At 43.0% G+C, this 288,358-nt stretch overlaps 1 protein-coding gene across 1 annotated transcript; it reads right to left on the bottom strand.

The window, feature by feature from the left end:
• Positions 1-113,515: 113,515 nt before the first annotated feature.
• Positions 113,516-245,483, bottom strand: LOC126203553 (loricrin-like). The gene is made up of 9 exons (XM_049937875.1): positions 245,394-245,483; positions 233,962-234,136; positions 211,481-211,789; positions 199,977-200,239; positions 167,874-168,118; positions 161,519-161,812; positions 152,125-152,303; positions 128,157-128,444; positions 113,516-113,838 (listed from the first exon to the last, which is right to left on the bottom strand). Exons 1-9 carry the CDS (start codon positions 245,454-245,456, stop codon positions 113,516-113,518), a joined length of 2,139 nt encoding a protein of 712 aa, XP_049793832.1. The 5' UTR covers positions 245,457-245,483.
• Between the last annotated feature and the right edge of the window lie 42,875 nt (positions 245,484-288,358).

Genomic DNA, 288,358 nt, shown 5'->3' with positions numbered 1-288,358 from the left:
AGCTGTTCCAGGCGCTACAGTCTGGAACCGCGCGACCGCTACGGTCGCAGGTTCGAATCCTGCCTCGGGCATGGATGTGTGTGATGTCCTTAGGTTAGTTAGGTTTAAGTAGTTCTAAATTCTAAGGGACTGATGACCTCAGAAGTTAAGTCCCATAGTGCTCACAGCCATTTGTACCATTGTGGTTTCAGCATACGTGTGGCATTTATACTGAGTTGGTTCTGATAACGTACATTGACGCAATACTGTCGGACCTAACATCATATCCTAGAAGACGGTTCACATTACGTATATCCAATGACGACTCGTTTATACCCCGAGTGGTTGAATGAGACCATTGGCTGCGACTTGGAAAGATGGAATTATTTCCTTGGAGTAGGAAAAATGTTGGAAATTATCGCGAGGCCCATAAAAAACACCATGACGCTTTTGTATCGTTCGGTCTCACTCTCACCAGAATACCAAACTGCTCCAGGTTGTCAGGAGCGCAAGCCGCACCGCCTACGGACCGCGCGCACTGATTTACGGTACCGCTGTTTACTCGCCGCCAGTGGCCCTCGTTTCTTCTGCCGGCCTTGGCGATTTTATCATCTCTGGCTCCCGGCCCGCCAATCCCGCTGGGATGAAGACCACCTCTGGCAGCCGCCTTCCTTTATTTTCGCCGTCACGGCGCTAATGCCCGTGGCGCTAGATGGGAGCGGCACGCCGCGCCGTGCTCTCTTTATCGCGGTCTCCGGAACGGCCTTGAGGCGTGTCTTCTAGTGCGAGGTCGCCCGCCACCGGAGCGGATCATCCTCGGCTGGACTGGTTGCCGACGGTCGAGGTCGCCACGGCGCACCTACGGCTCTGCATAGCCGGGAGCTGCCCGCAATTAACTCTCAGCCGCTTCTTCCTGCGCAAAACGTAGCACCGCTATCGATGCGCTCGTCTCAGGGGTGGACCGCCGTAATTTGGCAATTTTGTCGATAACCATCTCCACCTAAGGTCAATCTATCGCCATTATTTGTGGAACTGATTTCGTACTACACCTAAGCTATAATGAACGAGGTCTGTGTCATTATCAAGCCATAAAGTATAGCAGGTGAGCACTTTTCTTAGACGTGGTTAACAATTCGTCTCGTCTGCTCTTTCGGGCGTCCACGATATACGTACTCGTGATTCGAACGATATCAGTGACGTGGCAGAATGTAATATCATCGTCGAGGTTATAAAATTACATTACTGCTGAAAGGTACTTCTAGATAAGCTCAAGTACTGTGGTATGAATGGGACAGTGCTCAAATGGTTTAAATCATACCTAACTGGAAGAGTCCAGAAAGTTGAAATAAACAGTTCACATAATATGCAAAAATTTGGTGATTTCTCAAACTGGTGAACAATCAAGAATGGGGTGCCGCAAGGTTCGGTCTTGGGTCCTCTGCTGTTCTTAATATATATTAATGACTTGCCATTCTATATTCACGAAGATGCAGAGCTGGTACTTTTTGCCGATGATACAAGTATAGCTATCACACCCGACAGACAAGAATTAACTGGTGAAATTGTAAACGATGTTTTTCAGAAAATCATTAAGTGGTTCTCTGCAAATGGGCTCTCATTAAACTTTGACAAAACACAGTATATACAGTTCCACACAGTAAATGGAACGACCCCATTAATAAATATAGACTTCCATCAGAAAGCTAAGGTAGAATATTCAAAATTTCTAGGTTTATGCGCTGATGAGGGGTTGAACTGAAAAAACACACTGAAGATCTGCTGAAACGTTCGTGTTCAGCTACTTAGCTATTAGGGTCATTGCAACTTCTGGCGTTATACATCTCAGTAAATTAGCTTACCATGCCTATTTTCATTCTCTGATTTAGTATGGCATCATATTCTGGGGTAACTCATCATTGAGTAAAAGAGTGTTCATTGCACAGAAGAGTATAATCAGAATAATTGCCAGAGCTCATCCAAGATCATCCTGCACACACTTATTTAAAGAGCTAGAGATCTTCACTGTTGCCTCACAATATATATATATATATATATATATATATATATATATATATATATATATATATATTCACTTATGAAATTCGTTATTAACAATCCGAACGAATTCAACAGTAATAGCAGTGTACATGGCTACAAACACTAGGAGAAAGGATGATCTTCACTACTCAAGGTTAAATCTAACTTTGGATCAGAAGGGGCTAAATTATGCTGCCACAAAAGTATTTGGTCACTTACCTAATAGCATCAAAAGTCTGACAGATAGCCATATAGTATTTAAAAGGAAATTAGAAGAATTTCTTAATGGCAACTCTTTCTACTAATTAGATGAATTTTTGGATATAGTAAGTGGGTAATTTCCCAACTTCTATAAATATTGAGTGTCATGTAATATTTTGTCTAATGTAATGTAAGTATGCTGTTTAGGTTTTGGTATTGGTAACGCCACGTAGCGCTCTATATGAAAATCACTGAATGTGCTGTGTGCAGTCTGTGGCTGCTTTGCATTGTTGTAATACTCGCCATTGTAGTGGTGGGCAGCTGGCTGTGAACAGCGCGTAGCGTTGCACAGTTGGAGGTGAGCCGCCAGCAATGGTGGATGTGGGGTGAGAGATGGCAGAATTTTTAGAGCGGACGATCTGGAAGTGTCTCCATCAGAAAGAGTAAATTTGTAATACTGGATATCATGAACTGATATATATATATATATATATATATATATATATATGACTTTGGAACATTATTAAGGTAATTACATTGTTTGTTCTCTATCAAAATCTTTCATTTGCTAACTATGCCTATCAGTAGTTAGCGCCTTCAGTAGTTAGAACCTTTCATATAGCTGGCTGTAGTGGCGCTCGCTGAATTGCAGTAGTTCGAGTAACGAAGATTTTTGTGAGGTAAGTGATTCATGAAAGGTATAGGTTACTGTTAGTCGCGCTAAAAATATTGTGTGTCAGTTTAGTGTTGATCAGAATAAGTAAAGAGAGAAATGTCTGAGTACCTTCAGTTTTGCTCAGCTGTTTGAAAATCATATAACGTAAGATGTTTATCAGCACAATCATTCATTAATTTTTCTAAGGGGACGTTTCAGTAATCTCTTGTATAGACACCTTTTTTTTAACTTGACACGTTCCACATCATTACGAAGTGTCGTCTCCATGATCTATGGAACAAGTACTAATCTAATCTCTACACAAGTTATGGAGCCATACGCATCTGTTGAATAACTACTGTGAAAGTACACTGGTGTCCAAAATTAAACCAACAAACCGGAATTTTGGAACGCTGCGTTTATTTTGCCACAACACAGGCATAAACAGGTGATAGTAACATAGAAAAAATTTAAGGAATACAGAAGGTAAGCAATTCCATCATACGTAACGGTAGACAGAAATGTACCTCGTTTTTTTTCCAACTTAATGTATTTGCACACACAGTCTTTCCGACAAGTGATAATATGCCAACTACAGCGAAAGGCTATTTACAATTTGTACATAAACCAGATGGTATTTGTAAGAGTCGAGGGGCATGAAAGGGAATCAGTGGTTGGGAACGGAGTGAGACAGGGTTGTAGCCTCTCCCCGATGTTATTCAATCTGTATATTGAGCAAGCAGTAAGGGAAACAAAAGACAAATTTGGAGTAGGTATTAAAATCCATGGAGAAGAAATAAAAACTTTGAGGTTCGCCGATTACATTGGAATTCAGTCAGGGACAGCAAAGGACTTGGAAGAGCAGTTGAACAGAATGGACAGTGTCTTGAAAGGAGGATATAAGACGAACAAGAGCAAAAGCAACACGAGGATAATGGAATGTAGTCGAATTAAGTCGGGTGATGCTGAGGGAATTAGATTATGAAATGAGACACTTAAAGTAGTAAAGGAGTTTTGCTATTTGGGGAGCAAAATAACTGATTACGGTCGAAGTAGAGAGGATATAAAATGTAGACTGGCAATGGCAAGGAAAGCGTTTCTGAAGAAGAGACATTTGTTAACATCGAGTACAGATTTAAGTGTCAGGAAGTCGTTTCTGAAAGTATTTGTATGCAGTGTAGCCATGTATGGAAGTGAAACATGGACGATAAATAGTTTGGACAAGAAGCGAATTGAAGCTTTCGAAATGTGTGCTACAGAAGAATGCTGAAGATTAGATGGGTAGATCACATAACTAATGAGCAGGTATTGAATAGAATTGGGGAGAAGAGAAGTTTGTGGCACAACTTGACAAGAAGAAGGGACCGGTTGGTAGGACATGTTCTGGGGCGTTAGGGGATCACCAATTTAGTATTGGAGGGCAGCGTGGAGGGTATAACTCGTAGAGGGAGACCGAGAGATGAATACACTAAGCAGATTCAGAAGGATGTAGGCTGCAGTACGTACTGAGAGATGAAGCAGCTTGCTCAGGATAGAGTAGCATGGAGAACTGCATCAAGCCAGTCTCAGTACTGAAGACCACAACAACAACAACATGGACAATGACCACCTCTTGCAGCAATACAGGCCTGAAAACGACGGGGCGTGCTATGTCTGATGTCATCAATCTCATGTTGAGAAATTAACGCCAATTCTTCCTGCAGAGCTGTTCGCAAGACTCGGGGAGTGGTTGGTGGATACTGACGTTATGCAGCTCGTCTTTTTGGTTTATCCCTGACATATTATATGGGATTCAAATAGGAAGAGGGAGCAGGCCTCGCCATGCGTGCAATTTATTGTTTACAAGAGAACATCGACCACCCATGTTCTGTGAGGTCAAGCATTGTTGTCCATCAGTATGAAGTCTGTACCCACAGCACCTCGCAACAACCACACATGAGACACAAGAACCCTCACGATACGTGACAACGGTTAAACTTTGTCTATTCACCCACACAATTTCATGAAGAGCTTTTCGAGTGGTCAACATAATCCCTGCGCACGCCATTAGGGACCCTCCTCGATATCGGTCTCCTTCTACAAAGTTTGGGTACTGAAATAGTGTTCCACGTTCCCTTCAGATGCGAATCCCTCGAGACTTACTCTCCGGACCGATTTGGGATTCATCTGAGAAAAGATTATTGGCCCACTGTTCGACCGTCCAGGCGGCATGTTCACGACTCCACTCTAGATGTTCCCTTCTGTGACGATGCGTCGGATTAACACACACACAGCAAATCTCCGATAATAAAGGCCACTCTGTCATAGGCCACTCTCGTGCACACAGTTTACCTCGACACAACACGTCCAGTGGATGCTGCGAGGTCAGATGCCAGCTGCTGTGCAGTACAAAGGCGGTACCGTTGTGCCCTTACAGCCCAATAACAGTCTTCTCTTCCTGATGTCATACGTGGTTGGCCCTACCCTGGTCTTTGGTATACAGTTTCGGTCTCTATAAACTGTCGCCGCAACCAAGGAACATCAGAACTATTCACTTTAAGCCATCGGGCCACATCAGTTTGTGACTGTCCTGCTCCCACTCTTCATATGGCTCTCCACGGCAGTGTGTGGCAGGCGTCTTTCTGTGCCATACTGAACCGTCTTGTGTTGGTGTACACAGTGATTGTGGATATGAGACTCTCCGACAAATACTGACGTCATCGCTGGCGTGGTTGTCCGTTGACCGGAATGCCATCTTCTGTGTACAACCCGATCGTACGGACATCTGTTGACTGTTGGTATGATTATACCGTGACTTAAGGCACAGGATGGGAAAACAGCGGTTAGTTGCTTCAATTTTGGACAACAGTCTATATTATATTCCTTTTTCATTCTCTCAGCGCAAGGAACAGAAACGTAAGCGATCGGAGAGTGTGTCATTAAACACATGTTCGACATATGCCATTCCAGATGGGCTGTAGAAAAAGATGGAGGCCAACCTCCAAGATATTTTCTCACATGTAGATAAAGGTAAGGCGAAAATAACGACAAAGGAACTGTCCTGGTTGAACGGAAACGGTAGGTATCAGGGTGTGATGAGCATGTAGAGACAAAAAATGATTACAGTTTCAGAAAAATAGGATGATTCATTTAAGAGAAGTAGCTTCTCAAATTGAGCTACTCAGTAACGGGTTGGTCAACCTATGGCCCTTACGGAAGCAATTATTCTATTTGCATTGATTCATAGAGTTGCTTGGTGTCCTCCTGAGAGATACCGTGCCAAATTCTATCCAATAAATGTGTTAGATCCTCAAAATCCTGAAGTGTTTGGAATGCCCTGTCTATAATGCTCCAAATATTCTCCTTCTGGAGAGATCCGACAACCTTGTTGGCCAAGGTATGGTTTGGCAACAACGAAACAGGCAGTAAAAACTCTCAGCGCGTACGAGCGGACATTATCTTGCTGAAATGTAAGCTCAGGATGGTTTGCCATAAAGTGCAACAAAGTTATCGTAGAATATCGTCGACGTACCGCCACGCTATAAGTATGCCGAGGATGACAACCGACGGGATCCTGCCATGAAAACAAATGGCCCCCCAGACCATCACCCCTGGTGGTCGGGCCATTCAACGAGCGACAATCTGATTGGTATCTCACCGCTGTCCAGGGCGTCTCCAGACGTGTTTACGGCCTGGAGTCTCATTTCAACGCAGGAATTTCGCTCGCCATACGGCCCAGGAACCAGGAGTCATGATCTGGGGTGCCATTGGGCACGATATGCCTCAGAAGGACATTCAACAGTTCTATCAATCAATGCCAAGCCGAACAACTGCTAGCGTAAGACCCAGAGCTGGACCTAAGTGTTATTGGCTGGCTCATTTAGTGACGCTGTTTGTCTTGAACAAATGATCCAATTTCTCTAAAATTGTAATCATTTGTTTGACCGCACATGCACGTCACATCTGTCGGTTTCCGTCCCATTCGGATAATTCCTTCGTGGCACGTCGTTGCTTTTTGCGTGTATATTACATGTGGACGATCCCAATACACTTTATTTCCATGATAGGCACTTCATTATCTACAGCTCATTGGAAACATGTATAAATTGAACCTACCAAAAACCAAAATGAACACCTACAGGCATAAATAAATTACAGATACCTGTAAGAACTCGTTAGACATTAGGGGCACCTTTGTAAATATACACTACCTGCCAAATGAAACGTTAAGCTTGTTGGAGAAGAGGACGAGGAAACGAAATGAAACTAAACGGGCTGAGAGGGTACCTGATATCGTTACAGTTATTATCGAATCAAGAAGTTACAGAGAACTTGGCAGTATATGCACACTCTCCGATCTAATCGTCGGAAGAGCCGGACCTGTTCCTAGGTCGCCAACATACTCGCCGACGATGATCGTCTGGAGTAGTGCGGAAACGCTATTCATCGATGAACATGAGACATCATTCATCCATAGACCATGTTTCCCAGTCACTGCGCCAGTGCTTACTCAACCGATTATGTTGTCTAGTTAACGGTAGCCTACACATGGGACGATAATTTCCCAGTCCGGTTGCTGTTAGTCAATGACCTGCGCTGGGAGATACTACAAATTGTACAGGTAGTCTGTTACTTGTTCTCAAATCGGACGTCCAATTCTTTTTTTTTTCTTCGGGGTGGGGGGTGGGGGTCATTAGTCTTCTGACTGGTTTGATGCGGCCCGCCATAAATTCCTTTCACGTGGCAACTTCTTCATCTCATTTCCAATTTACGTCGTCAACCATATGCCGGATGTATAGCAATCTCTATCATCCTCTACAGTTTTTGCCCTCTACAGCTCCCTCTAATACCACGAAAGTCATTCCCTGATGTCGTAACAGATGTCCTATCGTTCTCTCCCTTCTCTTTGTCAGTGTATTTCACTTATTCCTTTCCTCTCTGACTCTACATAGAACCTCCTCATTCCTTACCTTATCAGTCCACCTAATTTTCAATATTTGTCTATAGCACCACAAATCAAATACTTCCATTCTCTCCTGTTCCGGTTTTCCCACTGTCCATGCTTCACTAGCATACAATGCTGTACGCCAAACGTTCATTCTCAGAAATTTCTTCCTCAAATTAAGGCCTATGTTCGATACTATTACACTTGTCTTGGCCAGGAATGCCCTTTTTGCTAGCGCTAGTCTTCTTTTGATGTTCTCCTCGCTCCGCTGGCTGCATAGGTAGTAGAATTCCTTAACTTCATCTAGTTCGTGACTATCAATCCTGAAGTTAAGTTTCTCACTGTTCTCATTTCTCATTACTTTCGTCATTCTTCGATTTACTCTCAGTCCATATTCTGTGCTCATTAGACTGTTTATTCCGTACAGCAGATCAAGTAATACGTCTTCCCTTTCACTCAGTATAGCACTGTCATCAGCGAATCGTATCATTGATATCCTTCCGCCTTGAATTTTAATTCCACTCCTGATCTTTACTTTTATTTCCATCACTGTTTCGTCGATGAACAAATTGAACAGTAGGGCCCAAAGTCTACATTCTTGTCTTACAATTTTTTAATCAGAGCACTTCATTCTTGATCGTCCATCCTTATTATTCCTTCTCGGTTCTTGTAAATATTGTATATTACCCGTCTTTCTATATAGCGAATCCTTATTTTTTTTCAGAATTACGAACATCTTGCACCGTTTTACATTGTCAAACGCTTTTCTCCGGTCAACATGTAAGTAGGCTGTTTAGGTTCTTATATTGGTAACGCCACCGTCACGTAGCGCTCTGTATGAAAATCACTGGCTGTGCTGTGTGCAGTTTGTGGCTGGGTGGCATTATTGGAATTTGCTATTGTAGCGTTGAGCAGTTGGCTGTTAACAGTGCATAGCGTTGCGCAGTTGGAGGTGAGCCGCCAGCAGTGGTGGATGTGGGGAGAGAAATGGCGGAGTTTTGAAATTTGTAAGACTGGATGTCATGAGCTGCTATGTATATTATGACTAATAAGGCAAATACATTTTTTGTTCTCTATTAAAATCTTTCATTTGCTAACTATGCCTATCAGTAGTTAGTGCCTTCAATAGTTAGAATTTTTTATTTAGCTGGCAGTAGTGGCGCTCACTGTATTGCAGTAGTTCATGTAACGAGGATTTTTGTGAGGTAAGTGATTCACGAAAGGTATAGGTTAATGCTAGTCAGGGCCATTCTTTTGTAGGGATTTTTGAAAGTCAGATTGCGTTGCGCTAAAAATATTGTGTGGCAGTTTAAGGACAGTCATGTATAATTGTTAAAAGGGGACGTTTCATATGGCGACCCTGCCAGAATACCTCACTGGAATCTTCTGATTTTTTCTTGTAGTTTGTGCAATTAGTGCAGCCTTTGTTTATTGCTAGCGCGTAATTCTAGAGAGAATTTCCTTTGTAGTTGTAGTTTTCAGTCTTGTACAGTAAAACAGTTGTGGGTTGCATGTAGATTTGCACCAAGTATTTCGCAGCTGCGCTTGCAGTTAACGAGATATTATTTTCAATACTATGTTAATGTGTTTTCTTATGTTGCTCTTCAAATTGTGCTTTTCTGTGTTGTCGTGTGAAACATTGTGACAATAATGGCGTGTGAAAAACGTAATACTCCGCTCCAAAGTAAACTGAGAAATGACAGTGAAGACGAAAGCAGTGTGTTAGCACCAACGTGTAATGAATTAACATTCAAAGTAGTAATTTGGTAACTGTGGATAGGGAAATCGAGTGGGCGGCAAATAATGGTGTAGACAGTGAAACAGGTAGTGAACAGGGAAGCATTATCGATCGATCGGTCGGCAACAGCTCGCCTCAGGAATCAGGAATGACAGAACACAATATTGCAAATACTGTAGACTCAGGTTTTGGGTTCTCACCGTTTTCTCAAATGAGTCAAGACACATTTTCCTCATGTCAAAATGTGAATGTTGCCGGTGCAAATTCACTGCCGAAAAGCACTGAGGAACATGTTTCAGACACCAGTGCATTGTTAGTACAATTAATGCAACAAATGGAACAAAATCAGAGACAAACACAGCAAAAGCTTCAAAAGTTAGACACAATGGAACAAAATCGGAGACAAACACAGCAAAAGCTTCAAAAGTTAGACACAATGGAACAAAATCAGAGACAAGCACAGCAACAGTTAGACACAATGGAACAAAATCAGAGACAAACAGAGCAACAGTTGGACACAATGGAACAAAATCAGAGACAAACACAGCAAAAGCTTCAAAAGTTAGACATCACAACTGAACAAACACGTGAAGATTTAACTACTGAGTTACATAACATTGAATCGAAATGTCAAAAAGCCTGTAATGACGTAGAAACACAAATTTGTGAGCATTTTCAAACTATTTTTTCGCGGCATGAAAATGCATTACAGAATCACGAAGCAGCCATAAAAGAACTGCAAATTATTGTTCATGAAAATCATCAGACCTTGCAAGCTAAGACTGACTCAGTTGCATCTACCGATTCAGTTACGCAACTTGCAAAAACTCAGGAAAACTTAATGGACACAGTAGATACGATTTCAACACAAATGGACACTCCGAAACTTGGTTCAGAAAAACACACAGAGGAAATAATTTCACTATTGGATAAAGTAGCCAAACTTTCAGATCAGTTCACTAACTTATCTACAAAGGTAGATGATGATCTGAATGACACAAGACCTGTAGCTTTCACGGACACTGAAGAGTATGAACTAATTAGAAAATTCAAACGAAATCAAAATCAAATCAATACACAGTACAAAAGAGAAATCCGGGAAGTACAAGATCAGTTGGCACAAGTAATACAAGAATTACATATTTCAGAGGACACTCGCACTCCAGTATGGGAAGAGGAACATAGAAATACGGAGCAATCACAAAATAATAACACAGGACACTTCGGAAATTAGTAAAGAAATTGGCAAGGCGCATTGAATTTTGAGATGGAACCGCCTAAACGAAGTAACAATGAGCGATGTGCACTCGCCGGCACGATGATTTTGACTATAAGCTGTTTATTACTACAAGTAAATTCAAAACATTCAAGAATTCTGGCAACGACATTCATCCACGAGCATGGCTTCATCAATTCTCTCATTGTTTTCCTCCCAACTGGTAATTGCAGCACAGATTATAATTTATGTGTGGCTACTTAGAGAATGAACCAGTTGAAAGAATGCGATCGGTCATTCACGATTGTCACAGTGAAGGAGAATTTTATCATGCCTTCCTCTCAGCATATTGGTCTCAAGCTACACAAGACCGAGTAAAACATAGCATCATAATGATGAAACGTTTCGAACAATCTGAATATTCCAGTCTTGTCAACTATTTTGAAGACATGTTGCACAAGAATCAGTACCTGTCTAACCCATACAGCCCCTCAGAGCTCATCCGCATTTGCTTAATGAAATTACCTGAACATTTACGACATATTATTTTGGCAGGGCGTTGCAAAGACGACATTGAAGCTTTTCACGGACTCTCACAAGAATTAGAAATTGACACTGATAATCGCGGAATGCGAAAACAGGAACACAACAATTACAGGTCACATCCGTCGCAATTCCGTGATGAAAGAAATAATAACTGGACACGACAAGGCTATTCTCACAACACAAATCGTGACCAAAACAGACACCACCCATATGACAACTGTTGGCAGAGTAATAATAGTTACAGAGAAAGATCGCATTTCCGTAGTAATGAGTATGACAGAGATTACCATAGAAACAGACAATATCGGAACAAAAACTATTATTATCAAGGGAGACAGAATAATTTCAGACGCAACAGTTCAGCGTGCAGTTACGATTCAGGGAGAAATTCTCCACCACGTGACCGACAAGAAACAAACTACAGGAACTACCGACATGACGACAGACGATATAATCATAACGACAGATCTGAATTTCATCAGAACTGGCGGGATTCAAATAGAGCAGGGCACTCTCGACAAGGTGAATTTGTAGAAGTTAGGTCTCCTAATCCTAATAACGACGCACGCCAACAAAGAGATGGCAGACAATGACTCGCACCACAGGCAGCCGCGTGCGCCGCCTGGCACAGAGAAAAATGACATAGACGCTAACCTTGAGAAAAATTCCAGTATTCTTTACCGACGTATACCGCATGACAATTGCATTCAAGTTCAAACTTTTAGTACTATGAAGAGTAAAGGATTTCACCACACTTCACATATAAACCGCTTATTGAGAGATAATCTGCTTCTTAACTTAGTCTTTGCAATAAAATTTTTCACTTTACATTACTAGTATGCTTTGTTAGACTCGGAAACTGTTAACATACAGTGTTTGAAGTTAACTATCCAATCTAGAACCTGGGATACATATTTAGACAGTAGTTACGAGTGCATTGTTATAGTGAACAGACGACACAGTGTTACTGTGTGTGTACATTCTTGCTTGTTAGTTGCACGATCACGTAACGACTATAAGGCTCACATACTTAGAACATATACCGGCACTGCTAATGAGATTTTCATGCAACATTTTGGTTTACTTGAAATGACATTATTTATTTGAAGTATTTTCTGTGGGATTACATATGACTTAGCATTTGGTTTCTTTGCCAGCTACACGATTTTATCACGACGCTACTAATGAGTGACCATTTACAATGTTGCTTTTGAAGTGTTTCTGTTTTATATCTGCACAGTTTTTCTGAATTCTTCTGGAAAGTAAAACATGCTTTTGTACTAACTTTTGTGGTATAGCTACAATGAGACAGCCTTTTCCATAGCACAATAATACGTTACATTATAGTACTTTCTTGATCACGGTAAGGTACGTAATAACTACGATATCTTTACGCAAAGCATTCACTTTTGTTTATCATGAGGTCAGTACATTCACTTCTGCAGAACTTAGCTTTCGGAGGACGATAACTACGACACTTCCACAGAGATTATCTTACAGCAAGACGCAAATTTAGCGCTACAGGACACGTAGTTGAGTGATTAATTTTGCACTTAAATCATTTATTTTTAAAGATATTTGAAGTACAATGATACAAAGGTTTCCCGTGATACATTTCATTCCATTGCAATAATCTGTAACACCTGAAGGTATTATTACATTAATCCTCAGGGGGGTACACGCTTACTTTGTGTACCATGTGTTTGGCAAGCACAAGGAGCCCTAGCTAATATGGTATTTGCTTATACAACTTTACACATCGGTACCATATTTCTCTAACACACAAATTACACAGCTATCTGATTATTTAACAGAGAAACAAACATTTTTTTACTACGTCAGTGACAGATGTTTACGCAATTACACAGTTGGATAACTTCACACTTATGAAATTGTATTTTGTCTGTACTTTGTGAACTGTTCATATTTTTTCAGAACCATTGTGATACTATGCGAGCTCTGAATGGTGTATTTGGCATGGGATCATGATTTTTAAAGTACGTTTGAGGTAGATGACACTTCTGAAATGAACAGAGAATTTTTTTTTAGGTTTTAAAATATCCAGAAAACTACGACGATTTTGAGATGTGATTGATATGTTATGATGTTATTATTGCGATGACGATGTGTATTATGCTGTTGAGGTACGTTTATGATCAATAAGCTGAGATTCGTACTTTAAAGAGTTATGAAATGTGTGTACATGCGTGAAAGTATCACAATTCCACCGAAAATTTTTTTGACACTGTTATATTTACAGGATTTTGTTTCTACACATTTGCAACGCAAATTCTAAACCTGTGAAATTTTTTCATATGTGACTGCCAATGTAGCGGACACTGCTGTCGTAAATATTTCGGTGAGAAAGGTAAGTGACCTTGACGTAATGCGTTTTGGGCGCCCAGCTGAGCGATAGTCGTCTGACAAAATAAAGCCATTAGGTGGAGAAAAAAGGAGGCCATTATCCTCGCTATTGACATTCCTTTGTAGAAAGCATCGCAAATACGACACCCTCATTACTTGGAAAGATAGTTACATCTGCCCACCTGATTATGACAAGCGTCGTTCTACGAGAGTTGAAAGAATTTCTACTAACTTATGAAATGTCACATGACTATTGAATGATAATTTTATGCTTTGCTTTAGATAGTTGCTTATTTCATTTGATATCTGGTTTCCAGCTGTGTTGCAGCATTGGTTTTATAAAATAAAATTAAATGAATTTGCTAATGTGAACACTTCCTGTCAACAGATCTATTAAATAATAAGTCGATTATCCACGTTCTTCGAAAAAGGAGCACTTGGAAAGGAAAGAACAATAAGAAGGGATTAATAACAGTTACAGCATACATAATTTTCTTTTCAACTACTTGGTAATTTTTTTAGTAGAATAACTTCTTGTGGTGCACCACTTTAATGACATAGATATTAAGATGTGAATAGACATTTCCCTTATCTGCATTTTTGTCTTTAGTGTAATATTTTTTCTGCTTGAGCCTTGTCATGTTTAGATATAAGTTATTACATTTGCTGCTGCTGTTTCCCAGGCATAGTGCTACTAAATTTCACTTGGTATTACTCTGTTAAGCTAGTTTTACTACTGATTTATTTTTCTTATTGCTGTACATTGGCTCATATTAGTTGTAATGTTGCATTGCTTGGTAATTTAGAATTACTGTAGCTGGCTTCGACAATTTCCATTTTTTTCATTGCTGTTTGTATTAATTGTTTTGTGCTGCTGCATTGCTTCGTCCCTTACTTTAGCATCTGAGCTCAGTAGATTTAAGTTAGCTTAAGAGGGGTATGCTATATAAGAGAACGAGTTGTGATGAATTGGAAGAAATGCATTGAGAAGTTATACGAAAAAAGTACAGAAAGCAGGTATAGATAGGACTTTTTGGGAATAATGATGAACGAAGGGAGATCTCCAAGAAAAAAAAAAGGTTTTGTTTGCAAAATACTGCAGTACCAAATGTTACACTGAAAACAAACCCTGTCCTTTCCCCCTGTGTTATTCTGCTATGTGTTTGTGTACTCTTGTATATTTGTGTTTTTCCTGTCTTTATGTGTTTAGCTAATAAGATTTATGTTGTATAATTTTTCAAATACTATGTTATTTTCTTCATAAAGATGTTTAGACATTATTTATTCTGTTTTGTTTTAATTCTCATGTTGTTGTTTCGAAAGTTATTCTGATCTTTTATGTATATACTTATGTCATAACTCCTGTAACACTGATGTATATGTATATTTCTATTCTTTTGTAAAGCCTGTATTACCACAAATGTCATCTGTATTGTTATGTTCTTTAATGATGTATTTTGTACCTTTGTTATTGTATTCTTATGTTATAAAATTGTAATTGACACCAGTTCATCAAATTAAGTAACTAGTAAGTTACATTTCACTGCACACGTTTCTGTTGGTCATAGTATATGGACAATATGTGAGAAATAGGGACTGTCAGTGTTTGCACGTGTGTTAATAATTCAGCAAGGGACTGGATAACAGCATTGCTGGTTCTAAGGACAATTCCAAAAACTTTGTGAGTGCACAAGTGGTGGTTATGGACTTGCTATATTGTCTGCAAGACTCTTTAATAGTGATTGTGCACCCGCACAGTCACAACAGATGGCCGTTGGCCATCTATACAAGGACTGCAATGGGTCTGCACCTCTGGTGGCCCGCCAATACAATACTCTCTACCAGGACTACATTGGGTCTGCTCTGTGACGACCTACCTACCAATATTCTTCAAAACGTCGACTGACTCTACTATGGGTTTGCTCTGTTGTGGCCCATTACCTGTCTGCATGTCAAGAGTCAGCCCTGTCTTTCCGTTGGAAGGACAACACTACTTCTTCAAGACTGCATGGAAATCCACTACTTCAATGTACATTTTCTTTTACTGCTCAGACTTTGAGAAAAAAAAAATACACTGCAATTTTACTGTGATGAATGATCAGGACTGACTTTATGGACTGTGAGAAGATTTTAGCTTTTGACCAACATTGTATCAATAAGTGTGTGCATTTGATTTCTTTGTTATTGGAATTGTGAAAAAATTTTAACAAATATGTATTGGTTAGTGCCCAAAACCATTTGTAAAATTTTTTGTGGGCAGCATGGGGGCTATGTAAGTAGGCTGTTTAGGTTCTTATATTGGTAACGCCACCGTCACGTAGCGCTCTATGAAAATCACTGGCTGTGATGTGTGCAGTCCGTGGCTGGGTGGCATTGTTGGAATTTGCTATTGTAGCGTTGGGCAGTTGGCTGTTAACAGTGCATAGCGTTGCGCAGTTGGAGGTGAGCCGCCAGCAGTGGTGGATGTGGGGAGAGAAATGGCGGAGTTTTGAAATTTGTAAGACTGGATGTCATGAACTGCTATATATATTATGACTAATAAGGTAAATACATTTTTTGTTCTCTATTAAAATCTTTCATTTGCTAACTACGCCTAATAGTAGTTAGTGCCCTCAGTAGTTAGAATTTTTTATTTAGCTGGCAGTAGTGGCGCTCACTGTATTGCAGTAGTTCGTGTAACGAAGATTTTTGTGAGGAAAGTGATTCATGAAAGGTATAGGTTAATGTTAGTCCGGGCCGTTATTTTGTAGGGATTTTTGAAAGTCAGATTGCGTTGCGCTAAAAATATTGTGTGTCAGTTTAAGGACAGTCATGTATAATTGTTGAAAGGGGACGTTTCAGACAAATCCTATGAACGTACCTTGATTTTTCTATAGTCTAACTTCTGTTCTCAATCGCAACGTCAGAATTGCTTCTCTGGTGACTTTACCTTTAATAAAGCCAAGCTGATCATCATTTAATAGATAACAATTTTATTTTCCATTATTCTGTATATTATTCTTATAAGCAAGTCGAATGCATGAGCTCTTAAGCTGATCAAGTGATAATTCTCGCACTTGTCGGCTCTTGCAGTCTTCCGAATTTTGCGGATGATATTTTTCAGAACGTCAGATGGTATGTCGCCAAAGTCATACATTCTACATACAAACACGATTAGTCATTTTGTTGCCATGTCCCCCAATGATTTTAGAAATTCTGATGGAATATTATCTATCCCTTCTGCCTTAATTGTTCTTAAGTCCTCCAAAGCTTTCTTAAATTCTGATTCTAATACCGGATCCCCTATCTCCTGTAAATCGAATCCTGTTTCTTCTTCTAGCACATCAGACAAATATTCCCCCTCATAGAGGTCTTCCATTTTCTCTTTCAACCCTCTTAATGTTACAACCCTTGCATTTAACTTCACCTAAAGATGTTTTAACTTTCCTAAACGCTGAGTCAGCTTTCTAACAGTCATTTCTTTTACGATTTCCTCACATTTTTCATGCAACCATTTTCACTTAGCTTCCCTGCACTTCCTATTTATTTCATTCCTCCGAGACTTGTATTTCCCTATTTCTGAATTTCCCAGAACATGTTTGTACTTTGTTCTTCCATCGATCAACTGAAGTGTATCTTCTATTACCCATGGTTTCTTTGCAGTTACCTTCTTTGTATCCACGTTTTCTGTCCAGCATCTGTGATTGCCCTTTTCAGTGGTGTCCATTCCTCTTCAACTGTACTGCTTACTGAGCTATTCCTTATTGCTGTATCTATAGCGTTAGAGAACTTCAACCGCATCTCGTCGTTCCTTAGTACTTCTGAATCCCACTTCTTTGCGTTTTGATTCTTTCTGATTAAACTTCAGCCAACTCTTCGTCACTACTCTATTGTGATCTGAATCTATATCTGCTCCTGGGTACGCCTTACAATCCAGTATCTGATTTCGCAATCTCTGTCTGGCGATGATGTAATCTAACTGGAATCTTCACGTATCACCCGGCCTTTTCCAAGTACACCTCCTCCACTTCTTATTGTGGGACTATTCGTTATTACTAGCTGAAATTTATTACCGAACTCAATTAGATTTTCTCTTCTCTCATTCTATGTCTCAAGCCCACCTCCTGTAACCTTTTATTCTGCTCCTTCCTCCACAAGTACACTCCATTTCCCCATAACTATTAGATTTTCATTTCCATTTACGTGCTGTGTAACCCTTCCAATATCGTCATATACTTTCTCTATCTCTTCATCTTAAGCTTGCGACGTCAGCATGTGTACCTGAACTATCGTTCTCGATGTGGGCTTGCTGTCGTTTCTGATAAGAACAACTTTGTCACTGAACTGTTCACAGTAACACACTCTCTGCCCTACCTTCCTATTCCTGACGTATCCTACTACTGTAATACCATTTTCTGCTGCTGTTTCATATTACGCTATCATCATATGACCAGAAATCCTTGTCTTCTTTCCATTTCACCTCAATGACGCCTACTATATGAGATTCAGATTTTATAGCTTCCTTACCACTTTCAGGCTTCTGACTTTCCACGCCCCGACTCATAGAACTTTATCATTTTGTTGTTTATTCTTTTTTTCTCATGATCACCTCCTCCTTGGTAACTGCTCCCGGAGATCCAAATGGGGGACTGTTTCGGAATCTTTTGCTAATGAAGAGGTCATCATGACTCTTTTTCAGTTATAGGCCACATGTAATGTGAGTAAACGTTATGTGTGTTTAATACAATGGTCCCATTGTCTTCTGCATCCTCATGCCATTGATAATTGCTGATTCTTCAGTCTTTAGCTGCAGTTTCCCACCCAAAGGACAAGAGAGTGCCCACAACCTCTGTCAGCTCCTCCACCGTCTTTGACAAGGGCGTTGGCTGAATGCAGCTGATTTCTTATGCCGGAAGTCTTCGGCCACCAATGCCGATTATTAATCAAAGTTTAAACGGTGGTGCCGGCCGGAGAGGCCGAGTGGTTCTAGGCGCTTCAGTCTGGAACCGCGCGACCGCTACGGTCGCAGGTTCGAATCCTGCCTCGAGCATGGATGTGTGTGATGTCCTTAGGTTAGTTAGGTTTAAGTAGTTCTAAGTTCTAGGGGACTGATGACCTCCGTAGTTTAGTCCCATAGCGCTCAGGGCCATTTGAACCATTTAAACGGTGGTGGGTTTTGAATCCGGGACTGAGGACGTTTAGCTCAGTAATCAAAGACGCTACTCCTAGATATGGAGGTATAACGATTTGCTTGATGCACAAATCATATATAATTCTTTGTTGTGGCCAGACATCGTCGACCTGAACGTTGACAACGAGCGTACTTGCCCTCACCTTCCCATGCAGTCCCAAATGTGGCCTCTGTCACAACCGAATGCTCCACAAATCTGGATATTACAGGATTCGATCAACCAGCCAAATGGAGGCCCAGAATGTGGCTCTTTTCATATAGTGTCAGGTGCTGCCAACGCATGTCCTTCTCCTTTGCAGTGATCATTTTTTTTTCTTTATTGTGATTTCATTCGCCTGCCCCACACTGGCAGTGGATGTCTGGCAGCGGCACAGTCCACCACTCTTCAGCCAAAACGGCTATATAAAATACAGGAAGGTGGATTCTTACATATAAAGAGTGATAAAAAGGGGGACATAAAAAACACTGGAAATTGACATGATGGGAGTTAAAATACACACTGATAAGGGGACATGCACTGGGGGACCGTTAAAAAATCGACATAAAGTTAAAAGAGCACAGCTGGCAATTTGGAGCGCACTTAAACAGCACTGGAGGCAAAAACAGGTGAACAGTCGGCCACAGTACAAAAAGAATACGAACAGTCATGGACTATATTCAGGTCGACCACACAATTAAAACCACATCACTAGAAGACACTGTATAACGGCACCGAACACAACACTAACGTAGCACTTGATAATGAATAAAAACCTGGGTGGATCTGCTAGAGGGGAAGGGGGGGGGGGGCAGTGATCACTCCTCTCACCCTGTAAGTAGGCTGTTAGGTTTTTATATTGGTAACGCCACGTAGCGCTCTGTATGAAAATCACTGGCTGTGCTGTGTGCAGTCTGTGGCTAGTTTGCATTGTTGTCTGCCATTGTAGTGTTGGGCAGCTGGATGTTAATAGCGTGTAGCGTTGTGCAGTTGGAGGTGAGCCGCCAGTAGTGGCGGATGTGGGGAGAGAAATGGCGGAGTTTTGAAATTTGTAAAACTGGATGTCATGAACTGCTATATATATTATGACTTTTGAACACTATTAAGGTAAATACATTGTTTGTTCTCTATCAAAATCTTTCATTTGCTAACTATGCCTATCAGTAGTTAGTGCCATCAGTAATTTGAATCTTTTATTTAGCTGGCAGTAGTGGCGCTCGCTGTATTTAGTAGTTCGAGTAACGAAGATTTTTGGTGAGGTAAGTGATTTGTGAAAGGTATAGGTTAATATTAGTCAGGGCCATTCTTTTGTAGGGATTTTTGAAAGTCAGATTGCGTTGCGCTAAAAATATTGTGTGTCAGTTTAAGCACAGTCGTGTATAACATTCATAAGGGGACGTTTCGTATGTCGACCCTTAGCCGAGGATACCTCAATGGAATCTTCTGATTTTATCTTGTAGTTTGTGTAATTAGTGTAGCTTTTGTTTATTGCTTGCGCGTAAATGTAGAGAGAATCTCCTTTGTAGTTGCAGTCTTTCACTGTTGTACAGTAAAATAGTTGTGGCATGCATGTAGATTTGCACCAAGTATTTCGCAGCTGCGCTTGCAATCAACTACATATTATTTTCAGTGCTATCTTAATCTGTTTTCTTAGTTTGCTCTTCAAATTGTGCTTTTCTGTGTTGTCGTGTGAAATTTTATGACAATAATGGCGTGTGAAAAACGTAATTCTAGGCTCCAAAGTAAACTGAGAAATGACAGTGAAGACGAAAGCAGTGTGTTAGCGCCACCGTGTAATGAATTAACTAATGTTCAAAGTAGTAATTTGGTAACTGTGCATAGGGAAATGGAGCGGGCTGCAAATAATGGTGTAGGCAGTGAAACAATTAGTGAACAGAGAAGAATTATCGATAGACCGGTCGGCAACAGCTTGCCTCAGGAATCCGAAATGACGGGATACAATCTTGCAAATACTGTAGATTCAGGTTTTGCGTCCTCGAAGTTTTTTCAAATAAGTCAAGACACATTTTCTGCTTTCAAAATGCGAATATTGCCGGTTGAAATGGATTGCCGAATAGCACTGAGGAACATTTTCAGACACCAGTGCATTGTTGTTACAATTATTGCAACAAATGGGACAAACGCTTCAAAATTTAGACACAATGGAACAAAATCTTCAAAAGTTAGACACAATGGAACAAAATCTTCAAAAGTTAGACAAAATGGAACAACACCAGAGACAAACACAGCAACAGTTAGACACAATGGAACAAAATCTTCAAAAGTTAGACACAATGGAACAACACCAGAGACAAACACAGCAACAGTTAGACACAATGGAACAAAATCAGAGACAAACACAGCAAAAGCTTCAAAAGTTAGACACGACACTAGAACAAACACGTGAAGATTTAACTACTGAGTTACATAACATTGAATCGAAATGTCAAAAAGTCTGTAATGACGTAAAAACACAAATTTGTGAGCATTTTCAACCTATTTTTTCGCGGCATGAAAATGCATTACAGATTCACGAAGCAGCCATAAAAGAACTGCAAACCATTGTTCATGAAAATCATGAGACCTTGTGGGCTAAAATTGACTCAGTTGCATCTACCGATTCGGTTACGCTACTTGCAAAAACTCAGGAAAACTTAAAGGACACAGTAGATACGATTTCAACACAAATGGACACTCTGAAACTTGGTTCAGAAAACCACACTGAGGAAATAAGTATACTATCGGAGAAAGTAGCCGAACTTTCGAATCAGTTCACTAACTTATCTGCAAAGGTAGATGATGATCTGAATGATACAAGACCTGTAGCCATCACTGACACAGAAAAGTATGAACAAATTAATAAATTCAAACAAAATCAGAATAAAATTAATACGCAACACAAAAGAGAAATTCGGGATGTACAGTCGTGGACAAAACGAGCGAGACCCCTCGCCTTTTCGTTATGCTGATCCGCACGGCTTTAAAGTCTGCTACACAGCATAACAGGCAAGGTGACGAAGTGCTACCAACATACTATGCACAGGCATGAAATTGAAAAACTATCTGAACTTTTTTAGGCTGTTTTCAATCATTTGTAAGACTATATTAATGCTGATTAGTGTGTTAAATACAACACGTAAATAGAAGACAGAACTGAAAGAAGAAACGCTAATTGGTATGAACTGTACCAAAAAATATGCATTTCAACTTATCGAGATAACATAACTGTTTTAGTAAGACAAAGAACCCCAGATCGTTACGAATTAGCAAAATATTATCCGCATTCGGCCGCGAAACGGTCTGTGTCAACGTTCAGACCAGTCATACTGGATTACCGTTGCTGACCTACCATGAAACTGTGCAAATTTAGCAATGTTATGAGAGAGTAAATTTAGTAGGATAATTCTGCACCACCCCAGGAAATAAACGGCTACATAGCTGCAAACGGTATTATACACTGTTTCGAATTCTCCACTAGACTCGCCACAGCCAGAAAACGTTCATTAGCCGAACTGTTTCATAAGTTAGCTAGCAATGGGAATGTTCGCACTTCTAAAACGCGGTGGCATTAATACTGGGATGTGAATTACCACGTATAAAGGCAAATGGATTCTATTTGCATTCCTGTAAACGTGATTTGGATCGAAAGCGTAGCTACGATTAATATGCTGATGTATCGACTGCAACTAGCACATTTCGGATACAGAGTAGGGGGTGTTATTTATGCGGCCTTCATCTTCAGTAGCTGTCGTAGCTGTTTTCGTTGTTAGGGTTTCGTCACCTAAACCGATAAAAACGGAACCCTACTAGTCTCACTTTCTTGACCGTCTATCGGTCTACCCAACCCTTAAAACCCGTTTACCTCCAGAACGGGTAGAGATAATAAGCGGAAATGTATCGCACTTCTTGCGGTACCCGGTCCCTTGGTGGTGTAAAAAAGTGAGCTTCTATGTCAACACAATCTAAAGATACGGCCGTTTATGTAAAGAAAATTTACGTGAAAGGTCAAAAAATGGCTCCAAGAACTATGCGACCAAACTGCTTATGTCATCAGCCCCTAGACCTCAAACTACTTAAACCAACCTAACCTAACACACATAGATGCCCGGGGAAGGATTCGAATGGACGGCGCAAGCAGCCCTGCGATCCGCGGTATGACGCCGTTGAAAGCACGGCCAACCCCCGCCGGCAAGCTGTTAATATCATCTGATGTTGCTAACAAGTTATTTAATTATGGTGAATGATTATTTGCGCGGTTCATTTAAGATACAATAACTAAAATATATTTGATCTTACTGAAGACGAAGGAAGCATAATTCACTTCCCACTCTTTATTGATGATGTTAGATTCGCAATCTGAGCATACGTATTATCCATAACCACACTTTAGCGCCACACTGGCGTACAGTTTTAGACATAAAAACTGACCGCCGGCCGGCCGCCACAGAGACTAAGTCCGAGTCGTTCACTTAACGTGGCCAATAAAACTGACCGCCTCGGCAACCTGGCAACATTGTTAGATGCGGAAGTGTTAGGAGGAAGTGTTGTCCACTTCCGAGATGTTCTAGGATTGTGTGAGCCTGTGGTCTAGTAGCCGGCACAGTAACTCAGCGTGTTCGGTCAGAGGGTTAGATACCCTCTGTAATAAAAAAATTGAGTTAATGGATCAACGACGAACTGAAACGGGTGTCTTGCCACGTCCGCACCGAGCAGATTCAACGAACAAAAACGAAACAAAAAAAAGAAGTGGTAATCTACGTGCATTCTAAACTTATGGTCGCCTGTTCGCGTCCAACTGTTTTCTTTTCTTTTTTTTAACCACATTTCGGTCTAAAGTTATGAGTCTGATTGAGCATCGAAGATAATTCGCTTAACATTCTACCCAGCAGCAATAACAAGTATTCCAGAAACAACTCCGCAGGACAGCTCGTGGCTGCGTCGCGATCATAACAGCTTACGTTCGAGCGTTTCCTCGCGCTGCAGCGGCTACCGGCCACCGGCCAGACGCCACCCGCCGCCTGAAATCCGGCGCCGCCCATGTGAACGGGGAGCCACGCTGTCAGTGTATCAACTGTCATTCTCGAATTTGAAGTTCTAGTTATCATCTTGCAGTTAAGCATTGGATTTTGCATACTTGAAAATCATGAACTACAATTAAGCATTGTAAAATTGAGTCGCAAGTGGAAAAAGGTGTAACATCTGCGACACAACGTTTACTTTTGGTATAACAGAGGGGTGAATGCAGAGGAGGCAGCTAGAAAGATTTGAATTGTGTTTGGAGCGCGTGCTTTTGGGAAAAATACGCCAGAAAAAGATATTCGTGTGTCAACAAAGATCGTTCTGCCATGAATGATTTTCCACATTAAGGAAGTTTCGCCTACTGATATATGTGATAGATAACCATTTTACCATCATGCGACATTTGCATCCAACAGGCAAAGTTCAGAAGTCTGGTGTAGGAGTACTGCATGCTCTAATTAGAAACAACAAAAATCAACGGAGTGACTATGATTGAACGTCATCAGGTAACTCATCGAGCATTCCTATGCAGTACTATTACTGGTGACGCGTTATGATGCTTTTGTCGTTAACTTCCTAAGATGAAATGAAAGGCTGAGCCCCACCAAAAGTCGTAAACTCGAGGAAATAGTAGTGTGAACATAATATTTTACATCTGATAAATCCAAAAGTGTGTTTTGGGCTACGAATTCTGCCCCCAGGGTGTGTGCAACACAGCTGGAATTTGTTGCCATCAACTAAGACACCTTTTGGTCGCAGTGTAAGGAAATCGAACAACAAAACTACATCACATGTGCTACTGCATGACAACGCACTATGTTGCTTTGAGAAACAAAACTATCCAGGAGATTGATAGGAAAGTCGTCTCTCAGGAAATTGTATTGATAGAAAAGACGTCTCTCACTCAAGCACTAGTCCCTCTTACTGAATGAAGTCTGAAGTGCACGCACAGTTGTGTTGCCTGCCGCAAGGATTCTGTGGCAGCTGGCAGTCATTGCTGAATACAGACATGTGCAAATATCCTCACTGCTCTAGGGGAACTCGTCTTTGTTGCATTTTTTCCATGCCGTAATTAGCACAATAACATAAGGCGTGTTCTGCTGAAGAACTTGATGCCCACAAGTCCTTAAATAAGAATCTCCTAGCGTGAGTAATGCATGAAAGAAACAGACTTTTGGACAAAAGAATGGATAGCTCCCTGCTTTTTTGCGTTTCCGATAGCGCCTGCGATAAGAATATGGTGTCATATTATGTTTCAGAACCCTAAACTGTTTATTTTTTTACCTCATACTAAAACAAAAGTTATGATGTGAGAAGAGGAAATAACTTATATGCTTCTCAGGAACTTAAGTTTTTCGTGATTATTTTCCCACTTCATACTAAAACAAGGTCGTTAATTGTAAGAGGAAATGAAATATGCGCTTCCAAGACATAATATTTCCTTGTGTGCTACTACTGCATACATGAAAGCCCTGCAGTTAATTTTTGTATGTTGGATAAATTTTGATATCACCTCACATTCCTTTGTGAGAAGGTTCCTATTTTCTTGGGATTCAAATAGAGTGGACATTTCATCACTGGTTAATATTCTGATGACTAATGACATGATACCCGTTGCAATTGCTCCATGGCACCTGTGAGTAGAGTCTCACGTTGGTTACTATAAGAACATGCAGGCAGTGATATCCGCTCACTGCAGTCAGAGCCAAGGTGATTTCTTTCTGTTTATGGCGAAGCGTCTGCTGCAGTGTCCACAATCAGCCAACATAAACAAATCGCGGCGGCATTGGGCACTGCTGATCGCTGCGCTTGTCGCGAGCCTCGACAACAAGAGCGCACTGTCTCTGCTAACGATACTATGGAGTTAATACATCTTACTTAACGTAATATGCAGGACGTGGGTTGGGTGAAAATTCAGTCTGTAACTTCCCATAGCATTAAAATACTTTACAGTCATATTTGATGCAATATTTATTGTTGGTTGTCTCTCTAATGTTAATAGTATTGATTCAGATTGTGCATGCACACGAATACACACACACACACACACACACACACACACACACACACACAGTCATTGATTCCAGTGAGGGTGACAACTACGGTTTGTTGAACAACACATGCTCCCATCAGTTGCCCAGTTGGCGTCGAGTGGATGAGTTTTTTCAATTACCTTGCATTGCAATAATTGTGAGGAGGAGACTGAGAGTAAATGGACTTGTATGCTAAAAGCTGAGACAAACAAAGCTTGACCGATTATCAGATAATTGTCCACATGCGTTTTGTGGACGAGTATACTTCTAGTAGCCGCGTGGGATTAGCCGAGCGGTCTGGCGCGCTACAGTCATGGGCTGCGTGGCTGATCCCGGCGGAGGTTCGAGTCCTTCTTCGGGCATGAGTGTGTGTGTTTGTCCTTAGGATAATTTAGGTTAAGTAGTGTGTAAGCTTAGGTACTGATGACCTTAGCCGTTAAGTCCCATAAGATTTTACACATATTTGAACATCTTTTTATGCTTTTAGTAACCAACCCACCCACGATCATTACTTAAGATTTCTCGAATGCGTAGGGGAATTGATTTCATTAAGTCGTAGACAGTGTAGCGTGATGGTTTACTTCCCAACATACGTTTTCTATATATGTCCAAAGGTCGCTTGCTTTTGTAGATACTGGTCCCTTTAATCCCACAAACCAACCAACCTTTAGTAGATCCACGTGGCAATGGCCTTGTTACCTCTGCCCATATATTCTCTATCTGGTTGATGTTTGGTGATCGTGGAACAAACGGCAACAGCTTTATCCTCTCTTGCCCTGAAACCAATCTCGCACTGCTCTGCTATGATGGATGGTGCTCCGCTCCTGTAAATAAACTGTTATCTCGTTAGTTCATGTATTTATATTTAAATAACGTATTTGTAATAAGCACATTGGATTATTATTTTCCACAGTGTTTAAGAATTCAGGCCCTGTCATGTATAAGTGATCTATATTCAACAGTCCGATTAAGAATGTGGTTTACCCAGTCTATCATATGATGAGAGTCGCAGTCAGATATCCACATTAAGACTGCCTGGCTGAATCCGATTAGACCGATCTGGTATCGAAGTGGAATTACAGAAATCGGATAATTTGAACGTCTGTATTGCAACAATGCTGCGCACATAAATTCCTATGATGGAGTAACAGGTAGCAACTGTCTAAGAAAAAGTGAGAAATATGTCTACTAGCAGCAATGTAACGTAATTATAAACCACATTTATGTGATGGAAATGCTGAATCGAACAATACACATCTACTGTATTTCAGTGGTGGGAAGATACACCATATCGGATTTGCTGATGACATAATGACAATAATAATAATAATAGTAATAATAATAATCGCGTGTGGTGGATAGGGGAAACCCTCCCCCATATGGATGGTACCGAGGAAATCAAATACTAGGGGTGAACCAAATACTAACACTATGCTGAACGGCTACTCAATCCATTGAACCAAAATCCAGACACGTCTGAGTGAAAATCACCGCTACTCTGATCACCGTCTGTTAGCTCAATGAGCTTGGCTGAAAATATTTGCTTTCAAAGGCTTCAACACACTCTGGTCCCGTCCGGTCCTGGTATCACCCAAGCAAAACCAATGAAACACAAGCAAACATGAGCTATGCAAGCAAAGTCAACTTTACTCCAGGTGGTACACAACCCGGCTGTCGACAGGCGGCAGTTGGATTTTCGGATTCTGGGGAGTCCAGGTTAGCACGGCAGAGAATATCGAAGATCTTTGGTAAATTTCACTACAAGCAATTAACATGCATTTAAAAGTAAACATCAATACATTGATCCAAACACGAAAACTAAATAATCCCACAAAAGAAATCGACCGGCAAAAAATTCTCATCCTTGCTCTTCAAGAACCACGACTAACTGACAATGAAATCTTGCATTAGGGAAACCATTGCATCTTCAAGGGTAAAATACAACAAAAGGTAGCGAAAGGCGAACCAATCTTCGGCATTGCATTTCTCGAACACAGATGTATCATCAACTCTGTCAAAGAAATCACACCCATCAACAATCAAAAGATTCAAATGGCTCTGAGCACTATGGGACTTAACAGCGGAGTCATCAGTCCCCTAGTACTTAGAACTACTTAAACCTAACTAACGTAAGGACATCGCACACATCCATGCCCGAGTCTGGATTCGAACCTGCGACCGTAGCAGTCGCGAGGTTTCGGCTGAAGCGCCTAGAACCGCTCGGCCACCGCGGCCGGCCCATCAACAAGCGACTTATGACTATGCTCATTCAGAGCCCCAGTAAAAAATATACACTCATCAATGCACGTGTCCCCACCAACATCGAAAATAAGAAAAACACCGAAAACGTCGAAAAATTCTGGAACATACTCGAAAATACTATGAGCAAAATTCACCAAGATGACGTGAAAATACTAATCGGAGACTTCAACTCTCTATTTGGGACAGAAAATGCCTGTAGAAAAATCATTCGTACAAATTCAACACACCGAAACGCTTAGACCAAAGGCACGCGTCTGACTGACATTTGCCAACAATTCAACCACAAAAGGATGTCTTCCCACTTTAGGAAAAAACCAGTTCCCAGGTAACATGCTTAGCTACCAGGTGCAAGCTGCTTTCGTTCGCCTTTCGAGACTCGCTGAAAGCCAGATTTTTAATTCTTTTGTAGCACAGCTACAAGCAGGCAGATAAAAACTCAATAAGGGAATCGTAAGACAACGCTCGAGCAAAATTCGTCTTGCTACTTTCAGTAACCCTTAGTGTCAGAGAGAAAACCTTACGGTACTGCCAAATTCATAATGCCACTTTTGTTTTCTGCCGACATATTTTTTGTTGTTATGAATACATGATTTTATCTATGAAATGTCACATTTTCATAATACTTACGAATGGAACAGGAAATGAAATAAATACAGATCTTTTCGAAGTCAAAAGTCGGTAATATACTACTAATTCGTGTTAAAATAGGCTCAATCGTCTCACAGACACTTAATGCTTTATTAAGATAGACTGCCGTCGTGATGTTTCTGTAGTAAGCTGAATTTAATTTATATTAGTACAGTGAATATTTTAATTGCATTTTCCATTAGTTTACTAAACGCAACAGTAATTATCGAAGAGAAATTAATCATCAGCAGAATTTTCTTTCACGATATCTAAAACGATCTGACAATGCTAAAGTTGTTTTCAAATTCTACGCCTGTTGAAACCTACTGGTTCTAACGATGTCATTAAACCAGAGTAGTTTTAAGAGTATTTTCGTCTGGAAATGAATTGCCTTGACGGTTGATCGATCAAGAGCGGGAAAGGTAAAATTTTACAAATATATGACGAGAGGGACAAGTGCTTGAGTGAAAGAGGTCTTCCCTATCAATACAATTTCCTGAGAGACAACTTTCCTATCAATCTCCTGGATAGTTTTGTTTCTCAAAGCAACATAGTGCGTTGTCATGCAGTAGCACAGGTGATGTAGTTTTGTTGTTCGATTTCCTTACACTGCGACCAAAAGGTGTCTTAGTTGTTGGCAACAAATTCCAGCTGTGTTGCACACACCCTGGGGGCAGAATTCGTAGCCCAAACCACACTTTTGGATTTATCAGATGTAACATATTATGTTCACACTACTCTTTCCTCGAGTTTACGACTTTTAGTGGGGCTCAGCCTTTCATTTCTTCTTAGGAAGTTAACGATAAAGGCATCATAACGCGTCACCAGTAATAGTACTGCATAGGAATGCTCGATGAGTTACCTGATGACGTTCAATCATAGTCACTCCGTTGATTTTTGTTGTTTCTAATTAGAGCATGCAGTACTCCTACACCAGACTTCTGAACTTTGCCTGTTGGATGCAAATGTCGCATGATGGTAAAATGGTTATCTATCACATATATCAGTAGGCGAAACTTCCTTAATGTGGAAAATCATTCATGGCAGAACGATCTTTGTTGACACACGAATATCTTTTTCTGGCGTATTTTTCCCAAAAGCACTCGCTCCAAATACAATTCAAATCGTTCTAGCTGCCTCCTCTGCATTCACCCCTCTGTTATACCAAAAGTAAACGTTGTGTTGCAGATGTTACACCTTTTTCCACTTGCGACTCAATTTTACAATGCTTAATTGTAGTTCATGATTTTCAAGTATGCAAAATCCAATGCTTACCTGCAAGATGATAACTAGAACTTCAAATTCGAAAATGACAGTTGATACATACACTGACAGCGTGGCGCCGCGTTCAGATGGGCGGCGCCGGATTTCAGGCGGCGGGTGGCGTCTGACCGGTGGCCGGTAGCCGCTGCAGCGCGAGGAAACGCTCGAACGTAGGCTGTTATGATCGCGACGCAGCCACGAGCTGTCCTGCGGAGTTGTTTCTGGAATACTTGTTATTGCTGCTGGGTAGAATGTTAAGCGAATTATCTTCGATGCTCAATCAGACTCATAACTTTAGACCGAAATGTGGTTAAAAAAAAGAAAAGAAAACAGTTGGACGCGAACAGGCGACCATTTAGAATGCACGAAGATTACCACTTCTTTTTTTGTCTCGTTTTTGTTCGTTGAATCTGCTCGGTGCGGACGTGGCAAGACACCCGTTTCAGTTCGTCGTTGATCCATTATTTCAATTTTTTTATTACAGAGGGTATCTAACCCTCTGACCGAACACGCTGAGTTACCGTGCCGGCTACTAGACCACAGGCTCACACAATCCGAGAACATCTCGGAAGTGGACAACACTTCCTCCTAACACTTCCGCATATAACAGTGTTGCCAGATTGTGCAGATGGCCGGAGCGGTCAGTTTTATTGGCCACGTTAAGTGAATGACTAGGACTTCGTCTCTGTGGCGGCCGGCCGGCGGGCAGTTTTTATGTCTAAGACCGTACACTTGAGATATTTCGTTTCCCATGAAATGGTGGCAGACGATGCTGTGACGGCTTCGAATGACGAGCTTTGTCAGTGCAAGATATCTCAGCACAGCTGAGCGAACGTTTTCTTCTTGCTGCCCGTCTAATGGACAATGGCAATACTGTAGAATACTTTTGACAACAATGTGACCATCGATTTATCTTCGTGAGTGGTTCCTAATTATGTTAGTAAATTCACTCGATATTTTTATGTCCTTTAAATTACATTTGCTGCATGATTCGCATTGAAGACGTAGGGAATGTATGTTATTTGGTCCAGGAAACACGTTCCAACAGAAATTGATGCTTATATTGACATTTATGTTTCGAATTAGTCGTCTTATCCATCACATGGATAACGAGGATGCTCCGGTTTGCTATAGTTGTTTCATAGCTAAGAAGGGAACCTCCCCATCGCACCCTCCTCAGATTTATTTATAAGTTGTCACAGTGGATAGGCCTTAATAAACTGAACACATCAATCGAGAAAACAGGAAGAAGTTGTGTTGAACTATGAAAAAAATAAGCAAAATATACAAACTGAGTAGTCCATGCACAAGATAAGCAACATCAAGGAGGGTGTGAGCTCGGGGGCGCCGTGGTCGCCTGGTTAGCGTGAGCAGCTGCCGAACTAGAGGTCATTGTTTCAAATCTTCCCTCGAGTGAGTCGATAAATTTTTTATTTTCAGACAATCAACACCACACGTACTGTTTATCAACAAATGTAGGAAGTAATCATACAAATGTTCGACAATCGTTCGATCCCTTAAGGAACTTTCCGATGCCTTACAGTTCGGAAAATATTCATTGACATTGTTATTGAAGTCGCGAGCTATAGTTGCTGGATTCATATTGCCCACGGAATGCATCTCACGTATTTAATGCACTCTCGTCCAAAGTATCGAACAGTCAACTGCCAGCCAGGGAGCCTCGTTATCAGGAATACTCTCTCTTCCGTGCGCTGTAGTTGACTGACGTCATGTGTTTCGATGTTTGTTTAGGTGTAGCGTCATCATACTATAGCACAGTTACCTCGCATCGAACGGACGGACGGACAGATAATAACTGCCTGAAAAAAAAAATTAAACTTTTCACTCGAGGGAAGACTTGAACTAAGGACCTCTCGTTCCGCAGCTGCTCACGCTAACCACGGGATCACGGCGCTCCTGAGCTCACTTTATCCTTGTGTTGCCTGTCTTGCGCATGGACTAATCAGTTTGTATATTTTGCTTATTTTTTTCATAGTTCCACACAACTTCTTCCTGTTTTCTCGATTGATCTGTGTTCGGATTTTCAAGGCCTATCCACTGTGCCAACTTATATCTAAATCTGAGGGGGGTGCGATGGGAATGTTCCCTTGTTAGTGGTATTGTGTGTTGGTGGCGTTGTAGTTTAGATACTGTGCGTGTAACACACAATAAATGCGTTGGATGCCTCCTGTGATCAGTTTACTTGAAAAACGTTTGTTGTCGTCGTAATTTATTTAACTGGCTCTCCGACTTCCAATTTGACAATTTGTGGAAAAATTGTTTACCTAGTTTCAAACATTGTCTGACAGAAAACGTAGGCATGAAGGAGTCAGTAAAAGCAATTTCTCGCTATTATAGCAAACTTTTGAATCCACTGGATACTTGAATTCTCTATATTGATTCTGAGAATTTTGTTATTTCTCTTGTTATTTACTGTCTCAACGTCATCCGTGAGAATAAAATTAAAGGCAGTTGGATTAGGTTCCTGATCTATAAACTATGATTTAATATTCTGCGCTGCTAAATAAATTTTGAAGGTTATATTTGTGGTGTCACCGCCAGACACCACACTTGCTAGGTGGTAGCTTTAAATCGGCCGCGGTCCATTAGTACATGTCGGACCCGCGTGTCGCCACGACTTCAATAACAATGTCAATGAATATTTTCCGAACTGTAAGGCATCGGAAAGTTCCTTTCGTAGATCGAGCGCCACCACACGGCAGGTCTCGAGATACGTACTAGCACTCGCCCCAGTTGTACGACGACGTTGCTAGCGACTACACTGATCGAAGCCTTTCTCTCATTTGCCGAGAGACAGTTAGAATAGCCTTCAGCTAAGTTAATGGCTACGACCTAGCAAGGCGCCATTAACCATTTGTACCATTGCATGTATCTCAAGATAGTCTCACTTGTATCATCAAGAATGCTGTATACCAAAGGACGATATAAAAGTTAAGTGTTCTAGTAGCTACGTTCTTTTCTTTATCACATTCATCACGTATCCTGTTCCAGACTTAACGCCAGACGGCGTGAGTTGACGCGTGCCCTTCCGGCTACTTCACTGAGGACAGGCTGCCTTAACAGTCCACTACAATATTCTTTACGTAAAATAGAGTATCGGTTTCAGTCCTAGGATTGACGATAAACTTCAGAAATACAATTACAGAATAGTGGCATATCGATTATGGCTCCTCACCATCAACAATAGTTGTTACCCATAGTTTCGTATTTGCTATTTTACCGTCGTTACCCTTTAGAGACCAACCTGATCTTTCCACAATGCCATTTTTGACTTGCTTCTTAATGTGTCCTATAACTACAGATTTGTTGAAAATATTAACTGTTAAATACGCTATTCCACAAATTAAAAACTTCCAGTTATTCTTCATATCTTGAAACTTACTACCGTTGACTTTCACCGAAGGAAAGATACATAATAATAAAATGAAATCAAAGATTACAATGTCAAAGCATAGTGTGAATGGTTAAAATGAAATGAACTAAAAATCATCTTCTTGTCTAAAACACGTTACTCTTCCAGAGAACTTCGGCACCTCTCAAAATTTTTTACACCTCTGACGTTTAGCCACATGTGGACAAATAGTGGGGCTCATGATGCAGCACTGTTTAGCCGTCACGAAATAAAGCCTCAAAAATCAGTGAATAAAAGTATTCTTCTACTGTTGCTCCGAATCGCATATACGAAGCGCCCTCTGCTGCGACAACGACTCAAAGTCTATTGGGTATTTCATTTTTCTCTGCTTTTTCGGGCCTCCTTACCTCTCCTTCTAGCCCAACCTTTGTTCTCCAATTACACCTTCATCGGCGAGCTTCTCCTCAATATTTTTCATTTGTGCTGAATTGTTTTGTACCCTTCTTGCATATACACGTGTATCATGTATTTTTTAGAGACTGCATGAATATATAAGGTGAGTATTTCTTCTCTTATCAAATTAAATATTACATATCTTGCTGTGAATTAATTTGTTTGTCCACATTCCACTTCGTTTCCTTGAAATTATATAAAATACACGTCTGAAATAACAATTTCAAACAGCTGTTGCAGCTGATTGGTGAAGAGCTGAAAAAAAAACACCTCTGCTGATGCTGCTTAGTATCGCGTATAGCCTCCTTTCGGCTTCCACAACAGCTCGAAGTCTGTTGGGCATTGAGCCCACAACTTCAGCCACATAACTAGGATATTCAGGTAACTCATTCCAAGCGTCATGAATCACATCAGAAAGCTGTCGGCGAGTCGACGGTGACTGCCCCTTTTCTCGTATTACTCTGACCATTTCTGCCCAAATATTCTCAATGGGATTCATGTCAGCTCCTTTAGGTGGCCATTCCATTACAGCAATATTACTATGGTCGTCGAACGACCTCTTAACCGCAAGTGCCATATGAATAGGCGAGCGATCTTGTTGGAACATGATATGATCATCGCCAAATCTTGCTGTCACAGAAGGCAACATCACGTTCTCCAGAATTGATATGTAATTGCGCGCATCGAATCTTCCTTCCACTTCCCACAGGAGCCCACACCCTTCGGCCGATATCCATGCCCATACCGTTACCGACTCCCTGCCACTCCTTCGGCAACTGTAAATATATTTTCGATTATACCTAGCACCTTTAGGCCGGTAAACAAGTACTTTTCCGGTTGACGCCATAGAGAAAACTTATTCGTCCGTGAAAATCACTCGCCTCCAAAATTGGAGAGGTTTGTAGACATTTTCAGCAGCAAAAGAAAGGCGAGCTCCTCTGTGGGAAACAGTCAATGTCTCTTTCACAGCAGCGCTTCTTGCCCTCAGTCCACCTTCCCTTAGACGACCAGTGACGGTCTTACTGCTAACATTGAGACCCAAAGTTTGCTGAATTTGTCGTGCGTTGACAAATGGGTGGTTCTCACTCAAACGGCGTATCTGCACATCCTGAGCTGCTGTTGTTTTGCGGCGACGGCCATGAGGCCTCCCATTCAGGTTACCACTCTCTTCCTTTCGTCTGATCCACCTGGCTACCGTCGACTTGTGAAGACCCATAGTTCTTGCTATACAGCCATTTGAAGATCCCTCTGCATGGAGTGCTATTATAGCGCCCTTGTCTGCCTCAGCCTGATGGGCCATTTAGCGTTGACTGAATGATTCGTCGCGGTTAATATCTGCTGCGGAAATGGCGCTAGCAGGAAACAGACTGCCTCCTCCACGATGGCAGCCACAACGCAGTGGCCAAGTATGTGTAACACGGAAATCGATGGCATAAAAGAGAGATCGCAAGCCCCTACCCGTGTCATTACATAGTGGAGCAACTTAGAATCTGTAATTTTTCTCAGAAGGGACTGGTCCACTCTTGTCATGTCTTATCCTGATAAATATTACATGAAATGAAATGTTTACGTTTTGCATATCCGGCAGGCCTAACGCAAGAAACATTTCTGAAATATCTTAGGCAACCTGAAGGACACTTCGTGAATTTTAGCTGTAGAAGATTGCCTTATAAGAAGGCAAAACGTGTTTATCCCCGCTCGCCGTGTTTCCAAGTGGCGCAGTTTACTCTGAGGCATACATAATTCTCGCCGGGCGTAAGAAGCGACTCGACTAACGAGGGGAACTCGCCAGGTGTCATAGGCTGATTGTCCGGAAACTTTGATCAGTGAAGGAGAGGACAAAATAAGAGAACATGTGTTTCGACTTATCTGCAGACACTCGACCGTTTCCGAGAAAACGACGGTCAAAGTTATCAACGCGCTGTTGCTGTAGTGTAGATACCTTCTGCAGCCGAGAACGCAATTGAAGCGGTGGCTCAGTGGCTACCGTCGTTCCTGCTTAACTTTGATTCCCGTGTTCGAGACCATATTGGGTATTTTTATTATTATTTTTTCCTGCCTCTCTATCAGAATTATCTACGAATGTTTTTTTCTAATTTATGTTGAAATAATGTTGTCATTATTCGCCAATTAACTTTATGTGTAATTAATGAATTAAAAAAATAATAAACGAATGAGACAAGCTGATCTAAAATCATCTGGTCTGCCTCATGTATTGTTATATCCAAATGGTTTATAAATGTTAATCTCCATTCAGATCCGATGATGGCATACGTTGAAACCGGTTATCCAGTAAACAGTATTTAAGCGATCTTGGCTTCTGAATTATTTCTACAACAGAGTGATCGCCCCACTACGCACTAAGTGTTCCCTTTTTAACTTATTTCTGTACACAGTAAATTAACTGACGAATAACGACAACATTGTTTCATCATAAATTGGAATAAACATTCGTAGATAATTCAGAGAGTGAGGGGGGAAAAAAGGAAAAACCGGGTTTCGAACTCGCAGCGCAAAGTTCCGAAGTCGCTATGGTAGCCGCAGAGCCACCGCTTCAGTTGAATCCTTAACCGCTAAGCGGTATCTACACTATAGCAACAACGCATTGAACACTTTGACCGTCGTTTTCTCAGAAGCGGTAGAGTTTAAGCTTATTTTGTCCCCTCTTTCAATGAGCGTAGTTAAAAGCAAGATCGGGGTCTGACACTTGGCGTGCCCCCTCGTAAATTGCGTGCGTTGGGATTCAGTAGACAGAATGCGTCCACTTTCCTCGACTACTCATTGACATGTTTGGAAACTTTCTTTGTTGTAGTTGCACTTTGCATTATGAGGGCTGGTTTTCCTGATGAGGATCTACTTATGGACTTTGCTCCTAATTTACGTTACTGTGTAGTAGACCTACTGCAACTACTTAAACCGGAAACGTTTGTTTGTTTGGATACTCCGCTTCTTAGTTGCTACATTTCGCTAAAATATTTTCCTTTTTTTCAAAACGGCAAGTTAAGATGACCACTGCAACATGGTAAGATCAGTAACAATTTAATACTTTGAAACAGTTATGTGTGGTGTACGAGGAGTCTACTGTTGTTGACTGAGGAATACATTAAACACGAAAGCTGCGTCCAATAACAATAATTAACTTTCGGTTACATGACAAAACACAAGTCGAAGTACTGTCAGTTCATCTCAGTACCCAGTAAAACTTAAACTGGAACGATAGAAAACATACTTTTGTGGGGAAGGCAAACGAATGACTGCGTTTTATTGGCCGCACACTAAGAATACGCAACATGCCAACTGAAAACACTGCCTACACTACGTTTGTCCGTCCACTGCTATAATATCCTTGACAGACGTGATTGACTGTGCACGCAAAAACGTCCAAGGAACGGCAGCACGATTTGTAATTTCATGAAATAAGGGAGAGAGGGTCCCAGATTTAATAATGGAGTTGGGGTAACATTCATGAAAACAAAAGCGTTTTTCGTTGCCACGAGATCTTTATACGAAATTTCAATCACCAACATCTGTTCTGAATGCCAAAACATTATTTCCTCGGGACCTTACGCAGGAAGAAACCATAGTAATAATGTAATTCAAGGCTCACAAGAAAAGATTTAAGTGGTCCTTTTTCCCGCACACTGTTAATGAGTGGGACGGTAGAGATATAGTCCGAACCTTCTGCCAAGCACGGCCGTGCGCTTGTAGACGCTACAGTCTGGACCCAAGCGACCGCTACGGTCACAGGTTCGAATCCTGCCTCGGGCATGGATGTGTGTGATGTTCTTAGGTTAGTTAGGTTTAATTAGTTCTAAGTTCTAGGCGACTGATGACCGCAGAAGTTAAGTCGCATAGTGCTCAGAGCTATTTTTGAACCAACCACGTAAGTCTGGATTGCAAAGAAGTCCTGTTGATGTAGTCATGTAGATGTAACAACGAAATTATGTTATCTCATTCTGGAAACGAAATTATGTTGTAATTGCGACATGTGACTTTCATTTGATTTGAACATCGAAGTTGTTTGCTGTTTATTTACATTTTGTTCATTAGTTTCAGCCATATACGAACACCTAGGCGCGTTAAATTGATATTGAAATAAAGTGTCATGCATGGACCAATAACAATAAATTCTTGCCTACTTGTTATGGTACTGCAGTATCTGCCAGCGTCTTCAGAAGTGCATATCGCATACGACGTTCCTAGGGTGTTTATAAATGGAGGTTGCAGACGACTTAGAACAAAGTTTGAATGTAGCTTCGTAAATGTTCCGTGATCAAACGATCTGAGTTGCTGGCGAATACAGTTTATCCTCACTAGACAGTATATATTATCATTACACATGAGATGAATAGGGTTTCGCCGGGTGCGGTGGCCGAGCGGTTCCAGGCGCTTCGGTCACGAACCGCACGGCTGCTTCAGTCGCAGGTTGGAATCCTACCTCGGGCATAGATGTCTGTGATGTCCTTAGACTAGCTAGGTTTAAATAGTTCTAGGTCTAGGGGCTGATGACATAAGCAGTTTGGTTGCATAGTTCTTGAAGCCATTTTTTAACCTTTCGCGTAAATTTTCTTTACATAAACGGTCGTATCTTTAGATTGCGTTGACATAGAAGCTCACCTTTTTACACCACCAAGGGACCGGGTACCGCAAGAAGTGCGATACATTTCCGCTTATTATCTCTACCCGTTCTGGAGGTAAACGGGTTTTAAGGGTTGGGTAGACCGATAGACGGTCAAGAAAGTGAGACTAGTAGGGTTCCGTTTTTATCGGTTTAGGTGACGAAACCCTAACAACGAAAACAGCTACGACAGCTACTGAAGATGAAGGCCGCATAAATAACACCCCCTACTCTTTATCCGAAATGTGCTAGTTGCAGTCGATACATCAGCATATTAATCGTAGATACGCTTTAGATCCAAATCACGTTTACAGGAATGCAAATAGAATCCATTTGCCTATACATGTGGTAATTCAATCCCAGTATTAATGCCACCGCGTTTTAGAAGTGCGAACATTCCCATTGCTAGCTAGCTTAAGAAACACTTCGGCTAATGAACGTTTTCTGGCTGTGGCGAGTCTAGTGGAGAATTCGAAACAGTGTATAATACCGTTGGCAGCTATGTAGCCGTTTATTTCCTGGGGTGGTGCAGAATTATCCTACTAAATTTACTCTCTCATAACATTGCTAAATTTGCACAGTTTCATGGTAGGTCAGCAACGGTAATCCAGTATGACTGGTCTGAACGTTGACACAGACCGTTTCGCGGCCGAATGCGGATAATATTTTGCTAATTCGTAACGATCTGGGGTTCTTTGTCTTACTAAAACAGTTATGTTATCTCGATAAGTTGAAATGCATTTTTTTTTGGTACAGTTCATACCAATTAGCGTTTCTTCTTTCAGTTCTGTCTTATATTTACGTGTTGTATTTAACACACTAATCAGCATTAATATACTTACAAATGATTGAAAACAGCCTAAAAAAGTTCAGATAGTTTTTCAGTTTCACGCCTGTGCATAGTATGTTGGTAGCACTTCGTCGCCTTGCCTGTTATGCTGTGTAGAAGACTTTAAAGCCATGCGGATCAGCATAACGAAAAGGCGAGGGGTCTCGCTCGTTTTGTCCACGACTGTACAAGATCAGTTGGCACATGTAATACAAAAATTACATATTTCAGAGGACACTCGCGCTCCAACACGGGAGAGGGACTTAGAAATACGGAAAAGCCACAAAATAATAACACACAGCATTTCGGAAATTATGAAAGAAATTGGCAAGATGGAACGAATTTTGACATGGAACCGCCGACACGACGTAACAATGACCGATATGCTACTCGCCGACACGATAATTTTGACTATAAGCTGTTTATTAGTACACGTAAATTCAAAACATTTAAGAAGTCGGGCAACGACATTCATCCACAAGCGTGGCTCCATCAATTCTCTCATTGTTTTCCTCCCAACTGGTCATTAGAGCACAGATTAGAATTTATGTGTGGCAACTTAGAGAATGAACCAGCTGAAAGAATGCGATCGGTCATTCACGATTGTCACAGTGAAGGAGAATTTAATCATGCCTTCCTCTCAGCATATTGGTCTCAAGCTACACAAGACCATGTAAAACATAGCATCATAATGATGGAACATTTCGAACAATCGGAATTTTCTAGTCTTGTCAAATATTTCGAAGACATGTTACATAAGAATCAGTATCTTTCAAACCGATACTGTCCCTCAGAACTCATCCGCATTTGCTTAATGAAATTGCCTGAACATTTACGACATATTATTTTGGCAGGACGTTGCAAAGACGACAGTGAAGCTTTTCAGGGACTCTTACAAGAACTGGAAATTGACACTGACAATCGCTGGACGCGAAAACAGGAACACAATAATTACAGGTCACATTCGTCACAATTCCGCGATAACAGAAATAATAAATGGACACGACAAGGCTATTCTTACAACACAAATCGTGACCAAAACAGACGCCACCCATATGACAACCGTTGACAGAGTAGTAATAATTACAGGGAAAGATCACATATTGAGCATTCTTTACCGATGTACCATATACCACATCCCCCCCCCCCCCTCATGAACCATGGACCTTGCCGTTGGTGGGGAGGCTTGCGTGCCTCAGCGATACAGATAGTCGTACCGTAGGTACAACCACAACGGAGGGGTATCTGTTGAGAGGCCAGGCAAACGTGTGGTTCCTGATGAGGGGCAGCAGCCTTTTCAGTAGTTGCAAAGGCAACAGTCTGGATGATTGACTGATCTGGCCTTGTAACAATAACCAAAACGGCCTTGCTGTGCTGGTACTGCGAACGGCTGAAAGCAAGGGGAAACTACGGCCGTAATTTTTCCCGAGGGCATGCAGCTTTACTGTATGATTAAATGATGATGGCGTCCTCTGGGGTAAAATATTTCGGAGGTAAAATAGTCCCCCATTCGGATCTCCGGGCGGGGACTACTCAAGAGGATGTCGTTATCAGGAGAAAGAAAACTGGCATTCTACGAATCGGAGCGTGGAATGTCAGATCCCTTAATCGGGCAGGTAGGTTAGGAAATTTAAAAACTAAAATGGATAGGTTAAAGTTAGATATAGTGGGAATTAGTGAAGTTCGGTGGCAGGAGGAACAAGACTTCTGGTCAGGTGACTACAGGGTTATCAACACAAAGTCAAATCGGGGTAATGCAGGAGTAGGTTTAATAATGAATAGGAAAATAGGAATGCGGGTAAGATACTACAAACACCATAGTGAACGCATTATTGTGGCCAAGATAGATACAAAGCCCACACCTACTACAGTAGTACAAGTTTATATGCCAACTAGCTCTGCAGATGACGAAGAAATTGAAGAAATGTATGATGAAATAAAAGAAATTATTCAGATAGTGAAGGGAGACGAAAATTTAATAGTCATGGGTGACTGGAATTCGAGTGTAGGAAAAGGGAGAGAAGGAAACGTAGTAGGTGAATATGAATTGGGGCTAAGAAATGAAAGAGGAAGCCGTCTGGTAGAATTTTGCACAGAGCACAACTTAATCATAGCTAACACTTGGTTTAAGAATCATGATAGAATGTTGTATACATGGAAGAACCCTGGAGATACTAAAAGGTATCAGATATATTATATAATGGTAAGACAGAGATTTAGGAACCAGGTTTTAACTTGTAAGACATTTCCAGGGGCAGATGTGGACTCTGACCACAATCTATTGGTTATGACCTGTAGATTATAACTGAAGAAACTGCAAAAAGGTGGGAATTTAAGGAGATGGGACCTGGATAAAGTGAAAGAACCAGAGGTTGTACAGAGTTTCAGGGAGAGCATAAGGGAACAATTGACAGGAATGGGGGAAAGACATACAGTAGAAGAGGAATGGGTAGCTTTGAGGGATGAAGTAGTGAAGGCAGCAGAGGATCAAATGGGTAAAAAGACGAGGGCTAGTAGAAATCCTTGGGTAACAGAAGAAATACTGAATTTAATTGATGAAAGGAGAAAATATAAAAAGCAGTAAATGAAGCAGGCAAAAAGGAATACAAAAGTCTCAAAAATGAGATCGACAGGAAGTGCAAAATGGCTAAGCAGGGATGGCTAGAGGACAAATGTAAGGATGTAGAGGCTTTTCTCACTAGGGGTAAGATAGATACTGCCTACAGGAAAATTAAAGAGACCTTTGGAGATAAGAGAACCACTTGTATGAACATCAAGAGCTCAGACGGAAACCCTGTTCTAAGCAAAGAAGGGAAAGCAGAAAGGTGGAAGGAGTATATAGAGGGTCTATACAAGGGCGATGTACTTGAGGACAATATTATGGAAATGGAAGAGGATGTAGATGAAGATGAAATGGGAGATACGATACTGCGTGAAGAGTTTGACAGAGCACTGAAAGGCCGCCGGAGTAGATAACATTCCATTGGAACTACTGACGGCCTTGGGAGAGCCAGTCCTGACCAAACTCTACCATCTGGTGAGCAAGATGTATGGAACAGGTGAAATACCCTCAGACTTCAAAAAGAATATAATAATTCCAATCCCAAAGAAAGCAGGTGTTGACAGATGTGAAAATTACCGGACAATCAGTTTAATAAGCAACAGCTGCAAAATACCAGCACGAATTCTTTACAGACGAATGGAAAAACTAGTAGAAGCCGGCCTCGGGGAAGATCAGTTTGGATTCCGTAGAAATACTGGAACACGTGAGGCAATACTGACCTTACGACTTACCTTAGAAGAAAGATTAAGGAAAGGCAAACCTACGTTTCTAGCATTTGTAGACTTAGAGAAAGCTTTTGACAATGTTGACTGGAATACTCTCTTTCAAATTCTAAAGGTGGCAGGGGTAAAATACAAGGAGCGAAAGGCCATTTACAATTTGTACAGAAACCAGATGGCAGTTAGAAGAGTCGAGGGACATGAAAGGGAAGCAGCGGTTGGGAAGGGAGTGAGACAGGGTTGTAGCCTCTCCCCTATGTTATTCAATCTGTATATTGAGCAAGCAGTAAAGGAAACAAAAGAAAAATTCGGAGTAGGTATTAAAATCCATGGAGAAGAAATAAAAACTTTGAGGTTCGCCGATGACATTGTAATTCTGTCAGAGACAGCAAAGGACTTGGAAGAGCAGTTGAACGGTATGGATGGTGCCTTGAAGGAAGGATATAAGATGAACATCAACAAAAGCAAAACGAGGATAATGGAATGTAGTCGAATTAAGTCGGGTGATGTTGAGGGTATTAGATTAGGAAATGAGACACTTAAAGTAGTAAAGGAGTTTTGCTATTTGGGGAGCAAAATAACCGATGATGGTCGAAGTAGAGAGGATATAAAATGTAGACTGGCAACGGCAAGGAAAGCGTTTCTGAAGGAGAGGAATTTGTTAACATCGAGTATAGATTTAAGTGTCAGGAAGTCATTTCTGAAAGTATTTGTATGGAGTGTAGCCATGTATGGAAGTGAAACATGGACGGTAAATAGTTTGGACAAGAAGAGAATAGAACCTTTCGAAATGTGGTGCTACAGAAGAATGATGAAGATTAGATGGGTAGATCACATAACTAATGAGGAGGTAATGAATAGGATAGGGGAGAAGAGGAGTTTGGGGCACAACTTGACCAGAAGAAGGGATCGGTTGGTAGGACATGTTCTGAGGCATCAAGGGATCACCAATTTAGTATTGGAGGGCATCGTGGAGGGTAAAAATCGTAGGGGGAGACCAAGAGATGAATACACTAAGCAGATTCAGAAGGATGTAGGTTGCAGTAGGTACTGGGAAATGAAGAAGCTTGCACAGGATAGAGTAGCATGGAGAGCTGCATCAAACCAGTCTCAGGACTGAAGACCACAACAACAACAACATATACCACATTATAATTCCATTGAAGTTGAAACTCTGCGTACTAGGAAGAGTAAAGATGTACACCGTTTATTGAAAGTTAATCTGCTTTTTAACTTACTCTTTGCAATAAAATCTTCCACGCAACTAATACACTTTGTCAAACTTAGAAACAGTTAACATGCAACAATGATTTGACGTTAACTATCCAGTCTAGAATCTAGGGAACATATTTAGATAGTAATTACGAATGCATTGTTATAGTGAACAGAAGACACAGTGTTGTTATTTGTACATTCTTGCTTGTTAGTTGCAGGATTACGTAATGACTATCAGGCTTACATACTTAGAACATATAACAGCACTGCTAATGAGATTTCACTGCAACATTTGGTTTACTTGAAAATACATTATGGATTTAAAGTACTTTCTGTGAGATACCAGATGACACAGTGGTTAGTTTATTTGACAGCTACACGACTATATCACGACGCTACTAATGTGTGACACAATTTACATGGTTGCTTTTGCGGTGTATCTGTTTTATATCTGCACAGTTTTTCTGAATTCTTCTGGAAAGTAAAACATGTATTAGTAGTAACTTTTGTGGTATAGCTACAATGAGACAGCCTTTTTCGTAGCACAACAATACGTTACATTATAGTACTTTCTAGATCACGGTAAGGTACGTAATAACTACGATATCTATACGCAAAGCATTTCACTTTCGTTTATGTTGAGGTTAAGTACATTGATTTCAGCAGAACTTTGCTTACAGAGGACGATAACTATGACACTTCCACAGAGATTATCTTACAGCAAGACGCACAGTTTAGCGCTACAGTACACGTATTTGAGTGATTAATTTTGTACTTAAAACATTTGTTTTTATAGATTTTTGAATTACGAAGGTACAGAGGTTTTCCGTGATACATTTCATTCTATTGCTGTAATCTGTAACACCTGAGGGTATAATTATATTAATCCTCAGGGGGTACACTCCTACATTGTGTACTAGGTGTCTGGCAAACACAAGGAGCCCTAGCTAATATGGTATTTGCTTATACAACTTTACAAATCGGTACCATATTTCTCTAACACAGAATTACACCGCTATCTGATCATTTAACTGAGAGACAAACATTTTTTTACTACATCAATGACAAATGTTTACACAATTACACAGTTGGATAACTTCACACTTATGAAACTGTATTTTGTCTGTACTGAATGAACTGTTCATATTTTTTCGGAACCATTGTGATACTATGAGAGCTTTGAATGTCTTATTTGGTATGGGATCATGATTTTTAAAGTACGTTTGAGGTAGATGACACTATTGAAATGAGCAGAGAATTTATTGGAGGAAGCTACGACGAATTTGAGAATTGCCTGAGATGTTATGATATTATTACGACGACAATATGTATTATGCTGTTGAGGTATGTTTCTGATCAATGAGATGATGTTATATGAGGAATCTGATTATGCTATGTAATTATTATGATGAAATATTGAAGACATGTTGATGAATTAGAATATCTACATGTGTAATAAGGCAAGGAATAAGGAGTAGTGGTTACGGACTCTGAATTATGAAAAGGATGTTGGAAACTAAGAATCGTACTTTAAGAGTTATGAAATGTGTGTATATGTGTGAATGTATCACAATGCCGACGAAAATTTTTTGGACACTGTTATATTTACAGGATTTTGTTTCTACACATTTGTAAATCAAATTTTCGACCAGTGAAATTTTTATATGAGACTGTCACTGTAGCAGAAACTGCTGTCGTAAATATTTCAGTAAGAAAGGTAAGTGACCGTGACGTAATGCATTGTGAGCGGCCAGGTATGCCAGCCGCATTGAGAAAAAGCCATTAGGTGGAGAAGAAAGAGGCCATTATCCTCGCTATTGACATTTCTTTGTAAAAAGCATCGGAAATACGACACGCTCAAACTTGAAAACATATAATTACACTGTGGAGCTCTTAATTTATGATATTTACTAAAATGCCTAATTAAATGATGAGAAACACTTTACATCTATTGTCTTTCTAGTTGAGAGATTTGCTCATTTTGTTTAACACCTAGTTTCTAGCTGCACTGCAGCATTGGTTAAAATAAAATTTTATAGATGTACTAATATAAATATTTTCTGTCTACAGATCCAGTAAATAATAATTTTGTGATATACTTCCAAAAAAATGAGGGAGCACAAAAAAGACACTTCCCTTCACAGGAAATGCATACATAATTTTCTTTTTAACTACTTGGAAATTTTTTTTGGTAGAGTAAATTTTTGTGATGCATCACTCTAGTGTTAAGATGTGACATTGGTATTAGACATGACCATCTTTATTGTACTATTTTTTCTGCTTGTGGGTTTGTCATGTTTAGATATAAGTTATTACATTTACTGCTGCTTGCTTTGCCAATTTGAATTTTTTTGTCATTGCTGTTTGTATTGTCTTGTGCTGCTGCATTGCCTCGTCCCTTAGTTTATGCATCTGAGCTCAGTAGATTTAAGTTCGCTGAAGAGGGGTAGACTATATATGTGAATGAGTTGTGATGAATTGGAAGAAATGCATTGAGAAGCTGTAAGAAAATGGTTTGGCCAAAAAAGTATTTTGAAAGAGGATATGAACAAAAAAGTTGGGTTTAGGGACAACAGGTTTAGGTAGGATTTTCTTGGAAATAAATGATGAGGTAAGATAATGGAAAATGAATAATGAGGTAAGAAATATGTGAACATATAAATACAGAAAGCATGCTTGGATAGGATTTTTTTGGTGGAAACAAATGTTGAAGTAGGACGAAAGATCTATGGAATGAAGTTTTGGGTTTGACTGCAGTAACAAATGTTACACTGAAAACAATCCCTGTCCTGTATTTTTGTGTTATTACACTATGCGAATTTGTGTTTTTCCTGTCTGTATGTGTTTAGCTAAAAAGATTTATGTTGTAGAATTTTATGATAATATCTTATTTACCTTGTAAATATGCTTAGACATTATTTATTCTGTTTTGTTTTAATGCTCATGTGTGAAGTTGATGTTTCACAAGTAATTCTGATCTTTTATGTATTTACTTATGTCATAATTCCTGTAACACTGATGTATATTTTAGTTCGATTCTTTTGTAAAGCCCGTATTACTACAAAAGTTATCTGTACTATTATGTTCTTTAATGATGTATTTTGTACCTTTGTTATTGTATTCTTATGTTATAAAATTGTAATTGACACCAGTTCATCAAATTAAGTAACGTGTAAATTACATTTCACTGCACACTTTTCTGTTGGTCATAGTATATATATGAAAAAAAATGACTGTTAGTGCTCCCACGTGTACTGATAATTCAGCAAGGGACTGGTTAACAGCATTGCTGGTTCTAAGGACAATTCCAAAAACTTTGTGAGTGCACAAGTGGTGGTTTATGGACTTGCTATATTCTTTGCAAGACTCTTCAATGGTGATTGTGCACCTACACAGTCGCAACAGATGGCTGCTGGCCGTCTCTACAAGGACTACAGTAGGTCTGCGCCTTTGATGACCCACCAATACCATTATTTCTACAAGGACTGCAGTGGGTCTGCACCTCTGATGGCCCACCAATACCATACTCTCTACCAGGACTACAGTGGGTCTGCTCTGTGATGACCTACCTACCAATGTTCTTCAAAACTTCGACTGACTCTGCTGCGGATTTGCTCTGTTGTGGCCCATTACCTGTCTGCATGTCAAGAGTCAGCACTGTCTTTCCGTTGGAAGGACCACACTACTTGTTCAAGACTGCATGGAAATCCACTACTTCTGTATGCATTTTCTTTTACAGCTCATACTTTGAAAAAAATAAACACTGCAATTTTACTGTGATGGAGATCGGGACTGTCTTTATGGGCTGTGAGGAAATTTTAGCTTTTGACCAACATTGTATCAATAAGTGTGTGCATTTGATTTCTTTGCTATTGTAATTATGAAAAAAAATTTAAAATCTGTATTGGCCACTGCCCAAAACAATTTGTAAAATTTTTTGTGGGGAGCATGGGGGCTATGTAAGTAGGCTGGTTAGGTTTTTATATTGGTAACGCCACGTAGTGCTCTGTATGAAAATCACTGGCTGTGCTGTGTGCAGTCTGTGGCTAGTTTGCATTGTTGTCTGCCATTGTAGTGTTGGGCAGTTGACTGTTAACAGCACATAGCGTTGCGCAGTTGGAGGTGAGCCGCCAGCAGTGGTGGATGTGGGGAGAGAAATGGCGGAGTTTTGAAATTTGTAAGACTGGATGTCATGAACTGCTGTATATATTATGACTTTTGAACTCTATTAAGGTAAATACATTGTTTGTTCCCTATCAAAATCTTTCATTCGCTAACTATGCCTATCAGTAGTTAGTGCCTTCAGTAGTTTGAATCTTTTATTTCGCTGGCAGTAGTGGCGCTCGCTGTATTTCAGTAGTTCGAGTAACGAAGATTTTTGGTGAGGTAAGTGATTTGTGAAAGGTATAGGTTAATATTACTCAGGGCCATTCTTTTGTAGGGATAGTGTAGCCATGAATGGATATGAAACATGGACGATAAATAGTTTGGACAAGAACAGAATAGTAGCTTTCGAAATGTGGTGCTCTAGAAGAATGCTGAAGATTAGATGGGTAGATCACATAACTAATGAGGATGTATTGAATAGAACTGGGGAGAAGAGGAGTTTGTGGCTCAACTTGACTAGAAGAAGGGACAGGTTGGTAGGACTTGTTCTGAGGCATCAAGGGATCACCAATTTAGTATTGGAGGACAGCGTCGAGGGTAAAATACGTAGAGAGAGACCAAGAGATGAATGCACTAAGCAGATTCAGAAAGATGTAGGCGGCAGTAGGTACTGGGAGATGAAGAAGCTTGCACAGGATAGAGTAGCGTGGAGAGCTGCATCAAACTAGTTCAGGACTGAAGACCACAACAACAAGAACCCGCTCGTGTAGAAGTGCAAAGTTACATTGACACGCGACCTGGTCGTCTGGATATTTCGGTTCTGCTGTCACTCAGTGTATGTTTCATTTACTTATTTTGGAATACTTAGGAGGAGACGCATTCCTGTGATGGCAGGCAATTCACTTACGACGAAAGTTTCCGTCTTCAGGCAAAGAAACTACATGGACCTTAGGACTACCTGGATAATTTCTTTTACATCGTGGAACACAAAATCTGCACACCGTTGTGAAATATTTCACTAAAACTGAGGCAGACGCAAAGCCACAGCAAGTAACATACAAGACGGAGCGTAATACTTCCACTGCTCATAGCATCCCATGTGGAAATGTCTACCCATTTTGATGTTACGGAAGACCTATTGGACGGACGGATTTCATGAAATAATGTGGAGAGTTTTGGAATTTAATCTCCTACCCTGCAGCCAACTCTGGTGATTTGCAACTGAACGTCGCCACCTCTCGTTTCCTAGCAAGCTACGTACTGAAAATGATAGTTTCTTTCATCGCTAGGGTCCAAACTGGCTAACTCCGATTCGGGCGGTAGTCACAGAAGTGCTTTGGCGATCGCGCTTACTGAAGCGGATCTGTCACGAAATCTGATCTTGTAACGTAATCAGACGTAACAGAGAAGGCTTTTCCCATCTGTTCCCGATATGTCAGAGTGAGGACACTGAGACAAGATGTTGTACTTCTCCACACCTTTAGGTAATTAACCTGTATCGCTTTGTAGATCGACAACGACGACTCTTAACTATCATTTGTTAAGCAAAAATTTTTTATTAACGCTGAATTACGTCCCTACAGACTTCAAAAGAATCCAGGAATAGTGACACTGTAATTCAATTTTGTGATCATATGAGATACTTATCAAATGCAAGTAAAAGTTACCATAACTTCTATTGTTTATTATAAACAATATAAAGCCTTACACAGAAGGAGTGCAGTTGTTGCAGTGAAGTATAACACGAACATGTTTACTAACATCCTATTCACTGGCAAACCATCACAATAACATGCAACATTACAAGTAACTAAGGCGGAGATCGAAGACAATGAGCCGATAGGTAGGTAACTGCATTATTAGCACACTGAACCGTTTCTGCGATCTGACGAAAGTGTTCGCCAAAATTTGGGTTCGTAACCTACGCATGCCAGAAGGGTGTCTTCCTCCTACGTGTTAACACTCCAACATAGCGACCCACACGCGCCGAATCCGACTGCGTATCTTACCATGTTTAACAGCGCCGTGGTGTTACTCGCTTGCTCTGCTGTCGTCTGCCACTTTGTCGGACGATGATTGCGATTCCCAAAAGCTACCTAACGCTGACTCTTACACCATACTCCAGTGGGTGCTGCAAAGTGAAATGACTACTTCTCACGCCGAATTCTGCCAGAAGAATTCTCTCACAGGCAGTGGGCGAAGTGACGCCTTAGTTCGTACCGTCTTCCTTTGTAACCTTCGCCCCTTCTTCAAGAACCAATGCTAGTCTTTCACAAGCAGTCGTCCAGTGACAAGTGTCAGTTCTCCTAGAGCGTCCAGGCAACCCTAAATAATTATCCATAACTGTTACGTCAGGCCAGCTGACAAATGAAATTCCCGCATTTTGGCATCCAGAGGCCTACAGCTAAAGAAAAGAAAGTAGTTCGGGTCTGTCCTGTTCGGTAGCTCAAGGAGTATGATAGCCGGTTGTTTCATATGACTCTCCTAAAATTCCATTCTGCTTTACGTATACACTACTGGCCGTTCAAACTGTTACACCACGAAGATGACTTGCTACAGACGCGAAATTTAACCGACAGGAAGAAGATGCTGTGATATGCAAATGATTAGCTTTTCAGAGCATTCACACAAGGTTGGCGCCGGTGGCGACACCTACAACGTGCTGACATGACAAAAGTTTCCAACCGATTTCTCATACTCAAACAGCAGTTGACCGGCGTTTCCTGGTGAAACGTTGTTGTGATGCCTCGTGTAAGGAGGAGAAATGCGTACCATCACGTTTACGACTTTGATAAAGATAGGATTGTAGCCTAACGAGATTACGGTTTATCGTATCGCGACATTGCTGCTGACGTTGGTCGATGTCCGATGACTGTTAGCAGAATATGGAATCGGTGGGTTCAGGAGCGTAATACGGAACGCCGTGCTGGATCCTAACAGCTTCGTATCACTAGCAGTCGAGATGAGAGGCATCTTGTCCTCATGGCTGTAACGGATCGTGCAGCCACGTCTCGATACCTGAGACAACTGCTGGGGACGTTTGCAAGACAACTATATGGACGAACAGTTCGACAAGGTTTGCAGCAGCATGGACTATCAGCCCGGAGACCATGGCTGCGGTTACCCTTGACGCTGCGTCACAGACAGGAGCGCCTGCTATGGTGTACTCAACGACGAACCCGGGTGTACCAATGGCAAAATGTAATTTTTTCGGATGAATCCAGGTTCTGTTTACAGTATCACGATGGTCGCATCCGTGTTTGGCGACATCGAGGTGAACGCACATTGGAAGCGTGTATTCGTCATCGCCATACTAGAGTATCACCCGGCCATTGGTTACATGTCTCGATCACCTCTAGTTCGCATTGATGGCAATTTGAACAGTGGACGTTACATTTCAGATGTGTTACGATCCGTGGCTCTACCCTCCATTCGATCCCTGTGAAACCCTACATTTCAGCAGGATAATGCACGACCGCATGTTGCAGCTCCTGTACGGGCCTTTCTGGACACAGAAAACGTTCGACTGCTGCCCTGGCCAGCGCATTCTCCAAATCACTCACCAATTGAAAACGTCTGATCAATGGTGGCCGAGTGACTGGCTCGTCAGAATACGCCAGTCACTACTCCTGATGAACTGTGGTATCGTGTTGAAGCTGCATGGGAAGCTGTAACTGTACACGCCATCCGAGCTCTGTTTCACTCAATGCCCAGGCGTATCAAGGCCGCTATTATAGCCAGAGGTGGTTGTTCTGGGTACTGATTTCTCTGGATCTATGCACCCAAACTGCGTGAAAATGTAATCACATGTCAGTTCTAGTATAATATATTGGTCCAATGAATACCCGTTTATCATCTGCATTTCTTCTTGGTGTATCAATTTTAATGCCCAGTAAACCGCGCGACCGCTACGGTCACAGGTTCGAATCCTGCCTCGGGAATGGATGTGTGTGATGTCCTTAGGTTAGTTAGGTTTACGTAGTTCTAAGTTCTAGGGGACTGATGACCTCAGAAGTTACGTCCCATAGTGCTCAGAGCCATTTGAACCATTTGAACACCTGCTTAATACCGTGTAGGGACTCCGCGAGCACGGAGAAGCGCCGCAACACGACCTCACATGGACTCGACTGATGTCTGAACTAATGCAGGAGGGAAGTGACACCATGAATCTTGCAGGGGTGTCCATAAATCCGTAAGAATACTAGGGAGTGGAGATCTCTTCTGAACAGCACGTTGCAAGACATCCCAGATATGCTCAACAATGTTCGTGCCTGAGAAGTTCGGTGACCAGCGGAAGAGTGTTCCGGCGTGGAGCCACTATGTAGCAATTCTGGACTTGTGGGGCGTCGCATTGTCATGCTGGAATTGCCAAGTTCGTCTGAATGCACAATGGACGTGAATGGATGCAGGTGACAAGACAGGATACTTACGTTTCACCTGTCAGAGTGGTATCTAGCTGTATCGGGGGTCCCTCAGCCTGCACATGTCCCACACCATTATAGAGCGTCCACCAGCTTGAACAGTCCCCTGCTGACACGCAGGGTCGATGGATTCATGAGTTTGCCTCCATACCCGCACAAGTGCATCCGCTCGATACAATTTCAAATGAGACTCGTCCGACCAGGCGACATGTTCCCAGTCATCAACAGTCCAATGTCGGTGCTGACGGGCCCAGGTGAGGCGTAATCTTTGTGTCATGCAGTCATCAAGGCTACACGAGTAGGCCTTCGGCTCCGAAAGCCCATATCGATGACGTTTCATTGAATGGTTCGCACGCTGACACTTGTTGACGGCCCAGCATTGAAATATGCAGCAATTTGTGGAAGGGCTGCTCTTCGGTCACGTTGAACGATTCTCTTCAGTCGTCGTTGATCCCGTCCTTGCAGGATGTTTTTTTCCGGCAGCAGCGATGTTGGAGATTTGATGTCTTACCGGATTCCCGATACCAAATAAACACTCGTGAAATCGTCGTACGGGAAAATCCCCAATTCATGGCTACCTCGGAAATGCTGTGTCCCATCGCTCGTGCGCCGACTATAGCACCACGACCAAACTCACATAAATCTTGATAACCTGCCATTGTAGCAGCAGGATCCGATCAAACAACTGTCCCAGACACTTGTTGTCGAACATAGGCGTTGCAGACCGCAGCGCCGTATTCTGCCTGTTTACATATCTCAGTATTTCAACACGCATACCTATACCAGTTTCTTTGGCGCTTCAGTGTATATCAACAATGAGAAAGTCACTGTCTTTCAAAGTACAAGGCAGAACCACAGTACTTTGTCTGCTACAATTTCCGATTTCACGTTGAAACTGTTCGACGAAAGGAGAAATTTCTTGACATTTAACGAATTTCTTGACTACTTGGAAAGGGAGAAATATGATCCAAGTTGGTCTGTATAGAGGAAAAAGCAATATTTATTATTACTTTTCATTGACACTTCAGCTTTTTGCCCTTTTTACCAGAGTATGCTAGTGTAAGTTGAGATTTAAACATAAATGATTTTAAAGAACCAATAATTCCAAAAACTGTAGGTAGTACCAAATTCCCAAAAAACATTGCGGGTATTGGTGAACTGAGAGATATTTTAGAACTGCTTCTATCCAGAAGTGCTAATATTCGATTCACACATGACAACAAAAATATAATTTGTGATGCACTGCAAAATATTGTGGAAGTTTCATAACGGAGATAAGACCAGTAGTAGGCTCGGACTGTAGTTCATTAAGGGTTAAGCTATTGTGCACAATTTGTAGTATTTTGGGCCAAATTATTTTCAGTATCTGCACATGTTCATAGGTATATGAGAAAGTCTCATTTCATGTTTTTGCCACATCCCTGTACACTTTAGATGTTGTGCTCAAAGTCTGGTGCAAGCCCTCAGAAGAAACAGATGGTTGAAAGCTTTGTTGTTTATGTTAATCAGAAGTTCAGTTTCTTAAAGATAAAGGATCATGTCGTGTCATTAATGATTTGTGACATACACCTCGAACCGTATGTAGCTTATAAGGGAGATAATATTCTAGGAACAAATTTCAGTGGTGCCACTGCCACCCGCTCTGTATATGTTTTTATGATCCGCAGCCTTTTGTCTTCATATAAAAAAGTTGAACACATCCCACCTGTACAGACTCTGTAGACAAGTGATTTTAAGAATGTTATAATAAGGCTTGCGTAGCATTGATTTTATACTGGTTTTGTGCAACGGAAACGTGCAATACGGCCCATCGTCTCAGACTCGGGACATAAATTAGTTTTGTTGTGTGATATCGTGGTTGTGTCGCTTATTAGACGTAGATATTGTTTGAAGATGGCGTTTACTGGTATTTGATGCCACAGTGTAGCGTTGAATGTTGAAGATTCAGAGTCATTTTACAGTGATGTTAATGAGAAATTGGACTGGTGGAGCGTTATGTGCAGCGCGGGTCCGGCCACAGCGTGCCAAACTTCACGCGTGGTGCGTGTGCGTACCAAGGGCGGACCTCTCACATGGCTTTGTTGGACCCTTCTCGGATGTGTGCGAAATTGTGCGATATTTCATTTAGCATTTCGGGAAGGAATTTTTCGTATGGCAGAAATCTCTTCAGTTCGGCATAATCATGCTATCAGCGCTGTTTAACCTTCGCTATTTGTTCGTTGTATGAAGGATGTTCACTGCTCCAATGACTGTTTGCACAGAAAACGAATTCTATTGTTCTATCGCTGCAGTCTTTTAAAATGAATGGGAATGACAAAAGAGAGGGATGAGAATCTCAAATCGCATATACAGGGTGGTCCATTGACCGTGACCGGCCGAAATATCTCACGTAATAAGAGTCAAACGAAAAAACTACAAAGAACGAAACTTGTCTAGCGTGTACGGGCAAGCCAGATGGCGCTATGGTTGGCTCGCTAGATGGCGCTGCTATACGTCAAACGGATATCAACTTCGTTTTTTAAATATGAACCCCTAATCTTTATTACATATTCGTGTAGTGCGTAAGGAAATATGAATGTTTTAGTTGGACCACTTTTTTCGCTTAGTGACAGATGGCGCTGTAATAGTCACAATCGTATAAGTACGTGGTATCACGTAACATTCCGCCCGCATCTCGTGGTCATGCGGTAGCGTTCTCGCTTCCCACGCTCGGGTTCCCGGGTTCGATTCCCGGCGGGGTCAGGGATTTTCTCTGCCTCGTGATGGCTGGGTGTTGTGTGATGTCCTTAGGTTAGTTAGGTTTAAGTAGTTCTAAGTTCTAGGGGACTGATGACCATAGATGTTTAGTCCCATAGTGCTCAGAGCCATTTGAACGTAACATTCCGTCAGTCCGGACGGTATTTGCTTCGTGATACATCACCCGTGTTAAAATGGACCGTTTACCAACTGCGGAAAAGGTCGATATCGTGTCGATGTATGGCTATTGTGATAAAAATGCCCAACTGGTGTGTGCTATGTAAACAGCTCGGTATCCTGGACAACATCATCCAAGTGTCCGGACCGTTCGCCGAATAATTACGTTGTTTCAGCCACATGTGAAACGCCAACCACGACCAGCAACAAATGATTATGCCCAAGTAAGTGTTTTAGCTGCTGTCGCGGCAAATTCGACTATCAGTAGCAGACAAATTGCGCGACGATCGGGAATGTCAAAAACGTCGGTGTTGAGAATGCTACATCAACTTCGATTGCACCCGCACCATACTTCTATGCACCAGGAATTGCATGGCGACGACTTTGAACGTCGTGTACAGTTCTGCCATTCGGCACAAGAGAAATAACGGGACGATGACAGATTTTTTGCACGGGTTCTATTTAGCGACGACGGCTCATTCACCAACAGCGGTAACGTAAACCGGCATAATAGACACTATTGGGCAAAGGATAATCCACGATGGCTGCGACAAGTGGAACATCAGCGACCTTGGTGGGTTAATGTATGGTGCGGCATTATGGGAGGAGGGATAATTCGCCCCCATTTCATCGATGGCTATCTAAATGGTGCAATGTATGCTGATTTCCTACGTAATGTTCTAACGGTGTTACTGTAAGATGTTTCACTGCATGACAGAATGGCCATGTACTTCCAACATGATGGGTGTCCGGCACATAGCTCGCGTGCGGTTGAAGCGGTACTGAATGGCATATTTCATGAAAGGTGGATTTATCTTCGAAGCACCATACCATGGTCCGCACGTTCACCGGATCTGACGTCCCCGGATTTCTTTCTGTAGGGAAAGTTGAAGGATATTTGCTATAGTGATCCACCGACAACGCCTGACAACATGCGTCAGCGCATTGTCAATGCATGTGCGAACATTACGGAAGGCGAACTACTCGCTGTTGAGAGGAATGTCGTTACACGTATTGCCAAATGCATTGAGGTTGACGGACATCATTTGGAGCATTTATTGCATTAATGTGGTATTTACAGGTAATCACGCTGTAACAGTGTACCTACGTTCTGTATTTTAATTTAAAAAACCTAACTGTTAGCAATTGTTCGTCTAAAATTGTGAGCCATATGTTTGCCTATTACAGCGCCATCTATCACAAAGTGGTCCAACTAAATCATTCATATTTCTTTACGTACTACACGAATATGTAATACAAAATGAGGGTTCCTATTTCAAAAAATGCAGTTGATTTCCGTTTGACGTACAGCAGCGCCATTAAGCAGGCCAACCATAGCACCATCTGGTTTCCCCCTTCAAGCTAGACAAGTTTAGTTCCTTGAGTTTTTTCGTTTGACGCTTATTACGTGAGATATTTGATCAAAAAGCAACTTGTGCTAAATTTGCAGGCCTGGAGCACTTGCAGAAATTGTTGTACGAATAGTCAAATTTCTGGAGTCAAGCGCATTATTCCACTGTTTGTTGGTTGGTTGCTTGATTTTCGGAAGGGGACCAAACAGCGAGGTCATCCGTCCCATCGGATTAGGGAAGGATGGGGAAGAAAGACGACCGTGCCTTTTCAAAGGAACCATCCAGGCATTTGCCTGAAGCGATTTGGGGAAATCACGGAAAACCTAAATCAGGATGGCCAGACGCGTGGTTGAACCGTCGTCCTCCCGAATGAGAGTCCATTGTCAACTGCAATACCTTTCAGTTGATTTGTTGAAGGAAAAATTAGTGCAGGAACGAAAGTGCAAACTCCATGAGCCTTGGCTGGCTCATGCTATGCGCTGAATTAATTCTTCATAGCGATTCTGTGTTTAGTCTCCCGCGGTTATCGCGATTATACTGTTATCCTCTCCTTCCGCGCGTGGCAGCAGCGGTGTGTATCGATATTCGCACCTTGGAGGATCTTTCACCTGGCGCTTATAGTTTCCGGCTGGGTGGTGTGCGACCAGTCGGTCGGTTGCCATGGAGCAGCGAGGAATTATTCCCGGGACGTAGTTTGGCCTGGCCCTCTGGCGGTCTCTACGTGGTGTCGGAGTGTGTGGAGCTGTTCCCATTGGTTCGAGGTCCGTGGCTCACCGATCCTGGACACGAAAGTTGAGTTTTTATTTAACCTACCAGCAAGTCAAAAATGTTCACGTTGTGTCGTTTGGAGTTCATTGTCGGCTGTTGGGATATTCCCGCGAGCAACAACGTGGTTTTCAAGTTGGAAAATTGTAGCCACACTCTCATGGAGTTTCACTGTTTTGGGTTATTTGAACTGAAGTGCAGCAGCTAAATCTTCTTCCTTGTGGCCGTTAACGTTCCGGTTACCTGCCTTGGCCGTTGACGTAAATTTCAGGCAGTGTAGTTTCCTCATCGTGTTGTTGCTGTCCAGCACGGTGTGTAGTTTGACAGCTCCGTGTATGATTGGTTGTGGGCGGCATTATCTTCTACGTTGTTCCGTTAAACTCCCTGTTGTGCCCTGGTCGGGTGAAGTGGAAGTTATCTTGTCGGGGAGGTCCGTTGACTGTCGGTCGTATCGTGAATGGTTGGCCCGACTGCCTGTCTCACCTAAGTGAGCGTTAGTGTTTGAATTATAGGCCGACCCTCGAACATCTGAACGCCCTTGGGTGTACTGCCCTATTTCTTTAAATTTGTTCTTGTAGTTTGTACTTGTATGACTTCTAGCCTATTTTTTAAAATTGGAATTGTTTTGCTCTTGAGGCCTTCAGCCTAGTTTAAAGTACTGTTTCACGTAAGCCCTTTGGCATTTTTAAAAATTTTAATGTTGTTGAATTTTTTTAAGTTTTGAGCCTTCAGCCGAATTTGAGTTTGAGTTGTTGTTGTTTTAAGGCCTTCAGCCTAAATTAAAGAACTGTTTCATGTAAGGCCTTTGATATTTAAAAAAAATTAATGTTATGGAGTTTTAAGTGTTAGACCTTCAGCCGAATGAATTTAAATTGTTTACTTCAGCCTAACTAAAGAACTGTTTTAAGATAAGGCTTGCCTTTGCAATTTCTGATCGTGCTTGCGTTTTAAGTAATCGGCCTTCAGCCGTTTTTGAATTAAAGTGGCTTTCAGGCGGTAATTAAGATCCACCGATTAAAGCTGTGTGGTTAAAAAAATTTTTTGGGCTTTTGTAATGTTTGATCAAATAATAAAGTTGTATGTTCGAGTGTAACTGACAGCACCTTATTTTGGCCCATTTCCACAATTGTAACAAAGTGTCCTGTCCTGCGGATTAAGCAGGGCGTCTCACTCCACATTTTAGGTGGACTTGAATGCTCACTGCCCACCGTAAGACACTGCAAGGTAACTTCTCTCTGATTAGATGGGGATGCCTTTAAAAAGAAAATTGCGCTGCAGATGGGGTACATTCTGACAAAGGCAGTCCAGTTCTATATGTTTAACGGCGTAAAGAAAAACCGAGGTCTGAAGTATTTATGGTGGCCTAAAAAGAATTACAAGAATAGTTTTGCAAAGATTTTTAGGATACTGTTGATCTTACATCTGTTTCCGAGATATTTTCGAGACCGTTTGCCGTTTCAGTGCATGTGCAGATGTAACTGCTTAGCCTGCAAGGCAATTCCGGTTGTGGCAAGTCTTTTTACATTAGAACTGTCCAGGGCGTCTAAGTTGCTTTCGTCACGCAGAGTTCCCGCGTCATCATAATGAGGTTACAAAAGTGCTACAATATTTCGATCGACATATTTGGGTGAAAGACTTTTTTCTTGGGTTATGAAACTAAATACGTCGCGATTACGTGGCAACTTTAGTGCGAAACTGTGAAGTTGTCTGCGTCTCTCCGTATGACTGCAGTTTGTACCAGATAAAAATTGTATTATGTCTTCAACGCGCCTAAAATAATTAAATAGTACTGAAGATTTGTTTTGTCCATGACCTATGTTGTTGAGATACGTGAAATATAAAACAAAATCGTACGTAGTGCGACTCCATTGACATTTAAACGCGGCGCGTTCTCAGTTTTCCCCTCTTCCCTCCATGATCTGAGACAGGGTGGCACGGCGCTGGGAGAAATGCGAAGCGAGGCTGAACGCCTTGCCACTTGTTCTCTGGTGCGGCCCGCGAGCCAAAATCTTTGCCACCCCTGGTGTAAGGCTTCGTACAGTAATTTTTTGTTTGGTAAATTTTAGTGAGTTATTTTAATGCCGTTAGTTACTGGCTACAGATTGCTTTAGGCTTTGAGATAGTTGGAGATTCCTTAACTTCTTTGAACCTTGACATAGGTATTAGCTCAAGGAGACACTTCTTTAGCATTTACAAAAGAACCATAGCTGCAAGCTACCAGCATCCAGAGAGCAACAAACGTGCAGCTTTGTCCATAATGGTACATCGCCTCATATCTATTCCGTTAACAATATCAGTCTTCCAAACAGAACTAAACACCATCAAATACATCGCTCCCAGCAGTGACTAAAGCTCTGCCCCGATTTGTAAAATGCTACGGGAAAGGAAAATGCTCATAATTACATCACTTCTGTAAGCTGGCCAACATAAATTACTCAGTTATTTCAAAGCTTCGTGCTAAATCCCCTATATTGGCAACATTTCAGAAAAGCTTGCAAAAAAGTAAAAACTCACAACTACAAACCTGTATTTCACAATGTCAACAGCACATCAAAATTCTTATTCAACAGATGTTCTATGGACTTTCTGAAGACAGCACACTAAGTCAGCTCTTACTTGTTTCTACAAATATACGTCCTAATGATTATGTGAAGAAAATTACTGATGATTGTGCTTGTGTCAAAAACAAGATTAAACTGAAGATTTTATCATATTAACAGAATCTTCCGTCGGTTCTTGGTAGAACAACATTATAATAATAAATGAAAAGCACCAGTTTGCTTTACACCCGTGTGAGTTCGATGTTTTCGATCGAGAAGTTCGTCAAAGTGTAAGTGATCTTATTCACGACGTATTTTTGCGCCAGAACAAGAAATTATCTATGTTTAGGAAGGTGAGTGAACCTCTAACCTCAAACTGTAAACAAAATTTTTCGCAACGTGTAATTAACTTATCGAACTTGGTTCTGTCCCCAAAGGAACTAAAAGTGCTTGAAAAAGGTTTTAAATATGCTCCTCCCCACCCTCCATCAGAAAAACAACTGGATGTTATGAAAGTTGATATTGAATATGCCTTAACGAAAGACACCACTGCAAAATATATAGTTGCCAATGCACTAAAGAACGAAACCAAATTCGTGTGTAACATCCCACGGTCTATTGACTTTCGCACCCTCAAGTCCTTAAAACAGAAATTACAACACCAAGGTATCGTTGCCACAAAATCTGATAAAGGCAACAGTATTGTGCTTTTGAACAAATGTGATTATGTGGATAAAGTTAATGATTTTCTGAATACCACAGGCTTCCAAGTCCTTCCGAAAGACCCTACTAAATTGTTCAAAGATGATGTTAAATATGCAATCATTTCATGCAAAAGCATATTCTCTGAATTTGTAGTAAAACTGTTAACTGATATGAACCCATTGCCTCCTAGAATGTACGGGCTTCCTAAACTGCATAAACAAGATGTGCCTATTCGTCCAGTTGTATCATCATTCACTGCTCCATCTTACAAACTATCCAGTAAACTTGATGTCCTAATTAAGAGCAAGACTAAATTCAAACCAAAGCATGGTATTTCAAACTCTGTGGACCTGGTAAACAAGTTAAAAGGTATATCTGTCTCACACAGTGATAAATTAGTATCCTTTGATGTCAGCAGTTTGTTTTCTAACATACCAGTAGTAGAATGTATTGACATTCTGACAGAGCTGATGCACAAGTCTAATGTCAATCCTGTGGAATTGAATGACTTGAGACTGGCCACACAGACCTGCCTTCTACAGAACTATTTCCAGTTCCAAGGCACTCTTTATAAACAATTAGATGGCTTAGCTATGGGTTCCCCTCTTAGTCCACTGTTGGCTGAAATATTTATGGACCATTTTGAACAAATTTTTCTGAAAACAGAACCTTTGAGTGCAAACATCAAATACTGGTTTAGATATGTAGATGATGTCCTGTGTATGTGGACTGGTACTACAAGACAACTCAACACATTCTTGAAAAACCTCAACAGTCAACATAAAAATATCCAGTTCACTATGGAAATTGGCAACAAATCCATAAACTTCTTAGATCTCACCATTGACATCAGTACACATACACATTGTTTCAAAATTTACAGAAAAACAACAACTACAGACACAGTAATACCTTCTTGCTCACAACACCCCATAGCTCACAAACATGCAGCTTTCCACTCAATGGTGCACCATCTCATATCTATCCCCATGTCCAGAGATGATTTTAAAGCAGAGTTAGATACAATAAAATTTATTGCCTCAGCCAATGGCTACAATCCGGTTCTTATTGACCACATCTTGCACAGGAAACAAAAACAGAAAATTATACCCCTCCTCTATGCCCCACCTGCTTCCCCATCCACTGTCTGAAAAAAATGGTGTACTCTACCATTTCTAGGTCAGGTATCACAGACTGTAGCCAAAGCACTGAAATCCTGCAAGTATAGGGTTTCCTACTATGTCAGGAACACAACAGCCCAGTGTGTTTTTAATAGCAAAGACAAGATCTAGTTATTAGCCAACAGTGGGGTATACAAAATCACCTGTTCTGATTGTGACAAATTTTACATTGGTCAGTCAGGCAGAGACATACCAACAAGGCTGGCTGAACATGAATGCAGCTGGAGGTTGCAGAATTCAGACTCTGCATTTGCTGAGCATGTACTGAGTGAGGGACACAACTACCAGCCAGTGTCCCATGTACTTCACTTAGCAAACAAAGGCCATAAACTCAACCTTATGGAAGCCCTGGAAATTAACAAACATCTTGCTCACAGTCCAGATCTCATCCTAAATGACCAGACACAACTCAACACTTCCCCTCTCCTAAACTTCATATAATCATCTTTGTTGTTCATTACTTCCCACACTCTCTCTTCCTACATATTCCCATTTTCCTGTAGTCATTAAGTTGTTTTATTTGTTGCAGTTGTCTTTGTATTCCACATATGCTGTAGCTTCAATATTTAAGGGTTTGCTTTTAACTTGTACTTGTATTACTGTCCATGTTTAACTCCCCTTGTAGTTGTCTCATCAAATACTGTTCATATTTTACTTTGCTCATTTATTTAATGTATACTGGTATACAGCCACTGCTTTGATTATAGTGTTAATGTTAAAATGCAGTACCACCACACTCTCAAACTGTAGGTTCCCTCAAACACCTCAATTTTCCTGCATTTACTAATTTCTGTTTATCTTATTGATATTGTTTAAGTTCCTCGTGTATTCTGTATTTATATTGACAACTGTCTCTTCTTTTTTAATTGGTTGTGTATCACTCTCCATGTTTCATACCTCTTGATGCAGCCTTGTCTAGTACTAATTTTATCTTATTTCATTAGTTTTGTTTATTAATAGAAACTGTTATGTAGGCATGCTATTCCTATTTTGTGCTAAACGTTTTCCTGTCAACTCCATTGTTATTTATGTACTGTTCAGTTTTTACTATTTCATTGCAAAGATGTTACTCACTGTATGTTTCTACTTCACTCTAGATGTGTTACTTCTCTTCCAATGTTGTCTGCTAACATTTAACTTCTTTGGTGGTAATACTCAGTAAATGTCTGAAGATGGCCTTGTAAGCCGAAAACCGGTTAGCAATAAAAATAATATTGTAGAACAAAAGCAAACTGGTGCTGTGAATGTAGTTGCAACAGCCCTATTGCCAACGCAAATGGAAACTTAAGGCTTTAAATTAAAAATGTTACAATATAGGTCATTTGTCTAAAGGATAATATAGGACCTACTTTTCCCCCTTCTTAAAGACATGCTGAGAGGCATGTTTGAAACGTACTGAGTTCATTATGAAATTATGTTGGGCAACAAGTTATTTGAAACAGATGTAGGTTTTAGTTCATAAATGTGTGCATCTGTGTGTGTGTGTGTGTGTGTGTGTGTGTGTGTGTGTGTGTGTGTGATAAATGCTGAAACACCTTTAAATGTCGAAAATGACTATGCTTTTTATTTTTGTAGTGGAATAATCCCTCACACAGTAACAGCAGAATAATTTTTTCTTAGATGATCAGCTAGGTTCGCAGGAGAGCTTCTGCGAAGTTTGGAAGGTAGGAGACGAGGTACTGGCGGAATTAAAGCTGTGAGGACGGGGCGTGAGTCGTGTTTGGGTAGCTCAGTCGGTAGAGTACTTGCCCGCGAAAGGCAAAGGTCCCGAGTTCGAGTCTCAGTCCGGCACACAGTTTTAATCTGCCAGGAAGTTCCATATCAGCGCACACTCCGCTGTAGAGTGAAAATTTCATTCTAGAAACAACCCCAGGCTGTGGCTAAGCCATGTCTCCACAATATCCTTTCTTCTAGGAGTGCTAGTTCTGCAAGGTTCGCAGGAGAGCTTCTGCGAAGTTTGGAAGGTAGGAGACGAGTTACTGGCGGAATTAAAGCAGTGAGGACTGGGCGTGAGACATGCTTGGGTAGCTCAGTCGGTAGAGCACTTGCCCGCGAAAGGCAAAGGTCCCGAGTTCGAGTCTCGGTCCGGCACACAGTTTTAATCTGCCAGGAAGTTTCAGCTAGGTTGCAGTTTGTTGTACAGTATCCATATGTTCTACATTCCTACCACCGAGGTTGCTATGAATGTCTGACATGGATAGTGTTTCGTAGTTTGTGGTTCGTATCTGCGAAATAATAGTACGTCAAAAGTTTCAATTCATCTGCACTACAAGCATACTACAAAAAATTTTTATTTCGCAACAAGCTTGTGGCGATAAGTGCTCAATACACGGTGTTCTATTCAGCATACAGTTCATTATCTCTGGAGACAAAGCATATACTGCCATACTTAAGTATTCTAGACAAACACCAACACACTTGATGCTGTTTACATTATCAGTAAACTATGTGTGGAGGCTCGTCTGTACTGGGTTTTCACTGCAACACATTGGGGTTTTCTGTGATCTTTCTTAGATATCTTAATTGATGTATGAAATGAGCAGCTTTGAGTGTACGTAATTTGAGATTTCTTGTGACGCCTTGCTTTGGGAGAGGGGGGATTGAAAAGAATGAAAGAGAGAGAGAGAGAGAGAGAGAGAGAGAGAGAGAGAGGGAGGGGGGAGAGATGGAGAGATAAAAGAGATGGAGAGCTGGGTAGATGGAAGATGGGGGGATGGAGGGGGAGAGGAAGCGGGAGATGACGATGTGGGCGAGAGGGATAAGAAAAGGAAGACGGAGATCCAGTGGGAGAGAGGCGGAGAAAGATTGAGGAAAAGATGGAGAGATGGAAAAGTGGGTAGATGGGGAGAGGGGGATGACAATGTGGGGAAGAGAGAGGAGAAGAAGGAGATGGAGGGGGAGGGAGGGGAGATGGAGAGGGAAGGATCTAGAGAGCGAAAGCGATGGAGGAGGATGAGTGGGAGGGAAGGAGAGAAGAGAGAAAGTAAGAGGGATGGGCCTAGAGGTCAGGCCGAGAGAAGGCGAGGTGGCGAGGAGAGGGAGGCGAGAGGGTAGCACGAGATTGAGAGAATGAGAATATGATTCACACAGAGAGACAAAAAGAAAGAGAAATATTTATTTCATTTCACAAAATTGTGGTGGTTGATAAAATTTCTCTTAAAGGCTGTCGGATACGAATATTTACCTTTTATAGCGAGCATTTCCTTTACAAGCGACTATGATGCTTCCTTTCTAAGGTCTTGCCAAGTAGTGCGGTCAGCTTTGGTTAGGTTTCTAAGTTCGAACCCCTGTCCTTTTTTTTCAGTAGATCGTTAGCGAATCGGAAACTGTTTCATAAGTGATACTCTTGAAGAAAATTCTGCACTGAAAATAGTAAATCTCAAAACTACTTTCGCCCTATGCAGCTGTTTTCCTGTCTGTTTTCCGACGAAGAGATGTGTAATGAGTTGAAATATTCGGGCTATCACAGCAATAAATTAGACATTATACTCCTCAGTAAGGATATCAAACGAAAATAAGACTGCATTTTAAGTGGCAGGCCGCGCGGGATAAGCCGAACGGTCTTAGGCGCTGCAGTCATGGACTGTGTGGCTGGTCCCGGCGGAGATTCGAGTCCTCCCTCGGGCATGGGTGTGTGTGTTCGTCCTTAGGATAATTTAGGTTAAGTCGGGTGTAAGCTTAGGGACTGATGACCTTAGTAGTTAAGTCCCATAAGATTTCACACACATTTGAAAATTTTTTAAGTGGCAGTAACGTTCCGTAACGTACTCGTATAGTATCAATTGATAGTAAAATTTCCACAAATCACAGTGGTGTAACAAATCGTCTCATAACATTCTTTATTTACTTTTACGGAGTGTAGAAATACGATTCTATAGCCTCAGTTGTTGGTTTATGATGGTACTAAGATCAGTTCACAAAAGCCGGAGCGTGCCGGGCCTGACCTCACAAGCGAAACGAGTGGCTTCATACAGTCAGTGTCTGTCAGAGTCGTGGCCGTCCGCATAAATTTATGAGTGGTCGCAGACTCTAAAATTGCAATTTTTTATACAAATAAATTTATCTGTTTCGAGACGTGTCATGCCACGTGAACTAAAACTTATTATATCCCATGGAACTAAAATGTGTGTGAGTAGTATTCCCCCGATTCCAGGAGAGGAGGCAGGAGCAGAGTCCCCTCTTGCCGCCTCCACTTCTTGCGCACGCCTATGGTGAGAGTCATTGTTGCTGCCAGAGGGGGAAGATGTGTGTACTGAATTTCGCTCCGTCTATACTTCCAAGTCACCTACACGTTTAATCATCTCATCTTCCTACTTTACTGTATAGGTGCAATAAGTAAATTTTGATTATTTACTGTACTTTCCACTGCCGTAGTTCTAACGGTCAGCAGTGAACGTAATTCTGCAGTACTTGAATGAGTGTTTTTAATGCAAGCACTGAGACAGCACTTTTAACAGGTTGTATGAGTCAATGCTATTGCTGGTATGTGTAAGTTATTTATGTTAGCACTCTATAATTATAAAAATGGATGTTTGCGTGCGCCTATGTGTTTCAGCACTTCTCCTGAATGTCTGTTGCAATTTCAGCGAAAATGGCTACGTAAGTGACCTATCGGGAAATATTTACTTTTGAGATAGGAATTGTACCATTATAGGTAGTTTGGGTAATGAAAGGGATAATGCGTATGTATAATTGAAAACTCACTGTATTAGTACAGTATATATAGTTTTCGGGACTATGTGAATTGCAACAGTCTTGATGCTGTTTATCATCTAGCATTAGGGATGCGAGTAGGAAAGAGTGACGTAGCAAGCATAAATACACTCCTGGAAATGGAAAAAAGAACACATTGACACCGGTGTGTCAGACCCACCATACTTGCTCCGGACACTGCGAGAGGGCTGTACAAGCAATGATCACACGCACGGCACAGCGGACACACCAGGAACCGCGGTGTTGGCCGTCGAATGGCGCTAGCTGCGCAGCATTTGTGCACCGCCGCCGTCAGTGTCAGCCAGTTTGCCGTGGCATACGGAGCTCCATCGCAGTCTTTAACACTGGTAGCATGCCGCGACAGCGTGGACGTGAACCGTATGTGCAGTTGACGGACTTTGAGCGAGGGCGTATAGTGGGCATGCGGGAGGCCGGGTGGACGTACCGCCGAATTGCTCAACACGTGGGGCGTGAGGTCTCCACAGTACATCGATGTTGTCGCCAGTGGTCGGCGGAAGGTGCACGTGCCCGTCGACCTGGGACCGGACCGCAGCGACGCACGGATGCACGCCAAGACCATAGGATCCTACGCAGTGCCGTAGGGGACCGCACCGCCACTTCCCAGCAAATTAGGGACACTGTTGCTCCTGGGGTATCGGCGAGGACCATTCGCAACCGTCTCCATGAAGCTGGGCTACGGTCCCGCACACCGTTAGGCCGTCTTCCGCTCACGCCCCAACATCGTGCAGCCCGCCTCCAGTGGTGTCGCGACAGGCGTGAATGGAGGGACGAATGGAGACGTGTCGTCTTCAGCGATGAGAGTCGCTTCTGCCTTGGTGCCAATGATGGTCGTATGCGTGTTTGGCGCCGTGCAGGTGAGCGCCACAATCAGGACTGCATACGACCGAGGCACACAGGGCCAACACCCGGCATCATGGTGTGGGGAGCGATCTCCTACACTGGCCGTACACCACTGGTGATCGTCGAGGGGACACTGAATAGTGCACGGTACATCCAAACCGTCATCGAACCCATCGTTCTACCATTCCTAGACCGGCAAGGGAACTTGATGTTCCAACAGGACAATGCACGTCCGCATGTACCCCGTGCCACCCAACGTGCTCTAGAAGGTGTAAGTCAACTACCCTGGCCAGCAAGATCTCCGTATCTGTCCCCCATTGAGCATGTTTGGGACTGGATGAAGCGTCGTCTCACGCGGTCTGCACGTCCAGCACGAACGCTGGTCCAACTGAGGCGCCAGGTGGAAATGGCATGGCAAGCCGTTCCACAGGACTATATCCAGCATCTCTACGATCGTCTCCATGGGAGAATAGCAGCCTGCATTGCTGCGAAAGGTGGATATACACTGTACTAGTGCCGACAGTGTGCATGCTCTGTTGTCTGTGTCTATGTGCCTGTGGTTCTGTCAGTGTGATCATGTGATGTACCTGACCCCAGGAATGTGTCAATAAAGTTTCCCCTTCCTGGGACAATGAATTCACGGTGTTCTTATTTCAATTTCCAGGAGTGTAGTTATGATTTGTTCAGAATGTTCAAATGTGTGTGAAATCGTATGGGACTTTACCGCTAAGGTCATCAATCCCTAAGCTTACACACTACTTAACCTAAATTATCCTAAGGACAAACACACACACCCATGCCCGAGGGAGGACTCGAACCTCCACCAGGACCAGCCGCATAGTTCAGGACTGCAGCGCCCTAGATCGCTCGGCTAATCCCGCGCGGCATTTATGATTTGAATCATTTTCAAACATGCATGATATACATACGACTCTCTACTTGAAAAAAAAAAGGTAATAATACCACGTGGCTAGGGCAACCCCAGCACTCCTAGCGATCGATACGGCGATACGAGAGGAAACTGAGTTGTAAAACATTTCACATGATATCTTGCGAACCATGGATGAAGGGCATCAGACAGATGCCATACTCCTCGACTTCCGGAAAGCGTTTGACTCGGTGCCCCACTGCAGGCTCCTAACTAAGGTACGAGCATATGGGATTAGTTCGCAAATATGTGAGTGGCTCGAAGACTTCTTAAGTAATAGAACCCAGTACGTTGTCCTCGATGGTGAGTGTTCATCGGAGGTGAGGATATCATCTGGAGAGTCCCATGGAAGTGTGGTAGGTCCTCTGTTTTCTCTATCTACATAAATGATCTTTTGGATAGGATGGATAGAAATGTGCGGCTGTTTGTTGATGATGCTGTGGTGTACGAGAAGGTGTCGTCGTTGAGTGACTGTAGGAGGATACAAGATGACTTGGGCAAGATTTGTGACTGGTGTAAAGAATATCAGCTAACTCTAATTATAGATAAATGTAAATTAATGCAGATGAATAGGAAAAAGAATCCCGTAATGTTTGAATACTCCATTAGTAGTGTAGTGCTTGACACAGTCACGTCGATTAAGTATTTGGGCGTAACATTGCAGAGCGATATGAAGTGGTACAAGCGTGTAATGGCAGTTGTGGGGAAGGCGGAGAGTCGTCTTCGGTTCATTGGTAGAATTTGGGGAAGAGGTAGTCCATCTGTAAAGGAGACCACTTATAAAACACTAATACGACCTATTACTGAGTACTTCTCGAGCGTTTGGGATCCCTATCAGGTGGGATTGAGCGAGGACATAGAAGCAATTCAGAGGCGGGCTGCTAGATATGTTACTGGTAGGTTTGATCATCACGCGAGTGTTGCGGAAATGCTTCAGGAACTCGGGTGGGAGTCTCTAGAGGAAAGGAGGCGTTGTTTCGTGAATCGCTACTGAGGAAATTTAGAGAACCAGCATTTGAGGCTAACTGCAGTACAATTTTACTGCCGCCAACTTATATTCCGCGGAAAGACCACAAAGATAAGATAAGAGAGATTAGGGCTAGTACAGAGGCATATAGGCAGTCATTTTTCCCTCGTGCTATTTGGGAGTGGGACAGGGAGAGAAGATGCTAGTGGTGATACGAGGTACCCTCCGCCACGCACCGTATGGTGGATTGCGGAGTTTTTATGTAGATGTAGAATATATAATAGAAAACTACGACCAGTATTAAGACGGAAATCTATAGTTGTCGATATTGCTAGGCTAATTTCTGACAATCGCGATGACGGCTCACCAGAAGAAACATGGCTGCGTTGGTGCTGCTGACAGGTAACGTTGCAGTAATTGGCAACGACGAATATTCGTGCCGAATCTGTAGCGTTCGGAGTTGTGGGACTGATTGATGACACTTCTACTGAGAATCAGTACGATAATTAACGATCAGTTTCTTATCTCATTCAATTTGAGATATTCTAAAGCAGCGGTGGCCAAGAATTCGGTTTGTGAGCGATCCTCTAGCGCGAGTGCCATAGCGCTCAGCCTAGCTACACACTTCCCCACCGCTTCAGCGAGCTTTCTGATTGAGCGGAGGGGGAAACAGCGAAGCAGCCTCATTTGAATGGCAACGCAGTCGCGCTGCGTACGACTTTTGTTCTGTATTTCACATATCTCAAAAACATTGATCACAAATTGTTTTTGGCCCACTGAAGATATTATTTAATTTTTATCTGTTGCGGACTGTAGGCATACGGACAAATTCAGGCGTTTTCACAGATGTTTGCACTCAGATTGCCAAGTAATTGTTACTTATTTAGTTTCATAAGAGTGTTGCCTGAAATATTGTAACACTTTCGCAGTCTCATTATGGAGATGTGAAAACTCTACCTGAGGAAAATCATTTAGACGTTCTGGACAATTTTAACGTAAATAGTTGCCGATGAATCAGTTACATCTGCACAAGTACAGGTGCGCTTTCAACTGAAATGGCAAACAGTCTTGAAAATTGTTCCAAAACAAATGTAAGACTGGCAGAGCGCCCAAAACTTTCAGAAAACTATCCATCTTGTTGTTGCAAGGCCACAATCAGTTCTTCAGACCTCGCGTTTTCTTTAACGCCAGTCCACTTACAGAAATGAACGGTTTTTGTCAGAATTTGTGCCTTCCACAAGGCGGCTCTCTTTTTAAGTACATCCCTATCAAACCAGAAAGAAGTTGTTTTCCACCCTGCAGTGTCGTACAGTGGGCAGTGGACATACTATGAGAGGTCCCCTTCGGAAAATTATAAATGACAATGTTGGTAAACCTCTTACGTTATTTGATTTTCAAACCGCTGAGTAAAACTGAACGTACTCAGACATTTTTCTCTTTACTTATTCTGATCATCACTAAACTGACACACAATATTTTCAGAGCAACGCAGTCTGACTTTCAATAATCCCTACAAAAGAATGGCCGTGACTAACAATAACCTACACCTTTCATGAATCACTTACCTCACAAAAATCTTCGTTACTCCAACTACTGCAATACGGCGAGCGCCAATACTGCCAGCTAAATAAAAGATTCTGACTACTGAAGCCACTAACTACTGATAGGCATAGTTAGCAAATGACAGATTTTGATAGAGAACAAACAATGTATTTACCTTAATAGTGTTCAAAAGTCATTATATATCAGTTCATAACATCCAGCCTTACAAAATTCATTTTTCTGACGGACACACATCCAGAACATCCGCTCTCAAAACTCTGTCATCTCTCTTCCCACATCCACCCACCACTGCTGGCGGCTCACCTCCAATTGCGCAACGCTACGCGCTGTTCACATCCAATTGCCCAACACTACAATAGGTAATATTGCAACAATGCCAACGAGCCTCAGACTGCACACAGCACAGTCAGTGACATACAGAGCGCTACGTGGCGTTACCAACATAAAAACCTAAACAGCCTACTTACAATACATGCCCATTTAAAATGCAAGGTTTGCAAACCATTCCGGACGCCCTAATTTTCGTTCCTGTACTCCTTTTTCATTCATAAAATCACTAGTAGCGAGTTTTAAAGCAAAAAATCGTTCGTGGCACGCCCCTTGGCTTAAAGAACGTACTTTGCAATCTATACAAAGTCTCCAAACTTGTCGCTCAGTTCCACCAAAAACTGTTACAACTGACAGGGGAATAATGCGTGCGACTTAAGAAGTTTTACTATTTGCACTATCAATTTCCTCACGTGGTCCATGTTTGCAGATGTAAGAGAGACTGCTTCTTGATGTACAGAACAGTGCACTGCGTCTAACGATCGCTGTAATTTTTTACTCTATCGTTGTCAACTAAATCTTTAAATTCCTTTTGCATGGTATTGTAATGTCGTTTCCTAGAAAGTCTGCACTATCCGTCGATTATGCGACAGCATAACAGATATTGAGAATTCTCATCCATCTCTTCCGACACTCACAATCAGTTTGAATGACTTGTGACGATAGATCGCTAGATTGACACTTCTTTTGCAGACAGCTACAAGACTTGTGAACGTCCTTCAAACAACGAACAAGTAGCGAAGGATAAACAGAACTGACACCACGATTCTGCCGAACTGCAGAGTTTTGGGCCGACAGGAAAACGCCACATTGCAGTACTAGATGAAATGTCACGCTTTGCCGAATCCTGCCGAGAAGGACCGAGCAAACACGAGACAGTCTGAACCTCGTCCCTCACGCCCAGCAGGTGCCAGGTAACCTCACTCTAAATGTTTGGAAAGAAGGCGTTTAGCCTCTTGACAGTAGCAGCACCATAGTGCAACACAAACTCAGGCTAAAGAAATCAACGCCTGTGTTCTTTTAGCTTCTGCCGTCTCTTCCATTTGCTATATGATAGGAAACTCGGATGCGGCTTGGCGTGTTGTGGCCAGCCCTGTTCTGAAGCTTTCACAGTGTTTACCCTATAGTTTTGGAATACCCTGTTACTACTGACGTTAGAAACGACAGTTGTGCTTAAATGGTTTGTTGGCTGTCAGACAAAAAAGGCGAAGGTGTCTGAAGCCACAGTCGAATGTCTATGTCACGTCGTACATATGTACATCTGCGAGTGTGTAAATGATTACGAGTTTGCCGTTCTCTTTGACTGGTATGACGACCACCAGACTGTATAACTGTTGTTCGGGTTTCCTGTTGTTAGTAGGCCTAGTTGGTTAGACAAGTGTCGTGAACAGCGTCATGATGCTGTGTGACCACTTCGAAGGACATGGGGATGCGGTTTACTCGTGTGACACGGAATTGTCAGCACCTGACAGAGTTCGAAAGAGGCCTCATTGTTTGTTTGTTTGTTTTATTTTGTTTTAGAGCTCAGAAATGACTTGAGGTCATACGCGCCGACGTCGTAACCTATACAGTAATGAGAAAAAATTAAAATCTACTACACGTCAAGCCCAATCGACGGAAGGAAAAAAAAGCACTCCGTCTTCAGGCCACGAGTGGCCTACTGGGACCATCCGACCGCCGTGTCATCCTCAGTAGAGGATGCGGATAGGAGGGGCGTGGGGTCAGCACACCGCTCTCCCGGTCGTCATGATGGTATTCTTGACTGAAGCCGCTACTATTCGGTCGAGTAGCTCCTCAATTGGCATCACGAGGCTGAGTGCACCCAGAAAAATGGCAACAGCGCATGGCGGCCTGGATGGTCACCCATCCAAGAGCCGACCACGCCCGACAGGGCTTATCTTCGGTGATCTGACGGGAACCGATGTAGCCACTGCGGCAAGGCCGTTGCCGACGGAAGGAAAGGCAGCTATAAAAAAGGATTCCTGGAGAACAAGTGCAAATCTTAGTCATGAAATCAAAGTAAATGAATGCTTTACAGAGACTGCATAAAGGACAAAGTTGCCCTCCAACACGTAGTGAAACAATTACGGCGACATCTTTTATCATTTGTGTGTAATGCCGACCATCGTTTTAGTTAACACACTATTCGTGGCGAACTGGGGAGATGTTCGATTCTTCCAGTGTTTCGGAGAGACACTGAGGTTTTACTCGTGGTGTCCTGGTGTGGGGAGGCATCGGGCACAACTTCAGGTCACGACTGGTAAAGAATGAGGAAACTCTGATGGGAAAAGGAGACGGCTGTCCGACGTCGTGCCGTCCTCAAGTTTTACCTGTCATGCGACAGTATTGTGGTGCCAATTTTCAACAGGATGATGCTCGTCCACATATGCTACGTGTCTCTGTGGACTGTGATGCTGAGGTACTGCAACGGTCAGCAATATCCCCAGACCTGTCACCAATAGAACATGTGTTGGACCATTTCGAACGCCAAATCGTCTGAGTGCCCGTATCTAGCTTGTCAAGGACCAGTTTCAAGAGTTGTGATCCAGTTTGCTTCATGAGTGGGTACAACGGTTTTGCGACATGCATTCCAACCTAACTAGTGCCTGTACCCGGGTCTGAGGGAACGTAGCGTCATACAGATAAGTGAGCTCATATTGCAAAGTTATTTGGGAATTAAACTTCTATTTTGTAAACACAGAAATAACGTTATATATCCTCTCAACCGGTGATGTTCCATTTCGTTTCTCCCTTCTCTTCTGCGTGTTTCACGGTTTTTGTCAATCAGTGTATTTTACCAGTTGTACCGGTATGAAATGAGCGTTATTTTGTGAAAATGAAACACTAATTTTGAATTGAAAAGTAAAAAAAAATTATTCAAAGTACTGACCATTGCTTTCTATACATTTTGACCACCTTTCTGGCAGTTTGTGGACACCACGCCAATAGAAATGTTCGTATTTTGAAGCAAACCTATCAGACACCCAATTTTCGACTTCTTCGTAGGCATCGAAGTGTTCCTCAGCCAATGCGTGTCCCATTGATGAAAACAAATGGTAGTCGAAAGGGGCCAAGTCTGGTGAATACGGCGGGTGGGGTAGCAGCTCCCAGCCAAGTGTTTTGATTTTATCCTGAGCCAGTTTTCCTTTGTGTGCAAGTGCATTGTCGTGTAAAAAAATTACTTTGCGATGTCTTCTGGCCCATTCTGGTCGATTTTCGATCCAGGCATAGTTCAAATTGATCATTTGTTATCTGTAGCGATTAGTATTCACAGTTTCAACGGGTTTTAGAAGCTCATGATACACCACACCTTTCTGACCCCACCAAACACAGAGCATTGTCTTCTTGCCGAATCGATCTGGTTTTGCAGTCGATGTTGATGGTTGTCAAAGATTAACCAATGATTTTTCCCGTTTAAGATTCTTATAATAAATCCATTTTTCATCGCCAGTAACAATTCGATGCAAAATTGATTTTCTTTCATGTCTTTGATGCAAAATTTGACAAATGGTTTTTCAGTTTTCATCTGTCTTTCATTCAATTCATGTGGCACCCATTTTCCACACTTTTGGATCTTTCCCATAGCTTTCAAACGGTCAGAAATTGTTTGTAGTGCAACATTTACCATTGCTGCCATTTGCTTCTGACCCAAAGTGTCATCTTCATCCGATATTGCTTGCTATTCGGCGTCTTCGAACTTTTTTGGTGGTCTTCCACGTTTTTCATTTCTTACATCAAAATCATTATATGTGAACCGTTGAAACCATCTTTTGCATGTTGCTTCTGATAGTGCATGATCACCATATGCCTCGACAAGCATTCGATGCGACTCTGCAGCACTTCTTTTTCAAATGAAAACAACAAATTAATGCTTTCTGCAAATCATCTCTTTCTGGTACAAAATTCGACATTGTTAACACTTTTAAAACATATCATGTTGTTTGTTCCATGAATTGATGTATACTAAATATCTTTCACAGATGTCATACCAACGAACCAAAAAAAATTAAGGCTCGTTCGCAACTAATGTTCCATACCGACAGATTTGTATCACAACGCTCGTTTCATACCTGTTGTTGTTGTTGTGGTCTTCCGTCCTGAGAGTGGTTTGATGCAGCTCTCCATGCTACCCTATCCTGTGCAAGCTTCTTCATCTCCCAGTACTTACTGCAACCTACATCCTTCTGAACCGGCTTAGTGTATTCATCTCTTAGTCTCCCTCTACGATTTTTACCCTCCACGTTGCCCTCCAATGCTAAATTTGTGATCCCTTGATGCCTCAGAACGTGTCCTACCAACCGATCCCTTCTTTTTGTCAAGCTGTGGCACAAACTCCTCTTCTCCCCAATTCTATACAATACTTCATCATTAGTTATGTGATCTACCCATCTAATCTTCAGCATTCTTCTGTAGCACCACATTTCTAAAGCTTCTATTCTCTTTCTGTCCAAACTATTTATCGTCCATGTTTCACTTGGCTCTAAGCACTATGGGACTTAACATCTTAGGTCATCAGTCCCCTAGAACTACTTAAACCTAACTAACCTAAGGACATCACACACATTCATGCCCGAGGCAGGATTCGAACCTGCTACCGTAGCAGTCCCGCGGTTCGGGACTGAAGCGCCTAGAACCGCACGGCCACCGCGGCGGCCATGTTTCACTTCCATACATGGCTACACTCCATACAAATACTTTCAGAAATGACTTCCTGACACTTAAATCTATACTTCATGTTAACAAATTCCACTTCTTCAGAAACGCTTTCCTTGCCATTGCCAGTCGACATTTTATATCCTCTCTAATTTAACTATCATCAGTTATTTTGCTCCCCAAATAGCAAAACTGCTTTACTACTTTAAGCGTCTCATTTCCTAATCTAATTCCCTCAGCATCACCCGACTTAATTAGACTACATTCCAAGATCCTCCTTTTGCTTTTGTTGATTTTCATCTTATATCCTCCTTCCAAGGTACTGTCCATTCCGCTCAATTGCTCTTCCCAGTCCTTTGCTGTCTCCGACAGAATTACAATGTCATCGGCGTACCTCAACGTTTTTTTTCTTCTCCATGGATTTTAATACCTAATCCGAATTTTTCTTTTGTTTCCCTCACTGCTTGCTCAGTATACAAATTGAATAACATCGGGGAGAGGCTACAACCCTGTCTCACTCCATTCCCAACCACTGCTTCCCTTGACTGTTATAACTGCCATCTGGTTTCTGGGCCGGCCGCAGTGGTCTAGCGGTTCAGGCGCTCAGTCCGGGACCGCACGACTGCTGCGGTCGCAGATTCGAATCCTGCCTCGGGCATGGATGTGTGTGATGTCCTTAGGTTAGTTAGGATTAAGTAGTTCTAAGTTCTAGGGGACTGATGACCACAGATGTTAAGTCCCATAGTGCTCAGAGCCATCTGGTTTCTGTACAAATTGTAAATAGCCTTTCACTCCCTGTAGTTTACCCCTGCCACCTTCAGAATTTGAAAGAGAGTATTCCAATCAACATTGTCAAAAGCTTTCTGTAAGTCTACAAATGCTAGAAACGTAGGTTTGCCTTTCCTTAACCTTTCTTAAGGCGTGAGGTCAGTATTGCCTCACGTGTTCCAACATTTCTCCGGAATCCAAACTGATCTTCGCCGAGGTAGACTTCTACCAGTTTTTCCATTCGTCTATAAAGAATTCGCGTCAGTATTTTGCAGCTGTGACTTATTCCGGTACACCTGGTAAATTAAATTTGGTACAGCCCATCGGCACACACGAGGAGAGTTTATCTGGTCGAAATGCTTGAGGAAATAGGAGCAGTTTGACAAGTGGTAACCTTGCCATTCAGAAGCATAGATACTGTCGAATCGAAGACCTCACTAAGCGAGGTGACACGGCAGAATACGGCAGATCAGAGAATCCTCGGGCGAGAGCAGTGGCTCCCAGAGGCTATGCTCGGGAGATTACAGCAGCTCCGCAGCTTCCGTCACGACGGCCGTGACAGTGCTCCGTTCAGAGTCCCGCTGGGCGGCTGGTGGGGTACGTTATATAAAGCGCTAGCACGCTGGCAGGCGGCGACCCCAGCGATGGGCCGCTGCGGACTGCGGTCGCGCGTCCCTCGGCGCTCGTCTCCCTTTCCCACTCTCGGCCTTGGCTTGTCTATTTCTGCAGTAGTCGCAGTTCGCTGCCGTTAGTGGCGACAGAAGATCCTCAGTCACGTGGACTCGCGTTCGTGTGGAAGGCGACACACAAGCAGCAGGTGTTTCTGGCATAATTTCTCTCTTAGCTTTCTCGGCGTCACAAAAGCATATATACACTACTGCCCATTAAAATTGCTACACCGCGAAGATGACGTGCTACGGACGCGAAATTTAACCGACAGGAAGAACATGCTGTAGTGTGCAAATGATTAGCTTTTCAGAGCATTCACGCAAGCTTGGCGCCGGTGGCGACACCTTCAACGTGCTGACATGAGGAAAGTTTCCAACCGATTTCTCATACACACACAGCAGTTGATCGGCGTTGCCTGGTGAAACGTTTTTGGGATGCCTCGTGTAAGGAGGAGAAATGCGTACCATCACGTTTCCGACCTTGATAAAGCTCGGTTTGTAGCCTATCGCGATTACGTTTGATTGTATCGCGACATTGCTGCTCGCGTTGGTTGAGATCCAGTTATAACACTACAACAGCGTATTTACGTAGCTTATACTACGAAGTACCAAGTTTGGTTTATTACGTAGTATGCCCCAACAGAACAAATAGTCCTGTCACGGAAAAGCCACGTATAACACTCCCTGTCTGCTACTGCTATACCATAACCTCGAAGCTGGAGGCAGTTTGCAAAACAGAATTATTTTGTTATAGTAATTATCGTATAAAGCAACAGAGCAGTGTTATCCTCTGAGAGGAATTTTGTTGTGTTGACCGTGTTATTCCTAATGGGGGTGGCTTATCGGAAGTGAAAGTCAGAATTACGTAAATAATTAAACGGTGATAAACAAAATATTGCCTATCTGCACTGTGTAATGGATAAAAAAAAACGGTCGCCAGCCTAACTAGGCAAAAGAATGATTAACATTCTCGTTGAAGAAAATAGTTATTAGTAATTTTAACGGATAAACACAACCTATACTTGGCCGCACGCGAGTGCAATGAACTCTGACACACTCATATGTTTACGGTAAGATTGAAACTAACGGTTGGAGCAGCACAAACTATTTGCAAAATTATAACAGCTACCGAAACACACTATTACCTTCAGGGCTTACACAAAGTGAATGGTCTTTATAACATTACTATTAATATGCACTTCTAATACACAAGAGAGACAAACACTTAGCAAACAAGAGTGTATAACGTTTCACAACAGCAGCTTTCTCACTTTTACTACATCGAAACACAATGTTAACAAAATTGCAAGAATCTGGCTCGCCTTTTAGAATTTACGACAGATATCAAGGTGATCATTAGCTAAGGAAAACTTTAGAAGCCTCAGTCTTAAGAACTTTTAATTTTGCAATTGGCAACAGCACTTTAATAAGCAGTTTTAATAGGAAAATTATTTTCAGCAAACAACATTTACTTTAACGCACTCTCTTGCCACATTAACTTTAACTTTCTTTTTACTAAGTTCAAGAGGCATTAATTAGCATAACATTGGTCATAAAAGTTCTTTCAGTAGGGACACTCGGTGATTACTTTAGTTCAAACGGAAAGGAACCTGAGAGGTATTATGATGAGGAGAAAAATCAAGGTTGGTACATAAATTCAGATATAAATTACCTTATATTTGAGTACAATAACACCTCCATTAAGCTGATCCTTCACTGTACATCATTATAGTATTACGTTACAGTGATTGCGCAACGTGGTGGCAACTGCATGATGGTAGGTGGATTCGCAGACTGAATTGCTGGACTCTGTCATTTCTTGGTGGCGACTACAGATACAATTTCCAGAATAGTTCCAGCTATTTATCCATCCATCCGAGGCATTGGAAAGTAGCAGGAAAAGCCTCTCTCGGAACCAGCACAATATGCATCTTTTACATGGCAGTGCACGGACTCGTAGCTCGTCCCCGACTGCTGGCTCATCCCCGACTGACTATCAGTTCCATCTTTTCCACCTAGGCCAACCACAATTTGCGCGCGCTACACAGTTCCGTTCCCGAGGGGAACCACTACACCTTTTATACACAAAATTACTAAGATTCCTAAGTGAGGATCAGCAGTTTACATAACAGTAAACAATCATTTTAAACAAAACAGAACATTTGCACATATTGACATTTCTACCAAAAATTATTCACACAAAATTACAATAATATACAGTAAGTTTTGTTCCCTCCAAATGGGACAAAGAATATAAATTGCAGATATGCTACACAGCATACAATCAAATCATGATATCAAAGTTCGTACGAAGAAAGGAGTATACAATTTTATGTTATAGATTCAAGCAAACACATTTACAGAAGCTCAATGATGTAACATTAAATGAAACAAAGGCAAAATAAATCAGTAGAGCAGTAGAGCCATGGTGTTACACATGCCCCATGTTTCGTTGAAGTTTCCTGTAGGGGATACTTCAAGGAAACATCTATAACACCTAAGTGGTGTTGGCTTCAGAAACAAATTATACCATCCAACTTCAGTTGGGACAAAAAAAATACCTATTACAAACATACAGTAATATACACTAAGAATTTTTATACTTTTTTCCAATAACACTTCCAAAATTGAGACATTTACAGTAATTTTCATGCCCACACTTGTTTAAAGAAACTCATTTTCACCATTACACAAGACACTTTTAAGCATGTTCATTTCATACACACACAGTTCAAATAAAAGACAAAACGGTACACAAAATAAGCTTCATATTAGCAGAATAGGTATGGCGTTTAAACAAAAGAAATAATACACATATACAACAGCACAGAACATTTTAACATAACAAAGCAGAAATTTGTCTTTCAATAATTTTAAAGGAATGTAAATGTTCAGGCACACAAGCATGTTAATGATCATAGTACTTTTCACAAGGTTCAGTAGTTAATGTAATGTTCAAAATTTTAGTTTGCATCCACATATGTACTAATATTTACACAAACAGCTATGAGAACTTTTTCCAACTGACTCTTTAAATACAAAAGTAACTTTTCAAGGTTTTCTCAAAACAATTAACTTTAAAGCTGCTCATCATTAATAGCAGTCCAAAATGTTTGTGACACACAAACACATTAACCTATTCAGACCCTATCTTTAATCATCACTGCTGTATTTTTAAAACAAGGCAGTCCAAAACAAACATCTTCATTCATTTGAATAAGAATGCATATATATTGTATAACAACTTTTCACTGACTTCAATAAGAATAGTCAGTTCATAACACATTGACCAATAAACCTAACTAAGTTCACTGCTTGCCTCAGCACTAGCAGTCCATGTTACACATTCTGCCCATTATTGTTTTGGCAGTCTTTATCTATAAATATTTAGGCACAAAAACACAATTTAGATTAAGAACACTAAAACAAACATTTTTCAATTAGTACACTGCCTCATCCTCTAGGTTTGGCAGTTCGTGACCACTTATCAACTTCTTGCCACACAATGGCAAGTCCTTTGGCTACTGCTCACACAGCATTTTTGGTAGCCCTCAACTTCAGGACCACTTCTAACTCCGTCTTTAGGCCACAAGTGGCCCTTCCGGGACCGTCCGGCCGCCGTGTCATCTTCCGAGGAGGATGCGGATAAGGAGGGGCGTGTGGTCAGCACACCGCACTCCCGACCGTTAGGACGGTAGTCTTTGACCGAAGCCGCTACTAATCGGTCGAGTAGCTCCTCAATTGGCATCACGAGGCTGAGTGCACCCCGAAAAATGGCAACAGCACGTGGCGGCGGGATGGTGACCCATCCAAGCGCCGGCCACGCCCGACAGCGCTTAACTTCGGTGATCTCACGGGAACCGGTGTAGCCACTGCGGCAAGGCCGTTGCCTAACTTCAGGACCACAGCATTTTTATTCTTGTTTTGTTTTGTTTTGCTGCCCATCAACATATTTTTGAACAGTTTTTTTTTGTTGTTATCATCTCCAGGTTTTTTCATCTTTATATCACATCTTTGGTAAAATTTGCTTTAATGGTATAAAACATAAAACCTGCAACTTTGAAACAGCAATTAAGCACTGGTAACAAAACCATTTCTTTTTAAATGACAACATCAGGTAACATATACATTAATCAAGTAAATTTTAAATGACATGTTTGGTATAAGGACAATAATCAGGGGTTATTTGAGAGTCCCTGATTTGTGGTTTTTCTCCCCACTTTCTTACTCAGTAATATTTCTTATGAAGTCAGTATTCAGTTTAATTACACATTTAGGTTATCAAAAATGTCAAGATCAGAACAATAACTTTAAATCCTATGGCAAGTGATTTCTGCCCACTTTTAGTGGCACTAGACACATGCCTCTCATACCTATTTTCACATACATTAGTCAGGTTTATCTCCTCAGATTTAAACACACACATTTTTTCAACATCATATTTATCCCTATTTTTCAAAAACATTTACATTTAGTCATAATATAGTATTCATTTACCCTATTTTCAGTATTCTTACCTTTTCTCATCTATACTTCTCTTTCCAATTACTTTTCCATTACATTTTCTCTTTACAGTATCCACAATACTTACATTCATATTGGTCATTTTCTAGTGTACCCAATGTAATTATTCATTTACTTGTCCACAAACAATACACAGTATCTCACCTTATTTCCACACTTTTCAGTTTACTCTGACAGAGAAGAAGGAAAGAAGATAGTAAAAGTTCTGAATGATGAAGAGGAAGGTTGGCAACACGAAAAGAAATGGAAGTAGTGCTGTCAACGACTCGGGTCCCTGGTGCTCGTCAGGCACCTGACAATGCAAAGAGTGCATGTCCCATGAGGGTTAACAACCCTCATCCGAGGACATGTACCTTTAAATAAACCACATACTACAAACATAAGCCCTTTCTGATTATTAAGTATATTAGAAATAAATTATTATCTTGTAGAGTTCTTTGCACTTTCATAAAGTAACCATAAGCATCATTATTCATAGAGTTTTAAGGTTTGCCACACTACATGCCCCTAGCCTCATAATTTGGCTGGCAACAATAAGTATTCAATTGAAAATAAACAGTTCCTAAGTAAAGACAAACAGTGCACTACAGTAAATAAGCAACAAACTGCCACAGGCCTCAAGGTCAACAAAACAATATTTCACTTTCAGGTAACACTCAGATACAATATAATTTAAGTCATGCATTTTTTAACAATATATATATATGTCGGGTACAGCTAAACTGGTGGCTGTCCGACTTTTGCTTGACGTGATTCGGAAGAATGAAGACCTTCAGTTGAGTAATAATAACTTTATTGCGGCGCGTATCTGACGACGCCCGGCATGTGTGGACAGTTCGGGGCTATAAAATTTTGCTTCCGATCGATACAGAGGATCCTCAATCCTCGGGAACTTCTGTAGTTAGGAGAGAAAATAGTATCCGTCCACACAAGTCAGGAGACAAGGAACTACTATCTAACTCTAAAAAACAAGGAAAAATAATCATAAGAAACAGAACGTATATAAAAGTTATAAAACACAGCGCCTCTAGAGGCTGGGCGCGGAATTACACAGCGTCGCTACATCACTGTACTGACACACGCGCACAGCACACACACACACACTGGCGAGCTTGAATTAGCGCGCGGCAGCGTCGCTACATCAGCCCCCCGGGCGGAAGCGGAGCGTCGGCGTCGAGATACCGCGCCGGAAAGTGCACCCGACGTCCAGAACGGGTCGTCCTCGTCGGAGGAGGAGGAACAACGTCAGGAGGCGGATGTTGTGCTGCGTTGGGCGGCGAATGTTGAAGAGCCGGCGCCGGAGATGTGGTGTCAGTGTCTGGAACAGCGGTAGGTGGACGCCTACGACGAGGTGCCGCTAGTGGGGTGTCAGGAAAAACATATGCAGGTTTAACCCGATTCAACGCGACAGTCGTCGTTTTGCCGTTCACTAGGATATCCATGGTGTGGGCACTGCGCCGTAGCACTTCATATGGACCAGAATAAGGAGCTTGTAGAGGCGGTTTAACGCCCTCAGTGCGGAGCATGACGTGACGACATTGTTCCAGGTCCTGGTGCACGAAAGTGGGCGGCTTGCCATGACGTGTGGCTTTCGGAGGGCGAATCTTTGATACATGGTCCCTCAATCGTCGCAAGAAATCCGGCTGGCCAGTAGCAACTGTCTCCGCGTCATCCGCGTCTACAAAGTCACCAGGAAGGCGCAGTGTTTCTCCGTAAACCAGTTCTGCCGCTGACGACCCCAGGTCTGGTTTGAAAGTCGCCCGTAAGCCTAACAAGACCACTGGTAGTGCGGTTGTCCAGGTTTCTTCGTGGCACATCAGCGCGGCCTTCAAACAACGGTGCCAGCGTTCGATCATGCCGTTGCTTGCTGGGTGATAACTTGTGGTCTTATGGTGGGTGTAACCACAAAACTTGGCCAGCTGTGAGAACAGGTCTGATTCAAATTGCCGTCCGCGGTCAGTGGTAATATGTAGTGGGCATCCAAATCTTGCCAACCAAGTCATTGCAAAAGCGGAAGCTAATGTGTCTGCTGTGATATTATCCACCGGCACTGCCTCCGGCCAACGCGTAAAACGGTCGATCATTGTAAACAGATATCTTTGCCCGTTCGAAGGTGGAAGTGGTCCGACTACATCTAAATGAACGTGGGCAAAGCGGGCGGTGGTATCCGGAAAATCGCCGATCGGTGCGTGTACATGGCGGTTAATCTTGCAGCGTTGGCACTGAAGACAAGATTGGACCCACTCGCGGCAGTCTTTTTGCATGCCTGGCCACACGAAACGTTGCGATACTAGGCGGAATGTCGGGCGTACCCCTGGATGGGACAATCCATGTACCGTATCAAAGGCTTGCCTTCTAAAAGCCGGCGTCAGAAAGGGACGAGGTCGGCCGCGAGAAACGTCGCAGTATAGCCGTGTGTCCTCCCCCGGAACATCAACAAGTTTCAGTTGCAATGCTGAAGCCGTGTCTTTAACATAGGCAAGGAGTTCTTCGTCGTCTCTCTGTGCCTGTGCCAGTGCAGGAAGGTCTATGTTACTGGAAACACTGCTGATCCGTGAAAGGCAATCCGCAACAATGTTGTCGATCCCAGAAATATGTCTAATGTCGGTAGTAAACTGGGCCACGAACTCAAGGTGATGAAATTGACGGGGAGAGCAGTTGACACTATTCCGACGGAAGGCGAAAGTGAGTGGTTTGTGGTCTGTATATACCGTGAAAGTTCGCGCTTCCACTTGAGGGCGAAAATATTTCACTGCTTGGTATACTGCCAGGAGTTCACGGTCGTATGTGCTCCATTTTCTCTGTGCAGGCGAAAGCTTGTGGGAATAATACGCCAGTGGCTGCCATGCGTTGTCGGACCATTGTTGTAACGCGGCACCGATCGCCGTCTGGCTCGCATCTACGACAATTGCTAATGGCGCGTCGAGTCGTGGGTGTGCGAGAAGCGCCGCGTCGGCCATACTCCTCTTTGTTGCCTCGAACGCAGAACACATGTCCTCTGTCCACTGTATCAGAGACTTGCTATTTACTTTAGGGCCTGATAATGCCGCCGTCAAAGGTTCCTGCAGCTCCGCAGCGTGAGGAAGGTGTCGTCGATAAAAATTGAGCATCCCCAAAAAACGACGTAATTCTTTGATCGTAGTTGGTCGGGGTAGCTGCAAGATAGCGTCCACCTTCTCGGACAGAGGAAGAGAGCCTTCAGCAGAAATCTTATGGCCAAGAAATGTCACCTCTGACTGCCCGAAAACACACTTGTCCACGTTCAAGACGACACCGTAACGCTCCAATCGCTCGAAAATCTCTCGCAGGTGTTGTCGGTGTTGATCGTGGTCAGCAGAGAACACTAGCACATCGTCCAGGTAGGCGAAACAGAACGGCAGCCCCTGGAGAACCGAGTCTATAAACCTTTGCCAGGTCTGAGCGGCATTGCGTAAACCGAAAGTCATAAATTTACTTTCAAATAAACCGAAAGGCGTTATTATTGCAGTCTTTGGAATGTCGTCATTGGCCACCGGAATCTGTGTATACGCTTTAGCGCAGTCCAGGACTGTGAACACCGTGGCACCATGTAAAGCGTGATTATAATCCCTCAGTAACGGAACGGGATATCTGTCCGGCACCGTTCGCGCGTTAAGCGCACGGTAGTCACCGCATGGGCGCCAAGCTCCACCCTTCTTCGGAACAAGATGTAATGCGGAGGACCACGGGCTCTTAGATGGCCGCATTATGCCCTCGCGAATCATGGCGTCGAATTCTGCCTTCGCTATCTTCAATCGGTCCGGAGCGAGACGCCTAGGTCGGCATGCTACTGGGGGACCATCAGTCGTTTGAATGTGATGCACCGTGTCATGTGGTATGAACCTGGGAGCGCCGGGCGGCCTGGTCAAGTTCGGATAGTTAAGCAGTAATTCAGTGTACTCACCCTCCGTAGCATGGACCAACTTGGCACTGTGCGTTGCGGTGTTGCGACGGAAACCCGTGACAGCTAAGCCAGTGACGCTGTCTACCAAGCGTGCGTTCGCGACGTCCGGCAGCAGGTGATAGTGCGCGAGGAGATCAGCCCCGACGATCGCCTCCGTGACGTCAGCAACTGTAAAATTCCACTCGTACGCGCGACGTAGGCCGAGATTAAGCTCCATCCTCTGTGTGCCATATGTTGCGATGGAAGAATTGTTGGCAGCCGTCAGACGGAAGGCAGTTGGCGGCCGGCAACGATGTATGGCTGTTCGTGGTATGATACTCAGGTTCGACCCAGTGTCAATTAAAAACTTAACGCCGGAACTCCTATCGGTAACGAACAGGCGCTTAGAGGATAACTGGCAGTCGGTTGCGCCTATTGTCGACCGCCGGTGGCGTTTGGGTGCGAGCATGGCGATGTGCACTTCCTTGCCTGATCGCCGAATCGTCGGTGGTACCAGCACAACGGTACCTCGCCTTGCGGAGTGGTAGTACTGCCGGAAGATCTGCTTCTCGAACGCCGCCGTCTGTATCGACTTCTTCTATTATTGTCGTCGTCACGTGCCAGCAGCGCACTGACCTGGGCGCACAAAAGCTCAACCTTGGCAGCGAGAGAATCATGGTCGGCTCGTGCCACAGACGCGGTACTGTTTGCACTGTTGTCCAACGCCGCGACTGCGCTGACCGGAGCCGGTGTGATCGCGTCCTGAATCCGGTCTGCTAGCTGCGCCACGTCATCCAGCGGCATGTCCGTTTGTGAGGCGATTATGGCTTTTATTTGCGGCGGCAACCTACTGCTCCACAGCGTTCTGAGCAGACTGTCTGGCACAGTAACGGTGTCAACTTTGCTGCGTAGATGTCGCAGATATTGGGAAGGCTTCCTGTCGCCAATTTCTTCCTGTGTCAGAACCTGACGTATCCGGTCCTCTTGTGACGCGGCAACCCGTCGAATCAACTCTGATTTTAGCCTGGCATAAGCTCCAGCCTCGGGCGGTGCTGTGATTATGTCCTGCACCTCGGCTGCATAACGTTGGTCGAGTTGGCTCACAATCAGCGCAAATTTAGTTGCTTCGACCGTTATTCCAGCGCAGCTAAAACTTGCCTCTGCCTGCGCGAACCAGAGTACTGGGTTGTCGGGCCACAACGGCGGCAAACGGACTGCAATCCTGGAGACGGCCTGCTGTTCGGTCATTATGTGCTCGTTACTTGCGTAGCTCACGACTGCTTCTTCTTAATCACGTCGGTCTCTGCTTGAATCACGTCGGGGTCACCACTTGTCGGGTACAGCTAAACTGGTGGCTGTCCGACTTTTGCTTGACGTGATTCGGAAGAATGAAGACCTTCAGTTGAGTAATAATAACTTTATTGCGGCGCGTATCTGACGACGCCCGGCATGTGTGGACAGTTCGGGGCTATAAAATTTTGCTTCCGATCGATACAGAGGATCCTCAATCCTCGGGAACTTCTGTAGTTAGGAGAGAAAATAGTATCCGTCCACACAAGTCAGGAGACAAGGAACTACTATCTAACTCTAAAAAACAAGGAAAAATAATCATAAGAAACAGAACGTATATAAAAGTTATAAAACACAGCGCCTCTAGAGGCTGGGCGCGGAACTACACAGCGTCGCTACATCACTGTACTGACACACGCGCACAGCACACACACACACACACACTGGCGAGCTTGAATTAGCGCGCGGCAGCGTCGCTACATATACATACATCCTGCCCCCAGTCTCTTTATTAACAAGGCAGTCTTTTAGGGTTCGTAAAACAGTCACTTAAGTCTGGTGGTTTTTTAGGCCTCCCACCTTCTACATTTTTCACTAACCTATTCAGATCTTGCCAACGTTTTGTTTCATCAGGTGGCTTTTTAGGTTTTGGAATTTCAAAGTCTTTAGCAAGGTACAACATCTCCTGTTGTGCTATTATTTTATCAGGTGGTTCTTTTAGTTCCTGTAATTCACACTCCTTCAAAACATTTGTTAAGGCTTGCCCCAGTATAGTATCATCTGGAGGTTCCTGTAAATTATGCCCCTGTGTTACATTACTGAATAATTCATTCGGTTTTGGCCCAGTTCTACTTTCTGTATTTTGATATGGTAAAATGTCACTATTTTTTTCGTACCCTCTGTCAGTAAAAGTATATTCACTTTCGTTTACACCTGAAAATTCATCTGCCCTGGAGTCATCACTACTCTCTTCCTCACCATCAGATTCACTTAAGTACGCGACTTTTGAACAATAGGGAAAGTTAGTACATACATTCTTATCTGTATTCATATACCTTTCATCATCTGAACTATCACTGATTTCATTTTCGTCATCAGATTCTAGCAGGAAAGCAACCTTTAAACAGTGGAGCAGATTATCACTAGATGCCTCAGACACTTCGTTTTTCGACTCATTTTCTACACAATGCACACCGTTCGGGCACTCAGGTACTTCTGTTGAATTACTTTGAACGATCTCAGCCTTAGTTTCGTACATAGTATACTCATCATTTACACTGATAACCTTTGTTTCACTTATTCCTTTACTATCAGTTTCAGATAATCGTGTGAAATCCCTACCAGACCCTTCTGCATTCGAGCCACAAAACACCTTTCCAGCAACAATAATTTCACCTGCACTGTTTATAATGTCATGTTTACTAACGTCCTCCTTTACATCCCTTTCACCTATCATTAGCTATGCACACGTCTTTTGCGTGGCATATTTCATCATAACCCTCCCCACATCTACATCTTTAACCTCATACACATCATTAACAGTACTAATATCCTCCTTTTCACTCGCATTTTCTGGCTCACTTTCATTATTTAATAATACCTTTTCACACGATTCTGACCTTGAAAGATCATTATTGAATGACATATCAATTTTTTCGATAATTCTATTGCATTGCATTTCGATTTGTTTACTTTGTGCTGCCAATAGTGTAGATATATCATCATAGTGCGCTGCAAACTGTTGCCCCACTGATGCAATTAGCTGTCTTTGTTCTACATATTGTTGCCCCAGTGCTGTAATTTGAACAGACAACATTTTTAACAAATCAGTCACATCTGGTGTCTTTTCACTTTTTGTTTCAACTGCATTTTCGTGTTCAGATCCAACACCCCTCTCAGTTTCTGGTGATTCGAACATATCCCTCGATTCGTTAGCACAGTCGTTGTCTTTAGCAACATCGTCTGTTTTATTCTGTTTAGTGTGTGCAATGTTCGTAGCTTGGATAGGTTTGTTTACGTCCGCCTGTACTCGCACGTCGCGCGTCGTGCCATCTGTTGGTGTGCTGCCTGAACTGCTCTCGGTTGCATTCTGCTCTCGCGTATTTACATTCATTTCTAGTTCCCTGTCCATTTTAGTTGCTATTAAGTATTGATACGTTTTATTTTCAATTTAAGCTGAACTTTCGTTACCCGTTTTGTCAAATAAATTACAGATTCGTGCCGCTGGACGTTTTGTGTTCACTCTATGTTTGTAAAATGCTAACTACTTATAATTTTTTCCGTCTGTAGGTGCAAACCGAACAATGTCCTGTCACCGTCGCCACTTATAACACTACAACAGCGTATTTACGTAGCTTATACTACGAGGTACCAAGTTTGGTTTATTACGTAGTATGCCCCAACAGAACAAATAGTCCTGTCACGGAAAAGCCACGTATAACACTCCCTGTCTGCTACTGCTATACCATAACCTCGAAGCTGGAGGCAGTTTGCAAAACAGAATTATTTTGTTATAGTAATTATGGTATAAAGCAACAGAGCAGTGTTACCCTCTGAGAGGAATTTTGTTGTGTTGACCATGTTATTCCTAATGGGGGTGGCTTATCGGAAGTGAAAGTCAGAATTACATAAATAATTAAACGGTGATAAACAAAATATTGCCTATCTGCACTGTTTATTGGATAAAAAAAACGGTCGCCAGCCTAACTAGGCAAAAGAATGATTAACATTCTCGTTGAAGAAAATAGTTATTAGTAATTTTAGCGGATAAACACAACCTATACTTGGCCACACGTGAGTGCTATGAACTCTGCCACACTCATATGTTTACAGTAAGATTGAAACTAACGGTTGGAGCAGCACAAACTATTTGCAAAATTATAACAGCTACCGAAACACACTATTACCTTCAGGGCTTACACAAAGTGAATGGTCTTTATAACATTACTATTAATATGCACTTCTAATACACAAGAGAGACAAACACTTAGCAAACAAGAGTGTATAACGTTTCACAACAGCAGCTTTCTCACTTTTACTACATCGAAACACAATGTTAACAAAATTGCAAGAATCTGGCTCGCCCTTTAGAATTTACGACAGATATCAAGGTGATCATTAGCTAAGGAAAACTTTAGAAGCCTCAGTCTTAAGAACTTTTAATTTTGCAATTGGCAACAGCACTTTAATAAGCAGTTTTAATAGGAAAACTATTTTCAGCAAACAACATTTACTTTAACGCACTCTCTTGCCACATTAACTTTAACTTTCTTTTTACTAAGTTCAAGAGGCATTAATTAGCATAACATTGGTCATAAAAGTTCTTTCAGTAGGGACACTCGGTGATTACTTTAGTTCAAACGGAAAGGAACCTGAGAGGTATTATGATGAGGAGAAAAATCAAGGTTGGTACATAAATTCAGATATAAATTACCTTATATTTGAGTACAATAACACCTCCATTAAGCTGATCCTTCACTGTACATCATTATAGTATTACGTTACAGTGATTGCGCAACGTGGTGGCAACTGCATGATGGTAGGTGGATTCGCAGACTGAATTGCTGGACTCTGTCATTTCTTGGTGGCGACTACAGATACAATTTCCAGAATAGTTCCAGCTATTTATCCATCCATCCGAGGCATTGGAAAGTAGCAGGAAAAGCCTCTCTCGGAACCAGCACAATATGCATCTTTTACATGGCAGTGCACGGACTCGTAGCTCGTCCCCGACTGCTGGCTCATCCCCGACTGACTATCAGTTCCATCTTTTCCACCTAGGCCAACCACAATTTGCGCGCGCTACACAGTTCCGTTCCCGAGGGGAACCACTACACCTTTTATACACAAAATTACTAAGATTCCTAAGTGAGGATCAGCAGTTTACATAACAGTAAACAATCATTTTAAACAAAACAGAACATTTGCACATATTGACATTTCTACCAAAAATTATTCACACAAAATTACAATAATATACAGTAAGTTTTGTTCCCTCCAAATGGGACAAAGAATATAAATTGCAGATATGCTACACAGCATACAATCAAATCATGATATCAAAGTTCGTACAAAGAAAGGAGTATACAATTTTATGTTATCGATTCAAGCAAACACATTTACAGAAGCTCAATGATGTAACATTAAATGAAACAAAGGCAAAATAAATCAGTAGAGCAGTAGAGCCATGGTGTTACACAGTGACTGTTAGCAGAATATGGAATCGATGGGTTCAGGAGGGTAATACGGAACGCCGTGCTGGATCCCAACGGCCTCGTACCACTAGCAGTCGAGATGACAGGCATCTTATCCGCGTGACTGTAACGGATCGTGCAGCCACGTCTCGATCCCTGAGTCAACAGATGGGGACGTTTGCAAGACAACAACCATCTGCACGAAAAGTTCGACGACGCTTTGCAGCAGCATGGACTATCAGTTCCGAGACCATGGATGCGGTTACCATTGACGCTGCATCACAGACAGGAGCGCCTGCGATGGTGTACTCAACGACCAACCTTGGTGCACGAATGGCAAAACGTCATTTTTTCGGATGAATACAGGTTCTGTTTACAGCATCATGATGGTCGCATCCGTGTTTGGCGAAATCGCGGTGAACTCACATTGGAAGCGTGTATTCGTCATTTTCATCCTGGCGTATCACCCGGCGTGATGGTATGGGGTGCTATTGGTTACACGTCTCGGTCACCTCTTGTTCGCATTGACGGCACTTTGAACAGTGGACGTTACATTTCCGATATGCTACGACCCGTGGCTCTACACTTCATTCGATCCCTGCGAAACCCTACATTTCAGCAGGATAATGCACGACCGCATGTTGTATATCCTAAACGGGCCTTTCTGGATACAGAAAATGTTCGACTGCTGCCCTGGCCAGCACATTCCCCAGATCTCTCGCCAATTGAAAACATCTGGTCAATGGTGGCCGAGCAACTGGCTCGTCCCAATAAGCTAGTCACTACTCTTGATGGACTGTGGTATCGTGTTGAAGCTGCATGGGCAGGTGTACCTGTACACGTCATCCAAGCTCTGTCTGACTCAATGCCCAGGCGTATCAAGGCCGTTATTACGGTCAGAGGTGGTTGTTCTGGGTACTGATTTCTCAGGATCTATGCACCCAAATTGCGTGAAAATTTTATCACGTGTCAGTTCTAGTATAATATATTTGTCCAATTAATACCCGTTGATCATCTGCATTTCTTCTTGGTGTAGCAATTTTAATGGCCAGTAGTGTACATCTACATACATTCTCCGACTACTAGCACATGCTGCGTGGGTTTCGGTATTTTGTACCGCTACTAGTCATTGCATTTCCTGTGTACACTACCGGAACGAAATAGTTCACCTGGAAAGACAACGTCGACTTTGATCCGATGTCGACGTATGCCACCTGGGGTATCGTAGACATACTGGTAATGACATCTTCAACTTTTTGTTGTCCTGTCTTCCTCAGTTGCATGTAATAGTACGGTCCATAAGTAAAAATTATCAATATACCGCAATACTTATAATTCTTTCAACGTCGTATCCCAATAGACAGCGCAGTGCCACAGCTCTGTCTGCAGAGCGCCATCTGTACCTGACACACACAGTGGTTACGGTTACTACAAGCCACACCACAAGTTTGGAAACGGGGCCAGATTTCTAGCAGTTTACTGTCCAGTTGAGATTTTCACAAATGTTTTATTCGTATCTTACAGAAACGACCAGTACGGCAATAAACAGCCTCTTAAGGGGCTCCCGAAAGGCTCAAAATCATGAAAAGTTCAATTTTTACTTTTTTTGCGTTTTGTGAATCTGCAGACTATTACCTTTTAATAGATATATAATTTATTCAATTCCGAAGACTACAACTATTTTTAAATTTTTTTTAATGTGTTCTACATGGGCGTGACCTACTGTGGCGCTGTTGAACTGCTGTCAAATGGTGTTATTATTAACGTCCGTGTTCATCAGGTACATTTTAGTGATGTGAGATAAAGTATGTGTTGTGGCTAACCTGTGATGGTTCAATATATATCGCTGGTGTGATTGTCGATTGTTTCATGTTTATTTACTCTGTCGTTATCTCGAAAATATTCGTAATTAAACCTGTTTCTTGAGTCTCTGTTTAGTTGAAGTATGATAATGAGTAAAAGTAAAGTTATTAGAAATCCTCTGACGGCTTTTAAGAAAAGGAGAAATGTTGGAAAGCCAAATGTATGTGTTATTACTGTAAACAATAAAGACGATGAAAATCGCCAACATAGCTTGTGTCCCAAAGAAGAAGACAGTTGGTGTAAATATAACAAAGGATTGCTAACTGGTGAAGTGTACACTCATAAGCATAGTCTGCCTCATGCAATAATGGAGGTGCTAAAACCTATTTTCAGAGACTTAGCAGCACCTGAACTGTTGAAAAAGTGTATTCACGGAAAAACTCAAAACCCCAATGAAAGTATAAATAGTGTTATATGGTCGAGAATCCCCAAGACTGTATTTGTTGGAATAGAAACACTTCACTTTGGTGTGTATGATGCTGTTGCGACTTTCACTGATGGCAACATTGTAAGGTGCAAGGTATTTAGAAATATGGGAATGAAGATAGGTTCTAACATGGTACGAGCGATGCTTGCTTTAGACAAGGAACGCCTTCGGGCTGCAGACAGGGCTGTAAAGAGTCTAGAAATACAAGCAAGAGTAAACAGGAGGAGGAACAAGAGGAATCTGGAGGAGGAGTTTGCAGAGGATGAAGATAATCCATCCTATGGACCTGGAATGCACTAAAAAGTTAATCCAATCTTTGTCGCTCGATTCCCAAAACTTTTATTTTCTCATACTAATTACATGTTTTCTACGGATCTTCCAAACATATTTGTTTCAAACTTTCAGTAAATGTTACACAGTACCTCGTGCATAATTTAACAAAGCCTTTTTCCAAAAAACTGTATATTTTTGAATATATAAATAAGAAATTGCAAAAAAAAAATGTTGTGAATTTTCATTACAATTGAAAAAAATCATCTTTAATAACTGAACTAAAATTTTGTAAAATCCCTGTGTTAAGTTGTAGCCCATATTCCAATAAATAATCTGTAAAAAGTTCAACTTCCTACCTCAAATACTTTGTGAGGAAAGATGTAATTTATAAGCGTTATTTTAACATTGCAAGTATAAGGCGTTCCGGAGCCCCTTAAACACGCCGCTAACGGCAATCAAGTAATTTATAGCAATACAACAATTAAAATTTAAAAAAAAAAACACACTGAAGCTAGCAGTACGGCAATAAACAACCTTTTAAAACACGCCGCAAACGGCAATCAAAGAAATTTATAGCAATAGAACAATTAAAAGAAATTTAAAGAACATTAGTAAACAGGCTACTAAGGTAAATACAGAACTTTGTTAATAAAGTACGGTGAGGTAGTGAAGCTACCGACGCCGCCATTAAAAAAATTAAACACGTCTCAGCAAACACACGATTAATGGTAATAAAAGGAATTCAGAAACTTGGAGGAATTTAAAAATTTGTTAAGCAAAAGTGTCCTGGAATATCATTAGAACATAACAGATATGACGGACCCGTGTAAGGCGGCCACAAATCACCCACTCAGGGATGCTCAGGCTAGACAGAATACTGACCAATTTAAATACGCCCGTAAACATAATTGCCACTCTCAGGCTGGTCACTGCGCCGACTTTTAGCCAGCAAAAAGATGTTATAAGATGGCTTAACTTGCTGACATAATTAGAGCTAACCTCGTGCAAGGAAACATTACACCACACAGTCCTGAATGAGCGAGCACATGATCAACCAACAAGAAGCATGAATATACTCATAACGCACGACAGAATAGCGAAATAATTAAACTGCCAAAACTACACCTCCCATCGGACAGTAACGAGAGGAGGAGGAAAGATCACTGTCTTCAATTACAACGGTGCCGGGGACAGGAAACCCGGTCGCCAGAGGCCACAAGGCAGAAGAGACGCTGGTTATACAAATTATTAGTTAATGATTAAACCTTCCACGAACTTAACTTGCAATTATGCTCGAACAGGCAGTACACGACCTCCGATGGCATGGATCCACACATCCGACCGCGCACGCGTCGCCAGCGTACCCAACACGCCACGGTCACGCGACAACACGCTCTGTCACCGGAGTTCACGTCTTCTCTGCAACGTTGACGGGTAGTGACCGCTCCTTTTAAACTCCAGTGTTGAAACGGAGGATTTAAAGAAGCTTGTTAACGTCCCACCAAGGCGAAATGAATAGCAACTACTCGTGGGGCGATTCTGTATACAGCCAACACGCGGGGAGCTCTTCCGTCAACTCGACCCGCTCGTTACACACAACCGACATACATCACGTGGCGACTCGGTACAACCGACCACGCCTGCTTCGCGCTGGAGAGCGACACTGCCCTCCGGTGTCCACCACACTCTGTGCGCGCCACGCCCCTACTTCCACGCCACCACCCGAGGCTACAACCGGTCAAAGATCTCACTTCCTCCATAGCACTTTCCCGGAAGCAAAACGCAGATATTGATAGCAGAGGGAAAAGACAACCAAGCAGCCACTTAATGACAGACAACATATCAAACAAACATGTCAGGGGAAGAAAAGGAAAACCAATGCAATCTAAACACAGGGTGTAGCACGAGTCGATACACGGCTCAGTACCTACCCTTTAATGAGGAATGCCCCAGTCAGAAGGTCAGCGTGGTGCAAACTTGTGAAGCAGGCTGGCACCTATGTCACGAAGATGTGCTTCCTGCAGCTAACTGAGCGAGTTTGAAGGGGGTCAAATTGCGGCCACCCGAGTGGCGGGATGGTTCTTTTGGAGAGCTGCCGCACAGGTTGGACGTACTGCCTCAGTTGTGCAGTGATTCTGTGCATATTCTCACACTTGTAGATGGGGATCTGAACGTCCACACAGTACAGACGTCCGCCTGGATCATTCTACTGTAAGGACAGTCGTGGCGCAGGTCGTACAGCTACCACGGCACAGATAAGACGGCTTGTGAGCAGATACGTGTTGACACGAACTGTGGCGAACCAGTTATTAGCAGCGAAACTACTGGCACGCACGCCTCTAGTCCGCCTTCCACTCACACCACAGCATCGACGTGCAAGGATCGACTGGTGCCATGAGAGGATCACGTGGAAGATGGAATGGCGCCCTGGTCTTCAGCAATGAAAGCAGGCTCTACCAGAACCAAAGTGATGGTCGTTTACACTTATGGTAGAGTCTTGGTGAGCCATTTCTCATAGAATACGTTCGTCTGGGACACACTGGCAATAAGGCCTGTGGTGCCATAAGCTACAATTCAGCTCTAGTGTATCGGGAGGGACTCTAACCAGGGCTCGGTACATGCAAAATGTTGTTAGACGGGTTTATTCGCCGTTCTTCCAACAGAAATGTGTAGTGTTGTTCCACCAGGATAGCGCTCACCCAGACACTGCCCGAAAACTCAACGTGCTCTGCAAGACACGCAGCAATTTCCCTGGCCATCACTATGTCTGGACTTCTCTCCAAATGAGCACTTGTGATGACCTCAACCCACAGGAATAGTAATTATCAATAGCTGAACTGTGAAGTCATCCAAAATTCTAGTTGGAAAACCACGCCCTTTGTTGTACTCCTCAACTGGTCACTATCCCACTTCGTTTATGAACTGAAAACTCTAATATTCACGAGAAGCTGCTCTGAAATTAGCCTGAACCGACAAAATTGCGTATATATTCTCTGAAACTTAAAAGATATGTAAGACAATATCTGAAAGGAATTAGAAAAAGTGACAAAAATTTGTGAATCACACACAATACTGTTAATAATTGCATGAACACTGGGGGGGTTCACCATACATCTACCAGTGTCTCTTAATAGTACGACTCATAGCAATAGAATATCAAAAACTTTTATTACTGGGTAAACAGTCCCTACGTGATTTGACAGCTGACATTTGTAATTCACGCTCACGTCAGGAAATGCACCAATACGGGAATAGCAGCTTTTAAGTTATTGGTCAGAACGCAAGCAATTATGGCGGTCGCCGTAATTTTCGCGCGACGCCATATTTCGCGACAAAATACTCTTATTAGTCACTGTCATATATCTAGTCTCATAACAATACATAAAACTACATAAAATAACTACAATAATTTTGACATGCTAGGAGAATTAGTTCTAATGAGAGGAAGATATTTATATTTACTGGTGTTTCAGCAATGACTACCAGGCAACTTTTAATTCATTGATTGTAATTTTATTTTCGTTAGCAGAAAGCAAACATAAATTAAACAAAGAATTTATTTGAATAGAGTCTGTAATTCTTATACTTTTAATAGAGAAAGAAAGTTTCTAGATCAGGGGATAGCGTTCGGCGAAATCTCTTAACTTTTTGTTGCATACGAAGCGTTGCGTTGGGCAGCACGATGTCGGCGGGTTACTATGATGAGAGCAGGATGCAGGCAGTTCCGCTGGTTAATCTTCTCCGGCGAAACGCAAATAAAGTTCCGGCACAGCTGTATCATCAACCCCGTGGTGATTAACAAACCACAAGACACCAGTTTACGACCGTTATTGACATGTCCTCTCTTTCAAAGTACATTACGTAGACATCGCTCGTTTGTACACTCAATGCACTGCCCGTGACGCTATCGCCCATAATGACACAGTTCGTCACATTCATATAGTCTTAGCCACAAATACACAGCTCATATAATTGTTCTTGTGTGTGAAGCACAACGTAAACAATGTCTACTCTGTTCTCGCATTTCAAACTTCGACAACGTCACTGAAAGTCATTTATATTGCACAATTAATTAAAGTCTTCACTTTCACGGCTTGATAGAATGTGATAGACAACAGTTCCACCACCCAAAACCAATACCAACAAAGTTCATTCGCATAAAAGCACAGTTCGTATCGGCCACAACAAAGTATTGTTAGCGGCACTTTCACAGTCCGGTTTATTTCCTCTTAAAGTTCGCTGGCGATGGCATTACATACCGCAGAGGTAAAGAGAATTAACAATCTGATAGTTCGGTATCACTGTCCATGCAATTACGTATGCTTTTCATAAAACACAATACTATCTTCCGCGCACGCTGCACAGACACACCATCCACCATCCCCTCTACTACACAACAACCTTTCGACTATCGATATCACTATCGCTGTCCCCTGTCTATAGATGTTATATCGTTATCGTAAATTACATAAATCTTTATAAATGTTTGCATTTTTCACAATTAATAATATTCCAAAAGAGAACTTTACAAACTTTACCACAGGTACAAAGCAAGAAACATATTTATCCATTGGCAAACGAAATAACCACAATTACATCTTTCAATTTAAAAACCACAGTAGAATGTTACATAATCACAATTAGAAATGCCCATATGAACCAAAAAAAAAGAATAGATGTATAAAGAAAGTAACGAAAAAAATTTATATGCGTAATTAGCAATGCCTTCACACACTCACGGGATATGATAGGACAAGAAGTGACTCGAGCGACCCGCCAACCAATAACGCCCACAGAACTAAGTGACAGGTCGAGCAGGCGTGGAAATATCGTATCCCAAGACAGTATTCGCCATCTGTGAGATAGAGTGGATACCAGATCAGAGCCTGTATTGCCACCCTTGGAGGCTACACCACGTACTAGTATGGGTGTTTCAGCTTGGGTCGATACTGCTACCTCAGAACCGCTTGTACTGTTGATATGTAAAGGTAATCATTTGATGTAGTCCAAATTAAATGTTGCAACAATCAGTCTTGAGTGAATTGGAAACTAATATTTTTCCAGCAATGAACAGGGTGATCAAAAAGTCAGTATAAATTTGAAAACTTAATAAACCACGGAATAATGTAGATAGAGAGGTAACAATTTGCACACATGCTTGGAATGACATGGGGTTTTATTATAACAAAAAAAAGTTCACAAAATGTCCGACAGATGGCGCTGGATAGCAAAACTGCTACTGTGACGGGTGACAGGTACGCCGATATGTTACAGAATCGCATCATCTCCAGCCTGGCTGATAAACACCTGCTGGAACGTACGATGTTTATGCAGGATGGCGCTGCAGCCCATATTGCTAGACGCGTGCTTCCCTTGCGCGCGTCGTTTGGTGATGAACGTGTGCTCAGCCGCCACTTTCATCATGCTTGGCCTCCCAGGTCCCCAGACCTCAGTCCGTGCGATTATGGGCTTTGGGGTTACCTGAAGTCGCAAGTGTATCGTGATCGACCGACGTCTCAGGGATGCTGAAAGGCAACATCCGACGCCAATGCCTCACCATAACTACGGACATGCTTTACAGTGCTGTTCACAACATTATTCCTCGACTACAGCTATTGTTGACGAATGATGGTGGACATATTGAGCAGTTCCTGTAAAGAACATCATCTTTGTTTTGTCATACTTTGTTATGCTAATTTTTGCTATTCTGATCAGATGAAGCGCCATGTGTCAGACATTTTTTGAATGTTTGTATTTTTTCGGTTCTAATAATATCCCATGTCATTCCAAGCATGTGTGTCGATTTTTACCTCTCTATCTACATTATCCCGTGATTTATTCAGTTTTCAAATTTATATTGACTTTTTGATCACCCGATATATACCTTCATACAAGCCCCAGTTTCTCTTATCTTGTCTTCGCGGTCGTTACACAAAATGTTCGTTGGTGGCAGTAGGATCTTTCTATAGTCAGCCTCAAATCCAGGTTCTCTAAATTTCCTCGACTTTCTGTCACTTGAAGACCGTCGTTTTCCCTGCAGCGATTTCCATCTGAGTTCGCTAAACGTTTCCGTGACATACGCGTGTTGACCGAATATACCAGTAAAAACTCTAACAGCAAGTCTTGCAACTGCTCCAATGTCTTCCTTTAATCCAACGTATGGCGATACCAAACACTCCAGCAGTACTCAGAAATAGGTTGTACCGTTCTTCTAACTAGGTCTTCTTTATCGACTAGCTACACTTTCCTAGAATTGTCAGAAAAAACCGCTGTCGACAACTCGCTTTCCCTACTACCGATCATGCACTATCATTCCATTACACGTCGCATTGTAACGTTACACCTAGACATTTAAAGGAAGCGACTGTGTCAAAGAGCACCCTATTAATACCCTACTAGAGCATTAGACCGATGTGTTTCCTATTCATCTGCATTTATTTACATTTTTCTTCGTTAAGCGCCAGCGGCCATTGATCACAGCGGATAGAAATTATGTCTAAGTCATCCTGTATGTACCTACATTCACTCAGCGACGTCTACTTCCCTTACAAATCCATATTATCAACAAAGAGCTGCAGATTGTTGCTCACTCCGTCTTACAATTTATGTACACAGGGAATAATAGCGGACCTGTCACACTTCCCCGGAACACTGCTGACGATACCTTTGTCCCTGGTGAACATTCGCCGCCCGGAACCACGTCGTGCGTTCTGATGCTTAAGAAGCTTTAGAGTTACCGACATATTTGAGAACCTAATCATCTAGCTATGAATATAGCTATGAATTGTAGATTAAAACTGAAGAAACTGCAAAAAGGTGGGAATTTAAGGATATGGGATATGGATAAACTGAATAAACCAGAGGTTGTTCAGAGTTTCAGGGAGAGCATAAGGGAAGGGAACAATTGACAGGAATGGGCGAAAGAAATACGGTAGAAGAAGAATGGGTAGCTCTGAGGGGAGAAATACTGAAGGCAGCAGAGGATCAAGTAGGTAAAAAGACGAGGGCTACAAGAAATCCTTGGGTAATAGAAGAAATATTGAATTTAGTCGATGAAAGGAGGAAATATGAAAATGCAATAAATGAAGCAGGCAAAAAGGAATACAATCGTATCAAAAATGAGATCGACAGGAAGTGCATAATGGCTAAGCAGGGATGGCGAGAGGACAAATGTAAGGATGTAGAGGCTTATCTCACTAGGGGTAAGATAGATACGGTCTACAGCAAAATTAAAGAGACCTTTGGAGAAAAGAGAGCCACTTGTATGAATATCAAGAGCTCAGATGGAAACCCAGTTCTAAGCAAAGAAGGGAAAGCAGAAAGGTGAAAGGAGTATATAGAGGGTCTATACAATGGCGATGAACTTGAGGACAATATTATGGAAATGGAAGAGGATGTAGATGAAGATGAAATGGGAGATACGATACTGCGTGAAGAGTTTGACAGAGCACTGAAAGACCTGAGTCAAAACAAGGTCCCGGGAGTAGACAACATTCCATTAGAACTACTGACGGCCTTGGGAGAGCCAGTCCTGAGATGTATGAGACAGGCGAAATACCCTCAGACTTCAAGAAGAATATAATAATTCCAATCCCAAAGAAAGCAGGTGTTGACAGATGTGAAAATTTCCGACCTATCAGTTAATTAGTCACAGCTGCAAAATACTAGCGCGAATTCTTTACCGACGAATGGAAAAACTGGTAGAAGCCGACCTAGGGGAAAATCAATTTGAATTCCACAGAAATGTTGGAACACGTGAGGCAATACTGACCTTACGACTTATCTTAGAAGAAAGATTAAGGAAAGGCAAACCTACGTAGACTTAGAGAAAGCTTTTCACAATGTTGACTGGAATACTCTCTTTCAAATTCAAAATATGGCAGGGGTAAAATAGAGGGAGCGAAAGGCCATTTACAATTTGTATAGAAACCAGATGGCAGTTATAAGAGTCGAGGGGCGTGAGAGGGAAGCAGTGGTTGGGAAGGGAGTGAGACAGGGTTGTAGCCTCTCCCCGATGTTATTCAATCTGTATATTGAGCAAGCAGTAAAGGAAACAAAAGAAAAATTCGGAGTAGGTATTAAAATCCATGGAGAAGAAATAAAAACTTTGAGGTTCACCGATGACATTGTGATTCTGTCAGAGACAGCAAAGAACTTGGAAGAGCTGTTGAACGGAATGGACAGTGTCTTGAAAGGAGGATATAAGATGAACATTAACAAAAGCAAAACGAGGATAATGGAATGCAGTCGAATTAAGTCATTTGATGCTGAGGGAATTAGATTAGGAAATGAGACTTAAAGTAGTTTTGCTATTTGTGGAGCAAAATAACTGATGATGGTCGAAGTAGAAAGGATATAAAATGTAGACTGGCAATGCCAAGGAAAGCGTTTGTGAAGAAGAGAAATTTGTTAACATCGAGTATAGATGTAAATGTCAGGAAGTCGTTTCTGAAAGTATTAGTATGGAGTGTAGCCATGTATGGAAGTGAAACATGGACGATAAATAGTTTGGACAACAAGAGAATAGAAGCTTTCGAAATGTGGTGCTACAGACAAATCCTGAAGATTAGATGGGTAGCTCACATAACTAGTGAGGAGGTATTGAATAGAATTGGCGAGAAGAGGAGTTTGTGGCACAACTTGACAAGAAGAAGGGACCGGTTGGTAGGACATGTTCTGAGGCATCAAGTGATCACAAATTTAGCATTGGAGGGCAGCGTGGAGGGTAAAAATCGTAGAGGGAACCCAAGAGATGAATACAATAAGCAGATTCAGATGTATGTAGGTTGCAGTAAGTACTGGGAGATGAAGAAGCTTGCACAGGACAGTGTAGTATGGAGAGCTGTATCAAACCAGTCGCAGGATTGAAGACCAGAACAACAACAACAATCATCTGTTGATCATCGATTAAAAATTAACTATGAAAGCAACATACTCTGGTTATATATTACTTAATTTTTCCAGATGGATCACCTACACCGCTTTCTTGTCAGGCCATGGGATGAGCCTGTCCACTAACCACGTACATCGCTATCGTAGAGATACTGTCTACTCGAATTCGGATTACTGTGATGAAAGAGAAGCAATAACACTACAAAAGTTTTCCCATGCATAGGAATTAAGGAAGATTTGATGTTCATCCAGGTCCAGGAACCGTAGCATTATCAATCGTAGCATTTCTTGTGACCTACACTGACATCATCTTCCTGCATCCACCCTCTTCCGTCGTTCCTCGTTTCAACTACACCATAGTTCCTAGAGTGCTCCTAGACTTTCATATTACCTAGTGTATCAGTGATGATGTTGTGCTTCTTAGATATAAATGTGCCCCAGACTCACTCCATGTCTTTCTCTCCCCTAAGGTCTACAATATTTTTGCTTCTTTTTCATAAAGTAAACCCGAATTTCGAACAAATACTGTCATTACGATCTGAATGTACGGGAATACCAGAGTTGTTCCTATGCTTCTGGGAGGCGTTAGTTGTCTGGAAGGCTGTCAGGAACAGAGTCATCGTACAGTGTGTAGGCTTAAAACCTTCTGACGTCTTGCTCATTGCCTTCTTGTTTTAGACCTCCACTACAATACAGTATTACTATACTACAAAGGACCGACAACCAGTGCGTGTTTATTGGACGCGCACACCCCATGATGAGGCGAACTGCTCCACTCAGCTGCGTGTCAATTATTTTAGTGTGAGAGCTCTTTAGCGAGGTGGAACAGCAGTATTTCTCGGCAGAGTATGAAAGAGCTAAATCTGATGATATGACACCTGCTGCAGTGGCAACCCAGGCGGTTCCTGTTAACTTCTGGAGTAGAAAGTTCAGAGATCTGATTTTTATTTTCACATTCCAGTTATGACTATATATGTCAGAGACCTATCTAGGTTACACCTACGTAGTTTAGAATGTTTTAGTGTTGGAGAATCAGATCACTAAATGTGATGTTAGGTTTGTAGTTTGGTTGTTTGTCCCGCAGGTGGAGGAGATTCAACGGTCGTTTTAGGATTCTGCTGGAGAGAGTTACGGTTGAATTATTCGTTTATCTTCTTCAGATCGGATGTCACTGTTGCTTCTGACATTGTCGAATTTCGGCGCGAGTCTGTCACGCCAGACGATATCATAGGCTTCGTTTGGATCTGAGAAGACTCCCATGTTTATCTTTTGCTTCTCAAGGCCGTTTTCGATTTGAACTGCCATTGCTAGCATCTGTTCCTCACATTTTCTTCCTGGCCCAAACCCAGCTTATTCTATTCGGATGATGGCTGAACAGATATTGTTATGAATGAGCCTCTACAGGACCTTGACCAGAACATTAAGGAGAGTAATGGAGCGGTGGTTTTCATCTATTTATGGCTCGTTGTCTGGCTTTAGTACAGCGATGATGTTACTCGTACTTTTCTTGAAGAGAGCTGGCAGATGAACTGACTAAGATGTTTGAAAAGAAGGTGGTTCAAAAATGGCTCTGAGCACTATCGGACTTAACTTCTGAGGTCATCAGTCCCCCAGGAACGTAGGACTACTTAAACCTAACTAACCTCAGGACATCACACACATCCATGCCCGAGGCAGGATTCGAACCTGCGATCGTAGCGGCCGCGCGGTTCCAGACTGTAGCGCCTAGAACCGCTCAGCCACCTCGGCCAGCAAAAAGAAGGTGTTCAGTCTTTTTATAATAGCAGAGCCACAGCGCAGCAGAAACTCAGGATAAATAAATCAACATCGGTGCCTTTCCGAGTTTCGTGTTCTTTTAGCTTATATGGTCGCTTTCACTTCAGGTGAGATGGAAAACTCAAATGTTTGTGGATCCGAAAGTATCTTTGGTTTTAAGAGATGCTACTTACGTGTTGTATCGGTATATATATATATATATATATATATATATATATATGTATATATATATATATATATATATATATATATATATATATATATATTCTTAATTACAAATTTTTGTTTATTAGTAACATACGTTGAATCTAGAGCCTAGTTAGTAACACTCTGTGCTGCCTGTACTTTTACTTTTTCAGGGGTTACTTCTGATGTTTCTCACTGTGGCATGACTGTGTTATCAGAAATGAGTATTACTCAGTGGATTTAACAAAGCACAATGGATTTTTTTCAAGCCTCCTTGGTGAAAATCTTCAGATTTTGAATTGGTGCTTGAGTTAACATTGTCATTCACATGATATTTCGACAGCGTAGTTAGATGTCTAAGCCGCTCGGGATTAGCCGAGAGGTCTAGGCGCTGCAGTCATGGACTGTGCGGCTGGTCCCGGCGGAGGTTCGAGTCGTCCCTCGGGCATGGGTGTGTGTGTGTTTGTCCTTAGGATAATTTAGGTTAAGTAGTGTGTAAGCTCACGGACTGATGACCTTAGCAGTTAAGTCCCATAAGATTTCACACACATTTGAACATTTTTTAGATGTCTAACCTAACGGCCTTGGCGCAGTGGTAACACCAGTTCCCGACAGATCACCGAAGTTGAGCTTTGTTGGGCTGGGCTAGAATTGGGGTGACCGTCCGGTCTGCCGAGCGCTGTTAGCAAGCCCTTGTGAGACCAGTTGAGGAGTTTCTCGATTGGGAAGTAGCATCTCCGGTCACGAAAACTGACGTACGGCCGGGAAAGCGGGGTGCTGACCACATACCCCTCCGTATCCGCATCCAGTGACGCCCGTGGGCTGAGGATGACATGACGGCTGGTCGGTACCGTTGGGTCTTCATGGCCTGTTCCGAGAGAGTTCAGTTGAGTTTAGTTCTTTAATTAGATGTCTTCCTGAGGTGTGTTGAGCCACACTTATGCTGGACACTCCTTGGACTCAAACCAAACTGTGAACTAGGCCAATTCAAAAATGATTCAAATGGCTCTGAGCACTATGGGACTTAACAGCTATGGTCATCAGTCCCCTAGAACTTAGAACTACTTAAACCTAACTAATCTCAGGACATCACACAACACCCAGTCATCACGAGGCAGAGGAAATCCCTGACCCCGCCGGAATCGAACCCGGGACTAGGCCAATTTGTGGAATATATAATCCTGGAGTGCTGCGGCGCTGTTGAGTGTTTAACTTTTGTCACTGCTAGATGATTTGATAGAGTGATTCGTGTACTGTAATTGATTATGGTGTCTGTAACTGAGTGCTATCTCCTAAACAGCCCAGGGAGGGTGAAGGCAGGTCTCTCACATGACGTGTCAGACTTCCTTTCATACATGTTTGGTGGGTCCTGGGGTCGATGTCTCTGTTTCGTAAGGATCTGATGACTTTTCTTGGATGGGGAGATAAGTATTCGTGGTCCTAACAACTCTTTCACGTTTGATGTGAGGAAGTGCCACTATGCGTCATTAAAACTGAACGGAAGAATTTGAAAAAAAGAAGAGTGGCTACCTGCTCACTTTTTCCTAACGGAAGCACGTAACGGTTGCGTTAGGCCGTCGTTTTCGCTATGAAATAATGGACAAGACACAGGAAAACTCTAACGATACCTGGCAGCCTTTACTCAAAAAAATGTTCAAATGTCTGTGAAATCTTATGGGACTTAACTGCTAAGGTCATCAGTCCCTAAGCTTACACAATTTCAAACCTAAATTATCCTAATGATAAACACACGACCCATGCTGGAGGCAGGGCTCGAACCTCCGCTGGGACCCCTTGACTGCAGCGCTCGGCTAATCCCGCGCAGCAGCATCGATCCTCTAATTTATCTGTAAAGATGCTGAATATCTTGTGCTGCCTTAAGGATGTCCTTGCGTCATACAGTTCTTCACTAATAAGGAATATTAAAATGTGTTCTTCCTTTCTGAAAAATCCTATTCGATAAAATAAGTATTGTACAAAACTACATATTTGCACTCAAGTGAAAACCAGTAATTTGCAATTTTGCGGAAGGTAGTCCGGAGAAAGGTCACCAGTATCTCTGAAATACAAATTCCAGTCAGATGTATAGGATTAGTGGTGAGAGCGGCCACATCTTGACCTTAATATTAGGCGGTATCATGTGAATTAACAGCTTGCAACCAATCGAAGCAAAGTCAACACTGAACCACGTTGAAGCAAACCTAGATCCATAAACAATGTTTCACTTATTATAGCGTCTCAATAATACGTTTTCAAAACCACGTAATTAGCTGCGAACCTACAAGATTTTGCTTTTGCAATTAATTATTAGTAGACGCTGAAATTTGTGAACTGTCGATTGAACACGTTTACGTTTGCATTAGCTTCCATGTAAAGGCATTGATGACGTGAGCAGTACAGTCGGGATGTTTTTCTGCTCAGAATACCCTGTTCCCACTAGTTGGAAGAAACGTCAGAGAGTACTGAAATATTTCTACTTATAGTTGCTTACTTCAGAGTCAAATCAACAGACCTAAATTTATTCTGCAAGGGGATCAGTACATGAAGAAAATGAAAAAGTAGACAATTTGTAGTGTGCACTTTATTGATGCAAGATAATCTTATTCCTATTAACATATAAATATATACACAGATTATAAACTAGTTACAGTAAATAACTGGACAGTTCACTGATTACTTCTCATTTATTCAGTCTTTGTAAGAAATCCAAATCTCGAAGAAATTTCAGATCACCTTTTCAGTGACAAAGGAATAAATTAAAAAGTTTGTAAAACATGTTGGTAAGAACAGTGAATATCACAAGATATTAACTAATTAAATGCAAGTTAGCGGGAAGGGAGGTGAAAGTAATTAAAATGAAATAAACAATAACAGTATGCAAAGTTATGGATTTAAGTAAATGATATTATGTCACTATGATGAGGTCTCAAATGACGTTTATTTGTAAATACCGACAGAAACAGGCGTTCAAAGTTCATTAATGAAGAAAGTATTAAGATACTGAATCTCTAATAAGTAACATGTGTTTTATGAATGTTATGATAACCTAAGGATATGTCAAATTAAGGAAAATGGAAACAAATGTTCGTAAACGTTTGATAACCTGTCGATATACGAAGTTAAGGAAAAATGAAAATAAAATTTAAATGTTAGCAAGAAATGAACTCGTGGTTAAATTTGCAATTATAAGGTGATTGAAATAATGTAATTCAGTTTTCTCCTTACCAAATTAACTCAAATGCAGCATCTCACAATGATTTTATGTAAGAAGAATCAAAATATTGTGCTATTAATACAGTTCCATACGCAATTAGTGAAGAAAACCAGAGTGAAAGGAATTATAATGAAAGATACGAGATGTAGTTCAGGGACGAAGGTTGTGACTCCACAAATGGCTTGTGAATCAATGGCGGCTATGGGCAGAACGAAACATCATTTTGAGGCGGTGGTGAAAGATTCGAAAGCAGGTTATTGTAGAAATAGCTAAAACAAGATGATAGCTGCAATCCATTAAATCTGTGGAATATTACTTATGTTGGAAAACACGAAAATCCACTTTGGAAGATACTTCCATGCAATATCGATTAAACATCAACATATCAAGTACATTTATGTAGATGGAAACGCTATAATTTTATCGTTCCATAATAAGTCTGGTACATACTGGCTGGCCTGTAACATAATCAGTATAATTTCTTAGTCAACGCCTGAGCTGACAAGCAGAGTTATATTTTTGCATTAATCAGGAAGGTGATTGTGATGCATGAAGTGAAGTTCAGATAAAAAGCAGCTGTTATTTTCTAGCCAGGTCAAGGAATGGTGATAGAAATTTGAAATTTTCGGTGACTGAGAGCAGCAAGCATAGCAACATTTGAAGCAGTTCAGAAGAAGCTGCAAGAAACATAGGATATAGACAGACGTTTGGTACAAGGAGAAACACTTTATGTGTAGGAAATAATTCAATAAAAGGCGTGTGATAATACAGGGCCGACACATTAAAAAAGAAATATACGAGTTCAGGGAAGAACTTCTGATTGCATTGTCATCGTGGTCAGCAGACACACATCGTGATGAGAAAACTTCAGAAAGCATCTTTGGTTGACGACCATTGTATGTGTAGTTACCAAAGGAATTGTAATCGATAGACTATACTGGCAGAGAAAGCTGATCGGGTAAGATTAACGTCATAAAACTGAGAAAACATGGTTCATGGAGAGAGTGCAAAGAAGATTAAGCAATACTTTGGAGACCTGCTAAGTAGTGAGGTAATGTCTCACACGCTAGTGGAAATCCTTTGTGCAAACGAAGTAGGAAGACCCGATAGATGGAAAGAAAATAACCAAAGCAAAGTTTCCGAGAGTACAGAACTGAGATCCTCTACTACTGAAATAAATTATAATATGTGTATAACATACTGCAGTTCACATTTGGCTGGTACTTGAAACTACATAGCTTAATTAAGGAAATAGAAATCGCACAAATAACTGTATAAAGAACAAATGTCGTTAGTGATGTGAGAGCAAGAACTGTAACATCGCTTTTCCAGGAAAAGCTTTTCCTTTATTTTTTTGCAGAAATTAGTATATCATGTGAGAAACTGAAAACCACCGAAAGAGCAAAATGAAACTCATGCGACGTATCTGAAGATTGATCTTATTTTATGAGACATGGGGCAGATAATGAAGGAGCTTTGGATTTTGAGTCTTCGGGGAGCAGAAAGGTGGTTTAAAGGCCATATGAAATAGAATGGATAGTGAAAACTGATGTTATTACCTACCACAAGTCTATAAAAAGCTTTAGGCAATGTGAAGTGAAAGCAACTGCTTTAATTTTTGTTGAAAATAAGATGAAGGTACAGCCACGTATCCATATTTACAAGACCAATGGGCGACATTAAAGGGACAAAAGATGAACTGGCATTTCTCATCAAAAAGAGCACAAACAAAATTGAATAAATCATGTTTACAGTTTCACTAGTGTACTGAAGAAGGAATGATGAACTGACAGAAAAATAAAGAGCTTCAGAAAAACCTAAGAATTTTCGGCATGGTCGATATTATGGACTGAATACAGTATTAGTTCAGCGAAAGAAATAGGCCTTGCAGAAATATGAAGCATACAGTTCGGCATTCACCTGATCTTGTCTGGGAAAATTATAGAAATTACAATTCATAATAGCAGGATGAGAATAGGAATCGCATCATATTGATAAATTGTGTTTTAAAGTAGTTATGCATGTGCAAGAAGAAACTGTACAATATAAAGATTTATGGGTGACCTTGTGATTGTTAGACAAAACAATAAGTTATTCTATTGAAGCGTTGTGGGAAAAACGACACTTATCTGGTTTTGTAAAGTGGTTTCTTACATAGAACTCGATACGCTAATAGTTAAAATCATAGGGGGAGAGTAAATTTTATACATGGCAAATAAAGCTGAATTTAACAGCCTGTTACATATGACGTAAAATTATGAAATATTCGGAAGCGTTAGAAAATTCGTAGTAGATGCAGCATCAAGAAGACCGTATGTTGTGAGGCATTTTGAATCAACTGACCTGTTAATAATCCCGACAATGAAGTGTTTTAAGTTGAGCGACAGTGAGGGTATTATAGTTTTTATGTTTTCGTACAGAAAACAATGGCGTAAGATAAAGAGTAACATAGGGCCGTTTCAAACTAAGAGAAAGCTGGGTGACGAAATACAAATAAAATTAGCAATAATAAGAAACGTTTCTACGATACAATTGAGAAACAAAGAAGATAAAATATTATTCCTCTATTCAGTCGATTTGGTTCTGGCACAAAGGACAGATAAGATCAAATGAGTGCCAGAGAATTGTATGAGGAGCTGATATTTGAAACGATAAACGAATATGTCGGGTAGTATACAAACATACATTAGAATATAAAAGTGCCACTCTGCGTTAGGGAAGATGAAGTGAAGAATTTGTGAAGTGACATACATGTATAGCCTCGGAAATTTCCACAGTAATTGCATGTCACAAAAAATCGGAGAAGCAGAAACTGAGAGTATTTGAAACGTGGTTCTGTAGAAGAAATATGAAATTTACCCAAGAGGTAAGATACTAGAAGGCATTATGAATAACAAAGTGAAGGAAGCTTGTAGAAATTTCTTACGACATGAAGAGTCACATGAACGAGTCACGGCTAAGGCGCCTTTGGTGGTGGAGAAACAACAGAGACGAAAATCTGAAGGAGAATATGAAACATTGAAGTGTAGTGTGAAGGGTTAAAAAGGTACCACAGGACGGAAGGAAATGGAGGACGACGTAAAATTGGGAACTAAAACTAGAACAAGATAACGAAAGGCGTCTCTCGTGAACTAATGCTTTATGAATTAACTGTTCCGTTCGTTTTCTTCTTGTTCAAGGAACTGATGAAACTAAATGTTGTCATGATCAAAGATGCCAGTGAAGCAAACTAAAAAAGTAAGATTTTATAGTGCTAAGGAAAATCGCAAAGTAGAACATGATACGTTGTTCGCTAATGATGAACTCGGACATAGGGAAAAGTAGTGCCATTATAATTATTGCCATAGCTCAGATAAATTATGTTTACTATTAATTATTTTTATAGGAATTTCAGTGACATAATAGCTTCCTTCACTTTGGCATCGCTGTGGTTTTCTACATCAATGTTTTTTTTTTTTTTTTTTTTTTACAACGAGTGTGGGGTCTTGGAATTACACAGGACAATAAGCTGATACTAGAGCTAACCCAGAATAAGTCTAAGGAAACAACTGGCTATAGAAAAAGCAGAAAGTGCCATGAATATCCGAAAATAATGATAAAGAAACGGATGCCGAGCATGGGAAAATCAGGAACAATGAAACCTGAGTTATTTCGCATTGATAAGGAAATATAAACAAAAAAAATTTTGGATGATATTTGTGAGAGAGAATAACGTAATTAAAATTATACCTGCTGTCAGTGTTCATTCTCATTAAGATAACTGCTTTCTACGATTTACGGCAATCACAGACATAATTTATTTTAGAAAGTCAGCTGATAGAGTCAGTAGAGCCTGCTGGTTCTTAGAGTAAAGCATATGTGTTTCTCTTAGACTTTTCACGCAGCAACGTTAGGGATATCAAGCCAAAATGATATGTTACTGTTAAATAATAATAGGTAATACCGCACTAAAATACAGTTATGTAGATTAGTTTCGTCTCTCTCGGCCGTCTTTCGACACACAGCACCAGTAGCGTTCTGTTCAAACGCCAAAATAAATTGGCAATGTAGACGAAACTGTAACGTGCGCACAGATGTAAGGTGGGTAGGTGAGCCACTTCTTTAGTTTAGAAAGCCATATTACGCAGTGGACTTCCTGAGTGCCTGTTGAGTGATCATACTCCCACAAATCGAATACAGCTCGATCCAAATTCTGAAAATTGCCTGAACGCGACTAAGCCGGTCACAAATCGTAGATCAGTGCGATTTTACTGTTATAACAATAAAACATCACAGTGGCCGCTTCCATCTGACATTGGATGAATTTAAAAATATTCAGACCACTTCCAAGAATGCTTCTGATCATCTCCTGATTGTTTAATTGTAAATACAGTATGAAGTCAGAACTGGAAACATATAAATATGATGTGTATAAAAATTTCTGTTTCTTGGGATGAAAACCTGCGTGTTTGAGTTGCCCGAATTGCATGTTCAGCTCGATTTACTAACTCGGATACTAAGAGTATATTCAGAAAGTATTTTCCTCGAATGCTGTCTTATACGGAAGTGGAAGATAGACAATAAACCATGCATACAACATGATAAGGGAAGGTTGTGAATGTGGTCTTACAGAAGATTGGAGAAGATTGTGTGTGGATCCTGTACCCTCACTGGAAATATTCTTAGGATGCAATTATTTATTAGTCTATTTAACGGCTGATAATGTGTTGAAGAAATAAGGAAAGCTATCTGGTTGTCAACAACGGATCGTATGACGGTCATGTTTGTGCAGAGCGTTTTCATTTCAGCTGCTAATACGGCGTTGCTAAGACATACAGTCTCACTATGGACGACTGTGCTTCCTTAATCTTTCGTTACTCGTTGGATGCAAAGATGCAGTGTGAAATAAGTTACAGTATCTGTGCAGTATAGTGAATGTTAACCCAATGCTGCATCTCCTGTGTGCCTCATATCAATAATCACTAAAACGCAAGGAGTTAAGCGTTCGGATTTGATATCTCCTTGCACTATATGATTATGAAACTGTCTGTGGAACTATTAACAGGTAAGTGGAGTCCTTAGGCGTAACTAAGACGATCGAATAATTAGAGAGATAGACAGAATAACTAATGAATGGATACTGAGTCTAATCGGGGAAGATAGAGCTTTATGGCACACATTGACTATAAAAGGCGGTGGACTGAATGGGCACATCCTGAGGTATCAAGGAATAGTTAGTTTACTTATGGAAGGAATACAGTTAACAGACTCACGGAAGTATCGATTGATGTAGCTATGCAGAAAGGAAGAAACTTGCATAAGAGAGCAGCAACAAACCAATCTCTGCTTTGAAGAGTCGGACAACAGATTATATCAATGAGAAAGAAAAATTTTTTTCATACTGGTGTTTTTTCGTCGTATACCTATAACCTCCAAATTATTTAGCCTGTGTTGAGAATGTTATTAACTGCAAACGACATCGTAAGTAAAATATGAACAATTGGAATACTCATATTGTGCAGGCAGTGAAGGCAACTTTTACTTTCGCTGAGAGAAAAAGTTGCGTGTCCCTCATGATAATGGGCGATTCGCCTTCCTATTAACAGCACTGTGTCTATAGCTTGGGAAGAGCATAATTCAGAACGAAACTGGTATGGCAACAGTAAATGTTGAGAGCAGAGAGAAGGCACTCGAGGTGAAAGTGTGTGGCCGCAGCGAGTGGGGTGAGGCGTGCTGCCGGCAGCCGCTGCGCCCGGCCCGCGCGTGGTCCCAGATGACGTCACGTCAGCCCCTGCCGAAGTCCAGCAGGTGCTGCACGGCGCGCCGCCGGCCCAGGGTTTCCAGGGCGAGCCCCGGCGGGGGCAGGCGGTGTCCGAAGGGCAAGATGTCCAGCGACTGGACGTGGGCGCGCACTGCCACGCCCGGCGGGAACCCGGAGAAGGCGCCCTCCCTGTCACCGCCCCTGGAGCTGGAGCTGGAGGCGGGCAGCGACCGCGCCGCCGAAGACGAGGCCGGCGACGAGGCGGTGCGCGCTGTCGTGCAGCAGTCTTTGTACGGGATGCGGCTGCCTCCGCTCACGCCGGGCGTCGATCCACCGCCCCCGAAACCTGCTCACCAGAGGCGTCGAACCCGCAATTTGATTCAGAACTGGAACGGCGCTCTACCGAGTACCAAATCTCTACTTTTTATGAGGAGCGTTCAACAACCAACGCAAGAATTTTTTGTCCTGCAAGCAGGTTGGTTTTATTCGCGATTCCGATACACCATACACCATATTATTCCCCACTGTTTTGACTACAGAGCCATATTTTTCAACGTAATCTACTGTAAGATGGCAAGAACTATGCCCCTTACATGAAGCCATTAAAGATCACCTAACTCACATTGAGCGAACAGTAGGGCTGAACAAAAATGACTGACAAGGCACAATGCATCTTGTAGAGGGTACAGTACGGACGTATTGGAATAATTAATGTCGGGTGTTGTCGGGTGATGGTTTTAAAGTAATTCACACGACGTGAAAACTTTGTGGAAACGCGTCGATTTACTGGAGGCTAGTTTATCCAATTGAAGTATTCAGAGTTGACTGTGGCCGGCTGGGGAGCAGCGAAGGGAAGCGACAATAGGCAGCTTAGGGCGGCTCAAGCTCTGAGAAGGCGGTAACGGGGTGCAGCCTCCAGCTGCCTTAAGATGAGTGACAATGAGTGGGTGGCTGACCCTATGCTGGCGTACCGAGAAGCAGACAGAGAACTTTTACGCCAGTTGATAAATGTCCGTCGACCCGTTTACAGTGAAACATGCGAGAAAGCCGCACAAAGCTACGGTGGAGCGGTCAACAGAGGTCAAAATATGCGTGTTCGTGACTATAGCAACTTCACGCTAAATTCACGGTCTGCAGAATCCGAAGTAAATCAGGTGAAGAGAGACAGAAATGAAATACGCCAGTCTCCGATGGGATCGTAGGACTGAGGAATTTGAAGTACTCTCCTGGGAGTCAGAATTCCGAAAAAAATGGTGTTTTGTGCAGACGCTAACCTTGATGGGTGGCTTCGGAGCAGCTAAGTAGCAGAAGTTGAGAGGAATGGAAATTTTGTGGGAATTTGTCCACTTCCCAGAGCAGGCATTGGTCGGCGCTGGGAAGCGACGCATAATTAACGCGACTTGCACTGAAATTGGCGTAAGTGATTTTGCTGGAGGGGAAACCGAGGCCAAGAGCGGACTGGGAGAAGTCTCCATAGTGGTCTTCCGTTCCCAGCTTGCCTAGAGTGCAGACATGGCGTTCTTCACTCAGCTTGCCTGAGGAAGAGTGAGCATCTCTGCAGTTTAGGACGTAGCAAATGGAACGATTGAGCTTGGAGATAGAAAGTTTTGGTTCAGCTACGTACTGAGCAAGATAGCTAGGAGTGAATAGACGAGCGCAGCCTTGCAGCACCATGAGGCCGGCCGACGTCGTCACAACGACGCCGCCCCGTCACGCTGAATTCGGTGATATTGCACCCACTCCGGCTTGAATTAGGCCACTGATTAATTTGTTGGATCACGTCGGCACAGTTTCCACGAGGGTTTCATGGGCCGTGTATTTGGGAAATTCTTCTCGCGCTTCGCATTACGCCTGGGTCAGTCGATAGGAATTAATTTTTATTTATCGCGCTTTACTCCACGTAAACGCATTTTATTACCACTGCCTGATAGGAGAGTCATGTAATGTGATGATTGAAGGTCGGGAGTTAAAATAAATGTGTGCTAATCGACTGAATCTGTTTTCAATCAAGTAGATGAAATCCCAAGTCACTTTCTTAGTTAATTTTATTTTCAACATTTGCATCTGGTGTTCAATAGCTGAATATAACATCAATATGGACCCCTCTTTAATTAAAAGGGATGAATTCTGAATAAATTAATGTCAACACTGCCACTGCAGTACAATCAGGAGTCACAGGGCCTTATTATTTTCATTGCGCTATCCGATATTGAGGCAGTTTTGCACTCTCTGTTGATCTGTTAGGCAATTAGCTGGGGTGAACACACGCCAAAACCAGATAAGTGATGGGTGGGGTGTTACACTACATTCAATATGGCGGCCTTATGACACCTTACTGGCAGGCACTGTACGCCTGCACGGTACCACTCTACTGTTTCACGCGTGGAGCAATATCTTGCTGCATCAGTAACCTCCCTCATAAGGCTCAAGTATTTCTGCACGGATGGTCCTTTGTTGCTCTTTACGATCTTCTGTTAGGCGGCGAGAAATCCAGTGGACGCACACCTTTGAGTGCCCAAACTGCTAGACGAGAGTGTCAGCACCCCCAGCACAGAGCCGTAAGGTGTTTGATTATGATCCGTCGATCACCTCGATTGAGAGTGTCCGCACGTTCCAATTCTGCAGCAGTTACAGCTGTGCGCTGTTGCCGGCACGCGGTAGATGGCACAGGTTTGCGCGACCGTGTTGCGATGATGACAGACGCCTGGGCAACGACTCATTGTGTTTGTTTTTGTACTCACTGCCAGCTCTCTGTAGACATTCTACAACCGCCTATGAATATCTGTGATGTTCTCGTTTTCCGACAAAACAAACTCCCTCTGCTTGGAACGCAGCTACGTTACAGACGCAGTGTTGAAGGCCACGTACAGCGCCTCCACCTATCGGAACTTCATAAAACTATAGGGCCTGAAGTGGAAATATTTCATGATGTCCCACAATAAATTTCGCACATTTTCAACCGAACTTCACTGAGGAAAAAAAACTGTTGCGTTATTTGTTGAACGCCCCTTGTATTCTAACCTATGACACACGGTACACAATTTGGGAGCCGAAAGGGTGAAGGGGGGTTGGCAGAAGAGCTCTTGTATACGAACCGTGGGGCCTCTGCAAGCTAGGATGCGGTTCTACCGCTCCATAAACAGTCATTTTAATATATGGCGTACAGAGTGCCATCTTATAGCCTCAGTACCCTGAAGGGCTGTATGTTTAATGGCCCTTAGGCTTAGCTCCTGCATTGCGCTACAGACGTCTCTCGCAGATGCACGATGTTTTGTCTTCGGAAGCTCACCAACACCTATACTGAATTTAAAATGATCGGAGATAACAGATTTTGGCTCGATTTGTACAGAAGGGATTTTCTAGCCCTAACCCATGCCATGCACCCAGACATGTAATTCAGCGATAGGCACAAAGTGTATTTTATAAAGTGTGTAAACGCTAACTGTTTACAATGTGCCGTAATGTTGTAGGGGACGTCTGCACAAACTATTTCGTATGGGACACTTGTGGTCTACAGAACCGGGAAAGTACCTAATAATGCCCCTCCAGAAGCAACCTAAATTACAGAGGATGAGTTCCGTGCAAGGTTTAGTATAGTGTACCCTCTAACTAGAGATTTAAAACTACCTAGGGGACCGTGGACTGTCGTAAGTTAGATTATGGTAGTTTTCCTAATCGGTTTGGTCAGTTAAAAGGCGTATCCACACTACCTGTGTGTTGGGTGTGTTGCATACCTGTTGAGAACTACCTCATAAGGATCGCTTTCTTTATGTTGCCATCAATATCTTACTACACTCACTCTCATAAATTAAGGATAATTGCAGAATGTGGTGCCACACAACGAGGCACTACACAAAACTGGCGCTAATAGCGTAGGCACATAGGGGACACACACGAGACATATCTGTAAGTCCACGGTATTGGTGATAAGTTAAGAAAACCGTCGCGAAACACATGTGCTACAAAACGCCACTGTTTCCTGCGCATGTACCCTGCACGTACACAGGCCGCACAACGGTTTGGCATACTCTGGATCAGGTGGTCGAGCAGCTCCTGGAGTATAGCCTCCCATTCTTGCACCAGTGCCTGACGGAGCTCCTGAAGTGCCCTAGGGTTTTGAAGACGTGCAGCAATACGTCGACCGAGAGCATCCCAGACGTGCTCGATGGGGTTTAGGTCTGGAGAACAGGCAGGCCACTCCATTCGCCTGATATCTTCTGTTTCACGGTACTCCTCCACGATGGAGCGTGCGTTATCATCCATCAGGAGGAAGGTGGGACCCACTGCATCCCTCAAAAGGCGGACATACTGGTGCAAAATGACGTCCCTATACACCTGGCCTGTTACAGTTCCTCTGTCAAAGACATGCAGGAGTGTACGTGCACCAATCATAATCCCACCCCACACCATCAAACCACGACTTCCATACAGGTCCCTTTCGAGGGCATCAAGGGGTTGGTATCTTGTGCCTGGTTCACGCTAAAGGAAAACCCGGCGAGAATCATTGTTCAGACTATGCCTGGACTCGTCCGTGAACATAACCTGGGACCACTGTTCCAATGACCATGTACCGTGTTCTTGACACCAGGCTTTACGGGCTCTCCTGTGACCAGGGGTCAGTGGAATGCACCTTGCAGGTCTCTGGGTGAATAAACCATGTATGTCCAGTCGTCTGTAACCTGTGTGTCTGGAGACAACTGCCCAGTGCCTGCGATAATGTCCCGAGCAAGGCTACCTGCAGTACTCCGTGGCCGTCTGCGGGCACTGATGGTGAGATATCGGTCTTCTTGTGGTGTTGTACACTTTGGACGTCCCGTACTGTAGCACCTGCACACGTTCTTGTCTGCTGGAATCGTTGCCATAAACTTAAGGTTACACTTTGTGGTCATCAATATGTGTTTTTTGTGCCATTTTCGACACACAGTCACCATTGTGCTAATGGTCCGAAAACGTCTGCACACTTACTCGCTGCACCGTACTCTGTCATGTACCAACACACCTCTGCGTATGTGGACTGCTGCCAGCGCCACCGTGAAACGAACGCACGTAAAATGCACCTCATGGTCATACCCCGAGGTGATTTAAACCCGCAAATCGCCCACCAGAGTATTGTTTCACCATGTATCAGCATTATCCTTAATTTATGATCGTGAGTGTTGATTCCCATAAAAACCGGAAGCGATGAACCTTCTAGAACCTCAGTGACGGATAAACAAAGGTCCAGGTAACCTACAGATCATTTTTGTTTAACATAGTTGCCCTACTGTCTCTTACTTAAAAATAAACTATTTATGGCAACATTGGAATTGTCGATGTTTAATTCAGGTTTTACTCGAAGATTATTTATTTGTAACGTGAAACATAGGATGTCGATGTAAAAAAAATACAGTGTTCAAAATGCGCTAGAAAAAGCAATTCTCTCAAAAGAAGTTACAACTATAAAAACACCACGAAACAAAAACATATCAAGCATCGCTTCAGTACTTTGTCGAGATTATATAAAACATTTTTCTGTTATTTATAAACAATTCTTCACTTATCAGCAATAACAAGAAACTCTTGTCTTTGATCAGAAGGAAGAAAGTTGTACTGAGTACAAAATAACAACAGTAATTATATAGATTTATGTTTGAGCATGTACACTACATTTGGGTCAAAATTAATAGCTTTGGTTATATAAAAGCGCAGAAGTTACGCTATCAACTAATTTTATTACTTGTAACATGCAACTTTTATTTTGTAATAATATAAAATATACATATTGTACTCACACATAATTATGTTCAAAACAAAGAAACAAACAAAAACCAAAAAATTCGTCAGCTCCCAAATTCTCTCGCACCCTACTAATTCCGATCAATTTCAACTCACCATCAGATGTTTGTGAGGCTCTAAACACGAGAAATAATGAAGCTGCTACTGTAGTTGCAAGAGCCATAGAGCATACACCCTTCAGGGCATCGAGTTCATGAGAACCCCCTCCCAGGGAGACCGTTTTTCGGTCAGTTCCAAGCTACGTCAATAACACCTCTGGCTTCCTAGAGCCATAGCTGCTACGCATATTATCAGTATATCGGTATAAATGGGATATGTATGGACAGAGTAGAGTGACACGCCTCTCACCCAACAGGAAGTGAACCGATCACTGGTGAGCTCCAATCAAATAGGATTCCTCCCTGTAAATATTCAGAAAACTTCAGTTGGTTCTGAATAATAACCCTGATTCCAGCTGTTGCATAAATTTATAAGTTTGCCTCATTTTTATACACTCTGAGAATAACGCAAATAAGTCGTCCGCTGTGTCCGTGTACCGAATTATGACTGACCGTTTGTAAATATTTGTTAACAAAATTACTGAACGAGTCGGCTATAGTATTACAGCCAACCAATTCTATTTATCACTTACGTGGGAGCAACGATAGCTAGTAACAAGTAATTCGATTTGTGCTATTCAATTCCCAAGCTCGGCTGTACAAATCAATGACCCGCCCAGGTGGAATTACTGCATACTGCCAGGAGGAAACGAGATTTTTGCTGCAGAAGTTTTGGTATGTACTCATACTAGTTGCACTCAAGTGCTAGATACTCCTGTAACGTCTTTTAAGACTCTATTCATGAATATGAGCAGTTATGATTAATCAGAATCATTTCTGTTACGCACCTAGTGCAGGTGGAAAGTCATGACCAGCGCAAAAGAAATCTCAGAACGCAGTTCGCTGCCTGATTATGAGATGCGCTGATGCGTCCCATGTGTTTCAAAATCTTTAATAAGTAACAATAAGAATGTTGTAACTTCCTGGTAGATCAAAACTGTGTGTCGGACCGAGACTCGAACTCGGGACCTTCGCCTTTCGCGGGCAAGTGCTCTACCAGGCTCGCAGGAGAACTTTTGTGAAGTTTGGAAGATATGAGACGAGGTACTGGCTTAAGTAAAGCTGTGAGGACGGGCGTGAGTCGTGCTTGGGTAGCTCAGTTGGTAGAGCACTTTCACGCGAAAGGCAAAGGTCCCGAGTTCGAGTCTCGGTCCGGCACACAGTTTTAATCTGCCAGGAAGTTTCATACCAGCGCACACTCCGCTGCAGAGTGAAAATGTCATTCTGGAAACATTACCTAGGCTGTGACTAAGCCATGTCTCCGCAATATCCTTTCTTTCAGGGTTGCTAGTCCTGCATGGTTCGCAGGAGAGCTTCTGTAAAGTTTGGAAGGTAGGAAATGAGGTACTGGCGGAAGTAAAGCTGTGAGAGTGGGGCGTGGGCCGTGCTTGGGTAGCTCAATTGGTAGGGCACTTGCCCGCGAAAGGCAAAGGTCCCGAGTTCGAGTCTTGGTCCGGCACACGGTTTTAATCTGCCAGGAAGTTTCATACCAGCGCACACTCCGCTGCAGAGTAAAAATGTCATTCCAATAAGAATGTTATTATGAGGTTACCAGATTACATAGCACTTTTCACTGTATAGAACCCCTAGCATGCGCCTAGGATATTTGATTACGGCATCCAGGAATGGTCGAGCAGTAGCGAATGCAAGAGGGTATTTGTAAAGTCTGAGAAGTTGAACAGAGATACTGGCGGAAGTTAAACTGTGAGGGCGGAGTATGAGATGTGCCTGGATAGCGAACTTCGTGAAAGGGTTGAGCGTGAAAAGCGATGCTATATGTTAATTTCTAGTCCAACACACAGTTTAAAATCTTTCACGAATATTATCATTAATATAATGGAATTTTATTGTTTTTAAATCTGTATGTCCAATTGAAACGCATTAGTTACGTTGCTGTACAAAGTTAAGGTATTAGCAAGTTCGTTAAATTCGTAGTGTTTGACGAACTGCGATTGTGATTTCACTTTATGTAGGTATGATATGCAACCACACGATTTATAAATTTGATACGACTTATTGTACCGTTAACTAGTCTTCGAGCCAGTGCATCATCACATGTAGGCGTTACGTGAACATTGCAAGTGTTGTCTGGTCCGTGTACAGTCACACGCTAGCATCGTGGCGATTGCTCTGTCCCCTGTTGTACACGACATATTAATTCCGATAGTTCATATATCAGCCTGTTGACCAGTAAACACACACACACACACACACACACATACACACACACACACACACACACACACACAAACACACTATTTAGCTGCAGTTGGTTTTAAAGTAACACATTGGCTGAAAAGTACAGCACGTTATCGGAATTAATTTTATATGCACACCAAGAGACAGTGCTATCACAGCGACGCTAGCGTCTACTTGCACGTAGTCTGAGAATACCTGTAACGTTTCCGTAATACTTCCATCTGATGATATGCCTGCAGGGACTCCGAAACTAGTTAATGGTACTATAGAGTATTTTATTGTCTATAAGACGCTGCCGCGGGAAACCTCTCTCTACCTGTCAACATTGGATTCAACTGGCACGGCAGTGCACCGATGCCACGAACATGAGTTTCGGGGATTCACAAGCTTGCTAATACTGTCTCCCGCCCACCCCACCGTCACAAAGGAAGAACACTGTCTAGCCTATGATGCGTCATTGCCGTCCACGGTGCCAGTGAACTTGAACTGAAACTGATTTGAGTTATTGGTAACAATAGAATATTCTTGTTAGTAGCTAATTTCGTAATGGAAAAAATAAAAGGTATTCCTATGACGTGGACTGTAAACTAAAAGTAATAGCATATGCAGAAGAACATGGAAACGGAGCAACTGAGTGGCATTTCGGCCCTCCGCCAACAGAAAAAGTCATTCGCCATTGGCGAGCTAGTAAAAAAGAACTGAAAAAAGTGAGGAAGATTAAATGTGGAAATAAAGGACTTAATGTAAAATGGCCAAAACTAGAATATAAGCTACTGTAATAGATTCATGTACACCGTCAAAATGGCATTGGAACTAATACAAAAAATTATTTAAATACATGCTCGTAAACTAGCTCTGCAGTGGAATTTAACTGTCTTCATATCTGGAGTTGGTCGGTGCTACAGGTTTATATAACGTCATGGACTTAGTATGCGAATCAGAACCAAAATATCTCAGAAAATACTAAGAGAGTACGAAGAGAAAATATTATCTTTCCATCCATTTATTATTCAACATCGGAAGAAAACCAACGCGAAACTAAGCCAAATAGCGAATATGGACGAAACTCCTCTGACATTTGATGGGACGAGTAATACAGGGTTATTACAAATGATTGAAGCGATTTCACAGCTCTACAATAACTTTATTATTTGAGATATTTTCACAATGCTTTGCACACACATACAAAAACTCAAAAAGTTTTTTCAGGCATTCACAAATGTTCGATATGTGCCCCTTTAGTGATTCGGCAGACATCAAGCCGATAATCAAGTTCCTCCCACACTCGGCGCAGCATGTCCCCATCAATGAGTTTGAAAGCATCGTTGATGCGAGCTCGCAGTTCTGGCCCGTTTCTTGTTAGAGGAGGTTTAAACACTGAATCTTTCACATAACCCCACAGAAAGAAATCGCATGGGGTTAAGTCGGGAGAGCGTGGAGGCCATGACATGAATTGCTGATCATCATCTCCATCACGACCGATCCATCGGTTTTCCAATCTCCTGTTTAAGAAATGGCGAACATCATGATGGAAGTGCGGTGGAGCACCATCCTGTTGAAAGATGAAGTCGGCGCTGTCGGTCTCCAGTTGTGGCATGAGCCAATTTTCCGCGGGCTACGCGTGAAACTTGCCCGGACGCGTTCAACCGTTTCTTCGCTCACTGCAGGCCGACCCGTTGATTTCCCCTTACAGAGGCATCCAGAAGCTTTAAACTGCGCATACCATCGCCGAATGGAGTTAGCAGTTGGTGGATCTTTGTTGAACTTCGTCCTGAAGTGTCGTTGCACTGTTATAACTGACTGATGTGAGTGCATTTCAAGCACGACATACGCTTTCTCGGCTCCTGTCGCCCTTTTGTCTCACTGCGCTTTCGAGCGCTCTGGCGGCAGAAACCTGAAGTGCGGCTTCAGCCGAACAAAACTTTATGAGTTTTTCTACGTATCTGTATTGTGTCGTGACCATATGTCAATGAATGGAGCTACAGTGAATTTATGAAATCGCTTCAATCATTTGTAATAGCCCTGTAGAACTGTTGCCTGATAGGTGCTAAAACTGCAACTACGAAAAGAAGTGGACCCAAAAAAATGCACTTTACTGCCGTTATTTCATGTTGTGCTGATGGCACTAAACTATCCAACGATCGTTTTCAATTGAAAAACAGTGCCAAAACCTTCTGAAATACCGCCAGTTGTTGTTCACGTACATGAAAGGGGTTGGGTGGTATGAAATTATGGATTAACATAGTGTGGGAAGAATGAATGGTGCTTTGTAGAAGAATATTTCTCTTCTTGTGCCAGATCAGTTTAGTAGTCACTTGGAAAATGCTGTGAAAGTGAAATTGAGGCATGGAAATATGGGATGCTGATATTCTGAGAGGACTTCGCAGTTGCACCCCCTTGATGTCTCGATAAATAAACCATTTAAAGTTTGTGTGAGAGAGGACCTCCAATCAGACAAGTGTGTCAGTGGATAACACAGTCGTGGTCTAGAGTGGGAGAAGACGTTATTTTTAAATCTTTCAAAAAGTGCGGCATAAATAACTCTCTTAAAGGAGTGACGACCATCTTATATGTGAAGAGGACAATGATGACGATGAAAAGGAAAAAGAAAAAGAGGAAGAAGAAGAAAGTTCAGATGACGATCTTGAGAGCTTTTAAAGATCATATCGGTTTTATAAACTACGAATCTTTTTTTTTTTGTCCGGTTTTACAATCTAATAATAAAAATCTTTAAAATGTTTTTTTTTAATTTACTTAAAAATTAAGGTGCGTCTTACAGTCCGTAGAGTCTTATAGTCCTTAAATGTTGTAAATCATATCAAACAGGTAATAGTTGCATTTAACCTACATAAAACGCCAATTAATGAGTCCTATTGTGAATAAATGCAATCAATTTCACTGTGTTGCAGCGGACGTAATTTTATAGAAAAAGAAGTAATTACAATATTTTTCTTTACACTCTGCAACTTGTTCCCCCAATTCCTTAATTTCTGTTCACGGCTTATGCTCAAGTCTATTATTTAAGTTAGTCTGATTGGAGTTGGCTACACCTGTAAATGACAGATGTAATTAACGTAGATTAGATCATCGAGCCCGATAGCATCACAATTCCTCACTAGAACTAGTCTCGTTATCAAAGTATCTTAACGGGCAGTGCACTGCTTTAGTTTACTAGACGTAGTTCACCATACCTACTAAAATATATGAAAGCAAAATAAGTAGAATGCCTGGTTCGATGTAAGAGAGGACCTGACGGTCCTAATCTTGCCAGGTTAAGTAAATAAATAAATAAAATAAAATAAAATAAAATAAAATTTATCTGCTCAGTTCCTTCACTAGAGCTAAGGGGCAGAAAATACGCCATGATTTGATTCTGGACTTCCCGAAAGACATAGGTCTCGCATCGTCGTCTTGTAAACGAAATACGAGCCTATGGCATATCTCTACAGAAGGCTTCGTAACAAATACAACGTATTACTTGTGTCGTTCAAAGTAAGTGGAAGTACCTTGTGTCTCGCTTCCAGACAGAACGACGTGCATGAAGGACCTGGCAGCTGATCAGCGTTTGATGCAAAAAACTGTGATCTGACCCTCAACAAAAATAAATTAAATGATCATAAATAGATGAAGAGACTAATATTGTTTGACTATACGATTAGTAGTCACTCGCGGGAATCAGCCTCGAGTTAATCTAGAAGTAAATGTCCGACGGCAATGAAGGTATACAAGCAAAAGTATATACGGGAAACATTCTACTATTTACATCCCGTACTTTGTTTAATGATCGTGAGAGAAAATGTAGACAAAATGCGGTAGAATAGCGTTGTTACCGACAATCTTTCCTCCCATGTGCCGTCTACGAATTAAACAGTAATGGGAAAAATGATTGCACTAGAGTATGTGTGATAACCTTTTACTACATTACGAAACATTTGAGAAGTATAAATATAAACGTAGATCCAGAACAGATTTGACATCACAGGAAAACACTCCGATGTACGTAATAATAAGTAGCCTCCTCCTTTTGTTGGGAACTGTGAACGAACTACAAACATACCTTCTCGTGTACGGTACAGATAGTATAGCAGTTATGTAGCTTCCAACACCGCCGACTTGAACTCTGCAGAAGAGATACCGGCACAATGAGTGCAAGTCAATGACAGAGAATTTATTGCCGAGCGTGGAATGATCACTGATTTTCGAATGCAGTTGTAGTACTGTTGTAGGTGAGATTTTCCTGAATACAAATATTGCAGCTATGAACTCGTGAACAATTTTAGTAAATGAGGCGTGCGATACTATTAGCTCCGTGGTATGTGGAATCGGTACATATATGAAAAAACGCACTGCAATATTAACGGAAACTATGATACTCAAGTGCATGGTTCCTTCTGATCAGGAAGCCAAGTAGAAGAAAAATGTAATATTGTATACTGGTTCACAAATCAAATTAACTGCCTTAAATAACAAAAAAACATTTATTTTAAAGTACATATATCATGCACGTAACATGTAAAAATGTATTGCAGCCAAAGGAAAATATGGAAAAAGGGCCCATGTTCATATAATAATATAATTTTCAAGAAGACAAAAAAAGCGAAAAGGATTTTTATATATAGTCTTTTGGGCCCGCTGATTAAGGACATTTGTAATAACGATTCAAAAACGCTGCCAAGTCAGGTCGTTTTATTCTTTACTGTAGACATACTGCGGCAAATAGCCATCGAGAGGTTTTTTGTAAGTAAATGGTATATAATTTTGGTACAATATTTCTAAAATTATGGATAAATATTAATTAGAAATTATTATTATAAAATTTGTTTCACACATCAGATGGGTCTGACGTCATACACTATTGTGATTGTGTTGCTTTTTCTTCAGTTGTAATCCATTAGTATTCTTGGAGAATATATAGATATTAGATATGGTTTGTTATCTTTCCTTTAGAACAATAATTATGTGACACCTTATCTAACATACACCCAAGATATATTAGATGGGTGGAAACTTCAGTATTAGCTGCCGAAAAAGTCATTAGATCTACTTTTTTCTACCACTCAAAAACACAGCAAAACACAGCAGATAATTTACAATAAGTTACGCATATTCTACACGCAACATCCAAAGGACAACTAACGAAAATCTTGGAAGAGATGAAAATTTACTTACATACACACAGCTATCCACTAAAAATACTTAATCAGCAAATTTACTGAAAACAGAAAAGAAAATAAGGAAAACGTTGTTGAAATTATCGATCACGGACAGGATAGACACACAAAATATTACGAAACAACCAGAGATTACAGAAGATCGCCAACGATACCCCTAGCAAAGATTTTCGAAATTAGAGGATTATAAACAAAACTGATTGTAGCCATACAAATAGCTGGTAAATCTCTCAAATAATGTCACATACTTATTACTCTAAAGAAAAGAAACAAAATCTCAAAATTATATCAGATAACAAGTCACTTTTAGTATAACAAACCGTTATTAGTCGAGGAATACCAGTTGAGAGTAATTAAAACAGGGAGACAGTGACAGAATCACAAAACGTGTGGATATGAAGTCCATCTCTAAGCCCTGGTTGATTCGTTACATTTTGTGTGTCTATCCTTTTCTTGATCGATAATTTCAGTAAAGTTTCCGATATTTTTTGTGTTTTCAGTAGATTTGCTCTATAGTATTTTTAGTGGATAGTTGTGAGTATGTAAATACAGCTCCGTCTCTTCCAAAATGTTCATCAGTTGCCTTTTGGATGTTGCATGTAGAATCTGGATAGCTTGTTCTAAATTATTTGCTGTGTGTTGCTCGGTTTAAAAGTGGTAGAAAATAGTAGATCTAATGTGTTTTTCGGTATCTAATACTGAAGTTTCTACTCATCTGACATGTGTAGAATTTATCTGTCAGATAATGTCACATAATTATTGTCCTAAAAAAAAATAACAAATCATGTCTAATATAACGAAGCATTATTTCTCCAAGAATACTAATGGAGCGCAATTAAAGAGACAGCCACAGAATCACGATACTGTATGACGTCAAACCCATCTGATGTGTGTATCAAATTTTATAATAATGTTTCCCAGTTAAAGTTTTACTATGATGTTAAAAACATTGTATAAAAATTATGTACTATTTACTTACAGATAATAGGACGATGGCTGTTTTGTGAAATAGGCGTATAGTTACGAATAAAACGATCTAATTTGGCAGCTGTTTTGGAGTCGTAATTACATAAGTAATATTATGTTTTTTTTTCTGTTTCCTCAGTCTTATGACATTGCTCACCAACATTTTGGAAGCAATTTATATATTGTTCTGCACTTCCTTTTTTGGGATGGAATTAAAAAGAAACTGTATTCACAGTAACTGATTTATTAGTCATAGTCTCAGCTACAAATTTTCAGTTCGTGGGTGAATCTTCCACCTACAGAGAAACAGCGTAGCTCTGAGTACACTTCAGTCACATGATTTTCCCAGATGCGAAGTGTTCCATCAACAGTAACCAGCAGATTGCAACGAGGGGTTCGTGAAGTGAGAGTACTAAGTTGACGCTATGTCGCCTGCAGACAGAGAAGACTCTGACCTGCTCCGAAGAGGTCGTCGTCGCCGCCGAATCCGCTGCCTCCGCCTGGGGGCCTGGTCGCTCCACCCCCGGCGCCGCCGAGCGCAGATCCCGCCCCCGCGCCGCCGGCGCTCGGACCGCCTCCTGTGCCGAAGTCGCCGAACAAGTCGTCGTTGCCGCCGAACAGATCGGCGCCACCGCCGGGGGCCGCACCAGAACCCGCCCCCACCCCTGCGCCGGGGGCGGACGTACTCGGCCTGCCACCTGCGCCGAAAGGGCTTCCGCCTGCAGGCGGCGGCCGTGATCCTCCTGTTGGCGTAAAACGTCCTCGTTGAAGCAAAGTGGATCTAGTAGTGGGTATACATTCCACAGCGTCTGCCAAAGAAGTTAAGCTCCCAAAGAGAAGGGAGAAGCTGTAATGCCACTTCCTCGGACGAGAAACAAAAATCAAAAATTAGCCCCCAATACCCCAAAGCTTTCTCCCCAAGTCCCAAATTCCCAGAAAAGTGAATAAGCGAACGAAGTTCCATTTATAACTATTTTTAGGACAATAACAAGTAATTAAATCAGGAATCTAAGACTTGACAATTTAGCAATCTACGAAAGAAAGATTAAATTTCAATAAATTTAAAATCAAAATCATAATAAATCGCAAAATCAGCATAAATTTTCGCAAAGTAGAACCAACGATCCCAAAGAATACTCCGTGTGAGTACTCTTTGGGAATCGTGAGTAATGACTAAGTATAATTCAATGCATTGTCACTACGTTAAGAGAGTTAGCCGAAGCAGGTCGTACATGTAGGCGCGCTTAGACTGTTTTTGAGATTGAATAATTGCGATCTGTTATGACGCAGTAATACGATCTTCTAACTTCAAATATCACGGCATTAGAATTCGAACGTAGCACTTTTACTTACCAGAATAAAGTGAACTTTTGACGAGATAATTGAACTAAACATTACTTAGACAGTGATGCAGGCAACGAACACTGATAGACAATTTTCATTCATAATAGCCAGTGGTTTATGGAACTTCAGTGATAGGTCCGAAGCATGTAATTTAAAGCCCCCCAACACCTGGGAAAGTTTTCTACTCAAGGCTCGGGTTGGAAGTGACTGATATTGTGCAATAAAACACCCTCTCGTGCCAAGTCGTGCATCTGTGATTTAAAATTCTATCAAATTATTCACATGAAACTCCCGAGTAATAATTAAGCGCAGCGATAATATTTGACTATAGCGCCTGGCGCTTGTGTAGAATCATTGACTCAAATAACAAGCCCACAGTTACGATTTCTTAGGTACTTGAAATTACGACCAGCTTGTAGGGAATTTGTTGTGGATGTGAATGTATTGGTTTTATCATTAATATTTCAATATTATCAGTTAAAAATCGATTACGAACGATTAATTACGATTCTTGGTGAAGTAAATATCTCACGAACGTCGACATTTCGGTTCAGCACTGTTATTTTGTGTAACATCGTCATCGCAACTTGATAACTTCCTCAAAACTCTACCGACTGTCGCCGAGTTTTAGCCAAGGCGAAATACAAATCAAACCAAATCATCAATAAGAAGAGGCGTTATAAAGCTAAATGTAACTGATGAGGCTACCTGCGTTATTTCAGTGCTCACGAAATCGAGTCAAATTTACAAGCACCTTGCCAGATGAGACCACCCTCTCCAACCGTGACCTGAATTCATATCGGGTGGCTGTCACACCAAGGCCCCAGGAGTAACATCACTCTGCCTCTCCAAAATTTTGAAAAAATGTGACCTCTCCGCAGATCACAAGCATAGTCGGCGACATCGGTGATCCGCAGTAGTGCTGAACCTCGATTTATCGCTAAACACAATGCGACGCCATTTGTCAGCAGTCCGAGCTTCCCGGTCACAGTAGCACGCCACACGCAGCCGTTTTTGTTTGGTGTTAGCGGCAGTCTACGTACGGTACGATGATTCCTTAATCCTGCTGCTGCAAGCCTTCGACGAACACTCGTTTGCCTCAGAATTTTTGAACATAATCTGAGTGATATCTGGCGTTCGGCAAGGTAGTGTCACAACCCCTCTGCTGTTCCTGATTTACATAAATGATCTAGGCGATAATCTGAGCAGCTCCCTTGGACTGTTTGCAGATGACGCTGTAATTTACCGTCTAGTAAAATCATCAGACGATCAATTCCAATTACAAAATGATCTAGAGATAATTTCTGTATGATGCGAAAAGTGGCAATTGGCACTAAACAAAGAAAAGTGAGAGGCCATCCACATGGGTACTAAAAGAAATCCGATAAATTTTGGACATACTATAAATCGCACAAATCTAAGGGCTGTCAATTCGACTAAATACCTAGGAATTACAATTATGAGCAACGTAAATTGGAAAGACCACATAGATAATATTGTGGGGAAGGCGAAACAAAGACTGCGCTTTGTTGGAAGAACACTTATGCGACAAACCCACTAAAGAGACAGCCTACATTACACTCGTCCGTCCTCTGCTAGAATATTGCTGCGCGGCGTGGGATCCTTACCAGGTAGGATTGACGGAGGACATCGAAAAAGTGCATGGAAGAGCAGCTCGTTTCGTGTTATCGCGCAATAGGGGTGAGAGTGTCACCTATATGATACGCGAGTTGGGGTGGCAGTCACTGAAACAAAGGCGGTTTTCTTTGCGGTGAGATCTATTTACGAAATTTCAATCACCAACTTTCTCTTCCGAATGCGAAAATATTTTGTTGACACTCACCTACGTAGGGAGAAAAGATCATCATAATAAAATAAAAGAAATCAGAGCTCGAACGGAAAGATGTAGGTGTTCCTTTTTCCCACGCGCCATTCGAGAGTGGAATAGTAGAGAAGTATATATGAAAATGTTTCAATGGACCCTCTGCCAGGCACTTAAGTGTGAATTGCAGAGTAATCATGTAGATGTAGATGTATCTACATCTACACCCACACTCCGCAAGACACCCGACAGTGTGTGACGGAGGGTACCTTGAGTTCCTCTATCGCTTCTCCCTTCTATTTCAGTCTCGTATTGTTCGTGGAAAGAAAGATCGTCGGTATGCCTCTGTGTGTCTCTAATCTCTCTGATTTTATCCACATGGTCTCTTCGCGAGATATACGTAGGAGGGAGCAATATACTGCTTGACTCCTCGGTGAAGGTATGTTCTCGAAACTTCAACAAAAGCCCGTACCGAGCTAGTGAGCGTCTCTCTTGCAGAGAGTTTATCTGTTATCTCCGTAACGCGATCACTATTACTAAATGATCCTGTAACGAAGCGCGCTGCTCTCCGTTGTATCTTCTCTATCTTTTCTACCAACCCCATCTGGCAAGGATCCCACACTGGTGAGCAGTATTCAAGCAGTGGGCGAACCAGTGTACTGTAACCTACTTCCTTTGTTTTCGGACTGCATTTCCTTAAGATTCTTCCAACGAATCTCAGTCTGGCATCTGCTTTACCGACGATCAACTTTATATGATCATTCCATTTTAAATCACTCCCAATGCCTACTCCCAGATAATTTATCGAATTAACTGCTTCCAGTTGCTGACATGCTATATTGTAGCTAAATGATAAAGGATCTTTCTTTCTATGTATTCGCAGCACATTACACTTGTCTACATTGAGATTCAATTGCCATTCCCTGCACCATGCATCAATTCGTTGCAGATCCTCCCGCATTTCAGTACAATTTTTCATTGTTACAACCTCTCGGTATACTACAGCATCATCCGCAAAAAGCCTCAGTGAACTTCCGATGTTATCCACAAGGTCATTTATATATATTGTGAATAGCAACGGTCCTACGACACTCTCCTGCGCCACATCTGAAATGAATCTTACTTCGGAAGACTTCTCTCCATTGAGAATGACATGCCGCGTTCTGTTATCTAGGAACTCTTCAATCGAATCACACAATTGGTCTGATAGTCCATATGCTCTTACTTCGTTCATTAAACGACTGTGGGGAACTGTATCAAACGCCTTGCAGAAGTCAAGAAACACGGCATCCACCTGGGAACCCGGTGTCTATGGCCCTCTGAGTCTCGTGGACAAGTTAGATTATAATACATTTTCTTGAGACCAAAAAGTTTCAGACTACGAATCAGCATTGTTTTAGAAAGTACCACTCATGCGAAACTCAGCTTGTCCTTTTGTCCTTTTCTTACATTAAATACTGCGAAATGCAGATGAAGGGCTACAGTTAGATCACACATTTCCAGATTTCCAAAAAGTATTTGACACGGTGTCACTCTGTAGACTGTTAAAGAAAGTATGTGCATATGGAGTAGGTTCCTAGATACTTGAGTGGCTCGAAGACTTCTTACGTAATAGGACCCAGTACGTTTTTCTCGACGGCAAGTGTTCATCAGAGACAAGGGTATCGTCAACAGTGCCCCCATGGAAGTGTGACAGGACTGCTGCTGTTCTATACATACATAAATGATCCGACGGAAAGCGTAAGGGGTCTGCAGCTGTTCGATGACGACGTTACGGTGTATGAAAAGCTGTCGTCGTTGAGTGACTGTAGGAGGATACAAGATTACTTCGACGAAATTTCTAGTTGATGTGATGAATGTAGGTAGCACTAAATGTATAAAAATGTAAGTTAATGCAGATGAGTAGGTAAGACAAACTCATAATGTTAGAATACATAATTAGTACTGAGCTGCTTGACGCGTCATTATACATCTGGCCGTAACGTTGCAAAAGCTATATGGAATGGAACTAGCATGTGAGGATTGTTGTAGGGAAGACGAATTGTCGACTTGGGTTTATTGGGAGAGTTTTGGGAGAGTGTAGTTCATCTGCAAAGGAGACCGTATATAGTCGCTGGTGCGATGAATTTTGACTACTGACCGAGTGTTGGGATCCGCACTAGGTCGGATTAAAGAAAGTCAATGAAGCAGTGTAGAGGTGAGCTGTTAGAAATGTTAACAGTAGGTTCGAACAGTATGCAAGTAATATGGAGATTATTCAGGAGCTCTGAAGGGAATCCCTGGCGAGGAGGCGGCGTTCTTTTCGAGGGACAGTAAACGGGAAATTTAGAAAACTGGCATTTGAAGCTGACTGCAGGACGTTTCTATTCCACCAATACATATTTCGCGGAAGGTTAACAGAGATAAGGTACGAGAAATGAAGGCTCATATGAAGCATATAGACAGTCGTTTTTCCCTCGCTTTACCTGCCGGTGGAACAGGAAATGAAATGACTAGTATTGGTACAGGGTACCCTCTGCCAGGCACCGAATGTTGGCATGCAGAGTATCTGTGTAGATGTAGATATAGATGATGTGGAATGATACAGAATTTTGCAGGGAGTCTTAACTTGCTTTCGGATGGCAGACACAGATTTGAAGGGGTTACGATATACAAGGTGCACAGTACAGCGATTCTCCCTTGTAGTGGCCAAACGTGGTTGACCGGTCCCTTGACAACGAGTATACATGCGCTCACGTTCCCATGCACTCCATATGGGGCTACTGTCACATCAGAATGCCTCACACATCTAGATATTGCACGATTCGACCAGTCGGCCAAGTACGGCGCACAGTGAGTCGTATTTCAGACTCTGCTAGGAGCTGGTAACACTGGTGACATCTCATATCCTTCAGAGTGATCACTCAGCATCTGATGCTGTGCAAATCCCTTCTATTGCACTACCTAGAATGGTGACAACTCAACTTTGGTGGCCGTTCTATCCGTCACGGAGAATAGTGACTTTAATAATTCACGCACTCGTTGACGTTGTGTCCGTGTGCGAAATTACATTTACATACGACAATGTCTTGTCGGTGCTTCACGCTTTTTTGTCAGTCAGTGTATGTATGTTTTGAGACTGGTATCAAAGTGCCTACCTCCATTTGCAGTGTTCAAAATCGAAGTGAAAATGAGGTTGTAATGCTTCGAAACCAGTATGTAAAATTACCATATGTAATACCTGCATAGTAGGATTTGTTCCTCTTTTACGAGTTATACGAGCAATTAGATGTAAGACGAGACGGAAGACGCTGGGGATAAAGGTATTCCTAGAAAAATGTTTGAAGCTGGAGCGAAAATTACACAAAGTTAACTTCCAAAAATATTTACAAAACCTTTGAGAAACTACACAACTTCACAAAATGGAACATATTGTTGTTATTTGCTTCTAAAACAGATGAAACAAACATGACACAAACTCCTTCAATGATTTAATCATCTTGTGGTGCAGTTCTTCTTCTTGTCTCCGTGATTGCTAAGAAAATTGGATGAGAAGTTCCGCCTTATGCATGACACTTTTTTTCTTTTTTTTCACCCATACATGGTGTTGTATGTTAACAACAAATTTACAGTTAAAAATAAAAATAGAACCAACTGACGATAGCACAGAAGTGCTGAAACATGTATGAGTGAAACAAAAGGGAAAAGGTGTCTTGCATAAGGCGGAACTTCTTATCCCATTTTCCTTCAATGAGGATTGCAGCTTCTAGCCAAGGGCATTCTATCACAATTTAGTAAACACTGAAGAAGGTGCATCAGTCAGAGGTCCTAGAAGACTCATCTCGCACATTAGGCTCTGTTATTCCAGCAAAGAGAAACGTTTCGAGTGATTATAATTTTTCTTCTTTTGAGAGGTCTCGACCAAAGAGACAAAGAGGAACTTTCTCCTTTACACATGTAAAGAAGGAGTGGTACCTCAAGCCTTGATTGTGAAACGAATTCTAGCAGCAGCAAAATGATGGATTTTGAAAACACTGCAATTATCAGTTGTATGTTGCTCTTTAGAGAAGTTGAATGAAATGTAGTCGAACCACTGTCTTCGTTGGCCATAATGTAACGTTCACTTTGGTTTAAAAATGAGAAAATGCAGTGGTATAAAAAGATTTAAATTTTTCCAAATTTTGCAATCCATCGCTGAAAACATCTCCAAACAAAACACAATAGTTCTTTATCTTTTCGTCTTTGATTTTATGCACGAGAGATCTGGACGAACCACTGTAGACATCGAGATGACTTTCTACGAAATGCCTGCGAATTGTGAGTGGGCAAAAAGTTTTCAATTCGGATTATTTAGGACGGAATTTCCAGTTCGAGTGTTTCCCTGAAAAGCAAGGGACTCATGTCGAATACCTGGGTCTAAATGGGGTGAGGGTAGGGGCAGGAAGATTACGGTATAGCAGCTCATCGACAGTTAGGTGTTTACAGATGCAGTTAAGGCTGTAAATCTGCCGTCCTTCTGCTCACCTTAAGAGATTTAGGAAAAACACAGACGATGTAAACCTGTATGGTCGGACGGAGATTAGAACCATCGTCATCTCGGGTACGCTGTTTTACCAGTGCGTCAGCCCGCTCGATGCCGTGTCGGGGAGGGGTGTGGGTTCGATGAGGGCAAATTGCCTGCATCTACTATATGTAAATTTCTATTTTAGTAACAAGCAGAATAATAGGCGGTAGACGAAAGGAAGGGATAACAATAATCTCTCTAAAAACTGAGTCCTGGAATCTCACTGACTGGAGTAGAATTTTGTTCAGTGACGGGTCCCTCTTTGAAGTGAGCCTCAAAGACCAGTGAAGACTTATTTGGAGAAGCTCCAGTCAGTAATGGGATACCAAAGTGGCTTCGTCCGCTATACTGTCCGAGAACCCTGACTGATGGTCTCGGGTGTCATTAAATTTCATAGGATGACCTCTTTGGTTGTCATCTGCGGCAACCATCAGCACAACGGTACGTCGACGATATTCTACGCCCTGTTTTGTTATCCTTTGTGGCAAACCTTCCTTGGCTTACCTTTCAGCAAGATAATGCCCGCTCTCACACAGAGAGACTTTTTGCTGCTTGTGTTCGCCCTTGTCAGATCCTACCTGGCCCAGCAAGGTCGCCGGATTTCTCGCCAGGGCCTTCCAACTGCCTCGGGATTCCGACGATGTAACACGACAATTGAGTAGAATTTGGCACATTGTCTCTCAGGAGGACATCCAACAAAACTATCAATCAACGCCAAGCAGAATAATTGCTTACACAAGGGCCAGAGGTGGACCAACGTGTTATTGACTTGCTTAAGTTATGAAGCTCTTCCTCTTAAATAAATCATCAATTTTTTTCTGAAAATGTAATCATTTGTTTGTCTGCACATATACGGGGTGTTCAAAAATTCTCTCCGTAGTGCTGTATGATTGTTAGCCGCGCGTGCCGTATTCCGCAGTGAATGTACCGAAATGAAACTCAGTGAAATACAAGTTATTAATTTATTGAATATTCATTTTTACTTACAAATTTTCACGTTAAATGTTGAAAGTGTCCCCCCTGTTGTTGAATACACGATTCAATTCGTCTAATCATGTTTCCAAACACAAGCTGTAACATTTCTTCTGCAACAGAAGTAGTGAAAGTGGATATTGCAGTTTTCAATTCCTCGATGTATTTTGGACGGTTTTTATAGACAGCTGCTTTCGCTGCACCCCAGAAGAAAAAGTCAGGTGGTGCCAGCTCAGGTGATTGTGGAGGCCAAAGTCCCTGTGAAATTATGCGATCACAAAAAATATCAGCAACCAGTGACATGGAAACGGAAGCTGTATGCGCGGTTGCACCAGTTTGTTGAAAATAACCGTTCAGTATTTCACTTAACACAAGTTCTGCTATGAATGGGTAAAGAATATCACTGCAGTATCGTTGTGCGTTTATTGTTTCGTTGAAAAATATGATACCCACAATCCGACGTCTAGAAATTGCAATCCAAACTCCTATTTTCACAGAATGAAGTGGTTCCTCATGAATACACAATGGATTTGCAGTACTCCACATACGAGAATTTTGCGAGATCGTGTACCCGGATAACTGAAACAACGCCTCATCAGTGAAAAACGATTCATTAAGAATATCCCTTCCATTTTGTTGTACGAAATTTTTGAACCATTAACAATAATGCAGTCTTTTGCACGACTGTCATTTTGCATGGGCCTTACAGCTGTGTGGGCCGTTCCGACACTAACATCGATTTCCTGGGCGAGTTTTCTTACTGCCTTGTTCGGACTCATGGACATTTTATCGGAATTATCCTCAGACAAAACGCTAGGACGACCACTTCTCGGTGCATCTGTCACTGAACACATACTTCGAAATTTGTTCATCAAATCTCGCACATTATCGTGATGTGGGAGTGTTGTCTCCGGGGAAAACTGAATTAAATGTCTGACGAACTGAAACAGTGTATTTACCATCAGCTTTGAACACTTGTTCGGCTAAAAACACATGTTCTTCAATGGTTAGCATTTTAGCAGAGACAAAAACGAAACAAATAAACAAATGAACTAAACTTAAACGTTCACGTAAACACGTGACGACACACACCAACGATACTACTGACGCTGGCTGAGAGAAACGAAACAGTGGAATGTAACCCAGGAAGGCGAACAATCAAATGGCACGCTCGGCTAACAATCATACGGCACTGCGGAGAGACTTTTGAACAGCCCGTACATCACACCTACCGATTTCCGTCCCATTCAAATAATCCCATCGTGGTTCATCGTTTGTTATGTTTGGTTAAGTTGAAAAAGAACACCATAAGTACAAGAAGACAAAGCAATTTGTGAAGCATGTGGTAGCAGTACTTGCCAGAATGTGGTGCACTGGAAAACAGCACAAATAACGGGAACAGACTAATCCCTAGCAAATTAGGAGTCAGAATTTTCTTCCGCCGACATCTTGAATTACAAAATATCAGCGATAAAATGAAGAAGAGAGTGATTTCACTGTAATCATTACTTGTTCAGGTAGGTCAAAATTCAGTACTGTACAATGGTATTCCACGGGGAGTAACGCATTTCTTTTAAGTAAGCAACTCAAGGAACAGATAAATCGAGACAGGGTTGGAACTGTCGAGGAGAACATTAACATTTCAGGCAAAAATTCAATCAATGTGGAGAGCAGGGAATAAATAAATTCCATAGTCTAATTTAAATATGCCCGTCATTCCAAAGATACACAAACAGACAAACAAACATGGTTAGATGAAACTAAGGAAGTAGTCAGACTGGTGCTTAATGCTCTCCGAAAATGCATAGTGCTCTAAATGGAAAACTGATAAGAAAATTAGTCCAGAGACGACATTGCCAATGAAATATGCATAACGGAAACATAAAATTATGTGAATGGGAAACATAATTGAAAAACACGATCGTTGGCAATCTAATTCGACAATGACTCGGGTGTCGTCACTAAAAAAATGCGCTCTAACAACTGCAGATACACTACATGTGGCAATAAACTCTCTCTCAAAGATTTCCCCTAAATGATACTTTACAACTCATTATTTCTTGCGCTGTTGAGACAGGTTCACTTGATGTTCTGTTTCTTCAGGTATCTCGTGGGATTTTAATCATCTCACGCGGTTGGGAGCCCGAGAAGATTTTGTTAATCTCAGGCATCAGTCTTCCTTATATTGGACCTAATATCACGTTATGAAATAATATAAAAACCCAAGCCGTTACTGGTATGATAATTTTTTTCATTTTGCCCTTGTCTTTCCCGCCTGAAACTAAATTTATTAACAGTTTTGTGTGCTCTGGTCATTGATAACACTTCCAGAAATGTATAAATGCTACAATGTATGTATCTATGAACGCCTCGAGTCTTGGGTGATGAATTTGAAACGAAAATATTTATGCTATTTTACTACACTAAATACGATGTTACAGGCTGTCGAACTAGCCTTGTGATTTCGTTCGGTATTTACTACCAGACAAAACGGAAAACGTCGTTACTAACAAGGCGAAAGTAACTTCACCAATATCTCAAGGAAGTGTTAGACGACCATTACCGTTTACTGTAGGGATATAAAAAATCCAAACATAATAAAATGTATGGGTGTACATATGTTCCACATCCCCTCCTAAGGCACTGCATCTATATCAACCAGGCTTAGTACACATATCACTTACTCTCTGGAAAGAACCATTGTTGTGGTAAGAACCACCTCCCTCTCAAGGAGAGGGGGGTGGGGCGGGGAAGGGGGTGAAAAAGCGTAGTTCACGATGCGCAAATACCCAGACTATATCCAGCCATTATTTGGGAATGAGAGCACTGAACATCGCTCAACACATTTTCACTACTCATGCAATAAAACTGCCGCATCAAACATAACTTTTATTTTATTCTTTAGTACTAATTCTATTCAGAGTGTATTTCGTAGACAGTATCTGCATATCTGCATATGCGATTGACGGTACCTACAAAATTATATCATTGTACAACAGTCAGTTGAAGAGAAATGACTTCATAAACATTAAGCTGCCTGGAAAGGAAACTGCAGGGTGAAATTCACTAGTGATGAGGGTACCACATGTTTAACTGTGAAGTGTCTGCCTCCGTAGCGCAGCGGTAGCGTTACCGCCTACCGCGCAAGGGGGGCCGGGTTCGATTCCCGGCAGGGAACTGGGTGTTATGTGTGCTTCATCGTCATTTTCATCATCATTGACACGCAAGTCGCCGAAGTGGCGTCAGCTAAAAAGACTTGCAAAACGGCGACCGAACCCCGAAGAGGATATCCCGGCCAATAAATGCCATACGATCATTTCATCTGTGATATATTTTTAAAATATGTGAAAAAATTTGTGACATGTACACATACGGTAAAAGCTACGGGTATACCTAATTAACCTCTGGATCGAGTTCAACCAAACTTGTTGTACATATTGCTTCCTATCTGGGAAGTAATAGTGTGGGAATAGGAACTGGAGACTTATTATAGGGGGATGGGGGGAGGGGGGAGGAAGACTATGATAATGTGGTGAGAGAAGGTGGAGGAAGAAATGGACGGGCACAGAGGGGGGGGGGGAGAGGAGGTGGACACAGACATGGGAGAGGAGAAGATGGACAGAGGAGAATATGGATAGAGAAAGCGAAGGAGGAGAGAAAGGAAATGTGAGAGGGGAAAATGGACTGAGGCATTGGGAGGAGGAAATAGAAAGGAGGAGGAAATAGACAGAGAAAGGAAAGAGCAGGAAATGGACAGAGAGGGGGAGAAGAAGACGAGCAGAGAGAGGTGGATGTAGCAGACGGACAGAGAGGAGATGTGGAGGAGAATGATAGAAAGAGGTGGGGGGGGGGGGAGGGAGAAGGTGATGGGTTGATAAATTGGTGATAAATACATACTCAGGCAACGCCTGGGAGTTAGTTACTTGTGAATAAAGGAGGAAGAGAGTGCTGTCACTGGTCACAATTTAAATAAACAGTGTAATTGATGACGTCTGCTTGAGGTTGTCTGGTCACAAAATGCAAGGACTGGTAGTTAACCCTCAATTCATAACCAAACGTACACAGACACCTGTTAATGGACAGTAGTATAAGGTGTGCCCACCCTTCGCCTTTATTACCTCTTGGACTCTGACGGCGACAATTTCAGTGGGGTGCCTGAATGTCTGCGGAGGCAGCAACCCATTCTTTCTCCAGAGCCGAAACCAGAGAAAGTAGTGATCTTGGGCTGTGAGGTGTGGAGCGAAATCGACGTTCTAATTCATTCTAAAGGTATTCCATTCGGTTCAGATCGGAATATCGGACAGAACCAGTCCATTCCAGGAATTATGTTGTCCACATACCTTTTCGTCATAGATGCTGCTTTATGACAGGATGCGTTGTCATGGTGCTACAAACAAACATCGATTCCGAAATGTTCATCTGATGTAAGCAGTAAACAACTATGTAAAATGTCTTCGTATTATTCCGCACTTAAGGGCAGTAACCCAACCACAAAAAACATATACATTCCGTAACACCACCTCCTCCTTACTTCGCTCTTGGAACTACACACATGGCGATAAGTAACGTTCTCCAGGCAGTGGCAGAACCCAAATCCTTCCATCAGGTTCCCACAGAAACACGGTGATTAATCCTCCAAATAATTCGTTTCCAGTCATTCACTGTCCAATGGCATCGCTCTTTACACCACCTCAACTGTCGCTTAGCACTGACTACAGAGATGCGTGGCCTTTGAGGAGCTTATGAACCATTCTATCACATTCCTTCTTCCAGTCCCTAAGTACTGTAATTTTGCTAGCTAGACTGCTAGTAAGACTTTTGTACTCACGGTTCATGCGATTATTATAACCACCCCCTTAATATTCGGTGATCATAGACTGTCTATATACAAGGTCTACCTGGTCTTGTTGAACTGTGATTTTTACTTCGAGATTCCATTTCGCAGCCACATCGTTAGAATCACCTTGTGCATCTTCAGTAGGGCTGAAACGTCGCTGGTGGATTTGTTGATCAGGTGACATTCCGTGACTAGTCCACGTTCGTTGTTGCTGAGCTCTCCCGACCTACCCATTCAGCTGTTACTGCAACCCTACTGAAAACACAGTGTTCCCCACCTCCTTCTGTACTGCTAGATCTGCCTCACGTCACACTTAGTCGTTAATTTTGATGTACATAGAGGAAGAAACGTGGAGATACTGACAGGTGTCAGATACATTGTATAATGGTAAGACAGAGATTTAGGAACTAGGTTTTAAATTGTAATACGTTTCCAGGGGAGGATGTGGACTCTGACCACAATCTATCGGTTATGAACTGTAGATTAAAACTGAAGAAAGTGCAAAAAAGTGACAACTTAAGGAGATGGGACCTGGATAAACTGACTAAACCAGAGGTTGTTCAGAGTTTCAGGGAGAACATAAGGGAACGATTGACAGGAATGCAGGAAAGAAATACAGTTGAAAAAGAATGGGTAGCTTTGAGGGATGAAGTAGTGAAGGCAGCAGAGGATCAAGCAGGTAAAAAGACGAGGGCTGGTAGAAATCTTTGAGTAACAGAAGAGATATTGAATTTAATTGATGAAAGGAGAAAATATAAAAATGCAGTAAATGAAGCAGGCAAGAAGGAATACAAACGTCTCAAAAATGAGATCGACAGGAAGTGCAAAATGGCTCAGCAGGCATGTCTAGAGGACAAATGTAACGATGCTGAGGCTTATCTCACGAGGGGTAAGATAGATACTTCCTACAGGAAAATTAAAGTGACCTTTGGAAAAAAGAGAACCACTTGTATGAATATCAAGAGCTCGGATGGAAACCCAGTTCTAAGCAAAGAAGGGAAGGCAGAAATGTGGAAGGAGTATATAGAAGGTCTATACAAGGGCGATGTACTTGAGGGCAATATTATGGAAATGGAAGAGGATGTAGATGAAGATGAAATGGGAGATACGATACTGCGTGAAGAGTTTGACAGAGCACTGAAAGACCTAATTCGAAACAAAGCCCCGGGAGTAGACAACATTCCATTAGAACTACTGACAGCCATGGGAGAGCCAACCCTGATAAAACTCTACCATCTGATGAGCAAAATGTATGAGATAGGTGAAATACCCTCAGACTTCAAGAAGAATATAGTAATTCCAATCCTAAAGAAAGCAGGTGTTGACAGATGTGAAAATTACCTAATTATTAGTTTAATAAGTCACGGCGTCAAAATACTAACGCGAATTCTTTACAGACGAATGGAAAAATTGGTAGAAGCCGGCCTCGGGGAAGATCAGTTTGGATTCCGTAGAAATGTTGGAACACGTGAGGCAATACTGACCCTACGACGTATCTTAGAAGATAGATTAAGGAAAGGCAAAACTACTTTTCTAGCATTTGTAGACTCAGAGAAAGCTTTTGACAATGTTGACTGGAATACTCTCTTTCAAATTCTGAATGTGGCAGGGGTCAAATACAGGGAGCGAAAGGCTATTTACAATTTGTACAGAAACCAGATGGCAGTTATAAGAGTCGAGGGACATGAAAGGGAAGCAGTGGTTCGGATTGTAGCCTCTCCCCGATGTTATTCAATCTGTATATTGAGCAAGCAGTAAAGGAAACAAAAGAAAAATTCGGAGTAGGTATTAAAATCCATGGAGTAGAAATAATAACTTTTAGGTTCGCCGATAACATTGTAACTCTGTGCGAGACAGCAAAGGACTTGGAAGAGCGGCTGATCGGAATGGACAGTGTCTTGAAAGGAGGATATAAGATGAACATCAACAAAAGTAAAACGAGGATAATGGAATGTAGTCGAGTTAACTCGGGTGATGCTGAGGGAATTAGATTAGGAAGTGAGACACGTAAAGTAGTAAAGGAGTTTTGCTATTTGGGTAGCAAAATAATTGATGATGGTCGAAGTAGAGAGGATATAAAATGTAGACTGGCAATGTCAAGGAAAACGTTACTGAAGAAGAGAAATTTGTTAACGTCGGGTATAGATTTAAGTGTCAGGAAGTCGTTTCTGAAAGTATTTGTACGGAGTGTAGCCATGTATGGAAGTGAAACATGGGCGATAAACAGTTTGGACAAGAAGAGAATAGAAACTTCTGAAATGTGGTGCTACAGAAGAATGCTGAAGATTAGATGGGTAGATCACGTAACTAATGAAGAGGTATTGAATAGAATTGGGGAGAAGAGGAGTTTGTGGCACAACCTCACTAGAAGAAGGGGTCGGTTGGTAGGACGTGTTCTGAGGCATCAAGGGATCACCAATTTAGTATTGGAGGGCAGCGTGGAGGGACAAAATTGTAGAGGAAGACCAAGAGATGAATACACTAAGCAGATTCAGAAGGATGTAGCCTACATTACGTACTGGGAGATGAAGCAGCTTGCACACGATAGAGTAGCATGAAGAGCTGCATCAAACCAGTCTCAGGACTGAAGACGACAACAACAACAGTGGTGTGAGAATGCTTTTGGCCAGATAGCGTTTGCTACAGGATTGCAGTAGCAATAATAAATCACTGGAAATAGTTCCAAACATACAATATGTGTGACCTTCCATTCGGAGCTACATAGTGTGGAACGACGACATAAGGCTAATTGTAAAAAGAACGGGAGCTAGATGATGTTCATTCTCAGAATCCCGAGGAAACGTAACCCACCTACTGATGGAATACCCATTCGACATATTCTTGATCACGACTGAGGATGTTAAGAGTGCCGCATTTTGTTCTTTGGGGGCATAGTAAAAGGGAGAAACTTCACGGAAATGTTCACCAAACTTCACTGGCAAACGCTACAAGAGAGGCGTGTTGTACCATGGAAAGCTTTGGTGTTAAAATTTAGAGAGCATTTTTTCCAGGACGTCAGACAACATGTTACATCCCACCCCCTACACACACCGGAATGATCCGCGAAATTCGATAACATAGGAAGACTTAAAGTCAATAGTATTTTGCACCCACCACTACTGAATAAATGAGAAAAGGTGAAATTATTATGTGATACCAGAGGTATCCTCCATGACAAAATGTGTGGTGGCTACCGAACCAAGAGTATGTTGATTGAAATGCGTGATTCTCGTGGGCGAACTGTAAAGCCATACATTTTAGACATACATACACTTACAATTTCATTTGGCTTAATGATGTTCTGACAAATGCGGTCATTGCAGTGACATTACAGTATTACTTCTACCTGTATATTACGAAAGTCACAGTAGAGCGTGTGGTGGAAGGTACTGCTACTGATAATATCATTTCTTACTTTTCTTATAGGTAGTTAAATCTGCGTCTGAAATATAATTTCCCTGATTTTCTCGGCGCGGTCAATTCGCGACATGTACAGGGTAGGAAGTAATATGCTGTTCGACTCCGTTGGGAGCGGGGTGAATCTTCCATGATGCACAACGACTCTGCTGTAGCATATGCCAATGGAGTTGGTTGAACTGTTGCATAACTCTCTCACGCCAAGTAAGCTATCCCGTGACGAAACACTCCACTCCTGTCGAATTTTCTCTGTCGCTTTGTTACTCCTACTTGGTAAAGTGTCCTGACTGATGAGTGTCCTGAAGATGGTCCCAGTGAATCTCAACCTGGCCTCTGCTTTTCCTACTCTTTGTTAAATGTGCTCAGTCCACATTAGTTCACTACAGTGGTTAATAATACACTCCTGGAAATGGAAAAAAGAACACATTGACACCGGTGTGTCAGACCCACCATACTTGCTCCGGACACTGCGAGAGGGCTGTACAAGCAATGATCACACGCACGGCACAGCGGACACACCAGGAACCGCGGTGTTGGCCGTCGAATGGCGCTAGCTGCGCAGCATTTGTGCACCGCCGCCGTCAGTGTCAGCCAGTTTGCCGTGGCATACGGAGCTCCATCGCAGTCTTTAACACTGGTAGCATGCCGCGACAGCGTGGACGTGAACCGTACGTGCAGTTGACGGATTTTGAGCGAGGGCGTATAGTGGGCATGCGGGAGGCCGGGTGGACGTACCGCCGAATTGCTCAACACGTGGGGCGTGAGGTCTCCACAGTACATCGATGTTGTCGCCAGTGGTCGGCGGAAGGTGCACGTGCCCGTCGACCTGGGACCGGACCGCAGCGACGCACGGATGCACGCCAAGACCGTAGGATCCTACGCAGTGCCGTAGGGGACCGCACCGCCACTACCCAGCAAATTAGGGACACTGTTGCTCCTGGGGTATCGGCGAGGACCATTCGCAACCGTCTCCATGAAGCTGGGCTACGGTCCCGCACACCGTTAGGCCGTCTTCCGCTCACGCCCCAACATCGTGCAGCCCACCTCCAGTGGTGTCGCGACAGGCGTGAATGGAGGGACGAATGGAGACGTGTCGTCTTCAGCGATGAGAGTCGCTTCTGCCTTGGTGCCAATTATGGTCGTATGCGTGTTTGGCGCCGTGCAGGTGAGCGCCACAATCAGGACTGCATACGACCGAGGCACACAGGGCCAACACCCGGCATCATGGTGTGGGGAGCGATCTCCTTCACTGGCCGTACACCACTGGTGATCGTCGAGGGGACACTGAATAGTGCACGGTACATCCAAACCGTCATCGAACCCATCGTTCTACGATTCCTAGACCGGCAAGGGAACTTGCTGTTCCAACAGGACAATGCACGTCCGCATGTATCCCGTGCCACCCAACGTGCTCTAGAAGGTGTAGGTCAACTACCCTGGCCAGCAAGATCTCCGGATCTGTCCCCCATTGAGCATGTTTGGGACTGGATGAAACGTCGTCTCACGCGGTCTGCACGTCCAGCACGAACGCTGGTCCAACTGAGGCGCCAGGTGGAAATGGCATGGCAAGCCGTTCCACAGGACTACATCCAGCATCTCTACGATCGTCTCCATGGGAGAATAGCAGCCTGCATTGCTGCGAAAGGTGGATATACACTGTACTAGTGCCGACATTGTGCATGCTCTGTTGCCTGTGTCTATGTGCCTGTGGTTCTGTCAGTGTGATCATGTGATGTATCTGACCCCAGGAATGTGTCAATAAAGTTTCCCCTTCCTGGGACAATGAATTCACGGTGTTCTTATTTCAATTTCGAGGAGTGTAGGTATGTTACTGCATTTACAGCCTCCAATGTTTCGTCCTTTTACTGGGGAAAAGAATCGTAGCTTACGGAATGGAAAAGCCCTAAAAAGGTATCCCGTGTTTAAAAATTCAATTTCGCTCAATTTATTCCGACTAAAAGCTTCGTGCGAAGCCTTAACAAGGTTTACCACGAGAAACGTGATTTAATTGAACCAATTCCAGAAGCAATCGGGGCTGTAACCTGTTTGATACAATCTGCTGCTACCACTGTAGGGAAACGAGTTCCACGTGAGATGAGAGCGGACTTTCGCTGAGTTATGATTGGTGTTCACGGAACTGCGGCGTGAGCAGAAACAGACTGAACCCAGACGTGATCCCCAGCACGGAAGTTCTTCAAAATTGGCACGGAAGTGAGAATGCTTCTCTTTGCTGTAGTGTGTACAACATAGAAGTTAAATCGAGCAACCGTTATGCGTATATCTTACGTCCATCCCATCTGATGAACTTCACCTTTTCTTCGGGAATTGTTCCACCAAATATCCAAAGAAAAGTCTTTACTGATGTGTAATTTGCTGTCTATTTCCTGGCGTGACGTGAATGTTTGTGCTGTAAGTAATTTAGGAAACCTGGTAATGGATGACATTAGGTCGTGGTTTACAGAAAGCTTACAGAAAGGTGGAACAAAACGCACAAGTATTAGCGTCCATCTTCTTCTACGTCTATTCTCTGAAAACCACAACGAATCTTTTGTCGAACTAAAACAGTCTCTGACAGAAAATTATTTTATTTACTTAATGATTGGTTTTGACCTGAGAGCTCATCATTTCATGCCTCTGTCTTACTAAACAATACATAAAAATTTTGTAGACAAGATAGGCACCGTCAAAATATTGGAAAACATAATACAACTGTGATGATTTTACACCTTTTGACAGCGCCTATCATGGCTGAAAGTTTTGTTATGATTGTTTACTAGTTTAGGAAGACAGTCAGGTCAAGTTTTTCAGCGTCTACGTGACAGTCTCCCATGGGTCAAAGAAACTTATAACCATTCGTGCTGCCCTTCACTGAAGACGTTCAAAACACCTGGTAGTTCTACTTGGTATTATTCCAAGGCGATTTAGCAATAGTCCTGGATGGGTCGCACGAAAATCTGCCACCTGCTTTACCTACCACTGTACCTATGTGATCATTCCATTTCTATATAGCTAGGAAATGTTACATCCAGGTATTTGTATAAGTTGACTGATTCCAGGTCTGACTCACTGATATTATAGTCTTCGGATATTATGTTTTGTGAACTGCAAGATTATACATCACTTAACATCTAAAGCAAGTCTGTCAATCTTCGACCCCATCTTGAAATCTTACCAAGATCTGATTGATCATTTGCGTGGCATTCTTCATACAGCACGTCATTACTGATAATAGCATCAGTTGCTGAAAGTATGTGGTCACTATTCGTACTGTCTTACAGGTGAACAGCAAGGGTCTGAACTCACTTCACTGGGACACATCTTTCGATTACTCTCCATTAAAGATGACAATGTTGTGTCCTCCCTACCAAGCAACCCTCAATCCAGTGGCAAGTTTCAGTTGATACGCCATATCATTGTACTTTTACTAATAAAAGTTTGTGTCACTTTGAGTCAAATGATTTCAAGAAGTCAAGAAACACAGCATTGAGGAAGTGAGAATACTTTCTAGCTGCAGCTTTGTTACTGTCACTATGAGACCGAATATCAGTGAAGCGAACATTTTAAATTATTGCCACTGAAAATAAGTGAAAAACTCTCATTCATGATATTGTGGAGAAGCTAAATTATTTATCTACGCTGTCTCTGAGAGTGAACCCCGGTATCCGTCCTCAGGTATCAAGTATCAGAAGGACAGAGTGCGTTGATCGTAACGTTGCATTCATTTGCTAACATGATCAGGCTCCCCTTAAATTTGTCGTTGCAGAATAAAAGCCTTTCTACTTTTGAATATATCAGTCAAATATCAATCAGATAGCCTTATTATTATTTTGAATGTCAAGATTTCATATAAAGGGGTAATATTTTCAGGGAATTGTCACTGACGGCATACCAGCTATGTATCCAACTTAGAACAAACATCAGTAGCAGACTTTCAACTTGAACAATTTTTCATGTCCAAAATATGTTACTGCAGAATATCCCACTGAAAGTTGAGCAATTTAATGTGTAGAAGCAGTCAGGTGAGAATATAAGGTGTGATGTAGTATATGACATGAGACATGGAAGAAGTCTGTGTTCGGACTCATGGCCTCTTTACGACATTGTGAAAAAGCAACTGTTCTAACTACATCTGAGGATATTCAACTATTAACCACAGCACTACGACACCTGGCTAGACAAATTCCTCCAAAAGGCTGTACCAAAAATTTTCCTGTCACAGAAGAAGTTGATCGTATTCCACGTGGTGTCAAAAACTTGTCTACAAGTACAGGGGAAGTAGAGACCTCACTTGACATCGTTCTTAAGAGGAGGCAGAAGATATTCTATACGGAGCATCTGTACAACCAGTTGATGATGAAACTTGGGCGAATTGTATACGATTAGTGGTTAGAGTGGCTTCATTGCTGTGTGTTTAACAAGTACCCGTTGCATTCACACAAAATCAACTCCCAACATAACGATGTAGTGTTTTACAGTGTAGCGTTATGGCCTGTTACATCCTCACCATCTCTTCGGTCTCCCCATGGTCCTTCTTCCAATAGGCTTGTATTCCATCCGTTGGCGGGGGATTCTCTGAGGTGACATGCTGTTTCCACTCCTACTTTTGCTGGATTACTTCCTGAGTTAATGGCTGTACCCCCAATTCTCTCCTTATTTCGTCATTTCTTATTCTGTTTTCTCTTGTGCAGCCTTTCACTGATCTAAGGAACTTCATTGCTGTTCCTCCAAGTATCTCAGGTCTTTTCATCTTAATGTCCTACTTCCTGCTCCATATAGTGGTGTGGATACTGAGTGGGACGACTTTATAAAATTTCATTTTGGGTTTCTTTCTTTAGTTGTAGCTAATTTGATCCATCATAAATTGTTTGTGAAAGCCTGCGACTGTGCAAACAATAGGTTTAGTCATAAATAAATTTGCTGCTACCCGTCACGATTTCTTTGATTTATATTTTACAAGTGCGTTTGTTGTCTGTGTAGCATGTCATTTTTACCTAATGTTTTTCATGTTCATGTAAGTTATTCTCGATGTATACTGTGTACAGAAAATTGTGTGTGAGGTTTAATGTATGTTAGACTCTGCACAAATGGGCCTCAAGGAAACTTGACGTCAACAGAACAAAGCTGAATGTCTTTTATCAAAAATATTGCTTCAAAATGGCATAGTACAGAGAGGAAAAACCCTCCTGAAAAGGGAATCATTTGCTGAAAAGTGTAAAGCGAACAGTAAATAAAAGAAAATCGTGACCATCGTGACTGGTAGCAGGAAAGTTATCTGTAAACAAATCCTATCTGGTTTTACCTTTCAATGTTCCTCTTATCGCACCACAAATGTGTTGATAGGGGTTGACTTCCTTATTTATGTCTTCCTCGTTTCCAAAGTCATGTCACATTTTAGATACTGGAAATGGGACACCTGTTCTATTTTTTTGCTATTGATTAATATCTTAGTAATTGCAAGATACTTTCCTAAAAAGACGAATGTTTTTGTTTTCGTCGTTAATATCTTTAGATTATAATTTACGCTTATACTGTTTACTCTGTGCATAGCTATTTGCATTTTGTCTTCACTGTCCTTTATGATTACTTAGTCGTCGGCAAAAAGCATTACAATTAGACGATGGTCCGATCCAACTCTTATACCTTGAGGTATTCTGTCCATCATCCATTCCCTAACCTGGTCCTCGATATAGATCTTATAGCGTAGTCTACAATAACAAACTGTAAAATTTCTGATGTAGAAATGTAGCACGGTACAGTAGAACAATATCATGTTCCTTCTGGATTCTCGACGGACATATATCTGTGCACCAGACGGCCAAAGTGTAATATGTAGACTTTTAAAATTACGTATGTTACTTTTTAAGTAGATATTTATTTTTTCCTTCAACGCCGGAAGGTTTAGTTATACTAACTCATTTGGAATTTTGTTCAAAAATTACACTGCTGGCCATTAAAATTGCTACAACCAAGAAGAATTGCATATGATAAACGGGTATTCATTGGACAAATATATTATACTACAAATGACATGTGATTACATTTTACCGCAATTTGGGTGCATAGATCCTGAGAAATCAGTACCCAGAACAATCACATCTGGCCGTAATAACAGCCTTGATACGCCTGGGCATTGAGTCAAACAGAACTTGGATGGCGTGTACAGGTACAGCTGCCCATGCAACTTCAACACGATACCACAGTTCATCAAGAGTAGTGACTGGCGTATTGTGACGAGCCAGTTGCTCGGCCACCATTGACCAGACGTTTTCAGTTGGTGAGAGATCTGGAGAATGTGCTGGCCAGGGCAGCAGTCGAACATTTTCTGTATCCAGAAAGGCCCATACAGGACCTGCAATATCCGGTCGTGCATTATCCTGCTGAAATGTAGGGTTTCGTAGGGGTCGGACGAAGGGTAGAGCCACGGGTCGTAACACATCTGAAATGTAACGTTCACTGTTCAAAGTGCCGTAAATGCGAACTAGAGGTGGCCGAGACATGTAACCAATAGCACCCCATTCCATCACGCCGGGTGATACGCCAGTATGGCGATGACGAATACACGCTTCCAACGTGCGTTCACCGCGATGTCGCCAAACATGTATGCGACCATTCATGATGCTGTAAACAGAACCTTGATTCATACGAAAAAATCACTTTTTGCCATTCGTGCACCCAGGTTCATCGTTGAGTACACCATCGCAGACGCTCCTGTCTGTGATGCCACGTCAAGGGTAACCGCAGCCATGGTCTCCGAGTTGATAGTCCATGCTGCTGCAAACGTCGTCGAACTGTTCGTGCAGACGGTTGTTGTCTTGCAAATGTCCCCATCTGTTGACTCAGGGGTCGAGACGTGACTGCACTATTCCGTTACAGCCATGCGGATAAGATGCCTGTCATCTCGACTGCTAGTGATATGAGGCTGTTGGAGTCCAGCACGGCGTTCCGTATTACCCTCCTGAACCCACCGATAACTTATTCTGCTAACAGTCTTTGGATCTCGACCAACGCGAGCAGCAAAGTCGTGATACGATAAACCGCAATCGCGATAGGCTACAATCTGACCTTTATCGAAGTCCGAAACGTGATGGTATGCATTTCTCCTCCCTACACGAGGCATCACAACAACGTTTCACCAGGGAACGCCGGTCAACTGCTGTTTGTGTACGACAAATCGGTTGGAAACTTTCCTCATGTGAGCACCTTGTGTGAATGCTCTGAAAAGCTTATCATTTGCATATCACAGCATCTTCTTCCTGCCAGTAAATTTCGCGTCTGTAGCACGTCATCTTCGTAGTGTGGCAATTTTAATGGCCAGTAGTGTATACTAACTCATTTGGAATTTTGTTCAAAAATTATGTGTTATAACCGTACACACTAATTCAACTGCAACGTTTGGTCTGTTCTTGTATCTAGTTAACAGTGTAAATGAAAATAATATATAAATAATAGTCAGATGATTGGGGTACAGAGCGATAGCGTGAGAGATACCTGATCCGGCGCCTGCGCTTCCTCCGGCGCCAGCGCCGCCGCCCCCTGCAGGGGAGCCGAAGCCCCCGAAGATGTCATCGTCAGTTGATGGCCGGTTGGTGGGCCCGGTGGCTGCCGGGGACGTCCCAGCCGTTCCCGTGGGGGACGTCCCCCCTGTTGGACCGCCGCTGGGGTAGCCGCTGCAACACGACACACATCACGCTGCAGAACTCACTCGGGATGACAACAGAGGAACTCCCAGCATTATACAGTGCACCGCTGCACTCTTTTCTTTCGATCGCATTCATAAGTACATTGCAATATCATGATTAAAAAAAAACTGACAGATTAGTGGGAATTAGTGACGTTCGGTGGCAGCAGGAACAAGACTTTTGGTCGGAAGAATACAGGGTTATAAATACAAAATGAAATAGGGGTAATGCAGGAGTAGGTTTAATAATGAATAAAAAAATAGGAGTGCGGGTTAGCTACTGCATACAGCATAGTGAACGCATTATTGTGGCCAAGATAGACACAAAGCCCATGCCTACTACAGGAGTACAAGTTTATATGCCAACTAGCTCTGCAGATGATGAAGAAATTGATGAAATGTATGACGAGATAAAAGAAATTATTCAGGTAGTGAATGGAGACGAAAATTTAATAGTCATGGGTGACTGGAATTCGGTAGTAGGAAAAAGGAGAGAAGGAAACGTAGTAGGTCAATATGGACTGGGGGGAAGAAATGAAAGAGGAAACCGCCTGGTAGAATTTTGCACAGAGCACAACTTAATCATAGCTAACACTTGGTCAAGAATCATAAAAGAAGGTTGTATACATGGAAGAAGCCTGGAGATACTGACAGGTTTCGGATAGATTATATAATGGTAAGACAGAGATTTAGGAACCAGATTTTACATTGTAAGACATTTCCAGGGTCAGATGTGGACACTGACCACAATCTATTGGTTATGAACTGTAGATTAAAACTGAAGAAACTGCAAAAAGGTGGGAATTTAAGGAGATGGGACCTGGATAAACTGAAAGAACCAGAAGTTGTAGAGAGTATCAGGGACAGCATAAGGGAACATTTGACAGGAATGGGGGAATGAATTACAGTAGAAGGAGAATGGGTTGCTCTGAGGGATGAAGCAGTGAAGGCAGCAGAGGATGAAGTAGGTAAAAAGACGAGGGCTAGTAGAAATCCTTGGGTAACAGACGAAATATTGAATTTAATTGATGAAAGGAGAAAATATAAAAACGCAATAAATGAAGCAGGCAAAAGGGAATACAAACGTTACAAAAATGAGATCGACAGGAAGTGCAAAACTGGTAAGCAGGGATAGCTAGAGGACAAATATAAGGATGTAGAGGGTTATCTTATGAGGGGTAAGATAGATACTGCCTACAGGAAAATTAAAGAGACCTTTGGAGAGAAGAGAACCACTTGTATGAATATCAAAAGCTCAGATTGAAACCCAGTTCTAAGCAAAGAAGGGAAAGCAGAAAGGTGGAAGGAGTATATAGATTGACTATACAAGATCGATGTACTTGAGGACAATATTATGGAAATGGAAGAGGATGTAGATGAAGATAAAATGGGAGATACGATACTGCGTGATGAGTTTGACAGAGCACTGAAAGACCTGAGTCGAAACAAGGCCCCGGGAGTAGACAACATTCCATTAGAACAAATGACGGCCTTGGGAGAGCCAGTCCTGACAAAACTCTACAATCTATTGAGCAAGATGTATGAGACAGGCCAAATACCCTCAGACGTCAAGAGGAATATAATAATTCCAATCCTAAAGAAAGCAGGTGTTGGCAGATGTGAACATTACCGAACTATCAGTTTAATAAGTCACAGCAGCAAAATACTAACACGAATTCTGTACAGACGAATGGAAAAATTGGCAGACGTCGACACTAGGGAAGATCAGTTTGGATTCCGTAGAAATATTGGATCACGTGAGGCAATATTGACCTTACGACTTATCTTAGAAGAAAGATTAAGGAAAGCAAAGCTACGTTTCTAGCATTTGTAGACTTAGAGAAAGCTTTTGGCAATGTTGACTGGAATACTGTCTTTCAAATTATAAAGGTGGCATGGGTAAAATACAGGGAGCGAAAGGCTATTTACAGTTTGTACAGAAACCAGATGGCAGTTATAAGAGTCGAGGGGCATGAAAGGGAAACAGTGGTTGGGAAGGGAGTGAGACTGGGTTGTAGCTACAACACGCTCTCCGATTATTATTCAATCCGTATATTGAGCAAGCAGTAAAGGCAACAAAAGAAAAGTTCGGAGTAGGTATTAAAATCCATGGAGAAGAAATAAAAACTTTGAGGTTCGGCGATGACATTGTAATTCTGTCAGAGACAGCAAAGGACTTGGAAGAGCAGTTAAACGGAATGGACCGTGTCTTGATACGAGGTTATAAGATGAACATCAACAAAAGCAAAACGAGGATAATGGAATGTAGTCTAATTAAGTCGGGTGATGCTGAGGGAATTAGAATAGGAAATGAGACACTTAAAGTAGTAAAGGAGTTTTGCTATTTGGGGAGCAAAATAACTGATGATTGTCGAAGTAGAGAAGATATAAAATGTAGACTGCCAACGGCAAGGAAAGCGTTTCTGAAGAAGAGAAATTTGTTAACATCGAGTATAGTTTTAAGTGTCAGGAAGTGACACATGGACGATAAATAGTTTGGACAAGAAGAGAATAGAAGCTTTCGAAATGTGGTGCTACAGAAGGATGCTGAAGATTAGATGGGTAGATCACATAACTAATGAGGAAGTATTGAATAGAATTGAGGAGAAGAGGAGTTTGTGGCATAACAAGAAGAAAGGGCCGGTTGGTAGGACATGTTCTGAGGCAACAAGGAATCACCAATTTAGTATTGTAGGGCAGCGTGGAGGGTAAAAATCATAGAGTGAGACCAAGAGATGAATACACTAATCAGATTCAGAAGGATGTAGGATGCAGTAAGTACTGTGAGATGAAGAAGCTTGCACAGGATAGGGTAGCATGGAGAGCTGCATCAAACCAGTCCTAGGACTGAAGACCACAACAGCAACAAAAACATGATCTGCAGCAGACTGATACTTCAGCTTCATCTGCAGCTTTCCACCTCCAGTGTACTAAGGACTTCTGAGGCCGCACATAGAGCGGTGAGGAGTTTCCACGACCTGAGTTGGAGTACAAGATCTTTATTTATTTGCAATTGTTAATTCTTCGTTAGGAACAGCATCTTTCCTTATAAACTGGCAGAAAATTGTAGACTTTTTCAGTCATAATGAAAGGTGAGGACCATCTTATGATGTCACAGATTTATTGAAAACTCGTTGTGCAAGGAAATCGAGGATAGTTTCCTGTTTTGGTTTTTGAAAAACGTACAAAATTCTGTCCTGTAGGTATTCCTGCAAGCAATGCCAGGTGAGAGGACTGGAAACAAACGGATGATTATAGCAGTTAATTTGTTTCAGTTTCAGGTGTTAGATTATATTCAGTTTTCGTTCCAAGGACCCAGAAAATGATATGAATGTCGTGCGCGTGTAACGTGTCAAAGTATAACGTAAAAACATAAAACAATTGAATGTAACACTTACTACCCTGATCATTTGTCAGGAGATAGTCGAAATAGGTTATTACAATGCAGTAAACTGGAACAGCTAATATTTATTGAATTTACACACTGTCAGAATGAAGCACTGTTATGCACTATTAATAAATTTATCATACACAAAATACCTAGTTTTGACTGTTGTGACCAATTGTTGTCAAATCTAATACATATTCTTACTTAAGCCGGCATAACAGTCACTGTTAAGACATTCATTTATGGAGTAGGAGTTGCCTATCACAAAGTCTTTCAAACTCTGTTTAAACCGTGCTTTGTCTGAAACCAAGTTTTTAATGGTTGCTGTCAATTTATTGAAAATATGTGTTCCTGAATATTGGACCAATTTTTTGGACCAAGGTAAGCGATTTTAGGTCTTTATGTAGATTTTTCTTATTCCTAGTATTGAAACTATGTATTGAGCTATTGGCTGGAAATAGATATGTATTACTTGTGACAAATTGCATTATGGAATAAATAATCTGAGAAGCAGTGGTTAGAATACAAAGTTCCTTGATCAGGTTTCTACAAGATGTTCTTGAATTTACACCACAAATGAATCTTATCACACGCTTTTGCACCCTGAAAGCTTTTGCTCGGTTTGACGAGTTGTCCCAGAATATGATCTCATGTGACATAATAGAATGAAAGTAAGCAAAGTATGCAAGTTTCTTTTTTATATTTATATCTCCTACATCTGACATCATTCCCAGACTTGTTTAGGCACTTAAGTAATTCTGTGGTATGCCCTTCACAACTGCATTTACTATCGAGTAGTAACCCCAGAAATTTAACACTGTTAAAACTGCTTGACACAGCTTAGCTCGTGGATTACTTCTCCTCGGAGTCTCGCGATCGCTACAATTTATCTTCGGTTGACAACCCACTGAGGATGTCTGCCAACAATAAGTGTGGCGTTATTGTCGAGATGTCACCTGGAATTTGTTTAACTCTCATCGTTCGTGGGATTCCCTGAATCGGGCGCATCACACGTGAAACTCTCTTTCTCTTTTACCGTCTCGGGACTGCCGCAGTGTCTGGTGAGGACACAATAGCGGCTGCAGCCAGAGTGCACTATGAAACATAGGGATCTTCACCAAGTTTCGAGAGCTTCATTGAAGTTTTCCAACTGAGAAAATCATCGGCAGTGTAACGTAGGATAAGTTGTTCACTTCCTCATTAAGGGCTGCAGAGACGAAGATGTAGAGTCTTTAAAACTCATGTTGACATAAAAGTACCAGAAGAGAAAGGAAATATTGGTTCATATTAAGAAGAATGTAAGACGGTTTGCAGGTAATGTTCACTGCTCGTAATTTGTACCTTGCTGAAGCACCGTCCCAGGATAAAGAAAATTTAAGAATCGTACAAAATTTTAAATGAACCAGATTGGGAAGGTTTAACACAACTACCAGATATTGTACACGATTCACAGTATGGTACATCCTTCATTCGTAAAATAATCATAGCCAATCGAAAATTTGAATTTTTGCTAGCAAGAAGCCAGTAGTTGCATCAGAAATTCATTCAGTAAGTACGTGTTTGAATAATCTATTAATGATGTCGAGTATTTAATAATGAAAAACAGATCTGTAGCTAATTGTATATTGTATATTTGAATTCATCACTGACATTATTTCCTCTATACTACAATAAAGCATTTCTCAGGATTACTCTTTGAAGACGCAACCCTCACGCCTAAGCATTAGGCAACTACGGCTCTTAGGCGACATGTAAGGTTGCCCGCCTGTCAGGGGCAAAGGTGCAGGTGTCATAGCTACTGGGAAAAAGTAGAGCATAATCAGTAATGAGATAAAACGTTATATGGGATTAGGATTACACAACAAGGCACATCTTAATTCCAAGACATTTTAGACACAACAACAATCAAACATTTGAATGTGAAAGTTTTGAAACCTCAGTAAAGTAACAAGCCTGTTTAATCAATACAACATCAAAGAAGTAGTAATATGGAATGTTGCTTCCGCTGGTTGTTTCCAATAATTGGTATCTCTATGGAGGGATACAATACGTCAGAAAATTACCGTTTCACTGAGAGACGCTATGGGACGACAGACAGTATCAGTGGTGGCTACAGGGACTACAATTAGTCTCCATCCCGTAATGCAGATTTTCACACTCAACACCAGGTCACCCATATTGTACATATCTTTACCTTTGAGAAACTTATGAATCATACACTCCTGATACGGACAAGAATGCTCCCCGAATTAAGTCACACATATGTTCTCTGCTGTTCATCTCTACCTCTCTGCGTGTCGAAATTGTAGCACTAACCACAACCGCAGTCATACACTGTTAGACACACTGTAGTCATACTGCTATTGAGCATCCGACACAGCATTTTCAGTAAACTGGAACCCCTGTGGAAGCTGTATGCTCACGATGATGATACTGGTTTCAGGACACTCAACAGCTCTACTCCCTTGCAGAATATGGACTAAATGCTTCTAGAGAATAATGTCTTTCCTCGCCTTCTTGGGGCTACTGTCCATGGACACACTGTCTAACAATAACAACACAGGCATTGAATGCTTATCAACAAACTCGTATTGAAATCGATAGTAAAAGTTCAACTGTGCAGGTCTACATGCATTCTCAAGCCATTGCTTAAACCAGATTATAATAATTACATAAAAGACGAGTACTAAACAAAACGAAAATTGTTCAAAAATGGTTAAAGATTTTCTGTTGTACGGGTTGTTGGCTAGCCACTAATAAAAACGTAAAACGAACAGTTTTCTTACACATGTAGTTGTGCAGTGAAGGACATGTATTGTCTTAATGTAAAACGAAGCAATAATGGAGGGGGTAAGTAACACGCGTAAAATATCTATGAGTCTCGGTCTGGAACTACCTGTATGAAATGACCACATCTAACAAAAGTTAAAAGGTGTTAGACTGACATTTATTGGAAGAATGTGTGTGTGTGTGTGTGTGTGTGTGTGTGTGTGTGTGTGTGTGTGTGTGTGTGTGTGTGTGTGTGGATGGTGCGAAACACTGTGTAATGGTCGTGAGCGTTAGTTACCTTTGAGATTGGACGTGGTGTGTTGCTGTTAATCAAAAACACCTTTAAGGCGGCGAAGTCGCCACTGTCAGCGCCTCACAGAGTTTGAACGAGGCCGCGTATTAGGGCTACGAGATGCTAGATACTCCTCCTGTAATGCTGCAGATATACTTGGCAAGAATGTAGCCACTGTACAGCGCTGGTCACGAGAATGTAAGGTGGCAAAAAGACTGGGCTTCGAACGGCTGCTTGGGCTACCGAGAGGCAAGACTGTCGTATTCGGTGTGTGGCCCTAGCTCACCGTACTGCATCTACAACAGCAATCTGAATGGCAGTTGGAACCACAGTGATACAATGAACTGTTACTTAAAGGAACGCTTGAGCCGGACGCCATGTAACGTGCATTGCACTGATCCCAAACCGCCACCATTTGCTACTGAATGGGTGTCAAGTGAGGGTTCATTAGAGTGCAGAGTGTAGGTCTGTTCTAGTTTTTAATGATGCATGGTTCAGTCTCAGTACCAGTGATGGCCTTGTGTCGGTTAGAAGGAGGCCAGTTCAGGGCCTGCAACAAACTTGCTTGCGTGTTACACACATTGGACCTGCGTGCAGCAGGAGTTACGGTCTGGGGTGCGATTTGGCATGATAACAGGAACATTCTCGTGCTTATCCCATGCAGCCCGCTGCAAATTTGTACGTTAATCTGCTTAGTCCACGAGCTGCCGTTAATGAACAGGATTCCAGGGGGTGTTTTCCAACATGATAACGCTCGCCCACATGCCACTGTTGTAACGCAACATGCTCTACAGAGTGTCGACATGTTGCCTTGGCCTGCTCGATCACCAGATGTGTCGCCAATCGAGCACATAAGGGACATCATCGGAGATCGGTAACCCAAGCTTCGTCCGCAACTAACATTATTTGTCCCTGTATTGACAGACCAAGTGCAACAGGCATTGAATTACGTCCCACAGACTGACATCCGACATATGTACAACACTATGCATGCTTGAATTCAACATTCTGCAATGACACCGGTTATTAATGTACCAGAATTTCACGCCTAACATTAACCTGTATCTTGCAATATCGATCACTTAAATATGTTACCTAGACCAATGTATTGCCGAACATTCTTTACTCTACATTAATATTTAATTTTTTTGGTGTTACGATTTTTTCCGTCAGCTTATTTATACTACCAGTCATTAAAAGTGCTACACAACGAAGATGACGTGCTACAGACGCGAAATTTACCGGCGGGAAGAAGATGCTGTGATATACAGTTTAGCTTTTCTGAGCATTCACACGAGGTTGGCGCCGGTGGCGACACCTACAACATGCTGACATGAGGAAAGTTTCCAACCGATTTCTCTTACACGAACAGCAGTTGACCGGCGTTGCCTGGTGAAACGTTGTTGTGATGCCTCATGTAAGGAAGAGAAATGCGTACCATCACGTTTCCGACTTTGATAACGGTCGGATTGTAGCCTATCGAGATTCCGGTTTGTCGTATCGCGACATTGCTGTTCCCGTTGGTCGAGATCCAATGACTGTTAGTAGAATATGGCATCGGTGGGTTCAGGAGGGTAATACGGAACGCCTTGCTGGATCCCAACGGCCTCCTATCACTAGCAGTCGAGATGACAGGCATCTTATCCGCATGGCTGTAACGGATCGTGCAGCCACGTCTCGGTCCCTGAGTCAACAGATTGGGACGTTTGCAAGACAACAACAATCTGCACGAACAGTTCGACCACGTTTGCAGCAGCATGGACTATCAGCCCGGAGACCATGGCTGCGGTTACCCTTAACGCTGCATCACAGACAGGAGCGCGTGCGATGGTGTACCCAGCGACGAACCTGGGTGCACGAATCGCAAAACGTCATTTTTTCGGATGAATCCAGGTTCTGTTTACAGCATCATGATGGTCGTATCCGTGTTTGGCGACATCGCGGTGAACGCACATTGGAAGCCATACCGGCGTATCACCCGGCATGATGGTATGGGTTGCCATTGGTTACACGTCTCGGTCACCTCTTGCTCGCATTGACGGAACTTTGAACAGTGGAAGTTACATTTCAGATTTGTTACGACCCGTGGCTCTACCATTCATTCGGTGCCTGCCGAACCCTATATTCCAGCAGGATAATGCACGACCGCATGTTGCAGGTCCTGTGCGGGCCTTCCTGTGTACAGAAAATGTTCGACTGCTGCCCTGGCCAGCACATTCTCCAGGTCTCTCACCAACTTAAAACGTCTGGTCAATGGTGGCCGAGCACTGGCTCGTCACAGTATGCCAGCCACTACTCGTGATGAACTGTGGTATCGTGTTGATGCTGCATGGGCATTTGTACCTGTACACGCCATCCAAGCTCTGTTTGACTCAATACCCAGACGTATCAAGGCCTTTATTATGGCCAGAGGTGGTTGTTCTGGGTACTGATTTCTCAGGATCTATGCACCCAAACTGCGTGAAAATGTAATCACATGTTAGTTCTAGTATAATATAGTTGTCCAATGAATACCCACTTATCATCTGCATTTCTTCTTGATGTAGCAATTTTAATGGCCAGTATTGTAGTATTTGGGCAGCTTAGCCAGGTTTGGTAGTCACTGTACAGCATGGAAGTGCAGGAAAAGACGTTATTGTCATTATTAACTGTTATGTCTGGAGACAGGAGAAGTGTTGAACCAGTGGCAGGATAGAGAAATACGCTGCTCAGAGCTTTAATTAAAGCCGGCTGTACAGGCTTTGGGAGGACGTACCCAAATATGTCCTGATCGGTGTAGCCGCCGCCTCCAGGCGGTGCAGGGGTGTGTGAGCCTGCAGCGGGCAGCAGCGCCGTGGTGGGTCGCTGCGGCCGCGTGTTGAAGATGGACGAGCCGGTCCCCGTGGTGCCGCCCCCGGCGCCGCCCCCAGGGCCCGGGAAGCCGCCAGCGCCCCCTGCTAGACCGGCGCCACCACCACCTCCAGCTGCAGGAAAGGTGGTGCCCGCGCTGGACTCGAACAGGGACCCTGCACCAGCGCCGGGCGTACTCGCCGTAGGCGACGTCGGCCTCCTGCGGAACATAACAAGCTTCACTATTGCTGCCTGCTACACTACTCTGTTCTTACGAATATTTTAAGTATGCTGCCTGTGAAATATGGTGCAACTGAATTACGTTGTAAATCACTTTAGGCAGTGGCCAGTTATTTATGGATTATATTAGAACAAATAAGCCCTCGGTCACAAATATTAAGTAAAAATTGACCAGGTTTCGACGCTACTATGAGCGTCGTCTTCAGAATTAGACTAACTGTTCTAAAACATATTAGGTATATAATACATTAATAAAGTTAAAGTTTGTACCGACTGGAAAAGATGCAGTACTTAAAAGTCACATATTAAAAAAGGATCTAAGCCGGAGAGGCGACGTCATGAATAGTTGTGAGATGGCGAGCGGATAAGGGCTGCTCGTACTGTGAACAAGGGTTGCAACAAAACTGAGGTGCCCACGCCAGAAAGTGTGGGCAAGTAAACATGGTGTTGCTACGAGCGCAATCTAGTAGCCGCAGAAACAACTAGGCTCCTGTAGATTCATGCAGTTTACCGAAATGTTGTTTTCCTGTCACATCTTTGCTGTTTTCTTGTATGTCATAACTAACGTTGTATCTATTTAAAGCAGATAAATATGTAACTTCATCCTATTATTAGTGCTTACGTTATGCCTGAATCAGCTGCATCACAATTTCATGTGTCTAATTTTGAATGTACAGTAGCCTAGTTGTTTCTGCGACTACTAGATGGCGCTCGTAGCAACACCATGTTTACTTGCCCACACTTTCTAACGTGGGCACCTCAGTCTTGTTGCAACCCTTGTTCACAGTACGAGCAGCCCTTATCAGCTCACCATCTCACAACTATTCATGACGTCGCCTCTCCGGCTTAGACCCTTTTTTAATATGTGACTTTTAAGTACTGCATCTTTTCCAGTCGGTACAAACTTTAACTTTATTAATGACAGAAAATCCTAGGAAGTTCTGGTCTTACGTTAAATCAGTAAGTGGCTCGAAACAGCATATCCAGACACTCCGGGATGATGATGGCATTGAAACAGAGGATGACACGCGTAAAGCTGAAATACTAAACACCTTTTTCCAAAGCTGTTTCACAGAGGAAGACCGCACTGCAGTTCCTTCTCTAAATCCTCGCACAAACGAAAAAATGGCTGACATCGAAATAAGTGTCCAAGGAATAGAAAAGCAACTGGAATCACTCAACAGAGGAAAGTCCACTGGACCTGATGGGATACCAATTCGATTCTACACAGAGTACGCGAAAGAACTTGCCCCCCCCCCCCCCTTCTAACAGCCGTGTACCGCAAGTCTCTACAGGAACAGAGGGTTCCAAATGATTGGAAAAGAGCACAGGTAGTCCCAGTCTTCAAGAAGGGTCGTCGAGGAGATGCGCAAAACTATAGACCTATATCTCTGACGTCGATCTGTTGTAGAATTTTAGAACATGTTTTTTGCTCGAGTATCATGTCGTTTTTGGAAACCCAGAATCTACTATGTAGGAATCAACATGGATTCCGGAAACAGCGATCGTGTGAGACCCAACTCGCGTTATTTGTTCATGAGACCCAGAAAATATTAGATACAGGCTCCCAGGTAGATGCTATTTTTCTTGACTTCCGGAAGGCGTTCGATACAGTTCCGCACTGTCGCCTGATAAACGAAGTAAGAGCCTACGGAATATCAGACCAGCTGTGTGGCTGGATTGAAGATTTTTTAGCAAACAGAACACAGCATGTTGTTATCAATGGAGAGACGTCTACAGACGTTAAGGTAACCTCTGGCGTGCCACAGGGGAGTGTTATGGGACCATTGCTTTTCACAATATATATAAATGACCTAGTAGATAGTGTCGGAAGTTCCATGCGGCTTTTCGCGGATGATGCTGTAGTATACAGAGAAGTTGCAGCATTAGAAAATTGTAGCGAAATGCAGGAAGATCTGCAGCGGATAGGCACTTAGTGCAGGGAGTGGCAACTGTCCCTTAACATAGACAAATGTAATGTATTGCGAATACATAGAAAGAAGGATCCTTTATTGTATGATTATATGATAGCGGAACAAACACTGGTAGCAGTTACTTCTGTAAAATATATGGGAGTATGCGTGCGGAACGATTTGAAGTGGAATGATCATATAAAATTAATTGTTGGTAAGGCGGGTACCAGGTTGAGATTCATTGGGAGAGTGCTTAGAAAATGTAGTCTAGCAACAAAGGAGGTGGCTTACAAAACACTCGTTCGACCTATACTTGAGTATTGCTCATCAGTGTGGGATCCGTACCAGATCGGGTTGACGGAGGAGATAGAGAAGATCCAAAGAAGAGCGGCGCGTTTCGTCACAGGGTTATTTGGTAACCGTGATAGCGTTACGGAGATGTTTAATAAACTCAAGTGGCAGACTCTGCAAGAGAGGCGCTCTGCATCGCGGTGTAGCTTGCTCGCCAGGTTTCGAGAGGGTGCGTTTCTGGATGAGGTATCGAGTATATTGCTTCCCCCTACTTATACCTCCCGAGGAGATCACGAATGTAAAATTAGAGAGATTAGAGCGCGCACGGAGGCTTTCAGACAGTCGTTCTTCCCGCGAACCATACGCGACTGGAACAGGAAAGGGAGGTAATGACAGTGGCACGTAAAGTGCCCTCCGCCACACACCGTTGGGTGGCTTGCGGAGTATGAATGTAGATGTAGATGTAGAATGTATTATATACCTAATATGTTGTAGAACAGTTAGTCTAATTCTGAAGACGACGCACATAGTAGCGTCGAAACCTGGTCAATTTTCAAAAAATGGTTCAAATGGCTCTGAGCACTATGGGACTTAACATCTATGGTCATCAGTCCCCTAGAACTTAGAACTACTTAAACCTAACTAACCTAAGGACAGCACACAACACCCAGCCATCAGGAGGCAGAGAAAATCCCTGACCCCTCCGGGAATCGAACCCGGGAACCCGGGCGTGGGAAGCAAGAACGCTACCGCACTTCCACGAGATGCGGGCGGTCAATTTTCATTTAATATTTGTGACCGAGGGCTTACTTTTTCTAATATAATTCTGACACGGTCACTGAACCTTAGCAGCCATGTTCAAAGTTTTATTTGTAGATTGTCCAGCATTTACCGACGATTTAGCAATATTAACTCGTGACATCTCGGCAGCTCTAAACTCAGACTGAACTCCTGAAAGAAACTTCAGAAAAATTCGGTCTCCAAATATCTTTTGAAACAGCAGAACACTTGACGTGAAAGAAATAAGCACCAAAATTCATAGAGACTAAATATGGTAAAATAAAACTAGTTCCACAATTTAAATATATCACTGAGACCATTCAAGAAAATGAATCGAAATGAAGCAAATGAAATTCTTTGCCAAAAGATGGAAACTGCGCATGTAATTGCTCAGCACATGTACAAGACGAAATTTATCTCCAAGTACACAAAATTATAGCAGCTCAGTATAGTAATTAAACCAGATTGCCTCTACATCTTAGGAACACATATTTCAAGTGACCCTCTCAAGTGGCGAAAGTTTAATTATAGCGACGATATATTATGGAAATGAGAGCAAATCACCCAGCTACATATTTGTACCGAATCTAAGAAGGATTTCATCGGGCTCTGGGGGCTTGTTCATTTTAATGATTTCTACAGTTTCTCAACGTCACTGACACTAGTGTTTATGCCATTCATTTGTGCAGTGCTGCAGGAATTAAACTCAGGCCAATACTCCAGGCCGTTGTGAAGAACGTGTCGGAAACCGGGTCCAGAATATCTACTCGTGCTCTGCTACTCTCATGTTCTGTTCCTGTTTATTTCATGAGTATCTAGTCACGCTGCCCCTCGCGACCTTCACATACTACCAGAAGTTGTTCCAGTTTTCTGAAAGTCTTTCGGTTGTATTCTGCCACAGAACGTGCTGGAAGCTTCACATATTTACCTTTTGGTACACCAACACATTTCATTTAGCATCTCTTAATCCACAACCGTATATATAATTGTTTTCACTACTGTGTAGCAGTCGATAGTTCTGTAGACAGTTTTTTTAAATAGACTGTATATGATGGAGTGTACTCCCGTCCCCATTCTTAAACCATTAGCTATCGTCCTAGGTCGTATCATTCCATTCATTCATCAACTATGAAACATGAGTACAAGTTCTACATGTTCCTGCTCAGAACTAAGAGCTCTAAGATCCTCCTTGAGACTGGTCGCAACTGCCATCTATCTTTGTTAACTGGAAGTACACCCTCCTACTTCTTTTTAGTTTCACTTTGTACTTCGGTGATCATTGTTGCTAAGAGTGCCGCATGATCTCTGATATCAGTTTCAACATCACATAATCATAGACGTACGATCTGCTTGTTGCTACTGGATCTAAAATAATTCCGTCTTGATTGGGAATCCAAGCTATGTTTGTGTATACCTTTCTGAGAAAGCATTTAGTATTGTTTCAAAGGATTACTGATCACATTCTTCAGGCACAAAACTGCCAGATTGTTGTTGTATGTTTAGTCTAATCCAATGACGACCTTTTCATTGGGGTACATACCATTTAGGTTTTCTATGAATCTTTTCGTTGTGTTCGGGGGTGAGTCTGGTGGTCCGGAGAGGGAACCAATTATACATTAATGTCTCCTCTTGTTTACTAGTTTACTCCAAACGATTTTGTATGAGTTCATTTTCAAATTCTGCGGATTTAAATTTCATGATCAGATTTTGACGCATCCCAATATCTTCAGAACAACGTTTCGTATACCATTATCTTAGTGTCACATGTTGTTTCAGGAATCTCCAAAATCCCTTTACTTATTGTCATGAGTGTACGACGAACATTTTTAAAACATCTCATCTATACTCAGCAACCAAAATTATCGTCTGTGGCCATATTTACTTCGATTATCACTGTCGCTTGCCGCCTTCCCTGTTCCAGTCCATATTAGCTGGTGAGCCTCCATGTGAGCTCAAACCTCTCTGATTTTCCTTTCACGGACTTGTCGTGAGATACGAGTACAAGGTAGCTATACATAGGTAGATTCTTGCAGAAACGTACGCTCTCGTAAAAACACACATTGATGCTCTGTAGCATCAGCCATTGGAGCCATATGATGATTTCCGTGATGCTTTCGCGCTTACTACTAATTTTGTCCGGTACGGATTCCAGACTGTCGACCATTAAAATGGTTCAAATGGCTCTGAGCACTATGGGACTCAACTGCTGAGGTTATTAGTCCCCTAGAACTTAGAACTAGTTAAACCTAACTAACCTAAGGACATCACAAACATCCATGCCCGAGGCAGGATTCGAACCTGCGACCGTAGCGGTCTTGCGGTTCCAGACTGCAGCGCCTTTAACCGCACGGCCTGTCGACCATTGTTCAAGCATTAGCCGAACGAGGATTTTGTAATCAACCTACTTTCTCAGTAGATTACAGTTCCTTACACGAGGCATCACAACAACGTTTCACCAGGCAACGCCGGTCAACTGTTGTTTGTGTATGAGAAATCGGTTGGAAACTTTCCGCATGCCAGCACGTTGTAGGTGTCGCCTCCGGCGCCAACCTAGTGTGTATGCTCTGAAAAGCTAATCATTTGCATATTACAGCATATTCTTCGTGTCGGTTAAATTTCACTTCTGTAGCATGTCATCTTCGTGCTGTAGCAATTTTAATGGGCAGTAATGTTGTTCCGGAGCACATACGTCATGGCCACTGTCCCTGTAGTAGACACAGTCTGGGTAGGAGTAATGCTTGTACTCCAGTTGTCCAGTACTGTAAGCGTCAGTAGCACAGAGTGCTGGAGCACGTTGCACGTAACACGCGTCTGCAATACACCAAATGTGGGTACCCCCATCCCTCCACAGTCAGACAGTAGGAGAGATTGTTGTGGCACTTACGTCACGTACACACGGCACACAATGTATGGGTAGTAGAGAGTCGTGCAACATGTGCGTCAAATACATCGCCCCTCGTGTAAACACAGTGTATGTATTAGGCAGTGCCGGAACCCCCTCCGTCCAGTAGTCTAAGCGTCAGTAGGAGTGTGTCGTGGGGCACGTACGTCACGTACCCCGTGCCCCCGGTGGCGGCAGTACTGAGTCCCTCGAAGCCGCCACCCCCGCCTCCGCCCCCGCCGAGGCCTCCTGCGCCGGTGCCGATGGTGTTCGTGGGCGGCAGGTAGGGCACTGGGCCCTTGCGCATGCTGACCACCTTGTAGCCGATGTTGGGCCCAGCGATGTACTCCGTGGTGCGCTGCACGCCCTTGTCGTCCAAGTACGTGTACGATCCGCGCACAACGCCAGAGCGGTCGCTCGCCTACAACACACAAAACACACACTGACGTAATGCGCGCAACATGTAAGGTAGGTGGGGGCAATGCCCCGCATGGCGTAAAAGCCAGCACCGAGGTTTTCAACTGGCTACCATCGATTCTAAAGTTGACGACCAGGCGACTTGTTTGTCTTCTTGTAACTTTCCGTCCCATGACACTTCTGCCAGGCATGTCAATCCAGAGGTGAGAAAATGTGGTAAGTCTGTTATTCACCACTTACATGCCACTTTTCTGATGTATTACTCAAAAATTGGATAATTCAAGGTTTTAAAAGAAGAAACAACGAGTCACTCGATGACACTATGGCATTTAGGCTTCACTTTCGCGTCGAAATAATCATTATAGTTAATCCCAAAAATCAACAATGGTGCATTTCTCGTAAAATAGCGGCATAGGAAAAGAAAAACTTGGTACTGAGAAGTAAAGACGTGCAAAAGAAAGAAAAGAGCATGCAATAGAAACAAAACGATGTAAGATAGAGTCTACTACATCAATGTCAACGAAAAGGAAAAAAAAGCACATCACAGAGCCAGTTGACTCTTCTTCAGAGTCAGATTCAGACTTCTCACATCATGATGTAGCTAAGGTATACATGAGTACTTCCTCTTTCGCGAAGAAGTATCCGAAGAAGAAGGAGAAGAAGAAAAACAAGAAGAAAATAACAGCCTCGGATTTCAAGAAAAATCAGAGTTCTTAACAAAGTAGATTGTTTACTAGGTACCTAATTATTTTGCCTTGGTAACTGAACTCTTTCACGTTACCCTACTAATCCTCCTTTCGTTAGGAGAAGAGTACTACTTTTTGTAAAAAAATCCAAGCTTTATGATCAATTTACGATACATTTCAGTTTATATTGCTTTGGGTAAATTGGCTACAATACAAAAATGTTACAAGGGGTTATTTTAGATCTTTTTATTACGCCGTCAAGCCATATTTACCAATGTTTACCGCAAATGCGTCAAAGAACCACTCTGCGGGTCTTTTCCCCATTTTGTGGGGTAAAATCCCACAATTTGTATTCTAACTAAATCGTAAATTTCTCTGTAATTAATAATTAGGAAGATATGATGTTGGAAGGGTTACAGGTAACAACCAAAGTTATGATTTTAATTTGATATCGCAAGAAAATCTACCTTCCACTGACCGCAATATTAGAAAAACTGAAAATCGTTGGGATTTACCCTTACTTACACTACATTGTACAGTACTTGTAGCTATCATTAATCTCTGGTTTTAAGTGCTCTCTTCCGCGCTGTCTGTCATTGATTGATAAAAATTTTCTTACATATGCAGTAGTAACCGGCACTACTGCGCAGTTTCGACTGTATAGTAATTTTCAAGTGAATTTAGTGTAGACTTTCAAATGAAGACACTTCGTCATCTGACCACTTGTCCACGTCTCTGAGGGTAATGCCCAGCATTCGCCTCTCCAATGCTTTTTGGGCCCTCCGTTATTTACGAGTGTCATTGTTTCCAGACTGTAAGTTATTAACGGTACGACAGATGCATTGTACTCATTGGAGCATCCTTGGTGGTCAGGATGGCTTCAGCGTGTTCGTTGCAACAAAAATTCAAATAAACTTCTCCTTCTCCATGGCAACGCAAAACCTGTGACACGTCTGCGCACTTGAGGGGAGCTCACAAACTTCATTGGACTGTTCTTCCCCATCTACCCTATAGCCAGATCTTGCACCCTCCGACTTCCATCTTTTTGACCCAATGAAGGATGAACTCCACGTGAAGCAGAAGATTGATGATGGGGAGGTTATTGATGCAGCAAGACGTTGGCTCTGCCGCCGAGCAGTAGAGTGCTACCATGCGGGCATATGGGTCCTCCTGGTCAGGTGGCATAAGGCCGTTGCATTGATCGGAAACTATGCGGAAAAACAGTACTTTGTAGTCAGGTGTACTGAAATTCTGAATAAAACCAAACTGCTTTCAGAAAAAAACTGTTACATTATTTATTAAACACCCCTCTTACGTAGGAGTAGCACTTTGCGGGGATATGAGATCATAACGATCACGGAGGCTTCGTCAGTTGCAAGTAAAGCAGGTTCCAGATGTAGAACACTGGAGTAAAAGCAATACCCACATAGGTCTCTTGCGACCCATCTTAGAAGGTACCTGAAATGTGTGAATCCTGTAGGTCTAACAGGGGATACTGGAAGTATAGAAATATGGTCAGTACGAATGGTGACAGGTTTTTTTGAGAAATGGGACGGCGTCAGGAGATGGAGAAAGAACTGGACTGACACACGAAGCAAACTTTCCCGTGAAGTTTCAAGAACCAGCTTTAACTGATAAACCTAGGTATATACTACTAGCACCGCTGCCATAGGGGTCGCGAAGGGAACATTACACAAGCTGCACGGAGCAAAGTGACATTTGAGCAAGCATTCTTTCCGTGATCCATACATAAATGGAACTGGAGGAAATCCTAGTAAGGGGTAAATGGGAAGTGCCCCCTGCCATGCACTTCACAGTGATTTGCTGACCATTGATGTAGACGTAGATGCAGAGCCAATAAGCCAATTACCTCGTGCGTGATTACATTCTTTTTAGGATGACCAATATGAGTCTAGATTTTGTATTCCGGATCGTTAGATTCAGGTGGTCGTTCCACCTTAAAATGCTGCGGATAGATATTGGATGGTTCAAATGGATCTGAGCACTATGGGACTCAACATCTGTGGTCATAAGTCCCCTAGATCTTAGAACTACTTAAACCTAACTAACCTAAGGACATCACACACCTCCATGCCCGAGGCAGGATTCGAACCTGCGACCGTAGCGGTCGCGCGGTTCCAGACTGAAGCGCCTAGAACTGCTCGGCCAACCCGGCCGGCCGATACATATTGCTAGATACGTGAAGGCTGGGTCTGATCTCCGTGATTTATCGCCGATAGTTTAATCAACTCATATCTGATCTTTACATCCATACAACAGAATAATATTTCCTTAAGTTTCTACTTCGGCTCACAATCTTTGCACCAAGCATATACAAGTCTCAATGTATTTGGTAATAGATTTGCAACGATACTGCCTCCCTGTACGAAACTGCTTCGCCTGTGAGTAGTTTCATAGCACTGAATATATCATTATCCGTGTCATTTATGTAGGGTGGACCAAATAAAACTCGCACTACAAATTTTTCCACAGCTTAAGATAGGCAACCCAACTTACAACATGCACACCCGTGACGGATAATACACGTGGGCTATTTGGAAAGTAAGTTCCTATCTATCGCAAAATGGAAACCATTGCGAAAATCAAAACTGTTTTATTTGCAATAGTTAGCTACACCTTACAGCTACTTGTCTACATAATCGCCGCTCCCGCTCCGACCTAGATATTTGTCGTAGCGTTGTACCAACTTTCCAATTCCCTCGTCATAGAAGGTAGCAGCCAGTGCTTTCCGCCAATTCTCTGCGCTCGCGTACAGCTCGTTGTCTGTGCCAAAATGTTGTCTTCATAGCCAGTGTTTCGTGTCAGCAGAGATGAAACTCAGGAAGAGACAATTATGGGTGGTCAAACACCTCCCATCGAAAACGCTGGAGGAGCATCTTCACTGCCCCTGCACAGTGCGGCCGAGAATTTTCATGAAAAATGAAACGTGCGACAGTTATTATGCGGGCTGCATGATATCAGGCGAAATGGTCACCAGGCCCTCGTACTTGGCGGGAGATGTGGTGTCACAGCCAGACACCACACGTGCTAGGTGGTAGCTTAAATCGGCCGCGGTCCTGTAGTACATGTCGGACCCGCGTGTCGCCACCGTGTGATCGCAAACTTAGCGCCACCACAAGGCAGGTCTCGAGAGACTGACTCGAACTCAGCCCAGTTGTACGGACGACAGAGCTAGCGACTAGACGTACGAAGCCTTTCTCTCTCATTAGCCGAGAGACAGAATAGCCTTCAGCTAAGTTAATGGCTACGAACTAACAAGGCGCCATTAGCCTTACAGTGATTGTAATTAGAGTCTCACTTGTGTTCACCATAGAGATGTACAAGAAGAAATTAAAGATAAGTATATGAGAAACTCCGTTCTTTTCTTCATAGCATTAATTACGTATCCTGTTCCAGTACTTCACGCCCGTCTGCGTTAGTCTCGCGTGCCTTTTTAAGCCACCTCTATTTACAAGGTGTTGGCCCAGCTGCCGACACATCAGGAGACACTATTTTCTAGGCGTCTCTGCGTGTTCACTGAGCGCTCAGAGCTGAAAAGAGCGACATGCCGCGATCGATGGGCATAGTAGAAACACTACGCAACACATCTGTGCAAAACTTCACCGTATTTTCATATTGTTTTCCATTTCGCGACCTATCGGAACTCACTTTCTGAGTAGCCGTCGTATGTTTGGTTACCTGTCTTAAGGTGCATGAAACACTGTTCTGGGCAATTGTTCTGCCCACCCTGTACATATCGTGAATAGTAGCGGTCATGTCACACAACTTCGAAGTATGAGGCACGCCACCTGCTACATCTACATCTATCCTCCTGAAAATTTCGAGACTGTCCTTCTCTAATGTGTATCTAGCTCCTAAAAATCGTTCAAATGGCTCTGAGCACTATGGGAATTAACTTCTGAGGTCATCAGTCCCCTAGAACATGTTGTTGTTGTTGTTGTGGTCTTCAGTCCTGGGACTGGTTTGATGCAGCTCTCCATGCTACTCTATCCTGTGCAAGCTTCTTCATCTCCCAGTACCTACTGCAACCCACATCCTTCTGAATCTGCTTAGTGTATTCATCTCTTGGTCTCCCTCTACGATTTTTGCCCTCCACGCTGCCCTCCAATGCTAAATTTGTGATCCCTTGATGCCTCAAAACATGTCCTACCAACCGATCCCTTCTTCTAGTCAAGTTGTGCCACAAACTTCTCTTCTCCCCAATCCTATTCAATACCTCCTCATTAGTTACGTGATCTACCCACCTTATCTTCAGCATTCTTCTGTAGCACCACATTTCGAAAGCTTCTATTCTCTTCTTGTCCAAACTGGTTATCGTCCATGTTTCACTTCCATACATGGCTACACTCCATACAAATACTTTCAGAAACGCCTTCCTGACACTTAAATCTATACTCGATGTTAACAAATTTCTCTTCTGCAGAAACGATTTCCTTGCCATTGCCAGTCTACATTTTATATCCTCTCTACTTCGACCATCATCCGTTATTTTACTCCCTAAATAGCAAAACTCCTTTACTACTTTAAGTGTCTCATTTCCTAATCTAATCCACTTAGCATCACCCGATTTAATTTGACCACATTCCATTAACCTCGTTTTGCTTTTGTTGATGTTCATCTTATATCCTCCTTTCAAGACACTGTCCATTCCGTTCAACTGGTCTTCCAAGTCCTTTGCTGTCTCTGACAGAATTACAATGTCATCGGCGAACCTCAAAGTTTTTACTTCTTCTCCATGAATTTTAATACCTACTCCGAATTTTTCTTTTGTTTCCTTTACTGCTTGCTCAATATACAGATTGAATAACATCGGGGAGAGACTACAACCCTGTCTCACTCCTTTCCCAACCACTGCTTCCCTTTCATGCCCCTCGACTCTTATAACTGCCATCTGAGGCAGGATTCGAACCTGCGACCGTAGCGGACGCGCGGTTCCAGACTGTAGCGCCTAGAACCGCTCGGCCACTCTGGCCGGCATCCAGCTCCTAAGCCCAGTATGCTTTATCACTGGGTTGATGTGCGTGCCACTTCAATTAATCGAAAAGTGGGAAGCTTATTCACCATGCTTCCGAAGGAACGGAAACAAATTTCGATTACAGTTTATCAGAACTTGCTGAGAAATCTGCCACTGAGATTCAACATTTAAATCGTCCAGTTTGGTAGATTCTTGGAAGGAGATGTGGCAATTCTCGGTTGGGGTATGAGGGCGTAGCGCCTTGACCTAAACTTTACGTCGCTGATGATAGTTGAAGATTTTGCGTTTGCGAGTGTGAGACGAGAGATTGCGGATCGACGGAGGCTGCGCTGTTTATTGCGCTCTTCCGGCGCAGTTCACGGCGGAGCGAGGAACGGCCGAGTCTTAGTGCTTCCTCCCCGCCCAGCTGTTCCTTTCCGCAGTCCTTGGCAGGAACAAAGCGCCGCTAGCCTTGGGGCGGGCGCGTATCCTGCCGCATCGCCCCGCGTAGAACGATGCACCTCCTGGCTATACGACCGTCTGGTCTCCCACACGAAACAATACAGGAGCCATTAGCAGGGCATTTACCGTCTGTCCGTCACACAAGAAAACGACTTGCTAACTGAAATATTCTGCGTGAGGTTCCTGAGACAGGCCACCCAAAATATTTATATGACGAGAAAATATACCGAGTTGCGATTTCTGCAAAGTTACAGCGGACAATGTGGTGAATTTTAGGACATATGCAAGTAACTTTTAAAGTTTTCAGCTGTCGAATTATGACACTGAATTTTTTTTTTTTTATAATGAAGCTACTTCCTTCTCTGTGACATAGGAAAGAATCTATGAACGGGACTTAAACAACATAGCGTATGTCGTCAGGTAGTTAACGGACAATAGCGCCATAAACCATTGTCTCGGTGTTCAGTGGGCCAACTCACTTCAAAACCTGGGCATGAAACCTGCGTTATTTTTAGAATCTTTGGGTAGCTGATTAGGAATTCGATATCGGAAATACAAAACTGAGAACAATGGATACAATTTGACGGATCAAAAACTATAAATTCAGCGAATTCGAGTAAAACTTCCAGTTTACAGTAGAGAGAGGTCGCTGATAACGAATTAGAAGTCGAAATAGCCGTATCGAGTTGTTTCATTCTATATTTTACATTTTCCAGTTTTGAGATTGGCTGTCTTTCATCTACATCTACATACATACTCCGCAATCCACCATACGGTGCGTGGCGGAGGGTACCTCGTACCACAACTAGCATCTTCTCTCCCTGTTCCACTCCCAAACAGAACGCGGGAAAAATGACCGCCTATATGCCTCTCTACGAGCCCTAATCTCTCTCATCTTATCTTTGTGGTCTTTCCGCGAAATACAAGTTGGCGGCAGTAAAATTGAACTGCAGTCAGCCTCAAATGCAACAGTATGTAAGTTTCAACGCAGCGGAAACACAGTCAACCACTTGCAGATAATTTTTGAATGATGAAAACATCCTTAGAGTTCTCGAAACATAGGTCAGTGTATTAAAAAATTATTTGAAATCTGTTGACTGTGTTTTTTCACCGTTGAAAGATTTTGCATTTTTCAATTAAAATCATAGTCACGTTCATCACTTGTGTCATTACGACTTTCAAAAGGGTCGCAGTCGCATGATCCACTGGCAAATGGTTCGCATAGCACATTTTTTTTTAGCTCAGATTGCATCTCGAGATGAATGGATCCGAAAATGCCAGAAGCCGATGGAATGCGACATGCATTCTCATGGGAATCTTTGCATGTAAAATCCTCACGGTTAATGCCCGATATGCTTATTCCGAGCTTCCTGCGCAACTTCAACTAGCCGACCAATCGGCAACGGACCGGTTTCGATTACGGCACATCCGTGCATCGAAACTTTGTGGACAGTTGTCGGCACCGGGCATCACTGCAGAATACTGCGCGACCGCTGAAGCTGACACGTGGCTTTCACGAAATATATCCTTTTTTGTAGTTCCTGACTGATATGTTTTACTTCTAGTTCTCCGCACCAAATTCTAGTAGTTTTGCAGCATTGAGAGAAAGAAACATTATTACACGAAGAGCTGTAATCTTGCAAAAAAATTATATGCCAATTTGCAAAAGGATTCTACAGAAAACTCTAATGACGTTTTCTGCTCAGATAACAGTTTTTGAGATGACTGCAATAAGGAGGGACCCAGATCCACCTTGTGGCACTGCCACAATATAGAAGAATGGCCATCCACTAAAACGGTACAAATACGTGCACGCAAATACAAAACTGTTCAGATGTGGGTGAAATGTTATGGGACTTAACTGCTAAGGTCATCAGTCCCTAAGCTTACACACTACTTAACCTAAATTATCCTAAGGACAAACATACACACACACCCATGCCTGATGGAGGATTCGAACCTCCGCCGGGACCAGCCGCACAGTCGATGACTACAGCGCCTTAGACCGCTCGCACACAAATACATTTGAATCTGTTAAGTGTACTATTAAGATAGTAGGAGAAATATTTACAAAAGTGGAGTCACCCTAAGGAAATTTTGTTGCCAACAATTTCGAATGATATCGGTATTAGTTTAGTTTTAAGTCTATATACGTCATTACCGGTTAAAAATTACCGATTAAAAATGACGTAAAAGTACCTTCTGGAGTGTGTATTGAACCGGGGACCTAGAAACGATGGAGGGGCTTTATCCCGCAGTAGCCCTCAGTGGTTCACAGCCCCACAACAGACCACAGCAGTCCACCAACCCCACCGCCGCCCCACACCTTTTCCAGTGTTGTTGTGCGGTTCGACCCCCAGTGGACAACACCCCCGCCCCCCCCCCCCCCCCTCCACCCAGGAAATGTCTCATACCAGAGGAATGTACCCTAAATGTTAGCGTGGTAGAGCAAGTATGGAGTACGCGTACACGGAGGCAGCCTTTGCCCAGCAATCGACGACATAGTGTAATTGGGGCGGAATAAGTGGAACCAACCCGCATTTGCCGAGGCTGATGGAAAACCGCCTTAAAAACCATCCACAGTCTGGCCAGCACACAGGACCTCGACACTAATCCGTCAGGCGGATTCGTGCCAGGGACCGGCACCTCTTCCAGCTCGGGAAGCTGCGCGTTAGACTGCGCGGCTAGCCGACCTTCTAAGAGTGCTCCACACCTTATTTTATCCTGACAACCAGGCAGGATCGCTATCATATATTAAACAGGCTACACAAGCAATATCTGAAATACACTCCTGGAAATGGAAAAAAGAACACATTGACACCGGTGTGTCAGACCCACCATACTTGCTCCGGACACTGCGAGAGGGCTGTACAAGCAATGATCACACGCACGGCACAGCGGACACACCAGGAACCGCGGTGTTGGCCGTCGAATGGCGCTAGCTGCGCAGCATTTGTGCACCGCCGCCGTCAGTGTCAGCCAGTTTGCCGTGGCATACGGAGCTCCATCGCAGTCTTTAACACTGGTAGCATGCCGTGACAGCGTGGACGTGAACCGTATGTGCAGTTGACGGACTTTGAGCGAGGGCGTATAGTGGGCATGCGGGAGGCCGGGTGGACGTACCGCCGAATTGCTCAACACGTGGGGCGTGAGGTCTCCACAGTACATCGATGTTGTCGCCAGTGGTCGGCGGAAGGTGCACGTGCCCGTCGACCTGGGACCGGACCGCAGCGACGCACGGATGCACGCCAAGACCGTAGGATCCTACGCAGTGCCGTAGGGGACCGCACCGCCACTTCCCAGCAAATTAGGGACACTGTTGCTCCTGGGGTATCGCCGAGGACCATTCGCAACCGTCTCCATGAAGCTGGGCTACGGTCCCGCACACCGTTAGGCCGTCTTCCGCTCACGCCCCAACATCGTGCAGCCCGCCTCCAGTGGTGTCGCGACAGGCGTGAATGGAGGGACGAATGGAGACGTGTCGTCTTCAGCGATGAGAGTCGCTTCTGCCTTGGTGCCAATGATGGTCGTATGCGTGTTTGGCGCCGTGCAGGTGAGCGCCACAATCAGGACTGCATACGACCGAGGCACACAGGGCCAACACCCGGCATCATGGTGTGGGGAGCGATCTCCTACACTGGCCGTACACCACTGGTGATCGTCGAGGGGACACTGAATAGTGCACGGTACATCCAAACCGTCATCGAACCCATCGTTCTACCATTCCTAGACCGGCAAGGGAACTTGCTGTTCCAACAGGACAATGCACGTCCGCATGTATCCCGTGCCACCCAACGTGCTCTAGAAGGTGTAAGTCAACTACCCTGGCCAGCAAGATCTCCGGATCTGTCCCCCATTGAGCATGTTTGGGGCTGGATGAAGCGTCGTCTCACGCGGTCTGCACGTCCAGCACGAACGCTGTTCCAACTGAGGCGCCAGGTGGAAATGGCATGGCAAGCCGTTCCACAGGACTACATCCAGCATCTCTACGATCGTCTCCATGGGAGAATAGCAGCCTGCATTGCTGCGAAAGGTGGATATACACTGTACTAGTGCCGACATTGTGCATGCTCTGTTGCCTGTGTCTATGTGCCTGTGGTTCTGTCAGTGTGATCATGTGATGTATCTGACCCCAGGAATGTGTCAATAAAGTTTCCCCTTCCTGGGACAATGAATTCACGGTGTTCTTATTTCAATTTCCAGGAGTGTATATGCAGCTGTTGGATTCACTCTCCACTGTCACGCCATGTAGCATATCGACTTAAGACTGGAATATCACTGCTGCGCTGGTCAAGTACGCACCAGTGCAATATACACGATATTTGGCGGGGCTGAAGTTGAAACGAAGACCTCTTTTTTTCTGTTCTCCCCATGTTTTGAAATGAGCTGACTTAATGTGCGTGGTCAGGAGAAGAGGTCCCACAATCGTCTGTTCCTCTCTAGCAAATGTTCGTAAACACGCACGTCACATACACTTCGCGTGCTTACCTGTACACTTGAAACCTTCTACTGTGCTGCACTGTTGCAGCGATCAGACAACTTGCTCCTGAAGCTATTCAGAATGTCACATTACACACGACAGCCGAAAAAATGGATATGGCTTTCCTTAAATGCGGATGTCGCCAAATTGTTAGAGAAACGTTACGGTTGTATGCTGAAAGATATCCTGAGTGTGCCAAAAACTAACTATCAGTCTTTCCAGAAACTACAAAAAATATCAAGAAAGAGTAGGCGCAAAGAATAAAATAACGCAACGGAAAAGAATAGTACCGAATACTTAAGCAACGGTAACACACAAGCCACATGTCACTGCGGAGACATTCAGCCAATGACTGTACTGCGGATAATGAATTGCTCTCCAAAACGCAACGACGAGGTAGGGGAAGCAACTTAACATACTAATTTCCCGGTGGCAATAATGAAAGCGCTGGAGCATGTGGCCAGAGTCCTCCCACGCATGCATAGAAAGATGTACGTCACATGACTTGAGGTGAGCGTGACTATAGCGCCAAATGGGGTTGGCCCCGTAAAACTAGGCAGTTGAAGGAACAGGAAAAGACAGCGTGTGTCAGTCACAGTGCAGTGAACGCACCTACAACATGGCCTGAGAACGACATCTGGATCGCATCACACAGGGAAGACTCATCGGGAAATTGGAAAAGGACAAAGTGTGACGAGGTTAGCCCAGGTGTTTGGTAATGCTAACAGCACTGTTTCACATGCATGGGGAGGATTCCGTTCCAGATGAGGTGGTCGAATACGGTCAACTATAGCAGCAGATTACTGCTACGTTGTGCAACCAGCAGGAAGGGAGCCGCGTCAAACTGCGAGTGCAGTGGCAGCCACATTTAACAGGACTGCGAGGCATGCAATTTCACGCTGCTCAGTGGCACGGCGACTTCATGGGGGGTGGTCTCTTCACCCCACAACCAGTACGCTGAGTTCCGCTGACACCTGCATATCAGCGGTGGTGCCAAGTGCGTAGAGACTGTACCAACGGGGTGCGCCGTCGCTTAGTCTTCCCACATAGGGCAGATTTAGTCTGAATAGTGATTCTCGAAGTATCGTCATATGGCAGGTGGTGCAACGCGTGTTGCACACACGAACATTGTCGACATGGTCGTTTTGGTGGTGCACGTGTTATGGTATGGCGAGGCACAGTGTTGCATTGGCGTACTGACCTCCAAATCATTGAACACGGTGCACTCACCGATTAAAGTTATTGAGATTATTCTTTCCAAATGTGGGTGTTTTCAGGAGTCCGTTCGGTCCTGACTTCTTTTTTATGGGTGACAATGCAAGACAGCGTCGAATAACAGGGTGGAGACTCCATTCGCACACACTACGTGTGGGATGTATTGTGGAGACACACGCATCGAAGACCGTCCAGCAGCTGCCAAAGACGCTGGTGGAGGAACTGAACACCCAGCCACAAGAATTCCTTACTAGGCTGGTGGCCAATTTGGGAGCACGTTGCACAGCATGCATTTCTGTCCGTGGTCATCCAACAGCTCACTGAGAACCATGTCCCGCCTTTTGTAAAACCCATAGGAAGGGCGGTGACTTCATTGTGATTATTTATTACCTTTGAACAACACTGTCATTTCATTTCGTCGCATTGCGTATTCCTATCGGTTACTTTCTGTATTAAACTGTATCAATTCTTTCTATGTATGGTCTGTTTCCTCAAACTATGTTACTTGGCTATCACAGCATGCCAAAGTTATTTCGTCTTCACGTTGTGCGCGCCAGTATGCAACGAATTTCATCTTTTTCCGTATTTCGCTTCTTGAAAAGCTTCATATCACTGACTTTCAAAATCAGTTTCGGAACTATGGAGTGATGCGGCGTTCCCATGCAACATCGTGGAGAGCTACTCTTCACCAACATGCACTACCGGTGAGTTAAAAATCCATCCTAGCTGAGAAAAGTGGATACCCAACTGTGAACATTCAGTCCGAGATTTTCAAGAATCGCATAATTCGTCACTGTTTCGTCTCCTAATACATATGCCAAAGCTGCAATCGAAAGACATCCTACAGGACGTAAGACAATCTATGTGCAAGGCTGATGATTTACCCTTTCCGCGTTTGAAGATCGTCGGATCGGCCGATCGGGAAATAGAAAATGACCCGGTCGTTACTGGACTTATCATCTAAACTAAGGCATTGGGCTACAATAGACGTTACTACTGATGGAGAGATTGCTGTATATCTAGCTTGCAGTACGTACATCGGGTGCTCTATGAACTCCTAACTTCAATAGCATAATGGTCTGTAAGCAAATAAAAAAGCAGTGCTATCGTCTAAGAAGAAAATGTTGCTGACACAGATTCAAAAAAATGAATTTTTCCATGATATGTGCTCCACTATAATTTCTGCGAACATTCAAATGGTTCAAATGGCTCTGAGCACTATGGGACTTAACATCTGAGGTCATCAGTCCCCTAGAACTTAGAACTACTTAAACCTAACTAACCTAAGGACATGATACACATCCATGTCCGAGGCAGGATTCGAATCTGCGACCGTAGCGGTCGCGCGGTTCCAGACTGAAGCGCCTAGAACCGCTCGGACACATCGTCCGGCTGCGAACATTCCATGGTACAGACAAGTGCCTGAATATCGCTCGTTTTTATAACTATTATGAGTAAGATTTTCCTAATGAGTCGATATTAAGGAAAACATATTTAGATTTTTGGTACCAGGAGGCTCCGAATAGTGTACCACGCGATATAAGTAATCACACACGCATCGATTGACGTTTATTGACGTTACGCTGTCAACCACGTTACTGGCGAAGTTGCCGTAGAAAATACCCCAAAGTTATTATCGATTTCCTGTAGAGTCTTGGAACCCACAAATCATTCAACAGTAGCTCATTTTGTGAATCACGGTCTTAAGGTGCTGATGATTGTCGGAATTTAACAAAACAAACTTCTTGTTACGCAATCCGATGTCGCGGCCAACATTCTTAAGGCAAAACTAACCTCTGTGTATTTTGTCCAAATTTAATCCACTTTACCTGACTGGCCCACGTAATATACAATAATTTCATACACTAATAAAGTGTCCCTCAAAGCCTAGAAATGTTTATCGCTCTATAGAGGATTGCTGCCGATCCTAGCAGCTGCCGAAGCGAGGTGCGGTACGTGGAATGAAGAGTTTTAAATTTTTGTAGTCTGTATTTCCTACCCGTGAAAACAACGATTCATTTTCGAGACAACCTTCACTTTCAGCAGGAGCGGTACAATATACCTTTACTGAGCCTAAAATCGAAACTGCGCTGGAGTACATTCGTGGAAACTTCAGCTTCATTGCCAGTATTATTAAAGATTTGGAATCTGATGGTAGCAGAATAAAGGAATTCTACACTCCTGGAAATGGAAAAAAGAACACATTGACACCGGTGTGTCAGACCCACCATACTTGCTCCGGACACTGCGAGAGGGCTGTACAAGCAATGATCACACGCACGGCACAGCGGACACACCAGGAACCGCGGTATTGGCCGTCGAATGGCGCTAGCTGCGCAGCATTTGTGCACCGCCGCCGTCAGTGTCAGCCAGTTTGCCGTGGCATACGGAGCTCCATCGCAGTCTTTAACACTGGTAGCATGCCGCGACAGCGTGGACGTGAACCGTATGTGCAGTTGACGGACTTTGAGCGAGGGCGTACAGTGGGCATGCGGGAGGCCGGGTGGACGTACCGCCGAATTGCTCAATACGTGGGGCGTGAGGTCTCCACAGTACATCGATGTTGTCGCCAGTGGTCGGCGGAAGGTGCACGTGCCCGTCGACCTGGGACCGGACCGCAGCGACGCACGGATGCACGCCAAGACCGTAGGATCCTACGCAGTGCCGTAGGGGACCGCACCGCCACTACCCAGCAAATTAGGGACACTGTTGCTCCTGGGGTATCGGCGAGGACCATTCGCAACCGTCTCCATGAAGCTGGGCTACGGTCCCGCACACCGTTAGGCCGTCTTCCGCTCACGCCCCAACATCGTGCAGCCCGCCTCCAGTGGTGTCGCGACAGGCGTGAATGGAGGGACGAATGGAGACGTATCGTCTTCAGCGATGAGAGTCGCTTCTGCCTTGGTGCCAATGATGGTCGTATGCGTGTTTGGCGCCGTGCAGGTGAGCGCCACAATCAGGACTGCATACGACCGAGGCACACAGGGCCAACACCCGGCATCATGGTGTGGGGAGCGATCTCCTACACTGGCCGTACACCACTGGTGATCGTCGAGGGGACACTGAATAGTGCACGGTACATCCAAACCGTCATCGAACACATCGTTCTACCATTCCTAGACCGGCAAGGGAACTTGCTGTTCCAACAGGACAATGCACGTCCGCACGTATCCCGTGCCACCCAACGTGCTCTAGAAGGTGTAAGTCAACTACCCTGGCCAGCAAGATCTCCGGATCTGTCCCCCATTGAGCATGTTTGGGACTGGATGGCTCAAATGGCTCTGAGCACTATGGGACTCAACTGCTGAGGTCATTAGTCCCCTAGAACTTAGAACTAGTTAAACCTAACTAACCTAAGGACATCACAAACATCCATGCCCGAGGCAGGATTCGAACCTGCGACTGTAGCGGTCTTGCGGTTCCAGACTGCAGCGCCTTTAACCGCACGGCCACTTCGGCCGGCCGGGACTGAATGAAGCGTCGTCTCACGCGGTCTGCACGTCCAGCACGAACGCTGGTCCAACTGAGGCGCCAGGTGGAAATGGCATGGCAAGCCGTTCCACAGGACTACATCCAGCATCTCTACGATCGTCTCCATGGGAGAATAGCAGCCTGCATTGCTGCGAAAGGTGGGTATACACTGTACTGGTGCCGACATTGTGCATGCTCTGTTGCCCGTGTCTATGTGCCTGTGGTTCTGTCAGTGTGATCATGTGATGTATCTGACCCCAGGAATGTGTCAATAACGTTTCCCCTTCCTGGGACAATGAATTCACGGTGTTCTTATTTCAATTTCCAGGAGTGTATATAACTCCATTTCAAATGTTCTTTTATAAAGGGAGACCCTGAAGAACAGCCGAAAATCAGTCCTCGTAGCACTGAAAATATCAGCGAAGTAAGTGAGAGTCAGCGGTGTTGAGAAACAACTGAAATCGTTAAATCTAAACGAAGTTGCAGAGCCTGATGGAGCCCCTGTTAGATTTTATTCTGAATTTGCGGCTAAGTTTGCCCCTCTTTTAACTATACTACCGTATAGTCAGTCAGTATGTACAGATAATTTAGTGCGATAAGATTTCTAAGGGGTGTAGAGATTGGTAAATTGCTTTACTTCCTCAGAAACGTAAAATCCTGTAGGTTACTAACGGAAAATCGTAGTATCCTATGGTTGCAATACCTGTGAGTCACAGAATCAGCCAATTCATACAAATACCTGGGTTATTACTTAGTTGGAATATGTAGGGGAACGATCACATAGGGTAAATCAGATGGCAGACTTCGGTTTATTGGTAGAACACTGGGAAAATGGAATCAGTATATAAAGGAGATTGCTTACAAAACACTCGTACGACCAGTCCTAGAAAATTGTTCACGTGTGTGGGACCAGTACCAAATAGGAATAACAGGCATATTAAACATACACGGAGAAGGGCCGCTCCAATGGTCACAGGTTTGTTTGACCCATGCGATAGTGTCACAGAGACGCAAAAGAAACTGAACTGGTAGACGAAAACTAGTAGATGGAAACTATCCCTAGAAAGTCTATTTAGAAAGCTTCTACAGCCAGCTTTAAATGATGATTCGGAATGTACTGCAAGCGCCTATGGTATCGGTCCCGTAGGGATCGCGAAGACGAGATTCGACTAATTAAAGCACGCAGAGAAAGATTTAACGATTAATCTTCACGCGATCCGTGCGTCAATAGAACGGGACGAAGCCCTAATAATGGTCAGAATGGGACATACGCTGCGCCAAGAACTTCACAGTGGTTTCCAGAATACTGAAGTAGATGCACCTGTAGATGCAGATCAAATGTAATAGAATTTACGAGAGAGAGAGAAGAACGCAGTTTATGACTGTTTTCTGAGGACGATCAACGTAAAATTAACAAAACTGTCGTTACTAAAACGGAGTTCCAAAGACGGGGGTAAAATTAAAGCACAAGATAAATTCAGGTTACAAGTCAAAGAGCTCAGTGGTTTGAGACAGATGCAAGAAGAATTGCTGTGGAAGCAGAGACCGTTGCACTCTCTGTTCAAAAAAGAACACGGAAATGACAACAGGCAAAAGTTAGTAGAAATTCTATGCGCCAATCATACGACAACCACCACCGTTAAACTCTAGCAAAAGATCTTGCCGACAACGCGAACAAATTCTGTTCCTACGTAAAATCGCTAGGCGGATCGACGGCTTCTACCCAGCTACCCATGGACCAGACAGGTGTGCCAACAGAAGAAAGAAAAGGAGCGCCGAAGATTTAACTCTTGTGGTTCAGAAATCGTTCACGCAGGTGGATCGTACAAACGTACCGTCATTTCAACATCGCACAGGCTCCCGTATGGAGGACATAGTAATAGGTATCCCGGCCGAAGAGAAGCTACAGGAAGTGTTGAAAACAATTAAGTCGTCAAGTCGAGACGGAATGCCAGTTCCGTTCACGGCGAGTACTCTACGTCATTGGCTCCTTACTCAGTTTGCCTGTATCGCGTCTCTCTCGTCCAGTGTACAGTCCCCAGCGGCTGGAAAAAGCGCAGGTGACCCCCGTACATAAGAAAGATAACAGAACGGACCTTCAAACTTTAAGACAGATATCCTTAACACACCAATACCCTTAACATCGTACTGTTGCAGAATTCTCGAACATATCATCAGTTCGAATATAATAAATTTCCTTGAGGCGGAAAAGCTTCTGTCCAAAAATCAGCATAGATTTAGAAAGCAACATTCTTACGAAACTCAGCTAGTCTTTTTTTCACATGATATCCTGCGAACCATGGATGAATGGCAAGAGGCAGATTCCGTACTCTTAGTAACCCAGAAAGTGTTTGACTCGGTAACGCACTGCAGACTGTTAACGAAGGTAACAGTATAAAGAATAGATTCTTAGATATGTGAGAGGCTCGAAGACTTCCTTAGGTAAGACAACCCAGTATGTTCTCCTCGGCGGTGAGTTTTACTCAGAGACAAGGGTATCGTCAAAAGTGACCCAGAGAAGTGTGAGATGATTTTTCTTATTATGTACATACGTAAGTGATCTGCCAGACAGATTGAGCAGCAGTGTGCGGCCGTTTTATGATGATTTTGTGGTGTATGGGGAGGCGTTGCCGTTGAGCGACTATGGGAAGGCACAAGATGACAAAATTTCTATTTGGTGTGATGAATGACACCTTTCTTTAAATATAGAAAAATGTAAGTTAATGCAGATGAGTAGGTGAAACAATCTCATAATGTTCTATTATAGCATTGGAGGTGTACTGCTTGACACAGTTTCGTCGATCAAATATCTAGGCGTAACACTGTAAAACGATATTAAATTGAACGAGCGCTTAAGGACAGTAGCAGAGAGGCGAATTCTCGACTTCTGTATTGTTAGGAGAGGTTTGGGAAAGTGATTCATCTGCAAACGAGACAGCATATAGAATACTAGGCTGACCCATTCGCTAGTACTGCTCGAGTGTTTGGGATGAAGTAATCCAGAGGCGGGCTGCTAAATTGGTTACCGATAGGTTTCGTGAGACGGGAGTATTACGGAGATGATTCGTGAAATCAAGTGGGAATTACTGGAGGGAAGACGGCTTTCCAGAAAATTTGGAGAACTTGCATTTGAAGCGAACTGCGGACTGATTCTACTTCCGCCAACATACATTTTCGTGTGGACCACGAAAAAAGATAACAGAATTTGGGGCTCGTACAGAGGTATGTAAGTAGTCGTTTTTCTGTCGCTCTGTTTGTGAGTGGAACAGGAAAGGATATGACTAGCATTGGTACAGAATACCCTACACCGTGCACCATAAGGCGGCTTGCGAAGTATATACATGCAGATACGGATGTAGAACATTGCACATCATAAACAATATTTTTCTAGGTGGAAAATGATCTCTTAATATCGCAGGTCGTTTATGGTGTCAATTTTAGGAGACAAAATACGAGTCCTAGACAGACGAGCGTCTTCTACTCACTCACTGCGGGTGTTGAAAATAGTAGCAAAAGTCACGTAGCCTGTATGCCTGAACCGATTGCCTATAATGTCAGCTTGTGTTTGAATGCTCAACAGTTTCTAACGATTTCTTCATTCTTAAAAGACACTAACTTTGGTGCCGCTATAAGGCTCTGCATACGACCAGAATTTCTCTGGGTTTTGTGAAAGAACTTTCGACGATATTTTTCAACCGTAGTCTCTGAAAGCTTCACGTCTGTTCTCTTGACAATCAAAAGTGTTTCAATCAACGCTTCTCTGTCTATAGCTCCCTCACCCCTGCTTTATTTTACACCTATTATGCTGTAATCTTTGTTCCCTTTAGTGTTTCTTTACAGCGACTGTGTACCACGGAGTGTCCCTCCCGTCACTAACCGTTCTGACGGCTACGTATCTATCCAACGCATGATCAACTATTCTTTCAAACTAAGGCCTCAGTTCCTCTACATGCTATTATCCTGAACTAAAAGTGTCAAGTTCCTCATAAAGGTATGACACCACTACCACTACTACTACTACCGATGATATACGCCTTTTCACTTGTTTTAGTTGCCTTTTGTATGTTGGTAATCATTATTGCTACAACTGCCTCATGGTTACTGATACCAACTTCGATGTGGACATCCGCGAAGATGTCAGGTGTATTTGTTGCCACTGGATGTAATATATCTCCATCATGAGTGGTTACCGAACCATCTGGTTCAAAATGGTTCAAATGGCTCTGAGCACTATGGGACTCAACTGCTGAGGTCATCAGTCCGCTAGAACTTAGAACTACTTAAATCTAACTAACCTAAGAACATCACACACATCCATGCCCGAGGCAGGATTCGAACCTGCGACCGTAGCGGTCTCCCGGTCCCAGACTGTAGCGCCTAGAACCGCACGGCCACTCCGGCCGGCGAACCATCTGGCCTAGGTAGTTTTCAGAGAAGGCATTTAGTAACGTTTCGTTTTACTTTTGAATGATTAGAATCTCCGCCGATGATTACAAAATGACTGCGGAACTCAGGTAGGGCCTACTAGTGAAGTGAGATTTTCCCTAAAGTCTTCGGTTAAACCAGGAGGTGAGTCTGGGTATCAACAGTAGGATGGAATCTAAATTTTATGCTCACACCTGATGCTGACCCTTTTCGGAAGGGTCTCTCATCTAGTTTCAGTTTCTAGCACGATAGTTTTCAGTTCATTAAATTACACTATACGAAATCCTGCAACCGACTACAAGCTTTCTTTAAATGATTTTATTATACCAATACTAGTTTCGGACCTGAGCCCATCGTCAGGTGGTAGCATTGACTTCTTGCAAGTTTTACATTTCTGCCTTCCAGAAAAGCCTCTCTCGTCTTCAGGAGGGCTCTTCAGGACGACACAACTAACTGTAAAACTTGCAAGAAGCCAATGCTACCATCCGACGATGGGACAGGCCCGAAAATGGTAATGGTATAATAAAATCATCAAAAAAAACTTGTGATTAACGGCAGTAATTCCTACAGTGTAATGTACTACAAAAACTGCTGTGTTCTCCAACCAAAGTGAATAAAATAATAAACACTTCAGTTTTCTGTCAACTGCGAGGAATGCGCTGCCTTCATTTCCTGTTAGCCTCACCTGTCGATGTATGCTTCAATTCTCTCCAAAAACCTCACTCCTGTCAACTTCCAGTTTTATCCAGCTCTCTGTAACACTTCAGACTCTGGCACTTTGTTGCCAAAGCTTCAGCAGTTAACCACTAGGATGCTGTTGCCTGACGGGGGCATTCCTTCGGATCTTACACTGATATTTCAGGACATGCTACAACAATCATTATCTGGAAGGAGACTCGCCAACTCTAAAAAAATCCTTGTGTGCAACTTACGTAGTCAGCTACCCAGGTAACAACCCCTGATATGCTCGTAGCACACACCTCACCCCATTAGGGGGACCCTAAAGTCCTTCACCTTATGCCGCAAGTGCAGGAAGTCACAGCCTACCTTTTCGATGAACATTTAGTCTCTTGTCCAAGCCTTCCATCGACTCAGAACCAAGGAGCTACGATCTGTTCTGGGGATAATGCGGCAGATTGTGAGCTCCATTGAAACTTCTTGAGCAATGCCGGGATTCTCAACCTTCTCTGGAAGTCGCTGGAACTATCCAAGTTTGACCGACGACAGGTATCGTTTATCCAATTATGAGCTAGAATCTGTAGTTTGTTACACACTGTTCTCTCAGTGGCTGGCGGAATAGCCTCTTCTACATGTTGAATGAGGCTCCCAGGAACGCTCACTGAATTCACATGGACTTCCCGTCACTTGCTGCCATTTTCCTAAGGGATACCAATGTTCATCATACTTTTGAGCTGTCAACGATTAATAGACATTAACACTTTTGTGTTTGCCTCCCCTTAACATGGGACACAGCATGTTCTCAACTAGGAGGTGAGTCTCACTGTCTCAGTGTCGGTTACAGTAGAGGAGGGCATCTGGAACTTGTTAGTTAAGGGATGGGTGTGACATACTAAGTTCTCCCTGGTCCCTGCCTCCCCTGAACAGGACTTCTCGACCTCCCATTGACACATCATTTACAGTCTAGTGGGCGCGTGAGAGATCCCTTATTTCCTGCACAAGAGACACTGTCCATAGGAGAGGACAGTACCTGAATTACCTTTGGTATCTCTTGTGCATGAGTATCGGTGGCCTTCCCAACACACCCATTCGTAGAACTTCCAATTGCTTGACAGTAATCAGGGCGATTTCCAGATGATTACGAACAGCAACTAACTTAACCCTTGAAACTTCCTGGCAGATTAAAACTGTGTGCCGGACCGAGACTCGAACTCAGGACCTTTGCCTTTCGCGGGCAAGTGCTCTACCAACTGAGCTACCCAAGCACGACTCACGCCCCGTCCTCACAGCTTTACTTTTGCCCGCGAAAGGCAAATGGCCCGAGTTCGAGTCTCGGTCCGACACACAGTTTTAATCTGCCAGGAAGTTTCATATCAGCGCACACTCCTGCTGCAGAGTGAAAAATCTCATTCTCCGAACTTTAACCCTTGCCTGAAAACTCCATACGCTGTCCGGCTGCATTATACCTGGTGCAGTGTCTTTCTGACCAGTAAACAAATAACTTTAAACTAAGATTGCTCACTGTATATTAATTTATAGGTCTAATGCGCTACACATATTACCAGTAGCCACTCCTGTTCAAAGAGAAAATGAAATTGACACGATATTATACTGATTCACAGCAACAGTAAATCACAAACGAACATTTGCTACGCAAATGGTGATGCGCCACGAGCGTAACATACGAAAGTTCACGAAATTAATACGTTTGCAAGCGTCTGATAATTCTCAAAACTGTACCTTTTTTCACGTAAACATAATTATAATTAAATTAGGGAAAGACTGGTTTTGAAAGAAATTACTTTGGCTAAAAAATTTTAAAAGTTCAAATAAACGTTGCAGTTGGTAGAATGCTACGAGATTTTTCGCGGCTCTCGCAAATGTACGAAAAACACAATATACCACGAAGCACACGAGTGTTGATAAAATCAGTATAAGATTATGTAAGAACAACACGAACACTTTTGTAGAACGTAAGAATCTAGACTTTCGAAGCGGATCTATCTGTCATACGCGGTGCCACACAAACGAAAATTCGTACCGAAGGTGAACACTGCATCATTAATTTTTTTTTTTTTTTGAGTCATCAGTATTCTGCTGGTCTGGTGCGGACCACCAGGAATTACTCTCCTGTGCCAACTTCTTCATCTCAGAGTGACACTTGCAACCTACGTCCTCAATGATTTTCTGGATGTACTCCAGTCTGTCTTCCTCTAGAGTTTTTGCCCTCTCAGCTCCCTCTAGTGCCAATGAAGCCACTGCATGATGCCTTAACAGATATCTTATCAACCTGTCCCGTCTCCTTGTCGGTGTTTTCCACATTTACCTTTCCTCTCCCATTCTGCGCATAGCCTCCTCATTCCTTTCCTTATCAGCCCAACTAGTTTTCAACATTCGTCTGTAGCACCACATCTCAAATGCTTCGATTCTCTTCTGTTCCGGTTTTCCCACAGTCCGTGTTACCTACCATACGATTCTGTGCTCCAAACGTACATTTTCAGATATTTCTTCCTCAAAGTAATTCCTGTATTTGATACTCGTAGACTTCTCTTGTCCAGGAATTCCTTAGTACTTCCGTATTACACTTCTTCCTGACTAATCCCCTAAACGTCAGCCTACTCTTCATCACTATTACATTGTGATTTGAGCTTATATCAGCTCCTGGGTACGCCTTACAATACTGTCCTGATTTCGAATCTCTGTCTGACCATGATGTAATCTAACTAAAATCTTCCCGTATCATCCGGTCTTTTCCAAGTATACCTCTTCCTCTATGATTCTTGAACGAAGTATTCGCTATTACTAGCTGAAAATTAGTCTTTCTTCTCTCTCATACCCTGTCCAAAGCCCATATTCCCCTGTAATCTTTTCTTCTACTCCTTCCCCTAAAAGTGCTTTCCAGTCCCCTATGAGTATTAGATATTCATTTCGCTTTACGTACAGTATTACTCTTTCGGTATCCTCACCTACTTACTCTACCTCTTCATCTTCAGCTTGCGACCTCGGCATGTATACCTGAACTATCGTTGTCGGTATTGGTTTGCTGTGGATTACTATAAGAATAACTCTATCACTGAACTGTTCACAGTAACACACTCTCTACCCTATCCTCCAATTCATAACGAATCCTACTCTCGTTATACCAATGTTCTGCGGCTGTTGATATCTGACCAGAAATCCCTGTGTTCTTTCTATTTCACCTCACTGACCCTTATTATATCTAGAGTGAGCCTTTACGTTTACCTTATCAGATTTTCTAGTTTACCTACCACGTTTAAGCTTGTGAAATTCCACGCCCCGACTCGAAGAACGTTATACTTTCGTTGGTTATATAGTCTTTTTCTCATGGTCACCTCCCCTTATTATATCTAGAGTGAGCCTTTACGTTTACCTTATCAGATTTTCTAGTTTACCTACCACGTTTAAGCTTGTGAAATTCCACGCCCCGACTCGCAGAACGTTATACTTTCGTTGGTTATATAGTCTTTTTCTCATGGTCACCTCCCCTTATTATATCTAGAGTGAGCCTTTACGTTTACCTTATCAGATTTTCTAGTTTACCTACCACGTTTAAGCTTGTGAAATTCCACGCCCCGACTCGCAGAACGTTATACTTTCGTTGGTTATATAGTCTTTTTCTCATGGTCACCTCCCCTTATTATATCTAGAGTGAGCCTTTACGTTTACCTTATCAGATTTTCTAGTTTACCTACCACGTTTAAGCTTGTGAAATTCCACGCCCCGACTCGCAGAACGTTATACTTTCGTTGGTTATATAGTCTTTTTCTCATGGTCACCTCCCCTTTGTCAATCCCCTCCCCGAGATCCGAATGGGGGACTGGAATCTTCTGTAACTGAGAAAGTGTCCTGATGATCTCTCCATTGGCAAGCCTCGTTTTATAGTAGCGAACCCGTTTTCCGTGATATTTGGTAGTTAGTTCCGCTCTACATACGGGTCCCGGATACTTTTGATCAAGTACTGTAGTTACAGTAACCTAAGTTCTTTGCATCATCCTTTGTCTCCCTCTACAGTTTTTCCCTCTCATTTTTTTATATTGCCAAGATCACGATTCGTAGCGCTCTCAGATTTATCCTATTAACCGACCACTTCTTTTAGTCACGCTATGTCATAATTTTTCCCCCATTTCTATTCAGAACCTTATTTGAGATACCCACAAATCTCAGCATTCTTCTGTAGACCACATTTCAAAGGCTTTTCTGAACCGCATATCGTTCACCTTTCACTTCTGCACAAGAATATGCTCTACCCCAGGAAAGACTTCCTAATATTTAAATTTATATTTCAGATTAATAAATTTCCATTTTTCAGATAAACATTTTGTATTGTCTATCTGCATTTGATATTTTCCCTATAACAGATATCGTCAGTTACTTTGCGGCCCAAACAACAAGACACATCGACTGCAATTAGTGTCTCATCTGAATTATAAATGTTGGTTTGCATTTCCTCGGTGTCTCTTCTAAGAAACGTAATAATGTCACTATTGCCTTAAAAGAATCGTTTCTGTATATTCTTACTGGTGTATATGAAACTAGTAGATCTATTCGAGAGTTAGATATCATAATGGATCATGGAACTTTGCGATTACGATTTGCGTAAGTCAGCGTTTCTTCTAAAGTGCTTTTCTGCGCTTCAGTATTAGCTTCTACAAGCATACACCCAGAGAGATTCTATACAGATACCTATTATAGGTATTCCCTCTCTACTCAGGGATGCATTTGGAAAATTCAGAGACCTATGGAAAAATACATCATATGTGCTACGGTATCAAGGCAGCTGAGGTTTTAGTGGCCATCGGGGACATGATCACCTTATGTTACTTAGATTTACTGTTCTGATCGATATTCCTTCTCGTTGATACAGTTTTCAAGTATTTGTGGAGTTACTACGTCTTTTCTTACCGTATTTCATCAGCTGGGACAATACGCTGCCGTACGCTTTTATAATTGTCGAATGAATGCACGTATACTGCTATTTACCAGTATTGGTTGCAAATATGGCCCGCAAATTTCTGTCAGTCATGGCACCAGTTAGTGCATAAAATGAAAATCTGTTAAACTTCCGCCGGCCGAGGTGGCTGAGCGGTTCTAGGCGCTTCAGTACGGAACCGAGCGACTGCTACGGTCGTAGGTTCGAATCCTGCCCCGGGCATGGATGTGTGTGATGTCCTTAAGTCAGTTAGATTTGAGTAGTTCTAAGTTCTAGGGGCTGATGACCTCAGATGTTAAGTCCCATAGTGCTCAGAGCCATTTGAACCATGTGTTAAACTTCCATCATATAGGGCTGCCACATGTTGTATAGTGACTCACAGTTCGTTGACGGTTTTAAACGAAACCACATAAACTTAGAGATACCTCATGTGAATGAATTTTACGTACAAGTCGTAGAAATAGGGTAGGATCAAATCCTTTACTTTCTGGAAGTGCCTATAGGATGTATCAAATCATATTCCAATTGCTTCAGTCCTCTTTGTAGTTAATAAACAAGACTTTCATCCATTCATGGTTACTCGGGGGGTATACAGGTTCAATCCGAAATTACTAAGAAAATTACGGAGGATTTTTAAGAAATATTTTCTTAGTATTTTATATAACGGACCTGTGGTACGCGGTGGCTCATTGCGGGTTCAAATGGCTATGAGCACTATGGGACTTAACTGCTGTGGTCTTCAGTCCCCTAGAACTTAGAACTACTAATATCTAACTAATCTAAGGACATCACACACATCCATGCCCGAGGCAGGATTCGAACCTGCGACCGTAGCGGTCGCGCGGTTCCAGACTGTAGCGCCTAGACCCACCCGGCCACTCCGGCCGGCGCTCATTGCAGCTTAATAATGCAATTAAGCTATATATGTTTGTTACCTTATTACCCTACTTCTGTAAAAACACCTATTCAGCCGTGAATAAGGCGCAATCTGCACTCGGTAAAACAAATAACTCGTAACACACAGTAATACAACAGCGCTCAGAAGCAAAATAACTGTGATGTGGTTGCCATCACTGCAGGAACAGTTCAGCGAAGCATCTTTGTTTCGCTCTTGCACCACATTCATTGAACACGTACACGGGGTCCATACGAAGCAAATCTTCATCAGTAAGCCCGCCCATACCACCGTGTATCAGTACCATCCGAAAAAGTAAAATCTGAGACAGAACCGAGCAGTACAGACTGCGGTTAAGAGTAAAGCTGACATCAATGTTGCAAAACACTTAATGACTGGAACAGGTTTGTTTCCGGAAAAGACATGCAATGAATACCGTCGACAATTCACGTTGTGCAGATATTTTTAGTGAAATACGGGTACAAAGATAAATGGGATAAGAATTGAAACGAAATGCTGTTACTCTTTAACGAGCCTCCAGAGATCACGGGCCCCTTATGCCAGATACTCGGAAAGTATCCTTGAATAACATCGGAAATTACGTCTGGTCTCACAGGTTCATCCTGTAGAAGTAGACGCAGTTGCTACGCAGAAACACTTTTTTCTACGCTAGTAAACAGTGATATCTTATCCTTATTTCCTCAACAAGTATTTTTTTCTAAAAATACTTCTGTAATTCATTCAGAAGAAAATATCATATGAAGAGAATGAATATTTCTGGCATTTAGAAACGGTGGTGAGTAAATAATTTTCGTATCTGTCTTTTAAAATGCCAGAAAAACTATAGCAATCTGCCGAAGAACAGTAGCAAACTTGAAGTGCCAAGGAAGATATAAATAAAAAAGAAAGAAACTGATCCCTCTTGTATCCTTAATCACCCACAAACGCAGCACTTAATTCATTTTCCGACTCGAGTTACGTCCACTGTCTTGAGCGGCCTCTCACAAGAATGAAGTCAGGTTGTTTATCTCGCGTGAGAGATGGCCTGTTCTCGCTGCGTTCACCTCGACCCACTGTTTTCCATCTCACGCAGAACCAGGCGCCCTTGGAAGGGCCAGGAACATCAACAGGTCCAAACTTGTTCCGTGATGCTGCATTCTGTGCGATGTCTTTTCTCATACTGTATAATTCCGGTGACGATGCAGTAATAGTAGTACGGCGTCGTGGAATGCATTGGTTCTAGCCTTTTCTCGAAATCGTTGCAATCGATCTTCTTCGGATTGAAAGTATTCAGGAAAACCGTCGAGGGCGCTTCAGAGAGACCTTATGAAAGGTTGAATTCGCGACACAGATCGCCCCCAGTTGCAAAGCAATTTCGCAGTTGGCAAGATACACGAAGGTGAGAAGGCGAGCACGACTGAGCTTAAAGCCAGCCGGGGAGAATTTTGACAACCTGTCACTGTAACCTGACACTGGAAAATATATCCTGATCTAATAATTGTTGTAAGGACTGAAAGGGAGGATAGAGAGTCCACTCCACGTTGAAAGTGCAAGAAAAAGCTTTCCCCTCACAGTAGCATTAAAAAGCACATCAGTTATCTCAGAACAGTCGATTTTTCTTCTTCAAGTGTTGTTCAGCTCTTGTAACAGTTTTTTCATGACACCAGGAGACTGATAAAAAAAAAAAAAGAGACGAGGCAGTGAGTATCGAGTTCGAACGCGGACTAATCGTTGGATGTAACCTTAGTGACAAATTCATCGTGGACAGGTCAAACCTTCTAAAGTCGACCTAGTCGACTGTTTCTTATATGAATGTAAAGGGGAAACGCCATAGAACAACCAGGCAAATATAATACATTGATGGTCAGAGACCGTCGAGCAATGTACACAATGTGCAAGGAGGTTTTAAAAAAATCAGATGCAATTAGCGGAAGAAATCGCTTGTGAATTGCAAAGTAATACCAGCAGTTCAGGAAACACAGTGACTGTAGGCAGGAATTTAAAAAGAACGGGACACGATTGTGGAGCAGCTCCTCATAAGCCACGCATTTCTCTAGTCAGTGCTAAGCGACGTTCGACCTTTGAGTTGGTGTAATTAGCGACGCATTTGGACAGTGGATGCCTGTAAACGAGTGATTTGGGCTGGCGAATCACGCTGTAGCCTGTGCCAATCCGACTGGAGTGTTTGGGTTTGGTGAATGCCTGGATGTCTTGTGACGACAGTGAAGTACACGGGTGAGCTATGTTACAGTACGGTCGTGTTTCTCGTGGGCGGGCTGTAAGCCTCTTATTAAGCTTAAGATAACGCTGAGTGCGGAAGTATGTGAACACGTTTTGCAACATTGTGTAGTGCTCAAAGTAGAAAATCTGTTCGGAGACGATGATTGTTTCCATCGGAATGGCAATATACATTGTCACACAATGAGTCACGAGCTAGCGACACCTACATATACAGATGGCAGGCCGTGCGGGATTAGCCGAGCGGTCTATGGCGCTGCAGTCGTGGACTGTGCGGCTGGTCCCGGCGGAAGTTCGAGTCCTCCCTCGGGCATGGGTGTGTGTGTTTGACCTTAGGGTAATTTAGGTTAAGTAGTGTGTAAGCTTAGGGACTGATGGCCTTAGCAGTTAAGTCCCATAAGATTTCACACACATTTGGACATTTTTTGAACAGATGGCGCTACTATCGTATACAAACGGTATAAAAAGGGAGTGTACTGGCGAAGTTGTCATTTGTACTCAGGTGATTCGTGTGGAAAGGGTTCCGACGTGATTATGGGCGAACAACGAGAATTAACAGACTTTGTGCGCGGAACAGTAGTTGGAGCTAGACGCGTGGAACATTCCATTTCCGAAGTAGTTAGGAAATTCAATATTCATAGTGTCAAGAGTGTGCCGAGAATGCCAAATTTTAGACATTACCTCTCATCATGGAGAACGCAATGCTTAACGTCCTTCAATTAACGACCGAGAGTGGCTGAGTTTGTGTAGGGTTGGCAGTGCTAACAGACAAGCAATAGTGCGTAAAATAAGCACGAAAAACTACGTGTATGCGTTACGGCTGTGAAGTGAGATTTGGCGTTCACAGATTATGAGAGCAGATGAGCGACGCTAGTGCCTTGACTCACAGTTTGATATCGCCTACAGCCCTCTCTTGGGCTCGTGACCAAATGGAGTTGGGACCTAGACGACTGGACAACGGTGGTCTGGTCACATCAGTTCTGATTTAAATTGGAAACAGCTGATGGTAAGATTGGAGTGTGGCGCAGACTCCGCGATGCTGTGAAAGCAAGTTGTCGACGGGACACTGAGCTAGCTGATGGTGGATCCCTAAATGTGTGGGCTGTGTTTCCAGGGAATGGACTGGTTCACTGACTGAAAACATTTCAGTTCGGCTACTTGGAAACATGTTTGCAAACAACAATGCAATTTTGGCGGATGACAATTTTTTGAAAAAAAAAAAAAAACTAGGATCCCCCTGGAAAAAGTACTCCGCAGATGGGGACGAAACGTCGGGTTTTAACGTGAAATTCCATTGGACCACGGCATGATAGCCCGGAACATTTTATAATTGTGGCATTTCCTGCCGTGAAAGTTTAAATTTTACAGTGCACCATGTAACCAGGTCATAGCTACTCGCAGTTGGTTTGAAGAACATTCTGGACAATTCGAGCGAATGATTTGGCCGCCCAGACAGGCCAACATGAATGGTATGGAGCATTTATGGGAAATAATGGCGAGGTCAGTTTGTGCACAATATCCTGATCTGGCACCACTTTCGCAATTATGGACCGCTATGGAGGCAGCACCGCTAAGTATTTCTGCAGAGGACTTCTTACGGCTTGTTGATTCCATGCCGCATTGAGGTGCTGCACGATGCTGGGAAGAAGGAAATCCCACTCGACATTAGGAGGTGATCCATGACTTGTGTCACCTGAGAATAAAGCTCCATCTGTAAGGCTATGTTCCGTGAACAGCAACATTCCTGGACTGAAATGGACTGCGCATTGTCCCGATCTGAACCCAATGCAACACCTTTTGGGTGACTTAGATCGTCGATTTCACTCCAGATCCAACAACACTGTCTTCTCTGGTTTGAAGTCTTGAGGAGGGATGAGATGCCATTTCTCCATATTTAGACATAACTCTGAAAGTGTCCTTGTAGGCTGAAACAGTCACAAAAGTGATTGGTGGACACACCACGTGTTAATGTCCTCTAATAAGTGTATGGATACTTTTTATCTGATGCAATATGCAGAAAAGAAGAGGACTGCTCAGGAGAGACAAGCATGCAGAAATGATCAACCCAGTTTTTGGACTGAAGGCAACAACATGTGCACGTGTGTTGGTGCTGTTATGTAGCACCGGTGAGTATATGTAAAGCTGACCATTCACACACCAACGAGTCGGCCAACCCCCTGCCGCTGAATGGGTTGTTGATCTGTTTGACCGTGTTTGGGCACACAGTGACTGCTTGGCAGACCCTACCAGTGCCAAGTCGCGTGCCAGTTTTCACCACGCCCAATCAGAAGGGACCGGTACGCCAGTGGAGCCTACGCTCCGGGGGCACAAAGGCGAACACGTCGGGACAGACCCTGCTGGATGGGGGCCGTTGGCCGATCTGCCGACCTGAGAATCGGATGCTTACAAGGGAACCTCCCCATCGCACCCCCCTCAGATTTAATTATAAGTTGGCACAGTGGATAGACGTTGAAAAACTGAACACAGATCAATCGAGAAAACAAGAAGAAGTTGTGTGGAACTATGGAAAAAATAAGCAAAATATACAAACTGAGTAGTATATGCGCAAGATACGCAATATCAAGGACACTGTGAGCTCAGGAGTGCCGTGGTCCCGTGGTTAGCGTGAGCAACTGCGAAACGAGAGGTCCTTGGTTCAAGTTTTTCCTCGAGTGAGAAGTATACTTTCTTTATTTTCGCAAAGTTATGATCTGTCCGTTTGTTCATTGACGTCTCTGTTCACTGTAATAAGTTTAGTGTCTGTGTTTCGCGACCGCACCGCAAAACCGTGCGATTAGTAGACGAAAGGACGTGCCTCTCCAATGGGAACCGAAAACATTTGATCGCAAGGTCATAGGTCAACCAATTCCTCCACAGAAAAACACGTCTGATATATTCTATACGACACTAGTGACGGCGTGTGCGTCACATGACAGGAATGTGTTGTCGACCCACCTAACTTGTACACTTGGCGAATGGGTAAAAAGATTCTTCTACCTTGCCCGATTTAGATTTTCTTGTGGATGTGATAATCACTCCAAAAAAAGTGATCGCATCGGACGGACAGATAATAATTGTCCGAAAATAAAAAATTAAAGTTTTCACTCGAGCGAAGACTTAAACCAACGACCTCTCGTTCCGCAGCTGCTCACGCAAACCCCGGGACCACGGCGCTCCTGAGCTCAGAGCGTCCTTGATGTTGCCTATCTTGCACATGAACTACTCAGTTTGTATATTCTGCTTATTTTTTTCATAGTTCCACACAACTTCCTGTTTTCTCGATTGATCTGTGTTCAGTTTTTCAAGGCCTATCCACTATGCCAACGTATAACTAAATCTGAGGGGGCTGTGATGGGGGAGGCTCCCCTGTTAGAGAGATGACTGACCTCCTCGCGGCGCGACGTGGGTCCGGCCGCCTTGAAGCTGTAGGTGCCGTCCAGCCGGCGGGTGACCTCCGACCTGCCCCTGGGCAGCCTGGCGTCCCCCGGGCGCGGCCGGCCCGGCGGCGCCTGCACGAACAGCGGGCCGCCGACCGACAGGTCTGGGTGCGCCGTCAGCACCTGGAAGCCGGTGCCCGAGCCCGCCACGTACTCCACCGTGTGGCGCTCGCCCGCGTCGTCCACGAACGAGTAGCGGCCCTTCACACGCCCTGCCGACAGGCACAGTAGTCACTTGCCGCTGGCAGCCTCGTGTAGCTGGCGTATTGCGCAGGTGGTGTCACGCGCGCAGTTTTACGCGCATTAACACTGTATGTAGGACTGTGGTACTGGGCAAAGCTGGTCGTCCAAAACAGGTGTCTCCAAACTACGGCCCGGCAAACCGACCCGCGTTAGCTGGCCGGACATCCCCGGTGTCCGGCCCGCCAAGTACGAGGGCTGTCCAGAAAGTAAGTTCCGATTGATCGCGAAATTGAAACCACATTGAAAGTCAGAAATGTTTTATTTGTGACAGTTACCTATACCTTCCAGCCACCTCTCTACGTAGTCGCCATTCTGACTTAGACATTTGTCGTAGCATTGAACCTACTTTCCAATACCCTCAAAAAGAAGCCAGCCGCCAGTACTTTCCGCCAATTCCCTACGCTGACCTATAGCTCGTTGTCTGTGCCAAAATGTTGTCTTCGTAGCCAGTGGTTCATGTAAGCAGAGGTGAAACTCAGAGGGAGACAATTACAGGCTGTGCTGTGGGTAATCAAACATTTCCAATTGAAAATGATGCAGTAGCATCTTCATTGCCCCTGCAGAATCCGGCTGAGAATTGTCTTGAAGATGAAACAGCACGTCAGTTATGTAACGTTGGCTGCATAGCTTCAGGCGAAATTTCTCGCCAGGTCCTCGTACTTGGCGCGAAACACTATTTTCTAGACATCTTTACGAACTCACTGTGAGCTCAGAAACGAGAAGGGCGACGTGATGCTATCTATAGTCATACTAGAGATACTGACCAACACATCTGTGCAAACCTTGTCGGATTTTCATAGTCGTTTCCATTTCGTGACCGATCGGAACTTACTTTCTGGACACCCCTCGTATTTGAGTGGTACCTATACTGCCAACAATTGAGTTTCGAGACCTATCGCGACCAATACACCGCGACATTGTCGGAGCTCTATCTTTACAAAGCGGAAGGTCATAGTTAAACTTGTGGCTATCCACAATAAACAGACAGACCATTCTCCGTGCGATAGTGAAAAAAAAGAACGGTTAACAGACTAGTTTGGCGAAAACATTTTAAGTAAAAAAATTCTTTGCATTTTATTCTACTCACGAGTCTGGTGCAACTCTTTCAAATGGACGCCACTTCAGCGACCAGCCTTAGTAATAAATCATTATGGAAGATGCTTCTTAAGCGAGGTTTCACTTTCTTTTGATTACGTTCTAAAATACACGTAGCAAGTAAATCGTATAAAATATTTTTATTTAAAGGCAATTTAAAAAATACAATACCTGGTGTACATGATGATATTACATATTTTAGTTGTAACTGATGTATAAAAATAACTGTAATTACTTTATATCTTCAAAACTCACAGTGTTAGAATATTCACGTAAAACATTTTAACATCTTAGTGATAATTAGTGACTTTTATGTAGCTGTAATTTTCCTTTCATAATTACCTCCAATTGTGGATCAATTTTACTGGTAGAGATAATCATCAGCGACTTCAAGCGCTCATCACTTAATTTTCATCCGTAAACACTTTTTGAATTTTTCACGCAAATAAGCAGTGCCAAAAGCGAAAAAAAGCCACGGGCAAATTCATGTAAATTTGGAAACTATGTGGATGGAAGACGCTTACAAAATTCCAGTAATGTTGACTTTGAATATTTTTCTATAAAAAAGTCGCTACATTGCAAATCAATAATTTCAAACTGAAGTTCAGTCACGTACGTCTACCAATCAAAATTATGTAATTAAATAAAAATCGTAGTTCGTTTCAGTGCTAGCTATTCCCACAACCTTAGATTTTTGTGATTTCATCTTTTCTGTAGCCTAACATTACGGTGATCGTGGAGTGCTAGGGTGCTTTAATCCCACTAGCTAGATCTTGGCCCTTATGACTTCGTGGGGTAGTCAATGTGGCCCACACACTAAAAAGTTTGGAGACCCCTGGTCTAAAATAAGCTCGCATAGATGAGGCATACCAAACACAGTGTACGCGTGGCAAGCGAGCTACAGTTTAACGTCATACAAGGTTATAGAGACAAACAAATGTTAAATGTAAGCGTAGGCTTCCGCGGCCGTTGTCGTTGACAATAAAGTTCTACTGAGCTGTTGACCGGATTGTCAATATCTAAAACTGTCCGACGTTTCGGCCACTCTTGCAAGGAGTCTTCCTGAAGTGACTGAGCTCTGAGAAAGGCCACTTTCAATAGCGACCGAAACATCGGACAATATTATACACACATCAAAAAGCGTTTTGCATCACCTCGGTTCCGAGAAATCCGGACCCTGTACAGAAAATTGGGATAGAGATCTACATAAACATCATTTCCGCCCTTTTTGTTGCTCATAAAAACCACACATTGCATGTTGTATCACCATACAGCGAGACCTTCGAGGTGGTGGTCCAGATTGCTGTACATACGGCTACCCCTAATACCCAGTAACACGTCCTCTTTCATTGATGTATACCTATATTACTCGTGGCATACTATCCACAAGTTCATCAAGGCACTGTTGGTTCAGATCGTCCCAGCTGGCGATTCGGTGTAGCTACCTCAGAGTGGTTGTTGGGTCACGTCGTTCATAAACAGCCCTTTTCGATAGGGTTCATGTCTGGAGAACATGTTGGCCACTCTAGTCGAGTGATGTCGTTATCCTGAAGGAAGTCATTCACAAGACGTCCAGGATGGGGGCGCGAATTGTCGTCTATGAATACGAATCCCTCACCAATATGCTGCCGATATGGTTGCACTATCGGACGGAGGATGGCATTCACGTATCCTATAGCCGTTACGGCGCCTTCCATGACCACGAGCGGCGTACGTCATCCCCACATAATGCCACCCCAAAACATCAGGGAACCTCCAACTTTCTCTCGCTGGACAGTGTGTCTAAGGCGTTCTGCCTGACCAGGTTGCCTGCAAACACATCTCAGAGGATTGTCTGGTTGAATGCATATGTGACACTCATTGGTGAAGACAACGTTATGCCAATCGTGAGCGATCCATTCGGCATGTTGCTGGGCTCATTTGTACCGCGCTGCATGTTGTCGTGGTTGCCAAGATGTACCTCGCCATGGACACTGGGAGTGAATCTGCGCATCATGCAGCCTATTGGGCATAGTTTGAGTCCTAATACCATGTCCTGTGGATGTACGAAAAGCAGTATTCAACATGGTAGCGTTACTGTCAGGGTTCCTCCGACTCTTAATCTTTAGGTAGCGGTCATCGACAGCAGTAGTAGCCCTTGGGTGGCTTGAAAGAGGAATATAACCGACAGTTCCTGTCCCTCTGTATCTCCCTCATGTCCGAACAACATCGCTTTGGTTCACTCCGAGACGCCTGGACACTTCCCTCGTTGAGAGCCTTTCCTGACGCAAAGTAAGAATGCGGACGCGATCAAACCGCAGTATCGACCGTCTAGCCATGGTTGGACTACAGACAACACGAGCCGTGTACCTCCTTCCTGGTGGAATGACTGGAACTGATCGGCAGTCGGACCCCCTCCGTCTAATACGCGCTGCTCATGCATGTTTGTTTACATCTTTGGGCGGATTTAGTGAGATCTCTGAACAGTCAAAGGGACTGTGTCTGTGATACAATATGCACATTCAACATCTATCTTTAGGAGTTCTGGGAACTGGGTTGATGCAAAACTTTTTTTGATCTATGTACTTCAGCAGTCTATGCTTATTATTTTCAAATTAGGATGTACGTCTGACTCATTATTATTAGCCATTTAATACGTTTTTTAGTCATCAGACTGCTGACTGGGTTGATGCTGCTGGCCGCACCTTCCTCTGCTGTGCTAATCTCTTCATCCCTGACTTGAAGTCAACATCTTCAAATACTGTAGGATAATTTCCAACATCTGCCTTCCCCCGAGAGTTTTTACCTTTTCCAGCTCCCTTAAAGGACCAGTGAATTTATTGCATGGTGCTTTAACATATGCCCTATCATCCAGTACCTTCTTCTTGTCAGTGTTCTCCAAATTTTCGTTTTCCGCCAAATCTGCGAAGAACCTCCTCAGTCCTTACCTCATCAGTCCATCTTATTTCAGCATCCTTCTGTAGCACAACATCTCAAATGCTTCGATTCTCTTCTTTGCTAGTTTGTCACTGGACCATGATCGCCTTTCTTACAGTCCTGTGGTCCAAACTTCCAGACTTACATTCTCAGATATTTCTTCACCAAAGTAAGGTCTATGACTGATACTAGTAATCTTCTTTTGGTCAGGAGTGAATGTGCTGCTCTGCTTTTTATATTCTCCTTGTTTCGTCAGTCATATGTAATTTGGCCTCCAAATCAGAAGAAAATCTATCTGTTGTCTGCTCCGTCGTCCCCAATTTTAATAAACGTATCGGTAATCTCATTTATGTTACTCGTCCTTAATTTCGTGTCACAATCAGTCCATACTGTGTACTGATTAGACTGCTCGTTTCTTTCATCAGGTCCTGCAGCTCTTCCTCACTTTCACTCGGTATATCAGGGTATTCAGCGGATTTTATCGCTCATATCCTCTTTCCCTGAATTCTAATCCCACTGTGAACCTTTAGTTTATTTCCATCATTGCTTTTCAAATACATAGACTGAGTCGAGGAATTAGTTCTTGGTTCTCCATTCTTATACGAGTTGCCTCTTGTTTCTTGTACATACTGTGTATTACTGTGGTTTCCATATAGCTTGCAGTTACTTTCGTAAGAATTTTGGAACATTTTACATGGCCTAATGCTTTTTCTAGGTCGACAAGTATTAGAAATAATTCTGTGGGATAAATATATCCTCTAGAATTGTCCTTACATTATGCTCTTCAAATGTATGTATCACCATTGCACACGTTATGATGTCGTCTGTCCACCCCACAGTACAGCGTCGGCTCTGTCTTTTTCCAACCCTTTTCTGAATACCACTGGGGACCACTATACCTTCCTCATTGAGGGAACCCTGTGGGGAATGTAACTCTCCTTGGGAATCTCTGTCCCTGATGCACTCCAGCACGAACTGATTGAGGGGAGATTGGTAGCTACTCATTTGGATCCAGAACAGTTGGACACCCAGTGGGGACCACTCTACCAACGTCATAGATGGGATATTATATGAGGAGAGGGGACTCACTCAGGAAATGGCAAATCCAACATAAAAATATGGAGTGACGAACAGCGGCCAGTCGAAATGTTGTAGCAGCATTTACCATCAGCCCTTATCGAAAACTTTATTTAGGCCATTAGTTTCAATGCCTTAGTAGCGTCTCCTCCAGACCCCAATACCTCAAACATCCAGATGATTCCAGTCGTATACGATAACACAAGAAAATCTGTAGTAACTGGATTCGATAGAAATTTTGCGAAATGTGTGTCGAAACACTGCTATAGAATGCAAACACTACAGCACTTTCACTATTATGCACATACCGGATGATCAAAAAGTCAGTATAAATTTGAAAACTGAATAAATCACGGAATAATGTAGATAGAGAGGTGCAAATTGACACACATGCTTGGAATGACCTGGGGTTTTATTAGAACGAAAAAAAAAAAAGAACTAAGTTCAGAAAATGTCCGACAAATGCGCGTCGTTTGGCGATAATCGTGTGCTCAGCCGCCACTTTCGTCATGCTTGGCCTCCCAGGTCCCCAGACCTCATTCCGTGCGATTATTGGCTTTGGGGTTACCTGAAGTCGCAAGTGTATCGTGATCGAACGACATCTATAGGGATGCTGAAAGACAACGTCTGACGCCAATGCCTCACCATAACTCTGGACATGCTTTACAGTGCTGTTCACAACATTATTCCTCGACTACAGCTATTGTTGAGGAATGATGGTGGCCATATTGAGCATTTCCTGTAAAGAACATCATCATTGCTTTGTTGTACTATGTTATGCTATTATTGCTATTCTGATCGGATGAAGCGCCATCTGTCGGACATTTTTTGAACTTTTGTATTTTTTTGGTCCTAATAAAACCCCCATGTCATTCCAAGCATGTGTGTCAATTTGTACCTCTCTATCTACATTATTCCGTGATTTATTCAGTTTTCAAATTTATACTGACTTTTTGATCACCCGGTATATAGCTGGAATACTCTGGACATTTGAGTACTTGGGGCTACAGGATACGCTACTAAGGCCTTGTAACTAGTAGACTAAACACATTTTTCTAAAGTATCAGCTGATGGTAAATATTTCTATTCCAGCGCGCAGGAAATTGAAGAAAAAGTGGTAGCTGGAGCCGTCATTTGGGGTATAGTGTCCAGGAAAGGTGGTTGACAATTAGTAGCACTATACCCAAATTATAGAGAGGATCTGCATGATGAATATGGGTTCACCATTGGAATTGTTGTCTTCAGTGTACTGGAGCTCATACTCACTGTTGGAGATCATGCAACTGGGGTCCGCGTTGGGACTGTGATAACTGCAACAGGTGGGCGGCCGCTAGGACTCTCTGCCGATATCTACATCTACATCCATACTCCGCAAGCCACCTGACCGTGTGTGGCGGAGGGTACCTTGTGTACCTCTATCGGTTCTCCCTTCTATTCCAGTCTCGTATTGTTCGTGGAAAGAAGGATTGTCGGTTGCCTCTGTGTGGGCTCTAATTTCTCTGATTTTATCCTCTCTTCGCGAGATATACGTAGGAGGGAGCAATATACTGTTTGCCTCCTCGGTGAAGGTATATTCTCGAAACTTCAACAAAACGCCGTACCGAGCTACTGAGCGTCTCTCCTGCAGAGTCTTCCACTGGAGTTTCTGTATCACCTGCGTAACGCTTTCGCGATTACTGAATGATCCTGTAACGAAGCGCGCTGCTCTCCGTTGGATCTTCTCTATGTCTTCTATCAACCCTATCTGGTACGGATCCCACACTGCTGAGCAGTATTCAAGCAGTGGGTGAAGAAGCGTACTGTAACCTACTTCCTTTGTTTTCGGATTGCATTTCCTTAGGAATCTTCCAATGAATCTCAGTCTGGCATCTGCTTTACCGACGATCAACTTTATATGATCGTTTTTTTTTTTTTTTTTTTTTTTTTTGTCATCAGTCTACTGACTGGTTTGATGCGGCCCGCCACAAATTCCTTTCCTGTGCTAACCTCTTCATCTCAGAGTAGCACTTACAACCTACGTCCTCAATTATTAGCTTGACGTATTCCAATCTCTGTCTTCCTCTACAGTTTTTGCCCTCTACAGCTCCCTCTAGTACCATGGAAGTTATTCCCTCATGTCTTAGCAGATGTCCTATCATCCTGTCCCTTCTCCTTATCAGTGTTTTCCACATATTCCTTTCCTCTCCGATTCTGCGTAGAACCTCCTCATTCCTTACCTTATCAGTCCACCTAATTTTCAACATTCGTCTGTAGCACCACATCTCAAATGCTTCGATTCTCTTCTGTTCCGGTTTTCCCACAGTCCATGTTTCACTACCATACAATGCTGTACTCCAGACGTACATTCTCAGAAATTTCTTCCTCAAATTAAGGCCGGTATTTGATATTAGTAGACTTCTCTTGGCCAGAAATGCCTTTTTTGCCATAGCGAGTCTGCTTTTGATGTCCTCCTTGCTCCGTCCGTCATTGGTTATTTTACTGCCTAGGTAGCAGAATTCCTTAACTTCATTGACTTCGTGACCATCAATCCTGATGTTAAGTTTCTCGCTGTTCTCATTTCTACTACTTCTCATTACCTTCGTCTTTCTCCGATTTATTCTCAAACCATACTGTGTACTCATTAGACTGTTCATTCCGTTCAGCAGATCATTTAATTCTTCTTCACTTTCACTCAGGATAGCAATGTCATCAGCGAATCGTATCATTGATATCCTTTCACCTTGTATTTTAATTCCACTCCTGAACCTTTCTTTTATTTCCATCATTGCTTCCTCGATGTACAGATTGAAGAGTAGGGGCGAAAGGCTACAGCCTTGTCTTACACCCTTCTTAATACGAGCACTTCGTTCTTGATCGTCCATTCTTATTATTCCCTCTTGGTTGTTGTACATATTGTATATGACCCGTCTCTCCCTATAGCTTACCCCTACTTTTTTCAGAATTTCGAACAGCTTGCACCATTTTATATTGTCGAACGCTTTTTCCAGGTCGACAAATCCTATGAAAGTGTCTTGATTTTTCTTTAGCCTTGCTTCCATTATTAGCCGTAACGTCAGAATTGCCTCTCTCGTCTCTTTACTTTTCCTAAAGCCAAACTGATCGTCACCTAGCGCATTCTCAATTTTCTTTTCCATTCTTCTGTATATTATTCTTGTAAGCAGCTTCGATGCATGAGCTGTTAAGCTGATTGTGCGATAATTCTCGCACTTGTCAGCTCGTGCCGTCTTCGGAATTGTGTGGATGATGCTTTTCCGAAAGTCAGACGGTATATCGCCAGACTCATATATTCTACACACCAACGTTTTGTTGCCACTTCCCCCAATGATTTTAGAAATTCTGATGGAATGTTATCCATCCCTTCTGCCTTATTTGACCGTAAGTCCTCCAAAGCTCTTTTAAATTCCGTTTCTAATACTGGATCCCCTATCTCTTCTAAATCGACTGCTGTTTCTTCTTCTATCACATCAGACAAATCTTCACCCTCATAGAGGCTTTCAATGTATTCTTTCCACCTACCTGCTCTCTCCTCTGCATTTAACAGTGGAATTCCCGTTGCACTCTTAATGTTACCACCGTTGCTTTTAATGTCACCAAAGGTTGTTTTGACTTTCCTGTATGCTGAGTCTGTCCTTCCGACAATCATATCTTTTTCGATGTCTTCACATTTTTCCTGCAGCCATTTCGTCTTAGCTTCCATGCACTTCCTATTTATTTCATTCCTCAGCGACTTGTATTTCTGTATTATTGATTTTCCCGGAATATGTTTTTACTTCTTCCTTTCATCAATGAACTGAAGTATTTCTTCTGTTACCCATGGTTTCTTCGCAGCTACCTTCTTTGTACCTATGTTTTTCCTTCCCAACTTCTGTGATGGCCCTTTTTAGAGATGTCAATTCCTCTTCAACTGTACTGCCTACTGCGCTATTCCTTATTGCTGTATCTATAGCGTTAGAGAACTTCAAACGTATCTCGTCATTCCTTAGTACTTCCGTATCCCACTTCTTTGCGTATTGATTCTTCCTGACTAATGTCTTGAACTTCAGCCTACTCTTCATCACTATTATATTGTGATCTGAGTCTATATCTACTTCTGGGTACGCCTTACAATCCAGTATCTGATTTCGGAATCTCTGTCTGACTATGATGTAATCTAATTGAAACCTTCCCATACCTCCCGGCCTTTTCCAAGTATACCTCCTCCTCTTGTGATTCTTGAACAGGGTATTCGCTATTACTAGCTGAAACTTGTTACAGAACTCAATTAGTCTTTCTCCTCTTTCATTCCTTGTCCCAAGCCCATATTCTCTTGTAAACTTTTCTTCTACTCCTTCCCCTACAACTGCATTCCAGTCGCCCAAGACTATTAGATTTTCGTCCCCCTTTACATACTGCATTACCCTTTCAATATCCTCACACACTTTCTTTATCTGTTCATCTTCAGCTTGAAACGTCGGCATGTATACCTGAACTATCGTTGTAGGTGTTGGTCTGATGTCGATTCTGATTAGAACAACCCGACCACTGAACTGTTCACAGTGACACACCCTCTGCCCTACCTTCCTATTCATAACGAATCCTACACCTGTTATACCATTTTCTGCTGCTGTTGATATTACTCGATACTCATCTGACCAGAAATCCTTGTCTTCCTTCCACTTCACTTCACTGACCACTACTATATGTAAATTGAGCCTTTGCATTTCCCTTTTCAGATTTTCTAGTTTCCCTACCACGTTCAAGCTTCTGACATTCCAAGCCCCGACTCGTAGAACGTTATCCTTTCGTAGATTATTCAATCTTTTTCTCATGGTAACCTCTCCCTTGGCAGTCCCCTCCCGGAGATCCGAATATTCGGGGGACTATTCCGGAATCTTTTGCCAATGGAGAGATCATCATGACACTTCTTCAATTACAGGCCACATGTCCTGTGGATACACGTTACGTGTCTTTAATGCAGTGGTTTCCATTGCCTTCTGCATCCTCATGTCGTTGATCATTGCTGATTCTTCCGCCTTTAGGGGCAATTTGCTATCCCTAGGACAAGAGAGTGCCCTGAACCTCTATCCGCTCCTCCGCCCTCTTTGACAAGGCCGTTGGCAGAATGAGGCTGACTTCTTATGCCGGAAGTCTTCGGCCACCAATGCTGATTATTTATCAAAATTTAGGCAGTGGCGGGGATCGAACCCGGGACCGAAGACGTTTTGATTATGAATCAAAGACGATACCCCTAGACCACGGGTACCCCATTTTAAATCACTCCTAATGCGTACTCCCAGATAATTTATGGAATTAACTGCTTCCAGTTGCTGACCTGCTATATTGTAGCTAAATGATAAATGATCTTTATTTCTATGTATTCGCAGCACGTTACACTTGTCTACATTGAGATTCAATTGCCATTCCCTGCACCATGCGTGAATTCGCTGCAGATCCTCCTGCATTTCAGTACAATTGTCCATTGTTACAACCTCTAGATATACCACAGCATCATCCGCAAAAAGCCTCAGCGAACTTCCGATCTCATCCACGAGGGCATTTATGTATATTGTGAATAGCAACGGTCCTACAACACGCCCCCGCGGCACACCTGAAATCTCTCTTACTTCGGAAGACTTCTCTCCATTGAGAATGTCATTCTGCGTTCTGTTATCTAGGAACTCTTCAATCCAATCACACAATAGGTCTGATAGTCCATATGCTCTTACTTTGTTCGTTAAACGACTGTGGGGAGCCGTATCGAACGCCTTGCGGAAGTCAAGAAACACGGCATCTACCTGTGGACCCGTGTCTATGGCCCTCTGAGTCTCGTGGACTAAGAGCGCGAGCGGGGTTTCACACGACCGTCTTTTTCGAAACCCATGCTGATTCCTACAGAGTATAGTGTCCAGGAAAGGTGGTTGACAATTGGTAGCACTATAGCGAAATTATAGAAAGGATCTGTATGATGAATGTGGGTTCACCATTGGAATTGTTGTCCTCAGTGTATTGGAGCTCATACTCACTGTTGGAGATCATGCAACTTTGGTCCGCGTTGGGACTGTGATAACTGAAACAGGTGGGCGGCCGCTAGGGCTCTCTGCCCATGTTATACAGAAGGATGTGTACGGTTAATTAGGACTCACCTATGGCGTCGCTGTCCTCGGTGCGCTGCAGCTCGCGCTCGTTGATGGTGAACTGGTAGCTGGGGCTCTCGTTGGGGTCGTGGTAGCCGGAGTAGGTAGGCTGGTACTGGGGGCTGTCCTGCGGCACCGGCGGCCGGTACGGGATGGCCGCCTGCGACAGGTCCATGCGGCGGTGCACGCCCGCGCCGCGCACGCGGTAGCCGCGGGGGCCCGCCGAGTAGACGGTGTCGGGACGAGAGCGCTCCCCCCAGCGGCCCTGCACCACGCCGTTGCGCGAAGTCGCCGTGTGGAAGTGCAGCGACGGCGGACCTGTGGGCAAGCGCGCTGCTGCAGCAGGTGGCTCCAGCAATGAGCGGGCCGCGGTAGGACGGCGGTACCGCAGGCAGCTCAAAGGAGCGACGGCGAGGGCCGAGGCGGAGTGCACGCGAACAGGAAGTCTACCCCTCACTCAGTTCCGCCGTTACCCATCGTATAAGCCACTGTACTGGTCTTGTAAATTTCTCACTGTTATGTTCCATACATACACTACTGGCAATTAAAATTGCTACACCACGAAGAAATGCAGATGATAAACGGGTATTCTTTGGACAAATATACTAGAAATGACATGTGATTACATTTTCACGCAATTTGGGTGCATTGATCCTGAGAAATCAGTACCCACAACAACCAACTCTGCCCGTCATAACGACCATGATACGCCTGGGCATTAAGTCAAACAGAGCTTGGATGGCGTGTACAGGTACAGGTGCCCATGCAGCTTCAACACGATACCACAGTTCATCAAGCGTAGTGACTGGCGTATTGTGACGAGCCAGTTGCTCGGCCACCATTGACCAGACGTTTTCAGTTGGTGAGAGATCTGAAGAATGCGCTGGCCAGGGCAGCAGTCGAACATTTTCTGTATCCAGAAAGGCCAGTACAGGACCTGCAAAATGCGGTCGTGCATTGTCCTGCTGAAATATAGGGTTTCGCAGGGATCGAATGAAAGGTAGAGGCCGCGCGGGATTAGCTGAGCGGTTTAAAGCGCTGCAGTCATGGACTGTGCGGCTAGTTCCGGTGGAGGTTCGAGTCCTCCCTCGGGCATGGGTGTGTCTGCTTGTCCTTAGGATAATTTAGGTTAAGTACTGTGAAAGCTTAGGGACTGATGACCTTAGCAGTTAAATCCCATAAGATTTCACACACACTTGAACATTTTTTTTTTAAGGTAGAGCCATGGGTCGTAACACATCTGAAATGTAGCGTCCACTGTTCAAAGTGCCGTCAATGTGAACAAGAGGTAGCCGAGACGTGTAACCAGTACGGCGATGACGAATACACGCTTCCAGTGTGCGTTCACCGCGATGTCGCTAAACACGGATGCGACCATCATGAAGCTGTAAACAGAACCTGGATTCATCCGGAAAAATTACGTGTTGCCATTCGTGCACCCAGGTTCATCGTTAAGTACTCCTTCGCGGACGCTCCTGTCCGTGATGCAGCGTCAAGGGTAACCGCAGCCATGGTCTCCGAGTTGATAGTCCATGCTGCTGCAAACGTCGTCGAACTGTTCGTGCAGATGGTTGTTGTGTTGCAAACGTCCCCATCTGTTGACTCAGGAATCGAGACGTGGCTGCACGATCCGTTACAGCCGTGCGGATAAGATGCCTGTTATCTCGACTGCTTGTGATACTAGGCCGTTGGGATCCAGCACGGCGTTCCGTATTACCCTCCTGAACCCACCGATTCCATATTCTGCTAACAGTCATTGGATCTCGACTAACGTGAGCAGCAATGTCGCGATACGATAATCAGAAATCGCGATAGTCTACAATCCGACATTTATCAAAGTCGGAAACGTGATGGTACGCATTTCTCCTCCTTACACGAGGCATCACAACAACGTTTCACCAGGGAACGCCGGTCAACTGCTGTTTGTGTATGAGAAATCGGTTGGAAACTTTTGTCATGTCAGCACGTTGTAGGTGTCACCACCGGCGCCAACCTTGTGTGAATGCTCTGAAAAGCTGATCATTTGCATATCACAGAATCTTCTTCCTGTCGGTTAAATTTCGCGTCTGTAGCACGTCATCCTCGTGGTGTAGCAATTTTAATGGCCAGTAGTGTACTTACACTTAACAGTATATCGGAGTTGTAATCTTATTTTCTGTTCCCTATGTTTTATGTTAGTTGCGTCTCTGATGGGTGGGGCGCTGTCTCTGGGAGATATTTGAGAAACAATATTGATATGTGTCTCTACCTTGTTGCCCGCCGCTTGCGAGACAGATGTAGCCTGTTACCATACAGTGCACCAAGAATCTGTTCGTGGAAGCTCTGTGTCGAATGGAACCAGATGATTATTCATTTCCTGCATGAATTTGATAAATATGTGCTATGTTGCTATATATGTCTCGAGCGGCTGGACGTGTACGGGTATGGAGAGAACGTCATGAATTCATTGACCCTGCATGTCAGCAGGGGACTGTTCAAACCGGTGAAGGTTCTGAATTGGTGTGGGGCGTGTGCAGCTGGAGTTATATGGGACCCCCTGACACGTCTAGATACGACTTTGACAGGTGACACGTACGTAGGCATCCTGTCTGATCAGCTGCCTCCATTCATGTCCATTATACGTTCCGACGCACTTCGGCAATTCCAGCAGGACAATGCGACACAGTGGCTCCAGGAACATTCTGAGTTTCAACACTTCCGCTGTCCACCAAACTCCCCACACATGAACGTTATTGAGCATATCTGGGATGTCTCGCAACGCACTCTTCGCAAGAGATCTCTACCTCCTCGTACTGTTCCAGATTTAGGGGCTGTCCCGCAGGAGTCATGGTGTCAGTTTCTTCCAGCAGTACTTAAGACATTAGTCTAGTCTATGCCACGTAGTATTGCAGCACTTCTGCGTGTTCGTGGGCGTCCTGCACGATAATAGGCAGGTGTACCAGCTTCTTTGGCGTTTCTGTGTATAAAGGGGACAGGTTGTTACAAAAAATCTCTAAAAGTTTTTGACCGGTTTACGTCAAATTTCAACACTCAGACAAATTAATGAAGAAAGTCCATGAAAAATTAAATGCGATTGCAGTTTCTCACGCGGCTTGCATTCGGTATGAGTACCAACAAAACGCAAGGCCTGTCACTTTGTGCGCCAGATATGAAACATCCCTGGCAAAGCCTGGCACTGCCACTAGTTATGAATAAATGTCAGAGTGAATCATTTGTAGAACTGAATTTAAATTCAAATAAAACATATGGCACTCAAGTTCAGTCCTAAATGAGAAGAGTCAGGCTAATGTTTGGTAAATTGTCACTTTCGTTAGCGGCGAAGTTAAGAATTACCATGGCCTTATTGACCCTGTGGTAGACGCGAGTAGTGTTGTACACTTTCACTACTTATTTCAGTACAGCACCCTAACTAAAGTGGGAAACAAAAGTGGAAACGAGCATGCAGAGATCACAACAACATAACGAGCAAGAAATAAACGGGAAAAACTCCCATTCGTCATGCTTTGACTGAATAAAATGAAACTGGAATCGTGACGAATAAACTCATTTCTGTAACTGCATACAGCAAACCTGTATCAGTAAGCTATTTACGAACATCAAGTACTACCTTGTACACACGAATCGAAAATAACATCAATATTAGTCCGGAAGTATCAGTACTTTGTAGAGATGGAACGAATTAAAATATTTATGTCACTCAAAACTCATAAAGTACTTCAGGGTCACAACGTTGACGTAACTGGTTGGTTCAAATGGCTCTGAGCACTATGGGACTTAACTGCTGTGGTCATCAGTCGCCTAGAACTTAGAACTACTTAAACCTAACTAACCTAACGACATCACACACATCCATGCCCGAGGCAGGATTCAAACCTGCGACCGTAGCGGTCACACGGTTGCAGACTGTAGCGCCTAGAACCGCATGGCCACTCCAGCCGGCGACGTAACTGGATTTATGAATATATTTTTAGAACTTTTCATACTACTCTGGTCCGGTGGACTTCACAATGGGCATCCAAGTCTGCCGCACTTTGGTTCGCGCATTCTTCTCATTAGCCGGCACTGGACAAAGTGCAGTCAGCTACTGCTGGGCTTCTGGACAACTACGCTTCGAAGTCGGCCTTAGTATCCCACATCAGTATCTGTGATGCTTTTAAGGTAGTAAAATGAGAGCTCATTAAAAATGAAATGTACGTCTTCTTGGATGCCAGAGCACATAAAATTTCAGCGGAATACTTATTTAACTCCGTGAAGATTTCTTTAACCTTTGTCAAAGTGAAGTGATGGTAGTTATCTAGGTATTGTTTGAAAAGTGGATCGTGATTCTGTTACAGACACGGTAGAAATTTCTAAGAAAGGACTCTATTTAGCAGTGTGAAACAGTGCCCTGTGGTAGAACACTCAATATTAAAGATGTACATTCTATTTCAGTTTGTCGATGTTCTTATTTTTGCTTTAGTCACTGAGTGTAAATATTATTGTGAAGTGGAAAGACAAAAATTATTTGTGCTTTTAGAGGTTTAAAGCTACGATACTCTTGACTCTAATTAAACTCCTATATAAATACAATAGTGTTGGTGTTGCCGCTATTACTAAGTAATGATTGTCCCGCATAGTAGTACAAAATTCGGTTGCAAAATTAAGTACCGTACCTGTAAAGGAAACGTTATAGTTACAGAACCTGTGGCTTACTCTAAAAATAAAAACAAAGCAGAAATATTGAGGCAAAAATCTCACTTTCCAATGTGCCTACGGTTGTGCATTGTAGATAGCATCCAAGTACATAATGTGTATTGCAGTGATGATAATGTCTTCAGCTACCTATGTTACTTGTAATTTGTCGCGAGCTGACACGGCATCCCACATACCTTGATCAGATTTTTGTATAGGGCTAAAAATGGGACTCAGAATTAATTGAAAATTGATTTGATATTCGAAACTGAGTTTCGTCCTCGGCATGTAGCTCCCTTATTAGTGTACTGGATGTTACACACGTTTCCTAACCCCAACACCTGTGCTTTCGCTTTTCTTTCGTCAACGTCAGTACAAGGTCTTCGGCTAGCGAATAACGAACCTTACTGATAAGACAAAAATTTAATAGTCATGAGGGCTGGAATTCGATAGCAGGAAGGGAAGAGAAGGAAACGTAGTAGGTGAATGTGGAATGGAGGTAATAAGCGAAAGAGGAAGCCACATGGTAGAATTTTACACAGAGCATAACTTAATCATAGCTAACACTTGGTTCAAGAATCATAAAAGAAGGTCGTATACATGGAAGAGGCCTGGAGATACTCGAAGGTTTCAGATTGATTATGTAATGGTAAGACAGAAGAATGGGTAGCTTTTAGAGATGAAATAGTGAAGGCAGCAGAGGATCAAGTAGGTAATAGACGAGGGCTAGTAGAAATCCTTGGGTAACAGAAGGTATATTGAATTTAATTGATGGAAGGAGAAAATATAAAAATGCAGTAAATGAAGCAGGCAAAAAGGAACACAAACGTCTCAAAAATGAGATCGACAGGAAGTGCAAAACGGCTAAGCAGAGATGGCTAGAGGACAAATTTAAGGATGTAGAGGCTTATCTCACTAGGGGTAAGATAGATACTACCTACAGGAATATTAAAGAGATCTTTGGAGAAAAGAGAACCACTTGTATGAATATCAAGAGCTCAGATGGAAACCCAGTTTTAAGCAAAGCAGCGAAAGCAGAAAGATGGAAGGAGTATATAGAGGGTCTATACAAGGGTGAAGTACTTGAGGAGAATATTATGGAAATGGAAGAGGATGTAGATGAAAAAGAAATGAGAGATATGATACTGTGTGAAGAGTTTGAAAGAGCACTGAAAGATCTAAGTCGAAACAAGGCCCCGGGAGAAGACAACATTTCATTAGAACTACTGATAGCCTCGGGAGAACCAGCCCTGACAAAACTCTACCATCTGGTGAGCAAGATGTATGAGACAGGCGAAATACCCTCAGACTTCAAGAAGAATATAATAATTCCAATCCCAAAGAAATCAGATGTTCACAGATGTGAAAATTACTGAACTATCAGTTTAATAAGTCACGGCTGCAAAATAATAACACGAATTGTGTACAGACGAATGGAAAAACGGGCAGAAGCCGACCTCGGGGAAGTTCAGTTTGGATTCCGTAGAAAGGTTGGAACACGTGAGGCAATATTGACCCTACGACTTATCTTAGAAAATAGATTAATAGATTAAGGAAAGGCAAACCTACGTTTCAAGCATTTGTAAACAGAGAAAGCTTTTGACAATGTTGACTGGAATACCCTCTTTCAAATTCTGTAGGTGCCAGGGGTAAAATACAGGGAGCGAAAGGCTATTTACAATTTGTACAGAAAGCAGATGGCAGGTATAAGAGTCGGGGGGCTTGAAAGGGAAGCAGTGGTTGGGAAGGGAGTGAGGCATGTTTGTTGCCTATCCCCGATGTTATTCAATCTGTATACTGAGCAAGCAGTAAAGGAAACGAAAAATTCGGAGTAGAAATAAAAATCCATGGAGAAGAAATAAAAACTTTGAGGTTTAACGATTACATTTTAATTCTGTCAGAGACCGCAAAGGACCTGGAAGAGCAGCTGAACGGAATGGACAGTGTCTTGAAAGGAGGATGTAAGATGAATGTCAACAAAAGCAAAACGGGGATACTGTAATGTACTCAAATTGAATCAGGTGATGCTGAGGGAATTAGATTAGGAAATGAGACACTTAAAGTAGTAAAGGAGTTTTTCTATTTGGAGAGTAAAATAACTGATGATGGTCGAAGTAGAGAGGATATAAAACGTAGATTGGCAATGGCAAGGAAAGCGTTTCTGAAGAAGAGAAATTTGTTAACATCGAGTATTGATTTAAGTGTCAGGAAGTGGTTTCTGAAAGTATTTGTATGGAGTGTAGCCATGCATGGAAGTGAAACGTGAACGATAAATAGTTTGGACAAGAAGAGAATAGAAGCTTTCGAAATGTGATGCTACAGAGTGCTGAAGAGTAGATGGGTAGATCACATAACTAATGAGGAGGTACTTAACAGAACTGGGGAGAAGAGAAACTTGTGGCATAACCTGACTAGGAGAAGGGATCGATTGGTAGGACATGTTTTGAGGCATCAAGGGATAACCAATTTAGTACTGGAGGGCAGCGGGGAGAGTAAAAATCGTAGAGGGAGACCAAGAGATGAATACACTAAGCAGATTCAGAAGGTTGTAGGTTGCAGTAGGTACTGGGAGATGAAAAAGCTTGCACAGGATAGAGTAGCATGGAGAGCTGTATCAAATCAGTCTCTGCACTGAAGGCCATAGCAACAACAACACAGAATGGCGAAATGGCTGCGTGAAAAATGTAAATATAGTGAAAAAGAAATGATTGTCGGAAGGACTGATTCAGCATACAGAAAAACCAAAACAAAAAGCAAGGACGGTAACATTATGAGTACAATCTTAATTCCATTGTTAAATGAAGAGGAGAAAGCGGTTAGGTGGAAAGAATATATTAAATGCCTCTGTGACGGAGAGGACTGGTCTCATGACTGTGACAGAAGAAAAAACAGGAGTCGACAGGAAAGAGATAACGGATCCAATATTAGAAGCGGAATTTAAATTTTTGACTAACTCCTAAGTCATTGGGGGGTAGTTACAACAAAACGACTATTCACGTTGTTGTGCAGAATGTTCAAGACTTCCAATCCACTATGAGACTTTCCGAAAAACATCATCCACAAATTTCCGTAGATATAAATAGCCGACAAGTGCGAGATTTGTGGCACAAGTTGCTGAACAGCTTATGCATCGGAATTGCTGACAAGGATAATATACAGAGGAGCGGAATATGTGTTATATGACGATCAGTTTGGCTTTAGGTAAGGTAAAGGCACCAAGAGGCAGTCTCACGTTACGATTTATAACGGAAGAAAGACTAAAGACAAATCAAGACATGTTCGTAGGGTTTGTCGACCTGGAAAAAAGTTCTATAATGTAAAGTTGTGCAAGATGTTCGAGATTCTGTGAAAAACAGGGATAAGCTGTAGAGAATGTAGAATATGTGTAATAACAAAGAAGAAACAATAAGAGTGGAAGACCAAGAACGAGGTGCTCGGATTAAAAAGTGTGTATGAAAGCACATAGACTTTGGCACCTACTGTTCATGTATACATTGAAAAACCACAGACGAAAATAAAAGAAGTGTTCAAGAGTAGGATTAACATTCAGGGTGAAATGACATCAACGATAAGATTCACTGCTATCCTCAGTGAAACTGAAGAAGAATTACAGGATCTAATGAGTACAAAGTATGGAGTGAGCGTAAATAGAAGAAAGAGAAAAGTAATGAGAAGCAGCAGAGTGAGAACAATGAGAAACTTAACAAATGAATAGTGGATCACAAAGTAGACAAATTTAGGTAATTCTGTTACCTAGGCAGAAAAACAACCCATGATGGGCGGATCAATGAGGACATAAAAAGCAGAGCAGCAGTGGCATAAAGGGCATTCCTGGCCAAGGGAAGTCTATTACCAAACATAGGCCTTTGAGGTAGCATTGAATGGTAGCGAAACATGGACTACGGAAAACCAGAACAGAAGAGAAGCGAAGCATTTGAGATGTGGTGTTACAGAAGAATGTTGAAAATTAGTTGGTCTGGTAAGGTAAGGAATGGGGATGTTCTCTGCAGAATCGGCGAGGAAAGGAATGTTCAAATGTGTGTGAGTTCTTAAGGGACCAAACTGCAGAGGTCATCGGTCCCTAGACTTACACACTATTGAAACTAAAGTAACCTATGCTAAGAACAACACACACACCCATGCCCGAGGGAGGACTCGAAACTCCGTCGGGAGGAGTTGCGCAGTCGGTGACCTGGCGCCTCTAACCGCGCGGCCACTCCGCGCGGCAGGAAAGGGGATCGCCCGGGCTTGTTGTCCATATCCAGCGAGAGGATCCCAGTAAACAGTGTCACGTGCCCTCTTTGCATGAGACACCGCGAAAAGGTTTGGAATTTAGCCCAGTACCCTACACAAGGGGTGCATAGTCTGATGATCACGCACTTCCCTCCCCCTACCTATCAAATTTCTTACGCCATCAGGAATCGAATCGACTAACTCCGAACTCCTCGTGATTTCACGGGCGACCGTTCGTGATTTCGGCTACAGAGGCAGGTCCATCGTAAAATATTGTGCATAAATATACGGAAAGAGCCACTGTTGTGCCCTTACGTGACTGGCGAAAAGTCACTGGAAACAGTCACAAACGTACACTATTGGCCATTAAAATTGCTACATCAAGAAGAAATGCAGATGATAGACGGGTATTCTTTGGACAAATGTACTGGAAATGACATGTGATTACATTTTCACGCAATTTGGGTGCATTGATCCTGAGAAATCAGTACCCACAACAACCAACTCTACCCGTCATAACGGCCTTGATACGCCTGGACATTGAGTCAAACAGAGCTTGGATGGCGTATACAGGTACAGGTGCCCATGCAGCTTCAACACGATACCACAGTTCATCAAGCGTAGTGACTGGCGTCTTGTGACGAGCCAGTTGCTCGGCCACCATTGACCAGACGCTTTCAATTGGTGAGGGATCTGGAGAATGTGCTTGGGAGGGCAGCAGTCGAGCATTTTCTGTATCCAGAAACGCGTGATGGTACGCATTTCTCCTCCTTACACGAGGCATCACAACAACGTTTCACCAGCCAACGCCGGTCAACTACTGTTTGTGTATGAGTAATCGGTTGGAAGCTTTCCTCATGTCAGCACGTAGGTGTCGCCACCGGCGCCAACCTTGTGTATGCTCTGAAAAGCTAATCATTTGCATATCACAGCATCTTCTTCCTGCCGGTTAAATTTCGCGTCTGCAGCACGTCATCTCCGTGGTGTAGGAATTTTAATTGCCAGTAGTGTAAAATGTCTTCGACTATGACGTGTAGTGGATAGACAATGTAAAATACGCCGTAGGAAAGCAGCTGCTCTACTAACGAGACGTTCTGAGAATCCTATGGGAATGAAATTCATCCACAAAAAATTATTACTCTCGCTCAACCGTTTCTTGAGCATTGCTCGACGGTCTGTAGCCTTTACCGGATAACTCCAATAGAAGATCTGTTTCGTAAGCGCGGGAGCCTTTGGAGATGCTCATCCGACTCTGCAAACAGACGGTCTAGAATGGAGGCGTTGCACATCGCGGACAACTTCAGTATCAAAATTCATCTAGCGTGCGTTCCAAGAAAAATGAGGCAGCACTCCTGAGCCGTGGTAAAATTTGCTGTTTTGAAGAGCGCGCCGCAGCCCTGTGAAGCTATCGCCCACCGTTTCTGGCGGTGGCGCCGCTTTGGCAATCGCGGCTTTGGTGTCTCCCTCTGGTGCGAAAGAGGATGGTTGCCTGTTCACGTGCATTTAAGGGGCGCTATGAGCTCGCCAGTGGCAGTTTGTCAGTTGGAGTGAGGCTGGGTCTGTCTCTCGTCCGCATTGGTGAGGTGGTTACTGTCTGTCTGTCGTCCGCAGTGCTAGTATGTGTTAGGCCGCCAGTCTGCTCGAGTTTGCTCAGGCGATGGCTATTGGCGGTTGGATCGATAGGTTGGTCGGTCGCGCACTGAGACACAAGATGACTTGTCCGTCTTGAGCGTAGGCGCGTGCGAGGTCGTCACATGAGTCCAGTGGGCCGCGCCGTATAGCGAGCGGTAGTGGCTTCGCGGCCGGCACGAGAGCAACAGGAGTCAACCCACGATATCGGTGTGGCCGGCGAAAGCTGCGACGTCGTGAGATGTGAGATCGGTACGCCTTCCTGCGTCCGTTGAAGCGGCTGGCAGCGGACGGTTCGGGAGAGCGTTTTGGGGGAGGTGTGGCAGATCTTCGCCAGACATCGCAGTTTATTAGAAGTTAAGTGATACGTGATATGTTGTTTCATTTACTTGTTAAATTCTACTTGTTTTCTTGGTCAATCTCTCTTCCCCAGCTTGCTCGTCTGTCTCCCGTCCGCATTTGTTAGGCAGTTAGTGTGTGTCTGTCTGAATGTCTGTCAGTCTGCCATAAATTAATAGCTGCCTCTGTCATGTTTGTCGGATTTAGTTCAAAAATGGTTCAAATGGCTCTGAGCACTATGGGACTCAACTGCTGTGGTCATAAGTCCCCTAGAACTTAGAACTACTTAAACCTAACTAACCTAAGGACAGCACACAACACCCAGCCATCACGAGGCGTCGGATTTAGTGTTAACGAATTTATTGCTTAATGTGTAAAGGCCGAATTCCTGAAATATGTTTTTATCTTGCCTATCATCTTGAGAGGTGGTATATGTGTAAGGTAGAGCATGTTTGTACATTTTAACTAAGATTGCATTTCATGGGTTTTTATTTAAATAGTCATTTTAGTATATAAGGCTGCCACCCTTCCACCATAAGAGTTTTCTTTTAAAAACAAGTTGCACTTTCGGTGGCAAGTAATTTTTTTAATGTGAGTTTTTTTGTACCATTTCCATCCCTCCAACGGGGAGCATAGTTTATGTGTTTGTGTGAGTTGTTAAAATTTTTAGTTTAAAGTAATCTGGTGTGTTGCAGATTTGCACCAGTGTATTTCAGAGGTTGTTGTGAGCGGTCGTGACTACAGCCGTGTTAAAAGGAAGCGGCAAGGTTCTCAGCCCGAAAGCTCATAGTGTCAAAAAAAAAATTGTTAATTCTGCCTCTGAATAAATTGTAACTGAGATTTACAGGATGCTTTTTGATTATAATTTTAAATGTGTTTAAAAAAGGGGGGGAGGGGGGCTTATAGGAATAAATTCTTGGAAAAAATTTAATTTGCTTTCATCAGTTACCCACTGGCAACTACTTCCACGCTCACAGTGTGATTAAATGTATTAATGTTCTTGATGAATCGCTAGTAAATGAAGTAAATTCTTTACGAAAAGATTTGAAAGTAAATTCACAGTTCAACTCGAAGCTTTCTTTTGTCAGTGACAGTAGACAGTAGGCCCATTTAGTCGCCACGGTGGGTCTTCAACGAGCGACCGGCCAGTGGGCAGACGGTCTCGCTAGGCTGCCCGCCGGCAGCTTACTCCCAATTAGCGGGGAGTGAGACGTGCAGACACGACGGGCGCCGCGCCGGCCGCCCCCTCCGCTTTGCGTCGCCATCCTCCGTGACGGACGGGGCCGCTAATGTATGCTCGCGCCTGGCATAATGCCCGCCACGATTTGCACAGAATGCCGTCTGCAGCTGGGGGGGAAACCATTACGCGCCGCGGGAGGTCCCAACCTGCCGGAAGTCCGTAACACGGTGCTCGCCTCAGCTGACAGCGTCCTCTTCAGCTGCAGCCTTTCTGCGCGTTTACTGCCACTGACGACACATTGTGCTGAATCAACGTGCACGTGTCACGTTTATACGCTTCTTTGTACCGTTTTAAGCTTAAGCTTAGTACGACGGACACCGATATCTGTATTCGTTTTTCCAGTCCGTCCACATGTTCATCTCGGCAACTGACTTGGTTGTAATCCACCAGAGTTTTCGTCATTGTTGTCATTTGCCATCTACATCTACATCTACACCTATGTGATTACTCTACTATTCACAATAAAGTACCTGGCAGAGGGTTCAATGAACCACCTTCAAGCTGTCTCTCTAACGCTCCACTCACGATCGGCGCGCGGGATAAACGAGCACTTAAATTTTCTGTGCGGGCACTGATATCTGTTACTTCATAATGATGATTATTTCTCACAATGTAGGTGGGTGCCCACAGAATGTTTTCACAATCGGAGGAGAAAACTGGTGATTGAAATTTCATGAGAAGATCCCGTCGCAACGAAAAACGCCATTGTTTTAATGATTGCCACACCAGTTCATGTAACATGTCTGTGGCACTATCTCCCCTATTTCGCGATAATACAAAACGAGCTGACTTTCTTTGAACTTTTTCCTCCCTATGCGTCAGTCCCACCGTATGCGGATCAAACACCGCACAGCAATACAGAATAGGGCGGACAAGCGTGGTGTAAGCAGTCTCTTTAGTAGACCAGTTATACCCTCTAAGTGTTCTCCCAATGAATCGCAGTATTTGGTTTGCTCTACCTACACTATTATCTGTGTGATCGTTCCAGTTTAGGTTATTTGTAACTGTAATCCCTAAGTATTTAGTTGAATTCACAGCCTTCAGATTTGTGTGACTTATCACGTAACCGAAATTTAGCAGATTTCTTTTAGTACTCATGTAAATAACTTCGCACTTTTCTTTATTCAGGGTCAATTACCACTTTTCGTACCATACAGATATCTTATCTAAATAGTTTTGCAATTCGTTTTGGTCATCTGATGACTTTCCAAATCGGTAAATGACAGCATCATCTGCAAACTATCTAAGACGGCTAGCCACTTTGCTGCTGTGGATATTTGATTCAGGGCATACAACATCACTGTCATAAGTGTCCGAACGTTAGTATAGGAATAATACACTACTGGCCATTACAATTGCTACACCACGAAGATGACGTGCTACAGACGCGAAATTTAATCGATAGGAAGAAGATGCTGTTATATGTAAATGATCAGTTTTTCAGAGCATTCACAGCAAGGTTGGAGCCAGTGGCGACACCTATAACGTGCTGACATGAGGAAGTTTCCAACCGATTTCTCAAACACAAACAGCTGTTGACCGGCGTTGCCTGGTGTAACGTTGTTGTGATGCCTCGTTTAAGGAGGAGAAATGCGTACCATCACGTTTCCGACTTTGATAAAGGTCGGATTGTAGCCTATCGCGATTGCGGTTTATCGTATCGCGACATTGCTGCTCGCGTTGGTCGAGATCCAATGACTGTTTGCAGAAAATGGAATCGGTGGGTTCAGAAGGGTAATACTGAACGCCGTGCTGGATCCCAACGGCCTCGTATCACTAGCAGTCGAGATGACAGGCATCTTATCCGCATGGCTGTAACGGGTCGTGCAGCCACGTCTCGATCCCTAAGTCAACAGATGGGGACGTTTGCCGGCCGAAGTGGCCGAGCGGTTAAAGGCGCTACAGTCTGGAACCACACGACCGCTACGGTCGCAGGTTCGAATCCTGCCTTGGGCATGGATGTGTGTGATGTCCTTAGGTTAGTTAGGTTTAGGTAGTTCTAAGTTCTAGGGGACTTATGACCACAGCAGTTGAGTCCCATAGTGCTCAGAGCCATTTGAAGCCATGGGGACGTTTGCAAGACAACAACCATTTGCACGAACAGTTCGACGACGTTTGCAGCAGCATGGACTATCAGCTCGGAGACCATGGCTGCGGTTACCCTTGAAGCTGCATCACAGACATGAGCGCCCCTGATGGTGTACTGAACGACGAACCTGGGTGCACGAATGGCAAAACGTCATTTTTTTTCGGATGAATCCAGGTTCTGTTTACAGCATCATGATGGTCGCATCCGTGATTGGTGACATCGCGGTGAACGCGCATTGAAAGCGTGTATTCGTCATCGCCATACTCTCGTATAACTCGGCGTGACGGTATGCGGTGCCATTGGTTACACGTCTCGGTCACCTCTTGTTTGCATTGACGGCACTTTGAACAGTGGACGTTACATTTCAGATGTGGTATGACCCGTGGCTCTACCCTTCATTCGATCCCTGCGAAACCCTACATTTCAGCAGGATAATGCACGACGGCATGTTGCAGGTCCTGTACGGGCCTTTCTGGATACAGAAAATGTTCGATTGCTGCCCTGGCCAGCACATTCTCCAGATCTCTCAGCAATAGAAAACGTCTGGTGAATGGTGGCCGAACAACTGGCTTGCCACAATATGCCAGTCACTACTCTTGATGAACTGTGGTATCGTGTTGAAGCTGCTTGGGCAGCGGCACCTGTACACGCCATCCAAGCTCTGTTTGACTCAATGCTCAGGCGTATGAAGGCCGTTATTACGGCCAGAGGGGGATGTTCTGGGTACTGATTTCTCAGGATCTATGCACCCAGATTGCGTGAAAATGTATTCACATGTCAGTTACTATAATATATTAGTCCAATGAATACCCGTTTATCATCTGCATTTCTTCTTGATGTAGAAATTTTAATGGCCAGTAGTGTAATTAAGTAAATCTATACATCAAAATATACACTACCCGATCAAAAGTATCGCTACCGTACATCTAGTGTGGACGTCAGTATCGGGTACGGCCACCCATCATGTTTACGACGACTTAAAATTTGTTGAGTACACTTCCAGTGAGTCGTCTGAATGTCTGTGGAGTAACGGTAGTCCATTATTAACAGCCAAAACCTGCAAAGGTAATGATGCAGTCTGTAGCGAAGCCGACTTTCCAACTCGTCTCAAAGCTGTTCCTTTAGGTTGAAGTTGGGACTCTGGGCAGACCATTTCATTTCAGGTATATTATTGCCCACAATACTTTGCCGCGAGGATAATAGTTTATGAAAGGGTACACTGATATCCTAGTACGTTCATCACCTCCGAACTCTTCCTCTATTGTACGCAGAACACCAAGCTATAAAATGTTTTCATATCGTTCTGCACTAAGCTTTTGCTTAAGTGCAATGTGGGGAGCACACCCGAACCACGAAATCCCTCCCTCCCCCCCCCCCCCCCCACCCATACCGTAACATCACCTCCCCTGTACTTCACTATTGGCAGGTAACGTTTTCCAGGCGTCCCTCAACCCAAACCCTTCAATCGGATTGCCACAGGTTGTAGCGTGATTCATCACCCGAAATCCACTCGTGTCCAGCAATCAAATGTCCAGTGACATCGTTTTCTATATTACCTCATGCGTTGCTTAGCACTGACTACACAGATGTGTCACTGATGAGCAGGTGATCGACCACTGCACCCCACTCGAACCCCCTACACACAGTCATAGTGCTAGACGGGGAGCTGGTAGCGCTTAGGGGCATTTTTCCGCTGACTTGACGCTTTTTTTTTTTTTTTTTTTTTTTTTTTTTTTTTTTTTTTTAACAACCACGTTCTGCAATAGTGTACGATCCCTGTCCGGCAGTACACAAGATCTGTCGGGTATCGGTTTATGTGTGGTTGTTTAATCTCGTTTCTACTCCACAGTAACGTCACAAGTAGTCAACTTGGGCAGCCTCACAAGGTTATATGTAAATTGAAAGTGGAGAACGGAAGAAAGGGACGATTCCCATTTTCACCTCGATTGCTTCGTTAATAGACTCAGCTGTGCACTTGGGACACAGTAAATAAATCAACAAATGATTGGTCAGGGAATAATGCAATTGCCGGCCGAAGTGGCCGTGCGGTTAAAGGCGCTGCAGTCTAGAACCGCAAGACCGCTACGGTCGCAGGTTCGAATCCTACCTCGGGCATGGATGTGTGTGATGTCCTTAGGTTAGTTAGGTTTAACTAGTTCTAAGTTCTAGGGGACTAATGACCTCAGCAGTTGAGTCCCATCGTGCTCAGAGCCATTTGAACCATTTGATTAATGCAATCTCTTCATGTCATTGATGTGCATTGCGGTCTGGAGAAAAATGGGACCTATTTTCTATGAGAACTAGCCAAATAATGGAATAACCGTAAATGACGAGCCGGCCGCGGTGACCGAGCGGTTCTAGGCGCTTCAGTCCGGAACCGCGCGACTGCTACGGTCGCAGGTTCGAATCCTTCCTCGGGCATGGATGTGTGTGATGTCCTTAGGTTAGTTAGGTTTAAGTAGTTCTAAATTCTAGAGGACTGATGGCCTCCGATGTTAAGTCCCATAGTGCTCAGAGCCATTTGAGCGTATATGGCAAACCTTATGATAACCCACTTCTTCGTGCGTCTTTTGGAAGGTACTGTTCTTGCACGCACGTGGTTCCAGCAGAAAGGTACCACAGGCCGTACCACCAGCGAAGCACTGACTGCCTTGCACGATTCTGACCCTGATCGTGCCATCCCCCGTTTTCGTGACCGGAACTGGTCGCAATGATCTTGCACTGCGACACCTATGGACGTCCGGAGCTCGTGATCTAGTGGCTAGCGTTGCTGCCTCTTGATCACGGGGTCGCGGGTTTGATTCTCAACCAGGTTGGAGATTTTCTCTGCATACGGACTGTGCATGTGTGCTGTCCTCATCATCATCATTCCCGACAGCGGCTCGACTGGACTGTGTAAAAACTTGGAATGCACAAAAATTTATACGGGGTCTGATGACCGCGCAGTTGAGCGTCCCACGGACCAAACATGATCATCATCATCATCATCGTCACCTATAGACAAGTTTGTGTAGGGTTCTTGAAGTTTTGGATTTATGGAATAAAGCCGAAGACCATTCAAATGTCTAAATTAAATACTGAATCAACCAAATACGACGGTGATTGTGCAAAACTGTTATTGAAAAGCCGGCCGTTGTAGCCGAGCGGTTCTAGGCGCCTCAGTCCGGAACCGCGCGACTGCTACGGCCGCAGGTTCGAATCCTGCCTCGGGCATCGATGTATGTGATGTCCTTAGGTTAGATAGGTGTAAGTAGTTCTAAGTTCTAGGGGACTGATGACCTCATATGTTACGTCCCATTGTGCTCAGAGCCATTTTTTTTTTTTTTTTTGTTATTGAAAATTTCGGTGGAAGAGCCCCGCTGTAGTTTAATAGCAAAATACCGCGTGGGTTACAAAGTCTTTGCGGCTATTTACCGGATATGCTTTTTCCTTGCATAATTTCAAAATGTCTCTATTATAAAACAATAAGTATTACAGTGCTTTGTTCAGAAAACCAAGTTTTATCTAAAATTAAAATCTTGGACTCTTATCAGAACACTCTTTGTAAGCATTTTCGCAGAGCACATTACGTAAAAGAAGACTAAAAACACGGCAGTTTAGTACACACATGGCTCTTTGAGAGCGGTTACGTAACATAGAGAACAAGTCCTCCTCTAAAACGCGGACTGCTGTCTCGTTGGCAAATTAGGGACTTCTCCAAAACGTCGTAGATTGTTTCACCCACAGCTTCTTAGTTGTGGCTCCTAGCTAGTTTTACTACTAACGAGGCTTTTTCGTATGTCTGAACAGCAAGATTCCCTCATGTAGAACTAACTTTTTGCAAAATAGGCAGTATGAAACCCTCCTTGGCTCTTAAGTCTGCAATCCCGTTGCGTCTAATAAGGAGAGATCACCAACTTGACCTTATCTTTCAAGGGGGGAGAGGAAAGCACACTTACAAGATATCAGCCCCAGGAATCGATTCCTAGTGAAAATTTTGGCCGTAGTTCTGACAGTACGCAGTTACGACATTCTGAATTTACAGCTTTTAAATTTCGAGCGCACCGGTTCTTTGTCACTCGCTCCACTCCACTGCAGTCGCCCAACGCCAGAGCACGGTGTACTGCACAGTGGAGCAGATAACAGGTTTGTGGAATACTGTTGTGAGATTGGTAACATAGTTAATAACATCAAAGTGTATCGTCCCATGCTTGTGGCTTGTGCTAGAGCTCTCTTTGCTTTGAACAGATTTAGGTTCCGATTCGCTAATGCAATGTAAATGACATTCAGACTGAATGTGGAAATTTTGTACCTTACACATGAGAATATTTAGTAATTTGCATTTAGTACGATGTTTTCGATCTAAGACTGCAACGCAGATGTATTATTCCACGTTTGGATGAACATGTGGAATGGTTTCTTCGATTGTATGACAACACACGGGGCATATACAGGGTGTTCGGAAATCTAATATTTTGAATAGGAACCCACGTCCGGCGACGTACCGTTTCCGTTCTACGATGGTTTCAATTCAAATGTTTAATCAAGCAATTTCGCTTGAGAATTGAATTAGGTGTGATACAGTGCATTTATTTGGTAATAATCCAAAAGGTTCAGTTTGGAACCGCGTGACCGCTACGGTCGCAGGTTCGAATCCAGCCTCGGGCATGGATGTGTGTCATGTCCTTAGGTTAGTTAGGTTTAAGTAGTTCTAAGTTCTAGGGGACTGGTGACCTTAGAAGTTGAGTCCCATAGTGCTCAGAGCCATTTGAACCAATCCAAAAGGAAACAACGAAACGTCCATTTATGACTTAAGCAGATTTGTTTGTGTTAACACTTAAACAATACGTGTATACATTATTCCAAAACAAAAAACACCCCAGCGTACTGTACATTTAGAAGAGCACTGATGCACTACAAAAGCTGCCCGATGTGGTGTGCACCAACGTTGTTACAGACGTTGTTTCTACGAATCATGTTCTGGTACACACTCTCCATCCCACATGGTCTCTTCAATTTCCAGTGCAGTGGCTAGGATTCGTGCCAGCAGATCTTCTTGTGTCTCTACAGGACTTTCGTAAATTAAACCTCGCGTGTGACTTCGCAACAAGTAATCCATAGGAGATAAATCCGGCGATCTGGCGGCCACACGGTTGTAAATCGTCGGCCGGCCCTTCTTTCACCGTACTGTCTGTTGAGATGTCTCCGAACTTCAGGTGAGAAGGAAGGTGATGTACCACCATGCTAACAGTTTCTTGGAAACTGTTGGTGTTTGTGACAGTGCACGCACTCGCTAAAATGGCGCCTTCAGTGAGCTGTAGAGGTGTGAAAGAACAGACTTCTGGGGTTTATGGTTATTATGTGCCTTATCTGTGACCTTTCGTGTGAAATAGAATCCTTCCCAATTTCTAAGGACTGTGTTTATCCTAAGACTGTCTGTGAACCTTTTGCAAGTCATTTTGTATTATTTAGTTCGTTTCATGTTCCGTGGAAAACATTCCTAAGACTGTCTGTGAACTTTTTGCAAGTCATTTTGTATTAGTTAGTTCGTTTCGTGTTCTGTGGACCTTTTTACACGATAAATTGTAACGAGGTGGAACGAGTCGTTTTGCATTCCACCGCAAATGAATTCGTGAATATCGTCAAATGGCGAAAATTTACAACCGGTATTTTTTTATGTACAGATGTTAGTAATTCTTACCCACCACCTTTTATACATCACAATAATAGAAATTCTTCTACGGAATAAAAGCAGTTATCAAGGAGAAATATTTTTAGATTATTTTCAAAATTTACTTTGCTGTCTGTCAGACATTTTATAACCGCGGCTAAATGATCAAAAATTTTTGTTTCAGCATTGTGACCTCTTTTTTGTGCTACAGACAACTGTAATGTGGAGTACTGAGTCATTTTTCCGTGTGTTATTGTAATTATGCATATCACTGTCCGGTCTAAATTGTAGTGGAGTATTCACGTCAATCTTCATGAGGGAACGAACACGGGTATTCACATCGAACTTCATGAGAAATGAACACGATGTGGAACGACAGTCACAATGTCCAGCTCCTGAAAACAGCTGTCTACAAGACGATCGTGGATGAGCACCACATATTATTCTTCGAGCACCTTTTTGAGCTGTGGAGGCTTTCTATCTTAAAGAGGAGTTACCCCAGAACACTATTTCGTATGATACACTACTGGCCATTAAAATTGCTACATCAAGAAGAAATGCAGATGATAAACGGGGATTCATTGGACAAATATATTATACTAGAACTGACATGTGATTACATTTTCACGCAATTTGGGTGCATTGATCCTGAGAAATCAGTACCCACAACAACCAACTCTACCCGTCATAACGGCCTTGATACGCCTGGGCATTGAGTCAAACAGAGCTTGGATGGCGTGTACAGGTACAGCTGCCCATGCCGCTTCAACACGATACCACAGTTCATCAAGAGTAGTGACTGGCGCATTGTGACGAGGCAGTTGCTCGGCCACCATTGACCAGACCTTTTCAATTGGTGAGAAATCTGGAGAATGTGCTGGCCAGGGCAGCAGTCGAACGTTTTCTGTATCCAGAAAGGCCCGTACAAGACCTGCAACATGCGGTCGTGCATTATCCTGCTGAAATGTAGGGTTTCGCAGGGATCGAATGAAGGGTAGAGCCACGGGTCGTAACACATCCGAAATGTAACGTCCACTGTTCAAAGTGCCGTCAGTGCGAACAAGAAGTGACTGAGATGTGTAACCAATGGCACCCCATATCATCACGCCGAGTGATACGCCAGTATTCCGATGACTAATACACGCTTCCAATGTGCGTTCACCGCGATGTCGCCAAACACTGACGCGACCATCATGATGCTGTAAACAGAACCTGGACTCATCCGAAAAAATGACGTTTTGCCATTCGTGCACTCAGGTTCGTCGTTGAGTACACCACCGCAAGCGCTCCTGTCTGTGATGTAGCGTCAAGGGTAACTGCAGCCGTGGTCTCCGAGCTGATAGTCCATGCTGCTGCAAACGTCGTCGAACTGTTCGTGCAGATGGTTGTTGTCTTGCAAACGTCCCCACCTGTTTACTCAGGTATCAAGACGTGGCTGAACGATACGTTACAGCCGTGCTGATAAGATGCCTGTCATCTCGACTGCTAGTGATACGAGGCCGTTGGGATCCAACACGGCGTTCCGTATTACCCTCCTGAACCCTCCGATTCCATATTCTACTAACAGTCATTGGATCTCGACCAACGCGAGCAGCAATGTCGCGATACGATAAACCGCAATCGCGATAGGCTACAATCCGACGTTTATCAAAGTCGGGAATGTGATGGTATGCATTTCTCCTCCTTACACGAGGCATCACAACAACGTTTCACCAGGCAACGGCGTCAACTGCTGTTTGTGTATGAGAAATCGGTTGGAAACTTTCCTCATGTAAGCACGTTGTAGGAGTCGCCACCGGCGCCAACCTTGTGTGAATGCTCTGAAAATCTAACCATTTGCATATCACAGCATCTTCTTCCTGTGGGTTAAATTTCGCGTCTGTAGCACGTCATCTTCGTGGTGTAGCAATTTTAATGGCCAGTAGTGTATTATTGAATGAAAATAGGCAAAATATGTCAACTCACTGATTTGTTTCTCCAAGATTTGCAATGACTTTAAGTGCAAACGTGGCTGAATTAAACTGTTTTAGCAGTTCCCAAATGCGCTTGTGTGTGTTACTTTCCCTCCAGTTTTCACTAGTTCTAGTGGAACAGTATCATCTGCCTTTCTCCATTCGTTAAGTGGCCTTGTACGCATCATCTAGTGTTAATTCTGGAATATCACTTTTTTCTTCGTTATTAACCGTCAACTGCCTGTTTCCCGTCTTGCGCTACACATAAATTCAAAGAAATTCTTGGACAGTTTTCTCCTTGTAGTGAATTACTATGCAGTCGTCTATATTAACTACTGAAATGTAACGTTATTACAAGATTCTACTTGGCTTTTGGTTTAACTTTATTCCTCTCAAGTATTTCTCTCAAACAAAATTTCATCGCAACTTTTAATTTCGTCTTGAACAGATGTACAACAGCTCTGTTTACTTGAGAAAATCGTGTATTCTGTGTTTATTGAAGTATGTGCCGTTTTATGCTGGATTACATGAAAGTCAAAGGATACTGTAATATAAACCGTGTACAGAACTTGAAAAGGATGTGGCCATAGCTCCTACGTCTCTAAGGCATTATTGCAAACTACAGAACTGGCTTGTAGAGAGGTGTACAGTGTATGTGTTGGGCAGTTGCTGTACCGCAGTACGTACCGTTGTTGTAGCCGAACCGGAAGTCCCCGTTGGGGCGCACGTCGAGGTACTCTGAGCCCTCCGGCGGGGCCGCCTGCTGCCCCGCAACACGACTGCTGCACGACAGCAGCAACAGCAGCAGCGACAGCAGCAGCTGCCGCACCCAGGCGTGGCGGTGTCTCATGGGTAGCGCCTCCTGCAACGAGGTGTAGCGTAATGTCAGGTAGAAGTGGCGTGTAACTCGAGTAAACACTAAGTGTAGAGTATGAAACCGGAATTTCCCTATACAGGGTGGTCCATTGTAAGTGACCGGGCCAAATATCTCACGAAATAAGCATCAAACGAAAAAACTACAAAGGACGAAACTCGCCTAGCTTGAAAGGGGGAACGAGATGGCGCTAAGGTTGGCCCGCTAGATGGCGCTGCCATAGGTCAAACGGATATCAACTGCGTTTTTAAAATAGGAACCCCCATTATTTGTTACATATTCGTGTAGTACGTAAAGAAATATGAATGTTGTAGTTGGACCACTTTTTTCGCTTTGTGACAGGTGGCGCTGTAATAGTCACAAACGTCTAAGTACGTGGTATCATTCGTGGTAACATTCCGCCAGTGCGGACGGTATTTGCTTCGTGATACATTACCCGTGTTAAAATGGTCCGTTTACCAATAGCCGAAAAGGTCGATATCGTGTTGATGTATGGCAATTGTGATCAAAAAGCCCATCGGGAATGTGCTGTTTATGGTGCTCGCTATCCTGGACATCATCCAAGTCTCCGGACCGTTCGCCGGATAGTTACGTTATTTAAGGAAACAGGAAGTCATCAGCCACATGTGAAACGTCAACCACGACCTGCAACAAATGATAATGCCCAAGTAAGTGTTTTAGCTGCTGTCGCGGCTAGTCCACACATCAGTAGCAGACAAATTGCACGAGGATCTGAATCTCAAAAACGTCGGTGTTGAGAATGCTACATCAACATCGAATGCACCCGTGCCATATTTCTATGCACCAGGAATTGCATGGCGACGACTTTGAACGTCGTGTACAGTTCTGACATTGGGCACAAGAGAAATTACGGGACGATGACAGATTTTTTGCACGCGTTCTATTTAGCGAGGAACCGACATTCACCAACAGCTGTAATGTAAACCGGCGTAATACGCACTATTGGGCAACGGAAAATCCATGATGGTTGCGACAAGTGGAACATCAGCGACCTTGGCGGGTTAATGTATAGTGCGGCATTATGGGAGGAAGGATAATTGGTCCCCATTTTATCGGTGGCAATCTAAATGGTGCAATGTATGCTGATTTCCTACGTAATGTTCTACCGATGTTACTACAAGATGTTTCACTGCATGACAGAATGGCGATATACTTCCAACATGCTAGATGTCCGGCACATAGCTCGCGTGCGGTTGAAGCGGTATTGAATTGCATATTTCATGACAGGTGGATTGGTCGTCGGAGCATCATAGCATGGCCCGCACGTTCACCGTATCTGACGTCCCCGGATTCCTTTCTGTGGGGAAAGTTGAAGGATATTTACTATGGTGAACCACCGGCAGCGCCTGACAACTTGCGTCAGCACATTGTCAATGCATGTGCGAACTACTCGCTGTTGAGAGGAATGTCGTTACACGTATTGCCAAATGCATTGAGGTTGATGGACATCATTTTGAGCATTTATTGCATTAATGTGGTATCTACAGGTAATCACGGTGTAACAGTCTTCGTTCTTAGAAATGATAAATTCACAAAGGTACATGTATCACATTGGAACAACCGAAATAAAATGTTTAAAAGCACCTACGTTCTGTATTTTAATTTAAAAAACCTACCTATTACCAACTGTTCGTCTAAAATTGTGAGCCATATGTATGTGAATATTACAGCGCCATCTATCATAAAGCGAAAAAAGTGGTGCAACTAAAACATTCATATTTCTTTACGTACTACACGAATGTGTAATAAAAAAATGGCGGTTCCTATTTAAGAAAACGGAGTTGATATCCGTTTGACCTATGGCAGCGCCGTATAGCGGCCCGACCACAGCGCCATCTGGTTTCCCCCTTAAAGCTTGACAAGTTTCGTTCTTTGTAGTTTTTCCGTTTGAAGATTATTTCGTGACATATTTGGACCACCCTGTCGATGGTGTAGGGACCGTGAGACAGCGTCTTCAAAATGGTGCAAATGGCTCGAAGCACTATCGGACTTAACATCTGAGGTCGTCAGTCCCCTAGATTTAGAACTACTTAAACCTTACTGACCTAAGGACATCACACACATCCATGCCCGAGGCAGGATCCGAACAAGCGATCGTAGCAGCAGCGCGGTTCCAGACTGAAGCGCCTAGAAGCGTTCGGCCACAGCGGGCGGCAGACCACGTCTCCAGCGCCATCTGCCTCCTATTAAGGCTGACGACTAATGTCAACACACAGTAACCCAAGTTCCATACATCGGTATTTGTTTCAAACCCGTGAACCTGTCGAGTTTTCTGCCTACGAACTACGATTTGCGAACAGCATCGGTTTCCTGTTGTCATTCGGAGAAAACTGCCGCAAATGGCATCGAATGCTTGTCGAAGCTTTCGGCGAACATGCGCTTGGTAAAACACAGTGTTTCGAGCAGTTCAAAAAATTTAAAAGTAGTGATTTTGACGTTGGAAGCGACGAGCGTGGGAAACCACCGAAAAAGTTAGAAGACAACGAATTGCAGGCTTTACTGGATGAAGATGATACTCGAACTCAACACGGACTCGCAGAACAATTGAATGTGACGCAGAAAGCCGTTTGTCTTCGGTTGAAATCTATGGAAAAGGTGAAGAAACTGGGAAAATGGCTTTTGCATGATCTGAATGAAAGCAAGCAAATCGAAAGACCACTTGTGAAATGCTGCTTGCCAAGTACAAAAGAAAGTCGTTTCTCCATCGTATAGTGATGAAAAATGGATATATTTTAAGAATCCTAAGCGTCGTTAATCATGGGCGAATCCAGGCAAATCGTCGACAGCCACTGCAAGACCAAATGTCTTTGGAAAAAATACAGTGCTCTGTGTTTGGTGAGATCAGAAGGGTGTCATCTATTATGAGCTACTAAAACCTGATGAAACCGTTAACACTGATCGCTACCAACAGCAAATGATCGATTCAAATCGAGCATTACGTGAGAAACGACCGGAATATGGAAAAAGTCAACACAAAGTCATATTGCTCCATGATAACGCCCCATCACACACAGCAAAACGGGTCAGGGAGACGATCGAGGCGTCCAGTTGGGAAATACTAGGGCACGCGGCTAATTCTCCAGGCTTGGCTCCGTCCGATTATCATCTGTTTGCATCACTGGGACACGCTTTCACTGAACAACGCTTCAATTCGTATGAAAATATACGAAAATGTCTCGCTGACTGGTTTCCTTCAAAAGGAGACTGCTTTTTTGGCATGGCATTCATAGCCTGCAGGGGAGGTTGGAGAAATGTATAAATAACAATGGAGATTGTTTTCAATGAAATATTGTTAGTTTCGAACAACAGACGTGCGATTATTGCAGGCAAATTCCGGTTTCATGCTTCTGCACGAGGTAATCAATTACGGATTATCCACGGGTACCGTCGTAACCAATTACCTGTATTGGGCAGTGACTAAAGATACTGCCAATACCGCGCATCGTCTGTTTACCAAAATGTGCACCAACAGTGCGGAACTCATGCCTTCATAGAAATAGCCGGTTACTTCTGTATAGTTACGAATCCTAATAGGTCGTGCTGATACACAATGCTACAAATTTTTTTATGTGAAAACTTTGAAATCACTTTTAAGTTAAACAAACATTATTAACATTCTATGCCTTAAATCTTCATGTCTAAAAATTTCTCTCTCAATATAGTAATGAGAGACCAGTTTGTTGATACCGTCGTTGTAGAACGTTCGACATTATTGTTGACAAAGCAACAATATCACCTCTGCTTGCACCACTCCATCATTACCGAAGTGAAGTGCTCGAAGGTGTCCTTTAAGCTTTGGAAACTGATGAAAATCGGATGGAGTCAAGTCAGGTGTGTATGGAGTATGATGCATGGCAGTGAATCCTAGGTGTCTGATTGTTCCACAGGTCGCAGCCCTTGAGTATGGTCTGGTATTGTGATGCTGTGGAAGAACTGTTCGTATTCGAGCTTTTAGTTTTCTGAGAGCCTCTCACGCATCGACATAGTTACTTTACACAACGACAAGTTTCGCGGTACAATGAGAAGCCCTATAGCCGCAGAGCCTTGCAACTTGCGTCAGCGAAGGGCGAAAGTCGTCCGATTAATGTGAGCTACGTGTAATACTTCAACCGATATTGGGAACAGAAAAAAAAATTCGGAGACAGTATTTTTCAGCCCTTACTTGTGGATTTCAATATTGCTATACGTGAAGCAATAACGTTTGCTGACATCTGCATCTACATGTCATGACATCTACACGAGTACACTGGAGTTCGCACTTACTTGCCTGGCAGAGGATTCCATGAAACACCTTCAAGCTATTTCTTTATAGTTCCACTCTCGAACAGAACACGGGAAAAACGAACACTTAAATATTTCCGTGCGAGCTCTGATTTCTCTTATTTTATTACAATTATTATTTCTCCCTAAGTAGGTGGATGTCAACAAAATATTTTCGCATTCGAAAGAGAATGTTTGAGATTTAAATTTCGTGGAAAGATCTAGCAGCAACGGAAAAAGACTTTGTTTTAATGATTGCAGCACCAACTCGCATATCATAAACGTGACACGCCTCCTCTCCTACTTCACGATAATACAAAACGAGCTGCCATTCATTGAACTTTCTCGATGTCCTTCGTCAGTCCTATCTGGTAAGGATCCCATACTGTACAGCAGTACTCTAGCAGAGGACGGACAAGCGTAGTGTAGGCTGGCATGGTAGTAACAATGTCAAGAACCGTGGCTCAGAGTTAATTATGTTCCAGATAGAATTATCTAGTGCCACACATAAGGAAATAGAAACTTGTCCGCTTCAGCGCTAATTTGTAATCCTATGTGTATAGCTGAAGTGTGAACATTTCACATTTCTCGTTTCAGTTCACCATGCTGTAACGGCAGCATCTGGATGTGAAGTTGTCTATTGATTTATCCTGTTGTAACTAAAAAAAGGAAGGAAGATACAATTTAGCGTCGCCTCGACATCAAGGTCATTAGTGACGGAGCACAGGCTCTGAATGTTTCAAGGAGAGGAAAGGACATCTGTCGTGCTCTTCCAAAGAAATCATTCCGACATTTGCCTGAGGAGATTTACGGAAATCATGGGAAACATATATCTGGATGGCTCGACGCGTGTATGAACTGTCGTCCTTCAGAATGAGAGTCCTGTGTCCTAACCACTATGCCACCCCGATTGGTTGTTGTAGCTAAGTAATTCCTCAAAAGTTATTTACGCCAGAAAAAGTGTTCCTTTTTGTAATTTATGAGGATACATTGTTTTACGAGTGCTGAACGTTTAGTAATAATTTTAGGAGCCCATTCCAATTACATGTAATCATCTTGCATTGGTTTGCGATTTCTCCATTTCCTTTGACTATAAGATCAGCTGCTGTGAAATCCGACATTTCATGGGCATTCAAGAACTTGTGTACAATGTTTGACTGTGAACTCTGTGAAGTGATTTTACTTCTCGGTTTCATAACGTAAATAGGCATGAGAAGGCCGTGTGACACGATAGGACGACAAGTGTTGTGTAAAGGGTGAAAATTTATCCAGATGACAGTAAACTAAATTGGTGGTATCGATAACATAAACTAGTACGTTACATGAAAGTCCGTAGATCTAGAAAAACTGTAATGTACTCATAAATATTTACTCTCGCAGTGTTTTATACCCATGCCACAGCTGATGAAATTGAGTAGTTCTAAAAAAAGCACTCAGTCTTCAGGCCAAAAGTGGTCTATCGGGACCATCCAACCGCCGTGTCATCTGTGGCTGATGATGCAGTGAGGGTGGGGAGGGGGGGGGGGGGGTTGTGGTCAGCACGCCGCTCTGTGGCCGGAGCCGCTACTGTTCGGTCGAGTAGCTCCTCAATTGGCATCACGAGGCTGATTGCACCCCAAAAAATGGCAACAGCGCATGGCGGCCCGGATGGTCACCCATCCAAGTGCCGGGCACGCCCGAAAGCGATTAACTTCGGTGATCTGACGGGAACCGGTCTATCTACTGCGACAAGGCCGTTGCCGAATAGTTCTAAGAACTTTATTAAAAAAAACCTCATTGTCTTACATTTAGTTTTGCTCATGGAATATATTTTACAGGAATAAACGTATGTGCTCTAACGTCATCTCTGTCGTTGTCTGTTTAGCTACTACACTGCGCTACTTACTTTCGCACTAGTTAACATCAGTGGAAATTAAGTTGTGAAATTTCCCATCAGTTAATAGTACTGGCTACAACTGAAATCGGAAACGGATGAAACGTAAGTGGACCACATGGTAATTCAAGCTTCGGTATTTACATTAACGCGGATTAGAGTTTATCAGCCGAAGACATGCTGTGTTAGGACTGTTACGAAGTAGGCCCCACACTCCAAGAATTGTTTTCAGTATGAGATACTTCTTGCTATAGCAGAATGCCTGTAATTATCTTTGTTTAACCTCTTAGTTCAATGTAGTGGTTACCTGTCACGATCAGGAGTGCTGCTGTAAAACTTTGTAATAGAAAGAGAGAAGGCCAGAGGTATGCTAAGGAGGTGAGTATCATGTTCGGATAGCTCAGCTGGAAGAGCACAGGTTGTGAATGATAGAGATATTAACAATGCGTCAACGTATCAAAAGTATTAGTTCAAAGCACTGTTAATTTACTGTCTCAGATCGCAGAATTTTTTACAAATTTTTACTAGTTATTTATTAAGAAAAACCGGTAGGAGTGTCCGTTAGATCAAAGAGATTCTCTTTTTGAAAAGCATATTATAGAACGGTGAGACGCATATATAAATACCGAAAATTGTGTCAGAAGATTATTTCAGTAAACGGCATGTATCTTAGTCATCGATTCGGCAAAGGAAAAATAGGTTCCATCTTTAGTCACATTCGCCTCCAGAGTAAACGTTCCTTTCGAAAAAAATTTTTGTTTATTATTTTTTTGTTTATTTATAGACGAAATCGCATGTTTATGACGTCTATAAATTGCGTCCATAAATAAACAAAAAAACTTTTACAAAAGAATCAATCACCCACTCCATAGACCCAATGTCGTTTTTTCATAAACGTTGCTTTCTGCTCCGAAAGAAGCCCAGTTGTTAAAATCGCGCACCGAACGGGGCTCCTATTTGGACAATGTGGACAAACCATTTCATCGTGATGTGCTCTCTTCTAGGAACGTCAGTACAGCAAGGTCTACAGGACTGCTTCTGCGAATTTTGGAAACTAGGAGTGAGCTACTGGTAGAGTTGCAGCTTTGAGAGCAGGTCCTCAGTCGGGCCTAGATTACCGAGTCGATTCCCAGTCCCACAGCGAAGTGTAGTTCTGATCGGACGGGACGTTCCGAAATTGCGCAGCTGTCCTTGAAGCGACGTACCACCTGCGTTGATCATATGACTTTTTTCATCGTACCTATAGCTGAATGAGAGGTGCCGACTCATTAAATCGCACTATTTGTTAAAGCTAAGTGGCAATATTGTCCTCTTTCTGAAGCAGCTTAGCTACAAACGAAACGTAAGTACCAGCCAACGAAATATCGCACCGTAGTCAACACACTGCAGCACACTACATCCTCCATAAAGTTCACCATCACGATCAGTTTCCTATTCGTTCAGAATGTCGTTGTTTTCTCCACTTGTTGTGTTCCCTTGCCTCCTCCGTCACGCTGTACATCCATTTTGTCTTCCCTCGGCTTGCATATACCCTGAAATATCCTTTACTGATTTGCAGCCCCAACTCCCAACTACTTCACGTTACACTACTGTGTAACTGATTTGGGGAACACGTAGTGTGTGGTACTTCTTACCATTCTGATGGTGGCATCAACTTGTCGTCATACGATTTAATAAAAAGATCGCAAGCGTTGGGTAACCACGATTGACCATGACAGTGCAAGAGGTTGACATGGCAGTGCACGAGGCTTCCATATCTTCCTAAAGGAAGTTATAAATTCTCAGCATATCACTGAAGCGAAATGACACCTAGGTGCCTGGCAAGTATCGTCATGTAGCGATTTCTTCAAAGGGGGGTTGTCGCAAACTTCGGAACCGATGGGGTGACACATTGTCAGCTGGAAGTACAACTCTCAACTTGGTCTCTCTGTGCCTATAAAAGTCGTGGTGGATGTACCACAGGACCCATTTTTCACTCAGCTAATTATTTGGCAATTAATTGTACTACTCCCAATAACTATACCCTGAATGTGTTATGGAACAGTCAAGATATGTACTTCGCCAGCATGTGTTAGAAACATTTATTAGGCTTCCTGAGAGTTGGTGATTTTGTGTGTTTACTTCGAGAGCACACACGAGGCATTACTGTACAAAGCTCCTGCATATATTACGTTATATATTGATAACAGATTTTGTGAGGATGTCTTGTGTACCGCTTTGTCAGAGCATTGAGTGAGATAATGTCATATCACTGACGTTTATTCAGTAAGATCAAGTCGCAGTCTGTCAACGACATTTAAGCTATTAGAGGTTTCTGTAAATCACTTCTTGCGAACACTGGGTAGTTCCTTAAAAAGGCTACAGAGTGCTCCGCTCCATTAGTTATCATTCCTGACGAAATGCATCAGCTCCACCATGCTATTAAACAATGGTACACTACACACAGCTTTTTAAACTAAGTAGCATGATCGATCAGGTTTCGTTGCCCTACATCAATAAAGCGCCAAATTACTTGCTGCATTGTGATGCGTGCACCCAGCCTTCTATGAGCTCTGAAACTTCACCAACGCCATAGCTGTCGACCACAATACTAGAGTTAAAGTAGTCATGATTGACTTTTGAGCGCTTTAAGGACCAATTCTCTGAACGTTTCTCCCTGATGACCTAATCAAGAACTTCACTACCATGTCACTACTGTCCATCTGTGAAAGGAGTGCAGATTATGATTTAACCTTTGGTTCGCGACGGGGTCATTAGAGACTTGGCGCAATCTTGAACTGAACCAAATGTATAACGAAATCGATACTATCGTTCAGAAAGTAAACACCCCATAACTGACTTCAACCGATAATAGAATAAACCACCTTTTGGATACGAGTCTAGTTTTCTAAACTCTACACCACTTCTCTGGACACTAGCAGTTCTAAACTTGACGACATTAAAGACGAGAAGCACCAAAGTTTCACAAGTTGCGACATCGTCGCGAAAAAACAGTGACCCGTATATGTAATAAGTTTCTTTTAATTTACGTCTATGGTCAGAAACTGTTTGATAACAGATTACCGGTTTCGGCCTTTAATGACCATCATCAGATCTGTTTCATAAAAACAAAGTCCGAATGTACTGCAGCCATAGTGGCATCGTCAAAAGTTAAATGCGGAAGCAGCACCAGCATCTATATGTATTTGACGATGCTCACCACGGACGACGCAATGGCCAGCAAGATTCACTTAACGACCGAGAGCAGCGGCGTAAGTGTATATGTTGTCGGTGCTAACAGACAAGCAACACTGCATAAAATAACCACAGAAATCAACGTGTGACATACGAAGAACGTGTCCGTTAGAACAGTGATGCGAAATTTTGCAGCAGTGTCCTAATGGATAAGAAATTTGGCGTCAGTGGTCTATGGCAGCAGGCGATCGACGCGAGTACCTTTACTAACAGCACATCGCTTTCATCGCCTACTCCAGGTTCGTGGCCATATGGGTTGGATCCAAGACGACTGTAAAACCGTGGTCTATTCAAATAAATCCCGATTTCAGTTGGTAGCAGCGCAGATCCCAAGAATCCATGGACCCAAAATACCAGCAAGCACTGTGCAATTTGGCGATGACTCAGTAACGGTGTGGGCCGTGTTTACTTGGAATGAACTAGGTCCTACATCATCTACATCTACATTTATGCTCCGCAAGCCACCCAACGATGTGTGGCGGAGGGCACTTTACGTGCCACTGTCATTACCTCCCTTTCCTGTTCCAGTCGCGTATGGTTCGCGGGAAGAACGACTGCCGGAAAGCCTCCGTGCGCGCTCGAATCTCTCTACTTTTACATTCGTGATCTCCTCGGGAGGTATAAGTAGGGGGAAGCAATATATTCGATACCTCATCCAGAAACGCACCCTCTCTAAACCTGGAAGGCAAGCTACACCGCGATGCAGAGCGCCTCTCTTGCAGAGTCTGCCACTTCAGTTTGCTAAACATCTCCGTAACGCTATCACGCTTACCACATAACCCTGTGACGAAACGCGCCGCTCTTCCTTGTATCTTCTCTATCTCCTCCGTCAACCCAACCTGGTACGGATCCCACACTGATGAGCAATACTCAAGTACAGGTCGAACGAGTGTTTTGTAAGCCACCTCCTTTGTTGATAGACTACATTTTCTAAGGACTCTCCCAATGAATCTCAACCTGGCACCCGCCTTACCAACAATTAATTTTATATGATCATTCCACTTCAAATCGGTTCGTACGCATACTCCCAGATATTTTACAGAAGTATCTGCTACCACTGTTTGTTCCGCTATCATATAATCATACAATAAAGGATCCTCCTTTCTGTGTATTCGCAATACATTACATTTGTCTATGTTAAGGGTCAGTTGCCAGTCCCTGTACCAAGTGCCTATCCGCTGCAGATCTTCCTGCATTTCGCTGCAATTTTCTAATGCTGCAACTTCTCTGTATACTACTGATCCAACTAAACCGATCATTGACTGGAAATGGTTCTGATCGGCTACTTGGACACCATTTGTAGCTCACTGGCTTCACGCTACAAAACAACCGTGGAATTTTTGTGGCTGACTACACCATGTCAACGCGCCACAATTGTTCGTGGTTGATTAGAAAAACTTTCTGGTCCGAGTGAATGATTTGACCACCCACACCGCCCGACATGATCCCACCGAACGTTTATGGTAGAGGATTGGGAGGTCAATTCGCGCAAAAAATCCTGCACTGGCAACACTTTCGAAGTTATGGACGTCTACAGAGGCAGCAAGATTCAGTAATTCTGATGGGGACTTCCAACCACTTGTTGAGCCCATGCCGTGTCGAGTTGTTTCACTATGCTGGGCAGAAGAAGAACCGAAACGACGTTAGGACTTTTACGAAGGCTTTTGTCACGTAAGTTTATTTGGCACGCTTCTGCGAACTTCGCGGGCGAATGCTTATATTACGAAGCATTCATTGCTTTGACAAAAGAGCACTGATTCTAGAGTGGTGTTACGTGCACGTCCACAAGGTTTTGACGACGATCGAAATCACTACAGAGTCCAGTACCGGTGTCGGCAGCCCGGCTGCGCCACTTACAGCTGGCGACGCGGCGGTGAAGCAGGTGGCTGCGGCGACGGCAGGTGCGATCGCTGTGCCCATGTCTGCTGGCGGCGGTGTCTGCGTCCGTGTCGGGCAGCGAGCTGTGCGCCGCCCAGCCCGCCACCAGCGCTTTATAGCCGCCGCTGACCGCGCGCGCCGGATGCTCCGAGGCCGACGCGGCGGTCACACCGGCAGAAAGATCCGCCGCCAGATAGCGACAGCCCTCTCGGGAGGATCTGCTGCCTCGTCTCTGGCTGTGTGGCGCCGTATGTGTCGTACCCGGCTCTTGTCAGTTTCTTGCACGTGGATAAATGGCAGTAAGGAACACTACACCTCAAAAATCAAATGTGTGTGAAATCTTATGGGACTTAACTGCTGAGATCATCAGTCCCTAAGCTTACACACTACTTAACCTAAATTATCCTAAAGACAAACACACACACACACACCCACGTCCGAGGGAGGACTCGAACCTCCGCCGGGACCAGCCGCACAGTCCATTACTGCAGCCCCTAGACCGCTCGGACACTACAGCTCATTGGCAATATGTTTGGTGCAGAGATTACAGCGTTGTTTGAGCACACTCTCTCCTCTACATATTTTATATTTAACAATAAATTTTACGAACACTCTGACGGTGTCGCCATGGGGAGTCTTTTGTCTCCCCTGGTTGCCAATCTTTTTATGGAAGATTTTGAGGAGAGAGCGCTCGAATCTGCCACTTTTAAACCGACAGTATTTTGGCGATACGTTGACGACACATTTATAGTCTGGCCTCGTGTTTTGAGCCGTCTCCAAGAATTTTCACGTCACATGAAGTCCGTACATGAAAACATAAGGTTTACCATGGAGATAGACAAAGTTGGTTGTTTGCCATTTTTAGACGTCTTGGTGCGACGTAAGAGTGATGGCACACTTGGTCACTCGGTGTACAGAAAACCCACTCATACAGATCTGTATCTCAAAATGGCTGTGAGCACTATGGGACTTAACTGCTGTGGTCATCAGTCCCCTAGAACTTAGAACTACTTGAACCTAACTAACCTAAGGACATCACACACATCCGTGCCCGAGGCAGGATTCGAACCTGCGACCGTAGCGGTCGCGCGGTTCCAGACTGTAGCGCCTAGAACCGCTCGGCCACTTAGGCCGGCCAGATCTGTATCTACAAGCTACTAGTTGCCACCATCCAGCACAAACAATGGGCGTTCTCAAAACCTTGGTCCACTGTGCCCATACCATCTCTGACGCCGACAGTCTTCAAGCGGAACTGGAACACCTGCAAAAAGTATTTCTGAAGAATAGCTTTTCAGCTAGGCAAGTGAACAGAGTAATGCAGAGTTAAAAACGACGGAACAAGGAACAGGAAGAGGCCTTCAGGTCGACTGATTATCTACCATTTATTGGGAATATTTCTTCACAGATAGGCAGAATACTGAGAAAGTATCAAGTGAGAGTCATCTTTCATCCTCCTTCCAAAATTTAATCACTGGTGGGATCCCTAAAACACGACCTGGGCCTGCGTAAATCAGTTGTTTACAAAATTCCGTGTGAATGCGGCAAATCGTATATAGGGCAAACAACACGAACTGTGTACGAACGCCTTCTCCAACCCACCAAGTCCGCAGTCGCCGAACACTGTACTTCCACAGACCATTCCATGAATTACAACGACACAAAAATTTTGGCCCATACATCAAACTTTTGGAGCTCGATTATCAATGAATCTGTGGAAATAAGATTGTCTGACAACGAGACTCTCACCAATCGAGATAGCGGTTATCAGCTGAACTCTGCTTGGAATCCTGTTATAGAGAAATTTCGTAGTCGACGTAATTATCTGCATAAAGATGAAAATCGACCTGATATCGATACGCCAGGCTTTCACCGTGGAGGGCGCGAGGGGCAGCGCACGAAGCTGTTATGAACGCGCGCGCTGAGCAGCGCATGCGCAATGTCAGCTCAGTATGGATTTAAATAGCGGAGCTCAGCGCGTACTCGCCAGTACTACTACAGTGGTACTCACCTGAAGATGGCCACAAGACTGCGGAGAAATATCGTGACAGGACGTTACTGACATCCGGCAGTTCTTCCGTGTTTTTGTGGAACAGTAAGGAACAGTTCCGATTTTTACTCAGTCCTACCAAGTGTGTACCCTGTGATCACAAGTTTTGTTTGATTTTTTAATCAAGCGTCTTTCACCTACACTGGTGTTCAAACCAAAAGCAACAACGGAAATATGCAAGGCTGCATTTATTTTGCCATAAAATAGTGTACACGGGTGATAGTAAAGTACAAACAATGTAAAGAATTCAGAACGAAAACAACTGCAACGTGCATAACGGTAGGCAAAAATGATCTTCGTCTTTTCCATCTTAACGAATTTGCACACAAATTCTGACAACTGATTAATGTGCTCCATATGGAGTGTGACCACCTCTGGCAGCAATTCAGGTAAAACAACGGTGGGGCATGCTGTGAATGATTTCCTCAATCTCACGTTGGACCAATAACGCCCGTTCCTCTTCAAGATCTGCTCGCAAATCTCTGAGAGTGGTTGGTGAAGCTGACGTGATGCAACGCGTGTCCCCGTGCATCCCAGACTTGTTCTATGTGATTCGAATCAGGAGAGCGAGTAGGTCACGCCATGGGTGCAATATCTTCCGCTTCCAAGAAAATGCCTATCACCTGTATGAGATTTTCACTCTGCAGCGGAGTGTACGCTGATGTGAAACTTCCTGGCAGATTAAAACTGTGTGCCGGACCGAGGCTCGAACTCGGGACCTTTGCCTTTCGCGGGCAAGTGCTCTATCAACTGAGCTACCCAAGCACGACTCACGCCCCGTCCTCACAGCTTTACATCTGCCAGTATCTCGTTTCCTACCTTCCAAACTTTACAGAAGCTCTCCTGCGAACCTTGCAGAACTAGCACTCCTGAAAGAAAGGATATTGCGGAAACATGGCTTAGCCACAGCCTGACGGATGTTTCCAGAATGAGATTTTCACTCTGCAGGGAAGTGTACGCTGATGTGAAACTTGTGAGTCGTGCTTGGGTCCCTCAGATGGTAGAGCACTTGCCCGCGATAGGCAAAGGTCCCGAGTTCGAGTCTCGGTCCGGCACACAGTTTTAATCTGCCTATCACCTGTGATTGCCGAGGTCCGGCATTATCGTCCATCAGTACGAAGTCCGGGCCCACAGCACCTCTCAACGACAGCACATGAGGTTCCAGTATCTCATCACGATACCTGACAGCAGTTAAACATTGCCCATTCACCAATACAATTCCTGCCCACGCCATTAGCGATCCTCCTCGATATCGACCCATTTCCGCAACGTTTGGCTCCCGAAATCGAGTTACACGCGCCCTCCAGATGCGAATACGTCTTGAATCACTCTCCAGACCAAAAGAAAAAGAAGCCCACTGTTCGACCGCCCAAGTGACGACTCCACTCTATACCCCACCTTCAGTGAAGACGCGTCAGAGCTACACATACAGCAGGTCTCCGACAATAAAGGCCACTCTGCCGAAGCCTTCTGTGCCCCGTTTGCCTCGATACAACGCGTCCAGTGGATGCTGCTGGGTCACACGCTAATTCCCGTGCAGTACCAAGGTGTTATCGTCGTGCCCTTACAACCAAGTAACTGCCCTCTTTCTGAAGTCAAAAATGGCCTGCCCCGCCCTGGTCTTCGGGACGGTTGTGGTCTCTATAAACTGTCACCACATCCGAGAAACAACAGATTCACAGTGTTGAGTGGTACTTAAGTAAATAAATCAGTGAAATCAAAGTGAACTAGAAATTAGGATATAAATGAAAAACTTGGTTTAGTTTAGAGAGTTACATACTGGCATTCAGCGGGCAAAACAGCAGAACAGAAGAGACAATGACCATGAAGTCAGCAAGTTCCACATAAGCGGGAGCTGTCGATTCAGCCGTCAGGGCATCGCCCGACCGGCTCACGTGTTTCTCAGTTGTCGTATGTGAGCAAAGGCCCTCGCCTACATCCCAAGAGCCAATGACCGACGTTAAGAAGATTCTTCGAGAAGCTTTTCAACGTGACAGAAGAGGCAATGACCGGCTCACGTGTTTCTCAGTCGTCACATGTGATCAAAGGCCCTCACCTACATTCCAAGAGCCAACGACCGACGTTAAGAAGATTCTTCGAGAAGCTTTTCAACGTGACAGACGAGGCAATGACCGTGAAGTCGTTCACCTCCAGTACACTGAAGTGAATAAATACGCGAGACGCAGTGGGCCAGAGAGATGAAGACGGAGACAGATGAAGACGGAGACGGAGACGGAGACGAAGACGGAGACGGAGAGAAGAGACGAAGAAGACGAAGAAGTTTTCAGTCAGTTTCGGTGCTGAAGACCGTCATGCAAGAAGAGACTGCATCATGCACAGACGCACCAAGTCCGCCGCTGTAATGGAATAGCAAGCAGCAGCCGCGGCGCCAGAAGACAGAAGTTAAAAGGTATTTGAAGTCTGGTTTTTACATACCCGGGTGACTCGTGAGGACGGGAAGGAGACGGCCTCACATCAGTAGTCACCTGTGAGCTGGGATGAAGACCTGACAGCCGAAGACTGGCAAGCGGGAGTCCGTGGTTCGAGTCCGCCACACTGGCCTTCCCCCGCCGCGCCGCTCCGCTGGCCGACGCAGAACACACGCGGCCGCTTAGAGAAGCCCATGGTATCATCCGATGCACGATTTCGCTCGCAATAATTAAACGGGCCACCTCGCGCTGCGCGTCTCCAGTCAGCTGGGCGAGACGGCGACACGAGATACACACCGCTACGCGTAATCAGACGCCGCCGCCGCCGCCGCTGCCGCAGCAGAAGACTTCACAAACGACACAGCTGCCGCTCTCCGAACCAGAACATCCCGTAAGATACAGTTGTACAAATCTTCAATAAAAGTTATCTTATGTAAAAATGATGTTTCATTCGACCTCATACCCGAGCCAAGGAAGAACCCACCCTGCCCACATGTTGTTAAGAGAGAAAAGTTAAATTATTTAATATTTTCACCCTGACAGAATGCTTAGAATGCTCATCCTGACAATTGACTTGCATCAAAAGAGAAAACCCAGTTATATTTAGTGACAGAAGTGTCACATTTAGTATCACAACTGTTACATTTGGTATCAGAAGCCGTTATAGTTGTTACAACAGTAAGCCATTGGGCTACATCAGTTTGTGGCTTTCCTGCTTCCATTCTTCCTGTGGCCCTCCACTGCTGAGAGTCTGGTGGGTGTCTTCTCTGTGCCTTACTGCACCGTCTGTGACTGTGTACACAGAAACTTTGGATGAGGAACTACCCGGCAAACACCCGTTTGACAGATGTCGTAACGTAATCGTTGGCTTGATTGTGCGCTGAACAGAATGCCATCTTCCGTGAAGAACACGATGGTACGAACATCTGTAGACCGTTTGTATCATTATATCGTGAATTAGATATAGAACGGGGAAATAACGATTTGTTGCTTTAATTTTGCACACCAGTGTATTTTCCACTGAGTCCTTCCTATTCTATGCCATTCTCGTAGACATTATCTTCTCACAGGGGAAAAATCTATTCTGCTCATCCACGCGGTCGGATATTGAGTCTCCTCTATCATTTGCTAATAAGGAGAGACTAAGAGGAGCGAGCACTATCCACTTGTTGCGGCGACATAACTCTCCTATTTAATGGCTGAGGTCCACGAACAGTTCGTAATGACACAATTAAGTAACACACATTTAAGTACACTCACCTCTAGAACATTAAGACACAGCATAAATTTTATAAGTAAATCTCTAAATTTCAGTTCGTAGCGGAGTGTCAGCTAGTTGAAACTGGGCGTCAGTATTCTGTGAATGTAACAAGTGATGCCATATGCTAGAAACGGTAAGAACTGTTTGCACAGATTTTGTTATTTTTCTTTGTGAACAAAGTCATAAATGCTGTTATTATTTTCGTGATTAATTATTTCAAAATATTAATAATCCACAAACCAGGAAATATGCGTGGCCTTCAAATTTAGATTTGTCACGAATTGTTCGGGTACCGTCATGACTCAATTTTTCAGGCAGATGAACAAGAAATTGTGACTTTCAAGATGATCTCGAAGAGCCTCAAATGACGAAGGAACCCTCAGTACCTGAAAAACACAGTCTCGTTGTAACAGCAAAAAGGATAATTCGTGTGAAACACCCTGTAGTATTCTCTGGTTTTTGAGACTGAAGAAACACAGTATATAAGGAATCTAAAAAACCCGGTATATGGTACACATCGGCCACTACATTCATAACCTCATGGATAGCTAATTCCAGTTTATATAAATGATTACGCATTAGAGCGGCTACTCTTCTGGAAGGCTCAGCATTTTGAAGCATCATCTGCTGCGGAACGTGCACGATGCTTTTCAGTACATCGTATTTAATGTTATATTTTTCACGTGCTGCCAACAGCATACTTAAAAATACTTTCTCTTTTCAAAGTTCATAATTCTACAATATCGAAAAGATAGTTGACAGCCAATCTCTCAAAGAAACAACGTACCGCGTGATCAAAAAGTCAGTATAAATTTGAAAACTGAATAAATCACGGAATAATGTAGATAAGGAGGTACAAATTGACACACATGCTTGGAATGACATGGGGTTTCATTAGAACCAAAAAAATAAAAGGTTCAAAAAATGTCCGACAGATGGCGCTTCATCTGATCAGAATAGCAATAATTAGCATAACAAAGTAAGACATAGCATAGATGATGTTCTTTACAGGAAATGCTCAATATGTCCACCATCATTCCTCAACAATAGCTGTAGTCAAGAAATAATGTTGTGAACAGCACTGTAAAGCATGTCCGGAGTTATGGTGAGGCATAGGCGTCGGATGTTGTCTTTCAGCATCCCTAGAGACGCCGGTCGATCACGATACACTTGCGACTTCAGGTAACCCCAAAGCCAATAATGGCACGGACTGACGTCTGGAGACCTGGGAGGCCATGCATGACGAAAGTGGCGGCTGAACACACGATCGTCACCAAACGACGCGCGCAATAGATCTTTCACGCGTCTAGCAATATGGGCTGGAGCGCCATCCTGCATAAACATCGTACTTTCCAGTAGGTGTTTATCAGCCAGGCTGGGGATAATGCGATTCTGTAACATATCGGTGTACCTCTCACCCGTCACGGTAGCAGTTACAAAACAATAATCACGCATTTCCTCGAAGAAAAAAGGCCAGATAACGGTGGATGTGGTAAATCCAAACCATACCGTGACTTTCTCGTCGTGCAATGGAGTTTCCACGACAATTCTAGGATTTTCAGTAGCCCAAATTCTGCAATTGTGGGCGTTGACAGACTCTCTGAGCGTGAAATGAGCTTCGTCGGTCCACAACACGTTACTCAACCAATCGTCATCTTCCGCCATCTTTTGAAACGCCCACACCGCAAATGCCCACCGCTTCACTAAATCTCCGGGTAACAGTTCATGACGCCGATGGATTTTGTACGGATAGTGTGGTGTCACCGCCATACACCACACTTGCTAGCTGGTAGCCTTTAAATCGGACGCGATCCGTTAGTATACGTCGGACCCGCGTGTCGCCACTATCAGTGATTACAGTCCGAGCGCCGCCACACGGCAGGTCTAGTCTAGAGAGACTCCCTAGCACTCGCCCCAGTTGTACAGCCAACTTTGCTAGCGATGGTTCACTGACTACATACGCTCTCATTTTCCGAGACGACAGTTTAGCATAGCCTTCAGCTACGTCATTTGCTACGACCTAGCAAGGCGCCATGTACAGTTACTATATCTTCTGAACAGATAATATTGTGACTCATGTACCGTCAAGAGTGACGTTCATCATTAATGGATTAAAGTTAAGTATCAAATTAGCTACGTCCGCTTTCTGAATTCTAATTCCTTGTCATGTTCCAGACCTCACGTCTATATAGTCCTTCCCTCCTCACGCCAGCCTACGTGAGCTAAACGCGTGCATTTCCGCCTCCTCTCGTAACACGGTGTTGGCTCTTCAGCCAACACAACAGATTGCATCGGAGGGTACGCCTAAGTGCCAACCAAACAGTAGTGTATGGAATGCCGGGTCGACGTGCGATTGTACGTGCACTGACTGCCCCGTGCATAGACGAACCAGCTACAGTCTCCATTTCTTCCTGAACTGTCTCAGCAGCATTACGTCTTGTGCTCGGTCGGCCTATACGGGGTCTATCATCTAAACAACCCGTGGCTTCGAACTTCGAAATCACTCTCGCCACAGCTGCATTTGTCAACGGACGTTTACCCGTTCGAATCCCCTTCCTATGGCGATAGGATCGCAACGCTGAACTAGCACATTCCCCATTCTGATAACATAGCTTCACTAAAAGCGCCTTTTCAGGTAAAGTCAACATGCTGCGACTGCTGGCGCATCTGGTTCTCTCTCTCATTACAGCTCCTTTTACACACGATTGTCATGCGCCGTCACTGACGTTTAGCTGTCCAGCGCCATCTGTCGGACATTTTTGAACTTTTTTTTTTTGGTTCTAATAAAACCCCATATCATTCCAAGCATGTGTGTCAGGTTTTACCTCTCTATCTACATTATTCCGTGGTTTATTAAGTTTTCAAACTTATACTGACTTTTTGATCACCCGGTACATATATTAATAGACAAGCTTTATTGGAAATCCTTGTAGTTTTGTCCATCATGATACTATAGTTTTTACGCGATTCTGTACGTAAGTGAGAAATATTCTTCTTCCATTTTTCCCCCTATAAACACATCGATATCTCGACGTGCATGGTCAGAATTAAGATATTATCGCCAGATAATTGAATAAACGTTTGTAGTTCGATTACTGCGGGATATGAGTTGAATAATAATTTCAGTTTAGCTATTACATTTTCAGATCTGAACACAAAGCTGTTGTGATTACAAAAATAATGGTTCAAATGGCTCTGAGCATTGTGGGACTTAACATCTGAGGTCATCAGTCCCCTAGAACTTAGAAGTACTTAAACCTAACTAACCTAAAGACATCACACACATCCATGCCCGAGGCGGGATTCGAACCTGCGACCGTAGCGGTCGCGCGGTTTCAGACTGAAATGCCTAGAACCGCTCGGCCACACTGGCCGGCGTTGTGATTACTTGTACAACTGTTTAATATCGTGTAGCGCCCCCGCGAAAACGCGCAAGTGTCGCATAACGATCTGGCATGGACTCGACTAATGTCTGAAGTAGTGCTGGAGGGAACTGACGTCACGAATCCTGCAGGGCTTCCACAAATCCATAAGAGTACGAGGCGGTAGACATTTCTTCTGAACAGCACGTTGCAAGGCATCCCAGATATGCTCAATAATGTTGATGTCTGGGGAGTTTGATGGCCAGCAGAAATGTTTAAACTCAGAAGAGCTCTTCTGTAGCCACTCTGTAGCAATTCTGGACGTTTAGGGTGTCACATTGTCCTGCTGAAACTGCCCAAGTCCGACGGAATCCACGATGGACATGAATGGATGCAGGTGATCAGACAGGATACTGACCTGTCAGAGTCGTATCTAGACTTATTCCATAGCACTCCAACTGCACAGGCCCCACACCTTTACAGAGTCTCCACCAGCTTCAACCATCCGCTGCAGACATGTAGGATCCATGGAATGAGGCTGTCTCCATACCCGCATACGTCCATCCGTTCGATACAACTTGAAGCGAGACTCGTCCGACTAGGCAACATGTTCCCAGTCATCAACAGTCCAATGTCGGTGTTGACGGGCCCAGGCGAGGCGTAAGGCTTAGTGTCGTGCAATCATCAAGGGTGTATGAGTGGGCCTTCCAATATTGATGACGTTTCGCTGAATAGTTCGAACACTGACATTTGTTGATGGCCCAGCATTGAAATCAGCAGCAATGTGCGCTCCTGTCACTTCGAACGACTCTCTTCAGTCGTCGTTGCTCCTGTTTTTGCAGGATCTTTTTTCGGCCGCAGCCATGTCTGAGATTTGATGTTTTACAGGATTTCTGACATTCACGGTACACTCGTGAAATTGTCGTAAGGGAAAATCCCCACTTCATCGCTACCTCGGAGATGCTGTGACCCATCACCCATGCGCCGACTATAAAACACCAAGTTCAAACTCACTTAAAACTTGATAAACTGTCATTGTAGCAGCAGTAACAGATCAACAACTGTGCCAGACACTTATTGTCTTATGTAGACATTGCCGACCGAGCCGGCCGCTGTGGCCGAGCGCTTCTAGGCGCTTCAGTCCGGAACCGCGCTGCTGCTACGGTCGCAGGTTCGAATCCTGCCTCGGGCATGGATGTGTGTGATGTCCTTAGGTTAGTTAGGTTTAAGTAGTTCTAAGTCTAGGGGACTGATGACTTCATATGTTAATTCCCATAGTGCCCGGAGCCTTTTTTTTTTTTTTTTTTTTTTTTTTTTTTTTTTTTTTTTTTTTGCCGACTGCACCGCCGTTTTCGGCCTGTTTATGTCTCTCTGTATTTGAATACGCATGCCTATACCAGTTTCTGTGGGGCTTCAGTGTACTTCTTCTTAATGTTGCTTTCCCCACAACTTTTCTCTTTCACTGACGGTTTTTTGCAAACTTTGCTGTTTTCCCTACATTTAATTTCTATTTGCAGTTGGCATGGTCACCGATTTTATCATTTAGTTTCCTGAAATTAATAGCGCAAACACCAGTTCAAATGCGTTATCGATACGCACACATTGCAATGCTTTCCTGCTTTAGTTAATGAACTTCTGAACGCACCGGACATATTACTAAGTTTTTGTCATTTACATACAGACACGACTTAATCTTTTCTCACTTTCGTAAAAGTGATTACATAACAAAATTTCGCATTATTATTTCAACCTTGCTATTACTCTCATTGCTACCTTGAGACTTCTTAAAGTTTTCAGTCCCGGAAGATTCGCCTCCTGTCTCTTTGTTAGCACCACCGTTGCTGTTTTTATTTTATTTTTTAGATTTACCGAATGTTGTAACTCTATTAGCATCACTGTTAGTATCATGACTGTCATTGACTGCTAATTTTTTTGGCAATGCAGTGCTCTTAAGGAATGACGAAATTTAGGTTTGTTTAAAAGGCATGCTGAAATTTCTTACAATTCCGCACACACTCAGCTCACTGAAAATCCCATTTGCCTATCAAGTTCACTGGTAGCGGATGTCGGAGCTTAGGTTAAAGCAACAATAAAGGCACGAGAATGACGACTCACGCTGAAATATTTTAATACATAACGCTTTTTCCGTAATTAATACGAAAATTAATATTAAAATAGTAACAGATTATTATCATTTTCTGTGTATAGCCCTACAAATTTAAATTAAATGTTAAATTTTACATAACCATTGAGCAGGAAGTAAACATCCCGTGTCTTCACGGGTAATTTAAAATCAGAGAATGTGATGATTTAATTTAGATGTGCGTCTCTGCAGAGGAGATGGGAGTGCCAAAACGTTCAACTCCATTAGTTAGTGCAGCGTGGACGAAGAAGAAATCGGAAAACAGCTTGTAACTGTGCAGAATTATTCATTGTTTCCGTATCCATCAAACGACTTACACCTAGAGATTCTGATTCAGCAGTTCCGAGAGGCTTTACAGAATTGAGGCGACATATTCTGAAGATCGATTTTGTCTGTACACATATTAGAGAAGAGTGAGCAGTGAGAATGTGAGTGATTCCAGGAGAGTATAAGACGCATGAAGAACTACATGAGTACTGGTCGAATGCAATAACGATCAGGTAAAAGTGGGCACACAAATAGTGGAAAATTATGCAGATTCGAGGTGGCGGGACCGTATACAGTATTTCAAGGAGATGCTATCTTACAAGCCAGCAGGACTCACACAAATCTGCTTGACGAAACGTGAGCATCAAATCCAGAGATAAATTGTAATCGCCAGTAAGAACGTGCACCATGTACGCGGATTCCAATATTTACTGCAAGAGATAGCTTACAATCGTATACTGAGATGCGCTATACTCAGATGCTCTTACCACCTGAAAAGCTGTAAGCGAATAACCAAATCTGGAGAGCGAAACACCCGTCATGGAGAAATGGAAATGAATGGGTTAGGGGAAATGAACACAGACGGTGGGGACCTCGGTATCGGCCATAAGATAGGAGAAATAACTGGAGATGTGACGATCTGCAAGGTAAGTGATGATCGACAAGATAACTGGAACTGATGATAGTCAAGATGGAAAAGTCTGAATAGTGCAGTTCGTGGACGTGTCCCAAGACATAACCAAGTGAATGAAGAACAGGGACTGCACCAAGAAGATGACTAACTAAGGATGCCCCGGCATCGCAGTTAGTCATGGGCAGTCTACCGGGACCACTGTTTATAAATTATATAGAATGGAAGGAAATCTTAGCAGTGGGAATCAAGGACACAGAACACTGCATATCCGATCATAAGGTGAACATGAGAGAAAAAGAATTATAATGCATACTCGATTCAGGTAGCTAAGTTAGGCGTTGTGCAAGGAACTTTATGAGTTATGTGATAGGGAGAGAATATTTCCATTATTTGAGATGCGTGGTGAGAACACAAGGTGAGATGAACAGCAATTATGCAAAGGTTAAGGAGGAAGCAATGACAGATTTTGAGTATCAATCACATGCATTTAGCGTATATTTTTTTTAATTGTGAAGGATCTGACAGTGGAAGCCGTATTGAAACTTAATTTTCTGGGAGATTAGCGCGTCATGCTACATTTGAAGGACGAGAAGATCAAATTACGTATCATAGATAATGCAGAAACATCGGTAGAAGGAAGTTATTCCACAACCTGGATGGAATGATGTTACGGAATGAAGGGCCAGAAGTGGAAGGAGGCGTAGCAGAAGTTATACATGAAACAACAAGAGATTGTGAGGGGGTTCAAACAAGTGATCTGACAAAAAATTTGACTCCAGCTTCGACAGCAGAAGTTCTGAAGAATATAGGAATGATGTTAGAGTGTAATGAGACGACGAGAATTTGATGACAACCAACTTGAAGGAACACTGCACTGTGAGGAATTAACAGACTTGAGGCTACACTGCGATATGAGAACAGTTGATGAGGAATACAATTTGCTGATTTATATGAGTATTTTCTAGTTGATGATAGAATGATGTGACAATTTTTGTATATCTCCATGTACTCTTAACAGGACAGATATCTGAACTTTCAGAGAAAACCTTGTTGAAAGCAAAAGAATAGGAGATGATAAGAGTGTGATCTTGACGCGACGCAGGTAAAAGAAGGAGTAAGTTGGTTGTTGACCCACAATAAAAGTGAGACAGAAAAAATAGTGGAAATTTGTGGTAAGAACTATGGGAGCTGCTGAGGTCATCGGTCCCTCGGCTTACGAACGACTTAACCTAACTTAAACTAACTTACCCTAAGGACAAAACACACACACACACACACACACACACACACACACACACACACACACACACACACACACACACAACACCCATGCCCGAGGGGGGAGCCGCGCGAACCGTGACAAGACGCCCTAGACAGCACGGCTACGCCTTGCGGCAGTGTGACAGACCGCGAAGCATTGCAGATGTGAAATAGGGTAACCGTTAAGGATGAGAGAAAGTAAAGGGAGGAGCAAATAGTGTGTATGGCTTAATAACGTCATTCTGTAATTTATTTTCCTGTCGAGAACCGTATTATGCTTGTGTGTTTGTTCCAGTTTAGTGATCGACACAATTTGGTGAATTCACGGTATAAGAGATCAAACGAATCTATAAGATGGATCTGATGGATATATGGAGGACTCAGATTAGGGAATGAGAAGTAGTGAATGAAGAGAACGGAATATAGCTAACACAGTGAGATCGTAGAAAATGTAGGGTGGCCACAGCATATTTGGGTGACAGATAAATTATTAATTAAAAAGCAGAATTAAAGGACACAAGTAACTGTCAGTCTATATCAGTAGACCTCTCTGGATTAACTAGTAGTAGATGTAAATGCTGTAATAAGTAACTCCATGAAAAAAGTTAACTACTAACATAAACCTTACCTGAACTCCTAACCGAAATATTAATTTAGATAACTGTCATAATTTAAAGAAACGTGTGGGTCTGAAAATTTTAAATAAGAGGATGGTAATTACGACTTAACTGACATAATGTAAATTGGATGTGTAAAGATAAATCTTTGAGAGAACAGAAATTGATTTAGAAATTAACTGTCACGAATGATGAAACAATTGAAAAGGTTCATTTGTAATGTTGTTAAATTAGACAGGAAATTATAACGTTTTATCACTGTAGGATGTGTTCATTTGTAATGCTGTTAAATGGGAAAGGAATTGTAAAACGTTCTATTACTGAAGGAAGAATAATATGAGTTGAGTATGTTCGTATTTTATTAGCATTGTAACATTAATGAATGTGTGGTAAACTGTTTGAGGTCTCACTAATCACACACTGGAAGAGAGCACAAGGGAGGTGCTGATGAAGGAAGGGACGAGAGCCGAGGGGTCGCGCCCCAGCAGTAGGTCAGAAGTAATTCCAGTTGCACGAGTAGCCAATACAGCAGGCTGACAAGCTGAGGCATACGCCTTGGCACGGTCACTGCCCGCCAAACCAAACTTCTGCGAAGATATATCGCTCGCCACGCTCCTGCTTGCCGCTGAATGGGCTCGCCAAGTGAGCGAACGCACAACTAGACATTCTGAGACTTGACTACTACACTCCTGGAAATTGAAATAAGAACACCGTGAATTCATTGTCCCAGGAAGGGGAAACTTTATTGACACATTCCTGGGGTCAGATACATCACATGATCACACTGACAGAACCACAGGCACATAGACACAGGCAACAGAGCATGCACAATGTCAGCACTAGTACAGTGTATATCCACCTTTCGCAGCAATGCAGGCTGCTATTCTCCCATGGAGACGATCGTAGAGATGCTGGATGTAGTCCTGTGGAACGGCTTGCCATGCCATTTCCACCTGGCGCCTCAGTTGGACCAGCGTTCGTGCTGGACGTGCAGACCGCGTGAGACGACGCTTCATCCAGTCCCAAACATGCTCAATGGGGGACAGATCCGGAGATCTTGCTGGCCAGGGTAGTTGACTTACACCTTCTAGAGCACGTTGGGTGGCACGGGATACATGCGGACGTGCATTGTCCTGTTGGAACAGCAAGTTCCCTTGCCGGTCTAGGATGGGTTCGATGACGGTTTGGATGTACCGTGCACTATTCAGTGTCCCCTCGACGATCACCAGTGGTGTACGGCCAGTGTAGGAGATCGCTCCCCACACCATGATGCCGGGTGTTGGATCTGTGTGCCTCGGTCGTATGCAGTCCTGATTGTGTCGCTCACCTGCACGGCGCCAAACACGCATACGACCATCATTGGCACCAAGGCAGAAGCGACTCTCATCGCTGAAGACGACACGTCTCCGTTCGTCCCTCCATTCACGCTTGTCGCGACACCACTGGAGGCGGGCTGCACGATGTTGGGGCGTGAGCGGAAGACGGCCTAACGGTGTGCGGGACCGTAGCCCAGCTTCATGGAGACGGTTGCGAATGGTCCTCGCCGATACCCCAGGGGCAACAGTGTCCCTAATTTGCTGGGAAGTGGCGGTGCGGTCCCCTACGGCACTGCGTAGGATCCTACGGTCTTGGCGTGCATCCGTGCGTCGCTGCGGTCCGGTCCCAGGTCGACGGGAACGTGCACCTTCCGCCGACCACTGGCGACAACATCGATGTACTGTGGAGACCTCACGCCCCACGTGTTGAGCAATTCGGCGGTACGTCCACCCGGCCTCCCGCATGCCCACTATACGCCCTCGCTCAAAGTCCGTCAACTGCACATACGGTTCACGTCCACGCTGTCGCGGCATGCTACCAGTGTTAAAGACTGCGATGGAGCTCCGTATGCCACGGCAAACTGGCTGACACTGACGGCGGCGGTGCACAAATGCTGCGCAGCTAGCGCCATTCGACGGCCAACACCGCGGTTCCTGGTGTGTCCGCTGTGCCGTGCGTGTGATCATTGCTTGTACAGCCCTCTCGCAGTGTCCGGAGCAAGTATGGTGGGTCTGACACACCGGTGTCAATGTGTTCTTTTTTCCATTTCCAGGAGTGTATAAGACACGAGTGCTCCAGAAGCCCTGTTTACGTCCTCAGAATTATGATGCCGTATAGGGACTGCACGTAGGTACTACCAAAAAGCCAACACTTGTTGCCTATGTGATAAATGTGCTTTGTTTTTATGCGTCACGAACAATGGGTCAGTCGCAACCGCTTGACGAAAGATTCGTATCCAAAGACTGGAAAGTTGCACAGATCACACCAATATTCAAGAAAGGTCATAGGAATAACAGACTAAATTACATTCCCATATCATTAACGTCGATATGCAGCAGGATTTTGGAACATATATTACATATCAACAGTATCAGTTACCTCGAACAGAATGGTTTATTCACACTCAGTCAACACGAATTCAGAAGACATCATTCGTTCTTGTGAAACTCAACTAGCTCTTTACTCACACGAAGTACTGAGTCCCATCGACAGAGGATTTCAAACTTTATACAGTGTACCTCACGAGCGGTTAGTAATCACATTCCGTGCTTAAGCAATATCGTCTCAGTCGTGTGACTTGATTCGTGATTTCCTGTCAGAGACGTCACAGTTCGTAGTAATTGAAGGAGAGTCAGCGAGTATAACAGAAGTGATTTCTGGCGTACCCAAAGGTAGTGTTATAGGCCGTCTGCAGTTCATTATCCATATAAACTATTTAGGAGACGACCTGAGCTGCTGTCTGGAGTTGTTTGCGGATGGTGCTGTGGTCTGTTGTCTACTAAAATCATCATAAGCTCCAAACAGATTTCAAAATGGTTTAGAAAAGATATCTGTACGGTGCGAAAATGGCAGTTGGCCCTAAATATCTGAAAGATGTGAGGTCATCCACAAGAGTACTAAATGTAATTCGTTAAGCTTCGGTTACACGACATATCAGTCAAATCTAATCGCCGTAAATTCAGCTAAATACCTAGGGACTACGATTACAAACAACTTAAATTGGAAAGAATACACAGAAAATGTTGTTGGGAACGAGAACCAAAGACAGCGTTTTATTGTGTCATGGACATGATACAGGATTTAGGGTGGCCATAATTAAAACAACAGCGTCTCCCTTTGCGGCGGGATCTTTTCGCGAAATTTCAATCACAACTTTCTCCTCCAAATGCGAAAATATTTTGTTGACGCCGACCTTCATAGGGAGAAATGATAATCAAAATGAAAGAATGGAAATCAGAGCTCGCACAGGAAGATATATGTGTTCATTTTTCCGCGAGTTGTTTGAGAGTGGAGTAACAGAGAGTTATTGCGAAGGTTGTTCGATGGACCCTTTGGCAGGTTCTTTAGTGTGATTTGCAGAGTATCCATGTAGACGTAGATATTCACGATTCGCAAGATGTTGTACGCGATGGACACATGCTTTTAACTCTATTGCAGAACCTTGCGGATGGAGTGAAACATTTTGTGGCTTGGGTAGAGGTCACTGACCGATTCGCAAGACAACACTTATCACGACCATATAAGGACACTAAACACTCAATTTTGATGTATCTTGTGACACTATCCAGGAACGAAGAGACGTCATTACGATTTTGTTCCTACACCTGTACCCAAAGTAAACGTCCACAGCACATCGGGGATTTGAACTTATTTTAATACAGATTATGGTCGCCAGTACTGTGAACATTTGCACCTATGATTTCGTACGAATGTGCAATAGAGACAACGAGGACAAATTTTGTGTAGAGGAGAGTCTTGTATTTCAAACAGATCACCTTCGTGTCAAGCTACTGTTCATGTGCCACCGCAAGTTCTACTTATTACGATGAACCTTCAACGTAGAAATTAATCCTGTAACACTCGTATCAAACTAGCGACTATGCTTATTTCGTGTGACAAACTAGTATTGTGTCTGAAACCGACGACAGTATTTTGTGTTTTTCTTTCGCAGACTGTTTAATGTATTTTTGTGTGTATTACATTTGTTTGAACAACGCAGACTGACCTGTATATCTTTATTATAAAATACACGACCCCTGTTATGATATCTGTAAAAATATGGGTGAGCCGAAGCGTCGGTGAGTGAATGACTAAGGAAGATGATAATCCATTGTTTGGATAAAGTAAGTGAGTGTGAATGAGTCAAGCCAAGAGTAGAAATTGTAACGTCAGTTTTAAAAGAAGAAAGATTGAGTTGTGGTGTGGTACACTAGTCGAATCAAATATGTGTAATAAATGAAGTAAGCATTTTACACCAGCAGAAAGAGAATGAATGTGTGATGGCTTATTGGAATGATGTTGTTGTGGTGGTCTTCAGTCCTGAGACTGGTTTGATGCAGCTCTCCATGCTACTCTATCCTGTGCAAGCTTCATCTCCCAGTACCTACTGCAACCTACATCCTTCTGAATCTGCTTAGTGTACTCATCTCTTGGTCTCCCTATACGATTTTTACCCTCCACGCTGCCCTCCAATGCTGAATTTGTGATCCCTTGATGCCTCAAAACATGTCCTACCAACCGATCCCTTCTTCTAGTCAAGTTGTGCCACAAACTTCTCTTCTCCCCAATCCTATTCAATACCTCCTCATTAGTTACGTCATCTACCCACCTTATCTTCAGCATTCTTCTGTAGCACCACATTTCGAAAGCTTCTATTCTCTTCTTGTCCAAACTGGTTATCGTCCATGTTTCACTTCCATACATGGCTACACTCCATACAAATACTTTCAGAAACGACTTCCTGACACTTAAATCTATACTCGATGTTAACAAATTTCTCTTCTTCAGAAACGATTTCCTTGCCATTGCCAGTCTACATTTTATATCCTTTCTACTACGACCATCATCAGTTATTTTACTCCCTAAATAGCAAAACTCCTTTACTACTTTAAGTGTCTCATTTCCTAATCTAATTCCCTCAGCATCACCCGACTTAATTCGACTACATTCCATTATCCTCGTTTTGCTTTTGTTGATTTTCATCTTATATCCTCCTTTCAAAACACTGTCAATTCCGTTCAACTGCTCTTCCAAGTCCTTTGCTGTCTCTGACAGAATGACAATGTCATCGGCGAACCTCTAAGTTTTTATTTCTTCTCCATGAATTTTAATACCTACTCCGAATTTTTCTTTTGTTTCCTTTACTACTTGCGCAATATACAGATTGAATAACATCGGGGAGAGGCTACAACCCTGTCTCACTCCTTTCCCACCCACTGCTTCCCTTTCATGTCCTTCGACTCTTATAACTGCCATCTGGTTTCTGTAGAAATTGTAAATAGCCTTTCGCTATTTGTATTTTACCCCTGCCACCTTCAGAATTTGAAAGAGAGTATTCCAGTTAACATTGTCAAAAGCTTTCTCTAAGTCTACAAATGCTAGAAACGTAGGTTTGCCTTTTCTTAATCTTTCTTCTAAGATAAGTTGTAAGGTTAGTATTGCCTCACGTGTTCCAACATTTCTACGGAATCCAAACTGATCTTCCCCGAGGTCCGCTTCTACCAGTTTTTCCATTCGTCTGTAAAGAATGATAAGGAAAGTAATAAATGTTGGTGTGTATCCTTGGCAAAATCCTACCCTTCTCCAAATCAACAGTACCACGAATGCGCACATAATCCTAATAACAAATTAGGACAAATTTCCTTGATGCACAAGTTCTCAGCACAGCTGCATCTGCATAAACTGAAAAAGAGGAGGAAAGGGCGATGTTATGCAATTGTTTTTCCCAAACTGTCCCTTCATTGATGTAGAGCCTGACTTGAAACGTCGAATCAAATTGGAATAAATTTACTCTCTACAGCTACACGAAATATGAATCAGTACCAGTGATTTCCAGTACTTAACTAATATAGCATCTACAGATAGATAAATATTGGCAGAGTCAGAGAAGAACTCCTATTGTGGAGAGACCTGTATGCAGTCAGAATTCTTCAAAATGCACGAATTTTGAAGATAACATCTTAGAAAGCCTAATGGGATTAGAAAATTTCACGGTTCCTCCGAAGACTGTGAGACACCGTGATCAGACCCCGCAAGCCAGAATGTTTTTCCAAATATAAAAACAGCTGCCGTTGCTTAACCTACATAACTTAGAAGTGGAAGGATGAAATACAGCAGTGGCTACAGAGGTCCAATCCGATAAACCAGAATTCGAATATAGACAGAGAGGAAGTGAATAGGACACAGGTTTGGAGTGTCACGTATATAGGATTTAGTAAATGGTTAACCATCGGAATTGAGAGTAATGGAGGGTGACCAGCTCCTTTAAAACGGTTCCTTATTGTCAGCGCTCGTAGTAATTTTTATTCAGCCAATTTAAGTTGCGTGATACCAAAAGGACACGGAGAAACGAATCTTCCTTGACAGACACGCACTGCGAACCGTTACGTCTGTCACACTTTGCAAACAGGCTTGTTATTCCAGCTTCATAAACTGAGGTAGTCAATCATGGGACAGCAATATGCACATTTACAGATAGCGCTGGTATCGTTTACATAAAATATAAAAGGGTATTGCATTCGCGGAGCTGTCATTTGTACTGAGGTGTTCCATATGGAAAGCGTCCGGTGTGTTTATGGCCGCACCACGGAAATCAAATAAAAATGGCTCTGAGCAGTATGGGACTTAACATCTGAGGTCATCAGTCCCCTAGAACTCAGAACTGCTTAAACCTAACTAACCTAAGGACATCACACACATCCATGCCCGAGGCAGGATTCGAACCTGCGATCGTAGCGGTCGCGCGGTTCCAGACTGAAGCGCCTAGAACCGCTGGGCCACAACGGCCGGCCACCACGGGAATCAGCATACTTTGAAAGAGGAATAATAGCTGGAGTTAGACGCTTCGAATATTTCATTTCGGAAATATTTAGGTAATTCAATTTTGCGAGGTTCACAGTGCCAAGAGTGTGCTGAGGGATTACCTCTCAAAACGACAACGCAGCGGCATACCGGCTTCATTTAACGACCGAGAACGGAGGCGTATGCGTGGAGTTGTTAGTGCTAACAGACAAGCAACACTGGTTGAAGTAACCGCAGAAGTGAATATGGGACGTACAACGAACGCATCCGTTACGACAGTGCGTCAAAATTTGGCGTTAATGGGCCGTGGCAGCAGAAAACAGAGGCGACAGCCTTTGCTAACTGCGCGACATCGCCTGCAATGTCTCTCCTGGGCTAGTGAGAATATCGACTGGGCGCTAAACGACTGTAAAACCACGACCTGGTCAGGTGAGTACCGATTTCAGTTGGTTAAAGCTGGAGGTAGGATTCGAGTGTGGCCCAGACCCCATGAAACCATGGCCCCAAGTTGTTAACAAGGTGGTGGTGGGTCCATAATTATGTGGGCTATGTTTACATGGAATGAACTGGGTCCTCTGGTTGTGTTCGTCTACTCAGAGACCATTTGCAGCCATTCATGGACTTAATGTTCCCAAATAATTATGGAATTTTTGTGGGTGACAGAGCGCCTTGTCACCGGGCCGCAACTGCCCGGTATCGGTTTGAAGAACATATTGCACAATTCGAGAGAATGATTTTTCTACCCAGATCGACCGACATGAATCCCATTGAACATTTATGGGACACAATAGAGAAGTCAGTTCGTGCACGATGTCCTGCAACAGCAATACCTTAGAAATTATGGACGGCCATAGCGGCAGCATCTAACATTCCTGCAGGGGAATTCTAAAGACCTGTCGAGTCCATGCCGCGCCGAGAAGTTGTACTACGGCGGGGAAAAGGAGGTTGGACACGATATCAGGTGCTATCCCATGACTTTCGTTACCTCAGTTTAATAGGCAATCGGCTTCCTGGTCAATATTCTGACTTCAATAGACTTGACAAGTAGAATTTACTTCGAAGACAAGAGGCTTTGATATAGCTGAGTTGAATTTACAAGGGGAAGGCCTCAGACACGGCCAACCGATTCGGCTCAAATTTGGCAGGTTGCTTGTATACAACCTAAAACGAAGGATTCTACGGTATTTTGGCTCAACATCTCCTCGTTTTTGTGAAAAATATCCCTAAAGTTTATGATGAGTAATCGACTTAAAATTGGCGTGATCGATAGATAATAGTAAACAGAACATTTTTCATCAAATATGGGGTCCGCAAACAAACATTTCCAGAAATCGAGGAGAGAAACTTTTACAACTGCCGCTTACGTACTCAAATGGTAAACGCTTATCGAGCTGGCACGGTAGCTCAGCGTGTTCGGTCAGAGAGCAGACTAGTCTCTTTAATTAAAAAACAGAGTGAAAGATCCAACAACGAATTTCAACGGATGTGATATGACATCCGCTACGACCAAATACAACGAACAATAACGAAGAAATGTACGGTTTTCATTTTCTTTTAAATTTTAGTTTTTCGTATTAGAATTCGTAGGGATAGGGGGGTTAATAAGGTACGAAACTCAACACGGAATAATAACAGAAATAAGGTAGGCAATCTAATTTCCCAGACGACTTGAAGTAGTAAAGAATTAAACTTTTAAGCATTGTCAGATGAAAACAATTGTGAGTAAGTGTGTTGAGAATTCCTCACGAGGGACCACAGATAGCCAACAGCGCGACGCTTGTTTACAGCGAGGCACGCGACAGAATGCACGCGAGGAGAGTTATGTTGTCCCGGTTGCCTGTTCGTCATATTATAGTGGTGAACCTCAAAGAGTGAGGGTTGAGGGTGTCCAGCACGAACTTTATAGACATCAAAAAAATTATTCAAATGGCTCTGAGCAGTATGGGACTCAACATCTGAGGTCATGAGTCCCCTAGAACTTAGAACTACTTAAACCTAACTAACCTAAGGACATCACACACATCCATGCCCGAGGCAGGATTCGAACCTGCAACCGTAGCAGTCACGCGGTGCCGGACTGAAGTGCCTAGAATGGCAAGGCCACCGCGGCTGGATTACAGACGTCAGTCGGAAAGAGTTGTTTTCCGCCATTAGGCTGCCGCGAACCTCGAGGCTACATGTAATGGTTTTTCATCGTTAATCCACCGAATAAAATATGTTTTGTGAAAGAAAACAGTTATCTTCTGTAAGTAACATATGACTTGTAGTGTATGTAGTTTGTAGTAATTAGCTTTTCTGTTTATGCCGTAGTAACTAGTTATTGTTTGTTGTGTCATATCCTTCAGCTGCATAATCTGAATAATGGAGGATGTACACCCTTCGGCCGGTGGAGCCTGTCACAGACGACAGCAAGCGGAAAATTACCGACGCTGTGTTTTTGTTTGTAAAAGTGTTACAAGACAGACGTATTATCAATGCACTACCGGAAGCAGCCAGTTCTGTTTCTCGGCGTTCCAGATTGATAGGAGCAGCTATCGTCGAGCGACTTTTGGAGCTGACGAACGAAATCACTTTTGTTGATATTGAAGAACTGTAACTTGAAGGCGAAGCAGAAGATGATTCAGTGGAAGATATCACGACCAGTGAATCGCAAAATGGTCATAACACTTTGGAAAATGTCCACGTCGCAGGCCATGAGTACTACGAACCGGATACTTAACGATTGAACTACGACACTATACTCCTTGAAGTAAAAGTAAAGGCGGTAGCCTAGCCAGGAATCATCCTAATTGGAATCTACAAACACTGCAAAAGAATGGAGCAAGAATAGCACTGAAAAGGAAGGAGGACCTAAAATTGTGGCAAAATGTTATCGTTAAAGGAGGGACAAGATACGACAAATATCAGGCGATAAATAAGTCGACATACGACCGATTTGTCGAATCTCGTCGTCGTAACGAGAATGTAACAACGACAATATTCCAGGAGTGGGCTGCAGGTGCATCGCTTCAGTATACGACCAACAAGGATATTACATTTGCTGCATCGTTATCTTCGGCAAGGAATTTCAAACTGGAATATCAAATTCGTCAATGGCACGTCACCAAATACTTCTCCCACAAGGAGGTAGAAAATATAGAAGATATACAGAAAGTGGAGACTCTTTTCAGCACGCAAACTGCCCAGTTATGACCGGTTTTAGTCGTGATTACGTCATCAACACCGATCAAATATGGATGAGAGTATCAGGTGAACATTCGACGCACATTATCGCATAAGGGAGAAAAACGAACCATTATCGCAGTTGGTAGCAAAAAAAAAAAATATTAATACACGACGCAATATGGCATCACAGCCTCTGGAAAAGTGTTGCCTAAGATTTTCCTGTGTTTACAGGAAACGAATGTTACATTTGGTTCTCGGGTTATAGAAGAGGTCAATCGCTTGAACGACTTGTTGAAAAATGTTTACATTACTTGCTCCAGATCCGGGGAATTGACAAATGTGCTTTACAGAATATGTCTTAAGAATGTTTTAAAACCATACGTTGCTGATATCACGTTTTGTCTGATATTGGATTCCTGGTGTGGACAAACGAATACTCTAATGTATGACACCATGTTTATAGATGACGAGGGTCAACAGACGTGCACGGTAAAAGTAATACCGCCACACTCCACACCTGTGTGCCAGCCGTGTGATGCTTATTTCTATCGCCAGGTTATAAACTTTGTTTCGAGGCTACAGAATTGCAGTGTGCTTCTGGAAACCCAGCGGGAACAGCACAACCGCGCTGATGCAATAACTATTCAAAGCATAATTCATAACCACATAATTCATAACCAACTTTCAGCACCGATTTTTCAGGCAGTGATATTGTATCCGTGGTACGCATCAAAATTAATTCCCAAAAAAGACATATTTTGAAATGTAAACCAAGTTTGTTTTCCGCCGACTCTTCGGAAGAAATTCTAGTCGTATGTAAAGTACACAAGCGACAAGACGCAGTCAATACCTTCGCTGCGCAGTGCCGATGGTACTGTTACCGACGACTGTGCCGCTAAAGCGGAGTTATTGAACGCAGTTTTCCGAAATTCCTTCACCAGGGAAGATGAATGGAATATTCCAGAATTTGAAACACGAACAGCTGCTAGCATGAGTTTCTTAGAAGTAGATACCTTAGGGCTTGCGAAGCAACTCAGATCGCTTGATACGGGCAAGTCTTCAGGTCCAGATTGTATACCGATTAGGTTCCTTTCAGATTACGCTGATACAATAGCTCCCTACTTAGCACTCATATACAACCGCTCGCTCACCGATGGATCTGTATCTACAGACTGGAAAATTGCGCAGGTCGCACCAGTGTTTAAGAAGGGTAGTAGGAGTAATCCATCGAACTACAGACCTATATCATTGACGTCGGTTTGCAGTAGGGTTTTGGAGCATATACTGTATTCAAACATTATGAATCACCTCGAAGGGAACGATCTATTGATTCGTAATGAGCATGGTCACAGAAAACATCGTTCTTGTGCAACGCAGCTAGCTCTTTATTCGCACGAAGTAATGGCCGCTATCGACAGGGGATCTCAAGTTGATTCCGTATTTCTAGATTTCCGGAAAGCTTTTGACACCGTTCCACACAAGCGACTTCTAATCAAGCTGCGGGCCTATGGGGTATCGTCTCAGTTGTGCGACTGGATTCGCGATTTCCTGTCAGGAAGGTCGCAGTTCCTAGTAATAGACGGCAAATCATCGAGTAAAACTGAAGTGATATCAGGTGTTCTCCAGGGAAGTGTCCTGGGACCTCTGCTGTTCCTGATCTATATAAATGACCTGGGATACAATCTGAGCAGTTCTCTTAGGTTGTTCGCAAATGATGCTGTAATTTACCGTCTAGTAAGGTCATCCGAAGACCAGTATCAGTTGCAAAGCGATTTAGAAAAGATTGCTGTATGGTGTGGCAGGTGGCCGTTGACGCTAAATAACGAAAAGTGTGAGGTGATCCACATGAGTTCCAAAAGAAATCCGTTGGAATTCGATTACTCGATAAATAGTACAATTCTCAAGGCTGTCAATTCAACTAAGTACCTGGGTGTTCAAATCACGAACAACTGCAGTTGGAAAGACCACATAGATAATATTGTGGGGAAGGCGAGCCAAAGGTTGCGTTTCATTGGCAGGACACTTAGAAGATGCAACAAGTCCACTAAAGAGACAGCTTACACTACACTCGTTCGTCCTCTGTAAGAAACATTGCTGCGCGGTGTGGGATTCTTACCAGGTGGGGTTGACGGAGGACGTAGAAAGGGTGCAAAAAAGGGCAGCTCGTTTTGTATTATCACGTAGTAGGGGAGAGAGTGTAGCAGATATGATACGCGAATTGGGATGGAAGTCATTATAGCAAAGACGTTTTTCGTCGCGGCGAGATCTATTTACAAAATTTCAGTCACCAACTTTCTCTTCCGAATGCGAAAATATTTTGTTGAGCCCAACCTACATAGGTAGGAATGATCATCAAAATAAAATAAGATAAATCAGAGCTCGAACAGAAAGGTTTAGGTGTTCGTTTTTCCCGCGCGCTGTTCGGGAGTGGAATGGTAGAGAGATAGTATGATTGTGGTTCGATGAACCCTCTGCCAAGCAGTTAAATTTGAATTGCAGAGTAGTCATGTAGATGTAGATGTAGATGTAGTGTAGCTGTCGAAAGACTGAATTCATAAGATATTCATGGTGCCTCGAGTATATTTGTTTCGAATGTTTATATGGCAAATACCATCCATCTAGTTGTCCGAAGAAAATTGAAGACACGTAACAGTGACTGGAAGAGTCATCGTAAAGTGACCTGGAGTAAAAATTTAGATGTTTACTATCCCAAGAGGATGAGAAATTTATTTGCCTACCGTTTTATCATTCCTTATTGATTTACTTATTTCCTTAACACTGTTAATTGAAATATGAAAAACTACAAAGGTTTCCTCGAGATTCGAACCCTGGTTCTCCGCTTCCCAACCTTGGCCGTTGCGCTATTTATTTTGTTGATTGATTTATTTTCTTTTTTTTGCATTTTGTTCGTGATTGTTTGTTGTATTTGGTCGTAGCAGACGTCATATGTCATCCGTTGAAGTTCAGTGTTTGTCCCTTCACTCAGTTTTTTTATTACAGAGGCCAGCCAGCTCCGACCGAACACGCTGATCTACCGGCGACCATCTGCGCTCTCGGCAAGTGTTTATCACTTGGGTACACGTTGTAAAAGTTTCTTTCCTCGATTTCTGGGAAAGTATGCATTTGTGGACCCCATACCTGGCGATGAAAAATGCTCTACTTACAATTATCTATCGATCCTGCCGATTTTGAGTCGATTGTTCGTCATAACCTTTAGGGGTGTTGAGCCAAAATATCTTAAGAGTCCTTCCTTTTAGGTCGTACACAAGCGACTTGCCAAATTTGAGCCGAATCGGTTGGCCCTGTCTGAGGCCTTCCCCTTGTTACACGCAGACGCAAGTTGCTGGTACAGAGCCAGTGATAGGTTCTGCAGCCGGTTGCAGTTTATGTGTATGGTGAGATCCAGTCGCAACAACGAGGTGAAGAATAGGGAAAGTTGAGTCATTTTTAATAATGTTCAGCAATCTTCATTTTTAAGACTTTTTTGCAACATGCTGTCAGCTCCCGTCAGAAATGTATGCACAGGCCCTTCGGTAGTGTTTCCTGTCCGGCAATCACGGCACGGCTTCCACATGTATAAATGTTTATCCTGATACACGTTTGCTTGGGTCACATTCAAAATCTTTTGCCCAGGTTTGAAGCGGCATCAGTTTATTATTGTCAAATATTGTTAAACGATTTCTTTTTCGTTTGTGCGTAATAAACTCAGTTAAATGAAATTTTGATTTAATTTCGCAGATAAACGAACTCCTTTATCATTGTAGTGGGTAAAGATTTAATTAATAAACAGGGCCACTTTATTATATTCAATTAGGCATCCAATTTTAAACCACCCACCATACACTGACGAGTCAGACCAGCAATTTAGGAATAACTGTCCAGAGCGACCTTAAGGGGGAATGACAACACCAAGCAAACAGCGTGATAAGCAGATCAGAGATTTAGATTCATAGGAAGAATGTTAAGGAAATGTAGCTCATCCGCATAGAAAGTGGCTTATAAGACACTTGTTCGACCGATTCTTCAATCTTGCTCATCTATCTGGGATCCCTGCCAGTTAGGACTGATGGAAGAGACAGAGAAGATCCAAGGAAGAGCGGCGCGTTTCGTTACGGGATCGTTTAGCCGGTGCGAGAGCGTTACGGAGATGCGCAACAAACTCCATTGACAGACATTCCAAGAGAGGCGTTATGCATCACGGATGGATTTACTACTGAAATTTCGAGAGAGCACTTTCCGAGAAGAGTCATACAACATATAACTTCCCTCACATACGCCTCACGTAATGAACAGTAGGAGAAAATTCGAGAAATTAGATCCAGTACAGAGGCTTACCGACATTTATTTTTCCCACGCTCTATTCGCGAGTGGAACAGGGTTGGAGGGTTCAGGAACCTCGACGACACAACGTTAGGTGGCTTGCGGAGTATGATGTACATGCAGGTGTTCGACACGGGGAACTACCTGGGATTGAAGAAGATGCACAAGGAAATCACCAGTGCGTGCTTCAGAAGAAAGCATAGCAGTTTTAATATTAAGCGGCTTAGGGTAAACTTGTATAATGTAAATCTGAATGAACGGACGAGGGTTTGAATCTCAGTTATCTTTCGTCTCATTTGGACACTCACAAGATATGTAACTTACTCTTGCTACGCACGGCTTTCTGTAAGCACATGAGATGCGACAGTGTTTTAGCCGTGAAGACAGTTGACTGGAAACAATGTTCCGAGAAGACTCGCTAAACCAGTCGACGCACATGCATTCGCATACTTATGTTACAGATTTTCACTATATATAACGTACGTGAAATCATTCGACAGATTAAAATGATCTTCAAATTACAATTATTACAAAAATACCGTAAGGCTCGGAGATGAGTAACTGCACTTGGGTTCCATAAATTGAAAGATTGCTTTTTGCAGAACATTCATATTTCTAAAGCTCCTCAGTAACTTGTAGAAAATGTACAGAAACATGCTGAATGGTGGAATCATGTTAATGATTTCAACACGATTTTTCGGAAACGTGATGGGCCGTCTGTTGCATTATTCATTGACGGTTTGACTCTACGTAACATAACAGAATAATACAATCGTTTGAACGTACCTCATGAACCTTGTATTGGTTGAGTTTCACAGAAGCCTGTTTTGTTTTTCACAGCAACTATGATTTTGAAATACCTTTTCGTGTGTCTGTTCTGTTGGTTTCATACGTATGTCGCTCATAAGTAACTACTTTTCCTTGTTTCTAGACCGGCACATTACCAGTTCCTCCAATAAATTTTATTATCATCATTCATCCACATTTCTTTTTCGGTCAGTCTACTTGTGCTTATTTTTCTTTTTATTTAATTAGTTTCTGAAGAACGTGCAATACTAGTTTCCTTTCCCGTCTTTAGAATCTCCTATTTCCTACTTTCATCATTAACTCCTTGCAATTCGTGAGTTACCCTTGAGAGTTTTCCTTTTCATCTCTGCCGTTAAACTTCCAATGACTTCTTACACTTTCATTGCTTCCTTCTTTACAGTGTTCCATTGCACTGCATTTTCTGCAGTTTACTTGCTTATCACACTGGCTACAGCTTTGGGGCGTATTTGCTTGGTTTACCAATGGCGTAATTACACGAATTACGGATTTCTTCTTACTTTGTTTTGAATTTCATCCTACTCTCGGTAACTTATAGTTCACGATCAGAGTGTGAGTGTGCACTAGTAGATACCATACCACCCGCAGCTTTTTCGTCTCTAATGTTTTTCTAAGCATAATCTCTTCTAGTACGATTTTTAATGGTATAACAACATTATAAAACTTACTTTACAACTGAAAAATCTTTTCTCTCCTGCATTTTCTGGTGTGTTGTACGTTATATTGCAAGATTAATTTTATGCCCTTTCCTATTGTCAGTTATCTTGAGTCCCTTGCCGAGATTTTAATTTGTCCTCAATATTGCCCTACATTTAGATGTCTCTATAATCGGCATTTGCATGTGACCTTGGCATGCTAACAACGTGCGGTATTAGCGGTTGTTGTCCGTTGGAGTTCCGACAAGTAAACATCGTAGCTGTGTCGTTCACAAACTTACTATCAGTTACCCCCAAGAGATCTATTTCCGGATTCATCACCAGCTAATGATGCGTATATATAGCATCCAGTTTTGAAATATTTTTCCTTTTTTTCTTCCTAATCCCTATTTATTTGTATTTAAATCAACAAAAATTGTCTCTCTCTACAAAGTTCCGTTTCCTCCCACTTAACTTTCATACTTCTGTCTACCACCCAGACACAAATCTAATATTGTTGAACGAATGCGACTACTACGAGTCGACGTTCAGAGTTTTGTGTGTCACGATACTGATTGATATTCAGATGACGTCACTCTGGCGTGGAATAATTCGGCTGAAGACCCTTTTTGGGTGTAAAGTTATACAGCGGGAAACAATCTAAGCTTGAATGGACCCTCTGCAGCATTGGACCGTGCTGAGAGGCTGACCCATGGTGCGCGAGCCGTTTCGCCCTCTTCACGATTAGAGTCACGGCGCACGCTAATGAATTACACCGACAGTGACAGAACCGCATTACACAGGTAAACGTTTCCGATCAAAAATGCACACACTATGCATTTCATGAGTGGTGGTGCAAATCTGCTCAGGCTGCACCCTAAACCACACCGCTTTGATCTGTCTTCTGTGTCTGTCTTGGATGATGACACTCTATAGATGTTTCCCATACCTGGAAAACAATAAAAGTAATATATCTTGCCATCTCAGTTTATGTTTATAAGTGAAAGGCCAAAAGTTACATGTTATGAGCTTTTTGTACGGAAACAGTCATTGGCTTGTTTTCTATGCTGAAATAATGAATAGTATTTTCAATGTTTCATACGTAATGACGAAGAAATATTAACATTTTCACTAAAAATTATGGCCATTTTTCATGTTTTTCGCTTCAACTGATATCCTGCAGACATTATCCACCCAGGCTTGTATATGGTTGCAAACAGCGACTTCATTCTGGTAGATACACCCATCAAAAAAAGTTCTGCATCACCTCAGTTCCGAGAATTCCGGAACCTGTACAGAAAATTGGAATAGAGATCAACATAAACATCATTTCTGCCCTTTTTATTGCCCATGAAAACCACACAATGCATGTTGTACCACCATACAGCGAGACATTCAGAGGTGGTGGTCCAGATTGGTGCACGTCCTCTCGCACTGGTGCATGCCTGTATTCGTCGTTGCATACTATCCACAAGTTCATCAAGGCACTGTTGGTCCAGATTCTCCCACTCCTTAAGGGCGATTAGGCGTAAATACCTCAGAGTGGGCCGCGTGTGGTAGCCGCACGGCTTGAGGCGACTTGTCACGGTCTTTGTGGCTGCCCCGTCGGAGTTTCGAGTCCTCCCTCGGGCTCGGGCGTGTGTGTGTGTGTGTGTGTGTGTGTGTGTGTGTGTGTGTGTGTGTGTGTGTGAGTGTGTGTGTGTGTGTGTGTGTGTGTGTGTGTGTGTGTGTGTGTTGTCCATAGCGTACGTTAGTTTAAGTTAGATTAAGTACTGTGTAAGCTTAGGGACCAATGACCTCAGCAGTTTGTTCCCGTAAGACCTTAACACAAATTTCCAAATTTTCCTCAGAGTGGTTGGTGGGCCACGTCGTCCATAAACTGCCCTTTTAAATCTATTTCAGGCATGTTCGATAGGGTTCATGTCTAGAGAACATGCTGGCCACTCTAGTCGAGCGATGTCGTTGCCCTTAAGGAAGTCATTCACAAGATGTGCACCATGAGGGTGCGAATTGTCGTCCATGAAGACGAATGCATCGCCAATATGTTGCCGATATGGTTGCACTATCGGTCAGAGGATGGAATTCACGTATCGTATAGCCGTTACGAAGATTGTCTGATTGAAGGCATATGTGACACTCACTGGTGAAGAGAACGTGATGCCAATCCTGAATGGTCCATTCGCCATGTGGATGGGCCCATCTGTACCGCGCTGCATGGTGTCGTGGTTGCAAAGATGGACCTCGCCATGGACGTCGGGAGTGAAGTTGCGCATCATGTAGCCTATTGCGCACAGTTTGAGCCGTAATACGATGTCCTGTGGCTGCACGAAAAGCATTATTCAACATGGTGGCGAGACTGTCAGGGTTCCTCCGAGAAATAATCCGTAGGTAGCGGTCTTCCACTGCAGTAGTAGCCCTTGGGCGGCCAGAGTAAGGCATGTCATCTACAGTTCCTGTCCGTCTGTATCTCCTCCATGGCCGAACAACATCGCTTTGGTTCACTTCGAAACGCCTGGTCGCTTCCCTTGTTGAGAGCCCTTCCTGGCACAAAGTAACAATGCAGACGCGATCAAACCGCGGTCCTGACCGTCTAGGGATGGTTAAACTACAGACAACACGAGCCGTGTACCTCCTTCCTGGTCAAATGACTGGAACTGATCGGCTATCGGAGCCCCTCCTTTTAATAGGCGTGCTCATGCATGATTGTTTTCATCTTTTGGCGGGTTTAGTGACATCTCTGAACAGTCAAAGGGACTGTGTCTGTGATAGCAATATCCACAGGCAACGTCTATCTTCAGGAGTTCTGAGAGCCGGGGTGATGCAAAAATAAATTTTTTTATCTGTGTAGTTCCTTCCAACAATTGCTCCGCACTATAATCGCAGAATGTGTGTAAGTACGTTGTAGATGATGAATATGCTGTTCGAATCTACCATGATTAAAGTATAGGCAAAACATTGTTAAGAGAAATATTCTGTTATACATCCCAAAACGATTCCCGCATTACGTCTTCCCGTACGTTGGAACTATATACGAGGGGGCTACTCGTTAAGCCATAAGGCTCTGATTTGTCGCCAGTTGGTGATTATACGTATATGACCCGTTGTATACACTGTTATAAAATCACTCAGGTATCTTCACTTACTGTTATTTGTGTCTTGCCTATAGTGAGCCTTTTATACTGAGATGTTTCCCACACCACCTTCTGTTGTGGCTTTATATGTATGAGTGATTGCTGTATGTGTGTGTGTGTGTGTGTGTGTGTGTGTTCTGTTGTAGTGAATACATGCATCGTTGGTGGGACACAGGGCGATGGGTGAAACTGCTTTCACACTACACGTTTCCGATGTTATGGCGATCTGCTCCAGCAGATGCAGATGTTGTATTGAAGCTGGAAGTGTTAATCAAAGTTGCGGAGAAATATTCGTCGTGGGCTCTGTTGCATAGCAATCAGATTTTCGTTCAGCTCTTAGAAATATTGGTGGCAAAAAAAATGATCCGTGAAATCACTTCTTTTCCGAAGAAAGCATCATATTATTTAACTGAACTGAACGCTCCCGTCGGAATTGTTCTCGAGCTGGTATCATTAATAGATCACACTTGAGTACACTTCGTTTGCGGAAATAACACGTACCTTTTTGAAATAGACGAAGTTTTATTGACCTTAGTGCCAATGAAATTCTTCTCGCACATGATTTAGCGATTCACACGTACCTTTTTGAAATAGACGAAGTTTTATTGACCTTAGTGCCAATGAAATTCTTCTCGCACATGATTTACCGATTCACTATGATATATACACATGTATAGACATATTGTACTATATATCTAATTTTATCATAACGAATCGCTAATTCATGTGAGAGAATGCTGCTCCACTGTCATGCGGAGTATGTCACTAACAAGGGGCAAAAGCTATCCAGGGCTTTGTACCCGCTCTTCCGCAGTAGGGAACTTAACCTGCATACCAAGCTCCGCATTTACCGAACAGTCATCCTGTCTGCCCTCACGTATGGATCTGCTGCATGGGGCACGATTAGTGTCACCAGGATGCGGACATTGCAACGCCTGCAGAACAAGGTGCTCAGGTGGAGCCTGCATGCACCGCCACTCGCGAGCATTGTCACTCTCCACGAGGAAGCGGATATCGTCCCCTTAAAGACGACCATACGCAACAACGCGCGGCGGCTCTATGAGAAAGTGGATGCCTTGCGAGACACTGTCCATGGGTTACGCCACGTTGGGACCACACTTCCATGCCGCTGGCATCGACATCCGGTTCCCCTAACCATCTTAGAGGAATCGGATTCCGACCATGGCTAACGATAGGTCTGGCACGCCTACCACGGAAGCATCCTTTGGCGCGACTAGCCCCCATTTTCCGTCCAATACTTTCCAAGCATACCTGCCCACGTTAGGCAAAATTTTTCCGCCTGACTGATGTAGTACTGTCACCGCCAGAGGGTGGTACGGGACTACAAGTCACACCTCCAAAGTGAATTGCAGTGACGCAGTCACTGCCCTGTGGATAAATTTACTGCCTCACTAACACATGATTGATTGATCTGGCCTTGTAACATTAACCAAAACGGCCTTGCTGTGCTGGTACTGCTAACGGCTGAAAGCAATGGGAAACTACAGCCGTAATTTTTCCCGAGGGCATGCAGCTTTACTGTATGGTTAAATAATGATGGCGTCATCTTGGGTAAAATATTCCGGAGGTAAAATAGTCCCCCATTCGGATCTCCGGGCGGGGACTACTCAAGAGGACGTCGTTATCAGGAGAAAGAAAACTGGCATTCTACGGATCGGAGCGTGGAATGTCAGATCCCTTAATCAGGCAGGTAGGTTAGAAAATTTAAAAAGGGAAATGGATAGGTTAAAGTTAGATATAGTGGGAATTTGTGAAGTTCGGTGGCAGGAGGAACAGGACTTTTGGTCAGGTGATTACAGGGTTATAAATACAAAATCAAATAGGGGTAATGCAGGAGTAGGTTTAATAATGAATAAAAAAATAGGAGTGCGGGTTAGCTACTACGAACAGCATAGTGAATGCATTATTGTGGTCAAGATAGACACAAAGCCCATGCCTACTACAGTAGTACAAGTTTATATGCCAACTAGCTCTGCAGATGATGAAGAAATTGATGAAATGTATGACGAGATAAAAGAAATTATTCAGGTAGTGAAGGGAGACGAAAATTTAATAGTAATGGGTGACTGGAATTCGTCAGTAGGAAAAGGGAGAGAAGGAAACATAGTAGGTGAATATGGATTGGGGGGAAGAAATGAAAGAGGAAGCCGCCTTATAGAATTTTGCACAGAGCATAACTTAATCATAGCTAACACTTGGTTCAAGAATCATAAAAGAAGGTTGTATACCTGGAAGAATCCTGGAGATACTAAAAGGTATCAGATAAATTATATAATGGTAAGACAGAGATTTAGGAACCAGGTTATAAATTGTAAGACATTTCCAGGGGCAGATGTGGATTCTGACCACAATCTATTGGTTATGAACTGCAGATTGAAACTGAAGAAACTGCAAAAAGGTGGGAATTTAAGGAGATGGGACCTGGATAACCTGAAAGAACCAGAGGTTGTAGAGAGTTTCAGGGACAGCATAAGGGAACAATTGACAGGAATGGGGGAAAGAAATACAGTAGAAGAAGAATGGGTAGCTCTGAGGGATGAAGTAGTGAAGGCAGCAGAGGATCAAGCAGGTACAAAGACGAGGGTTAATAGAAATCCTTGGGTAACAGAAGAAATATTGAATTTAATTGATGAAAGGAGAAAATATAAAAATGCAGTAAATGAAGCAGGCAAAAAGGAATACAAACGTCTCAAAAATGAGATCGACAGGAAGTGCAAAATGGCTAAGCAGGGATGGCTAGAGGACAAATGTAAGGATGTAGAGGCTTGTCTCACTAGGGTTAAGATAGATACTGCCTACAGGAAAATTAAAGAGACCTTTGGAGAGAAGAGAACCACTTGTATGAATATCAAGAGCTCAGATGGAAACCCAGTTCTAAGCAAAGAAGGGAAGGCAGAAAGGTGGAAGGAGTATATAGAGGGTTTATACAAGGGCGGTGTACTTGAGGACAATATTATGGAAATGGAAGAGGATGTAGATGAAGATGAAATGGGAGATAAGATACTGCGTGAAGATTTTGACAGAGCACTGAAAGACCTGAGTCGAAACAAGGCCCCGGGAGTAGACAACATTCCATTAGAACTACCGATGGCCTTGGGAGAGCCAGTCATGACAAAACTCTACCATCTGGTGAGCAAGATGTATGAGACAGGCGAAATACCCACAGACTTCAAGAAGAATATAATAATTCCAATCCCAAAGAAAGCAGGTGTTGACAGATGTGAAAACTACCGAACTATCAGTTTAATAAGTCACAGCTGCAAAATACTAACGCGAATTCTTTACAGACGAATGGAAAAACGGGTGAAGCGGACCTCGGGGAGGATCAGTTTGGATTCTGTAGAAATGTTGGAACACGTGAGTCAATACTAACCTTACGACTTATCTTAGAAGAAAGATTAAGAAAAGGCAAAACTACGTTTCTAGCATTTGTAGACTTAGAGAAAGCTTTTGACAACGTTAACTGGAATACTCTCTTTCAAATTCTGAAGGTGGCAGTGGTAAAATACAAGGAGCGAAAGGCTATTTACAATTTGTACAGAAACCAGATGGCAGTTATAAGAGTCGAGGGGCATGAAAGGGAAGCAGTGGTTGGGAAAGGAGTGAGACAGGGTTGTAGCCTGTCCCCAATGTTATTCAATCTGTATATTGAGCAAGCAGTAAAGGAAACAAAATAAAAATTCGGAGTAGGTATTAAAATTCATGGAGAAGAAGTAAAAACTTTGAGGTTCGCCGATGACATTGTAATTCTGTCAGAGACAGCAAAGGACTTGGAAGAGCAGTTGAACGGAATGGACAGTGTCTTGAAAGGAGGATATAAGATGAACATCAACAAAAGCAAAACGAGGATAATGGAATGTAGTCAAATTAAATCGGGTGATGCTGAGGGGATTAGATTAGGAAATGAGACACTTAAAGTAGTAAAGGAGTTTTGCTATTTAGGGCGTAAAATAACTGATGATGTTCGAAGTAGAGAGGATATAAAATGTAGACTGGCAATGGCAAGGAAATCGTTTCTGAAGAAGAGAAATTTGTTAACATCGAGTATAGATTTAAGTGTCAGGAAGTCGTTTCTGAAAGTATTTGTATGGAGTGTAGCCATGTATGGAAGTGAAACATGGACGATAACCAGTTTGGACAAGAAGAGAATAGAAGCTTTCGAAATGTGGTGCTACAGAAGAATGCTGAAGATAAGGTGGGTAGATCACGTAACTAATGAGGAGGTATTGAATAGGATTGGGGAGAAGAGAAGTTTGTGGCACAACTTGACTAGAAGAAGGGATCGGTTGGTAGGACATGTTTTGAGGCATCAAGGGATCACAAATTCAGCATTGGAGGGCAGCGTGAAGGGTAAAAATCGTAGAGGGAGACCAAGAGATCAATACACTAAGCACATTCAGAAGGATGTAGGTTGCAGTAGGTACTGGGAGATGAAGAAGCTTGCACAGGATAGAGTAGCATGGAGAGCTGCATCAAACCAGTCTCAGGACTGAAGACCACAACAACAATAACACCAACACAGTTAGACCGCAACAGACCGGTGATGCTGTATTGTAACATTGTTGTTGTTGTGGTCTTCAGTCCTGAGACTGGTTTGATGCAGCTCTCCATGCTACTCTATCCTGTGCAAGCTTCTTCGTCTCCCAGTACTTACTGCAACCTACATCCTTCTTAATCTGCTTAGTGTATTCATCTCTTGGTCTCCCTCTACGATTTTTACCCTCCACGCTGCCCTCCAATGCTAAATTTGTGATTCCTTGATGTCTCAAAACATGTCCTACCAACCGATCCCTTCTTCTAGTCAAATTGTGCCACAAACTTCTCTTCTCCCCAATCCTATTCAATACCTCCTCATGAGTTACGTGATCTACCCACCTTATCTTCAGCATTCTTCTGTAGCACCACATTTCGAAAGCTTCTATTCTCTTCTTGTCCAAACTAGTTATCGTCCATGTTGTAACATTGTAACATATCACAAAAAATAAATAAATAAATAAAATAAAATATTGTACTACGCTTTAAAGATTAGACTACCCACTCATAAAATTAAATATTAACAAGAGAAAAAGCTAAATATCTAAGAGTAAATATCTAAGCGCCCTATCCCACAGACTAATAGAGAATATTATTGTCTCCCTCTCTCGTACTGTCACATTGATGCACAGCAATCTCAATTACATGATACATCTTACTGTTTCATCAAAAGTCTCCGGACACCTGGCTGAAAACAACTTACAGGATCGTGAAGCACTCCATCGGTAGGTAATGCTGGAATTCAAATGGTGTTGGCCCACCCTTAGCCTTGATGACACCGGGCATTCGCCATACCCACACCCTGCCATCGGATAGCCACATTGTGTACCGTGATTAGTCACTCCACAGAACTTTTTCAGTCGTCCAATGTTTATGCTCCTTACACCAAGTGAGGCGTCATTTGGCATTTACTAGCGTGATGTATGGTTTATGAGTAGGCTCGACCATGAAATCCAAGTTTTCTCACCTCCATCCTAACTTTCATGGTACTTGAAGTGGATCCTGATGCAGTCTGGAATTCCTGTGTGATGGTCTCGATAGGTGTCGTCCTATTACACATTACGACCCTCCTCAAATGTCGGCGGTCTCTGTCATTCAACACACGAGGTCGGCCTGTAGGCTTTTGTGCTGTACGTGTCCCTTCACGTTTCCACTTCACTGTCATATCGCAAACAGCGTACAGACGTATGACACACGTGACAAGCAATAACCTAACCATGTTCGAGGACTGTGAGTTCCGCTGAGAGCTCCATTCTGCTCTCTCACGATGTCTAATAAACACTCATATGGAGTACCTGGCAGTAGGTGGCAGCGCAATGCACATAATATAAAAAACGTATGTTTTTGGGGGTTTCCGTATACTTTTGATTACGTAGTGAATACAAAACGTAGCAAGAGCATCGACGGTTTCATTTGCTCTGATATCACGGTTCCCCTTCAATGATATCATTAAAACCCTCTTGTTACGAAGGTGTACTTAGCCATCTATTCTACTATGTGGCAAACCGTGGGGTGTACAGTTCCCCAATGTGGAATACTTTTAATATCACTTAATGTATTGCACTTTGAAATAAAATAGTCGTAATTGAGAGAACAGTTCGCAACTTATTTGCAAATATCATATTAAAAGTACAAACCAAACAAAGTAATGTTAAATGCAATAAATCATATTTTCAAAAGTGCACTTGTTTAGCGCTGGGTACAAGGAAATGCTAAAGGAGAATTCTCCAAACTACAAATGAGAAAGTTTTATATCAACCAATTTAGGTTAACAGATGTTTGAAGTAAATGAACATTATAACTTGTAAACACTTGTAATCAATATTCTGTTTTCATTTTGCCGTCCGGGCTGGCAGAGCGGTTCTAGGCACTACAGTCTGGAACCGCGCGACCGCTACGGTCGCAGGTTCGAATCCTGCCTCGGGCATGTATGTTTGTGATGTTCTTAGGTTAGTTAGGTTTAAGTCATTCTAAGTTCTAGGGGAATGATGACCTGAGATGTTAAGTCCCATAGTGCTCAGAGCCATTTGAACCATTTTTGTTTTCATTTTATCGTTAGTTGTCACGTTTAAAAAAATCTCATTTGAGGAGTTGGTCAACTTTTTTTATTTGCACAGAACATTTTTTTCACAAACTTCCCATGACTGAACTACTTTTTTGGGTTTCCACCACATTGTCTATCGCCCCATAGCTTGCATGTTTGGCATTGGGCCCAGACACCATTAATACTTTTTGGCCATAACTTCCGACAAAGATACGTTCGGCATCCTGATCAGATGAACTTTCGCGAGACGTCTCCTCTATTTCTGATTCGTCTTCAGAACTGTTGAATGTTTTATTGCAGTGTTTCTTCAATCTCTTACTGCCGTTTTTTTTAGCGAAAAAATTGCATTTACTAAGAGTAGGTTTATTTCCAGTGTGGAATTTAGATTGTTGCAGCTCATCCTTGTTTGGAGTGGACATAAGTAATTTTGCTGACCCAGACTTCGGACCTCTCTTGTTTGCTGCACTTGGACCTACGCTGGAAAAGTGACTTATTTCAAATGCTCCAGCGATTGACCGTTTAGAATTATTGTCCCTTTATTTCTTGTTGGTTATTTCCTTATAAATGGGCTCGTCTCGGAAGTAGTGTTCACTAAATATGTTCCTGTTGAAGGAGTAGATACGAGCTTTCCCAATCCCAGTTTCCAGTGTTGCCGCTTTAACATAACCTTTTGCTAGAAACTCGGAGATCTAGTTGTGTATAGCCAGACGTTCTGGGTCTCTGTGATTCGCCACCCATGTCCGAATTTTTGCATTGTAGAAACTGTTCAGGGAGTGCATAAATGCAATATTTAATGGTTGCAGTTTAAGAGAACTGTGTTGAGGGAGGCAAACAAATGAGACGTGATGCTCATTTGCAATAATAATGACATATAATTTTCTAGAATGCGAATAATGACCATCAAGAATAAACAGGTCTGCGTCTGAAGCAGAAGGTTCGGTTGTTGTTACAAAGTGTTTAAACCATTTCGTGAATATGTCCATTTGGATTTTTGACAGTCAAATATCAACCCAGGTGATGATCTGCCTATCAGCTCATTTTCATCGTATTCTACCTTCGAAATATCATGAGCGGCAGTACATAATTTCCAGCTGCAATCGTGCAAACAACGACGGTGATTTAGCCGTTCAGCCGAAGAAAGGGAAGGTACTTGCTTCTTCCCTTTCTCTGCTACGACCTTCGCCCCTTTTGATTGTACAACGGTTAGTCCTGTCTTATCACAACTGTATTTTCTGTCAGGTTTGTTAGAACATCGTTTAAGCACTCTTTCTGAAATAGCAGAGAACAGAGACATATTTTCTTTTTTGTACCCGCGCACTCTGGACAGTGATGTTAATTCATGTGTTCTTAAAGATACGGATTGATTCATCTTTAGAAATATCTTTAACTACTTCCGGGAGACTCATTTTACTCTTGAATGGGCATTATATTCTATTGTTGGCCCGACAAAAATGAAAAGCAAGTCAGCGTGCATCTTTACTGGACGGGCCTAAAATTCTCTTCTCTATCCCCATAGAATTATCCGCAAGATTCTTTCCCATATTTACTGGTAAAGTAGACTTTCTTCCTAGTAGTACGTTAACAGTGTCGTCAACATTTAAATTTCTGTCACTTTTCAACATTTACGTACGCTTTAAAGACATCCTCATTTTTGCCGACACGGCCTCTACTGCTGCCAGGAACGTCCCAACACTTTTGCGGCATCAAAAACACAAACACGGGCAAAAGATTTTGTTAGAAAGTATCTCTACACTGTAATAACCAAGACTTAAAAGTATACGAGTTAAAGCAGAAACGATAATGAAAAATATAGCCAGATATTTATTCTAAGCGGGTTCCTATATGCCAAAACATAAAGACAATCTTTACCATGTGAAAGTATTCTGAATATGGAATTGTCAACATTGAGATCGACATAGTATACCACAATAGGAACGTTCTGGCCATTTTGTTTCAACAATGCCACACGCAAACCGATTTTAGCAGTGTTTTAGCAGTCTATGTAGAAGAATCCCACAATTTTTTTATCAGAGCATAATAATTATATATTAATTTCACTTATGTTTATATCTTTACTGTCCATTCTATCCTGAAGACAGAAAAACTCAACATTTGTGAAACCATTTACTGCGTCGCAGGAAACCCAGGAACGAACGGTAATGCATTCTCCGACATTGTCACTGCAGTGGCAGGTGCACTATTTTCCAGCAGATGTCACCTTCAGACAGAGTGAACGCATTGGCATTTCACAGTAGGCACGTTTTCCACATTAGTGCATTTTACCCTAGTTGTAGGTAAAACTGAGTGCGGGAATCCTTACGAGTGACAATACTGACAAAAAGTGTGAGAGAACAGAATTGGATCCTTGTCGAAAAAGTCAGCATGTTATCGTGCGCAAACTATTGCAGCAACTTGCGCCGGACATCAAAGCTACTAGAGAAAAATAGAATCGCTAACTTTCGTGTGTCGATATGGTCGTTGCAACTGGTGCGAACAGATATTTTGAGCGGTAAAAACAACTGCAATAATTGTAACCTCATTTACAGAGGAAAAAGAAATTGCTAACTGCAAAACAGGAAGCTACGTTACGTTGATTCACGTCCCCTGTGACTCCATAGAAGAGCGCTGCTTTCTTTCAAAACAATTCCGCTAACTCGACCTTTTGCACACTTGCAGCGTTTCCTCCAGACGAGATAAAATCATTCCTTTGGTGGGCACGTGAGCGTAAAATCCCCCACGTTTGTACTCCCCGTATTAATTGTTCCTGCCAAGAGGACAGGGCACCGAGTGAAGTCCGAAGCTACAATTAAGAGGGCAGTAATGAAGGAGTGAGGCAATGGTTGGCGGAGCCAGCCTTCCGCCAGACAGATTACGATCTCCGCTGGAGAGGTATTCGACGATTTCTCTCCCTCAAAAATGCGGTCAAAGTCAGCAGCGATCACCGTATCTTGAGTATACGAAATGCGTTTAGTATTGTCTGCAACTCCACACATACACTTACTCTCTGCAATTAGCTACAGATTTGGCCATCTGACAAAAATTAATATACTAGTCGTGCGACAACACAGGTGGCCCTAGCCTACCCGCCCCATGGGTGTGTGCACTACCTCGGCATTCATGTTAAAGTATCCCAAGGAACAGTGATAGAACCGTTTACAATATATGTAAATGATGTAGTAGAAAATATCGGAAACTACATGAAGCTATTCCCAAATGATGCGGTTGTCTACGAGAAGGTGACAACCTCTGAAAACTGTGGCGATTTGCAAAAGGTCCTGCAGAGGACTGAGAAGTGGTACAAGGACTGGTAGTCTTTTTATTATTTTTTATTTCTTTATTTTGGCTCTGAATAACAAGGACCATACAGCCTACAACGAGTATAAAGTGCCAAAGAAACATAACTACAAAGAAGA

This window comes from Schistocerca nitens, chromosome 9 (genome assembly GCF_023898315.1).
Source record: "Schistocerca nitens isolate TAMUIC-IGC-003100 chromosome 9, iqSchNite1.1, whole genome shotgun sequence".
Lineage (NCBI taxonomy): Eukaryota > Metazoa > Arthropoda > Insecta > Orthoptera > Acrididae > Schistocerca > Schistocerca nitens.
Note: the sequence above shows the minus strand (reverse complement) of the source record. Positions and strands in the feature narration are given on the sequence as shown.

Coding starts and splice junctions, on each gene's coding strand:
- LOC126203553 (XM_049937875.1), bottom strand. CDS start 245,456: ATGGGCACAGCGATCGCACCTGCCGTCGCCGCAGCCACCTGCTTCACC. Junction 161,813..167,873: donor GCCGCCACCGGGGGCACGGG/GTACGTGACGTA, acceptor TATGTTCCGCAG/GAGGCCGACGTCGCCTACGG. Junction 128,445..152,124: donor AAGCGCAGGCGCCGGATCAG/GTATCTCTCACG, acceptor TTACGCCAACAG/GAGGATCACGGCCGCCGCCT.